The following is a 212349-nucleotide window of genomic DNA, read 5'->3' as shown; positions in this document are numbered from 1 at the left end:
GTAAACTTTTTATCAGATCTTGCCTTTTTGATATTTTTTTGTGATTTAATGTGTCTATCTATCTATCATATAAATTTGAAACATACAAGGTAAAACGGGGGGAAAAATGGTAAAAATCGTCATTAAAGGACAATAACTCCAATAAGGAGTCGTCGTACGATTTCCACCAAATCTTTACATGTAGATTTGATCTTGCTGATTATGTTTGCTTACCTAAGTTTCTATCTTACTATTATAGTTTTGGTGTATGTGACAATTGGTAGAGCTCACCATTTTGATCATTTTTGCTCCTTTCAGATTTTCTCTATCTATAAGAGTTTACAAAGTAATAGACAGACTTACATTTTTTCTCGGGGGGGCCACTTCAAACTTTTTTTGGTAGGGGTGAGCAGCTGAGACATCAAGTACCCCACCCTTTTCATATATTTTGTTAATCAAAAATATATACCTTGTCATATATTAATTAACAAAAAACAGACCTATAGATATATTTCAATATTTTCACCGCTTATCATTACGTTCTTGTTTAATAAGAAGCAAAATAGTCGCAATAAAATCACCTTCTTTTCCAATAAATTCGTCATATATCTTAAACACTTTTTTCGTATTGCCCATTTTACATCTTTCATTATACAATTCCAAAATACAATACATATAAAAGACGTTTGGTCAGATCATAGATGGTATTACATCTATGGTCAGATAAATGTAATATCACCCCAGAGCGTAACACCTTAACTGATTTTAACATGTTTAATTATTAATTAAAAACTGAGAAACAGTTTCATTGCCGTTCCCTCGTAAAGGACGCTGTCACAATGGAATTTCTTTAAATAATTGTTATCATGTTTTATGTATACAAACCCTTGAATGATAATTAGGTGCAAATGTCAAAATAGTTGGATTTATTGCATCTATCACTGGCATCAGTGGAAATACCACATCAGAATAAATAGAGTTTAATTGGTTTTACAAATAACTGATGGATTTACGACTGTGGTTTAACCGCATCAAGAATAAATGCGGACATCTGATTAGTTTCAGATACTTATGATATAATCAAGCAAGTGATAATATCCACCTATTTATATATTTCATCTGAATTTCTCACCCTTTTCATATATCATAGAGCATGTTATCTTCATTTTCTAGTACCTAGTCAATACTACTGCTAGTCCTAGAAGGTAGCATCAGCTCAGTAGCCAGTATTTAGGTACTAACATGATTAACTTCATATCTTTCTTAAATTCTCTGGTTGATGTTGAAATTATTAAGAAACCAAGATTCCAGCTCCATCAGGCAGAGTTGAATTTATATGGATTTAGGCATTTTCGTCTAGTATGTCTGTTTGTTTTGTCTACACATGTCATGTTTGTCTATAAAATGAAATTCTTTTTTGATGTCATAAAAGTGAGAGGTTAAGCTTGTTGTAAAACCAGGTTTAATCTACCGTTTCCAGGAAATGTCTGTACCAAAAATTATCAGTCAACTGGGCCATATTTCTGTATAGATCTATCCCTTATAAGTTGAAGACATTAAGCTTGAATAAAAATAATTGATTGTAATTGTGATTCAGGGGTACATCATGCAAGACAAACCATTTCACCTGAAACTACAGATTTCTTGTGTGAGATTATCTAATCAGCATACATCATTTTGATAACCTGGCTGAGCATTGTATACAAGCCTGCACTGTCAACGAATATTTGTTCCACCTAACAGAAATTCCAATGGAAACTTTGTTATAAACAATGTCATAATACCTGTTCATGTTGGAACAAATATTCTATACCATTTATTCTGTTAGGAACATTTACTGTAATATTTATTCCAGAATATTGTCTCCATTTGGAACTTATATTATGAAGGAACTTCTATTCTGTGACCTCCAATGGCAGAAATTAATAAAAATAGATGGACAGATGATTCCCCTGCTTGCATACAACATTATAAAGGGAGATGAACCAAGAACAGTGAAATTGACGCTGCCCAAATTTGTAATTGATCTGAGAATTGTGGTATTAAGTATTGTGTCAAGTAAGAGAACGGAAACAAATTTAGGGACGTACAATCTGTCTGACAAGGGTAAAACTTAATGCTCCCTCTGCCACTGCCAGGGCATAAAAATTAACACATGATCCAAAATGATACAAACACTTAAATAATTTGGTGCACCCAAAGCAAATTTTTGACATCTTCCTTCATCAGAAAAACTTTAACCCTAAAATTTGAAATCAAATTATGTATAAGAACTGGAACATTGACATGAACAAATAGGATACAAGAAGAATAGCCTAAATCCATATAAATTCAACTCTGCCTGATGGAGCTGGAATCTTAGTTTCTTAATAATTTCAACATCAACCAGAGAATTTAAGAAAGATATGAAGTTAATCATGTTAGTACCTAAATACTGGCTACTGAGCTGATGCTACCTTCTAGGACTAGCAGTAGTATAGACTAGGTACTAGAAAATGAAGATAACACTTTATGAATTTCCTGTTCCCAAAGTACTTTTCTAGCTTCTAAACATTTGAAAGCCAGGGGAAATAAATACATGAAAAAGTAAGAAGCTAAAGAACTAAAGAGATAAATGCATTTAAGGTGAACTTTGCTTGAGGAATTTGAAACAATAGTTTGTCTGTGATGAGTAGGATTAACCAATCTACTTCTACTGTTCCTTTTAAAAACTTCAGATAAACACCATTTTATGTGAATTTCTTCCATATGTAGAAAGAATTATAGATAAAACATGTCTTCATCTAATTTAGTAGTTCTTCTATAATGAAACAGTTTACATTTATTCAAGACTGTCTTGTTTCCAATCAGTTATTTCATATTATTACTGTTGATAATATAGTTTTGTTTAAGTTGTTTGTATACATTTTTAGTGACTTGTTTTTTTTTATTTGTCCAAGTGACTCATCCATGGCTGTCACTGTCTCGGTTTGTTCATGTTTTTTGCAATTATCAAACTTGATATTCATTCCACCCTCCCCACCCCCATTTTGCATTAAAAAAGAACAAGAAGAAAATCAAGTTTTTATGTGTTTTTATTCATTACAGTGGCATGTTCTTTTCATACATATAAACTGGTTTAATTAATGATTGAGACAAAAGACAAAGAGTGAAGTCAAGTATGAGCCTCAATCTCGTTGTGTGAGATCTCATGAGATATGGTGAGCTATGGTCTTACACACACTGGTATGTCTCAAAGTAAAATTGTAATTCTTCTATTTAACCTCAAGAAAATACATGTTATCTAATGACATCTAAATAGTTTAAACAATGCATGAAAATTATACACTGAACTTCAATGAAAATTGAATGCTATTGAACAATAGATCTAGATGTATATTAAAATCTATTCAAAAACTGACAAGATATTTATAACATATGGATTTCAAAAAACGTTGAACTGTTTCTCAATGCTCCAGTATCAAAAGGGAGATAACCACCGTAAATAACTGGAGCATAAATGATTCAATGCTCCAGTATTCAAAGGGAGATAATCACAAAAATACTGGAGCATGAATGATTCATCTGTAAATAAATATATACATTTACATAAAAATTCACATTTTAAGTAAAAAAACTTGGACCAGCCAAATTCTAATCACTGATAATGATATGGTTTAATTAAAGCAATTCAGCAAATCTGAAAGTAAAAATGGCGATCAAATTCATAGCTGTTAGGAAATTGACAAGTTTGACGTTGAATATGACAAAAATCAATGTGAAACTAATTTGCTGTGAACCAACTATGATTACAGTTGTCAACACAATAACATCCTAAACATTACTAAGAACTGTCACAAATTCAGATAATAAATAAAATTCTAACATTCTACAAACATAACATTTTCAATGTTGCCGGCTTACACAAAATATCTTGGAAATATCTATAAATTTTTATGTGAGATATTGTGTACTGGTTCATGAAACATATATCCTACGCACACTTCGAGAAAATCCAAAGCAAATGAGTACCGGTACATGCTGTACTATTATTGTTGTTCTTCATCTCAAAGTCACAGCATTGGGCAAAATCTCACAGAATATTTTCAAATTATCAATAATGCCATTTTTCAAGTATTAGGGAAGTACAAGTTATGGCAATACAAGAAAATATATTAAATATTGGACTTCACTATGATAATGTAATATATTGTCCGACACATATATTTATGTCTGACCCATATATTTATGTTTGACCCATATATTCATTGTCTGACCTATATATTTACAGTAATGGCTTTTCAAGAATCTACAACATTTCTCTTTGATATGCCATCAAAATTTAATGGGAACATCTGTGATGTCTAAAAATGGCTGACAAATGAAGATAATATTTAGTATAGACCATATCTGATAACCGGTATATACTTTTCATAAGTTAGCCAAGGAGATCATAAGTTAAATGAAGTCATGTGATAATTTTTGTATAAACATTAGATAAAAGTAAAGGTAATTCTCAAACTGTACTAATTGAGATATTCATTGATGTTCATTATTGAAATTGTTATGAGATGAGCCCACAATTCATACCATTTCAATTAAATATGTTTTGAAATGTGCCCTTTCATTCAAACTCCTTACCAAGAGACATACCTTCACTAAAAGAGATCAGTGAATTCTAAACAAAGTGAGATATGAAACAAACAGTTTCACACAATGAAACATCTGATCATCTGTTAAGAAATCTATATACTACTTTAAGGGGGTACACTTAGCACATAGTTTTGTTAAATTTATCAAATGTTTTTGAATTTATAAATACCAAAACTTCTTTTATATTACAAATTTTTATCAAAATGGAGCCACAACATTTCATCAAAATAATTCATAGCCAAACCATAAGATGAGATCTGCAATTGAAAATGTTAGTCTGTTAAAATGATCTTCACAATTCTTAAAAACGTTCTGTTGACTCTTCAAGAGTTATCTCCCTTATATGTAATGTACCCCCTTAAAAAAGATATTTTATCTCATTCAATATATAAGTACAACCACAGATTTCAACAACATAATTTCAGACATTATCTATTATGCTTTAATAGTACACAATATGATAAGTTAAAAAAATCTACACCATTGAAGAGTTATGTGTAAAAAAACATATACATGTACAGTTCATGTTATGCATTTTTTATGATTATACTCGAATGTGAAACAAGCATCGTTACCCTATAAATTAAATGAATGTAAAAAAAAGCATTAATAACTTAATAACATAAATACATCCGAAAAAAACCTCGTCAACATTCATCAGTTATTTTGAGTTCAATAATGTAACATTCAACAAAATGTGGGACGATTGCCAATATTATGACAGCACAATTTTCATGTTCACTTTTATAATACACTACAATGTGGCCAATCGTTATCATCATATAAGTTTATAAGCTGTAAATAACAGAATTTATAATTTCCATATATGAAGATTCATTGATATTGTTTTATGAAAATAAGATTCAGTAATTTGACTTTGACAAACTGAGCAGCATACATTTGAACAGATGGGAGTTATGAAAGCATGGTTTTTATCTGTGGTAACATTGTATCTCGAAAAATTGTAAGTAAAAGAGATCACTTTTAAACTAAGATTTTATCGATGTATTTCAACACTATGTTAATTTCGACAATGATTTCAATGTCTTTTGACAATATGATCCAATGCAAGATATTCTTTTAAAATTATGAGGCAAAAAAAAGACAAGTCATTCAAAAATATAAACAAAACATAAGATAGTCTTTTGAAAATATGAAGAAAATATCAGAGTCTTTTGACATAATGACCAAATGTAAGATAGTCTTTATTTTTAGACAGAAAACCCCAATACAAGATTTACAAATGTAAGATAGTTCTTTTGTCTTTTGACATTTTGAACCAGATTTTGAGATTGTCTTTTGACACTCAGACAGTATGATCTTTATTTAAAGAATATTTTTAAATGTATACCTTTTATAAGATTGTAAAGGTCAGAGAGGTTTATCACAATAAGATTGTCAAAAATGTACAGATACATATTTGTTTGCAGGGCTCTTACTAGGTCAATTTCAAACCTGGAAACAGAATTATATGTGAATACTTCGAGTCATCAAATATTGTTCTACTGCAAGTTTTGTAAAAAATAAATTCAAGAATAAATTTCAGAAAAAATGAAATTTTTGACTATAGAACAAAGATAAATTTTGTCATCTTCTTTTTTTTATTGGATCTTTATTTAAGAGTGTCAGAATGTATTAACTTTCTTTCCCAGATAAATCAATCCTAAGGTACCCTCTTTCTTATTTTCTGAGTTATGATTTGTGTGATATAAGATTGTCCTTATTGATTTAAAAGATGAAGATAAAAATACCTGAAAAATTTCATACTCATCCAAAGAAAGTATCTCCAATGAATGCTACAAACTGAGGTTAACCTGAGAGCATCTACATATTTTATAAAGCAGATTTCCTAAATGCACATCTTTAAAAACTTTGAACTAAAATCTATAAATAAAAGACAAATGTAAATGTAGTATTATAGCAGAAAAAATTTCAATCCATTACTAAGAACCTAGCTGATTACTGTTATAAATATTAACTACAAACTATGATTTTTTTTTTAATTGTTATCTCCCTTAATCAGCTCTTGATAGATGTGGATTCACACATAAATAGAAGAGCTAAGTTTAGTAATATGCATATATTTAGCACTAAATTCCTAAAGTATTTGGAATATAACTTAAAACAGAGCATTTTTCAAAACTATAAAAAGGTGGACCGTTTCTGTTTTTTTTAATCAAGGAACACAACTGTTACCTCATTAAATTTTCTAGTACTGTTTTTTTTCTCAAGAATTTTAACAAAGTTCATTATGATTGTACAGATGTTAATATTTTCGAAATACTTTGTGAAATTCTCATGAAAAATAAAATGAATAATAGCAACAGCGATATATTATGATCTTTCGTTAAACAAGCAAAGCAATGTCACAATTATATGAATATTTTAGAAAGTCATACAGATCTAGTATTAGTCAACAAAAAAAGAGATTTAAAAACACCATTGGGAAGTAATGTAAACAATTCTATCACAAAAAATCCTAGATTCACATTTCTACATAGTACTGTAAATTCAGAAATTATTGCGTGCATTTATTATTGCGATTTTCTCATTTTTGACTAAAATGCGATTTTAATTTTTACGATTTTGAGAAAAATCCTGTTTACTTCATATAAAATATTTCAAAATGCGAGTTAAAATTATTGCGTTTCCAACTCTGTCGCATTTTTCGCAATAATAAAAACCTCGCAATAATTTCTGAATTTACAGTAATTAAAATTTCATCTTGGGACTAGAGTATCACCCCTGCTTTTCATCATTATTTTATAAAAAAAAATCATTTTAGTAGATTCAAAAATTAATGGGAAGTTTGAATAATGTGAAAAATGTGACTAAGTTTAGATTGCCTCATTTCAAACTCAAATGTTTAAATTACACATATTTCAATATAAAGATTACTAGGTTTTACATTCATTAATTCCACACTTCTGTCAACTTATTAACCATACATATTGATAATTGCTACAATAAATTTAGAGTATCTATAATTTAAATCTATATTTAATATTAATAATGACAATACAAACTAAGCATTTTTCAAAGACTATGTCTTAATTTACTCTACATAATAATGATTAGATATCATCTAGATAATGTGAAGATGTGGTATGAGTGCCAATGAGACAACTCTCCATCCAAGTAACAAGTTATAAAAGTAAACTATCTGCACATATTTTAAGAGTGGGGAGACTAGATGAAAAGGTTGAGTGTTGAATTTTGAATGTTAACAAGATAAAATTATAGTTTAACCACAAAGATAAATTCTACATTGTTTTTGCACTGTTGTGAGTCAGAGCTATATTTAATTTTCACAGAACTTTGAACACTACATTATATAATCTATAGATGATATTTCGTACACATACATAGAACAGAGAGTTTTAGTGGACATATGGCCACAAACTAACTATAATCTAGCCAGCACAGAGAAGACATCATGCCACAAGCTAATATTAAGCACTATATAAGTGAGGTTGTTATTTATTGCACTTTGCCCATCATTATGCGACCATAATATTAGACGTTATGAAAATACTGAGCAATCAACTAGTATTCCCAAGATGATAAGTTTTATATATAATTTTCATTCATAATTGATCCTATTTTGTTTTTCAAGAGTGAGAAAAAAGCGAATATATGAAAAATTAGGAAATGACAATGGATTAATAATTTTTTCCAAATATTACTGAAATCTTACATTGTATCTGGAAACCCTTTCTTATTTTTTATTTCTGATACCCAATTGTTTTGTAAATGTCATTTCAAATGCCCTTGTGCAGAAAAATAAAATATTCTTCGGAGAAACCTTTAGACCGAAGGAGAATTTAATTTGAATTTTTTGAAAGTGAAAATCATGAAAAAGAGTCTTTTGACGATAAATATTCAACAAAAAGGTATAAAGAAATATCCATAATTTAAGCGAAATATTTTTTTCCCCTAATATTTAGATAGTTATCTTTATTATACCCCTCCCCACCCCTTAAAAAATAACCCAAAAATCCAAAAGTACAAATTTGCATAGAAAGAGATCTTAATAGACACTGAAGACTAATTTTAGGTCTAACAAACAAAAGCTTTACAAACTATTTGTGTTACAGGACTTCTCATGGTAGGTAGACCATTCTTATATAAATTAATTTTTAAATCTAACAGATTATGAATAATTTTCATCTATATATAATGCATATGACTAAATATATGATTTTTTTGTTCATATATAATACAATCTGTGCTCTATTTATCATTGGAATTTGTAAAAAGCTTAATAATCCTACACCCCTAAGATATAAACTTAAAAACAAATATCATTGATGTCTACCCTCTGAACAGAATGTTTGAAGGGCTTAAAAATCGAAAGGTCTAAGCTATCTTTATAATTTATGTCAGACAGTCATTATGAAGCACTATTACATGTAAATAAAAAAATTTATCTTTTCATTGAGATTCAAAATAGTAACAAAAAAAGATATTCATAAATTAATTGCAAAAAATGTTCACGTTTTTTGGTCAGTTTATGGTCATGTCTGTAATACAAAATATTGTGTTTTTTCTAAATAAAATAATTCTGTAATAAAAAACATGTCATAAAATCTGGTTGGTATCACATACAGAAAATTGAAAATATTATTATCATATTACCAAATTTTGCACATCAGGTAACAAGACTCAGGTCAAATATTTTCCCATCCTGAGATTTTTTTATCTTATATTATAGAAATAAATATATTTATTATATCAATTACTTTAGCATTAATATTCAATTAGCTCTGTTTGAACCCATTAGTATTACAATAGTTCAGTAACATCTGTTGGCCAATGCAATATATTTTCACAGGAGATTCCATTACGAAAACCACATTTATACAGAGAACTGTTGAAAAGGAATTTATGATGATGTAACAATGTAATAACTATAACGAGCACACTTTGTGTCGTCCCATATCATGTGATATATCATGTGATATACATCGAGGTAGCAAACACTTACAGCTATATGAAAAAAAAAAGTCAGCGGCTCTTGTCACATTAAGGTGGTAGACCTAGGTTAAGGGAAATAACTCTTAAAATCATCAGTACGTTTGTGTCAACCATTTTCAAAAACATATTCTAAGCTTCTAGGTTACATAGATTATTTTCAATCTGTTTCAGGTAAATGCTTAAAATACAATGGTTAACTTGACTTTTACAAACTCTTGACTGATTTAAAGAGTTATCTCCCTTAACCTAGGTCTACCTCCTTAATCTTACAAAAAAATGCTAGTAAGTCCTAACCATATCAGTTGAACTTACAATCAAATTTTAGTCGTAAATTTTTTACTTTGAAAAAGAGCTACGGTTATTTTGCTAATAGAAAACAAAACAAACAGATCACAGTCATAAACTAAAAATAAAATCCACCTGTTCGTATAAAATCTCTGACACGCTATCACTACAAATCCACATCCACATTGAGACAACAACTTTGGTGTATTACACACAACCTGTGGCGCCATTACTAAATCCACAGTTTGTAATCCATCTGGATCACTTCAATGCTTGCTCACAGGCTGTTTAATTAAAGGTTAAAATAAGAATCCTTGGCACCATGAGATCTACTTGAAGAAACATTACATGATAAATGGCGCTGTGTGTACGCCATGTCTCACGTAGTATTAAGTTGCATGTGAGATATGGAGAATGTTTCTAGAACTCGCTCAATGTAAACTCGTATCCAAATATTCTTTCTAGATAACACTACTAAAGAAAACAGTGGTCTAGCTTCCATTACTATTACGATGTTCCAAAGGAGGTTTAAAATTTTCGGTGCTTGGACTGTTTGTTAAAGCACCGTAAATCTTGAAACCTTTGCTGGTCATATTTGACATAATTTGTAGAGAAGTTTTATGTCCATTAATGATTTCATCCTTCCACTGAGTGATTAGCACCTTATCCTGTTAAAAGATAAATATGTTTGTGAAAATATACACAAGAAGATTCAGTTAACAATTTGACCATGAGAAACATTCAATAGGTATATGATAATAGATGTAGCCAGCAACCTGTCAAAGGTCAGTTGATTACTTTAATCTTAATCTTTGATCCATTTTATAGACAGCAATAAAATTGGTATGCACTTTTTTGTTTAAGGGCCAGCTGAAGCCCACCTCCCAGTGTGGGATTTTCATCTTGTGTTGAAGATCTATTGGTGGCCCAGGGTTTTTTTCTGCTCTTTAGTCGGGTTGTTGACACGTTCCCCATTTCCATTCTCAATTTTATTTGAACCCTATTTAGCAAACAAATTTTAGAAATAATATGCAAGAGGGATTCTTGACGTTGCAGGGTAGTGTGAACTCTTCAACTTATTGCTGATGACATTCAACACACTGTTGAGATGAAGATGGACAATAAAACTTCTTTCCTTTTATATTAATCGATTTTAAACCCATTGTTGTTTCATGTATAACCACCACATATGAAATTCAAAAGCTACAGTATATATTTTTGTCAGCAACTAGGCAATGAAGATCACATTTTGAAACCATGATCCCCTTGCTACTTACTAGAACCTTAGGGAGTTACTATATACTTACTGGTGATGTTATAATTAGTTTGGTGTCAGTTTACCATGACCCCCTGCTACTTACTAGAACCTTAGGGAGTTACTATTTATACTTACTGGTGATGTTATAATTAGTTTGGTGTCAGTTTACCATGACCCCCTGCTACTTACTAGAACCTTAGGGAGTTACTATTTATACTTACTGGTGATGTTATAATTAGTTTGGTGTCAGTTTACCATGACCCCCTGCTACTTACTAGAACCTTAGGGAGTTACTATATACTTACTGGTGATGTTATAATTAGTTTGGTGTCAGTTTACCATGACCCCCTGCTACTTACTAGAACCTTAGGGAGTTACTATTTATACTTACTGGTGATGTTATAATTAGTTTGGTGTCAGTTTACCATGACCCCCTGCTACTTACTAGAACCTTAGGGAGTTACTATATACTTACTGGTGATGTTATAATTAGTTTGGTGTCAGTTTACCATGACCCCCTGCTACTTACTAGAACCTTAGGGAGTTACTATATACTTACTGGTGATGTTATAATTAGTTTGGTGTCAGTTTACCATGACCCCCTGCTACTTACTAGAACCTTAGGGAGTTACTATATACTTACTGGTGATGTTATAATTAGTTTGGTGTCAGTTTACCATGACCCCCTGCTACTTACTAGAACCTTAGGGAGTTACTATTTATACTTACTGGTGATGTTATAATTAGTTTGGTGTCAGTTTACCATGACCCCCTGCTACTTACTAGAACCTTAGGGAGTTACTATTTATACTTACTGGTGATGTTATAATTAGTTTGGTGTCAGTTTACCATGACCCCCTGCTACTTACTAGAACCTTAGGGAGTTACTATATACTTACTGGTGATGTTATAATTAGTTTGGTGTCAGTTTACCATGACCCCCTGCTACTTACTAGAACCTTAGGGAGTTACTATATACTTACTGGTGATGTTATAATTAGTTTGGTGTCAGTTTACCATGACCCCCTGCTACTTACTAGAACCTTAGGGAGTTACTATATACTTACTGGTGATGTTATAATTAGTTTGGTGTCAGTTTACCATGACCCCCTGCTACTTACTAGAACCTTAGGGAGTTACTATATACTTACTGGTGATGTTATAATTAGTTTGGTGTCAGTTTACCATGACCCCCTGCTACTTACTAGAACCTTAGGGAGTTACTATTTATACTTACTGGTGATGTTATAATTAGTTTGGTGTCAGTTTACCATGACCCCCTGCTACTTACTAGAACCTTAGGGAGTTACTATATACTTACTGGTGATGTTATAATTAGTTTGGTGTCAGTTTACCATGACCCCCTGCTACTTACTAGAACCTTAGGGAGTTACTATATACTTACTGGTGATGTTATAATTAGTTTGGTGTCAGTTTAACATGACCCCCTGCTACTTACTAGAACCTTAGGGAGTTACTATATACTTACTGGTGATGTTATAATTAGTTTGGTGTCAGTTTACCATGACCCCCTGCTACTTACTAGAACCTTAGGGAGTTACTATATACTTACTGGTGATGTTATAATTAGTTTGGTGTCAGTTTACCATGCTCCCCCTGCTACTTACTAGAACCTTAGGGAGTTACTATATACTTACTGGTGATGTTATAATTAGTTTGGTGTCAGTTTACCATGACCCCCTGCTACTTACTAGAACCTTAGGGAGTTACTATATACTTACTGGTGATGTTATAATTAGTTTGGTGTCAGTTTTCAGGACTATCACAATACAATTTTCAGTCTTGTTAAACTTTTGGAAATCTTGATATATGTCTTTGATATCTAACATCGATACAAGCTGAAAATATATAAAATAGTATTTGGTTAAAAACTAACACACACCACATTGAAAAAATGGTGTCAAAGGTTACTACAAGAACACATTCCTATAAGTGTTTATTTCCTAAATATAGTAACATAGTTATATTTTGTATAATGTCAATTTCATCATGGAACACTTTCTCCACAATCAGAGGTCCATTAAGGGATGAAAATAAGTTTAACATTTGTGTTACGATTCAAAAAGCTATCATATTAATTTAAGTTGCAGTGTAAAAACAATATTAATTCAATGTTATAAAAATATAAACTTTTTTATAAACCCAGTTTCTCAGCCTCATACAAAAAAAAGTTTATATTTTTCCTGACATTGACCTAATATTGTATATTTATATGCATATCATCATCAGTGGTAGTCTTTAGTCATATTTTTTTGGGGTCCTTTTGGGAATGAAGTGTCTATGACTAATCTTTGATAGTCCTGGTTGAATCTATGTGTTTCAGGGCTTAATACAATGTATAGATACAAATTTCTTGTTCACCTGTAGATGTCTTTTATTATTGTTTTCCTTTTTCCTATCGTCGTGTCTCATTAGTGTATTTTAATTCATATATAAACTAGAAGTTATATGAACAAAGCTAACCTAATGAAGTCATTGCAAAATCCATGCTTTGGTTAGATAAACCCCAAACTTGCTTCTGATCAAAAATCAAAATAGGAGACACACAATAGCATTATATGATTGTGAGAACACTTCATTAATGGCAAAGTCCATGTTTTGGAAAGGGAAACCCCAAAAATATCTCCAGGAAGGAATGAAAGGTGCAATTATATATCATGGTTGTAAGATAATTAAAGATTTCACACGTGTGCAGTGATTCTGGAGCAGTTGCAGAGACAAAAGCTTGAAAGAAGGATTAAAGAACAGACAATTAATGGACTCCCCCATCACTATATACTCTCCCCCTTAAGAAAGTAAGGGGTGTAACAATCTAATATTATCATTACCTCTACACCTTTACCATAGACTATCTGTCCATCTCTATTTTTATGATAAAATTCTAAACGGTTTGGATATAGCTTTAAATGTTTCTTCTGCCAGGCTTGAAGAAATGGTCCACCTAATTTCAATACTTCACCTTCCACTATACAGTCTGTTGGTCCTGAAATATATAAAATATTATGTAATGTAACAATATCCTACATAAAATTCTTTATGCTTCATTAATTTTCAGATCTTTAAAAAATAAGGTTAATTTGATCAATTTCTAGTTAAGGTTATTTTCAAAAAGCATATATGTTCTCGTAATATATGGTTGCAGTCTTATTTTTTAAAATTCCTTTTTCGAATTGATTTTTTGTTGCTGTTACTTTTTAATTTCAAACATTTGATTTATGCATTACAGACAAGTGGTGAAATACTGATTAAAACAGATTTTTCCATTTTGTGATATCATGTGTTTTTTTTTGGCTTTTTTTTATGTTTGTGGTATATAAAGCACTGCCAAATATAGATGTCTAAGTAGTTTATATACAGTGGAAACTAGCCTATCAAATATAGCGTTTTTGAATTCCAACTCTGCTTGTGATGAGGTGTGTCCTACTCTTATCTTAATTGTATAGGGTTACCAGTTTTCCTACTGGAGTTAGTTGGTTCTGTCTAGGTACTTTGGTTGAAAATTACATTTAACACCAACAAATAAACAAGATCTAATGGATTACTAGGAAACTATCTTACCATCTTGCTGGTAGTAAGAAGAGTCTGACCCTGGTTTTTGTTTACGTTTTAATTCTAGTTTATCGGTATCAGCGTTAATTGCATCAAATACAGTCTCAGCTACTTCTTGTTGCCATCGTTCTGATACCAACAATGGAAAATTTCGGTACAAATCCTGATCTGCCTCAGTTAACTGGAAAATATAAATTATAACTAAATTGTTTACTGACAAAGAAGGGCTTCTCATAATCCTTACTACTTTCAAGGGATACATATTATATGTAAAATGATAGTTTAAGGTCCGGTATAAATGCATTATACAAACTTATTCAAAGAGTTGACTGCAGTTTGGATAATATTGAATTTGTGGTACTTGTGTGTATAAATACCAATTAATTTAGGATCTGAATTGGAAATTTTAATTTATGGCCCAATATATAAGACTTTGATACATTCTTAAAACCTACTTCTATTACATGACAAAAAATCATATCAATGAATGTAATTTAAATAGTTGAAAGATGTATTTCAAAAACCTGGGTACACTTTTTAATTGACAGCAACGTTAACTATAGATGGAATCAACCAACGTAGTTAAGAAAATTAGAATATGGGGTTTTAACATCATATCATTAATCACACATGTGTTTACCTTTATGCCCTTGGTATCTTCTTCGTCAAATGAACCAATATCAAAAGCATCGGCTGCATTAACTTCTCCCCTGGGAGGTATCAATGGGGGCTGATATTTTTGTAAATAAACCTGAGTCCAATCTATGCCACGGAAAAATGGATGTTCTTTAACTTCAATTGCTCTGAAAAATTGAGAGAAAAAATTCATGATAATTTTTTTTAGTATCTTAATGCATGCTGAATGATAAGTATACATGAGAAGTTTGCTTTTTGGTTTGTTTTTTTTTCTCTAAAAAATGAAAATTCATTGCAAAAAGCTTGTTCAAACTAATTATCACATTTGATAAGAGCCTGCATTTGGTCTCGTTTAGTTAAAGTTCTCAACATAATTTTTAAAGTCCATGTCTTCCAAAATAGTTTGTTGAGAAATGAAAATATTTGACATTTGTTGAATTTGGCATCAATTGTTACATCTACTAATTATGAGCCAATTTATCATTCAAAATTTGTAGTTTACAATAAAGTGTCTTTTGGAAAACTTTTTTTTTCTCTTATCTTCTAATCCCACAAATTTTCTGGTGAATGGTTAACATGAAAATACTTTTTTCTTAACCAATGTTGAGTGTGAAAGTTCAATTTTTTCAAACAATTTAACAGTAAAATTCAGTTGTTGAATTCCGACTTATTACTTCATCTGAAAAACTGTAATTCCTATAACTTTTTTCTAAAATGTAGCAAATCCCTTGCTTCTTCCTCTATAATTCATCAAAATTCTTCATATTGCTATACATACCCTCTGCCCATGCAGCCAACTCGATCTTCCACATTTCTACATAATAAAGCTTCTAATAATGTTTTCATTTCTGAAGACATGGAATCTGGTAACTCAACGTTCTGCAAATAATAGAAAATAAAATTCAGTTCAGTTCATAATATACAATATGCTGAACTTAAAACTTCAATTTATTGTAATGAAAGAAAACTATTTTGTTCCAGTTAAGGAAAAAAAAAATTTACCTACTCTCTGTAACAATTATTTTTATGAGAATAAAGTATGCATGCAATTTCTTTTTGCTGCCGTCTTTTTTTTTTCAATATTTTTGCTTTTGTTTTTTGTTGATGGATAGTTGTGCACAAATGTTAGTACCTACAAACAAAGGAGCAGCCCTTGCTATCTCATTCATTGTTTAAGATGAGAGGTACTATCCTGGTCATGTTTCTAACATGTATTACAAACTAATCTACAACTCATTTGCCCCTCTGAACATGGTAGTCAAAATGTCTACATGGCAAAAACTTCTCTGTCAGCGGTGCTCAACAAAATGACTCTTACAAAGTCTTTTCAAATTATTTTTGCGAAGAATTCCCCTCAAGCCAGTGCTAGTAGCCTTAAACTTGCAGTGAGGTGAGAGTTTTTTTCCTTTGAATTTAAGGCCTCATTGTGGTTTTGAGATGAAGAAAAGCACTAAAAGAACTGTTCCTTTGCTTTTGTCACAGTGACTTTGAGATGAAGATCAGCAATAAAAGCATTTTCCTTTGCATTTTGTGTGTTTTTTTTAAGTGCAAGTACTGATTTTGTGTCATGGATAGATACTCCATATCTTTTGTTTTTCTTTTATAAGTTAAGTATTAATAATCTTACCATTGTCATGGTCATTCTGTCTATTTCATGTTTGTCTTTGGTCCGATGTTGCCTAAATGGACTATGTCTATAAGAGAAAACACATGATGCTTAAAAGATATACATGGCTAAGTTTATACTTTTACAATGGTTTATAATTTCAAAGCAACATATGCAAACATCCAGAAACAACATAAGCCAAATAGGGCTCTTCACGGTTAGTTCGACCATATTGGATAGGGGGCAGATTTTCATAATGGAGGTAAAAATAGTGTGAAAATACAGGAAAACATCATTAAAACAGAGCAGTTGCTTGGAAACATGCATAGGATTTCCCATACTTTCATACTATTTCTACCTCTTTCTAAAAAATCTGCCCCCTATCCAATATGTGCGAACTAACCGTGAAGAGCCCTATTGCAATCTGAAAGTATTAGTAATAGAAGTCAAAGTTAGGTAGTAATTTTTCTATGACAGAGACAAAAAAAAAAAATGTTCCTCATATCTTTTTATATGTAATTATAAAAAATCATGAAAAGGATTCCTGAAAAGAAAGATCAAATATGATATTTGTGATGATTTTTGTCCATTTATATCAGTAATTTTTGTTAAACCTATTATTCTTTCATCATGTTTAAGTAAGTGTAAGTGTAGGTTAAGCATTGATAACTAGGTTTTTAATTAATATATGTATATGTTGGTATACTTGGAGTCTCTTTACATAAACTGTTTGTAAGAGTTATCTCCCATTTAAGAAGATATTCTTTGAAATGTTAAACATGAACAAGAGGCTCTCAAGAGCCTGAATTGCTCACCTGGTAAACAATGCCTTCGGCCATGTTTTTTGATGAAATAGAAAATAAAACACAAACTTTATTTTATACACCCTACTGATCATTCAAATGAAGTTTGGTTGAGTAGTTTTAGAGGAGAAGATTTTTTAAAGTTAGCAAATATGATGAACAAATTGTGAAAAATTGTCATTAAAGGACAATAACCCCTTAAGGTGTCAATTGACAATTTTGGTCATATTAACTTATTTGTAGATCTTACTTTGCTGATCATTTTTGCTGTTTACAGTTTATCTTTATCTATAATAATATTCAAGATAATAACCAAAACAGCAAAATTTCCTTAAAATTACCAATTCAGGGGAAGCAACCCAACAATAGGTTGTCCAATTCATCTGAAAATTTCAGGGCAGATAGATCTTGACCTGATAAACAATTTAACCCATGTCAGATTGCTCTAAATGCTTTGGTTTTTGAGTTATAAGCCAAAAACTGCATTTTACCCCTATGTTCTATTTTTAGCCATGGCGGTCATTTTGGTTGGTTGGCCAGGTCACCGGACACAATTTTTAAACTAGATACCCCAATGATGGTTGTGGCCAAGTTTAGTTCAATTTGGCCCAGTAGTTTCAGAGGAGAAGATTTTTGTAAAAGATAATTAAGTTTTATGAAAAATGGTTAAAAATTGACTATAAAGGGCAATAACTCCTAAAGGGGTCAACTGACCATTTCAGTCATGTTGACTTATTTTTAGGTCTTACTTTGCTGAACATTTTTGCTGTTTTCAGTTTATCTCTACCTATAATAATATTCATGATAATAACCAAAAACAGCAAAATTTCCTTAAAATTTCCAATTCAGGGGCAGCAACCCAACAACGGGTTGTCCAATTCATCTGAAAATTTCAGGGCAGATAGATCTTGACCTGATAAACAATTTAACCCATGTCAGATTGCTCTAAATGCTTTGGTTTTTGAGTTATAAGCCAAAAACTGCATTTTACCCCTATGTTCTATTTTTAGCCATGGCGGTCATTTTGGTTGGTTGGCCAGGTCACCGGACACAATTTTTAAACTAGATACCCCAATGATGGTTGTGGCCAAGTTTAGTTCAATTTGGCCCAGTAGTTTCAGAGGAGAAGATTTTTGTAAAAGATAATTAAGTTTTATGAAAAATGGTTAAAAATTGACTATAAAGGGCAATAACTCCTAAAGGGGTCAACTGACCATTTCAGTCATGTTGACTTATTTTTAGGTCTTACTTTGCTGAACATTTTTGCTGTTTTCAGTTTATCTCTACCTATAATAATATTCATGATAATAACCAAAAACAGCAAAATTTCCTTAAAATTTCCAATTCAGGGGCAGCAACCCAACAACGGGTTGTCCGATTCATCTGAAAATTTCAGGGCAGATAGATCTTGACGTGATAATCAATTTTACCCCATGTCAGATTGCTCTAAATGCTTCGGTTTTTGAGTTATAAGCCAAAAACTGCATTTGACCCCTATGTTCTATTTTTAGCAATGGCGACCATGTTTGTTGATAGATCAAAACTTCGGATACAATTTATTAACTAGATACCCTAAGGAACATTCAGTTAAAGTTTGGAAGTATTTGGCCTAGTAGTTTCAGAGGAGAAGATTCTTGAAATAGTTTACGACGATAGACGACGACAGACGACGGACGCCAAGTGATGGCATAAAGGAAAGTAGAGGTGTTAAAGGCCTTTTTGGTCGAAAATTATACCTGATTTCAAAATCATGTGTTTTGTGTTAAAATAAGTGACAGATAGATTAAATGCTAATCTTAAAGTCATAACCTAGTGTGGGTAGGAAACTTTACCCACATGTAAAATATAAGCTGTTCGTATGAAATTTCTGTTAATATCAAAATGTTTATACATGTCCTTTTTAAGAAACAACTTAAAGTGTCTTTCTATGATGTCATAACTATTATTTTTCGTGAAATCAAAATTCCTAATCTATTTGTTTTTTAGTTTTATATTACTTAAATTTTAAAGTAGACACAAACAAAAACCTTAATATCAAAAATATAAATCACATTGAAAGATTAGGATAAACAACCCACTCCTTTTTATTGTTAAAGAATCGACAAGCACTGTGATCCTTCAACAATATATATATAAACATAAAATTGGGAATGGAAATGGAAAATACCGGTATGTCAAAGAGACAACCCGACCAAAGCGCAGAAAACAGCCTAAGGCCACCAATGGGGTTCTGAATGCACCATGAGTTGGGCCTCTAAATAAAAATATATCCTAGTTCAGTGAAAATAAGTAAATCAGAGTATGCCAAACGAAACAAAATTCTTGACCACAATGAAAAATACCAACCATTTGTCATAGCAACTTAAAACCAGATGTAAGCACCCTAGCAAGATAACTTGTGATGTCTGTTTTGCATATTATTATCTAATTTTGAACAAAGTCTGCATTTCATTTTATATATAGCCGACTATTCAGTGTGGGCTTTGCTCAGTTTTGAAGGCTGTACAGTGACCTATAGTTGTTAATTTCTATGTTATTTGGTCTCTTGTAGAAGTTGTCTAATTGGCAATCATACCACAACTTCCTCTTTATATCTCACTTATAATTGATTGCTTAATGTCCAGTGGCAAATGTTTCATACATGTTTAGGACTACTAGCTTATAACATAAGAGTGTGGTTATGCTCTAGATATTCTCTTACTTTAATTTCAAATGTGGTAAAGGATGCTTTTGAAAAGAATGTAATGCACCAATAACCATAAGAAAATCCTCATAGATAACTGGAAAGAGACTTAAATTTTTTATAACAATTTGTATTGATTGCAAACTTGGAAACATAATCTAGAATGATAATATCAAAATCCTTCACAATTGATCAAATTAAGCTTACTAATGGTGTATAAAGTATTCTATTAAACTCATATTGCCAGAAAATCCAATTAAAATATCAAAAAGATAAAAACCCAATCAAAACAATGGTTCCAATACAATTGAATGCTTTTGTTACATAATTTTAAGCCGATTAATTCACCATCTCGGAAGTCAAGGTTTGGATGTCAAAAGAGAATCTAGCTATTAAATTTACAGAACATAATCTCAATATTGATGAAGTTCTATAAAATTCCAAATCTTTCCATAAATCATGGTTGTGTGTCAATGTTTTTACAACTGGGACTATTTATTTGTTAACTTCCTTATTTTGCAGTCAAGTCTGCAAATTTTCTAGAATTATGTAGAACATTTGAACTTTATGATTCCTAATACTGCTTTGATTCCATTACCCGAATTTCCTAAATATGCTTAATATAATATGCTTAATATAATAAACAAACCAGTAGTAAACAGAAGGCTATTAGGTAACCTAGATTATTAAGAGATAACTGTATTGTATTTGAAGCTTTGTGGACATCCATTGGTAGTTTTACTGTCGCAAATACACGTTTATCCGTCTCCACTACACGTCGCCAGGTAAACTAAATTTGCGACAGTAAAACTACCAATGGACGTCCACAAAGCTTCAAATACAATACATTTATCTCTATTCTAATGCAAAACAAGTTCATAATTAAATTTCAATCATTATTTCAGTGTAAAATCTTCATTAAAGAAAATTCGCGAAAAGATGTTATCTTCTTTGGTCCCTACACTAGGTGACGTCATAGTTATGCTTCCGGCGTCAATAATAAACACGGGGCGATTTCTTGTTTCTGTGCCACTTCAGAATGTAATAAAATTTGATAAAAAGAAGAATTTTAGGTGCAAGATGTGAGTGTTTTGGCTTATTATTGTAGAAATTACATGTCAATACATTCAGCAATTCAAAATGTCGGCTTCCTTAGTAACAGACAAGGAGATAGAGAATTTTACGCAAACTGTCATCAAATCACAACCATTGATACAAAATAAATGCATTAGAATTCCTTTTTGACACAGATATATGTTTTGTTGAGTGTTTTTTTCAACAGTGAACAGCGCACTTTAATCTTGTTTCCACAACAGGTTGCAGTCCAGGTATTAACCATACATCAATTTTTATTCTAATTTTAGGAAGCTTAAAAAAGTATAGTGTTGGTCAGAGTTGCCCATTTTTTGTATGAGACTGTAAAGAACCACTAAATGCAACTTGTACGTATGTTTTGAGTTTGTAAGTAATATTAGTATCAGAGAACTCTCTAATAAGCAGAGTAAAAAAATTATCTCAATATTTGCCTTCTCTTCAATTAAATTAAATAAAATGGAATAAATGTCCTCAAAGTAAAAAAAATGCTTTGAAATATCCCATTCTTGAAGAGGTATTGGACAAATAATCAATGACACAGGAGACCCTATGGCAGTTTAAGGATGTACACTTCTGAGGAGCCAAAAATTTCTAGAATTAAACTTTTTTTCTTAACCTGATTTTTGGGTTTATAAGACTGTAACAAAATAATTGGTGAAGAAAAAATCATATGGTGGTGCACTTCTTTTTTTGCTATGGCTCTTTGAAAATGCCCAATTTTGATGATTTTCCCATTTTTCATCGAATTTTACCTATTTTTGGGCTATTTTCATGAAAAAAATCACAGTTCCACAATTAAACTTTTTCTCATACTTTCTATAAAGATGAATTGGACCAATCTAAATAGATTTTACTTACAAAAACTATAGGTAGGTGTTAATATTAGAAAGTTTTATCATATTTTGACGCTTTTTTGTGTAAAATTTACCATGCTGTCAATTTTGTATTTTTGTGATTTTTCTCAGTTTTAAGAACAAAATGCATATTATTTCAACTTTTTTGTTATCAATGAATGAAAAAAGACATATCTAAGAAATTTGAAAAGACCAAAATGATATGGGATGTACATGATTCTTGTAAAATCATTTTTTGTATCCCTCACCCATTTGTTCAAAATTTTGGCTAAAAATACTGACTTGATTGGTCGTAAAATTTGAAAACTGGATTACGCAAAAACCATTCATTGTAAATACACAATTTTTTCACAGATTTATGTTTGCTTATAATATTTTTAAAATTCATTGATATTTTCCACTTCTATCACATGTTTTGGAAATAATTCAAGAACGAGATTTCAACGAGACTGAACGAGACTGAAAAGTCAGAAGAATACATCCTTAAGGACTTGTTGGTCTTTTTCAAAGAGATCCATAAATGACCACATGGCCCAAATGAAATGGATGATCTTCATATATAATAAATAACTTCAAAGTGTATTGTTAAGGGAGTATGGCAGTTGTTATCTACAGGCCATTTCTATGCATGTTGGCGTTTGTCTTTGTTACAGTACAGTGTTTCTGTTGTCCCATTGTTTTCCTTTTACAGTTGTGTTTCCTTGGTTTTAGTTTGTAAACTAGATTGTTTTTCGCTAAATGGATTTATGTCTTTTGATCAGAGGTATACTACTGTTGCCTTTATTAGCAGTGAATTTAAACATTAACAGTAAAAGAATTATTTTCAAATACTGTGAAATATTATGATTTTTAATAATTCTACTGAAACAAAATGTCAACACTTTGAAACATTGTCTATTATGACAGTGGCCAATCCAGAACTTTTTATAAGGGGCTCTGCTACAGTCATGCTTCAGTGATATAATCAACCAAATTTTTCCCACAAAAGGTATAAAACCACTAATTCAGGCCCGGTCGGAATGAACATACAAGAAAGTAGTACATATTTTAAACAAAATAGTTCCTACGCATAGCTGTATTTTTTGTCAATAGTGGGAATATTTTGGTAGTTTTTGTATCAATTGAAAGCTTGGGCACTTGGGATCACTGCAGAACCCTTGTTAAAAGTTTTACTTTAAGTTTTTGTACTATCAAACTTCGGGGAACCAGTATGTTCTAATATGCAATTAAAGGTATGCTGATTCTTTCAGCACAAGTCAGGATAAGGTACAGTTTTGACATGAAATAACTGCCACTTTATTTGAACTTCAGACAAAGTAGCCATAAATGCTTGAAATTGCAGAATTTAAAATAGAAAGCAATGGGGCTATGAATTAGTGGTTTTATACCAAAAGAGGGGCCTGGGTCATCCAGACATCCCCTGGATTTGCTATTTATAAGATTCACCTACCCTTTTAATAATTTATACAGCATACAGCCAAAGGAGAACCAATCAGCACTGGAATCGTATGGTGTACCTTTGGATAAAACTTCTGGAGCCATGTATCCATGTGTACCTCTGTAATGTAAACAAACATTATATTGGTTACTAAAGCTATTCATAGAAATAAACAGTAGAAACTTCTTATGTAATAAAACATTTCTCACACTTTAGCGATTTATTTACTTAGAAACAATACATTTTCTCTTACCTCTAAATACCCTTCATATTGAAAAAGCATAACATTCTGATTATAGTTTTTTGGTTTGTCTTGTGTGATTAACAATTTCATGAAATGCTGACGCTCAGTGACTGAACTAAAATATTGACAAGTATAATGCCTACCCATGTTAAAATAAGCATAAACGAGGTATGGGCTTTCCTAATTGTTGAAGGGCGTAGGGTGACCTATGATTGTTAATTTCTGTGTCATTTGGTCTCTTGTCGAGGGTTGTCTCATTGGCAATCATATCACATCTTCTTTTTTATATAAATCATGACATGAAGGAATTATTTCTTAATAAATATATATTTTTACTTGAACAAAATTGATGTTCAAAATAGCTCTAGACAAAAATTTTAACAGAACTGACAACTAGGAAGAAAATAAGTGGAAACGTGAATTATTAACACTGTAACGATATTTTATATAACCATCATACATAAATTAATAATGCTCACAGGTTTCTCAGCTAACATTAATATAACATGAATAGAAATAGGAATACTTTATTTTGTAAACAAACTAACGTCACAAATACTTAAATAGTCGTCACAAATATATTAATAGTCAATGTTGTTATATATATCAAATGTCATTCTCAAAAGTGTTAATTCTGAGCTAGACAAACTACGCATATTATCACAATACCACAACACATATTGTATACAAGGGATGAGTGTGATATCACGTCACATGGTTAAGCGTGTTTACATATTTCCAGAAACTTAATCGTAGTTCCATAAAAATGTGACAGATGAACATATGGCCAGATAGAGGTGAAAATGTATACCCCTCTCTCTTTTGAAGTTAGGAATATAATAAGCCACCAAATTTGGACAATAATGTGGCAGATTCTTTAAATAACAAGATGTGTCCAAAGTACACGGATGCCCCACTCGCACTATCCTTTTCCATGTTCCATGGACTGTGAGATTGGGTAATAATCTTATTTGGCATTAAAAGTAGAAAGATTATACTATAGGGAACATATGTACTAAGTTTCAAGTTGATTGGACTTCAATTTCATCAAAAACTACCTTCACGAACGAACGAACGGAGCCACATACCAGAAAACATAATGCCCCTCTACTATCGTAGGTGGGGCATAAAAATTGTATATTTATACTAAACCATCTACTTAAATGAGTAATAAAAGTACAAGTTACAACTTCATAGATGACTGACAGTGGAATAAACTTTACTTACACACTTGCATGAGGTTTTTTCTTGGAAAAATCACAAGCCAGACCTAAATCTGATATTCGTACATGACCATTTTCATCAAGTAATATATTAGCAGGCTGAAATATAAAGTATATTCTAATTAATCCACATTAAGGACAAATAATATAAAAATCATAAAATGAACTTGTTTTGATCATAAATCAGGACATTAGACTTTTTCAATAAATGTCCTGTTGAAGGCCAAACAGTGAGCTATAGTTGTAAACTTCCGTGTCATTTGTTCTCTTTTGGAGAGTTACAAATGTCTCATTGGTAATCATACCACATCTTTTTATTTTCATACTGGTCAAGAGGACATGTCATTCAATTCACGTTTTTATCTGGTATATTCCAAATGATTCACACGTTTGCAACAATGGCAAACTATTTCTACCAGTAATTTCTTAAACATATGTATTTGTAGCTTTTTAATTCTGTTGCCAGGAGAAAAGATTCAGATACTGCACTTCCAAATAGTATAGAAATATGCATATCTGATGTTCAATGGTTGTAGTCTGTTGATGTGGTTCATAAGTGTTTCTGGTTTCTCCATTTGAATAGTTTTACACTAGTAATTTTAGGGGCCCTTAATAGCCTGCTGTTTGTTGTGAGTCATGGCTTCGTGTTGAAGGTCGTACCTTGGATGGAGAGTTGTCTCATTGGCACTCATACCACATCTTCCTATATCTATATACACAATTGTTCCAGATGTTTTGGTCAAACATGCCTTTTGTAGGTGAATCTCTACTTTTTATCATGCCATTTTTGGAAAAAAGAGGCTACTTTTCTCTTTGATTCATTTATTTAATCAATTTTAATTACGTAGTACTAAAAATTCCCATGGTTGGAAAAAAGTCTACGTATAAAAATTCCAAGATAAACCTTTTTAGTAGTTTATAGTCCTAATTGGCTAGGAGAAAAAACAGACTTAGTTCAAGTGCTGAAGAGTTGATAGCCAGCTTACTTTGGAATCTTGGAAAAACTGTTTTTCACCTGGAAATGACCTTATCTATTTTACCTGTGTGGTAATTACATTTAATCCAAAGATTTATTCAAAGTAACAAGATATAATTGACTATAATCATGCAATTTTTATTTCTCTCAGAGATATAGCCACATGAAATAAAAGTATCAATCAACATGTTATTATAATTCCGTCATATCTAGTAGTAATGACTCATAATTCAATGTTAAATGAATGGAAGGTTTCAGTTTCCAAACTTAGGAATGACCCTAAGAAACGGGATATAGCAATGAATTTATTGATATGAAAGGATTGAGCTAAGCTTGAGTAATCACATACACAATGGTAAACTATTGGCTATCCAGGATATCTTAACACACATAAAATTGAGAATGGAAATGGGGAATGTATTGATCTAATATGACAAACTCTTCCATTGTTCTGTAAGGAATTTGCAGAAATTGACCACAGTTGGCTAAAATGAATAACAAAATTTCATTGATAATTGAATTTCCAATAAGTATTGAAATTATTTATCATGAAATGCCCAACTCACACTATCATTTTCTATCCCTAGGTGGGGCATAAAAAAATGAAAAAGGACAGTTAGTAATTAGATTGTCAAGAAAACAATTTCTCTGAATAGGTAAAAACACCCCTCTTTTAGTTGGTTTGGTTTTCATGTTAGGCTTTGTGTACTGATGTTTGTCTTTTGACGTTTTTCCTTTTTTGACATGGTAAGGTAAGTTTGTTTCAGACTTTGAGTTTGAGTAATACATGTATCCCTTTGGTATTTTTCACCTTTTATTGAATTGGGAAATAAACCAACCCATCAAAAGACCACATGATTGCCAATCAAAATAATGGAATCCTATGAAACATATTATTAACATAAGTATTGAAATTATTTATCATGAAATCCATAAAAACTGGTACTCAATACAGTAATTACATTTTATTGGAAATTCAATTATCAATGAAATTTTGTTATTCATTTTAGCCAACTGTGGTCAATTGCTGCAAATTCCTTACAGAACAATGCAATACCAAATTTTGTATGGACAATGTTAGGGACGACATCAAAAGATCGATGTAGGATAAAAAACTTAAATCAAATAGTTTGGCGGTGGGGGGGTTAAAATTCTGCAAGTTTTGTATATCTAAAATCGATTTTTACATATATCCCTATTGGTAAATCAATTTTTCCCAAATTAAGTTAAGAGGGGGGTGGGGGAGTCAGTGAAAAAACTATGTTAATTAAGTTTTTTATCCGACATTGAACTTTTGATGTCGTCCCTTACAGGGTGAGCCATCAAGATCTTATTAAAGCATGTGCTTTGGCACACTGTCATTTCTTTAAACAAACAAAAAAGTATGTTTTCTGTATCCCTTATTGGGAGATTTTAAGCACATGATAACTGAACATCTTTTAAGGGATATTCAGTTTATGTAGTATAGAAATTCATGAGTGGTATAACACCTCTCATTGGGAAAATCACCAGTAAATCAGCTGGATTGTTTCAAAATGACAAGATGTGCTGATTTTTAACTAAAATTAAATTTGGTTCACGATTCAAAATAACACGGTATATAAAAATCTTCCAGAAGTCAAACACTGTTTAGTGGTTTATTTTTGCATTGGTATATATTTTGCAACTTCAAATGCCAAACAGTTTCAAGATTTTCTTTTCTTCCCCTTAAAAATCAAGATTAAGCAACAGTAAATTTTTGCATTTTTACGCTACTTGCAAAATTGGTGAAAATATTGATTGATTTATTTGGTTTTTAGCGTGACACTATTGTACTGTACTTTTTCGTGGCAGTCAGGTTTTAATGGTGGAGGAAGCCTGAGTGCATGGAGAGAAACTGATATTCCAAGTCAATTAAGATTGTAGTCAAGTGTATACCTGCCTTGTGCAGGATTAAACTCACTCGTCCACTGACCCTAGTGAAAATAAACCCTTCATGATTTTTTTTCAGCTATAAATTACCTTTAAATCTCTATAGACAACATATCTATTATGCATGTGTTCTAATCCCAGAATAACTTCTGCTGCATAAAACCTGACTTCCCTCTCTGAGAACACTCCATGCTGAGACAGATGATAGTGTAGATCCCCTCCATTCATTAAGTCCAAGATGAAACATAATTTTTCTGGAGTTTGAAAAGCGTAAGTCATACACACAATGAATGGGCTGCCTTCTTGCTGAGAAATAGAAGAAAAAAAGAAAAAAAATCAATTAGTATAAGTACATAAAACATGTGAAATTTAACTTACAGTAAACAAATATTATTTATTATTAATTAAGTTATCAAACTTATTCATTAAGAGCTTCTTTCTTTCACAGAGAACAATCTCAATCATCAGGTCTTCTGATAGTTTGGGAAATAATTCAATATTTCCTACATTAATTTGTATTGATTCCTGTTTCGTAATTTTGTCATTTTAGCAGTATTTTTAACATTGACATATAAATGGGAGGTTTTGCTAGCCATAAAACTAGGTTCAACCCACAATTTTTCTTAAAATGTCCTGAACCAAGTCAGGAATATGGCAGAAGTTATCACATAGTCCATTTCTATGTATGTTGGCGTTCGTTTTTTTAGCAGTTCAGTGTTTTTAGTATAAATATATATATATATTGAAGTTTTTAATGACCTTGACTAGCTATACAGCCCTTGCACAATGGTGATGTTTCTGGTCTTCCATTCGGTTTCCTCTTATAGTTGATGTGTTTCCCTCAGTTTTTGATTGTTACCAAGATATTTTTCAGTTTAATTGTTATGACTATTGAACAGAGGTATACTACTATTGCTATTAACTACAGTTAGAGACCAGTTCAAACCAAAATATCAAATATCTTATAAAATGTATTTGTAAGTCATACCAGTAAATAAAAAGTGGGTTGAATTTTTTTTAATAGAAGATAAATCTTGTTCTCATTAATCCTTTCATTTCACTCAACTTCAGAATAAACAATGTGCATACAATCTGTATTTTGCATTTAAAATTTCTTTAATTATGTGTTTAAAACTTGTCAAGATGACATTGACATTGCCTCAGCAATTTTCTAGATAATTAGGACAATCTAATGAAATTTCCCATGATGTAACAATTTTAATTTATAAAATCCTAGAAATACCAAATAAGGTTATTTCACTTTTATTTTCATCCATTTTCAGGAACATGTCTACATTCTAATGCTTGACTAAAATGAATTTACAAGCTGCTTTCAGGGATAATTTTCAAACATCAAGTCTAATAAAAATGACAAAAAAACACAAAGTAAGTATTTCCTCAGGATATGATCTTGACAATAATTAGTTGCTATGGTAACACATGATAAGGCCACTATGTTCTAAAATCAGTCAATTACAGTATAAATAACAGCAGCTTTTTTTACTTAAAAGATGTTTTTGGATATTGTTGTCCAAGTATGCAAAGAAATCACATTCAACTTGATTTTTGACCCATGTCAATTCACTGTCCATTTTAACATACAGTCAAACCTGTATATAATGGTCACTTTCAGGACTACGGAAAAACTGATGATGCAAGAGATATGATCTTTAAATTAAGGTTCAGAGTTCATCAGTATTACTACAATAGAACAGAAATACATAAAATTGGGAATGTGTCAGAGACAACAAACCAACAAAAGATTAGAAAACAGCCCAAGGCCAACAATGGGTTATCAACACATTGAGAAAATTGTGCACCCTCTCATACAGTATTATGACTTTGGATTCACTTTTCAGGGGGTTCAAATACCATATGCCAGCAGGCTTCAGCTGGCCCTTAAACAAAAATTTGTAAAACTCCAAAAACATAACTAAACTTAAATTTAAAAATCCTACAAGACTCAAAAAGGCCAGAGGCTCCTCATTGGGGACAGCCGCAAAAATGTGGCAGGGTTAAACATGTTTAGTGAGATCTCAACCCTCCCTCTATACCTCTAGTCACTGTAGAATACAAAAGCACATAACCATATCCACAGTATAACTCAAATTTCAAAGAAATCTGAGTCCTATGTTAGATAAAGTAACAGAAATATTAATATTTCATTTTGGTTTTGTTTATTTTATTTGTTCATCATTTTTTTTTTAAATTTAAGAGTGATCATCCACAGTTAAAAAAATCATTGAAAAGACTGAATACAAACATTTCTTCTACATATATTTGTTCTTTTTTTTTCTAGGTGACTAGAGCACAGTTTAATCTGATCCTACCAACAAAGTCTAATTATAAGATGAGCAATATAAAAGGCAAGATTCTCTTTTAAAGGTCCTAGGGGATGTGCTTTTCTTTCTTGAAAGGTTTCCTCAATCTACTTTTTTTCTAAATTGCCAATATGGATACTATGCCAATTGAATGTTTTCCTCTGCGGCATGATAAAATCAATCATGGTTAAGATGGATTTTACTGGTGACAATACAATTCATCATTTCGTCAGATTTGCCAGTTACCAGATATTGTTCAAAGGTATACATATTAATAAAACTTTATTTCATAAAAAAAAAAAATGACTAAGCTGCTATTTATGGTAATAGAATCTAATTTGTTTAGAGATTAATTTCCTGAGAATGAAGGCCAAGCAAGCAATGGAAATGTTCAATGAACCAATTTTTTATGATTTTCTTGATTCAAGTGATCTCCAAAACTTTAGATTTTTCTGGTTTTATAAAATATTACACAACTAGAATGGCATATTTACCTTTGACTATTATGCTGTATTTTTGAAATTGTTGTGTGTCTTTAGTTTTAGCGGTAGACATTTTAAAACAAATTTAAGTGTAAGGTACATTCCACAGTTCATTTAAATGCATTGTAAAAGAATTAACTCCTTTTTAAAACATTCATTAGAACTGAGGGTAGAGGTCTTTTTAAGTTTTCATTCAATCATTCAATTATTATAAAGTGTAATACATTTTTTGATGCGTTCTGTTTCTATTCCTTGTCCCAAGAATTTGTTTATACATTGACAGTAAAGTATTATATTATAATCTTATAATTTCTTAATGAATTTCACCATGCCCAGCTGAGCCAATCAACAATTCCTTGGATAGGCATTGTGACACATCTTAGAATGTTAAATATATCACATGTAACTTCATATGAATTAAATGTAATGATGCATAAAGAAAGTAATTTCATATATGGACAACAGACAATCAGTTGATACAAAAGTTTTGTAGTCTAGAAATTTTATAGAGGCCATTAGATCTGCTATCAACACATAAGATGCCAGAGTTTACAAAAACAGCTAAATCTATAGTTCATTACTATGGAGGAAAAAGAAATATTAAGTGTGAAATAGCAAACATCTGAAGAAGAAAAAAAGATACAAAAGGGACATGTAAATGCATTCAAAAAACAACTGACAACAAAAATGGCAAAAAAACAAAAAGAAAAACATGGTCTGTTTCTTTTTAATCCAGTCTATACAAATGGTGTCATTGAAAGAAGCTGGAAAAAGAATCAGATATCCAGTTTACAACCCAATTTAAACTTAAGATGCATACAATTCAAACTTAAAAGTTGCATAAAACTCCAAAATAGTCGAACTAAATGATTCAATGAATATTGATAGGCTGTTACTTTACATAGCCAATATTGTCCACTAATTAGCTTCTGAACAACTGTTATATATCTTTATTGATCATAAGGTCAGAAAAGGTCCTTGAAAAAAATGACAATTATAACATTTTATATCTCAAACATGATATGTTAAGCTCAATTTAGGATTTATAATGCTGGTACATGTGTTACTTTGACGTCACACTACTAAATTTAGTCCAACTCTTTATCTCCATTGGGAAAATAGCTTCAGATTTAATTTATCTCTATTTATACTGAAAATCCTTACTCACCGGATTACATCCTGCTTTTTGTTTTGTTTACATTTGATTACTGCTGCATCAATTGTTTTAATCATTGCTTAGAACATTTTCATTTAATTCTCTTACGCTGAAGTGTTTAATTATTTAAAGCATAATGTTGACAAAAGTTTCAGTTTAGACTGGTTACAACAAAGATAGAAACAGTTGGTACCAGTACACAATAATATCAATTGCTGTGCCATAGATACATGTACTGATTGAAAATATTATGTCATGGGAATTTTCAAATAAGGTTAAAATGTGAAGTTATCTTTTTTTTTAAATCAAATTATTATTATGTTTCATTTTGCTGTAGCAAACTTTGCTTTTAATCATATTTATAAAGAGAGTTTTCCAGCATCAAGATTGCTTAGAAATTATCAGTTCCATTTGAAATCTAAAATTTTCCAGAGTGGAGGCTAATTTCAACATAACCTATGCAAAATTAGAAGTTAACAAAATACTGGTGTATATATATATAAAACTGAGAATTGAAAAGGGGAATATGTCAAAGAGACAACAAACCGACCAATTAAAGCAGAACTCAGATCAAATAAGTCATGATAAGATATATTTGGTCAGCATGTACAAATAATGCATTGTACATTCAATTGGCAATACAAATCGAATTAAGGGGAATTAAGTTTGTGATGTGTAAACAAGAAAAATTGATGAAATCGTAGAATACAAATACGACATGATTGTTTTTGTGGATCAATTATTTATACGTAATGATCTGTGAATCAATTACTAATGCGTATCAATCTAACATTTTCTATTTTGATAACCAACAACAAATTCTTGCATTACCTAGTTTATACAAATAAATAAACTTTTGCAATGTGTTTGAAATGCACAGTACTGCTATCATTTTATGAACCCAAAAAACAAAAACAAAAAACCTTACCAAATAAAACATCATTTGACAATTTAGAAACTTTCTTTTTCCAAATATACATTGTGTAGCAGAGGGCTACAATTGGTTGCAGACTGACAGTAAGCATAGCATAACATTTAACCTTAACCTCTGAATGGGCTCTGATCCATGAATAGAGTTCAAGATCTGGTACTAAATATATTTATCCTAACCAATAATAACTTAGAAATTAGTAAGACAAAAAAAACTAGTCCCATTGTTTAGCAGTTGTTCAACCATGAAAATAAGGGCATGGACAATAAACATATTATGAATGAAAGGAACTTAGTAACATGAGGCATCTGGACTTGTAAACTTCCAAAATAATGTTCAGACTAAACATGCCAGATTTACAAAACCATTTTGCTTTAAGTAAATTTAGATTTACTATAGGATCTTTGTCCTACCATTATCCATTTTCACTTCATTCCAATAAATGAATTCATGAAATGACTAAAGGAAGTAATCATATCTTAGAAATGCTGATTATATCTAAATGGGCAAATGTATAAGTTTTTCCTTTGTGTAAATAGAAATATTGATCTATATTTATCACACTAGAATAAATCTTTCCCTGATAGCCACCATAATAATTTTATAGAAAATAACCGATTATGATCAATTACCGGAATATTTCATTTACATCTACAGTCATAAAATCTACATCACCTAAGTGTTTTTGTAAATAAGACGATGAGAAAACAAACAAAAGCATTTTTTTGACATGAAATATTTGCAATATAACTGATACTAGTTTTACTAAATCAATTATTGCATGTCAGAGGAAACTCCAAATATCAACAAAGAAATATTTGATGTATTTCCCCATGCTTGCCAAAACTCCCATTTGTTCTGAAAAATGATATGATAGTCTCCATCATGAGTCAATACTATCAGACATTATCATTATAAATAATACTAATCCCAGAAACGCCATTTAAAAAAAAAAAAAATGTATATTGCGAAATTCTTGTAATCACCATTATCAGGAATTATACATATATAAATCTTTTTAATAAAAATAGAAATACATACTATAAATTCAACCTTTTTATGGCACTAAAGTCTAAAAGGTTTCCATAAATAACTATTTTAATGGAAAACTATTAACGGATGACGAAGCTTCAAGACAAAGGTCATTAAACTGATGGATTTATATATAATGCAACCAGGTGCTCCGCAGGGCGCAGCTTTATACGACCGCAGAGGGTGAACCCTGAACAGTTGGGGCAAGTATGGACAAAACATTCAAGCGTGATACAGCTCTGAATTTGGATTGTGATCAAATTTTTGACATTACATGGGGTTTTTTTTACACAAAACAAATGTCAAGATTTTACAAATCATTTAAAGATTTCTTCTTCAAACTTTTTAAATCTAAAATTAAATAGTTGACACAGCATAGGTTTCTGACACAGAATGAATGTGGTCTAATGAACTTAAAAGTTTTTTTTTTTTGCCTTTGAGCAATTCACTATGCTGTTGAATATTAATCCTCTCAAAAAAATGTTTGAAGAAATTTTCTTTTTATTTATGAAATCTGAAATGAGAAAAATTTAAACCCCCCCCCCCCCCCTTTTTTCACATCCCCGTTTCCCTTTTTCCAAAACTGATATCAATTCAAATTTCTAATGGAGTTTGCAACAATAACTACTCTTTTAAATACATCATAAAATATTAAAATGTAAAATAAAGTGCTTGTTATCACTGAATGGTAAAGATTGGTTGGTAGTAAAAGTGAATATACATTGTTTATTGTATAAAACAATAAAAAAAACTTCATCAGCAACATTTTATATTGGCAAATTTCCAATGAAGTTATTTACATAAAGTTATTGGCAAATAAAAATAGAAAATGACATCATAGTCATGTCTGGCAAATTTCCAACATATGTTATCAACTACTATTCTATACAAAGAAAGATAACTCCAATTGAAAATTAATTGCTATTGCACAATATGGTGCAATTAGATATTTCTTGCTATTGTGCAATACTGTGCAATTGAAAATTTCTTGCTATTGCACAATACTTGATATGGAATCCTGATTTGGACCAACTTGAAAACTGGGCCCATAATCAAAAATCAAAGTACATATTTAGATAACGCATATCAAATAAGCCCAAGAATTTATTTTTTGTTTAAAATCAAACGTAGTTTAATTTTGGACTCTTTGGACCTTAATGTAGACCAATTTGAAAACTGGACCAAAAATTAAGAATCTACATACACAGTTAGATTTGGCATATCAAAGAACCCATTTATTCAATTTTTGATGAAATCAAACAAAGTTTAATTTTGGACCCCCATTTTGACCAACTTGAAAACTAGGCCAATAATTAAAAATCTAAGTACATTTTTAAATTCAGCATATCAAAGAACCCCAAGGATTCAATTTTTGTTAAAATCAAACTAAGTTTAATTTTGGACCCTTTGGACCTTAATGTATACCAATTTGAAAACGGGACCAAAAATTAAGAATCTACATACATAGTTAGATTCGGCATATCAAAGAACCCCAATTATTCAATTTTTGATGAAATCACACAAAGTTCAATTTTGGACCCTTTTGGGCCCTTACTCCTAAACTGTTAGGACCAAAACTCCCAAAATCAAACCCAACCTTCCTTTTATGGTCATAAACCTTGTGTTTAAATTTCATAGATTTCTATTTACTTATACTAAAGTTATGGTGCAAAAACCAAAAATAATGCTTATTTGGGCCCCTTTTTGACCCCTAATTCATAAACTGTTGTGACCTCAACTCCAAAAATCAATCCCAACCTTCCTTTTGTGATCATAAACCAAGAATAATGCTTATTTGGGCCCTTTTTTGGCCCCAGGGTTCATACACCTTTTTAGTTCTATTTTTCCATGACTTTTCCATGACTTTTCAAGGATGTTTTATGAAATTTCCATACCCCAAAACTATAGACCAAAAAGGTCATCCCTAATGCTATAAACATGCTTTTGTGTCCTTTCCATGCAACTAAATAAACAATCTTTTTAACATCCAATAATGACACAATTGCACTGAAACACAATGAGAAATACCAACATATTTATGAATGACAATACTGAGTTAAGTTTGCTAACAATGATGTAGACCTACTTGTTATCAAAGATTCTATGAAAGAGTATGACCTACACACTCATTTGAATGTCCCCTTTGGTATATGTTCTGCCTCTTTTTACAGTATAAAATAATATATACAAATTTTGAAATATTTTTATAAACAAAGTATTAGAAAAGGTTACTTGGCATAATCCTCTTGACTGGTTGGACTTTCATCAAACAGATAATATATTGTAGACAAAAGCTATCACTTTCCTACTTAGAGGCATCATTGCCATTTCAGAAGTGACATTTGTCTACTATCCAGAAACATATTCTTAAATACCGAGACGATATCCTCACAACTTTTGTATGAAAAATTGCTCTTTACTATATGTAGGACTCTTATCATTTCAGCTCCTCTATCCATACATTATCATTAAAAGTGTTTTTCAACGGCTGTTTGGTAGCAATAACTTCGTTTTCGAATATTCCGATAGCTGGTTTCTTATTTCAATACTGTTAAAGCAAAATGCACTATGAAGGAAACCAGATGCGGTTGCATATTTTTATAAACAATTTTGAAGAAACGAATTTTAAATTCTCATTTTACACTTACCACAACTGGGGCCTTGTTTCTAGCATTCGAAAAAGAAACAGTTTCGACAAAAACTACGGGGATCATTTAATTTTAGATGTTTGAAGACATGCAATAAAGATTACAGTGCAAATAATCATTTTCCATGACTATTCAAGGACTTGTCACTAAAATATAGCTTTCCATGACTTTTAAAGGCCTTTCCCCCCTAAATAAAAATCCATGACTTTTCCAGGATTCCATGCCCCGTTCGAACCCTGTGGCCCTTAATTCCTAAACTGTTGGAACCAAAACTCCCAAAATCAATCCCAACCTTCCTTTTGTGGTCATAAACCTTGTGTCAAAATTTCATAGATTTCTATTCACTTAAACTAAAGTTATAGTGCGAAAACCAAGAAAATGCTTATTTGGGCCCTTTTTGGCCCCTAATTCCTAAAATGTTGGGACCAAAACTCCCAAAATCAATCCCAACCTTCCTTTTGTGGTCATAAACCTTGTGTTAAAATTTCATTGATTTCTATTCACTTTTACTAAAGTTAGAGTGCGAAAACTAAAAGTATTCGGACGACGATGACGACGACGCCAATGTGATAGCAATATACGACCAAAAAAATTAAAATTTTTGCGGTCGTAGAAAAACAATATAATGTTAACATTTTGCAATCGTTTACCACAGATTTTCATCAGATTTTGCCAGTGACAGCTAGAAATAAGGTGTACATAATATGGATAGTTCTCTTCCCTTTGTGGATCCAAACTATTAAAACTTTTCATCCTGTTCTATCATGTGTTCTTCTAAAGGTTCATAAAACAATACACATGCCTAGAGGGAGTATGCCAGTGTAGTTTAAATCAACACACAAATGATGGAGATTAAAATCAATGCAATCGTTTGTTGCAATAAATCATATTTGTTTTTCATTTACAGTTTTTTATATGAATCATTCCATTAGATTTCTCATTTAAATTGCTGTTGTCATTTCCAGGTCTTTTGAAGCTGACTATACTGCATGGGTTTTTCTCATCATTGAAGGATGTATGGTGTCCTGTAATTGCTCACATTGACTTCATCTGAACCCTGATGGAAGGTTTTCTCATTGGCAATTATACCACATATTGATTAATTTGCATATTTAGCAACAACTATTATATGACATTCAAAAGTGACCTTTTAAAGGCTACTCTTCTAACTACATCAGTAATATTCTCCTGCATCCCTCTCTGTTCATCAAATCTTTAGATCATCCTGAGAATGCATGAAATATCTGCCACTGAACGGTAAGCAACAAGTTAGCAATTTTATCAATTTTCAAAAGTAAATGACAAAAAGAATTATCGTTAATTTCCTTCTGACAGAAGCTTGAAACATTTCACCGCTGAGAAATCAACGAGGTCCCCATAGAGATTAGTTTTCTCAATTGATGAATGTTTTCAATTATTTCTCTTCTGAAATCACTGTAGAAAGATTCTGATAGTGTTGAAATGCTACACATTTAGATATAAATCAATGACTTTGTTAGTTTATCCTTATATAAAAACATGAAAAACATCAAGCTCAATTCAAGGACAGTTTCTAGGATAACTCAGATCTTTCTTTTTGTATTGATTACTTAATCATTTTTTATAAATTTCATTATATTAGGTACTTTTGGTGCATTTTCTATTTAGCTCAGCATTTAATATACTTTATTTAATCAGATGTAAGCTGTGATGAATGGAAAGCTAGGAACTAATAGAATGTCTAACTGAACAATCAATTCTAATTCTAAGACTTTCAAATCTTACAAAATAAAAATTCTTAAATTGGTTCTCACAAATATTTTAATGTATTATTCATATGATTGAAGTAAATATCCTTCCAGGCAGATTTCCACTTTGTCCGATTTGTCTCCCCATTAAACCTATTGATTTTTTCAACTGTATAAAGGGTAGCCTTAACACGGATGACACTCTGTCATTACAGCTCTTGAAAACTGATAAATTTATTCACTTGCTTTTTCTAAATAATAAGCAACATTTAATATACTATCATGCCTTCATACTAAATTATAGTCTTATTGGTTGTTGACAGGGCAATTTTTTTGTAAAGTTACACTAAAAACAAAGATGTTTCCCCAAGTACATAGATGTTCTACTCACACCATTATTTTCTATGCTCAGTGGACAGTGAAATAGGGGTCAAAAATCTAATATGGCATTTACATTATAAGGATAATATCATAAGGAACATGTGTACTAAGTTTCAAGTGGATTGGACCTCAACTTCATCAAAAACTACCTTGACCAAAAACTGTAATATAAGCAGGACAGACGGGCGAACAGACCCACAGACCAGAAAACATAATGTCCCTTTACTATCGTAGGTGGGGCATAAAAAATTTGTTAACATATTTTGTTGAAAGGGCAGATCATAAATAATTATACACTGAAGACTAATAGGGCCATAATAACTTTTTTCAAAGTTTCTATTTTCACAATCAAAAGTAAATCTGTGGTCAAGGGTTAACGGAAAAGTATTGTAGAGCTTTCTAGGAGTTACAGTTTTCTTTCAGTGATGAAGTTTTAAAACTTAAATAAATAAAATTGTAAATGGAAATTGGGAATGTGTCAAAGTGACAACAACCCAACCAAAAAGCAGAAAACAGACCAAGGCCACCAAATGGTTTCAAAACAGCAAGAAAAACCTTCAAAAACATATAAATGAAATAAAATAAAAAAAACCTACAAGACTAACAAAGGCTCCTGATTTGGGACAGGTGCGAAATGCTGCAAAAATATGGGTTATGTGATACTATGATTCTCTTTGATTAAAAGGAGAAGTGGGATATAAGATTATAAGACAGCTGCTAAATGAAACATACAAAAAAACAACAATACATAGTTGTCATGATGTAGTTTTTAACAACAGATATGTGTTATTGGAAAGGGTAAACACTAAATTGTCCAGTCTGTGTTGAAACTTTTCTTTTTTTAAAAACCATATGGTTATTCCAAAACACCTGTTCTGGTTTTATAGTGACGATGTATTGCTGTCCTTCAGTAATGTTCCCAACAGCTTCTTTATATAAATAAAAGGTCAACAAAAAAGCTGCCAACCTTGAAAGATCAAGGACATTAATAATAGAACACGGTATATTTATTTTCTACATTTCTATTCAGTTTTGTTTCAGTCATATGACAAATGATTAATCAAAACTACAGAAAGAATTTATTGTTACAAGAATAAGCCCAGACCAATTAGGGAGAACATTTTATAGGATAAACTACTGCACTAAGACACTCCAAGAAAATAGTCTTATTTGATTAGGCTATAAAACAGCCAATCAGATATGGGAATTTGATTTACTGCAAATAATCAATGACTAGTAAAAACTAACTGATCTTTAAGGACAAGGCATGTGGTAAATGTCTCCCTCATGACCAATTTGTGCTCCATTAAAAAAATGGCCAAAACATAGCTGTCCTGTCTTTTCAAACCATGGGAAATGTTTGTAGAGTAACATCAATTAGCTTAAAAAGATATCATTCTGCAATAAAACATGCTTCCACAAGGTCCAATGCAACAGTTATATTTATCATATTAATAATTATCATGCATTTTTTTCTACCTTAATTTATAAAAAGAGTGAGTAGTGTTCAAGCCTGGGGTGATCTTAGGTGTTCCATCAAAATATGAAAACTGAAAAACAGATTTCTGAATATAATTTTGTTAGTGTTTTTTAAAAGATTTATTAAACTTCTTTGTTTGAACTTTTTGTTTGTCTTTTGCATTTGTTTTTCCTTCAATGTGTGATTTTCATCTGCAAGGTCAAATAAAACTTTCTTATTTATAACTGGTCTTGTTATTTCATGTACCCAAAAAACAGCTAGTGTGATATCACTGGCTGGATCATTTTCCCTGCTTTATCAAGACTCTGGTTCCCCAAACTATCTTATCTTTATTCTCAGGAAAACATACTTCATGAATGGTTAAATCATGATCAATAATAATAATCTTCTTAAAAGAAAAACTGTAGTGATAATAGGATGACAGACTTATTATTTATCTGGTGTAAAAAAATAAACTGTTTCTGAGATAAAAGTAAAAGCATCAAAATTGAAAAAGCAAACTGACAACAGGTAAAATAAGCTGACATTTATAGGTCAAACAGGTATATAATAAGATGGGGGACAAGTAAACACAGCAATTAAAAGAAAAACAGAAAATATTTAAGACGTAAAGTAAAAACTTCAAAAAGAAACAGAATCCAGAAAAGTAACCCAGAAAAATAAAGAACAATCAAACCAAAAACGAAGGGTGGACTCAGGTGCTCTGCTGTCAAGTGGTTTGACTTGTTCGAGATTGTAGGACACAGTGATGCTTTTGTTAATTCTTTTCTTGAAGTTATTGTCTTACTATATCTTATATATGTGTAACATGGATAGCCAAATAGAAGGAACATCACAACTGCCAGGAAAATATCCTTTGTGATCAGAATACTAGCTTAAATTGGTCTGCCAAACAACAGGTAGATTGACTGTAATGAAACTGCATTGAAAACAGAACAAAAATGTTGAAATCCCAAATGAAATAAAAGACCTCAATCAAAAGAAAAGTACACATGCTGGTACTGAGCTCAAATGTCAAAGTTTAAAATAAACCTGTATAACCTGCCCACAATGATGCAGTGCATAAAAAAATGAAATTACTAAAAGCATTTATATTCATGCTGAAAGAAATTAAGTTAATTGGTCAGACGATGTGTTGAAATGTCTAAAGTTCAAAACTCCCTGGTACCAATATATCAAATATTTTGCTTTGCTACTGCATCAAAGTGTAGTTTGTTTTGATTTGATGAATAATATATAAGTATAATATCTACCCACGATATAAACACCACTTACATAGATTGAAAACTCATATTGATGTTGATATGATTGTGTATAATAGTTTTAGAACAAGTTTCCCAAGAGACTCAAATATCATGATAGACGGAGAATTCATTTCAATAGTTATACAGACAAACTTGTTTAATTGCAATGCATCAAAATGTCATTAATGTTCAAAAACATAATATTTCATAATAAAAGTACTTCACATATATAGCAACATTTCAAAGGAAATCATTTTTGTGTACTTATGAATGTCTGTATAAAGTCAGTTAGATGTAAAATCACCTTTTCAGTATTATGTAGGGCAAGAAGAACCAGATGCTCCGCAGGGCGTAGCTTTATACGACCGCAGAGGTTGAACCCTGAACGGTTGGGGCAAGTATGGACACAACATTCACGCTGGATTCAGCTCTAAATTTGGATTGTGATTAAATAGTTGACACAGCATAGGTTTCTGACACAGAATGAATGTGTTCTAATGAACTTAAAATTTTTGTTTTCTCTTAGAGCAATTCACTATGCTGTTGAATATTAATCCTCTCAAAAAAATGTTTGAAGAAATTTTCTTTTTTATTTATGAAATTTCAAATGAGAAAAATTGAACCCAATTTTTTTAATCACATCCCCCTTTCCCTTATTCCAAAACTAATCTCAATTAAAATTTCTAATGGAGTTTGCAACAATAACTACTCATTTAAATACATCATAAAATATTAAGATGTAAAAAAACTGCTTGTTATCACTGAATGGTAAAGATTATTTTAATTTATCAGTTGGTAGTAAAAAGTGAATATACATTGTATATTGTATATAACAAAGATTTAAGTTGATTCTGGACAAAGAAAGATAACTCCAATTAAAAAAAAATCTTGCTATTGCACAATATTTTGCAATTAGATATTTCTTGCTTACTATTCTGGACAAAGAAAGATAACTCTAATTAAAAAAAAATTTGCTATTTCACAATATTGTGCAATTAGATATTTCTTGCCATTGCGCAATACTGTGCAATTGAAAAGACTTGCTATTGCACAATACTTAATATAATAATTTTAGATCCTGATTTGGACCAACTTGAAAACTGAGCCCATAATAAAAAATCTAAGTACATTTTTGGATTCAGCATATCAAAGAACCCCAAGATTTCAATTTTTGTTAAAATCAGACTAAGTTTAATTTTGGACCCTTTGGACTTTAGTGTAGACCAATTTGAAAACAGGACCAAAAATGAAGAATCTACATACACAGTTAGATTTGGTATATCAAAGAACCCCATTTATTCAATTTTTAATGAAATCAAACAAAGTTTAATTTTGGACCCCGATTTGGACCAACTTGAAAACTGGGCCAATAATCAAGAATCTAAGTACATTTTTAGATTCAGCATATCAAAGAACCTAACTGATTCATTTTTTGTCAAAATCAAACTAAGTTTAATTTTGGACCCTTTGGACCTTAATGTAGACCAATTTGAAAACGGGACCAAAAGTTAAGAATCTACATACACAGTCATGACAGTTAGATTCGGCATATCAAAGAACCCCAATTATTCAATTTTGATGAAATCAAACAAAGTTTAATTTTGGACCCTTTGGGCCCCTTATTATGTTGGGACCAAAACTCCCAAAATCAATACCAACCTTCCTTTTATGGTCATAAACCTTGTGTTTAAATTTCATAGATTTCTATTTACTTATACTAACGTTATGGTGCGAAAACCAAAAAAAATGCTTATTTGGGTCCCTTTTTGGCCCCTAATTCCTAAACTGTTGGGACCTAAACTCCCAAAATCAATACCAACCTTCCTTTTGTAGTCATTAACATTGTGTTTAAATTTCATTGATTTCTATTTACTTAAACTAAAGTTATTGTGCGAAAACCAAGAATAATGCTTATTTGGGCCCTTTTTTGGCCCCTAATTCCTAAACTGTTGAAACCAAAACTCCCAAAATCAATCCCAACCGTTCTTTTGTGGTCATAAACCTTGTGTCAAAATTTCATAGATTTCTATTAACTTAAACTAAAGTTATAGTGCGAAAACCAAGAAAATGCTTATTTGGGCCCTTTTTGGCCCCTAATTCCTAAAATGTTGGGACCAAAACTCCCAAAATCAATACCAACCTTCCTTTTGTGGTCATAAACCTTGTGTTAAAATTTCATAGATTTCCATTCACTTTTACTAAAGTTAGAGTGTGAAAACTAAAAGTATTCGGACGACGACGACGACGATGACGACGACGACGACGCCAAAGTGATAGCAATATACGACGAAAAATTTTTCAAATTTTGCGGTCGTATAAAAACTAATAAATCAAGGATAGCTGTCTATACTATGACAATATGAATAGAACCAACATTTTTAGTTCATCTTTTACTTTAGATATTAGTTATAGTTCTAGAAGTATGATTTTTTTTGTGATAGATGTGCTGTATTCTTTAAACAAATATTTATTTCCAGAAAAAAATATTTACCACAACCCTGGATCAATACAAAATTTGGTTTCAAAAAGATGCAAATAGGTTAAGATATACCTGAGACAAAATCATTCTGACCATTGTCAGCAGAAAAAACTGCTGTAAGAAGGAGTATGAAAAGACCATGTTTTTTTGGACCCAGGAGTTAAACAAAATGTCTTTACAGAGTGACCTTTATATATACAGGTTTGTCTGTTTGTCACAAATCTTGATCTACTGAGAACACGTAGAAATCCACAAGTAAAACATGTTTATATCAAAAGAATTGCATTATCATCAAGGAATACAAATACTGCCTTTGAAGAGTTTCTACGGGTCAATCATATCATTTCATAATTCATCTTACTGCAATCAAAAATGGCACTTCAGTTGTTGGAGAATTCTATCGCAACTAACACTTGATAAACTAGAGGCTCTAAAGAGCCTGTGTCGCTCACCTTGGTCTATGTGAATATTAAACAAAGGAAGCAGATGGATTCATGACAAAATTGTGTTTTGGTGATGGTGATGTGTTTGTACATCTTACTTTACTAAACAGTCTTGCTGCTTACAATTATCTCTATCTATAATGAACTTGGCCCAGTAGTTTCAGTGGAAAATGTTAATAAAAATTTACAAATTTTATGAAAATTGTTAAAAATTGACTATAAAGGACAATAACTCCTTAAGGGGTCAATTGACCATTTCGGTCATTTTGACTTATTTGTAAATCTTACTTTGCTGAACATTATTGCTGTTTACAGTTTATCTCTATCTATAATAATATTCAAGATAATAACCAAAATAAGCAAAATTTCCTTAAAATTACTGATTCAGGGGCAGCAACCCAACAACAGGTTGTCTGATTCATCTGAAAATTTCAGGGCAGATAGATCTTGACCTGATAAACATTTTTACCCTCATGTCAGATTTGCTCTAAATGCTTTGGTTTTTGAGTTATAAGCCAAAAACTGCATTTTACCCTATGTTCTATTTTTAGCTGTGGCGGCCATCTTGATTTGATGCCCGGGTCACCGGACACATTTTTCAAACTAGATACCCCAAAGATGATTGTGGCCAAGTTTGGATTAATTTGGCCCAGTAGTTTCAGAGGAGAAGATTTTTGTAAATGATAACCAAGATTTACGAAAAATGGTTAAAAATTGACAATAAAGGGCAATAACTCCTAAAGGGGTCAACTGACCATTTCGGTCACTTGACTTATTTGTAAATCTTACTTTGCTGAACATTATTGCTGTTTACAGTTTATCTCTATCTATAATAACATTCAAGATAATAACCAAAAACAGTAAAATTTCCTTAAAATTACCAATTCAGGGGCAGCAACCCTACAACGGAATGTCTGATTCATCTGAAAATTCCAGGGCAGATAGATCTTGACCTGATAAACAGTTTTACCCCCTGTCAGATTTGCTCTAAATGCTTTGGTTTTTGAGTTATAAGCCAAAAACTGCATTTTACCCCTATGTTCTATTTTTAGCCATGGTGGCCATCTTGGTTGGTTGGCCGGGTCACCGGACATATTTTTTTAACAAGATACCCCAATGATGATTGTGGCCAAGTTTGGTTTAATTTGGCCCAGTAGTTTCAGAGAAGATTTTTGTAAAAGTTAACAACGACGACGGACGACGGACGACTGACGACGGACGCAAAGTGACGGGAAAAGCTTACTTGGCCCTTTGGGTCAGGTGAGCTAAAAAGGTTTCATAACAAGTGAGGTGGAATATCACTTGATAACAACTAGAGTTATAAGTAATAATAATAACACTTGCATTGTGTTTAATTAAAAATTCCACGAATCGTTGATCTAGTCTTTTGCACATTCCTGTTTGACTTCATGTCCTTTTTTTGGTGTCAAACTTTAACATCAGACATTTTAATAGTTTTTGTAATAAAATTTTACAAAAAGAAGATTATCAGGTGTAAAGTTTGAGTGTATATTATTGCAGTAATAACATATATGTCTGTTGCCATGGACGAAATGTACATCATCTTAACCATTGAAAGTCATCAATGACAAATAGCCAATGGAAATGCCGTAATATCTTCTTATTGTGCGTATTTGATACATACCCCTGTACTGACTAGAGATAACATTATTCTTTCATTTAATGCTAATGTTTCTCCTTGCTTCATTTTAATACGCTTCTTATCCAAGCATTTCATTGCATACCTATCAAAAGAAACCAAAATTACAATGAAAATGATTGTTCTCAATATGCATGCAATACAAGTGACTAGATTTCAAGCAAGGAACATTTAAATAATATATAATGATACGTTTACAGTTCTTTTAAGAAAATACAGTATAAACCAAATTCATTCTCTTTTTTCTTCAAAATATTTCAATATGATCAACAGCTATTGAGGAAAAAGCTTCGTTTTTTTTTGTTTGTTGTTGTTTACATTCCACACGACTATATATACGTTTTCTCACTTATCACTGTATCTGGTGTTTTTCTGGTATATCAAACATTGATGCATAGTTGCAGAGCCATCAAGTGATAACAGAGAGTCAGAGAAGTAGTGGTATTTTGCCCATGTTCAATTACATTTGTCCATGAACATGCATGAAACATTTGCCAAGGGCCTATAAAAATTGAACTTTTAAAAGAGAGGCAAAGAAGAACCTGTGTTGTATGGCCTACATGGCCTACATGTGGGTATTTCAGGCTGGGAAATAGGCTTCCCAGATATTTATAGATCATTAAAAGTATATTACGGTAATTAAATACATTACCCAGTATTGACTGGTTTTGTACTCACATTTTCCCTGTATCTGCTTTCCGACATCCATATACTTCGCCAAAACCTCCTCTTCCTATAATTCTATGTACACTAAAGTCGTTCATGGTTAACTGTAAAAGAAGAATTTGACTTGTTTTAAAAATATGATTCACAACTATTTACTGTACAAAACCAACTGTAATAAGACTAACATCTTTGTTTAGGGGTGTGGATAGCTGGCTTCTCTGTCCAACAATCCACTCAACATTTCTTGCTAAAATAAATGACACTAACACCATGCTCCCTACACCCCATCACCCTTTTAAGTGTTTATTATTTGCCCCGTACTCCCCATTCTAGCAGTAAAGATGACATATATTAACTGTAAAAGTTGTCAAAACATTAATAAATGTCCATTGGAATGCATTTCTTTTTTGTATTTAGCATTTTCTGAATTTCAGATTTTATTTCATGCACCATGTCAAATATATCTTGACAATACCCTGTTAAACAATCATAGATTTGGTACAGGGTAAATTCATAAGAAAAGTGCAGGTCTCAAAAAATACAGGACATATTTTAAGGTTTTAAACTGCTAAACGGAAATATGTTTTACCATGAAAACACCTAAATGAATGTAGGGCATGTGTTTTATCACTTATTCTAAATATTTCTTTAAATTGTAGTGTTAAACAAACTTAAGTGCATAACATCTTCAATTTTTCTATCTTTTTAACTTAATATTATCAGAGTAATGTCCCTTCAGAGTATTTATCACTACTAAAAATTGTACTATAAAAAAATTCCTGTAAAAGAAAAAGTTACGAAAAAAGATATAAATATAAAGGTGACAGAAAAACATCATGTCCTGTCATGATTTGGAAAACGTATGTCAAAGAAACTATTGGCAAAAAATGCAAATATTTTCTTTTACTTAATTAGCATAAATCCTATCAAAGAATTGTTATAAAACAAAACAGAAATTAATCGATATAAATTGACGATCCATAAAATATGCTTCTTTTTCCAAAGGTTCATGACATTTTACGATTATTGCTTAACTCTATATATGGCAGAAGCAACAGGATGTATTTCTAACATTTAAATTAGCCAGCCTTCAGGAACACACATTCTATTCTATACTAATGTAACTTTATTGATTTTACTGTATAATTATAAAATGAAAATTTTTCAGTTAAGAAAATCTAATTATGTCAGTAGGAACACACACACAATTAGTTTAACCAGCTCCTGGGTACCTGCATTAATTGGAAACCACTTGTGAAAATAAAAAAGTATAAATACTCATTCTCTATACAGCAAATTAAAGTTTTAATTAAACATGGTTTTATTTAGAAAATCTGCAAAATAACCATCTCAGGGTCTGAATAAAAATTATTATACTGCACTCATTCTATTTAAGCAGTCAAATTGCGTTGACCGTATATTTCTATGCCATATAGTCACTGACATGATATCACTTTTCCTCATGAATATTTAAATAGAAATTGCCGAGATTATAATTAATTATTCATACGACCTATTCAACCTGTTCTTGTTTTCAATGTATAAAACGACTCAAACTTATTTCTTTTGCAATTTTTATAAAAAAAAAAAAAACATATTTCACTTGTTAATATGTATGGTCTGCATACCATACATCATATATTTATGCTTATTGTTGATACTTTAGTTCATTCTTAAACAAATTCGTTCACCATCGATTGCGAATTTCAACAAGTAAATGTACATTTCATCGTGTTGTATATTTCTCCGCCTGCATGATATGAGGCCTTTTTATAACCAGGTGCTCCACAGGGCGCAGCTTTATACGACCGCAGAGGTTGAACCCTGAACAGTTGGGGCAAGTATGGACAAAACATTCAAGCGTGATACAGCTCTGAATTTGGATTGTGATCAAATTTTTGACATTACATGGTTTTTTTTTACACAAAACAAATGTCAAGATTTTACAAATCAATTAAAGATTTCTTCTTCAAACTTTTTAAATCTAAAATTAAATAGTTGACACAGCATAGGTTTCTGACACAGAATGAATGTGGTCTAATGAACTTAAAAGTTTTTTTTTGCCTTTGAGCAATTCACTATGCTGTTGAATATTAATCCTCTCAAAAAAATGTTTGAAGAAATTTTCTTTTTATTTATGAAATCTGAAACGAGAAAAATTTAAACCCCCCCCCCTTTTTTTCACATCCCCATTTCCCTTTTTCCAAAACTGATATCAATTCAAATTTCTAATGGAGTTTGCAACAATAACTACTCTTTTAAATACATCATAAAATATTAAAATGTAAAATAAAGTGCTTGTTATCACTGAATGGTAAAGATTGGTTGGTAGTAAAAGTGAATATACATTGTTTATTGTATAAAACAATAAAAAAAACTTCATCAGCAACATTTTATATTGGCAAATTTCCAATGAAGTTATTTACATAAAGTTATTGGCAAATAAAAATAGAAAATGACATCATAGTCATGTCTGGCAAATGTCCAACATACATTATCTAAAAACATTTTAGATAAGATAAGGAAAAAAAGCTTCATCAGCAACATTTTATATTGGCAAATTTCCAATGAAGTTATTTACATAAAGTTATTGGCAAATAAAAATAGAAAATGACATCATAGTCATGTCTGGCAAATTTCCAACATATATCATCAACTACTATTCTATACAAAGAAAGATAACTCCAATTGAAAATTAATTGCTATTGCACAATATTGTGCAATTAGATATTTCTTGCTATTGTGCAATACTGTGCAATTGAAAATTTCTTGCTATTGCACAATACTTGATATGGAATCCTGATTTGGACCAACTTGAAAACTGGGCCCATAATCAAAAATCAAAGTACATATTTAGATAAAGCATATCAAATAAGCCCAAGAATTTAATTTTTGTTAAAATCAAACTTAGTTTAATTTTGGACCCTTTGGACCTTAATGTAAACCAATTTGAAAACTGGACCAAAAATTAAGAATTTACATACACAGTTAGATTTGGCATATCAAAGAACCCATTTATTCAATTTTTGATGAAATCAAACAAAGTTTTATTTTGGACCCCCATTTGGACCAACTTGAAAACTAGGCCAATAATTAAAAATCTAAGTACATTTTTAAATTCAGCATATCAAAGAACCCCAAGGATTCAATTTTTGTTAAAATCAAACTAAGTTTAATTTTGGACCCTTTGGACCTTAATGTAGACCTATTTGAAAACGGGACCAAAAATTAAGAATCTACATACATAGTTAGATTCGGCATATCAAAGAACCCCAATTATTCAATTTTTGATGAAATCACACAAAGTTCAATTTTGGACCCTTTGGGCCCCTTATTCCTAAACTGTTAGGACCAAAACTCCCAAAATCAAACCCAACCTTCCTTTATGGTCATAAACCTTGTGTTTAAATTTCATAGATTTCTATTTACTTATACTAAAGTTATGGTGCAAAAACCAAAAATAATGCTTATTTGGACCCCTTTTTGGCCCCTAATTCATAAACTGTTGTGACCTCAACTCCAAAAATCAATCCCAACCTTCCTTTTGTGGTCATAAACCTTGTGTTAAAATTTCATTGATTTCTATTTACTTATACTAAAGTTATTGTGCGAAAACCAAGAATAATGCTTATTTGGGCCCCTTTTTGGCCCTTAATTCCTAAACTGTTGGAACCAAAACTCCCAAAATCAATCCCAACCTTCCTTTTGTGGTCATAAACCTTGTGTCAAAATTTCATAGATTTCTATTCGCTTAAACTAAAGTTATAGTGCGAAAACCAAGAAAATGCTTATTTGGGCCCTTTTTGGCCCCTAATTCCTAAAATGTTGGGACCAAAACTCCCAAAATCAATCCCAACCTTCCTTTTGTGGTCATAAACCTTGTGTTAAAATTTCATTGATTTCTATTCACTTTTACTAAAAGTATTCGGACGACGACGACGACGCAGACGACGACGCCAACGTGATAGCAATATACGACCAAAAAATTAAAATTTTTGCGGTCGTATAAAAAGAGGGAAGTTTCCCAATATTTAAATCAGTGATGACATTATTACATTAAACAACAATTGAAAATGTTTTTTTTAGATTGCAGTATAAAGACAATAATAGTGCATTAACTTGACATATCAACGATATAAGGATTCAGCCCGAAACGGGGAAATAGCTCGGCATAGCCTCGCATTTCCCCGTTTCTAAGCCTCATCCTTATATCGTTGATATGTCAAGTCAATGCACTATTATTGTCTATGTCTATAGAATGCTAAAGCACCAACAATCAATCATTCATTTGAATAGATATTCGTCTAAATGACCATCAGTTTCATCTCGCAGACATAACCTATTTGATGAAAGTAACTGATATGTTCAAAATAATTAAGTTGTCTCCCCTTACAAATTATTTTTTTTTGAAGAAAACTAATAGAGAAATTGAGGCTTCAGCCTAGATTGACTGAATGTCTGTGACAATTATCTACATGTCTTTGACATAGACAGATACAATGACCTAACAGTATTTAATTAATGAAGTCCCTGCAATAGTAGGGTTATAGAATGGAACATAAGAACACTGCCAGCTTTAACTATCTAAGCTTTTTGTATGAATATAACCATAGACAAGTCTTTCCTGCTTTTTAAAAGCTAAATTTAAAGTGCTGTGTTATATAATGTACTTGTTATGAAACTGATATGGGTGACTTCTGAGACTGCATATATACTAACTATCAGTGATCTATTTTTATTACTTGGTAATACACACTAAATCAGAAGATTAACAATGTGAACATTTCTAAGTTGTTAAAGCATGTCTAGTAGATATTTGCTTTATATACTACTTTAAACTAAAATATGAGGACTTATAGAAAAGAAAAGTATGCATATTATCAATAGTCTACCAGAAGTACTTTTCTAAATAAACAAACCAAATTTGGCAATGCAACATTTCAATCATTATTCGTTCAAGTTTGAAGTCAATTATGGTCTTCTACTTTTAATGGAAAACAATGGATGCTAAGGCAACAACAAACCTTATCATTATAGATCTAATCATAAACCCAACATTTTAAACATTTTAAAAAATCAAAATTCAATGAAATTTGACTCAGAGGAATACTTACTCATGATAGTTCTTTAAACTGACATGCATGATACATGAATCACCAATGCAACATAGCAAATATCAATTTGGTAACTTCAAATTGGAACTTAAATTAAGTGCTGTAGTACAGCTTGTTAAATTGAATGTTGCTGTTTGAAAGTGTGTCAGTATAGATATGACATACATGGATTAATGACGCATGGAGACAAGAGATCTCAGATTAGTATCATGGTTAATATTTGATGACCTAACAGTAATGGATACATTAATGTTCTATTTCTAATTTCAAAGAAATTATAACACATCAATCTAACCATTACATTCATTTAGACAATTTTTAGAACAAAAGAAGCTTTGTTCTTGCAATCTATGTTTGATTGAGTACTACATTGTACTATGTTTAAGGAAACAAACAAATACAGCTACAGTATTACAGTTAGGTCTTATTTACAATGAAAATCACATTGACTGCTAAAAATTATCAAAAAAAATCAGAAAGAGTTTTCAGTATTAACAAGTCTAAAAGCATCTAATTTGTGTTTCATTGCTTCAGAGAGTGCAGCCTATTACAAATTGCACAGACTGTTCAGTTCTGCTTTAAGAGAAAGCATCAGGAGAAAGCCTAAGTAAGAATATTAACTATTTATAACCAATACAAGATTTTAAAATATATACTTAAGGAAACATTTTTTATCTGTAGAAAATAACACTATTAGTATTTGTTGTGATAGCCTAGTGAATTGCTGATAATTATGTTGAAGACATCTTACTTAGTCCACAAATCTGAATCTCATGTCTATATGAATATTAACCAGTGCTTATATTATCTAGAAATAAAAATTAGCATTGGTGTAACTTCCTTTTTTGTGCCAGGTTTACTACTTCTCCTTCATTTGAACTCTGACAGAAATTAGTCTCACTGGCACTAATATCATTATGATATTCTTACTTTTATTTTAAATTTTTCTTTCTACAATAACTTGATGTCAAGTTGCCATGTTCCTTTTCAATGTAAGTAAATGCATAACCAACAAACTGGATTTTAATATATTTTCTGATGTCCTAAGGGGTTCTGTTACCTCTAATTATAAGGGAGACAACTTTGTCTCAATAGATGATGTGCACTAACAATGGTACAAGTAGTGAATCTTAATAATCTTCTATTCATTTCTACTATAATGTACAATTTTTGTGTAACTACCACAGAAAAAAATCACTTACATTAGAGAAATCCTGTTCATACCTCATCTGTTTAATAATTAATATAACTTTAGGATATTAAATATGCAGAAAATGTCAGTGCTTTAAACCAAACACCTCGCAACCAACCTGAATTATTTAAGCCTTACCTTATAAATATCATTGTCTTAACAAGAACGCTGCATGTTAATCACATAAAAGGAAGGTCATTATTACCATCACATACAGAGGTTTAAATTAGTGTGGGTCAGAAGTCTAGAACCTCTTTTATCTGGGAGTGGGATTTTTATTTTTAAATTCTAAAAGTCAAAGATCTCCCATTCTTTAAACTGATCGCAAAGCTTTATACATGACCTTTGATTCAGGAAAACTTTTCTCTTGGAAATACAAATGGTCCAGAACCATCATTATTTTAAGCAAATTTAAATCTCTGAGAATCTCAAGTTCATAAAAAAAGACAGCAGATATTGTATAAGAAATGAAGTGAAATGTATATTGTAAACCTGTCATAATATAAGTAACAAATTCCTTATTTAAGCAACTTATAAAAATATCAGGCGTCATTGCATTTCAATATATCTCATTGATGAATACACACATTTATTCTAAATATGCATGAAGTATTTGCCACTGAACATTCAATAAGTATCAATCAATCAATGTTGTATACACCACATGCATATGGGCACCACCTTGTTTTTACTCATATTCTGAAAATTGAGAATAGAAATGGTGAATGTGTTAAAGAGACAACAACCCAACCAAAGAACAGAAAACAGGCCAAAGCTACCAATGGGTCTTCAACACAGCAAGAAAAATCCAGCACCCTGAGGTCTTAAATGATTCAGGTTGGCTGCTGTCCACTGAAAATCAGCAAAGCATTTAGCAGAATTAAATGCAAAAATTTCCAAGAAAAAGTGGTAAATAGATATCTGTTCATGCTATATATTGCTACAGTTTGATTAAAGTATTTACAGACTTGTAAAATTCACAAGCTTATGATATAAGTTTCAACTATTGATTATATATGTAAATGCCAAAGACGGAAAAAAAGATTGCATTTCAATATATGGCAACAACAGATATTGCAAAAGGATTTATGTGTAGATTTTTCCCATGGATAAGATTATGCGTCTGATTGTAGTACGTATAAACTCATCCAGTGTAGTACTAATACTTACTTTTGGCTAAAATAATAAAATAAAAACATCAAACAAAAAAATAATAAATCAAAGTTCAAACTAATCACTTGCATGCAAACAAAAATTACGTAGTGATCCACTTAAATTTCTGTTGATTCATGACTTAAGACTTTTTTGTCTCTTAAGAATCCCTTTTTTATTGTTTATGTGAAAAAGAATTGGATTACACAAGACTAAGAATTGATCTTAAATCTTATACCATCCACGTGTTTGTCTTGACTCTACTTTAATTCAATATCTTGAGAAAAATCAATCTGCACTTCATAGCGGAGTCTGAAAGATTTTGCTGTTGTAGACACGACTTTCTGCCGATGTTAAGTATGACTGCATTGTCTATTAACTATTGTCTCAGTAAGTGTTAGTTTCCCACCTTTGTATACCAACAAATAAAATATTGATGTGAATGAGAAAGCTAAATCTTAATAAGAAATCTTGACGCAATCATTAGAACACTTCTTTTTTCACAGGAAACTAATATATTGTTTTTCATGAAGAAAGTGTTTATGCACTTATTAAAAGTTCTCTGATACTTTCCCTTAGGAAAATTAACAGTTTATTTTTTAATCCAAAGTATCCTATATAGGGGGTCTCATTGGGGGGTTCTGATCATGGATCCCGCTTACCGGTACTGTTTTGTCAGATTCCCGTATCCCGCTTACACTATGTACGTAAGCAATTCTCATTTTTTTTTGTCATTTCCCGTGTCCCACTAGACTCCATTTCCCGTTTTCACGGCACAATAATTTGACTTTCAGGTGTCACGCTTACAAAAATTCGTCAATCCCACTTCACGCTTAAACCCCAATGAGACCCACTATATAAATGCTGTTTAGGTCCTTTATATTTTTTGGAAGATTGATGTCTCTCAGTATTTTGATCGCCACATTGGTTGACAGAAATGCAAAATGTATCCACCATTAATTGAGAAAAAAATTTGTGATGTTCTATTTGAATTTAGTTATATTGCTTCAAACCATGAGTTACTCATTTTCGTAGATATACATTACATGTATCAATTTTCCTGGATTGGGGAAAAATAGGTATTGGAAGGATATATGATTTTGTGATTGTGACCAAATTTGCTTATAAGCTTATACATAAAAATCTGCATATAAACTTATATAAAATATTGAACTTCGTTGAGTATTTTAATTTGTGGATCAACTTTATCCCTGAAATCCACAATTATTGATATCCCAGAAATAATAATGAATCTACAGTTTGTGATCATCATGAGTCTTCCACCATACTAATAGAGGCAAATTGTGTATCTTTTAAATGTAGCCTATGCGTGTTGATTCAGCTTCTATCATGATTAAATTAAGAAAATCATAACATTTATTTTTAAACTCTTATAATTTGTACTACAATCAAAATTTCAACCATAAGCACACTAAAAGAGGATTAATTGAGGTAGATGCTTAAGTATTTATTAAATCCATTTGTATTGAAATTGCTACGTGACAGCCTGTTAGTCCAAAAATATGGTATCTTTATTTCATATATCATCAACCTTAATCTTGAGCAAAATCATGTAAATGCTAGTGAAAGCAGTCTTCGACATGTCATGTGACTTACTCAATTTCAAATTCTTGATAGTCCCGTCATTTGCAAAAACAATACTTCCACTGGACATAAAGCAATCAACATTCAATTTCAAGAAACTTATTAAAAAATTTAATCATCACCTTTTTTGTCAAAAATAATTGATATTCTAGACATGACATGCTGCCTTCCTCAGGGGTAAACTATGTATGGTTTCCCAACCTTTTTTCCAGTTATTTTCTATATTTGATTCATTAAAACCATTTAATGTCTGAGAAAAAAATATTCTTCAAAAATCGATGACAACAACTTTCAGATTTATTTCCTCTTCTTATGTTTACTGTAAGCTACTTACACGCTTTCTTTTTATATTAAAAAAACAAAATACCTATTTCTTACAAGATCATGTTCATGGTCATACGTGTTGGAATGCAAATAAAAATAACAATTAATCAAAAACACATTGAGCATAAAAAAGAATAAACAGAAAAAAGAAAAGAAAAAAAGCACTTAGAAAATAAATCATTAAACAAAAAAAAAGCAAAACTTATTTGACCTTAATATTTTGCAAGTTTTAGAATGTGCAAAAATTGTACAACAACAGATTGACATGGACAAACAAGACTGGTTTACCATACACCTCCTTCCTCAAAAGGAATGCTCCATACAGACAAACTTTGAATAGTGGCTGTAACAGGTTAACAATTTCTAAACTTTAAAAAAAAAATTCTTTAAATTTGACTGTACATACCTGAATGTTTAATTCTAAATTTTTCCATTGACAAAACCTTGTATATTTGTCACTGAAAGTAGAAAAAGAATAAATACAATACATAATGTGAAAATAAATGGGGATTTTGTCCATAGGATACAGATGCTGTCTCCGTAGAACATAACGGGGACATAACTCAAGAATGATAAAAGTGACACTACTAAAATTTCATAACATATCTTGAGGCAAACTTAAGTTAAAGAAAGAAAACGAAAAAATTCACCCAACAATTTTTTCATTTGTTAAAGGGCATAACTCTAGAATGATTATGATAAAAGGGAGGCTACCTAAATTGTAACTTGATCTGTGTTTTGTGGTAATAAGCAGTGTGTACAATTCATTAAATTTGTTTGACGCAAAGTTAGAGAACAGAAACCAATTTTGGGACGTACACAGACATGTGGACATTAAGGTAAAACCTAATGAATGAAAATGATTAATGAAGAGACTAGTTCTTTCAGATTGATCGTTTGATGACTGCTATGAAGATTACATTTAAATTTTATAATAGACTGAAACTCAACATTGATTTTTATCGACTACCTCACAAGGTAAAATAGTCTGCATAAAGATATGTCAATCAATTTGGACACTTCATGGTGCCTACCAATCTTGATTTTTTCCAAGAATACAATAAAAACAGTCTTTTAAATCATTAATTTTTGCCCTACACAGTCAGGAGTACTCAGGACATAAGTTCTAAAACACTTGAGTCAAATGAGACATATATGTATATCTTGTTGGAATCTGTACTTAATTTTGTTTTCATATAGTCTGTTGGGATTTTTGGTTTGTTCTTATCTATTTTTTGGTTTAAAATATATATACACAAGAGAAATATAATATGATTGCCAGAGACGATTATCTATCTATAATATCTATGTATAAATACATTATTTTGAATGTGAAGCCTTATAAATAGAATTTCTGTCTGTATCAAATAATGTTTTATGACATCTGATTTCTGTGTCTGTCATTTTCTTGTTTGCCATGGGGTTGTCAGTTTGTTTGGACTAATGTGTTTGAATGTCCCTTTGGTAATCGTTTGCCTCTCTTTTTTCCCCATTTAAGGAGGTACCTAACACTACAGGGAGATAACTCTGTAAAATCAGCTAAACGTTTTAATTACGTTGTGTTGTAAAAGAAATATTAAGCTTCTCAATGATCAAAATTGGTGGTTGTCAAATTGCTATATAACCAGTGTAATTTTTCTGACAAAACGGTTGGTTCAAAATTTTTATTTTTTTTTGTATTTTTGTAAAAGAGTCAAAGTAAATACTTTGACAAAATTTTATGAAAATTAAACGAGCCAAATTAATTTTAGTGAAAGTGTTGGGTACCACCTTAATACTGTTTCAAAGTTGACTATTGACTTGTGATGACCATCAAGGATGTCAAATAACTTTCCTTGGGATATACATTGTATAACTTTCACATTTACATTGTCAATGACCATGATGACAGCAGATGTTAATGTATACTGTTGGTGGAACAGAAATATTTCAAACTGATCTGTAAATCAATTTTATATCAATAAAATAATTGGAGTATACTTCAATGACAGAGAAAGCACACCAACAGCAAAAATAATGTTAATGTTATATACTAAAATATATGATCGAACTATTTACAATATATTTTTATTGCAGACCAAATTGAAACAGTGAAATATATCTATTCTAAACCCTGACTAAACTGGAAACCTGTTTAAACTTAAAACTTAAACCAAGTTTCAATGTACCGAAAATCCCTCTTGTTTGACACATATCATGTTTTCATACTGTATATTACTTGTAACATGATCTCTTGAAACAAAACAAAAGCCAATGAAATATAAAGTGTGGATCCCTCACATGAACAGTTCCCCTAATAATAATATCAGTAGACCCCTCAAATGTATAGTATATACCAAGTAGTAAATTGTATGTATAATACAATCAATGGGTAGCGTGCTGTATCAGCAATCTGTGATGATATCAATATATTAAGTCTCATTTTTGAATGCTTTATCAAATCCCTATTCAGTATGACGTCAAGTCATTGATATAAATCATGTTTAAATTTGAGGCTTCATCAAACTCCTGATCTGCATTATGGCATGTCTGGTCTCTTGAAAAAATCTACTTGAAGTTTTAAAATGGAGTTTAAATGATACAGATTTTTTTCAATATTACATGCCTGTATAACTCCTCAAACATAATAAAATCCCTCAAGCAGATCTCTTTGGAATAAAATGGTGTCTCCTTGAGTTGATGACGGTGTGATATGCAAAAAGAAATGATATTCTCTATGTATCACTTTAAGAGTTGAATTCAGGGGAATGTCTCATTGATTAAAGTAGTGAATATTAAATTCAAATTTTGTGATGTTTAATTTATGTTTATTTTATTTCCATTTCTCCATTGATTAAATTTAATATAACTTCTTGTTATCATCTCCAGCTGGTATTAAAATGAAAAGACGAATATCCTATCAAATTTAAATATCCATGTTTATTTACTGTCTTATCAATCAATTTAAATTATTGTGGTGTTTTTTTTTTTAAGTTCAAATGAAGCTTTATCTCAAAAACGCTGGCAAATTTCCCTGTTGAAATGTCAAAAATAAAAATATAGTCTATACATTAAGATTATTCGTGATTGTTACACTGTTATTTTAGAAAATCTTCCCAGACTATCATGTTTATCATTTAAAGTTTATTTTTATAAAATACTCATGTTTTTTCATCAGAAGGCTGGCTAAAAATAAACATTTCTGAAGTAGCAAAATCAAAATAGCCACAGGAATGAACTGACACTATATTATGTGGACACTTGAATTTCTAATTCCGTCTTTATTCAAGTTCACCAGTGTGAATGGTGTCAAAGAAATGGAAGCTGTTACAATAAATAATATCATTTAAATTAAATGAACAATAAAAGGAAAAAAATTGAAAGCAAAAGTGAAAGAGAAATTGAAAAGGAAATAAAGATAAACAAAAAACTTCAACTTCCTGTCTTTCTCTGACATGGATGTTTATATATATATATATATATACAAGTACTAACAAATGGAGGGAATGAATTAAAATTGTATTTCTGACAACATATTATTATTATAATGATTTTCTATTGCCATCTACAGTAGTGTAGTAGCACTTCATTTCTCTTTTTGTGGGACCATTTTGTGATAACATTGACATAAAGATGTCAAATCTTCATATCAATTTATAAAACTAAGAATTTTTATTGCATAATTAAGATATACAAGCAACCAAAACTCCTGAGCATAATTTTACTTATTCAGTTTTTCAATTTACTTTTTAATGGTGACCCTTTGAGCAGTTTCAGGCAAAACTCCCTAAACAATAATGTTTTAATGGGCATTTATTCAACCCTACACTACAGCATCTGCCCTTTTTCAAAGCAATAATCCACCATTTATTTAAGTTAGATTTCCCCATCCCCACTATGTAATCGTTTCAATCATTTTTTCCAAGAGAATGCACAAAGTTTCACGCAAGACAAAAATATAGCATATTATCACGGATGGAAATAAATTTGCAGAGTGTGATTCAAAAGTAGAATTTCCTGATAAGGTCATTATAGCTATACCTTAATCACGGCATTCCTTATACATCATCTTTATCGAATTCCATCCTTATATTAAATAGTCAACGCTTGGGTTGTTTTCTTGTTAACAAACTGACGACTACCTTATTGCAACTGTTATTTAAGCATTTTTTACTTAGACTTCAAACACATTTCTGTAAGTGAAGTAAATAATTTGTTAACTAGGTTTTCATGTCTGCATTGATTTAACCAGTTGTGATTGGTCTTGACATATTTTATGTATTTTCTGGGATCTTACTTTTATTGATCTCAGGACCAATAGCTTGACAAAGAATCAGAGTTACATACTTAGCTTTTAAAGCCATTTTTTTTTCATTTTTATAATTTTTTCAGTGGAGGGTTCATGCAACATTTGTATTGGCAAAATTAATTGAAGCATTCTGAAGTTCATGGTAAATTCTAAATTTAACTTCAAAGTTATCACAAGCAGCTTCAAGATCAATTACTTTGTAAAAATCAAATGGTATAGGTATCTTTTATTCAGAAAAAAATTTAAGTTTTCAAAATCACACTTTTCAAAATCTAAACTAGTGCTCTGGTATGTTGCATAAGAACCAAATAACTAATAAACAATTTCTGCTGTTGGGGCTATAGTCTACTACTACATGTACTCAATGTGTTGATCATCCATGATTTGTCGATTTCTGTCTTAATTTATCACTTGAGTAATCTTCAGTATTAACTCATATCCAGTACATAATAATTTTTCTCTCAAAACCATTATCATAATCCACAGAGTACTGAAATATCTATAGAGCCCATTAAAGATCAAAATTCATCACTTTTATCTCAGTGATTTTTAGTTTACATGATCATGTTTGTTCGTTCTGACCATAAACCACTTGGCTAATGGTATAACCACAGTCAGCTAACATCAAAGACAATATAAAATTTTATTTAGATAAAAGCATGGAAATATCCCATTATTCTGTGTCTTAACATGATCAAGGTGTTCATCTTATGGAAAATACAATTACTTAATCAGGGTCATGAATGAGTTTAAATCATTCATCATTAAGCAGCACTGCTCATGCATTAAGAAGAAGCAAGAAGGCTTGGTTCTTGTACTTACTGACACACTGATTAACTACCATGACAATTGAATATCAAATTTTGTTAAAAATAAGATCAATGCGTGACAATAACATTAATAAGTTATAATGCATTATTTTTCACATGATCAGAGGAAAAAAACAAGAAAGAAAAAGACCTGAATAAATTGCAACCAATCAGTCTCTTCAGTTTTAAAGAAATTGTGTCTTGATAGAAAAATTGACAGCTGTTTAAATTACAAATAACAGCTTATGGACAAATAACATATTTGTCTGGAAAAACATGTTTTATTCATTAGTTGAAATTGGGCTTTGAACTAGATTTTATTAGCTGCCAGGCATTTTAGATTGGTAATTTCTATTTGTGTCTTTGCCTTCTTTTATTTTACTTATTTGTGCTGAGTACTGAGTAATGAGTCAACACTTTATAAACTGAATTTTACAGTTTGTTCTGATGTTGCATTGTTACAAAACTGTCCTAGTTGACGGGAGGGTCAAATGCTGGCAACCCTTTGAAACCCTACCACATTCTTTAAGTGCTTGTTACAAGCCAGGAACATGTTATTCTGTGGTATATTGGTAAACTGTTTTCTTCCATATTTGTTTTCTGTTTATTGTTATAGGTTGCTCTCTGCCATATTTGTGTTTCAGTTCATTGTTGTATTATAACATGTCTTTACAGTTTTCATTTTTTTAATTAATTTACATTTTGTAATACTGGGGCTTTTTATAGCCTACTATATGGTTTTGGGTTTTCTCATAGTTGAAGGCCTGTTGTTGACCTGTAATTGTTTTCATCTTTATCCAATGGTCTATGGATAGTTAGCTCATTGGCAGTCATACCATATCTCTTAATATTCATATTTGATTTATAATTGTTCTCCTATACACTAGTACAAGCCCAAGGAACCAATTCTCAGATGAATTTTCAAACTACACGCCATAAAAATGATGACGGTTAGTCACGATTAAAACAAATCCATTACATAACCTTATGCATTAGTTCAGGTATTTACAAGGATGATAAATGAAAACATTATAAGCACCGGTTTCTTTGATGCTGAACTATGAACATTTTCATGCAACACGCTTGAAACATAAACATGTTCAGCAGAATAAAAGTTTACTACTTGGAAAACGGAGAAGATATTTCATTACAGAAGGCAGACACACAAAAAGTATTCAATACTGATAGTCTGTTCAAGTTGATTAATTTGATAAAACAATGTGAAAAATATAAATCACGTTAGAGAATCAATACTATAGATATATTCTGGGTTTTATCTGCTGTTTTCTCAACAAAACCAGTCAAACTAAAATCAATCATGGGGGAAAAAATGTGAAAACTATCTCATCAAATGAGTGATCAATATTTCCAATAAGCTAATTTGTAGGAAATCATATACTTTAATAGTGATATAAAATTACTTATTGCCAAGAAAAATTCGATAGAAAAATTAATGTCCAAACTGTTTTTAAATTCCTCATTTTTGTTTAATTGGTTTTTATGTTTGTTTTTTGTTTTTTTCAGGGGAGGGGGGTATCATGTAGAGGGAATTCACAGAGAAATTCAGCATGTGCTACTACAATTATTTTTTAATTGTACTTATTTAACCCTATAGTTCTTTTATCATACAGTACCTAGCACTCCGAGACTAAGTGTGTTCTACAGAACCAAGTGCATCTTAAGATATACTGCTTAAAATTATTCATACATAATTAACTTTCAAGATATAACCTGAGTCATTTAGACTAATAAAAGAAGAATGAGTCGGAGTACACAAAATCCTTGCTCAAGTTTTTCAATTTACCAAGTTGTAAAGAGTTATCACACTAAAATGATATGCAACTCACTGCCCAAATTCAAACTTTGTCTGTGTGTTATGGTACTGGCAAACTTAAGTTAGAGTGTGGAAACAATATGGGGATGAAAAGAAAGGCAAAAAGATGGAAAGATGAAGCATGGACAGTCAAGTGTAACACTCAATGCCCCTGTCACGTACGGCAGGGGAATACAAAGTTGGATCTATATCAACTAGAAGTGCATAATACAATATATGTTCTGCCAAAAAAAAGTGTCTTAACTCAACTAATTGAGATAAAAAAAGAAACTGTCTCAAACTTTCAAAATTCATCCCAAGGAATTCAACATTGAAAAATAATCCAAACTGGAGCTTTATACTGCTACTCAACAAGCACCATACAAAATAGTAAAAGAACTCAGAATACTGTGGATCAATTTTCGTAGATTGAGGAAAACTTGTGTTTTCATGGTTTTGTCTATCTCTGTATACAAAGCATATAGAAAATTTGTAATTCATTGAACATTTGAATTCGTAGTTCACCTGTACCCACCAAACCCACGAAAATTGGTATCCAACAAATAATAATAAATCCACAGCACATGACATTATAGAAGAAATACAAAAGCCATAAGAGACGTAACAAGAAGTCATTTATAAATAAGTATTTCAAAGTTGAAAGCACTCAATTGTATTTGAATTTAATTAACAAATCATGATCTCTGTCACATAATTAACTGACAGAAAAGTCTGACAAACCTTTTCAAGACAGCTGACCTTCTGTTTGATTGGAAAATAACTTTTTTCAAATTGTCATTTTTTCAAATGTATCTTCCTTGATTTTACATAAGATTCATGATTGCATAAAACTAATATGTCATAAATTTTCAGATGTATGTTACAGGGCCGTTTCATAGTAATGGATGTCAATAGTCCTATAACCGTCATTTTATGGAATATTTATGGAAGAATTAAATAGATATAGGAAAATGCGTTTATTATGAGGAGGCATTAAAATTGCTAAATTTTAAAATGAACCAGCAGTGAACAAAATCCGATCAATTTTTTCTTAAATATTTCTATCCTTTTTTTCATAAAGGAAATTACTTTCCAAGTTTTATTAAAACCTGTTGAAGAAAGTGAGTTTGATGTTACCTATTAATTGCATTTTTCTCAACAGATGTCCCATCTATCATAGACCATTGACAATTTCTTCAACATTCAATGAAACTTGATCCAGTGACAATATGTTACTTAACAAGGGATGATTGATTGTTCTTGTTCTAGTTTTTCTTTCTGATGAGGACATTTATCCAGAAATTGTGTCAACATATAATACATTATATAAATATTTCCATAAAGTAACTGCCATTTAACATTGATTCAAATAAGAGGTCCAACAATATTATATTGTCTTATGTATGGAATCAAACAATTGTTTTTGTCTGGCGGTCTTCAGATTTTTCATAGCTTGAGCAAACTTTCTCCTACAAGTGCTTATATAATATATTAGATTTTTTAAATGCATTAATTATAAAACAAATAAGTTAAAATTAATTAATTTTCTTTTTTCACCAAAAACATAATTTGAGTCAGAATTTCTCTAAAAATCTCTTATCATACCTCTCCTTTTTCATTGGATCATTCCTAATTCTGTTTGCTCAATTCACGTTTGCTTAATTGCAGTTGTAAATAGTTATTGTGTAAAATATGTATGGTTTGCAATTGTTTTGCTGTAGCTTCAGTTTTTGTGCATTGTTGTATGTTGTCTTTTCTGTATTTTTGTTTAAGCATGCATTGCATTGTTGATTTTTTTTTTCACTCATTGTTTTTTGCCTCTGTAGTCAACACAGAAAGCTGAATTTAATATTTTTCTACTAAGCTTATCTTAAGTAAGTTTTGCTCTCTTCTTTTGATCAACAATAAAAAGTTCACTCACAATACATGAAAGATGACCACAAGAGTTTAACAGTACAAGTGTAGCTTTACTATTTTCCTGCACACCAACTTGGTTCCTGCTTAGTTGAACTATGATAAAAAGGCGATGAAACTAAAACCAGCAAAAAATTTAACCGCCAAAAATGTCCTTTGGTGTATAAGGCAGTAAGCCAGGTCATGAACCTCAAGTCTTGGTTAGTCTGTGCTTTTAAAAATTTTGGTTCATTTGTATGTTTCAGGGTTTAGTGTGGCATCCATTTCGCAGAACTAGAATAGTTAAGGAGCAAGCTAAGACTGCCTTTGGATGAAGGATTATCTGGCTGAGTTGAACAGAAGACTAATTGGTGGCCTTGGACTTTTTTCTGCTTTTTGGTTAGGTTGTTGTCTCTTTGAAACATTCCCATTTTCCAATCTCTATTCTATCCCATAACCTTTAATAACTCATGACAGAAATATTTATAAGAACGACACTAAAGAATACTTTGAAAACATTGATTATGAGCAGAGAAAAGAGATTTTGTAGAGATTAGCTAAGATAATGCAGAAGTACCATGAATCAAATCTAAAAGTTCAAAATTAAATTCTGAAAGAGATCACCAAATTGCCTAGTGATAGTTTCTACACTTCCTTCATGCAAAATTACTGGTTTCAATTTCTACAAACAATAGTGAAAAGTGGAAAAAGCGTGGGACCAAAACAATCTTATATTTAAATTTCTGTTACAAAATCCATAAAATGATTCTGTTTACAAATCAAATTATAACTTTTAATATGATCCTGTTACGTAACGTCAACCATTGTCAAATCACATGACTCTAATTCACTTGAGAATCTCTGGTAGATGAATTAAATCGGAGAGCTGATCAATATTTAATTATTTTGAGTAGAAAAATTAACCATCTGGAATAATTTATATTTCTTATAAAGTCTTGTGATGCAGTTTACTTGTCTAGATACAGAGGAGTTGATGTTTTCTGAAAATGAAAACTGGAAAGAATATATAGTCATGGGGGACAATTTTATTCACATTTCAGCCTTTATAATATCAAATCAAATCTTGGAAGAAATCCACCATAAATCAGAAATGTTGGCAGGTCTAGACTGCTATACTATTTTCTTAAAAATTCACTGTCATGGACTTTTTTCTGGGAGAATATTATGTGCTTCTTGTTAATGACCATATGAAACCTTTTCTGTTATATATACAGTGTTTCTGCAAAATTAATAAGGTACTGAAGTAAACAAGGATCAAATTTTTTCCAGTTTGTGTCCAAAATTCACAATTTACATCTGCAAAACATATATCCTTTCGACATAGTTTTATTTGTAGTATAATGGAAAAAAAAATCTTTAATTTATTTATACTTGCTACAATTTAAAATCCTATTTATGAATATTTTGGTTTTTAAATTGACATCTCCATCTCCTTTATTTATTTGATATCACTTTTATTCATCAGATTTATTTGGCACGATAATATCATCACATTACTATGCCCCACTTTTTGATCAGTTTCTAAGCCTCCTACATTATTTAATATCTTTTATATTCGTAGACAACCTAGGTTTATTCTATATTGAGAAGGACAGGCACAATCTTACTGATAACAATTATTTAATATTTATTTCACATTGATATCGATCAAAATTTGACATACTGAAAAACAATTATTTGAGTAGTTTTCTGTAATTGTCTCACCATATCATAGTATTTCAGACTCTTGGGAAATAAGGTCATTAAATCGAGTTCAGTGATTGTTTATCTGTTTCTACGGAAATACATTTCAGGTATCTGTAGTTAGATATAAAATCTACTTCAGAGCTTTACTAAGCTGGGAAAATGAATCAACAAATGTGATTTAAAGTCTACAAGGCAGAAGCCTCACAAATTAATTTTATAAATACAAATGTGTAGAAATCTATGAATATTGGAATAATAGTATGTCTCCATTTAATAATCATCAACATCTCTTGTAAGTTAAGTATGAAGGTAAAATTGAGTCTACCAAGTGACTTTTTCAAGCTTTTCTTTTAAATTCATGTTACCAGGTTTACACAGGTTTCCCGTTTAGAAAAGGTTCAATGTAGACAGGTTTCCTTTAGAAAAGGGTCCATTTAGACAGGTTGCCTCTATATATATGGTTCCTTTTAGACAGGTTTACTTAGAAAAGGGTCTTTCTAGACAGGTTTACTTAGAAAAGGGTCTTTTTAGACAGGTTTCCTGTTTTAAAAAAAAATGGTTCTATTTAGACAGGTTTCCTTAGAAAAGCATCCATTTAGACGGGTTTTCTATTTAGGGAAGGTTCCATTCAGACAGGTCTCCAATTTAGAAAAGATTCCATTTAGACTGGTTTGGCTTTACACCATTAAATTTCTATTTACCTTCAATTAAACTTACCTTAATAGAAATTTATCAAATATATGGCCTCTCAATGAATTGCAAATTTCATCTATATATGGCTGAAAAGAAAAGAAGAAAACGTTAATTAAAAGAAGAATTGATAAAATTGAGAATGGAAATGGGGAATGTGTCAAAGAGACAACAACCCGACCAAATAAAAAACAACAGCAGAGGGTCACCAACAGGTCTTCAATGTAGCGAGAAATTCCCGCACCCGGAGGCGTCCTTCAGCTGGCCCCTAAACAAATATATACTAGTCCAGTGATAATGAACGCCATACTAATTTCCAAATTGTACACAAGAAACTAAAATGTATACTTAATGAGCACCAACCTGAAAAAACACCAGTGAAACCTTAAAAGGTCTTAAATACATTTACAAAGTGATAGGACACTTTTTCCAGCTTGAAAATATGGGAATAGGTTAGGAAAACTATCAGAAATATATGATAAAGTCGATAAAGTTCCAATTACTTGTATATGAAAAGCCCTGTTATTTTGTTACAGACCAAAGTCTCTCCGTAAGTTAACATTTATACACATAATTTTAAATATTCCACTTCTCCAACACACTCCACGAAACCCAACCAATATGAGAAAAGGTTATAATTCTACCTATGCAATATATGAAAAGGTATACATTTTTAAGATCTAAATTATATGAAAAGGGTAGGTAACAGAACCCCAGCGACAACACCTATCAGTTAAGTATTGAAGTGCCCCCCCTTGTCGAGATTATAAGCTTGACTGGAGTTTTGACTATCTCACGAGTCTTTTCATTTAACCTTGTATCATAAATGGAATACACAGACTAATATGAGACAAACAAATTTAAACACACACTACATAGTTGTATCTACATGTTGCTGAATACAGACATAACTTATATATATATCTGTATTTACATTAGTATGTCATCAAAGACTTATTATGTGTTATAAAAATAATCACCAATATCACAGCTTGTTTACAATTACATGAATGTCCTATATTTTACATATAGAACGTTTGTTACTTGCATTGTTTACTTCCTGCTTCCATCATTATTGTATTATTGTAATCATGCTTCTGTCATTATTTCTTCAACGTTATGTTGACGATTACTTAGGAATACATGGTTTTTCCTGTTTTGAAAAGGTACATTTTAGACAGCTTTAGCTGTTCATGTATATCTCTTCGAAAAAAAAAAATTAAAATACCAAGGTTTTCCATATTATCATATAGCACATTTTGTTAAATGATAAAAAAAATAACACCTTTTGTTGGACATCAAGTGTAAGGAACTTTTATAATAACAGGAAATCCACAAACTGTTTGAACAAGTGAAACTGGGAGCTACTGCTCAATGATGATACCCCCGTCGAAATATTTTGGTATACAGAAAATTGTTGAGTGGTGAATCTGAAAACGCATCACACGGTATAGCTGACTTATATAAACCCTGAAACCAAATTTCAGAAATCCATGTATTGTAATTATAAATTCATTAGAAAAATGTGACAAAATATTCTAGGACATATGGAAAGATGGACAGACAGAGGTAAAACCGTATACTCTCACTTTTTTAAAGAGGGGGGGGAGGGGGTATATTAAATCACAACTAGAATAACTTTGTGTCCCTTAAACTATACAACAATAGAGGAGTTTCAAAGCTTTATGCTGCATAAAAACATGAAAAAACATACAGTTCGGGGGATCCGCAACAAAATAAATATAAAACATAGGCACCATAGGTTATCAAGTCAAACTGGGAGCTTAATAGATTTGATGCAGAAGCAGGGGCAGATCCAGCCAATTTAAAAAGGGGGGTTCCAACTATATGTTCCCATTCAGATGCATTGATCCTCCAAAAAAAAAAAGAGGGGGTTCCAACACCAACCCCCCCCCCATCCCCACCTTAGTTGCTGACAAAAAGTTTAAGGCTAAAAAGATAGTTTGAAGAGGACATTTGACTTTGTATTCATAGACAATGTGACCTTGATCTTTGAACTATCTACCTGTAGTTATATAACTCTTTTCACAATAAAATAAAAAGAGACTAAAACTATAAAGTTCGTAATATATTTACTACTCTTATTATTTACTAAACGTTTTCTTATGATAAAAATACACAAAATATACAATAACAAGATCTCTTCTTCATAGAACACTACACTTTTTTAATAGCAACCACTCAGGTTATTAACTATAAGGAATAAGAAATCATTCATCATAAAAATTTGAGACAAATTTAAACTATCCGATTACAAGAAACGTAGTAATACATGTAATAAATCTTTCCGCAAGTGAGAACAAATCAAAATACCAATCATGAGAAAGAATATCTTCACAGAACAATGTATAGTACCCAAGAGATTCGTAACTTTTTCTCAATAGCTACCAGAACAGCTAATCTATTTTCTTCCTAGTTATAAATTTTCTTGTCTAGACATTGACCAAATTACCATTATATATTTAGCATTACTTGATATAGCTGTAAGGTAATTGTACATAAATGAAAAGGGTACTAGAACATTTAAATCTGTTATTAACTTTGAGCTTTACAGCTCATCCAGGTATTCAAATATATAAATAGAACACAAGGATTTATTTTTAAAAATTGAATTATTTTGTTTTAAGTACGGTCAAAATGATTACGTAGTTGAGTTACACTTTTACTGACATCTACCCAAAATGACCTTTCATTAATATTTAAAACTATATATTAGTAATGAATATTAAATGGATTGGATGGAGAGTTGCCTCATGGGAACTCATACAACATCTTCTCTTATATATATCTAATTAAAAGTGGGGGTGGATGGGCTGACCAATGGACAGAGGTTATGCATATCGTCAAAGAAGGGTGTAACACAATTCCGGAAGGGTATGGATGACAATCAATTTTTCTGTTCTATTTGACATCATCAATGACATAAACTCTTTACTAGAAATCAAGAAATTTTGTATGTGCAATTAAACATTGCATTGAGATTATTGGGGTTTTTGCAAAGGCTGTATTCAAAAAATGTTATCCAAGTATAGATGTAACTTTTTTTATTTCTATGAAACTTATCTGGTTGATCATTCCTTTCTTCTTGGATGAGGGAGTGGCTTGATGACCCTTTTCTTGGACGAGGAGTCACTTAATGACCCTTTAATTGGATGAGAGAGTCACATATTTAACCCTTTCTTGGATTATGGAGTTGCTTGATGACCTTTTCTCTTCAAAGAGTGTTGCTTGATGACCCTTTTCTTGGATGAATGAGTCACTGGATGACCCTTTTTCTTGGATGAGGGAGTTGCTTGATGATCCTTTTTTTTTAATAAGAGTCACTTGATGATCCATTTATTGGAAGCGAGAGTCACTTGATGATCCATTTATTGAAAGAGAGAGTCGCTTTGGTGATCCATTTATTGGAAGAGAGAGTCGCATGGTGATCCATTTATTGGAAGAGAGAGTCACTTGGTGATCCATTTATTGGAAGAGAGTCACTTGATGATCCATTTATTGGAAGAGAGAGTCTCTTGGTGACTCCTCTCTTGGAGGAAGAGTTGCTTCAGCTTGATGACCAATTTCATTGCTTAGGAAGCTAGTTGCTTGACAGCTCATTTCTGTGATGAGGGAGTAGCTTGATGACCCATTTGTGGATTAGAGAGTAGCTTGATGACCCAATTTGTGGATTAGGGAGTAGCTTGATGACCCATTTTGTGGATTAGGGAGTAGCTTGATGACCCATTTTGTGGATTAGGGAGTAGCTTGTTGACCTTTTCTTGGATATATATAGGCATTGCTTGATAACCTTTTTCTTGGATAAGGGAGTTGCTGGATGTCCCTTTTTTATTACGGAGTTAAGCTTGCTGACCCATTTCTTGGATGAAGGAGTTGCTTGAAGACCTTTTTCTTGGATGAGGGAGTAGCTTGAAGACCTTTTTCTTGGATGAGGGAGTTGCTTGATGTCCCCTTTTTCTTGGAATATAAAGTTGCTTAATGAGATTTTTCTTGGATGAGGGAGTTGCTTGATGAACTTTTACTTGGAAGTTATTATCAGCTTCATCAACATAGCGTGCACAAACTTAAATCACTCACTCTCTTACTTAAAACTGGAAAATTAGATTTTCAAACCGGTTGCATGACTTTGTTTGGTAATGAAATTTCGAAATCAATCATTTACATGCAAGATATAATTTGCTCAAGGACTAATGTTCTTTTGCAGCATTTTGGAAGCGAATATTGAAATAATCCTTCAGCTCATCATAATAATTCCACGCTGATGGCAGGCTGGTAACAAGTAATCAACTCTTAATTACCTGTTATATTGACAATTTAATTACCTGTAATTTCCACCAGTATGACAATACTTATATAACAGGATTCAACTGGATAATTCTAATCGATTATTCTCTAAATACTTAAACAAGGTGCTATATTCGCGCAGAATTAAATTCTAACAATGAACTAAAACTAATTATCATTCTTGCAACTTGGGAAATTATTGTATCACTCGTAATTGAACGGGCTGCAATGTTTTACTCATAATAAAAATCAATAAAAATATCATATTTTGTATGGAATTTCCATAGTGGTATCTTTACACAATGTTTAAAAGTAGTCTATATTACTAAGCGACCTGGAACTCTAACCTATTATTTATTGTCAAAAGTGAAATTCCTTCGCAGTGATAAAGACAAAGTGCCTTCAGTGCAAAAGCTATATAGCTAGTCACGATTGTTTAACACTCCCGCAGTAGTACAAAGTGACATGGTAAACCAGTGAGTTCTTGCCTGATCTGGTGATACTGAATATAAAGATTGGATGTAACCCATATATCAATTATTCCTGGGCCTAAAATAAAATATTGTTTGTTTCCCCAATCCCGACCGACCCTGCAAAAACAGTGCTACTCATAAAATTTTATTGTCAAATTTAAGTCAAATATTATTTTATTCATTTCCGATTATCAGGCTTGCAGGATCGTCCAATGTTGTTCAAGCTTTTTGGAAAAAATAAAATTATTTCCCTACCTTCCGACCCACACCTGGCTTGGCAGGGTCGGGATTGGGGAAACAAACAATATATTAATTTAGGCCCAGCATAGAATATATGTTGTGTATAGTAACCCAATTTATAGTCAAAGGCAAAATTGCAGCACAGCGATAAAGAAAAGGTGCCTTCTCTGCAAAAGCTTTACAGCCAGTCACGTTAAACCTCTCTTGTAGTAGTGCTACAGCTAGCGACATGGTAAACTATTGAGGTCTCACCTGGTCTGGTGATACTGAATTGGATGTGACCCATATCATTTATTCCTGCATAGAATATATGTTGTAGACAGTAACCCAATTTATTGTCAAAAGCAAAACTGCATCACAGCGATAAAGACAAAAAGCTGACCATTAGAGGGCTTTATAGCCAAACCTGGTTCTTAAACACAGCACAGTACAAAGAGTAAGTGACATGCTAAACTACAGCAAAGCTTTCAGTTGATCTGAATTAAATTAAATTCGGATACAAATATTGTTTTTTTTTTTTAAAGTTGTTATGTTGTGCTAGTGTATTTTCTTATAGTGACAGGAACAAATACTATTAAGAAACATATAGTAAATTTATACCCCAAGAAGTAAGGTCAAATACCAAACTGTGTGCTAGAAATTTGCATCATGTTGCAAAGACAATACCCAAAAAAATTTGAGGTTAAAGGGCACTAGCTGTCAAATTCATGGTCACTGATTTGACTCAAATTCTCATATTTTATTTATAACAATGTGAAACATTTATCCAAACTATCAAAAGTGTGAAATAAACAGTTTACAGAGCATAGGGTCAATAATATGTAGTTTCGTTTCGTGTGTATTTTAGTCTAGACTCCATCTAATTAAATATCGAGTTGACCTCAGATGACCATATAAGCGATGTAAACATAAATATACTAATGATTAGATATAAATAGATTAAGCCAACACGTGCTGTTGGATTTTTATAGGTCTGTTTAATTTCATATTATAGATTAAAAATATATGTTTCTCGTTGTTTTTACATGTAGAAGAAAGATTTTTTGGTGGATTGAATCAGTCATTAAATGATTTACCTTTGTTTCACTTTCAATGTTGACATTCCTTTCCTTTAAATAAACAGTACACGTACAAAGCATGCGTTGTCCATCTCTAGTTAAGGGGTTAAATTGAAATTCACATGAATACGGATTTAGTGAGGTCGACTTATTCACTTGCAAGTGAATGATTCATTATCAATATTATTTAGCTTAATTTGACAAAATTAAACCATTTTGGCTGCTAAAAGCGAATTATTATTTCACTATTTCACTTTTATTATTGATTGAACAAAAACAAATCATACTTTAGATTTTTATACATCTCTTAGCTAGTGCCCCTTTAAGTTTGAAAATAAAAATTAAACTGAAAAAAAATCTTTTTAAGTTATCTTTTTTAAACTTTTGGATGCTTACTTTAATTTTAATTTTTCAGATTTCAGGATTATGCATATGTTTATCAAAAGGAATGCTCACTTATGTGATGTTGCTAAAACTGAATTAAAATAATTCAATATATATAAGACCAATTAATATTACATCTAGTAATCTAGGTAAATTCTGATAAATTATCCAACTCTTTAACATAATCATTTCAATTTTAAATCGTGATCCATTTCTAAATGAAAACTTTATTTGGCAGCCTGCATGTCCCTAATTCATGTTGCAACACATCTTTTTCAAATTGACTGTACTCTGGAAACATCAAACACCTTGTATAAGATTATGACAAAAAAAATATCCAAGTACCTTTCATAAAATTCTAACTGATCATTAGCAATGTTATTCCATCTGTTTATTTCTGTTAGTCTTAGATGAGCTAGGACATCAAATGTCCTTTATAATATGTTTTATGGAAAAGAATTACTGGGTTATTTTTTTGTTTAAGCGAGGGAAATTGTCTTTACTTTGTTCTTTTCCATTAATATACATATACTGATACATGAATTGTATTGATGAATTCTGTGGCACTTGAAACTTAAAATTGTTATGCTGGCTCTAAGTATTTCAGGCAGGAGTGTTTTTAAGTACTGTACAAGTATTATTTTATGTCTACTGTAATTAATTTTGTCATATTAACGTTTTGATTATAAGAGATTAACATAGCATGTTCTCTAAGGTCACATAGTAAATACTTTTATATGATTTATATGTTTTATTTTTGTAAACAAAGAATTGGAGAATATTTGGAGATTATTTAGGTCAATTGGAGAGTATTTGGAGATTATTGAGGTCAGTTGGAGAATATTTGGAGATCATAGGTATATATAAGAGCCCTCTGTTTTAGTGTTTAAAAAGGATTGAAGGCAAGACATTTAAGAACAATACAATGTGAAAAGTTATTTAAAAAGGATTTTTTGTTATTCTGCCCCCACTATATTTTTAGATACATCTTAGCAGATTACTGATAGCTTTGGAATTATTATTTTTTCTTTATATGTTTATCCGCACAGTATTGGACGCTGTTGCGTGGTTCCTCTCAGTATTGGACACTGATGCGTGGTTTTGTCCGCACAGTATTGGACGCTGTTGCATGGTTCCGCTCAGTATTGGACACTGATGCGTGGTTTTGTCCGCACAGTATTGGACACTGTTTCGTGGTTTTGTCCGCATAGTATTAGACACTATGCGTGATTTTTGTGAGTGAACAGTATTGGACACTGTTGCCGAATTTATACAGATCGAGTGCCGTTTATGATACCGTGTGAAAGTAATGTGCTAATGAATATTTGAACTATACATTTTGTAAACTGTATATATAATGTAAATAGTGTCCTGGAATGGAATGTTAATAAATAGATTAGTGAATTTACTTGTATATTTCTTTGACAACAAGACTACAGATTATTGGATTATTTTGTTCTTGAATTTTCTGTGATTTCATAATACCCGGCCTGACCAGAAAGTTTGATGTAACTCGACCGCCATGGCAGTACAGTGGAGTCCCCAGTGTACTCACGGCCCGTGATACCACGCATTAGTTGATTTCATCACGTCAACAAAGTAAAACAAATGAAATCATTCTTGTTATTGTGCAAGCATTCCGAAGAGAATAAAAAGAATAAAATTGATAAGTTCAAGAGTTAAATAATAACTGCAATCCAGTGATTTACAATATTTGGCCAATTTCCATTAAAAAAAAATTACATCATCAGATACAATTTGTTTTATTTAAGTCAAATTTATATCATATTGAAATAATTTTTGCTCTTCATCCTTGGCAGTGTGCATGGTTCAAATTCAGCTATATTACGTAGCAGAAAATCTTTCCTTTATTCAAAATAAGCTATTTTTTTAGAAATCACAGGACATTGGAGGAATTCTCAGAACAGGGGGTTTCCCTAATTTTATAGCTGACTATGTAGTATGGGTTTTACTTATTGCTGACAGCCTTACAGTGACCTATAGTTGTTAATTTCTGTGTCATTTCATCTCTTGTTAAAGAGTTGTCTCATTGGCAATCATACCACATCTTCTTATTTTAATATTTAAGTAAATGTATATTAAATAATGTAATGAAATGTTTTACTACAGAGTTGACGAAAAAACCAATTAAAGCATCTTCTTGCTGTCGGCACATTCAAAGATTAAGAGATTTACATCATCACAAATGACATTTACACATTGTTTTACTACCGATCAATAATATAATCACATGATATACTTACTTCAAAAATGTGTGGATTTAGAGTTTTATTTCTTTGTGCTAATGTTAAGGCTTCTTTAACAGAATCTACAGCTTCTTTTGTATATGTCTGAAAATAGAGATTGAAGATTACATTTATCATGCAAAAAAAATATGGACCTTTATATGTAGCTAGAAACAAGTTGTAAATTTTTCCTTGTTTTATGCCCTTAACTTACAAATGACTTTAACATACGTGCGATTGATTTCTGGAATAACTTGTAAATTCTTAACATCAAATTCATTGCATTGAGAGAATACAATAAAATTCTGTTATTTATAATCTGTTCTATCAAACTGCATGATACTGTTAATTCAGAAATTATTGAGAGTTTTTTGCCTACCACAAATATGGCAGAATGTGTGACATAGGGATCATCACCCTGTGGTATTTCATGGATCATTGATCATGGTTTTCTTTGCATGGTCAGTTCTATATCTCAGATACATAAGGTAAACTCAATTTGGTGTATGGAATGATTGAAAGGTGTACATGTCCGACTGGCAGGTTTCTTCTGACCTTGCCCTTATTTTAATGGTTTATGGTTCAATTCTAAGATTTTATGAGGGTTTGGATGGGGTTAAATGATTAAAGAATAATGCCCTTAAAAAATGAAGATTAGAGAATAATGAGCCAAAAAATAGAAGATTAGAGAATAAAAGGGTTAATTTTTGGAAGATTAGAGAAAAAAGGGGTTAATTTTTTAAAGATTAGAGAAAAATGGGGTGAAAATTAAATGTTTACAGAATAACAGACCCCCCCATCCATACCCTCTTTTATGGTTTAATCTGTTTCTCAGTTACAATTTAAATGACAAGACCACTATAGTTGATATGGAATAATTATAAGGTCTACACGTCTGTCTGACATAGTTCATCTAACCATTACCTCATTTTCATAGAAAACTGATGTGATATTTGTACCTTCATATTAAAGACTTTCTACAAAATTACAATGATAAGTAAACAGGTGAGACATTTCTATATGTGCATTTTGAATTTTAATGTGAATAATGTGACTGAGTGAGTATTACAAATTAATAAGAACTTGCATTCTGAGATCTGATATATATACGCCACGGGACATATAACAGCCATCCATATATCCATCCCAAAATATACAGAAATATATTATCAAATCTAGCAACTGGGAAAATATGATGCTTGCTACTGACATGACTGATACTTGTACAATAGTGTCCATTGATTTATTTATGTTTGACCTTTTTCTCCTTTTGTCTTTCAAATTTGCTTTTTCAACATTAGGTGTTTTATTTATGCAACAAATTTCCTTTCAGCACTTACTAATGGATGTATGTTGCACAACTTTGTCTGCATAATTGACTGAGAACCCAAAATAAAGCAATAAACATAAAGTAAAAATTCCAACCTCCAGGGGGATTATCATGTTACATAAATGTCTAAATCTTGTAACAGAAGTATGCAGGGATCTTAAAGGTCTAGCTCATCAGGAGTATAGAATTACAACAATTGATAGCACTGTTTTCACCAAATATTTTACATAGCTCTAAGCTTTTATGATGATGCACAACATTTTTGCATTTTTTCTTTCAATGTTGTCTGAGGTATTTTCTTGACCTGGACTTAGTGATTATTTTTTAAGACACATATATATAGTACGTTTATTGAAAACATTTATTTCAAAATAAAGAAGTCTATGCAGAAGTCTATGCATTCTAAGGACAAATTTTGTTGTGATAATGTATTACTTCTCAGTTTGTTATTTTTTACCTGGCCTGATTTGGTGGTGTAACATTTTACAAAGTCTATCTGCATTCTTTTAGCAAAGAATTCCAATCAAGCAGGTGGTAGGGGAGGTCTTAAACTTGTACTGTGGTAAGAGTTTTCATTGCTCAGTGTTGGAAACCTCACAGTGACTTTGAGATGAAGAACAGCAATAAAAGCATTGTTTCATTACCTATATGTGTTTGTGCTACATGTACTGATTTTGTATCATTTGTTCTTCTATTCCATATTAACAGTTATAATCTTTTTATTTTTTTCCTGCAATTTCAGACTTTATTTGTTGGATTTTTTAAAAAAATTAATGATAACAACCCAAATGATCAACATCTAGCAATGAATTCTCCTAATTGCTCGAAATTCAGTGCTAAGGGTTGTGAACTTGCAGTGAAGTGAAATTTGAAGGTCTAACTATAACTTTTAAGATGAAGCACAGCACTTTTCCAAATGCATCAGTGAAACACGATCCACATTCTTTAGGAATAAAATCAAATAATATGAAAAGTGCCAGTGGAAAGTACAAACAAAGGTGCAATGATTACTCAAACAGATATTTTTCCTTAGCAGTACATGTATTAACAACAAATCTTAATTGTTTGAGGTACATGTACACCATTTTATATCCCATGAGGGGTTGGGCAGGTGTGACAATTCCAACTTGCCTTCACTTTTCCACAAAGACTCATCTGGCCAAAAAAATGTACTATTATTTTAACTTTAGTTTCTTGTGTACAATTTGGAGTTTAGTATGGGGTTCATTATCACTGAACCAGTATATATTTGTTTAGGGGCCAGCTAAAGGACGCCTCTGGGTGCAAGAATTTCTCGTTGCATTGAAGACCTGTTGGTGACCTTCTGCTGTTGTCTGCTCTATGGTCGGGTTGTTGTCTCTTTGGCACATTCCCCATTTCCATTCTCAATTTTAGTCTTCATGAGAACCTTGAATGCACTGCTGACAACAGTACCATAGGCTAAAGAAAATGTTTGATAACTGTGGATTCAAATATTATTCATGGGATACCAATTTTGATGGATTTCATGGGTATACTTTAAATACAAATTCAAAGAGTCAATGAAGTACACATTTTATCAAGGTTTGTATAACATACAGACTTTGGCAAATCCATGACATCAAATATCCACGAAAAAAATTTACGTTATTCTCATCCAAGAAAATAAATGAATCCCCAGTGTTGGTGTGCATTGTTGTCATAACAGTGATATATTGAATACTTGCATGTGATTGTGATAAAAGTTCTTTCATTATAAATTGGTCGTAAATTTCTTTTCCTAATTTTATTCTTTCTTCATCTGTCTCTAGTTTTTCAAATTTTCTAATCTGGAAAAAAAAGACAAGGTAGAATTATATAAACTCTGATTATACTTACTCTTTCACTAAAATCTACATGTACGTATATACATGAAATATTACAATTAATTTTTTCAGGTAATCAGCCTTTACATAATTACCAGTTGTGGGAAATTTCGAAAGAATTTGAAGAATAAAACAAGACCTTATTACCTCTGAAGAAAATGAAGCAAAGTCAAGTCAATTGTGTTTTGAGAAATGGCTCTGAAATGCAGCTGTTCATTATATTATATTTTCTCATCAATTGTCTTTAAATTTAAATAACTTAAGGAGTTTTTTCTAAGTAAAATTGCAAAACAATCACCTGCTTGGATTTGCTAATGGCAATTAATTCCATGTATTCTAGCACAAAACATCAATTTACTATTAATATGCATAGCATCAAGCTAATTTGTGGGACAGATGTATAAAAACACTAATATATTCCAATTCCTACATGCCGTCTGCTAAATCAGGAACATTTATTACCAAAGTAATCATGATGATACTTTTACTCTTATTTTTATTTTTGCCTTAGCAGATGCTGCAGCAGTTAAATACAAATTCTGCTTTTAACCTATGATGCAATGTGTCAAGTGGCCTCATAACAATACATCATGATTTCCTAAATAATTCAGAAACTAATACATTAATCAGTAATAACAATTAATTATTGTAATAGGTCTGATTATGTGCTAAAAATGAAAAACATGTTACATTGTTTATTTGCACTATAATAGCAAATAAAAAGCAATACAGGTAATCTTGTTTATTTACGTCATGTTATAGCAACAGGAAATTAAGGTTTTGTGGTTTGTAATGTAACTTGTTTATATGTATAGTCTGGTCAGTCAACTGTCTGGCAATGACTATTGACTATGCACATTAAAGAAACCTTGAGATGGTCAATCATAAGGAAGTCTGATGCAAAAGACTGAAGTTTCTATCACTATTCTCTCTTTCTCTAGAGGAAGTCCAAAATATGCTGCACTCAATCCAAGAGTCAATCCAAATTGTAGTACAATTAAGAGATAACTGTATTGTATTTGAAGCTTTAAGGACGTCCATCGATAGTTTTACTGTCGCAAATTTAGTTTACCTGGCGACGCGGAGCGGAGACAAGTAAACGGGTATTTGCGACAGTAAACTTACCGATGGACGTCTGCAAAGCTTCAAATACAATACACTGCATCATAATAATCTCTATTCTAATGCAAAACAAGTTTATAATTAAATTTCAATCATTATTTCGGTGTAAAATGTTCATTAAAGAAAATTCCGCGAAAAGATGTTATGTTCTTTGGTCCCTACACTAGGTGACGTCATAGGTATGCTTCCGGCGTCAAACATAAACACTGGGCGTTTTCTGGCTTCTGTGCCGCTTCAGAATGTAATAAAATTTGATAAAAAGAAGATTTTTAGGCGCAACAAGTGAGTTTTTTGTTTATTATTGTAGAAATAACATGTCAATACATTCCAAAATTCAAAATGTCGGCTTCCTTAGTTACAGACAAGGAGATAGAGAATTTTACGCTTGCTGTTATCCAATCAGAACAATTGTTGCAAAATAATTGCATTAGAATGTACTGATCTTTTGATTTATTGTTTTATTTGTGTTTCTCTTGAAAACATTGATGAAATAAAATTGAGAATGAAAAACTGTCAAAAAATATGATATGCAAGTTCTGCCCTAGTGGAATGGTGCACCTGCAGACTAAAATTCTATGCAGACTACAATGGAGTAAGTATTTGCAAAACTATGTTTAGACACATTAGAAAATGTTGCAATATTGGTTTTTGGACTAATAGTTGAAAACAAAGTTTGTTTTTTAATTACACAATAATATCATACATTTTATTAACTTTAATTTAAGGAGATATTTGTATTCACTTTTATACCAGAAACATTAAGACAATTATAGCATGAGTTAATCCCCCCATAAGTATTGTAATCAAGTTTTCAACAGTTATACTTCTTATGATGTGCCATATCATTATGGTCTGACATAACATATTATGGTTTGACAAAAACATATAATTCCAAGTACATATGTACTCCAATTTGACTCAAAAGTTATGACAAATACATCACGATTTCCTTAACAGTTCAACATTAATCCTAGACCAATCAAGCAAAGTTGCGCTTCTCTTTCTACATATTTACACTAGTATTGGCATTTAAAATGCCATAACATTCCAGTAGATAGTAATCTGTCTGAATAACATAACAATATTGAACATGACTTCTCATCCTAAGTGAACTGATCAATAGAAAACCTTTAAGTTAGGTATATACTGCAGAACTTTTGGATAACCTCTTATTTTTTCAGTTACAAATGTTTGCATGTTTAGTCTGAAAATGAGGCAGCTTCATGAATAATTGTTTCACTTACAAGTCTGAAAATCAGTCTTTCATAAAATGATGTCTCTTTTCAATCAATTTTATTGGCCCACCAACATTCTTATTAACCTGGACAATAGGGCTGGAGGTTATTTGTCAGGACTGTTGATTTTCTTATGACTCTTGTGATCCTTTGTTTATCCTTTGTTCATCCCTTCTTGCCTCATGGTTCCTTTGCATATCCCTTCTGACCTCATGACTCTTGTGATCTTTTGTTTAGCCTTTCTTATTCCATAGCTCTTCATATCCTTAGTTTATATTCAAGAGATAACTAAAAGTTGCCCCAACTTTTTAACTCTTAACGCAAGAGATAAACTGATATGGCTTATGAACACAGAAGATAAGTCTATTCTCACTGCTGCATGTAAATTTATTTCGAAAAATTGTTAATTATGTGGCTTTCTTGTCTGCTTCAGACACGAGGAGGACTGTGTAAATACCACAGCTCCTTGAGTACCGCCCCTTGGTGTCTGTTGCAGTAGGGAAACCTACACTATTCTCAATACCTGTTTACTGCAGTATATGTTATTTGCTGTGAATATACATAAACTTTTTTCATTTGTGTTGGTTCTTCTGCAACAGATACGAGGAGGATTGTTAGAGCTTTTAAGATCACAATCCTAGAGCATCGTCCCTTGGTGTCTGTTGCAGCTAAACAATCATTTATTTTCTATTTTATATTTATACATTTTCAGCAAAATATTATAAAATCAAGTGAGAAAAAAACTAGAGGGTCCAAGGACCCTGTGTCGCTCACCTGATATTTTTATTTACAATTGATGCATGATAAATGCAACTGTTGTACTGTCGTTTAGTTTCAGAGATATAATACTAAAAAGTGCATTTGAAACCTATGTTTTATTTCAGCCATGTGGGCAGGCAGGGTCATCATACACAGTGGTCCCTGGATATCCTAGTGGTGATTTAAACCAAGTTTGTTTAAATTTGACAGTTGTTTCAGGGGAGAATTTTGTAAAATTTATCTAACGAGAAATGCAAAGTAATGAGAAAATTGTGAAGTTGTTTTGTTGTTGCGCACCCCCCCCCCCCGCTCCCTCTTTGCCAAAAAAAACAAAAAGGTAATAAAAAATTATCATATAAGGGCAATCTATCCTAGTAATGATTTCTGCAAAATTCAGTTGATTGTTGCAAGGGTTGAATAGCCAGCTGAAGTCTTAAAAACTCTCTTTTGTTGTTGCAGATAGATCTTGACCTGATAAACAATTTTACCACATGTCAGATTTGCTCTAAATGCTTTGGTTTTTGAGTGATAAGCCAAAAACTGCATTTTACCCCTTTGTTCTATTTTTAGCCATGGCGGCCATCTTGGTTGGTTGGCCAGGTCACCAGACACAATTTTTAAACTAGATACCCGAATGATGATTGTGGCCAAGTTTGGTTTAATTTGGCCTATTAGTTTCAGAGGAGAAGATTTTTGTAAAAGATAACTAAGATTTACGAAAAATGGTTAAAAATTGACTATAAAGGGCAATAACTCCTAAAGGGGTCAACAGACCATTTTGGTCATGTTGACTTATTTGTAGATCTTACTTTGCTGAACATTTTTGCTGTTTACAGTTTATCTCTATCTATAATAATATTCAAGATAATAACCAAAAACAGCAAAATTTCCTTAAAATTACCAATTCAGGGGCAGCAACCTATCAACGGGTTGTCCGATTCATCTCAAAATTTCAGGGCAGATAGATCTTGACCTGATAAACAATTTTACCACATGTCAGATTTGCTCTTAATGCTTTGGTTTTTGAGTTATAAGCCAAAAACTGCATTTTAACCCTATGTTCTATTTTTAGCCATGGCGGCCATCTTGGTTGGTTGGCCAGGTCACCAGACACAATTTTTAAACAAGATACCTGAATGAAGATTGTGGCCAAGTTTGGTTTAATTTGGCCTATTAGTTTCAGAGGAGAAGATTTTTGTAAAAGATAACTAAGATTTACGAAAAATGGTTAAAAATTGACTATAAAGGGCAATAACTCCTAAAGGGATCAACAGACCATTTTGGTCATGTTGACTTATTTGTAGATCTTACTTTGCTGAACATTTTTGCTGTTTACAGTTTATCTCTATCTATAATAATATTCAAGATAATAACCAAAAACAGCAATATTTCTGTAAAATTACCAATTCAGGGGCAGCAACCTATCAACGGGTTGTCCGATTCATCTCAAAATTTCAGGGCAGATAGATCTTCACCTGATAAACAATTTTACCACATGTCAGATTTGCTCTAAATGCTTTGGTTTTTGAGTTATAAGCCAAAAACTGCATTTTACCCCTATGTTCTATTTTTAGCCATGGTGGCCATCTTGGTTGGTTGGGCGGGTCACCGGACACAATTTTTAAACTAGATACCCTAATAATGATTTTGGCCATGTTTGGTTAAATTTGGCCCAGCAGTTTCAGAGGAGAAGATTTTTGTAAAAGTTAACGACGACGGACGCAGGACGACGGACGACGCCGGACGCCAAGTGATGAGAAAAGCTCACTTGGCCCTTCGGGCCAGGTGAGCTAAAAAAGTATATAAATAAATGGGGTTTGCCACATCTCTGGAGTAGCAACTCTCAAATACTTTTTTATTTAACAAATAATACCTGTATGACTATTTCAATAGTTTATTTTACAATGTTATGTAAAATACTGTTATTTTACAATGTTATGTAAAATACTGTATGTTGTATCAATTATATATGTTATGTGTATATGCCCCCCTGGGGACCTAATTTGGAAAATAAATTTATCTTATCTTATATTATCCCTTGTTATCCCATAGTTCTTGTTATCGTTTGTGTATCCTTTCTAATCCCTAGTTAATCCCTTGTTATTTCATAGTTCTTGTAATCCCTTCTTATCTATAGTTCTTGTAATTCTTTGTTTATCCCATCTTTTCTCATTATTCTTGCATCCCTCTACTTATTTCCCCCTCCCAATGTCTATACTCAAGGTTTCATAATACCTTCTGTACACAATACAGGGGCAGATCCAGCCATTTTAAAAAGGGGGGTTCCCAACCCAGGACAAAGGGGGTTCTAACAACATGTCCCCATTCAAATGCATTGATCGGCCCAAAAAAGGGGGGTTCCAACCCCAGGACAGCCCCCTCTGGATCCGCCACTGCAATATCTGACGCATTATATTTTTGCAAATAGTGCACATAGTTTAAAAGGGATTAGGCTAAGTAAACTATTTAAACTGAAGCAATTTCCTGGTTTACAACTAAGAAAATATAAACAGCGTTGATAACCATTACAATTAACGACATAAACTGTCATCATCCATTATATAATGTTTACGTAACACCACACAAATAGTTTTCTCAGTAAGGCCTACAGACAATGGATATACACTTACAAGTAAGAAAAACCCTTTCAGTTCTTTCAATGTTTATAAACACGACATTGATAACATTCTGGCTTTAAATGAAAGCAATGGAACTTTTGAATGTTTGTTTAATCTCATAGCACTACATAATAGACAACCAGTTTGCTGTATGTAAAAGGGCCGTCAATTATGAATATCAATTCATGTGTTTTTTGTAGCTATTCTAGCAGGAATTGAACTTGAAAGGACAATTGTTACCCATCTATTCAAATGCCTAGGTCTCAATGAACAAGCTGATGGATTACTTTTAGGGATAGGATGACAGACACCAGGATAATTGTTGCAATTCTGTCTAAAAGTCTGGTTTTATTTTTTTTATTGCTTTTATACATTAAAAACATATTGACTGGAATGACTTTGAAGTCTGAATATGTAATGTATAAAGGCACAGTCCTATAGTATGCATTTAAATCTTTTATACTTGTTATAAGCATAGGAAGAAATTTACTCAAATAACAAGTTTTTTTCAAATTAACGGTGGTTGGGCCAAGCAGACACTCTATATAAAAGCTGGATTATTAGAAAGAAATTTTGAGCTCAGAAGGGTGATGAGTTTACTGCTACTGCTGCAGAAAAATAGAAACTCAGAAATGAAAGTGTTTTCAAAGATAAAATCCCAAATGCATCCTTCTGCAGCTTAAAAGGAAGTAAGTAAAGATGACTGGTGCCACCTAGATTTTACATCCAAGATAATAAGTAGAAGTAAATTTATTTTCTGCTGCCCTGGTAATTAGAAATACAAATTGAAATAGTGCGAAATGGGTATTGGCCATTGGTGTAGAAATAGCGAGAAATTTAGAGAAAACTCTCTGTGACAAGCAACATTTTCTGTGCCAAATTAAGCAAGGGGTGTTCTTCATTCATACTATTTCGAAAATTCCGGAATCGTTGAGTACCCTTAAAAAATGCCATTTTTCTATCAAAAAAGCTGCGGCACGATATGTGTTTGACCATTACAATTACACCCAAAGGTGTTGATAATTCAGAATTCGAATATTTTTTCAATGGATCTTTGATAGTGAAAACGCAGGACCAAAAAAGGCTACCGTTGTCGCCTATGTAAATAATTACTTCCTTGTAACCTGCAAAAGTAGGTTGATATCTTCAAAGGAGTTAAAACAGGAGACTATATGCAAGAAATACATAGCAATGGCAGCCTCATTATCAAATGATGATGAGTTGTTTATCTGTACTGTCAGATAAATATGGTTGGAGAAACAAACAAGAAAAGAAAGAATGTGAATTTTAGTATAATTGCTTGACACAATTTTCATAAGAAAAATAATCAAGTTCTTTACCATTGATCATAAAGAATTACAACTGCACTGTATGTTATAATTTAAAGAAAAGGAAGTAGTACAATAGAAAATGGAATCTAGGAATGTGTCCAAGAGGTAACAACCTGTTCATTTGTATTGAATATATCCTAAGGGTGTTAGCCTCAGATGTGATATCTATTATTTTCCCTTGTATTATTGATATAATGACATCAATCAGGAAGGAACTAGAAAAATTCGTCTTCAGCATAAATTTGTTAATTATTTACTATTTCATAATCTAATTCATTCTAGAATACTTTTCAAAAGTGTAAATCAGCCCAATGCCACTGGATGGCAATATCTATTTCTTCATTTTTATGGCTTCTAAAATTCAGGTAAAAGAATCAGCCAAAAAAACTACACCAGAACATTTATTATTACCATATGTTCAACAATTCAAAAGAAATAAAAAGTAAACAAATATATAACTGTTTATTTTCATGCCCTCACTATTTTAACTCTTAGCTTTGACCTTGAACACAAAGTATATATTTATTATATATATATATATAGATCAAATAGAAAGCAAACAAAAATCGGTTTTATTATACAGACTTTAATTTACTCTTGCAAATATGGCTAAGCATATACTCAGTAGAAAGGTTGCATGTAATCTAACAATTGTTGATAGTCATATTCCATAAATCTCATTCTTACATGTAACTTCAGTAAAATATAAAGTAAGAAGATGTGGTATGAATGCCAATGAAACAACTATACAAAAGAGACATTGGTGGATCCAGGGGGGGGTTCCGGGGGTTGGAACCCCCCCTTTTTTTGGCCGATCAATGCATTTGAATGGGAACATATAGTTGGAACCCCCCTTTGTCCTGGGTTAGAAACCCTCCTTTGTCCTGGGTTGGAAACCCCCCCCCCCCTTTTTTTAAATAGCTGGATCCGCCACTGAGAGACAAAATGAAATAGGCCATCTACACTGAATGCTGAAATGATACTTAACCTCCAACTTGCTGTCCAAAATCACCTTGAATTAACAAAATTTATAAATGAATGCATGTGTTACTGTTAACATTTTATTTCTTTAAAATTCAGATGGTATTTTTTTCAATTAATGGGTTTTGATTGGAATATAGTTACAGAGGTAAAGTAAGAGACAGAAACAATTCAAACAAAACTTTTGCACCCAATCATGAAGGTCACGTCTAGTTGTGAATTCTAGCAGACTTTTGACCTCTATATGTCTTTTAGTTTATATGTATTGGTTTGCTCAGAATCAATGACTGCATTACACCCAAAGAATTTATTATTTTCATTCAATCCAATGCTATGTATGTTGTCAATTGTGGTTGCTCTGTTATTCCCCCAACATCTCCTTTCATTCATTTGTTGTAGTACATGTCAACAACCTAATTAAGCCATTGTTCAAGTAACTGAAAAGAACAGTACAAATGCACTCATAGCATTGGTAACAACAGCTTTCACACATTTATCCAAGTATAATATTACATAATAGTGTAACCTGTGTTATCCGAAACGTTTGATTTTGGAACCATGAATATGTGTTGGTTAAAGCAGTATGATGAAATACTCAGATGACAGATAAGCCAGGTTAAACTGCATATCGGTATAAGAAATTGTCAACAAACACATGCTTTTCAGTTTTGTTACATAGAAAGCCTTCTCTAAAAACAATTTAAATGCTCTATGATGCTTGAGTAGAAGGAATTCCTTCTCCAAGAGCTATTATGTTTAAGAGGTCTTATAAACACCTCTAAAAGACAATGCTGTATAAATCAGAAAATTGTCTTTTTAACTTCCCAAAGACTGGGCACTTGTCCATTGTTGGAAGAGGTTGTGGTAACTTCTAAGTGTGAACTTGCATTGTTGAGTTTCTGTCTCGTTGACATTTGCACCACAACTGCTGTTTTTTCTATCAATCTTCTGACAAACCGTATTACTTTTGAAACATTTCCCTTAATGCACTAATTGAATACACTGCACTTCCCTTTGAACTATTTATTTTCACCTACTTTAAACAATTAAGGAGTAGAAAAGTATGAAATTAATTAGAATATATACTAGAGGTCAGTAAAAAAGCAACACAACTAAATTTGGCCTTCAGAATTTTTTTTGCTATGTGACATTAAACATTTATTGTTGTTTAATGATTTGTTAAACATTATTTGACATTTACTGATTTCCATTAGAGCTGTTTTACTGCTTCTGGGAAAAAGTCAACTAAAAAATGCATACAAATGGGTTCTGACCAAACAATTTTATACAAAAAATGTAAATTAATGTCTTTTGGATAAGTTGTATACTTATTAATTTCAATTACACCTTTTTATGTTATTAAATAGGAAATCTTGATTTCTCCATTTTGCAATTTGTAATAAGAATTTTATATAAGGCTGATAATGTTTGACCTACCTGATTAAATTTGACACACCTATATATATATATCTAAGCTTGCATTTAAGTTAGATATTAATTACCGGTAATGCTGTAACAAACAATCCAGAAAGTGTTATCAATAGAATTGTTACTTAACAATATCACAATAACTATAATTGTTGCATTTCTTTTGATACTCAGTGTATCTTTACAAGGCTGTACTTTAAGAAAATTTTTATGAAATCCATGCCAATTTCTATGATAGGTTATATAACACTCAGAATCATCTATAACTGATTCTTAAGACTATATTAATATTCATGATCATAAACCACTGCTTTAATGCTATTTGAATCAATTTACATTAATTCCCAGTATGATATACATGGGTAACATGGGAAGGTAACCAGTGTGATGATTCTATCACTATTTACTGGTACCTATTAAATTATACCTCTATCATAAGCCAGGTCATTATGACATTAATTCCCAGTATGAATGGTTCTATCCTTACTTACTGGTACATATACATATTACATTCTACCTCTGACATGACAAAATGTGAAAATTCAAATGAAAAAGAAAAAAATCATGGTTCATGACAAAACAATAAACAAACATGACAGCAACTAACCACATCCACTGAAATACTGAGTATGTAACTCCAAACTTAAACATGTGCACACAGAATGTGGCAACATAGCTTCAACCTATCCAAAACCTTCAACCTACAAACTCCTTTTATTTCTCTAAATAACCACAACAAGACCAAAAAGCCTTTTTACAGTAGCAGCCACTCAGCTGAACAGATCTGCACAGGTCAATGTTAAACAACAACACCAACTTTACTTTTGTTATTTCTTGACTTTGTACTCTTATAGTACAAATTTGCACTGGTTTAATAGGCATCAGTCTTTCAGATGTTTAAACCAGAGGTCAAGACCAATCTAGATTGTTTAGAGGATATTGCACTAATATTTCTAATATATATAAGTTGTTTGTACTTTAAAAGTTATGACAGTCAATAAACTAAAGCCTGCATTTTTGGTCTCCAGATAGTTGAAATTGCAAGATGTTTTATATGAATAAAGAGATCTAAGCATAATATCTAGATCCCTTTTGACCAATATCTCATCCTATTGGTTCATAAATATGAGATAAATAATTTTAATGACAATATAATGTTCTGTAACAAATCAAAGAATTACATGATTATCAGGTGCCCTGGTTAGGGGACTCCTTAATCAGCACCCTGCTCCAATAACTTGACATAGATGATAATATTTACATATCAATCCAGTCTAAGTCAGCAGAGTTTGCCCACTTCAGTTGTAAACTGAAGTGACAAGATCGATGCATGATATGAAATATTAATGCTAAGACTGTTCGTAATAGTTTTTAATAGTCAATCGCTTTCTGATGACAATTGTGCACAAAAGCTTCTCGTCAGTATGTCAACACAATAATCAATAGCAATAATCCGAGGGTTTAACTCTCGGACATTGTCAGGAATGGGAAGTCAATGAGATGGCATCTAACAAACGCTATTCCTCAGGGCGCCGTTTCCTAGTGATACATCATAAAATACTAATGTTGACAAGTACGGAGACAATATCAATTGCTGACAACCACTTATACAGTAAAATCCTTATTACTTTCGCAACGATTTGTAACAAGTACAATTAAATGAGGTAAAAATGTAAAATAAATGAGGTCTTTCCAATTTATTTTAGTGGCATTGATTAAATTCAAAGGTAAATATTGCCAGGTTACAAAACAGATTTTGTAATTTTATACTGCTAACTAGTTTATCTTTTGCCAACAGCTTATTTTAGTCTGCCTGTAAAAGTTTAAGATATATTTTTTCATTCATAATGTATGGAACAATTTTTCTCTTATGCCAGTGGTAGTCTAAATTACCCTGAATGCTCGCTTAAAACCAACAATTCCCTTAGCCTTCACCAAAATTAGAGCTAGAATAAATTTCAGCTAGCTTCAGAAATGTACCTATTAATCATATGTTCAATATTAAGATTATATATAGTATTATGATCGAGTATACTAAAACATTGGAACTGATAAAACTTTAAAGACTGCAGTTAAATGTGTAACCTTATCTTTTTAATTCTTCATTTAAAACTGGAGCATGGCTCTTTTTCATCATTATTAGAAATAAAAGACCTAAAAGAAGCTATTAAATAAACCTAAAGATAAGAAATAGTATAACTTATTTAATTCAAAAGATTGTGAATTTAATACACATATTGATATAACCTAGTCTCCATGACAGTCAATGGCATAACCCTTCATGCTCTAACCTTTATGGAATACTGTGTTATGTATCAATTATTAATTTATAGATAGTTATGCAAACTTAAAAGTACATATAATTCTCATACTCTTAGAATCAAGGATTTATACCTGAATAACCAACCAACGAGACACAAACAATCTTTAAATCAATTGCATTTGAAAGGAAGAAACACATTTTACAGTGAAAAAATTCAATAATTAATCTTCCTGGATATAATAGTGCATTAAACATGTCATATATGACATATTAAGGAAGATATACCATACTAAACCATGACTTTATACAACAACCTGTAATGTTAAAGTATGGTCATGTTTCAACTTCCCCACATTTTATTTTTAAAATTACTTTTTTTTTAACTACCTGCATTATGCAATGATATATGTCTTTTTTTTCACCATTTAAACAACAGATTGCAGGAAATTGCAACAGTTTGCATGTTTAAATCATATTTATTTACAGTGATATTCTTCAGTGTAATTTGAAGAATAGATTCATTTATTGTATGCAGTGATACACACAATCTTGCTTCACTCAGTTCAATTTACTATTTCCAAATTGTGAAAATGAAAAGACATGTGGGGTTTACATAGACCAAACAGCAACACACAAATGGGAGCAACATTCTGACTTTAACAGTGCTTAATGAAAAATGAAAATAAAATCTTTAGGGTAGGCTATTTTTAAGCCGAAAAAGTAAGGACGGTAGGGTTACTGGAACCACACATATATTTTTATTTGGCCTTAAGTGACCTCTAAATCTTAAATAATTCTTATGGTCATCTGTCAATGATGTCAAACCCAAAAGCCAGGTTTGCAAACACAATAAAGCTACACAGGTCAACACTCAGTCTTCAACAACAGAATCTCCATAACCTCAAATGAAAATTACCACTTGTTTTCAAATATACAGCTTTGATTGGTCTGGATGAGGCAAATTCAGAAAAGCACTGTGGATGCATGATGTTTAATTTTTTTTTGCAATAAAATGTTATCCCATCTAATGGTCTGAATTGAAAAACTATAAATCCATTTAAGGAATGACTGTAATATTTTTTCTGTCTATGAAGCAATAACATAAAAAATGTGGTGCATACTGAATAACGCGCGTAGCGGGTTATTTAATAGTGTGTACCACATTTTTTATGTTATTTCGAATAGACAGAAAAAATATTACAGTCATTTCTTATAATTTAATTCTAAATTCCATTTTAAACCGTAGAAAACCATGAAAAAACGTTGATGACGTCACGGTCACATGACTAAATTATGTCTATGGGGTTATAACAAAATAACGTCAGCCAATCAGAAGGCGCGTTACATCCAAAATTAAATTATTTTAATTTGGACACTCAAATACAGAATAGATATATATGTGGAGAGGGATTCTCGAAAGGCAGGCTACTGTCCGTAATAAAGCACCAAATATTGTAGCCATTAAGCAAAGCTTACTTATCAACCAAAAGAAGCTTTCTTAATTGACATTGTAGTGTTTTCCTAACCGTATTACTTTGGCGGAAAATATAATGGTAGTCTGGTACTTAAAGTCGGAAACTATTGAAATGACATTTTACCAAATTTCAAAGTAACAACTTCCTCTGTTCTACTAGAACTAAAAATTTTCCAATTTTTCAAGCGGAAAGCAAGTTCTATCTTGAACACTGCCTTAAGATATACTTCCTTCTATTGATTATACTTCCATTAGCCAAAAACAGATTAAAAGCAATTTGTCCATTTCCTCATCAATATCAATACAATAACAATATTACCTGTATGTGTATAAAATAATGACAGAACTATAATTCATGTCTTTCACTTTGAGTACCTACGGTTATACTATAGATCTCAAATACAAGCAAATTTATAAAAGTATAGTTGTCTAAGATAAATTTCAAAGTCCTCGTCTTGACGTTAGTCATGATCAGTAACGTACAAATTTTCAAGCGCTTTTAAGCTACCAAGGTATTTGCAATTCTCTGAGTTAAACATAGTTGTAAATAAAAATTTCACCAAACGTGGAAGCTTTATTGTTCATCATTGCAATGGTATTGGCTTTATATAACTGCATGACATTAAATAAGATATATGCCAGTTCTACTATTCATTTTTAAGTAGGGATGATTACAGTTTACCACTGTTTTCCTTTTTAAACATCTAAATCCACAAATTCAAATCTCTATCATGAACAAACAATTTTTCCATAAACGACATTCACTAACCTTGTTCAATTCAAGTAATTGAAAAAAAAACTTCTTTAGCAATTAAACTTTCCACAAGTTAAAATTAAAGTACATTAGAACAAAAATCCTTTCCTGTTTTATATAAACAAACTAAATTTAATTTAATATCCTCGACATACTTACTTGTGCGACATACATACTTGTGCGACATACTTACTAATGCGACACTAGAAATGACCCTAGAAATGAAACGTAGCCAAAATATTACTACCACAGACCTCTAAAGATTATACTTATTCACTTGAATTTTGAAGTACAACAAATTACATGTAGCCATATGAACAAACTCTTCACACATTAAGGAAACAATTTTGACATTAAAAAAAAATCTTAACAAAAGTCTGATTGGAAATTTCATGTACATGTAAGCTATACACCTTGTCTTGTGAAGCTTATATCATGTTTGTAACAGACAGTCCTTCCTTAACATGTTTTAATATATACTAAATATAGTGGTTTTTTTCAAAAGCCCTTCTATTATAATAAAACCAGATGCTCCGCAGGGCGCAGCTTTATACGACCGCAGAGGTTAAACCCTGAACGGTTGGGGCAAGTATGGACACAACTTTCAAGCTGGATTCAGCTCTAAATTTGGACTGTGATTAAATAGTTGACACAGCATAGGTTTCTGACACAGAATGAATGTGGTCTAATGAACTTAAAATGTTTGTTTTGCCTTTGAGCAATTCACTATGCTGTTGAATATTAATCCTCTCAAAAAAATTGAAGAAATAGCAATAACTACTCATTTAAATACATCATAAAATATTAAAATGTAAAAAAAGTGCTTGTTATCACTGAATGGTAAAGATTGTTTTAATTTATCAGTTGGTAGTAAAAGTAAAAATATACATTGTATATTGTATAAAACAATGATTTAAGTTGATTCAACTACTATTCTGGACAAAGAAAGATAACTCCAATCAATTGAAAATTTCTTGCTATTGCACAATATTGTGCAATTAGATATTTCTTGCTATTGTACAATACTGTGCAATTGAAAATATTTGCTATTGCACAATACTGTACAATTGAAGATTTCTTGCTATTGCTCAATACTGTGTAATTGAAAATTTCTTGCTATTGCACAATACTGTGCAATTGAAGATTTCTTGCTATTGCTGAATACTCTGCAATTGAAAATTTCTTGCTATTGCACAATACTTAATATAATAATTTTGGATCCTGATTTGGACCAACTTGAAAACTGGGCCCATAATCAAAAATCTAAGTACATGTTTAGATTCAGCATATCAAAGAAGCCCAAGAATTCAATTTTTGTTAAAATCAAGCTAAGTTTAATTTTGGACCCTTTGGACCTTTATGTTGACCAATTTGAAAACGAGACCAAAATTTAAGAATCTACATACACAGTTAGAATCGGCATATCAAAGAAACCCAATTATTCAATTTTTGATGAAATCAAACAAAGTTTAATTTTGGACCCCGATTTGGACCAACTTGAAAACTGGGCCCATAATCAAAAATCTAAGTACATTTTTAGATTCAGCATATCAAAGAACCCCAAGGATTCAATTTTTGTCAAAATCAAACAAAGTTTAATTTTGGACCCTTTGGACCTTAATGTAGACCAATTTGTAAACGGGACCAAAAATTAAGAATCTACATACACAGTTAGATTCGGCATATCAAAGAACCCCAATTATTCAATTTTTGATGAAATCAAACAAAGTTTAATTTTGGACCCTTCGGGCCCCTTATTCCTAAACTGTTGGGATCAAAACTCCCAAAATCAATCCAAACCTTCCTTTTATGGTCATAAACCTTTTGTTTAAATTTCATAGATTTCTATTTACTAATACTAAAGTTATGGTGCAAAAACCAAAAAAAAGGCTTATTTGGGCCCCTTTTTGGCCCCTAATTCCTAAACTGTTCGGACCTCAACTCCCAAAATCAATCCCAACCTTCCTTTTGTGGTCATAAACCTTGTGTTTAAATTTCATTGATTTCTATTTACTAATACTAAAGTTATTGTGCGAAAACCAAGAATAATGCTTATTTGGGCCCTTTTTTTGCCCCTAATTCCTAAACTGTTGGACCCAAAAACTCCCAAAATCAATCCCAACCTTCCTTTTGTGGTCATAAACCTTGTGTCAAAATTTCATAAATTTCCATTTACTTAAACTAAAGTTATAGTGCGAAAACCAAGAAAATGCTTATTTGGGCCCTTTTTGGCCCCTAATTCCTAAAATGTTGGGATCAAAACTCCCAAAACCAATCCCAACCTTCCTTTTGTGGTCATAAACCTTGTGTTAAAATTTCATAGATTTCTATTCACTTTTACTAAAGTTAGAGTGCGAAAACTGAAAGTATTCGGACGACGACGACGCAGGACGACGACGACGACGCCAACGTGATAGCAATATACGACGAAAAATTAAAATTTTTGTTTTAAAATTTGCGGTCGTATAAAAATGAATATAACTTGTTTTGATCACCCGTCCTACATAGTAGAAAAACAATATAAGAAAACCCAGCCGACTCTAGCAGATAGTCCAGTAGTTTTCACCAATCACTCAAGGAAAGACACACTTATATGGAGCAGCATGATATTGACCTACATATGAAACAGGGGCATGCCTTACATATCTATTGATAACTGAGATTATTTAGTTAACACAGTCATGATGTCAGTTCAATATCCATATTGATATATTGTGTCACATCTGTCAACCATTGACTCCTTCCTTTCAGATACAAACTGTACTCACAACCCCTTAACAATCATTCTATTCTATAACATAATCATTTCAACTATAGTAAGACAGGAAAATTGATCAACAAAATCATTTTATTCTATAACACAATCATTTGAACTAAGTTAACATACCATACTTAGACAGGAAAATTTTCAAATAGCTGGATGTAACTTAAATTGGACTATTTGATATTTGTATAACAGTAACAATTTGTAAAGTTTTTACATTTTTCAACATCAAAATTCAGGACTTGCTTGATAACTGTAATTGGGAAGATCTTTTACAGGGCAGCTGCAGGTCCTTTAGTAACCACCAGCAGGGGCATAAAAAAAAACATTACATGACAGACGAATGCTTTAAAAAATGCAATTGTTTTATTTCCCATAAATTTTCAAAAACATTGATTTTAACAAATCTTTGAAACAATAAGGAGCATTTAAATTACTGAGAGTAAAATTTTAAGACACAATTTTAGCAGAAATTGTCCTGGGACATGAAAACTGTATCATTTCAAGTCAAATCAATTATACAATTTGTATATCACATTGTTGAAAATTGCATAATGAATATGTCGATTTCAAATTAATTGTAAGTCGTTAAATATTCATCAAACGATAATTACTATACATGTAAATCATTGGATAATAATTAACTGTAACATATTTCTGTCAATTATTCATATTTACAATGTATGTAATAGCTAATTCATTTTTCAAATAAATAAAATTTGCAATTTTTTTTAAAACATATAACCTTTTGCATGAAGTACACATGTCAAAATAGTGTTACAATTGTTTTTAAACCGTTAATTTGTATGTAGTATTCTGCATTAAAAATCATAACAGTTAGAATGAAAGAAAAATTTAAACTTGTAAAAGAGTTGAAATTCTTATCCTGGAAAAAACAAAAACCAATAGACGAACACTGCAATGTTTTAGTGAGAGTTTTTTCATACTTCAAAAAAATCATTGTAATTTTCTGCTTTTTTACAATTGTGGAAATCTATAAATTTTTTTCTTTTTTGTTTATTTAAAGTTATATTTCATTCATTCATACAATTCACGATTCAATTGATGAATGAAAACTGTGAGCATTATACTGTAGTCATGACATGGTTTTGCATCTTGGGTAAATCAGGACCTTCATAGAGTTTTCCACTAGTTCTTTCATGTTCCAAGTACAGGCCTCAAACCTGTACTTTAAAAATATAAGATGTGATATGATTGCCGATGATACAACAGCCCACCAGAGACCAAATGACGTGACTAAAAGTCATTTAATCTTATATAGATTCTATCTTTGCATGGACTGTAAAATAATAGTTAAAATTTTTATTTTCATAATGCAACACTTGCTAAATATTTTAAATATTTAAAATTTAACAATCAACAGAGCAGAGATATATATCCCAAGAGATTCACAAATGGAATATGATTTTCAAATAATTTCAAATAATGACGAACATTCTCCATTATATATAAGTTTTTCTGTGAGATGTTATTATGCAGACATGTTATCTTTCAATCCTATATGTCAAAATGGCAAAATCAAGAGAAAAAAAAATTGACAACTGCAATTTGTTTCGTTTTGTAAATACCTATTTTCATGGATTGTGAATAAAGTGTGTTTTCATAGAAAAATTATTGTTGTTCTACTTAGGGAGCTACCATTTGATTTTTATGGGGGGTGCTAGGATGAAAAATTTTGTCCTGCATTTTTTTTTAGTTGTAATCTCTGTCCTGCCTTTTTATTTTTCACTCTATTCGGTCCTGCCTTTTTTTTTTATTAGTTTATCCTGACTTTTTTTACCTAAATTGTCATCCTGCCTTTTTTTTTGGCAAAGTGTCTCATCCTGCCTTTTTTTTTTACTCAAAACTCCTGTCCTGCCTATTTTTTTCAAATTTCATCCTAGCCCCCCCATAAAAATCAAATGGTAGCTCCCTTAATTAAAGGAAGTGTTGGCATATCTAAATGTGAAGCAACCCAACAACACAAAACTCCAAGAGACATCTCAAGGTCAAAATATAATAAAAAATTGCAACTAAGAAAGGTGTTTAAACAATATGAACATAAATGTCGCAGGTGGTACCTTGACCTATAATGGTTTACTTTTATAAAATGTTACTTGGATGGAGAGTTGTCTCATTGGCACTCTTTAATACCACATCTTCATATATCTATGTTAAAATCCCATGTCTAAAAGCCTTGTGTGTCAATTAAACAGACCATCAAAGATCTTTCATAAACACAAAAATCTCAAAGAAAAAGATAAGTTGGAGGTTTTCACATTTCCTATGTTCAATCACCCATTCATGAAATCAATTCTGTCAAAGGCTGCCTGTCTTTTCTTATCAACTGACTTCAATAAAACTATATACTTATTTACTCTGTTTGAATCTAACAACACAAATCTGTCTTAAAGCATCAAACTATAACACTGTTTCTACAGCTGCCCAAATCATCCAAAGATCAATTTATCTGTCTATCAAATTTCTATTTCTTTCAAGTATCAACTGGTTCAATCATCTTACAGGATGAAATGAGAAAACTCAGTTTTATGCACTTTACAAATTAAATAATATCAGGGGTTAACATTTTTTTTCAAGGTTAAAATCTACATGAAACCTTTCACATTTTCTTTCATGAAATAAAGTAGATAGTTTGAATAATGGTTATAGTTTTTTATGTACAGCAAATAATGTTGTTCATTGAATCTTGCCCTATTAACTCATTTTCACTTTTTAAAAGTAAATCAGGTAAGTCTTCAAGTATGGAACTCTGTCAATAACCAGAGGGTTGTAAAGTAATCATAGGCGGATCCAGGGAGGAGGGGGGAGGGGGGGGGGGAACCCCTGCTTTTTAAAATTGGCTGAATCCGCCCCTGAATCTTTATACTTATCAATTTGCTACACTTCTTAGTTCTAGCTTATTGTCCTATGCCTTGATATGACTAGCAAAAAATACAAGTACCTTCACATTAAGGTAGAGATGAAACAAGTGCCTGTGGCAAAAACACAGAAAAAGAACATCAACCTCAGGTTCCTATATCAAGCTTGATAAAATGTCAAGACTAATTTATAAGTAAAAGCAAAAATTAGACACTGATTTATTTTCTCTGAATGACTTTAAAAAACTTAAAGTAATAAGTCAGCAGATAATTTCTTGTCTTATCATCATTATTTTTTTGTTCCTCAATCAGTTTAACAGGTTTTTAAGTAGGAAATTCTTTCAAACTAATTCACAATTCACCTCTAACTCCCATAAAAATATCAAAACGTTTTTTTCCCCTTTTACCTTCCAGCAAAGTATATTTAAATATCAATATATTCCATTACCATTCAGGTGTTAGTACTTGGTTGTTTATAAATGTCAAGCAATGAGAAGTTATATATTGTATATGATTATTAAAGCTGATATATATTTCAACATTAAGTAATCTGGACATATTAACAATCTATTAGGGTAAATTGGAATGTGATTACTATACCATTTGATTCTCTTACGTATAGGTGCCATCACTACATAATACTGAAGGTTTCACACAGGGGCTTGTAGTAACAGAATGCAATGTTTAATGTCAATAACAAATAAAGAAAAGGAATTGTTTCAGGCTTTGGCTTTCATTATATATGTTCCAGATTATTTTAGACCTCATAATATGGGCCCTAAATTTCTGGGAGAGCTTTGCTTCACCAGGTTTGGACAGATTAGTAATCATTGATTGAAAAATGTTATTTTTGGTCAACAGCATTCTTTTTTCTAGACGATAAAATTTTCACGAACTGTTTTAAAGTATTTGGGGTGATTCCTCAAGTATTAGGGACTTAAAAGAATATTTATTTCAAGTTAGAGAAATTAATGGAACCCATAAAAGGGGAATTAAAGTCAAAGGGAGAAAATTAAAGGTCTCTTTTTTCCTATTCCTTTGAATTCATTACAATTACTCTTAAAAGAAAATCAGTGGCTGTATTAAAAAAAAAATCTGCTCCTTTTGAGAGCCTCACTAAATGTAAGATGAAGCAGAATGGTGTTTAATGTAATCAATAAGAGAGATGAAGATGTTTATGTTGACTACTTGAGAAACCATTGACCCCCTTCCTACATTCTTACGCCATGTGAAAGTATACCACTGTGCTTGTATGTTCTATTTCTGACAAGCACTAAATATACCTTCAAGTAGATATAGACATGCATCTAATAAGTACTGTCAGATCCCATTAAGACATCATGCTTTTAAAAGTTTTCTCACTGGATAATTTTATCAAATATTTTAATCGATCCTTATATTATGAATGAGTAGATATTGGTGTTGACCCTATCATATTAACAATACTGATGGGTGCATCTTCAGATTCCCTGGAGCGCTCATGATCATCTTGCAATCACGAAAAACAATATTTACCTTAATTTATAAAGGGTGTTATTCAGGTTAAATTTAGCTTGAACTCTACACACTTTGAAACATCATCATATACAAATCCTTGAAAACAAATAAAGAGGCTATTATTTGCTATATCATTGTTATCATTAAGTCTGAACTTTGTTTTCATTGGTTTCAGAGAAGGTCATCACACATCATCGCATGTAGTCAAAACAACACAAGAAAGATGCCTATACAATATTTTACATAAAAACAAAGATGAGGTATGATTGCCAATGACACAACTCTCCACAAGAGACACAGAAATGAACAGCTATATGTCACAGTATGGCCTTCAACAATGAGCATATAGGTATAAGAAGATGTCATATGGATGCCAATGAGACAACTCTCAACAAAAGACCAAATAACACAGAAATTAACAGCTGTAGGTCAAAGTATGGCCTTCAACAATGAGCAAAGCTCATTTATAGTACAGTGATCACTACCTGGTAGACTCTGAGGTTGTGAGGGCACAAAGTACTACAAACCTCCCTTACTATAACTGTTATAGTAGTTTCAGTTGTGGCAGATGACTAGTATTGCCAGTTTTCTGCCAAAGGTCAATCAATCTATACAAAATGTCAAACTCTTAACTTTATAATAAAAGGGTAAACAATTGATGACAAAAATATAAGCTCAACAAAACATAACTAAACAATACTTTATCAAAGAACTCTCAGTTACTGAAACAATTAAGCTCAAAGCACTTAAAGAAGTTTGCTTGTGATGTTTTGGGATTTTTGTCAGATTTTTCAGAATCCTCTGACTTTATCAATTTGATTTGCCCATTGACCCCCATTTTTCTTTTTATAAATCTTTCACATATATAATGATAAGCCATCTGTAAAAGTCTTATAAAATTTTAATTATTTTTGAATAGTTTTTGAGAACTTAAACTTGTTAAAGATAAAGCTATGAAAAGTCAAGTGAGAATATTTTCCCGCCAAAATTTCAATGGCTAATATCTTGAAAACAAGCGCATTGACCTATATATTTGTTTTGCTCTTTAATCCCCTATCGATATAAACTAGTCTTTTGAAAAGTTAATTATTTTGAAACTAAGCAGCAAACTCCCTTAACCTGCTGATATGAAGTTGTGCCTTAATTCTTAAAGAATTTTCATCACTTTTACTGATCAAGATTTTTAAGAGATTTTGACACAATTAACGCTTATTCAGATGCACATAACCAAGCAAGCAAGCCAGTTTATCTTATTAGATTTATACATTTATTAAAAAGATACAATTTGTTTGATATTTTATACACTAACAAATGTAATTGAGAAAATTTGTGAGCATATCATATTCAATATTAATTTTGGAGTGTTTGGGTTTGAAATTGTATACTTTATCTTCAGTAAAAGGACCATAGAGAACATCAAATAACCTTATCTATCAAAGTCAAGAGAGAAACAATTTAGTGTCTATATATAAATTAAGGAGATGTTATAAGGAAGCTAAACAAAACACCACCATAGACCAAAAGAGGAGGATGTAAGAAGCTACATAACATATTCTTCAATTTTCATTAAAAACTTTACTTGAAAATTGTAGAAAATAAATCAAGTTTCATCACAGTTAAAAATTGTTTATGGAAAAATAATAAATTAAGATTTAAATTATCTATATGTATGAGTTCGGCACCTTTGATCCTTTCAAAACAAAAACAGGTGGAGTAATTATTTGTTCATTATAACACTTGTAAAACTGTATACAAGTTCTCCACAGCAATCAACTCAATAACTTATGTCTTAGAAAATCATCTGTACAAGCCTATAAGCATATTTATGGAACAGAAGTGACTATAAATCTTAACCTAAAGCAGCTGATTGTTCTCAACTCAAAATTTAATAAATCCGTGTGTTGTGGCACGTACTCCTCTTAAAATTTACTCTGCTTATAAGAATTAACAATCTGTAGTTTAATTTGGGTTTAAGTGAGTTTTTGAAACGTGAGATATTGAAATGTGAGTTATTGAAAAATAAGTTATTAAAATGTAAGTTATTGAGTAGTGAGTTATTAAAATGAGAGTTATTAAAATGTGGAGTTATTGAAATGCGAGTTATTAAAATGTGAGTAATTGAAATGTGAGTTTTTGAAATGTCCCATACTGAAAGAATATCACATTCGTGATGAAAGTCCAGAGCAACAAATTACAAGCTCAAGTTGTTTGAGTAGTCAGCAGAAGTGCATTACTACAGGACTAAATATTTTTCCTGAAGTAGTCCAATTATTTCAATTTACTTGCTCCCTTTTACTGGTCCATCTGCCTTTCTGAGTCTAATTTCAATTGCTACACAATAACCACAACTTGTAGTCAGAGGGCAGAAAATATTTTCTGTTGAAAGTACACAGCCAACAATAATTGACTATATCTCAAAAGTAGAGATAATAATGTATCATGTTAAATGCAGTGATGGAATCTATAGCTATAAAAATGATGGTGTTAATGTCCCTATAATATCCTATAAAGGTTTTTCAAATCTCCTGCCCCTTAATCTGCTTTATAGTCTGGAACACCAAAAAATTGAATTTATTGATAATTTGCTCTCATCTCATCTTCGCTAGCCAAGGGTAATGATCCACTCCCGTTCTCTTCACCCTTGGCAGATTGAGATAAAATTTCTGAGACACAAGGTAAGGATTTTTATTGGTGGCAGTAGAAACTCGCTGCATCCAATCAAAAAGCGCCTTTAACATGATCACGTGTAGATGTAGAAAGTGTTCTTAAACAATTACCATGTGTTTATTGTGCAACAAGTCTTTATATCACTAAACATACAACTATATTTAGTGACAACTTGATTTAATCAACTAATAGAAGTTCCTGTGTATGTTTCACGCACAAATGCATGAATGTTGACGTATATTTTCGTTGCCAGCTTGACGAAGTGTGTAGAATCTAGACGCTACCTTGTTTTTACCTCCAAATTGAAGAGTTCAAGTGCTACCATTGGTCAAGAATAATGTATTTGGAATGGGCGTTACTTTAATCTTCCGATAGATGGCGCAACATTGATATCGCAAATGTTAGCTCAATCTGCCAAGGGTGAAGAGAACTTGAGTGGATCGTAACCCTTGGCTATGCTCTCATCTAAACTAACAAGCTTTTTAAGGTGGATTATAACTACCTGCATTATTTTTTTTGCATTTAGTCCTTTTTTTTCTAACATCGTTGACCATTTCCATCACAAGGGACTAAATTGCATCGCTAATATGGGTACTCACAGAAATTTTCGTATACATGTACAATGTATAAATATTCAAATTGAATCCCTTTTTCCACCTTTTAGCACCAAATTTATAAGTTTAGACACACTAAAAACTCTCATTTGAAATTTCTTCCATAAGTTGATGTCAGACTCAAAAAGTGATAGTTGCACGACACCAGAAGCTTGGAGAAAGATATTAAGTCATTCCTAGCAAATTCAGCTTAAAACCCAAGGGGCCAAGGGGTAAATACTTCTATTGAATCCCCTTTTTTTACCTTTAAGCACCAAATCTTTAGTTCAAACACACTAAAAAATCTCTTTTGAAATGAATTTTCCAATTGAAATCATACAAGAATTAACCAATTTCCTTACTGGAATTAACCAATTTCCTTACTGGCTTATCAAACAGACTTTGATGTCATGAATAACTGATTTAAAACATAAAAGTGTTGAAGCCAATATTGCCCAGGTGGAACTAAGAAAAGTCATTGTTTCATTCAAAGAATTATTGATTTCAACTCAATTGTACTTTACAAAAACTTTCAGTAATTTTCAATTTAAACAGACCAGTGAATTTTAGGTCTTTGTTTGCCATGAAGTTCTTCAACTGTTTCAGTTCTTATACATCCTTGGCTCTCAAATATTATTCAGCTTAGAGAGTTCCTAATGAAGGTTATAATCTAGAACAGTGCTTGAACAGTAGCATGAAATTTATTAAGTGTTGTTTTTCAATGTTTACAAAAAATAGTGAACACTGGTATGAGTTTGAGTAAGAAAAATGAGTATCAGAGGCGGATTTAGGGGGGGGGGGGGCCAGGGGGCCCGGCCCCCCCCCTTTTTGGGAAAAAATTTGGTTGCTTATATAGGGAATCACTGAAGCGTGACTGGAGCGGGCCCCCTCTTAGGTCAGTCAGTGGGCCCCCACTTATGAAAATTTCTGGATCCGCCACTGAGTATTTAAAGTAATTATCATCTTTAATAATAGATGCATACTGCTATTTCATCATACATTAAATTAACATCTTACAGAATGGTAAGTTATTCTCTAAACATATACATTGTACAATAAAGCCATTAGTTCACCCACATTTTAAACTTAGAACTTCAATGCTATCAGAAAGCCAACTACATTTTCATCATTTTTTTTTTATCAATATTACTGGTGCTCTTGGGGAAATATAATGTCCAAATAGCCCTAGATTATCAACTTGACAGAATTCATTTTGTTTTACCAATAACTGGTGCTCTTGGGGAAATATAATGTCCAAATAGCTCTAGATTATCAACTTGACAGAATTCATTTTGTTTTACCAATAACTGGTGCTCTTGGGGAAATATAATGTCCAAATAGCCCTAGATTATCAACTTGACAGAATTCATTTTGTTTTACCAATAACTGGTGCTCTTGGGGAAATATAATGTCCAAATAGCCCCAGATTATCAACTTGACAGAATTCGTCAACTTTGACATTTACTCACTAGTAACGACAACAGTCTAACATAAGACTACGATCCATAATGGATTTTTTTCCTATGCTTTTGTAATATTTCTCCAGTCTTCCCACCACTTGATGTATATAAGAAGATCGATTAGCTATCACTTACAAAGATCTCAACATCTAGAAACTGTATCTATCCAAGGTTTTATCGGAGTTGGAAGGTCAAATAAAAGACTGATCTTATTGGATTCTGATTACAAAATGATTTTCTTTAATGATTATCCTCTCATTATATCTATACATGTAGGAACATGATAAGATATAATTATTGTCATGACAGACAAAAACAAATCTGAAATGATGATGAAGACTGGAAAAATTGAAACATCAGCAAAATTGAGATATAAGGTTATAGACACAATGCCTGCAATATTCCTAAAGGACATGCTGAATAAGACAATTTCATCTAATGGAAACGTTTGAGGCTGAAATCTTACAAATGTTTGGTCATGTTTGAGTGTCAGAATCCTTGAAAGCAGCAATTTTTTTGGAACTAAATTTTCCATCTTTTAACCATGTATAAAAAAAACATAACAAACAGGTGGACTATACAAACGTTTGGTCATGTTTTAGTGTCAGAATCCTTAAGAGCTGCAATTTTTTTCGAACTAAATTTACTAACTTTTAACCATGTATAAAAAAAACCATAACAAACAGGTCACTTAAGGACTGTACACATGGTACAGTTTTGAACAATTTGTCATAATGTTTCAAATATATATAACATTAAAGGTACCATTTTACTGCACCAGAAGCATAATAATTTCCATAATTACCATCTTCTCAGTGAAGCTCAAAAATATTTGAAAACGAGACCTTATACAATTTTGAAGAGCAGACAAACCAAAAAAGACCTAAAGTATACCAAATGTAGACAACAAACTGGAACCAGTTTTGCCATTAACAATTATTTACTATTTCCTTACGTAAATAACATTAAATAAATAAAAGTACATTTAACCATGTGCACAATTCTTTTAACTTAAAACAAATGCAGACTAAATCAATAATCGGAAGATAACAAAATATACAACAATGGCAGTGTCTTCGTTAACGTAATTTAACCCAAGTCCAGACAAATAAGAGTAATTACAGACTAGCTGTCCAAGAAGTGGAAGTGTTACAGTATTATGTAAGCTCTTAAATAAACAATGAATAGGGGGGGGGGGGGGGAAACACATAAAATACTGTATTTCCCCAGATTTTTTATTTAGCGTTTATCCCCTTCTAACGAACTCGGCGGCTTTTATGTTCCCTGAATTTCTTATTTCATAATTATATACAAACATATATTACAAATCTACTCGCGAAAGTCATGAATATTTGTTGGCTAACAGTAAAAGGTATATTAGGTTGCCCCCAGAAGCCAAAGTTCCGAAAGCAAATAACGTTAACTGCATATTCTTTAACAATGAGAGTAAACACATATATTCACCATGCTTAAGATTAAATACTGACATGAAAGACGAAAACACATCAATCTAGGGAAAAACATTCATTTTTGAATTGGTCCAGTAAAACCTGATAAAAAATATTTCAATTATAAACTTTGATAGGCAAACCATAATTCAGATCAAAGGAGGGAGAATATCACTCATGAACACCAAAAAGACAGATTTTGAACTTGTTAAATACTCAAGTTTATTACAGTGACTTGACTGATAGTGTTGCTATCCAACAATTGCAATTCATTCAAAATTTTGACCAAATTGCAATTTGTTTTATTAAACCAAATTGTTCAACTGGTCAGAAATTTGAACAAATTGTTCAGTCAAAATGTGAAAGTGCAAGGTGATAAAATAAATCATACTTACAATCCTATAAGACTTTAACTCCACTGTGTTGATGTTATTTTTAAATTAGTTTATCAATCTGTATAGTTATATATAGCTATTACCATACTAAAGGTGAACTGTTTTATTTGTAATTGCTATAAAAATGTCCAAACTACGCTTTTATATAGTTTTTCTTTCAAAATGTATTCTATATTCATAAGAATCACACAGTATATGAATAAAAACATCATATTCAGTAAAATAATTTGTAAAATTGCAATATATTTGTAGGAAGGGGAGATAATCTGTTTTGGTTTCAAAAAGTCTTTATTCAAAAGAATAGTATTTTAGGTTATTTCCCAAAGGAAACTTATCAATAGCATATTGTTATTTCACATATAGTTTACTGAATATATGATGTATTATTTTAAATGATATATGATTCTTATAAATATAAAATCCTTTTCGAAAGAAAAACTATATAAAAGCTTAGTTTGGACATTTTTATAGCAATTCAAAATAAAATAGTTGACCTTTAGTATGGTAATGGCTATAATATAACATATATGATATAATATAATTATACCAATTGCAACTCATTCAAAATTTTGACCAAATTGCAATTTGTTTTATTAATCCAAATTGTTCAGCTGGTCAAAAATTTGAACAAATTGTTCAGTCAAAATGTGAAAGTGCAAGGTGATAAAATAAAATATACTTACAATCCTATAAGCCTTTAACTCCACTGTATTGATATATTATATCATATATGTTATATTATAGCCATTACCATACTAAAGGTCAACTATTTTATTTTGAATTGCTATAAAAATGTCCAAACTAAGCTTTTATATAGTTTTTCTTTCGAAAAGGATTTTATATTTATAAGAATCATATATCATTTAAAATAATACATCATATATTCAGTAAACTATATGTGAAATAACAATATGCTATTGATAAGTTTCCTTGGGAAAATAACCTAAAATACTATTCTTTTGAATAAAGACTTTTTGAAACCAAAAAAGATTATCTCCCCTTCCTACAAATATATTGCAATTTTACAAATTATTTTACTGAATATGATGTTTTTATTCATATACTGTGTGATTCTTATGAATATAGAATACATTTTGAAAGAAAAACTATATAAAAGCTTAGTTTGGACATTTTTATAGCAATTACAAATAAAACAGTTCACCTTTAGTATGGTAATAGCTATATATACCTATACAGATTGATAAACTAATTTAAAAATAACATCAACACAGTGGAGTTAAAGTCTTATAGGATTGTAAGTATGATTTATTTTATCACCTTGCACTTTCACATTTTGACTGAACAATTTGTTCAAATTTCTGACCAGTTGAACAATTTGGTTTAATAAAACAAATTGCAATTTGGTCAAAATTTTGAATGAATTGCAATTGTTGGATAGCAACACTATCAGTCAAGTCACTGTAAAACAAGACCAAGAATCTATTTAAGTAGCATATAATACTAAAATATGTGCATTTAGATACTGCGGGTAATACACTGCACTTAAAGTTAATCTCAAGTTTAGGAAAATTTGTTTTTTTTATATAAGTAGTAGTCTGATCAAAGGTTGACTGATGAGTTTCACAAAATTGCTATATAATCCAGTCATACATCAATGAGCCTTTAGAAAAGTACAATTTATGCACTTCATCAGTGGTTGTTTACAGCACCATTTTTGTCAATTAATCTAGCATATATATGATGTCAAATCTTGGAAATCTCAACTCAAAATGTTCTTTAACTTGCTTATCTTTGTCAGACCACATGAGAACTGCCGGAATCAGTCTATATTTTAGACCACATGAGAACTGCTGGAATCAGTCTATATCTTAGACCACATGAGAACTGCCGGAATCAGTCTATATTTTAGACCACATGAGAACTGCCGGAATCAGTCTATATTTTTCTTAATTCTATTGTTTTAATGAAAAGGTCTTTTATTTTTTGTCATGGTATTGTCAGTTTTATATCTTTTTTATATTTAAGGTGGGTTTTTTTAATATTTCGTGTTGTTGGAATGCTGTCCCCCAAATCCTCTTTTACTCATTAACAAAGGCAAATCCTATCTTGTACATGTACTGTACATATTAGATTTAACTCCAGTGCTCAATTTAAAATGTTCTCTTTCAGGACTTTAAAAGTCAAGAGATGTGGTATGAAGCTAATGAGATAGAGGATCAATCAAATACTAAAGGACAAGATGTAAACAACTACAGGTAACAAACCATGTGGCCTTCAAGAGTCTACATGCTACATACAAACAGTCAAGCACTTTTTCTTGGAGTTTTGCCTAAATATTTGTAAACATGAATATTATTTATTTTTGATAATTTCAATTAACACATTTACAACTTTGTATAAATATTTTCATCAACCTAGTCAATAAATGGGATTTTTGCTGTCAAGAATGTGTACAACAATATCAACATGGGGCCATTAGCACACAAAAAAAACTTAAATAATACAATACACACAAAGCACCAATTTAAAGGGAGAAGTTTAAAGCAAATCAAAACTTATACTAATTTAGTAATCAAATAAATCATATTCTCCCCACAAAAGACCTCATAAGCAGTCTGAAAAACTCATGGCCATGTGCCTTTTTTTTTTAAGTACATAGATTTGTAAGATACCAAAGAAAATTTAGCAACAATCTTATAAAGAAAATAGCATTATTTGAGCTCCCAGAAAAACATCTAACATATGATCTTCAATAGAAGCTGAGTATCTATTCAGAAGGCAAGCTCTAAATAGCCCAGTCTTAGTTTTAAAGTAGTAAATATTTTTTTAACAGACTGCACAAGGCTTAGTTATGAAAGATATGTACATTGTACAAGTAGAAAATACTGCTAATACATGTATCCAGATTTTAACACATGCCTCTATTCAAATTACTATTGAACAAACATTTTAAACTAGCAGATACAACTAATTGTGTTTGATTGATATTAATTGTTGATTCTTTCTGTAACAAATATTTCAAATATGTGAAAAATAACACTGCATTAAACTGCAACATTACAGGTGTGAGTGAGGTTTTGGCAAGAAATGGATGTTTGAAGAACACAAAATAGTCATAAAAGTCAAATCCTCTAACTTAAAATAAGACAAAAAAACTCTAGTGTTTTATTACAGTAATAAGATACATATTGAATCGATTATTAAGATAGCAATCACTAGCATTGTTTGTAAAATCCATTTTCTTCACTGTCTGTACAAATTTGGATAAAAACAGAATTATTCACTGACAATTTTATGCATCGGGAATTGATTTTTCCGTTGCAGCAGAGTGCAGTGATTCAGAGAGGCTGCCCTTGATTGCGTTAGTGCCATATCTTTTATGTAAATATGGATCTTCTATGGGGAAAAGAAAAGCAAGTGCTTGCCTATAGAATGTCTATTTAATCACCAAATACAATATAGTTTTGAGATTAGTTTCTATTTGCATAAAAAGAGAGCTTTAGTTTGTACTCCTGTGTCAATTATACAGCCATTTCCTTATCGGACTTGGCTATGAATAAATATTTATCTTGGTAAAAGTTCAGAGGTGTCCATAGTGATGTGAAATAGATGGGCATCTAAGTATGGGTGGAATTGTATGGCTAGGTCTCTGATTTGTGTTGCTTAGAAACCTAAATGTAGCTGATGTATGAAGATACAGTTGCTTTTCAAAATTGTAAATAATAGCTGCAATGATTTACTCTGTCCTGAAGTAGAACCTTCTTTTAAAAGCATGGCTAGAAGCTTTTATCTTAAATTATCTGATCAGACAATCAGCAACCTACTCATTAGAGATCGTTGATAGATACTGCTGGATCTATTTTTCAACTTTTAGAGCACAGGACTATCCTGAGATATGCATATTACATGTAGAATCATGGGCAGTTTTCTACTATTGAAGACTGTTTGTTTCCATCTAGATTCTAGATGTCTTTTTCCCATGGGGGTGCTGTTTTATTGACTAATACCCATTAATATCTCATCAGATACAGATTCAAAGGTTCTCTACTACATGTATTGGTGTTTGGTGTTTGGTGTTTAACGCCATTATCAGCTCTTTTAACACCTGGCATGTGCAGAAATCATAACGTTCAACTCGTCCAACAAGGTCCCATATTAAGTAAACATATCTATCCATTTAGTAGAGCTACATGTAGGAAAAAAAGCCACAGAAAAAAAGTCATGCTAGTATCTTCAACATTATCAATCCCACATAAAATCTACCATTAATGAATAGAACTCAATATTGATCAAGGATATATATAAATATAAGAAAATCTGAATACTGAATCAGAATATTTTCTAAATAGGTTACCACTCTGACAATATGCAAATGCATGTATACAGAAACTAAATGAGAAGACAATATAACGCCTACAACAGCTATTAGTATCTAGGAGGATGGTAATTGGTCTTTATTATTTTACCAAGATCTCGTCATGAACTTGGTCTTAGGTTACATTTGTCCTTGAATGAACATGAAAGATATTTACCAACTCACATTACATTTTTTTTTAAAAGCTGCTTGACATGCAAACAAGATGAATGAATGCCAGGGATATCTAAATACATAAAACTGTATGAGATATATATGCTTAAAATGGACCTAAAACATGTCCATTCCAATTTTAGTCAACCTATGAATTTATTTTTAGATACAGTAATATTGGCCATTTCCATAAAAAAAAATCTCAAACTTCAAGACTGAATGACTACAGGCAATGACTAACCAGTAAATTCATACACGTGGTGAAAAGCAGGTACAAACATAAAAAAAAAAAACACTTTTCAATTAAATTAAAAACTTTTCTTTTTTAAGCATTAAACATTCCCAAAAAAACAACCTTTAAAATGAGGTCAGATTTCTTGCAAGGTGGTGGTCAGAAGGTTTTGACTACCCAAATTATAAAGGACTGAGGACCATCAAATTTTTTTCCAAGACAACCAGGGGAAAAAAAGATTCGAGAACTCTGAGGCATTAACATAAGAGAGGTAGTTGCTCAGCCTCACTAAATTATTTTTTTTTTACCTTAATGTATTATAATCATAACGCACATTTTAAAATCGAAAAACAAATACAATGTACGTGTATGCATACTTATGTACAAGTAACATTTCGAGGTAAAAAAACATCATAAAAACAAAAACAGGAAATGTACAAAAACGTATTTGTTATGATTCGCAAAAAAATCTTGTAAATATAAAATAATATCAAACACAATGTAAAAATAAATCATTAAGTAGCTCACAATGTAAATTCCTTTAAATGAAACTTAATAAAATTGTATAGACTTTGTGATTTATCATATATCAACAAGGGTTACAATGTAATATGTATAATACACCATCTGTTGAAACCTATTATCAATTTGACATTTAAAAATGTGATAATGTATTATTAGTATTCCTCCTACACATAATTCTGAGGTAGAGCTCTGAGGCCTCAGTAAAGGATTTAAATATATATATATATATAATTATGTACCTTATTGTAATCTTTAACCTAGAAAATCAAAGGCTGATTATATTGTTCTTAAGCTCAATCATATGTTAATTATTTCAGTTTCAAAGGGAAGTTGATTCAAGAAAAGTTAATAGTACCTAAAAAGTCCTAAAATAGTGAATATATGATTATTGAACAGCATTCATGTAAATCCCTCCAAAAAATACTTGAGAACGGGGGTTTGGATGATCAGTTTGCAGCACAAATTGAGAGTCTAGTAAATAATGAAATTTTAATCCCTTTAAATTGATGACCAAAGGGAAACGAAGTAATTAAAACAGCCCTGAGACCCACTGAAACTTTAAAATACAAGGAATACATAAACAAGACAGAACATATAGGCCTATGTTTGTTTTTGTTTTTCTCTAACAGTGGACAAACAGAATTAATAATACTCAATCACAAATTTCTGCCGCAAAACCTCCATGTAGCTTTTACAATTTTTTCCTGTTTTCCACTTCAACATGCTTAATCATGTTAATTTGCTCTACTAACAATATAAAATTCAATACTCCTACAAAACAACACATAAGAATGTAACAGAATTCCAGTGATTAGAGGGATTATCAAGATGAAAGTGAAATTATTTTCACCTGCCCAACATCACAATAAGTAGAGATTGTTCAGGTTGAGTGGTATCAAACCTACTATTTCATGAGCCATTTGATGATTAATAAGTTGCAGGCTCCTGGGTCATTAAAACAAAGTTCCATTATTGCTGTAGTTTCAAACATGTTCAAAATCATATGCCACTTTAATACTATTTTTATCCAGACAAAAGATGTCGGGATATATTTTTCAAAAGCAGGAGACAAATAGAACCTTACTTCATATACATATACATGTATGAACCCTGAAGTTACAAACTGTGAGCCATTGCCAAGCCTTTACAAGCTTTAAACATTGATATACTAAAGCTTGCAATATAAAACTTTTATTACAAGCGCCTTTAATATGTTCTAAAAGTGACCAGTAGAAGAAAGACTACATCCTGTCCTCAGTCCTGTCAACTTCGGATTTGCATGCCAATAAATTAGAATCAACATCTTAGAAAAAGTAGAATATTTTAGAACAAAAAATTATTTTCTAGCTACATGTACTTTCTTGTACGTGTTTATTACACTAGACATTTTTCACAAAAATGAAAAATAACAAAATCAGCCCCTATCCCCTTATTCTTCCCAATTGTTAAGCAAATAGCTCGATAACAACCTAATAATGGCCTCAGATAGTGGCCTTAATACAATATAGGTTTTTGTACTCTTAGCAGTCCTTTATCAAATGTTTTGTTTGTGGTTATTTAGAAAAAGAAGATTCTCAAATTGCCCCAAAATGTGTTTTTGTATTGTGTCCTTCTTTTAGATTTAATTTTGACCAAAGAATGCAGTTATATGTACAACTTCAGTCAGATGTATTTAATTAAACAGCTATTTTTCCCTTTAAAATACATGTATCTGATTAAAATATCATCATGAAAATGAAGAAAAAAAACCATTATGACTAAAATGAACAAATGATTGGAATGCTTAGATTTACTAAAGAAAATTTCAAGTTTTAAAGGCATTTTAAAAGAAATCTTCAGCATATTTTAATGTATATCAAATGAGATGGTGGGTTAAAAGCAGAAAACAACCAAAAAAACATAGCTTCTACCAGATAAATAAAAGACCTTCCAAGGTTAATGTCCTTTAATCATATAATTTGACTCAAAAAATACCTAAATTTTATTAAGACCCATCAAATTTACATGAAGAAGAATATTAGGATAACAAAGGTACCAACACTCTTTTGCACCATAAGAATTATACATGAACATCAACATCTATAACTTTCTAGTTTCTAGTCCTATAAATTATGTAATCGTGCTGGACTCCCTTAGGCAAAGTTGTACATGTACTTCAATGTTTTGACTGTTCAGTTTTAGTCATTTCACTATTGAGTTTTCTAATATTTACTACATTCATTATTTTTACATAAATAAGGCCGTTAGTTTTCTCGTTTGAATTGTTTTACATTGTTTTACATTGTCTTATCAGGGCCTTTTATAGCTGACTAGTATGCGGTATGGGCTTTGCTCATTGTTGAAGCCTGTACGGTGACCTATAGTTGTTAATGTCTGTGTCATTTTGGTCTTTTGTGGATAGTTGTCTCATTGGCAATCATACCACATCTTCTTTTTTATATAGCATGTTTAACACCCTAGACTACCCATGAGTGCTGATGATAAAACAGATTTAGGTTTTTAAACATCACTCCATCCCCTCTTATATTATTACCTTTCCAAACATTCTGTCTCAAGTGTATTACAGAGACATTTATAGAGCAAATGGACTCTATTATGTCATATTCTGGGTTAAAAAAGTATGAAAACCATTTCTACCTGTCCCCCAGAGTTATATGACATTTACATGGTATTTAAAATGGTTGTGGGTGTACTATCTAACCATCTCTATCATCCTATCTCTCTTCCATCTGAGTGGGACTTCAGCACAAAGTGATGCTTAACTGGATTACAGGTCTGATTTTAATAGTTAATGTACAATTTAAAACAGAAACAGATCACAAAAGTCAAAATAAAATACAAGCAGGTACCTTATATAAAGAAACAAGTTCTTTCGATGACATTTACTGATAGGATAAGAACTCAAGGAGATGGAAATAAATTTGGATTTACTGTTTGTCCTAAATTCTTTATTTAACCAACATTACAAATGTTTATTTCTTCAACTGCCTAGATTAGAGACTATTTCTTCAACAGCATAGATTAGAGACTATTTTTTTCAACAGCACATGTTTAAAGACTGTCTTCAAGACCAATAACCATGTTTCCAGTTAGTTTGAAACAAAACTCTGGATTTTCAAAACTGGTGCAAGCAAATTCTCATAGACACACAGCATTAGAGACTTCATAAAAAATTGCCCATACATTTAGTTATGTATAAGGATTTCAACCTGGATGATATATAGACATATGTTTTAGTGTAGCGTCTTCCATCATGTACTTACCTCTTCATAAAACTTTAACTGAGGGACAGATTCATCACAGATTTGTTCACAATATTCCTTAAATAATAAAAATCCTGAAAAAGATACAGATTAATAACTTAGAGATTGTTTTGTTTATTACAGATCCAATGCTAGGTGTCATTACAGTATAAATTTGTGAATGGAAATGGAGAATGTGTCAAAGAGACAACAACCCTGGTTACCCAACCGAAGAGCTGAAAACAGCCTGAGCCCACCAATGGGTCTTCAATACAGTGAGAAAATCCCACACCCAGAGGCGTGCTTCAGCTGGCCCCTATGTATATAAAAAGATTAAAATATTATGTTCAGGCCATCAATCTGAACTTTGTTTATGATCAGCATGTTTAAATGCATCATTTGAGTTTAAAACAAACTCAGAATTATATGATATAATATAATGACTTTAACAAATATTCTGTGAAATTTCTTCATGTTATGGATTGAGCATGTTACTTTGTCTGTTCTGTGCATTGAGCATATAACTGTGTGTATGCTTTATTGTGCAGTGCACATGTTTGTTTGTCTTGAATGTGTATTGTACATGTTACTTTGTATGTGGTGTATATTGCATATATATATATATGTTAGTCTGGCTGTGTTATGTACGGATCAAGTTATTTTGAGTTGTATTGTGCATTGCACATGTTACTTTCTCTTGTGTGTTTTGAGCATATTACTTTGTGTATGTTACTGTGTATGCAGTGTAGTCTGGTGTGCATTGAGCATTGTATTGTGTTTGTGTTATGATGTGCATTTAGCATTGTAGTGTGTTTGTGTTATGATGTGCATTGAGCATTGTAGTGTGTTTGTGTTATGCTCTGTATTGATCATTGTAGTGTGTTTGTGTTATGCTGTGCATTTAGCATTGTAGTGTGTTTGTGTTATGCTCTGCATTGATCATTGTAGTGTGTTTGTGTTATGCTATGCATTTAGCATTGTAGTGTGTTTGTGTTATGCTGTGCATTGAGCATTGTAGTGTGTTTGTGTTATGCTGTGCATTGATCATTGTAGTGTGTTTGTGTTATGCTGTGCATTGATCATTGTAGTGTGTTTGTGTTATGCTGTGCATTGAGCATTGTATTGTGTTTGTGTTATGCTGTGCATTGAGCATTGTATTGTGTTTGTGTTATGCTGTGCATTGATCATTGTAGTGTGTTTGTAATATGCTGTGCATTGAGCATTGTAGTGTGTTTGTGTTATGCTCTGCATTGATCATTGTAGTGTGTTTGTGTTATGCTGTGCATTTAGCATTGTAGTGTGTTTGTGTTATGCTGTGCATTGAGCATTGTAGTGTGTTTGTGTTATGCTGTGCATTGAGCATTGTATTGTGTTTGTGTTATGCTGTGCATTGAGCATTGTAGTGTGTTTGTGTTATGCTGTGCATTAAGCATTGTATTGTGTTTGTGTTATGCTGTGCATTGATCATTGTAGTGTGTTTGTGTTATGCTGTGCATTGAGCATTGTAGTGTGTTTGTGTTATGCTGTGCATTAAGCATTGTAGTGTGTTTGTGTTATGCTGTGCATTGATCATTGTAGTGTGTTTGTGTTATGCTGTGCATTGAGCATTGTAGTGTGTTTGTGTTATGCTGTGCATTGATCATTGTAGTGTGTTTGTGTTATGCTGTGCATTGAGCATTGTATTGTGTTTGTGTTATGATGTGCATTAAGCATTGTATTGTGTTTGTGTTATGCTGTGCATTGATCATTGTAGTGTGTTTGTGTTATGATGTGCATTAAACATTGTATTGTGTTTGTGTTATGATGTGCATTGAGCATTGTGTGTTTGTGTTATGATGTGCATTGATCATTGTAGTGTGTTTGTGTTATGCTGTGCATTGATCATTGTATTGTGTTTGTGTTATGATGTGCATTGAGCATTGTAGTGTGTTTGTGTTATGCTGTGCATTGAGCATTGTGTGTTTGTGTTATGATGTGCATTGAGCATTGTAGTGTGTTTGTGTTATGATGTGCATTGAGCATGTTACCTTGTCCTTGGTGTGCATTGAGTTTTTTACTTTGCTTGACTTGTGCAATGAGTATGTGACTTTGTTTGATGTGTGCATTTAGCATGTTGATTGTGTTATGTTGTGTATTAAGCATTTTATTCTGTATGTGTACTGTTTCACATTGAGCATGTTTCTTTAATTGTGTTGTGTTGTGTATTGAGCATTTTATTCTGTATGTGTTATGTTTCGCACTGAGCATTGTATTTTGTTTGTGTTGTGTTGTGCATAAAGCATGTTATTCTGTAGGTGTTATGTTGTGCTTTGAATATGTTTTTTTGTTTGTGTTATGTTGTGCATTAAACACATTACTTAATTTTTGTTATGTTGTGCATTGAACACTTTTCTTTGACTGTGTAATGTTTTGCTTTGAGCATTTCTTCTGTATGTAAGACGTTGTTGTTACGTTGTGCATTGAACACGTTACTATGATAGTGTTATGTTGTGCTTTGGGCATGTTCTTCTGTATGTGTTATGTTGTGCATTGAACACTTTTCTTTGACTGTGTTTTGTTTTGCTTTGAGCATATCTTCTGTATGTAAGACGTTGTTGTTACGTTGTGCATTGAACACGTTACTTTGATAGTGTTATGTTGTGCTTTGGGCATGTTCTTCTGTATGTGTTATGTTGTGCATTGAACACTTTTCTTTGACTGTGTTATGTTTTGCTTTGAGCATTTCTTCTGTATGTAAGACGTTGTTGTTACGTTGTGTATTGAACATGTTACTATGATAGTGTTATGTTTTGCTTTGGGCATGTTCTTCTGTATGTGTTATATTGTGTATTGAACATGTTACTTTGATAGTGTTATGTTGTGCTTTGGGCATGTTCTTCTGTGTGTGTTATGTTGCGTATTGAACATGTTACTATGATAGTGTTTATTGTGCATTTAGCATTTTTTTTTTTTCTATATGTGTTATGTTTTGCATTGAAGATGTTTCTTTGTTTCTGCTATGTTGCCATTGAGCATGTTATTCTGTATGTGTTATGTTGTACATTTGGGCATGTTATTTTGTTAGACTGATGTGCATTGAGCATGATACTTTGTATGTGTTATGTTATGCATTGAACATGTTACTTAGTGCTATGTTTATCACTGAGCATGCTTGTCTGAGCTGGGTTTGTCAATTAATGTGCACTAAGCGTGCTAGTTAGTCTGATGATGTGCACTTGGCAAAACATGTTGTGCATTGAGCATGTTACTTAATCACCAGAGTGCATTTGTGGTGTGCATACAGTTTTCCTTGTTATGTAAATTTATAAAAAACAACACAATTACAAATTACATCTTAAGCACTGGAATTTCTACAAAACAGCAAAATAATCTTAATTAATAAATACTAATTACTTTTGCACATTCTATTTGAAACTTAAGCAGTTTACAGATTGTTTGGTAATGTAATGTAGTTTCAAATATAGACATGTTTCTTGGGTCAGGTTGTTGTCTCTTTGAAACATTCCCCATTTCGATTCTCTAGTCTTCCAAATACTGTGTGCATGCATAGATTCCTGGTAGTCAGATATTAACTTACATTGTAAATACAGCCAGACATTATTTTAGTTAGCTAATGGCAATGGTCACGTTTACTCAATTTTAGTACTATTTTACTATGTATACAATGTATGAGGAAACTAACTATACATAAAAGTTCCATAAAGTTCTGAAAATATTTCCAATAAATCTTTGACATAACTATCTCCATGACAACTAACAATAAAATTCTGTGAGCAGCTTTTAATATTGTCCATAAATAGTTTTCTTAAGTCATATATATAGAAATCATTGGATAATTAAATTCCATCATGCATCAATTTTACTTTGGAGTTTTAAATGCCAAATAGTTAACTAGAGTGAAGCACATATATACAAAATGTATAAGAATAAACAAGTTCTGTTGGTTGGGTTGTTGTCTCTTTGACATATATTACCTATTTCCATTCTCAATTCTATATGATATACATGAAGGGAATATGTACACCATTTATCATTTATCTTAATTTATCTTAAACATGTAAAAAAAAATATATAAACTACATAAAGAATACAATACAACTGTAGAGAATACTACTTGAATTTCATCATGTTAATATAAAGGCAAATATATAATACATGTACATGTAGATTAAATTATTTTAATTATTTAGAAAATTTAATGTAACTTTTTATATACATTATAAAGATACCAAAAGGAATATTTTAACACATAATTAATTGAAACCAAACTGACAGTGGCTTGGCAAAAAAAAAAAGAAAACAAACAATGTAAGCCTACTTTTGACATTTATTTAGGAATTATTGAACTAGTTTGTAAAGAATGATTAGAAATTCACTTTATCAGTATTTTCAATTTTTTTTAACGCCCTTAAATGTACAAGGTATGTCTAATGTGATAAAAGACCAAGTACATTTGTACATGTCCTGTACCTACATGACCTAGTGGCTAGAGTTTTAATTTAAATGAAAGTTGCTATGTACAAATTAAAGCTGTCCTATATAGAGGGAGGGCAGGACCTATTTCGGGACGTCAGGATCAGGTGTTTATAAGCTGGGGATCGTCCCTATCGGGATCCAGGATTTCTTTTTTCGAATTTCGGGATGTCAGTATTTAATTTTTTTTAATTTGGGACCTCAGGATTTCATGATGTTAAGCCCAGGATTTCGGTATCAGGACCCCTCTGAACCCCCCTCTATATACTCTCACATTTATTGGGTGACCTAATTAAACCTCAATTTATTTCTTTTTGTTTATTTTTTAGAAGTTAGAATAACCAAAATAAATAATCAATAAGGCAAATCAAAATAATTGCATTTAGAATTTTTTACAATGTCATGTATGTACGTAGCTATAGGTCATAGGGTAAAAAAATGTGTCGCCAACCAGAATATATTGATTTCAATACTTTTGGTCATTCTATATGTTGAAGAAAAATGCTATGGTCAAAACTTAAGATTAGCAATTGTGGTTTAATCATATGAAGCCATGGACATAAAGACTATATCATGACTATTTTTTTTACATGTATGCGACCTAAAAAAAGATACAATGTATGTGTAAAGCGAAGACTTATAGATATCTGCAAGTTTATCAAATTCCTAATTAAGCAAAATATTGAGATAAAAGCATTTGTGACGAGGAAACTGACTATGATTGCTCATAAAAATATGCTTAATTGTTCATGACTTACGATCAATCTTAGTTGTAAGTTTTTTTTGTGAAACCGACTACTGATGTGCAATTCTAAATGTACATTTTTAATAAAAAAAGAGATGAAAGAATCAATATGTATATGTACTATAAGCCTTTCATGTAGTTATTGTACATTTAAGGAATGACTGTAATATTTTTTCTGTCTATGAAGAAATAACATAAACAAGAGGCTCTCAAGAGCCTAAATCGCTCACCTTAATTCTTTTGGTTAAATCTCTCATCAATGATTATTTTGGCTTTTCAATTTATTTAAATGTTTTTGGATCGTCCTTTTTTCTTCAAAAGCCAAAAAAAATAATCATTTTCTCCTATGTTCTATTTTAGCCATAGGAGCTATGTTTCTTGACATACAAGGAAATAAAATATAAAATTTATACTAGATACTCTGAAACTCATTTAGCCTAAGTTTGGCTGAAATTGATACAGCAGTTTCAAAGGAGAAGATTTTTTAAAGTAAGTCAACATGATGAACAAATTGTGAAAAAAAGTCTTTAAAGGGCAATAACTCCTTAAGGGGTCAATTGACAATTTTGGTCAAATTGACTTAATTGAAGATCTTACTTTGCTGAACATTATTGCTGTTTACAGTTTATTTCTATCTATAATTATATTCAAGATAATAAACAAAAACAGCAAAATTTCCTTAAAATTATCAATTCAGGGGCAGCAACCCAACAACAGATTGTCTGATTCATCTGAAAATTTCAGGGCAGATAGATCTTGACCTGATAAACAATTTTACCCAACGTCAGATTTGCTCTAAATGCTTTGGTTTTTGAGTTATAAGCCAAAAACTGCATTTGACCCCTATGTTCTATTTTTAGCAATGGCGACCATGTTTGTAGATAGATCATAACTTCGGATACAATTTACAAACTAGATACCCTAAGGAACATTCAGTTAAAGTATGGAAGTATTTGGCCCAGTAGTTTCAGAGGAGAAGATTTTTGTAAAAGATTACTAAGATTTACGAAAAATGGTTAAAAATTGACTATAAAGGGCAATAACTCCTAAAGGGGTCAACTGACCATTTCCGTCATGTTGACTTATTTGTAAATCTTACTTTGCTGAACATTATTGTTGTTTACAGTTTATCTCTATCTATAATAATATTCAAGATAATAACCAAAAACAGCAAAATTTCTTTAAAATTACCAATTCAGGGGCAGTAACCCAACAACAGGTTGTCTGATTCATCTGAAAATTTCAGGGCAGATAGATCTTGACCTGATAAACAATTTTACCCAACGTCAGATTTGCTCTAAATGCTTTGGTTTTTGAGTTATAAGCCAAAAACTGCATTTGACCCCTATGTTCTATTTTTAGCAATGGCGACCATGTTTGTAGATAGATCATAACTTCGGATACAATTTACAAACTAGATACCCTAAGGAACATTCAGTTAAAGTATGGAAGTATTTGGCCCAGTAGTTTCAGAGGAGAAGATTTTTGTAAAAGATTACTAAGATTTACGAAAAATGGTTAAAAATTGACTATAAAGGGCAATAACTCCTAAAGGGGTCAACTGACCATTTCCGTCATGTTGACTTATTTGTAAATCTTACTTTGCTGAACATTATTCCTGTTTACAGTTTATCTCTATCTATAATAATATTCAAGATAATAACCAAAAACAGCAAAATTTCCTTAAAATTACCAATTCAGGGGCAGCAACCCAACAACGGGTTGTCTGATTCATCTGAAAATTTCAGGGCAGATAGATCTTGACCTGATAAACAATATTACCCCCCAGTCAGATTTGATCTAAATGCTTTGGTTTTTGAGTTATAAGCCAAAAACTGCATTTGACCCCTATGTTCTATTTTTAGCAATGGCGACCATGTTTGTTGATAGATCATAACTTCGGATACAATTTACAAACTAGATACCCTAAGGAACATTCAATTAAAGTTTGGAAGTATTTGGCCCAGTAGTTTCAGAGGAGAAGATTTTTGTAAAAGAATACTAAGATTTACGAAAAATGGTTAAAAATTGACTATAAAGGGCAATAACTCCTAAAGGGGTCAACTGACCATTTCCGTCATGTTGACTTATTTGTAAATCTTACTTTCCTGAACATTATTGCTGTTTACAGTTTATCTCTATCTATAATAATATTCAAGATAATAACCAAAAACAGCAAAATTTCCTTAAAATTACCAATTCAGGGGCAGCAACCCAACAACGGGTTGTCTGATTCATCTGAAAATTTCAGGGCAGATAGATCTTGACCTGATAAACAATATTACCCCAGTCAGATTTGCTCTAAATGCTTTGGTTTTTGAGTTATAAGCCAAAAACTGCATTTGACCCCTATGTTCTATTTTTAGCAATGGCGACCATGTTTGTTGATACATCAAAACTTCGGATACAATTTATAAATTAGATACCCTAAGGAACATTCAGTTAAAGTTTGAAAGTATTTGGCCCAGTAGTTTCAGAGGAGAAGATTCTTGAAATAGTTTACGACGACAGACGACAGACGACGGACGACAGACGACGGACGACGACGGACGCCAAGTGATGGCATAAGCTCACTTGTCCCTTCGGGACAGGTGAGCTAAAAATGTGGTGCACATTGAATAACACGCGTTGCGGGTTATTTAACAGTGTGCACCACATTTTTTATGTTATTTCGAATAGACAGGAAAAATATTGAAGTCATTTCTTATAATTTAATTCTTAATTCCATTTTAAACCGTAGAAAACCATGAAAAAACGTTGATGACGTCACGGTCACATGACTAAATTATGTCTATGGGCTGAAAACAAAATAACGTCAGCCAATCAGAAGACATGTTTAATCCAAAATTAAATTATATATGTACTAAGAACTTGTATTAGCCACTCTTCCATATTGATTACATAAAGTAATTTCACAGAAAATATTCATAAAATGTGTATGGTAAGAGAGGGGCATGGGGTCAGAGGTGTATCATCCCCTATTTCCAGAAAAATTAACGCTGATGCTTGTAAACCGAATTCCCATAAAAATCAAGGAAAATTTAGGTAAAAATTCCCCAAGTCCTGATACATTGTAAGTGTAAATCCTGAACTCAAGCATATAAAAGGACAAGTCCTGACATCCTGTAAAAGCTTTTTACGCCTGCCTTGGAAAGTATAAATGTTCCTCACAGAAATAAAAATCAACAGTCCCATATACATGTACATGTATATTAACGAGATAGATTAGACAAGCTTTAAGAATTATTTAGATTGAATTTGATTTAACAACAAAATTTTGTAAGGATTATAAAATCAAATTGAACAGTGTATTGTAATTTTCAATTTTATTCTGAATTCATAACAAAGCTTCTAAATAAAATTTAAAAAAAAACAAGAACTAGCGAGTTCTAGCCATGATAACCAATTCATATTTTATTATTAAATTACCTGTAAAATTAATTACTTAATGTGATTTCATAATAGCGAGATTGTTTACATTTGCACATGTACATTATAACAAGAAATTGTATGTTTCTTGATCATAAATACATGTATAGGCCTAAATATTATGAGATTATAAAAAAGTTATTAGAATACAATGTATGTTATAATTTAATAAATATCTTGTGATTATATCTGTTAATTGCATCAAACATCCATTGTTTCAGAGTAAATATATTACTTTCATTTTGTATTTTTACAGGTGTTTACTCTCAGATGGAAATATTTTAAACAGATCAACATGGAAACCTCTTAATTTCCAAATTAAAATTAAGTATATAAATATTTGTTGAAACAATTTATATCATAATATTGTTTATTGCACTCTTGTTAATTCATAATTGATTGTTAATTACTGAAGCATTCAGTTATAATCCTATTACACTGAATTTACAATTATCTGGACTTGTGTACACATTATCAGTGTATTGATGAATAATCAGGAGAAAGATTATGTTATGTAGATGTATCTGATGTTGCGCGCAGCCGCCGCATCACTTCCGCAAACACACTTGTAACTCACCTAATTTTTGTCCAAATATTTTGTCAAACTTTATTTCACCCATTTTCGTCAAATGTTTATTCATAACACTCTTCACACTGAAAAATATTAAGACAATAAATATTATCATATCATTTATCATCAATAAAGCAGACGATAAATTACATGGTGTCAAACTGGGTTTTAACAGAACCCGAGCAGGTGCCCGTTTGCTCCGCTACGTACCTTGGATCAGGAAGGATGATTTTCTTGCTTGCTCTGGCGGCTGGAGTTGATTTAGACTTCTCCATCGCCATGAGATAGCTGACATCAGCCAACACAGCCTCCAAGTCGGCCATTTTTACAAAAATATAGATCACAAAACTGTGCGATCTATCCCGAAGATCGATTTTACACCAAGTGTGTAATGAATTTTTATCCTTCCTTACTGGTACTCCATTCTTTTTGGCCTACATTTTATTAACACATATATTCCCTCGAATATTAAATAATATTTTAACCATATAATCCTTCATCTATATTGCTTTGCTTAAGATAATTCAAATATGTACATATGTAAATGTATTAATCAGTAAATGAGGAGCTTGCAAAGGCGACTGGGAAAAGAGGTCGGGGCGTGCTATTGGCCAGATGCGGAACCGACCTTTGTTGATCGATTATTAAAAACTTTAGAAAATCTAAACAAATACACTTTCGTTAAAGATTAAATCTTCAGATTTACGTCAATAATAACGATTTGTCAATAAAAACTACAATATGATGAGAGAATAATTTTCTAGAACTGGTTCAAGTAGCCTTTGTGATCCGAGTGTGAAAATTTTGTTATACTTTGATATACTACGTAATTTCTGCACATTTGGGAGTTAAATTTTCACTTTAGAATTATTCAATATTTCAGTATATAATTTTTAAATATCAGGAAATAATTTACCAAACGCATGCAATCTCAGTTTATTTCGAAAGACACATTATAAAGAAATTTAAGTACTAGTTTATTGTGGCTTTGCCGAAAATTAAAACTACATGTGTATATTAATATTTTCCGAAATTCACATCTTTGAAATACGACGAAATTTCTGTACCAGTTGTAGTTCGTTGGGCTGTTTTTTTGGGTTTTTTTTTTTTTTTTTGTATTCAGTATTATTACACGTTTCTATAAATCGATCAACTATGGCTGAGACGATCATGAACTTTTTTAAATACATCAATTGGCTAGAGGTATAGAGGTTCCCCTGGCCTTTGTTAATCTTGTATTCTTTTTAATTTTAGTTTCTTGTGTATAATTTGGAGCCGAGTATGACGTTCATTATCACTTAACTAGTATACATATTTGTTAAGGGGCCAGTTGAAGGACTCCTCCAGGTGCGGGAGTTTCTAGCTGCATTGAAGACCCATTGGTGGTATTCGGCTGTTGTCTGCTCTATATGATCGGGCTGTTGTCTCTTTGACACATTCCACATTTCCATTCGCAATCATATTCTAAACGAAGATTTTTATACAATTTTTAGGTTCGTATTCATTTTTGTTTTCCATCAAAACCAGACTTTGTTTTGTCTTAGGAATCGATACAGTAACAAGTTCCAAAAGAGTGAAGTTTTTTAAATCATGTTTCAGGATTATTTTTTTCATTATCATTTATTTTTATCAGTATGATAAGAGAGGCTGTTTAATTTATTCATAGTTTTGATAGGACATATACTTATTTAGTAGATATTTCATATAGGACAGAAACTTTTTTTGGTACATTCAGAGGTTAGGACATAGATTTTTTTAAAGGGAGAAATATGAATTGCACCGGTCCCAACCTCCAATAAATAGTGACCGGTCCCCGACATGCTTCAGTGATTTCCTACATAATCAACCAAATTTTTCAAACAAAAAGAGGGCGGCCCCTGCCCCAGGCTAAATCCGCCACTGTATACCGTGGTTGTTTCAGTGATTTTGTAAATGACAAGATATGGACTTGTGTAATTGACTCCATAAACAGATTGCGCTCTTCGAAATTATTTATATTCAAGATATAAATAATAAAATTAGCGGTACCATTTTTTTTTTTTTTTTTTTGCACCAGATGCACATTTTGACGATAAATGTCTCTTAATTTCGTGATTCTCGAGGCCGACATATTTACGTAGCTTTACTAAAAATATCAAATAAACTTATCATGTTCCAAAAAATGAGGTGAAGACTAGATAAACTAAGCAGGAAATACAGGTACACCTCAAAATCATCCAATACAGTTGACATATTGCTTATCAAAAACCGTAACAAAAAAAACTTAACATTGACGAATGAACCATGAAAATGATGTCAAGGTCAGATGATACAAGCCAGACAGAAATATACCTTAGTTACAATCCTTCCATACAACAAATGTGGTTAACCTATTGCTAATAAAGGGAAAATAAAAAGACCAAATACACAAAAACTTACCTTTAGACTACTTAACCACGAAAATGAGGTCACGGTCACATGATACCTGCCAGTTGGACATGTACACATAACAATCACGGAATGCCATACGCAAATATGATAGACCTATTACTTATAGTATTTGATATATGGACTTGACCACAAAAACTTGTATAATGGTTCATGAATTGAGATCAAGGTCAGATGCAAACTGTTTGGTGGGCATGAGTACATTGCAAGGGTTTGCACATTCTAAATATAATTATCCTATTACTGGTACTCATAATATGAAAGAAATAAACTTAATAACAAGAGTCGTATTTTCATCCCAATACCGAAGTACTGCATCGTTCTTTCATTGAGTCAAAAATTGAGTTATAATTATCGGCTCGTTCCATCGAGCCCTTTCTAGTAAAAAAGACATAGGCAATCAAGGAGGATTTGGTGAATGATTATACTAGTATATAGGGAATCACTGAAGCATGACTGGAGCGGGGGCCCTAAGTTTAGTCTTACCCTTCCGGAGCACCTGAGTACCCCTAGTTTTTGGTGGGGTTCGTGTTATTTATTCTTTAGTTTTCTATGTTGTGTCATGTGTACTATTGTTTGTCTGTTTGTCTTTTTCATTTTTAGCCATGGCGTTGTCAGTTTATTTTCGATTTATGAGTTTGACTGTCCTTTTGGTATCCGTTTCGTCCCTTTTTTAGTCAATGCCCCCCCCCCCCCTTTTTGAAAAGTTCTGGATACGCCACTGTTAGATAAATTTGAAATGCCCACTATGTTTATGTATTAGTGTCTGAAATCAGAATTACTCACTGCACCACTTAAAATGAGAACAATTGCATGAAAAAAAAGAGGGAAAACTACATATTAGAGGTAAAGTTGCAGGGGCGGATCCAGCCATTTTAAAAAGGGGAGGTTCTCAACCCAGATAAAAGGGGGGTTTCAAGCTATATGGCCCCATTCAAACGCATTGATCGGCCATAAAAAGGGGGTTCAACCCCCGGAAAACCCACTCCCCTTGATCCGACAATGCGTTGTGTTGGAAATCATTGGAAAATGTTTAGAATGTTTACGGAGGAACAGAATCATTAGTTGTCGTTTGTTGATGTGGTTCATAGGAGTTTCTCGTTTCTCGTTTTTTATATAGATTAAACCGTTGGTTTTCCCATTTGAACGGTTTTACACAAGTCTTTTTTGATGCCCTTTATAGCTTGCTGTTCGGTATGAGCCAATGCTCCGTGTTGAAGACCTTAGTTTTACATATAATGGATTACTTTTACAAATTGTGACTCGAGTGAGAGTGTTGTCTCATTGCCGGCACTCATACCACATTCTCTTATATCTATTCAACTGAGATGATTTAAATTTGCTTCTATGCTCGACCTCTTAACTGTGCATTTATCCTTTGTGAATGTGGGATGCAATGCGGGACCTTATCAAATTACTAGATGTCCCAACTGCATTAGTTAAACAAGTTACTGTATCTAAGACTTTTTTTTTCTTTCTAAAGCAGCCATTGACGTTGAAAAGCACACAAAATTATAGATACCGCTATTTTTCTCTGAGCTTTGACGAAAATATGAACTTTTATGTTATGTTATGTGAGAAAATTCGCATGAGAATATTATCATGCAAAATTTTGAGGCAAACAGTGCGCTTCATTCAGAATTTCTACATTGTTACATGCTACTTGTCCTCTTCCAACTTGCGCGAATTATTGATGTCAAATAAGCAGTCTGTTCATCAACATTTTAGCCTCGTCAAACATGATTTATAGTTTATATTGGCAGGGGTTCTGAAAAAGGAAATCACCAATTCACCAACATTCCAACTGACTCCATTTTCAGAAAACGAATCTGTAACAAACATAAACTTTTAGCCACCGCTTTACAAGCAGAGCCAAATACAATGAAAGTCCCAACTATGTATTGGCTTCCGAAGCTACACAAAACCCCTTACAAATATAGATTTATTTCGTCTTCACGCCATTGTTCAACTACTAAATTGTCTATTCTTCTTACCAGCACACTTGGTACAATTAAAAACCTGATAATAAATTGTTCAAATAAGGCCTTCGAAAATAGTGGAATAAATTACTTTTGGAGTGTCAAGAACTCGTTGGAAGTACTTGATAAATTGCATGCTTATATTGGTGATTTTGAATCTGTTCAAAGTTTTGATTTTTCTACCCTGTATACCACATTGCCTCACATTCTCATTAAGAAAAAATTCACACACCTAATTAAATGGGCATTCAAAAAATCAGAATATGAATATATATGTTCAAACTCTTTTAGGTCATTTTTTAGTAGCAATAAACAAAAAAAACTATGTTAATTGGACATGCTTTGATACTATATATGCCCTTGAATTTTTACTAGATAACATTTTGTTCGCTTTGAGGATTCCGTATATCGTCAGATTATCGGAATTCCAATGGGGACTAACTGTGCACCACTTATTGCGGACCTGTTTTTGTATTGTTATGAGTTACAATTTATGACAAAAATAAGCAAAGACCCATCGAAACAACATCTGATAAACAAATTTAATAATACTTTTAGATATTTGGATGATATTTTGGCTCTCAATAATGACGACTTCAGTATGTATATTAATGAAATTTATCCTGTTGAACTTACTTTAAATAAAGCTAATACTAACAATGACCACTGCCCTTTTCTCGATCTTGATATTTATATCACTAATGGAAAGCTGAATACTAAAATTTATGATAAAAGGGATGATTTTTCATTTCCTATCGTTAATTATCCGTTTTTAGATGGTGACGTTCCCTTGTCACCATCTTACGGTGTTTATATATCTCAACTTGTACGATTCGCTCGTGTATGTAACAATGTTTTAGATTTTAACGAGAGAAATTTATGTATTACTGAAAAATTATTACACCAGGGTTTTCGATATCACAAACTAGTCAAAACATTTACTAAATTTAATCATCGGTATAAAGGCATCATTCGTAAATATAGCTCAACATGCAGACTTCTAATACGTTCAGGTATTTCACATCCAATTTTTCATGGAAATATTCTTTATAAAGCACAAAGGTGTCAGTATTCATCTCAGAAACTTACAAAACCTTTGAATAGACTTATTAAGAAGGGATATAAGTACGATACTGTTGTCAAGTCATTAAAGATTGCATATTTTGGCGTTAATATTGAGTCCCTGATAAGGTCTTTGCATCGGAACTAAACACATTTATTCTAAAAACCGTTGTTGGCATGACACGGGTTATGTTCTTCTCATATATGTTATGATGGTATGATACTAAACCCCTAACGGGAAGGATTATGCCTGATGTTCATATGATGAAATCATAATCTTTCAGTCAGTTTAATTGAAGTCTGGAGCTGGCATGTCAGTTAACTGCTAGTAGTCTGTTGTTATTTATGTATTATTGTCATTTTGTTTATTTTCTTTGGTTACATCTTCTGACATCAGACTCGGACTTCTCTTGAACTGAATTTTAATGTGCGTATTGTTATGCGTTTACTTTTCTACATTGGTTAGAGGTATAGGGGGAGGGTTGAGATCTCACAAACATGTTTAACCCCGCCGCATTTTTGCGCCTGTCCCAAGTCAGGAGCCTCTGGCCTTTGTTAGTCTTGTATTATTTTATTTTAGTTTCTTGTGTACAATTTGGAAATTAGTATGGCTTTCATTATCACTGGACTAGTATATATTTGTTTAGGGGCCAGCTGAAGGACGCCTCCGGGTGCGGGAATTTCTCGCTACATTGAAGACCTGTTGGTGACCCTCTACTGTTGTTTTTTATTTGGTCGGGTTGTTGTCTCTTTGACACATTCCCCATTTCCATTCTCAATTTTATTTTCAACTAACTTTCAATTACTAGCGTACTCTAAGATCGGAACTATGTGTCTTTTGTCACTTTGTTTGTTATTATTTTGTGATTTATGTCGATCTGATGAGTTTGGCTCTTTCCAGCTGATTTTTACAGTTAATATATATATGTTGTACAGTTACACCACGCCCAAGGTTTTAGGTGGTCTGCAAACAAGTTTAACACCGCCGTTTACAATGTGACCCTGCAAGGAGTCTGTTATTTGGGGGTTGTCGTTGGTTGCAGTCTGATATACTAGTATTTGTTTTTCATGTATTTTTTTTATCGTAAGTCAGAAAGTTGCTTTTCTTGATAGGATTAAGTTGTAAAATCGGGTCATTTTATAGCTGAACAGACTATTCACAAATTGATTACATCCACGTGTGTGTGTCTCTGTGGAACAATTGTCGTCTTGTTATCATTGGCCCACGTCTTCTTGTTTTCATATTCTTGAAACTTACACCATAAAAGATAGATTTACCAAGCAGTCGATAAAGACTGAGTCTGTTACTATGTTCATGCATCTATCAACATGCGATACCAGTATACGTTAAAAAAAATTCGTATCACTACCACAGATCAATATACTTACTGGAAGTGTGACTAGATTATCAAATCTCAAATTTAGCTATGCACAACGGCCTTGTATAAATGCCATGCTAGCCTGTAATGGGTCAGTTTTTCTTTTATTAATATAGGGACAGATTCATACATAATGCACTTACCTGGTAAATAAACATTATATACAAATGCAATAAGTCTTATTAATACATAGGGGACAAATAGAATTTAGAATGAAAATGGGGAATGTGTCAAAGAGAAAACAACCCGACCAAAGAGCAGACAACAGCCGAAGGCCACCAATGGGTCTTCAATGCAGCGAGAAACTGCCGAACCCGGAACGTGCTTCATCTGGCCCCTACACAAAAATTACTAGAGTAGTTCAGTTAAAATTGACGTCATACAAAACTCCGAAATAACTGACACACTAGAAACTTAAATTAAAAATCATACAAGACTAACAAAGGCTCCTGACTTGGAACAGGCGCAAAAACAGCTGCGGGTTAGTCACAGGCACTTGTCTCAGAAAAAAATTCCTAAATACTTTAATATTAAAGATGTTATATTAACATGCAAAAAAATCTGAGACAAGTGCCTGTGAGGTTAGTCTATTTTCCTCAAGCTGTTTCGGTATGATTTGGAACACGCTAAATGTCCAGACCGATAAGTAAGTAAATGAGTTCAACATTATTTTGATTCTTGATATTGAAATACCATTGAAGCATAAGCTCTCGTTAGCTTTTCATCGAGTATAAAAACTTGTACAATATCTAATAAAACAAAGCATAAGAGAATGTACCATGTAAATAAAAAGTGATAAAACACCACCTCAATAACTGTTGACTGTATCTGTAATATAAATTATGCCAATGAAGGCACACCTCTGCTGAGTAGTTTGGTACGAAAACGAATAAAATGTTTCTTCCAATACCACAGTGCAATATTTGCATCATATAAGTGTCGATAAAATCAGGTTTAATGTCAGTTTAAGCAGTACCAAAACTTTTACTATAATTACTATAAAAACGTATAAGAAGCACTAAGACATGTCACACTAATGGTAAAGTTTTTTTCCGAGTGAACCAACAGCCCAGTAGTCAATACGTTTGTGACAAAACGGGTTTGCTATGTCATTGAATTTTTAGCCTGCAATACTCTTCAACCTCGTACGTTATTGTACTTTTTTTCAATTGTGACTTATAATTTAAGTGTACACGTGTCTAGCGTTTACAATTTTAAGTCATCAGGTTATCTTTGATGAGTTTATTATAGGAACAGTATATCTATGTTAATATATATCAGCTCCTGGTTTATCCAAAAACAATACATACAAGACTAGACAAGACAATTCAACAATCAACAATCTAAGTCTTTCTGGCAGATGTTTTCAAAAGCGAACACAAATATGTTGTGATTGGTTATAAAAGTCCAAAGCAATGAACATTAGACCAATAACGCCAGTGACGTTGTTTTCAAGTTGGGGTACGAACAATAAAATTATCCATAGACATTAAGATTCTGAAACGGAGAATTGGCTGTATGCTTTAAATCTGCTTACTTTGTTTTTTTTTGTACTTTGAATTTACATGTGTTTAGAAGAACTTGATTGATAGATAGATAGTAATTTTATTAACTAATCATGGTGCCCAAAATTTGAGCTATACAATCAAATGAATTACAAAATAAAGCACAGAAAATGATTAGAATGATTAAAGTACATTTATTCAAAAAACACATGAATACACATTTACACTAATTAACCTGATATAAACCAAGTTATTGACAAAACATAGTTGTTATGGGTGCCACTGTGACCTGGAGAAATTACATAATTCTTTATAGTTCTAGGTCTATGGGAGACAACTCCTGATCAATTTTATTTCATATATATATATATATATATATATATATATATATATATATATATATATATATATATATATTAAGATTTACCAAACTTGGAAGCTTCTTTCAATCAAAAGACAGTACCGAGAGGGAAACATTATAAAAATTTTATATTTTATATATTATATATATATATATATATATATTTTTCTTCTATTTTTTTTTTTTCAAACAACAATATTTTCTATAATTTTCTTTCGTTCTTCAAAAAGGGAGTGCAATAAATTAGATAAGTTTGAAGTAACAAACAAATCTTCAGATGAAAGAATCCAAACAAATTTCATTTCATCAGATAATCTTGAAAAATTTTTGAATTTAGAATTTAAATTAGATAGATGTTGAGATCGAGTATCTTTTAGAACAGGACATTTTAAAAGAAAATGTAGTTCGTCTTCAACTGCGTTCTTACATAGCTTACACTTTCTGTCTTCAGCTTTAATTCCAATATACCTCCCTCTTTCGATTTCAAGATCATGACAGCTAGTTCTAAATCTTGTGATTATTTGCCTGTCTTTTTTTGAATTCATTTTTAAATATGGTTCAAACATAAAAATATTTTTTCTTAATTTATTGCTAGATTGTAAATTAGTACACTTCGAAAAGTTCCCAGAATTGCTTTCTAAACTAGCTAACCAGCTTTCTTTAAATTTAAAAGTTAAAGATGTTTTTACTTTTTTTTAGAATATGGTTTTGTTTAAAGTTTGACTGGTTAACAAATAGATATTCTAAGTCTAGAAATTTAAATATATGTTTAATGCTTCCTATCCAAGATTCCTGGTTATGTTTGTCCATAGAATGAGATAGATTTATGGCTTCCCTTAGAATAATATTTGAAGGTTCAATATCTTTCATAAGATGGATCCAATATTTTACCATATTCATTATTACATAATACAGTGTAGGGAGTGAACCTAGTTCTCCTCTACATGCCATATTTGATGTTTTTATATTAACTCCAGTGAAAATTTACAAAGCTTAGTATGAATTTTCTCTAGTACAAAATAATCAGTTTCTTTTGATATAAAGTTATCCAAATGTATTTGTTTCTTAGCTTATATGTTTTTTTTCATGAATTTAAAAAAATGTTCTTGTCTATCTTTTTCTGGTTTATTTTTCGGTTTTTGGACAGTGCGGCAAATTGTATAATAACCGGAACCGGAATTGGTTATCAGCTGATGAAATGTCTACATGGTTTCAGTTTATCTGTACAAAAATTAGAACAAAGATTTAGAAGATACGGTGAAATGGTACATTTACCTGCAAACATATTTATTTTGTTTTTCTGACTTTTTAGCAGACTATTACTGTACAGTTTAGTTTTTATGATATCTGTTGTCAGGTGTCCTTTTTCAGTATATTTGTTTAATATTTAAAAAAAAAGGTTAATAATTATGACCAGTATCTGTATGGTACTGGAATTGAAGTCAATATTTATCGCAACTTTTGTAGGTAATGTGTATGTGCAACTGTCACAGCCGTTTGTACAAGATAACCAATCAAAACCTTTCCATTGACATTGACTTGTTTGACATTCAAATTACCTTATAGTCATTTCAAAATACCATATAGCAGTGCTGTTAAGTCTCATGCAAGATTGTTTGGTGGCATTTTCCTTTGATATATTTTGTTTTCTCATAGATCTTTACAATTAATGTCAAATCTGGCACACAGAAAGCAATTTTTTTCAGGGAATTGTATCTTGCACACAGACAATCAGAAATATATGCATGCGTTTACAAATTTCTACATTTATTTGGCTTTTGCAATTAGTAACAACATTTTTCCAAAAATATGCAAAAGTAATGAAGATGGCCTAATTTTTAAAAATTATTTTCAAAGATTGGGGAGTATAAAATTAATCTTCAACCCAAACGCCATACAATTTAACTTAAGAGTCTATAATTAGCAGATTATATAAATCCAATGTTGTGGAAATCAGGTCTTTCAAATTGTATGGTGAATCGCTGGATTGTAGATTTACTCTAATTACTTTCTCTAAACTCTTCTATTGCCTTTTATTACAATTAATTTTGGTCCTTTTATAGTTTGCAGAACATGTACATGATGTACTGCATTAACAAAAAAATGCAAGATTAATTAAAAAAGTGGGGGGTCCATATAAATTGACAAAATCAAACTCTTCCTCTTGACTATATCAACCAACTGAGCAATGAAAAGCTACAGTCATATTCCTAATTTGGTACATGTGCAAAATGTAGATATGGGTCTGATTCTACTCAGGGATAATTCAATACTGAACAGACAAGAGAGATGTAATGTAAACATGGGTTCAAGTTGGTCCAAATTTGGGTTTGATTTCAACAAAAATTGAATATATGGAGTTCTTTGATAATGCTTAATCTAACCATGCATTTAGTTTTTTGATTTTTTGGCCCTGTTATCAAATTGGTCCACATTGAGGCCAAAAGGGTACAAAATTAAACTTTTTTGATTTCATCAAACATTGAATTATTGGGATTCTTTGATATGCTGAATCAATCCATGGCCATGTAATTATATAAATTTTGGATATTGGACTATAATAGGTAAATTTATTTTTCATTCATTCTGTGTCAGAAACCTATGTTGTGTCAACTATTTAATCACAATTCAAAATCAGAGCTGTATCAAGCTTGCCCCAACTGTTCAGGGTTCAACCTCTGTGGTGGTATAAAGCTGCGCCCTGCGGAGCATCTGGTTTCCATTTAATTTAATCACAACTTTTAGACAGTAAAGATTTATAATTTGACATTTATTGTTTGGCATTTTGTCTTTTGGTTATGTTTGGCATATACATTTGTACTCCACATCCCCTTCAGACCTTGTATTGCCTCACTTGCAAAGAAGGTCACAAAATGCGAGACATTGGGATAACTATTTGCCTTGTATGCAGATGCCATATGTTTAGTAATGCAGTTTCTGTCTGTCATATGTCCATTGTCCTTTAATTCATTTTTGTGGTTCAGCAACTAATTGAAAACAAAATTATGAGTGTTTAACTGTTTTTTTTGTAATGTGAATATTTCACTTTCTATGAGTGGCAACACTCCTTTTGCGCCAATTGCTGTTTTTCAGGGGTATCATTTGCGCCAAATTTTGTTTTCCAAATGTATCAATTGCGCCAATATTCGGAACTCATTTGTGCCAATTTACCTGTTCACATGTATATCATAAATATTAATGATTAATATTTATTCTTATGTTTGGATTAAAAAGTATCATATGTTCAGAAATATATTTCACCATGAAGATGAGCATCTGGAGAGAAATGACTTGAAGTGCATTAGACAGTCAATGTACAGAGAGAGAAGAAACATTATTGCTTTGCTGAATATTTTATAAAGATATGCCAAAAAGAGAAGAAAATATAAGCATTTGCTGATTAATTTTTTAGCCACATATGTTGATGACACAGTGCTGAGTTCCCACCATCCGTTTGGACTGAAACTCTATCCATCAGTAATGGAACAGAAGTATTCCACAGGAATTATTATGAACTGTTTTATGCATTTCATCTTTAAATGTTGTCTTTTTTGGACAATAAAGTGAAGTTACAAGCTACAACATACATTAAATTGGGAAATAGTAAGTATGTTTCAGAAAAGGAAACACTTGCCGTGTAAACTGCCGGTTCCAAGTCCGAATAAAGGAGGAGGGAAGTGATTTGTCTTCTAATTGGCGCAATCATATGTTTTATTTTTGGCGCAAATGATACCATGTTATTTTAAAACAGGTGGCGCAAACGTAGCATTGGACAAAAAAAGTTGTGGCCAGAGATGCAACTAATCGTCGGACCCGTCGGACCTAAGGGGCAGAATTTATGCAGGTCCGGCAAAACTCGTAGCTGTGCAGGACCTGATGGCCGGCAATATTTAAGTCCGCTTGGGTCCGCCAAAACTGAAATCCCCGTCGGCCCCGGCAGAGTATTTTGTTTATAAAATTGCGATCATCTTTAATAAAAGTAAATGTCCTGTTCCCCCGCATTTTCTAACTCCGGGAACCAGTATTTCCGCCCAGTAATAGTCTTTCGTACCTTGTCCATCTCGCCCCGAACAATTATCCGTATTTCCGTCATGTTTTTATGCCCCACCTACGATAGTAGAGGGGCATTATGTTTTCTGGTCTGTGCGTCCGTTCGTCCGTTCGTTCGTCCGTTCGTTCGTCCGTTCGTTCGTCCGTTCGTCCGTCTGTCCCGCTTCAGGTTAAAGTTTTTGGTCGAGGTAGTTTTTGATGAAGTTGAAGTTCAATCGACTTCAAACTTGGTACACATGTTCCCTATGATATGATCTTTCTAATTTTAATGCCAAATTAGAGATTTCACCCCAATTTCACGGTCCACTGAACATAGAAAATGAAAGTGCATGTTTCAGGTTAAAGTTTTTCAGGTTAAAGTTTTTGGTCAAGGTAGTTTTTGATGAAGTTGAAGTCCAATCAACTTGAAACTTAGTACACATGTTCCTTATGATATGATCTTTCTAATTTTAAAGCCAAATTAAACTTTTGACCCCAATTTCACGGTCCACTGAACATAGAAAATGAAAGTGCATGTTTCAGGTTAAAGTTTTTCAGGTTAAAGTTTTTGGTCAAGGTAGTTTTTGATGAAGTTGAAGTCCAATCAACTTGAAACTTAGTACACATGTTCCTTATGATATGATCTTTCTAATTTTAAAGCCAAATTAAACTTTTGACCCCAATTTCACGGTCCACTGAACATAGAAAATGAAAGTGCATGTTTCAGGTTAAAGTTTTTCAGGTTAAAGTTTTTGGTCAAGGTAGTTTTTGATGAAGTTGAAGTCCAATCAACTTGAAACTTAGTACACATGTTCCTTATGATATGATCTTTCTAATTTTAAAGCCAAATTAAACTTTTGACCCCAATTTCAGGGTCCACTGAACATAGAAAATGAAAGTGCATGTTTCAGGTTAAAGTTTTTGGTCAAGGTAGTTTTTGATGAAGTTGAAGTCCAATCAACTTGATACTTAGTACACATGTTCCCTATGATATTATCTTTCTAATTTTAATGCCTAATTATATTTTTTATCCAATTTCATGGTCCATTGAACATGGAAAATGATAGTGTGAGTGGGGCATCCGTGTACTTTGGACACATTCTTGTTTGTTTTAGAAATTCGCTCTCTAGGAAGGAGGTCTATTAAGCATAGTTGATAAGTTCAGGAAATATGTCATGGCCGATAAAATTTGTAAGTGGGTCGAAACCCGGTAAAAGACCAAACCAGTCACCTATTCAAGTTGATAAAGCTGTAAAGCGGTCTTTGTACGACTATGAGTCAGATTTTGAATTTGAACAGAATGAAACTACCAATGACTATCTTGTTTCCAAGTACTCTTGTGAAGAATAACTTTTAATCAGATCAATATTATGTAATGTATTATTCAATAAACTACAATTGTTATGAATCACAGGTTATTTTAAAATAATAATAATATCAACAAAATCAAAATTAACGTTTGTTCAATAGCATAATTTCATTTGATTTTTGAGTGAAAATATGGGTCTGGCAGAAATTTGATGGGTCTGGCAAAACTTGGTACCCTGTAGGCCCCATTGTCTGACAGGAAAAAAAAACTGTTTGCATCTCTGGTGGCGCAAAAGGACGCATTTTTGGCGCAAACGGATCTCTCCCCTATGAGTAAAGTGCTTCAAAGTATTCAATAGTTAATTAAAAAAAAATGAGAGAAGTTTTATCTGCCTACATCTTTGTCTGTGTGAGATTTAATACATATGTACATAAACAGTGGTATTAAATGAAAAAAAAGATCGTAAAATTTAATTATTTTCAAGAAAGTAAAAAGGTACATGATGTGCTAATCATGACTTGAGATAGCAATATGCCTCTAATCTAGATTAACATTTAAGCAATCCTTTGCATTAGTTAATCTAAAGTACCTGAATTCTAAAATAAACAGTAAAAAAAAAGAGGAGAAAAAAACTTGTCTGATCATTTTAAGATGAGCAAAGATTTCAAATGATTGTAAAATTTATATTTTTTAGATATGGAGATAAGTATTTGATTGTTAAAGTCTGTCCATATATTTTGATAAAAAGAGTGAATTATCAGCAAGCAAAAAACAAAGATTAGTAGATATGTCATATTAACATTAAACATATGAATGTTTCCATTAGTTTATTTTGAATTTAAATTTCAATTCTTTCAATAATAGATCTAATCATATCTACATTATTAAAATTTATGATATAGTTTAGAAACTTTAATAATCAGAGCTAAAATCACCAGTATCAAAGAAGTTTTTATCTTTTGTGTGCCTGTTGGGGTTGGAAGGGGGTAGAGTAGGCATGATAATGTGTGTGTGTGTGTGAGTATGTTTTTTACTTTAACAACAATATGTAGAGTCAACTAAATTGTTTGCACATATGACAAGTTGTTGAACTTTGTCAATTAAAAAAAAGTTGATTGTTCCAAAAAAAAAACCATGCCCTTCCAGATAAGTTGAATGGTTTGTGCCTAAATAGTACATTTTTTTTTATTAAGTTATACATGTACATGTATGTCAATATGTACAATGTTTTGGGCTCATCAGTTTTTCTTTGTTTTTTTATTCTAATTAAATGATAGTTGATTTATACTACAATGAAAATATTTAAACTATTTTGTTTATACATGTATTTGTCATTTGTCAAGTAGACTGATGCATGTTAATAACATACATGTAGAACATCATATGAATTCAACCGATTTATTTGTTTTGCAGGTTCACTTTTAAATGTGCTTCAAATAAAACTTAAACATGAATAAGACTCAAGAAACAGAAGATTTCGATTGTGACCTTGATAAGAACACAGAGGTCATAACAGCAACCAGTAACCATGACAACTCCTCTGAGGTGAAACTTCCAAGAAGAAAGTCATCAGTATGGGTTCTAGTGAAGAAAAAGATGAGTGTGACAGAGAAAGGGGCAACGCCCATTCAGTGGAAAATGGTCATTTTAGTATTTATTTCACTGGTAAGTAAATGTGAATTGATTCTTTTTATGCCCCACCTACGATAGTAGAGGGGCATTATGTTTTCTGGTCTGTGCGTCCGTTCGTCCGTTCGTCCGTTCGTTCGTCCGTTCGTTCGTCCGTTCGTCCGTCTGTCCCGCTTCAGGTTAAAGTTTTTGGTCGAGGTAGTTTTTGATGAAGTTGAAGTCCAATCGACTTCAAACTTGGTACACATGTTCCCTATGATATGATCTTTCTAATTTTAATGCCAAATTAGAGATTTTACCCCAATTTTACGGTTCACTGATAGAAAATGATAGTGCAAATTTCAGGTTAAAGTTTTTGGCTTCAGGTTAAAGTTTTTGGTCAAGGTAGTTTTTGATGAAGTTGAAGTCCAATCAACTTGAAACTTAGTATACATGTGCCCTATGATATGATCTTTCTAATTTAAATGCCAAATTAGAGTTTTGACCCCAATTTTACGGTTCACTGAACATAGAAAATGATAGTGCAAATTTCAGGTTAAAGTTTTTGGCTTCAGGTTAAAGTTTTTGGTCAAGGTAGTTTTTGATGAAGTTGAAGTCCAATCAACTTGAAACTTAGTATACATGTGCCCTATGATATGATCTTTCTAATTTAAATGCCAAATTAGAGTTTTGACCCCAATTTTACGGTTCACTGAACATAGAAAATGATAGTGCAAATTTCAGGTTAAAGTTTTTGGCTTCAGGTTAAAGTTTTTGGTCAAGGTAGTTTTTGATGAAGTTTAAGTCCAATCAACTTGAAACTTAGTATACATGTGCCCTATGATATGATCTTTCTAATTTAAATGCCAAATTAGAGTTTTGACCCCAATTTTACGGTTCACTGAACATAGAAAATGATAGTGCAAATTTCAGGTTAAAGTTTTTGGTCAAGGTAGTTTTTGATAAAGTAGAAGTCCAATCAACTTGAAACTTAGTATACATGTTCCCTTTGATAAGATCATTCTAATTTTAATGCCAAATTAGAGAATTTATTCCAATTTCACAGTCCTTTAAACATAGAAAATGATAGTGTGAGTGGGGCATCCGTGTACTGTGGACACATTCTTGTTAATTAAAAAAAATAAGTGACATTAGTTGGAAATAATTATTCTTCATACATGTAGCTGGGTCTCATTGGGGTCTAAGCGTGACAATTCTTTGTAAGCGTGACATGTGAAAGTCAAATTATTGTGCCCTGAAAACAGGAAATGAAGTCTAGCGGGACAGGAGAAATTACAAAGAAAATGAGAATTGCTTAGGTACATAGTGTAAGCATGATACGGGAATCTGACAAAACAGTAACCGGGATCGGAACCCCCCAATGAGACCCCCATGTATATCCCTTACGCTATTACCCATGCTTATAAAAAAAATAAGATTATGGAATGGTGGTTTCAAAAGTTGACATGTTATCAAAATGAATTTAATGTGTGTGTAAAATGGCCATACAATATTGTTATCTTATTGACACATTCCCCAAATCTTATTTTATTCAATTTGAAGTGTAATTACAGATATTGACATGTCTGACATTAAGCCAAATAAAACTATATGTGCGGTTCCAGTTACCTGACTGACCCTAGTTTAAACCCCGGACCCTAGAACTTTTTTTCATTTCCGAAAAATTAATTTTTAAACAATCAAATTTTGAGGGATGTGAATTAAATTCACAGACTTCTGTAATAATTTTCATCAGAAGTATTCACTATGCATGGCCATGCTATGGATGAAATGCAACAAATTCTTAACAGAATTCAACAAAATTAACTAAAAATATAACATGTCTGTTTACTTTTAAACTAAACACGGAAAATGGCAAACACATTCCCCACCCCCCCCCCCCCCCCCCCCCCCCCATTTTTCCCATCCAAAAAAAAAATTGAAAAAAAATAAATGAAATTTCTGACCTACGAACCGCATTTTATTTAAGGATGGAACCACACTTATTTTTCTTTGGCCTTATGAGGAGACAGGACATATTACAGCTGACTTTGTAACATTACAATGTCCTGCAGATGTTAAAATGCTTCGAATTCTTTTTGCAATTACATTATTTTATTTAAAAGAATTTAAGAAATTTTTGCTTTTTGCATAAGAGATAAATAAATCTAAGATAAGATTTTATTTTATTTTAGTTTGGCAGTGCATTCAGTCTGACATTCCTGTTCCCATTTTTACCTGAAATGGTTTTGGTAAGATATATACTTTTTACAGGTAATCATATAAAAAGTCATATCTAAAAGTACAATTTGAATTTGAACATTTTATACTTTTCAAGAAAGTGAAGTTTTCTCTGAACGAAGATATCAAGGGGAGATAATTTAAACAGTTGGATTACTTTATTAACATTCATTGATCTAGAACTTTCAATTAGCAAATTATTAAAGAAATTTGTTTGTTTTGTTAACTCTATGAAAGAATACTAGAATCAGTTAAAATTTTATTGAATCTTTCATTTACAGAAGTTTCACATTAGAAATGAGTTTATTTTTTGTAGTGGTTTGGTTATGAAGAAGAAGAGAAGGGGTACTATGCTGGATTGATAGCCTCAGCTGTGTTTTTTGGAAGGGCAGTAGGAAGGTAAAACTAATTTAATCTTTTACAAGGAAATATTGTTTTAAGGAAATATGACCATATTCCACGCTCATCTCCAGAATCATTAATTTTACTGTAAAATTATAATCAAAAGATAAAATTCCTTATTGTTACAGTAAACGTTGTCATGTTAAAAATTTAAATTAAGATTCTGGCTTTAAAATTTGACATTGTATGACTATGACTGCTCATGATACACCATGTTTAATTCCTGATTATGGAATTTCAGTTCTACCAATGAAACAGATATCCATCAAAGTTCAAATGAAGTGGATGTAAAAAGTTAAATCATAAAAATACTGAACTCAGAGGAAAATCAAATTGGAAAGTCCTTAATCACATGGCAAAATCAAATGACAAAACACATCAAAAACGAATGGACAAGAACTGTCATATTCCTGACTTGGTACAGGCATTTTCAAATGCAGAAAATGGTGGATTAAACCTGGTTTTATAGCGCTAAACCTCTCCCTTTGTTGACAGTGAGCAATTATAGCAATAAATGGCAACCATACAGCCATCAACAATCAGAAAAATACATACCATCTTCAAATGGCCCCCAACATGTAAGATAAATGTAAATAGATATTTCTTGAAAACTAAAAATTGAACTAACAGAAAATTTTGTTTCAGCTATTTTTGGGGATGGCTGTCAGACAAGTTTGGAAGAAGACCAATAATTCTGATTACAGTTTTTCTGAATGGATTCTTTTCGTTAGCGTTTGGATTTACATTTAACTTCCCTATGGCGATGATTACCAGATTTCTCACAGGATTAGCTAATGGTAAGAAAGTATTGCAATTGCCTCCTTTACTCTCTGAGGTGTATCTTGATATAAGAATATGTGGTATGAGTACCAGTGAGATAACTCTCCATCCAAGTCACAATTTATGAAAGTAAACCATTATAGGTCAATGTATGGCCTTCAGGACGGAGCCTTGACTCTCACAGAACAGCAAGCAATAAAGGGCCCCAAAGTGTCTAGTGTAAAACCATTCAAACAGGAAAACCAACAGTCTAATCTATATAAAAACAAAAAATGAGAAACATGTATGAACCACATCAACAATCTACAACTACTGAACATCAGGTTCCTGACTAAGGACTAATCTCCCAGTAGTCAGAACCTCTGTGTTGACATGCGTTATCTTTTATATGGTCATATCTTTAAATAAACTGTTTATAAAACTTTGGATTTTTTTTGTAATACATATACTATGGATTTTCTACTCCAGGAATAGATTACCTGAGCTTTATTTGGCAAAACCTTTCTTTGAGGGGTCCCCTATGCTTTTTAATTTCATATATTTTTAGCCTTATATTGTTTTTAATTCTAGCATCACTGGTGTTTCTTTTGTAGAAGAAACTTTCTTCTGTTGTACAAATGTTAAAAAAATATTATGGTATCTGTTATTTCATCAGTATAAAATTTTTGTGCTGAAGTGTCATAGATCAAACATCAATCAACCATTACTGAGGGAGGGTAGGAGGGGTCCTGATCCCGAAATCCTGGGCTTAAAAACAAGAAATCCTGAGGTCCCGAATTTAAATAAATTTAAATCCAGACATTCTGAAATTGGAAAAAAGAATTCCCAAATCGCGAAAGAGTCAATCCCGAAATCCCGAGCTTAAAAACACCCGGTCCTGGAGTCCCGATAAAAGTTCTATCCCCCCTCATTACTGCAGTAAATATCTAGAAAAATTAAGAAATCAATTCTTCATCTAATCACCATATTTTTTGTTCAGGAACTGTGGGTACAGCTAAAACAGTGATATATGAGATTTCTGACAACACTAACCAAGCTGTTGGCATGTCAATATTATCCATGGCATGGGGAGCAGGGCTTATTTTAGGTCCAACTTTTGGAGGTTAGTACAGTATATAAGATATTTGAGTCTTATAAACAGCAGCCATCAAAACATGATTTTAAAGTTATTATGTCTAATAATTAGAGGTTTTTACTAAAATCTATTCACATGTTTGAATAATTTTATTGTAAGTATGCTTAGTATGAAAATGCGAATGTCAAATTACAGAACACTATGATTGTATTGCATAAAGAAATGTTCTTTTGCAATAATATGTGATTCAGCTACATCATTCATTTCTAATTTATAGCATTTTCTCTAAAACAATTTGCACAAACTGTTGAAGTATTTACTCCAAAATGCACAATGAAAGCCTACTGGGGTAAAATATATTTAAAGAATAGAAGATATCCAAAATATCGCAATAATTTCTAAATTTATAGTACTATGAGTAATATTTCAACAATCATTTGGTGTATGGAATATTTCTGTACATAAACTACAAATAAATAAGAAGATACGGTATGAGTGATAATGAGACAACTCTCTATCCAAGTCATAATGTATTTATAGTAAATTATTGGTCAAAGTACTGCCTTCAACACAGGGCCTTGGCTCACACCTGATGGTCTGGCAGGTATTATCTGACCATGACCTCATTGTCATGGATCTTTAAAAATGTTTAAAAGGTTGATGTGATACTTGTAGTATCATCCTTTATCTTTAATACCTTCCATTTAGATTCAATCATGGTCAGTTTAGAGAGACCATGGTCACTGTAATGCCTTCAACAATAAGCAAATCCTATGGCTATAAAGCTGATTATGAAGTCTTTAGTATGTGATTGAATTAAGCACTTGATTTGTTTTCAGGTTTACTGGCAGATCCTGTTAAAAGTTATCCATCAGTGTTTGGAGGATCAGAGTTCCTGGAAGAATTTCCATACCTATTGCCAGGGTTACTTGTATTTATAGTATGCACACTAGTGACTATTGTGGAATTCTTTTTATTGGAAGAAACTTTACATAGCAAGTATGTATACTGTATATAACATCAAACTTTTAGTGCACTTCCTATGTAAAGCTTGGATTGAAAACTTTCAGAGACTGCTCTCAAATAAAATTTCAGAGAAATAGCAGAGGGGGATAGTCAAGGATTGTTGGTAATTATAATTCAAAAGAAAATCTTCTTAGAAGAAAGGTTTGTTGTTAAGAAAAAATTAAGAATGGAAATGGGGAATTTGTCAAAGACAACCCGACCAAATATCAGTATACTTTTGAGCCTTCAATCCTCAACTGATTTAAACCCTATGAAAGGTGTACCAGATGGGTAAATAGTTCTGAGATATTATGAAGGGCCTGATGGGGGGGAGGGTCTCATCATGATTCAAGAGTTGATTTTTTTTGTCAATCACGATTCACAGAAAATAAATTTTCATGATCACAGATCACGAAGATATAAAAAAAATATCTGTAGAAAATTGGATCACGATAGCGAAAAATGTGTCGATCACGAAGAACGAAAATAACCCATCAGGCCCCTCTATTATTAGCTCACTTTTCCCATGTGGATCAAGTGAACTTTAAATGTCATTTTGCTTCTGCTGTTATTGTTAAATTTTGAGAAAAATGTTCTCTTTGCTAGCTTGGCTTGAATTTACACCAAACTTGATCACAAGTATTCTTGGGTTGTCATATTGTAAATCCTACCAACAAGTTCAGTTGATTTCACTACAAATATAAAATTGGGATGAAATGCATTCAATTGTCAACTATTCTGAACTTATTTATATTTGTCGGAAATATTAGCATATATGGTATAGAATTATTTTACCAAGAAAAGGGCTGATTATACATGCATATATGCCAATGGAATATAACATTACCTTTTTCGATAATAATATTTTGTAAACATTGTTTGAATTGCATATACTTTCAGAAGAGGAGAGATAGAACTCACTATAGAAGAAAGAAAGTTAAATAGTATTGATATTGATCCAGATGAAGATATTACAATCTTAGTTGATGATGAGGAGGATAAAAAATCAATACAAAGTTTTTCTAGTCAGAAAATTCCCAAAATATCTATGTCCGTTGAAAATCTTCATTTAGAGAATGAAGCTGCTTATTTTCATGCTCAGTATAGTGCTCTTTCCAATGAGTCTCTCAACAGAGACAAAAAACATTTAAATGAAACAGATTCACTTACTGAAGACCAAGAACAAAGCACACTGCTACAAGACAGTGGTCTTAAAAGTAGGATAACCAATGGGCATTCAGGTTCTTCTTTTGTGAAGCGGACTAATTCTTTGAATGGTTCATGCCATTCTGATCCCACTCGATCTTTAAATGGTTCTGCCCATTTTAGTTCTAAAAACAGCATCCAATCATCTCCAAAGAACTGTTGTAATGGACATGAAATAGTTGAATGTTCAGTGAAAGAAATTACAGATAAAAAGACAAGAAATATTTTTGTTAGATGTTGTAAAGTGATTGGAGAAATGTCTTTATTTAGACTTTTAAGGTAAGTACAGAGAGATTAGGAGACAGATTAATTGGTTTTAAGGGCATACAATACAGTTACAGGGGAGGTAATGACGTTGCTAACGTAAAATGTTATTTTCGCGACGTCAAACTGTGACATATCGGGAAAAGATGCATTTTCCGACTGATTTTTAGCATTCAAACTGATTTAATTTGAAAACGAGTGCATGGACCCCCCTTTTTTTTAAACCGACATTTTGTTTCATTTTGCAGGGAGATTTTATAAAACTAAATTTTGCAATTTTTTTAATTTTGATAAATATTCAGCAAAAATTACTGTTTTTTTCTCAATTCATGACCATTGATAAATATGAGTTATTTCTGAACAAAAAATGCATAAATTTTTAAAATACTTATAAAATACAGAAATTACAAATTATTTAACAAAAAACAATTTGTGTTTATCTTTTTAAACAAAAAAGTTATGTCTTTCTTTCTAAAAGAAAAATACGGCCACAAATCCGAATTTTGAGCAAATATACAAAATTTCGACCTCATTTAACTCAAAAAGTAGCACATGAAGGTATATTTTTTATTACATATTTGATTTAATCAGGTAAAAAATAGCCATGCAAATTTTCATCAACTTGTAATACAGAATCAAAACTGTATCGTATGCCCTTAACACATTCTCGGTTCAAAGATCAAACTGTCTCCCATGAACATGAAATAATATTTGTAAATTAGAGCATAGGTAAAAACATCTTCAAATTATCTCCATCTGATTGGATAATTAGCTACAGAACATCCAATCGCAAATTGTTCATGCATGTTCAGAAAGTAATAGATATATTAGACATTCTTTATTTATGTTATATATTAAATGTTGTCTTCATGTTTTAATTTGTACAGATTTTTAGGCCCCATTTATGGACATTATGTTTTCTGGTCTGTGTGTCAGTCTGTTTGTTTGTCAACTTCAAGTGAAAGTTTTGGTCGAGGAAGTTTTTGATGAAGTTGAAGTCCAATCAACTTGAAACTTAGTACACATGTTCCCTATAACATGATCTTTCTAATTTTAATGCCAAATTAAAGGTTTTACCCCATTTTCACGGTCCACTGAATATAGAAAATGATAGTGCGGATGGGGCATCCGTGTACTGGGGACACATTCCTGTTTAGTTATAAGATATTATTAATTTGCAAACATCTTGTGCTAAAGTTGTACCTCTGGCTTTAAAAAAGTTTCATCATTCTTGTAAATCCGTTTTGATTAGTTTAAAAATTTTGTACAAATGTTGTTTTTTTTCAATTGGACTAGCACACTGTCTTTATTTTATATTATAATGTTTTATGCAATCAAAGTTAATTATTTTTATATTTCAGCCAATCAGATATCAGACATCCAGTACTTTTGTATACAATATTTTCCTTTGCTGTGATTGGTTATGAAGAAATTTTTACAGTTTGGTGCTCAACAGATCCTATGTTAGGTATGTTACCCCTGTATAACCTTGTTAATTGATATGATAAAATGATATATTTTTTTTAGACTAGTTACTCTGTTCAAAATCCATTCTGGAGAAAAAATACATCAACAAAGTTGTTGTTCTCATTATGAATAAATATAAAAATGACTTTCTTGATACCCAGTGTTATGGCAAGATTTGATTGTTGCATTGATCATTTACGAGTTTTAAGTTTTGACATACAATTTTGATATTTTAGATGGTTTGGGATTTAACCCAGGAGAAATAGGAACTGTACTTGGTTTGTCAGCAGTCCCACTTCTGTTACTTAATGCATATGTTTTTCCATGGTGTGCTCGAAAGTTTGGAATTAAAAAGGTATGTATTAAATCAAATAAAGGTTAGATTGTCAAGGGGCCTCAGTGACAATGTTGTTGGTTTCTAGTCTGTCAGCACTGAGGTTGTAATAAAATTAACGGTACCAATTTTCTTGCACCAGATGCCAGTTTCGACAATACATGTCTCTTCAGTGATGCTCGTGGCCAAACTATTTGAAATCCAAAGCTTATATAAAAGATGAAGAGCTATAATCCAAAAGATCCAAAAAGTATAGTTAAATCCGTGAAAGGAATCAGAGCTTTGCATGAGGGAAAGTTGTAAGTTGAAACCCTGTTTGTGGTGGGATGTGTCCAATTCAATTCTGAATTGTCTTGGATTGCCTGTTTATAGACAGAATGTTAGTGTTTCTCCTCATGTATTCCTGCTTTCTCAACTGATAAACACTGACAGCCATGCTATTGCAAAGATCACTGAAATTTGGATGAAACACAAGCAAACTAAAAAAAACCTACATTTCTGTAGTTTACTCTTTTTTATTACTTATCAATTTTTATGCCCCACCTACGATAGTAGAGGGGCATTATGTTTTCTGGTCTGTGGGTCCGTTCGTTCGTTCGTCTGGCCATCCATTCGTTCGTTCTTTCGTTCGTTTGTTCGTCCCGTTTCAGGTTAAAATTTTTGGTGAAGGTAGTTTTTGATCAAGCTGAAGTCCAATCAACTTGAAACTAAGTACACTTGTTGCTTATGATTTGATCTTTCTAATTTTAATGCCAAATTAAACTTTTGACCCCAATTTCACGGTCCACTGAACATAGAAAATGAAAGTGGGAGTTTCAGGTTAAAGTTTTTGGTCAAGGTAGTTTTTGATGAAGCTGAAGTCCAATCAACTTGAAACTTATTACACTTGTTGCTTATTATATGATCTTTCTAATTTCAATGCCAAATTAGATTTTTGATCCCAATTTCATGGTCCACTGAACATAGAAAATGAAAGTGGGAGTTTCAGGTTAAAGTTTTTGGTGAAGGTAGTTTTTGATCAAGGTGAAGTCCAATCAACTTGAAACTGAGTACACTTGTTGCTTATGAATTATGATCTTTTTAATTTTAATGCCAAATTAGACTTTTGACCCCAATTTCATGGTCCACTGAACACAGAAAATGAAAGTGGGAGTTTCAGGTTAAAGTTTTTGGTCAAGGTAGTTTTTGATGAAATTGAAGTCCAATCAACTTGAAACTTAGTACACATGTTCCCTATAGTATAATCTTTTTTAAAATTAATGCCAAATTAGATTTTTACCCAATTTCACGGTCCATGGAACATGGAAAATGATAGTGTAGGTGGGGCATCCGTGTACTTTGGACTTATTTTTGTTTTTTAAAAAATTTGAAACCAAAATTTTTGAAATTCTTTTGAACTAATAAAGTTAGTCCAGGACATCAAAGATAAACATGGAATATTGCAATGTTTGATATCAGTGTTTGCTGAAACCATGCCTATCTTTGTATAAAAAGCACTATAGTTTACTGAAAAATTGAAAACTCGAGCATTTTCCTAATTTGCACATTCAAAAAATGTGTGTATGAATACAAAGAAGATATGCTTCATTTAGACAGCAGCCCAATAACAAAAAAAAGTCACCTAAGTAAACATATAATCATATAATCATCAACAATAAACTGTTGCTTATAACAACCGCTAAATCATCTTGAGTTTGGAGTTGTAAATGTTTAAGACATGTAATGAACTACCAAAGATCTACCATAAAAACCAAATTCATCATTGTTTAAACCATTGAAGAGGCAAGCCTCAATCATATTCTATTTTTTATATAAAATGTGGTATGAATGCCAATGAGACAACTCTCCATCCAAGATACAATGTATAAAAAGTAAACAATTACAGGTCAAAGTATGGTCTTTAACACAGAGCCTTGGCTCACACCACACAGCAAGCTATAAAGGGCCTCCAAAATGACTAGTGCAAAACATGCTTGTATTAAAAGACTATAATGACAATTTGTTAATGGATTACACTCTCAAGGACATGTACCTCATATGTTCTTTTTCTGCTATGTGAATTGTAGAAATTTGCTGTTTAAATGTACAATAATTGTTATTCATGGTTCTGTTTTATTATAGACTTTCCTTGGAGGCTCCATGATAATGATGGTTCTCACAGCAATACAACCAGTAGCACATTTATTACATGACAGGTAATTGTCCAGCTCTTCAATATATTCTACAATTATATGTTCAGATAGGCTATTTTTATAACCCATTTATGGGCATTATGTTTTTCAATCTGTGTGTCTGTCCGTCCGTTTGTTCGTCTGTAAGCCAATCAAGCTTCAGGTTGAAGTTTTTAGTCAAGGTAGTTTTTGTTGAAGTCCAATCAATTTGAAACTTAGTACACATGTTCACTATGGTATGATCTTTTTAATTTAAAAGCCAAATTAGATTATTACCCTAATTTCACAGTCCACTGAACATAGAAGATGATAGTGTGAGCAGGGCATCTGTGTTCTTGTTTCTGTATTGGCCAAGCACTGATCCAACGAATGCAGGATCATGTATATATTGATACAAATTACATTTAAATTTTTCTAAAAATGACAAGCCTTCAGATATCTGATTATCAACAACTCTTTCCAACTTTTGCACAAACCATATATAATTAAAATCATACCTGTTTAGTATGTCTATGCAAGATTCTTATTATGATACTGTAAATTTATTAAATTATTGCAATGTTTTTATTATTGCGAAAAATGTGACACAGTTATAATCGCAATAATTTAAACTTGCATTTTGATTTTTTTATATGAATATAACAGGATTTTTATCATTATCGCAAAAATTAAAATCGCATTTTAGACTAAAGTGACAAAATGCAAGCAATAATTTCTGAATTTACAGTTTTCTTTATATTATATTTTTACTTTATTAGATTATATTGCATTAATTTCTGCCTGTACAGTGCTTAGGTTAGCTTATTGTTTTTGTAATTTTCATGGGTTCAGGCCTATAGTTGAATCATGTTTAAAGTACAATTTTTCAGTAGGTTTGCACACAGAATATGTGTCAAAAACAGTTAAATTGAAATATCCATGAAAAACAAAAATCCTCAATATTTGAAAATTGCTACTAAAGAATGAAAGAATCAAAAGTAAATATATATTTATATTTTGCAGACCTTCAGCATTATGGGGCACTTTGTTAGTTATCATCCTGCCATTAAAGGTAGCTGTAAGTTGTTGTTTCACTGCTACAGCTATATTTATAAACAATTCTGTAGAGCCTAGTGAGGCAGGAGCAGTCAATGGTATCGCCATGACAGCCACAGCTATAGGAAGGTATGTTTAGTGTCTGTTAGCATTTGTTTAACTGGTTCAACATGGAAAATGGAAAAAATATAGAGTCTATTTAAAAGGCATAAGATAGAACATTAGTTTTTTAGTAGAAAAAAAGTATTTAGCACATTGGAAGATACAAATGGCAATACCATATTATAGCCAAAAGAGAGGTAAATGATTACAAAGGACATTCAGACTCAATAGTTGAAAAAAAACTGACAATGCCATAGCAAAAAACTGACAATGCCATAGCAAAAAACTCATCAAAGGTCAAACAACTGTATACAAAACACAACATAGAACATGTAGAGAAGTGCTGCCTGCATACAATCAACAACTTCTTATTTAATTCTCACCTCTTCTCCCAGCTATCTAGTTCAAAAAGAGAAATTACTTCTTTCTGTGATTGTAAAGTAGAGTGAGTCCTGTATGTTGCAATTTACTGAGCTAAAAATGTAAATAGATTAAACAGAAACTAACAAAGATCTGCCATTAGCTCAAAATTCTCCAAAGAACTGAAAAAAAATCATAAATGCCATAAAACAACCACTGAAAGATTCAGACATGGCTGATAAACAGGCTCATAAACATGTGGAGGGTTTAAGCTAATTTTAAAGATGGACAATTTGCTTTTGTTTTAGTTCCATACTAATACTAATATCCATACTATGATTGACCAGAGCTGAAATGATGCACTATTTATGAAGACCTATCTTTAATCACAGTCAATACCTGAATTAAGTACATATTAGGTTTATCTTTTCTTGTAGGACTTTGGCTCCAACAGTAGGAGGAAGTGTATTTGCCTGGTCCATCAGCTATGGTGCCAAACATCTTGGTCCACCATTTGATGTCAGTCTTTCCTTCTTTTTTATGTCACTGTGTTGTTTTATTACTATAGTCAGTGCTGTTACCTTACCAGAAAGACTGACAAGACAAAAGAAATGAGAAGATGAACAAAAACTGTATATAAATATTGGTGTACTGAAGAAAAGAGGAAGATTTGTAGTAAAATAGGGGAAGAATATTCTAACATGAGAGGGTTTTTTAAAGATTTTGTACCATTAAAACAAAAAGATCATTAAAAAAGACAACAATACAAAAATTATGATAACAGGAATTCCCAAAATATATTTGAAAATCAAGCAATATTGTTCACATTAATTTTTTTGTTGGCAATAGATGTATTTTTGCTTTTGTGTGTATAGTTGAATTGTCTGTTACATGTGTTAATGACCACACGATCTGTCTCTGAATAACCTTCTGCCATCATGCAACAATGACTTTTAAATTATGATGCCAATTGTTTTTATTTTTTATTCAACATTTTACAGGAATATGTATGACCTTCAGTAATGGCCTACAAACTTGCATATATAAGTATGAATAGGTCTTATTGATTTCAATGAAAATATGTACCCACCAAAATAAAATGAATGTTAACTTTGAAAATAAGCATAACTAAATAAATGATGATAAGGATGTTTTGTCAAGTGATTGAATATTTTATTAACCATGACATGTGTCTCAAGAGGTAGACATAACGATTTATTAGAAAACATTACTTAGGACCACCGTCAAACAGAGTTATTATATATTATATACTTTGAAATTGTGAATTCAATTATTTTTCGTGGTAAACAATATTTCGAGGATTGAAAAAAAAATGTATTTTCATGATATTTGGTTTTGTGGTTTTGCCAAAGTCTGCATGCATGATTATTTAAAAACAAAAACATATTTTTGATGAACATTTAAATTGAAGGGTCAACCTTGCCGATAAAATCCACGAAAATTAATATCCAAGGAAAAATGATGAATCCACAGTACACAATATTTTATAGTGCAATAACATTCAAGCATTATTTAGCAGTTTACTTTTTGATGATACTGTGTTCAATGTGAAAACATGTTGTAATTATATCATTGCAAATGTATATAAATGTGTTAATATATCATTTATAATTATATGATATTATTATATATATATATATATTAAATGTATGGGATATAATCTTATTGTTATTGTTGCATTGTTAATGTTTATCTGGATTCTTAAATAACTTGATGAAGCAATTTTTTTATTATGGTTTTTAATGAATGATGTATTTTAGTACAAAAATGAAGGTTTTATTATAGTTATATATACATGTACACAATGATTTTTGTGCATTGTTTAATACAATACATATTTATTCATATAACTGATTTTGTTGGTTTGGATTCTGTCACGTGACTTTCAGTAAAGTCCAATTATTCGATTGATCCTTAGGATTGACCTCTTTGTAACTAACAGTAAAAGTCTTTTGAATAGGTCAATATAATCATAAAAAAAAAACCATTATAACATTTGATAATAATTAAAACCACTGAATAAAATATCTCAACTAGTCATGCATGTCTGCTCATGAACATGGGAAATAATAACTTAAACTAATATGGACTAAAAACCTCTGATGAACCTTTTGTGCATTCAGGTGAAAGAAAGATAAATGTAAAGCAATCATAGCGGACTTTTATACATCTGTTATATCTGATACATCTTCCAAACAACAGATTTGATTTGAATTAAACTTTAAAATAATCATCAGCACCTTATAACATTGGGCAAGTCCTACTTCATATATTTTTTTTAATTAAATGATTTTGTAGAGTTTCCAATATACATGTATGTATTGTGACTTTAATTTTCATCCCTTTAATCAAAACATGTATGATAATGGGTGACATTTTATATATCATCTTATATCATGACCATTTGATGACAAAGTCTGTTCCTGGGTCAAATATAATATTGAAACCTCATAATACATGTATATGATTACAGACATGTGTGTCTATATATAGTCCTCAATATTTCTTTACTTGTAGAAAATTTTGTATTGTAAATGAACCTGTAAAAACCAAATTCTAATTTTATTTAAAATGTGATCAAAATATGTCAATATTTTATACATGTTTTCAGTGTTGATCAGTTTTTATCTACTGTGGATTCATTATTTTTTGTTAGATACCAATTTTCGTGGATTTCGTGGGTACAGAAGAACCACGAATTTAGTTGTTCAACGAATTACAAATTTTCCATAGGCTTTTTTGCAGACTTTTGCAGAACCACGAAATTAAATGTCCACGAATGTGTAAGTTTTGTTCAATCCACGAAAATTGATACCCACGAAAATAAATGAATCCACAGTATTTAAATCTTGTAACAGAAAGGTTTCACTTAGTTCAGTGCTTGTTATTTTTGGGATCTCTTATCACATGTCTCAAAGACTTGTTGCTGTTTGATTGTTATAGTTGTTTTTTTTTATATTTTTATTATGGTATGTTGCTGCATATTATTTTGTAAGAAATTAGTAGTATTGCATGACACTAATGAACTAGAAATTTGTTAATTACCGTATTATAACTAAAGTTATTGGGGTGATTTTTACCAGTCAGCCATGTCAACATTTTGAGGAAAACTTTATTGTGTTGCGCCATTCTTCAGTATTCTCTTTTAATTTTACTTTTAATTTTACTTTAATTTTGCTTTTCTATATATTGTGACAATTTTACTGATATTTAATGTATTTTATTAGTTTATATGTACAAGGGTAGTTGTTTTGAATTTTAATTGATTGTGGGAATACAGTGTATTTATGAACTTGAACTAGATCATTTATTGTATTGCAAGTGATGAAACTTTTGCAGCAGTATGGAAGAAATAGGGATGTCAATTAGACGGCAGCAGTTGTGTAAACTATTTGTATAAAGCCATTATTTGTAATATAGTACTGTAAATTCAGAAATTATTGTGTGCATTTATTATTGCCATTTTGTCATTTTAGACTAAAATGCGATGTTAATTTTTGCAATGCTGAGAAAAATCCTGTTTAGTTCAAATAAAATATTTCAAAATGTGAGTTCAAATGGCGATTATAACTCTGTCGTAATTTTTGCAATAATGTAAACATCCCAATAATTTCTAAATTTACAGTATAAGAACTGGATGCTTCATACCCTATATATAGATACTTTTATGTTATCAAGTTTCCTTCTGTCATAATTTTGCTGTTCTCATTTTCATGACTAAGCAACTGCTTAAGAAACTGGTTTGTTTTGCCATGTAAATTTCCTGCTTATTATGCATAATAGGTTAATAAAATCTGTTATATAGAATCCTTGCTAGGCAGGGTTGGCAAAGTATTACCCGCCCGGGTTTTACTGGGCGGGAAAACACAGGTTTTCCCGGGCTGGGCAATACTCCCAGAAACGGGCAATACTGGGCAATATCAATTTTAAAGCTTATTTCAACACAAAATAGTAAAGACTTGTTGTAGTTTCATAGTATTATAGCTAAATATATACATTTTATACAGATAACCATTGAGAGTCATTTCTAGCAGATTAAAAATTCAAGTTCATTCTCTTCTACACTTAAATTCTATGTAGGTAAAATGCAAGATTTTCCCAATTCCTTGTTATTTTTGAAGCTTTGTTTCAATAATCTAAACATTTTATTGCAGTTTTTATGAGGATTGTAAATTAAATTGCTACATATGCAATTATGATTGCTAAACAAACACCCTAGAGGGTCTTGTCATAAACTCTTATAGAAATGAAAAGGCTAATTATTGTTATATAAACATATCTGTGTTCTAATCTGAATAATTACTTATTAATGAGTTTTGTACATATAAATTATTTCAAAATAATTTTTCTTACATGTAATTGTTAAATACTTTATACTTGCTATATTTAGTTGAAAAAAAAATCTCAGAGTTGTTAGAATAATTCTTTCTCAAATGTATACATTTGTACATGCATTATAAGACCCAAACAAGTAAACTTATTTATAATTAGAAATAGGTTTATATATATTTTAAATGTATTGTATTTGTGTTTGATTTATACTGAATCCTCTTTAAAATTCAGTCCAGTATCTTATATTACCCAGTATTGCCCAGTATTACCCAGTAAAACCCAGTAAAACCCGGGTTTTCCCAGTATTTCCCACTGGGCTGGGCAATACTCATAAAACCCGGGTTTTTGCCAACCCTGTTGCTAGGTCTACATATCTGCCAGACAGTGATCACCTGACCTTTTCCTCATTTCATCGATCAGGTTTCATCTGACCTTGATCTAATTTTCATGGTTAATTGGTCAATGTTCAGTTTTTATTGTTCGGGTATCATTTTTTAGATACAAAGAATATGTCAAATATATTTGGTTTATGAAATGATTGAATCATGTTTATATCTATCTTCTAAGTATCATCTGACCTTGGCCTCATTTTCATGGTTTATTGTTCAATGTTAAGTTGCCATAGTTGTTCCTTGTTTCAAATACTAAAATCAATTCTGAATAGGCCAACTACATTTGTGTGTGAAAAGTTGAACAAGGTTGGTCTGACCTTGACCTCATTTAAATTGATCACTTATAAAGTTAAGTTTATGTGATTTTTGTATATTCAAGTCCATCAGGATAAAATCAACCAGGTCCAGCAGACAAGACATTTCTGTGTGTCCACTCTAGTTTTGAATCTGATTTAGCAAAATTTGATTATAACATGAAATATTCTTTCAAATATTGACAACAAACTACATAAGGATGACAGGTTGCCGTCCAATATATTATGCCAAATATATAAATTTCTTTTTACATTAGATAAAGAAAAATGAAAAGCTTTATTTTAATCCTTTAGAAGAATTCCATCCATAAAAATATATCAAAATATTGTTTTGTGTGAGAGAGAATGATATTGTTTTATTTTCATGTTTATTTCCTTTGTATACCAAATAATCTTGAAATATACCAGGTAAACTTAAACCTGATGCACAAAACATTAGCTTGCAGTCTTCTAAAATTAAAACAATTCTGGGCTGGTTTTCTGAGACTTAATTTTTTTACCTTCCATTTTTACCAAGTTTTTGTTCTAGTTGTTTTTTGTTGTATCTGATATGTTATTATTGTATGGATGAAATGTTTCTTATGACATTATGTATTTTTTATGGTTATATATGCCAAAACCTTTAGCTTTTGAATCTTTTATGTAATCTATATCGTACGATTATTTATTTTGTTAAATAAGTATCTTTATGAAAATTAAGTATGTGTTCATTGTTAAGTTTCTCAGTGATATTTCAGTTTAATATAAACATAGTATGTTGTATTTCCCTTGTCATGAATTGTCTCAACAATAACAATATAAACAAAATGTTGTAGAATAAATGTAGTTCTGTTGTCATGATTGAGAAAAACAAAACCAACAAAAATGTTGCATTTCTTTTGTCATGAATTTAAAAAAAAACAAAAAAGATGTGGCAGTTCTGTTGTCATGAGTTGTAAACAACAACAAAAACAACAATACTTACCCTTTAGAAATAAAGTATTGTTGTTGTTATGTTGTCCATCTTTTTTGAAATTCAATCAATGGTATTTAGACTTTCCTTTTTAGTCAGATTCATGATTTTCACTTTTGCCATATGATTTAAACCCATTGGTGCTTTATGAACTGCCATAATTATAAAGAAAAGAAGCAAACATATATTTTTATAAATAATAAATACCTCTCTATTTATCCAAAAAAAAGTTGAGAGATTTTTATTTTCAATATTTATTATTTTGATTTAATCCCTGATCATTCAGAAGCATTAATATATCAAAGGTCAGTGATAACATATTTTACATGACAGAGTTGTTATTATATATTTAAGTTAATGTAATGTTTAAGCATTGTTGTATTGATATATTTTATTTTGCAAAATGTATTGAGGATTTTTAAAGAAAATTACTGATTAAAATTTGTAAGCTTGCTGTGTATGACTTTATTTTAAAATCAGAAATTTAGAAATGAATCAACACAGAATAAAACAAACAAAACTCTCATCAAATATTTACATACCTAAAATAGTAAAAAAGCTGCAGTTTTTGAGAAGTAAAATGCCATCTTGCATATCATAGGAATAAAGGGACTATAGTGGTTGGTATGCATCAATGTGACAGCATCCCAACTACACAATATAACACTAAAAAAATTAAATAGGTGAACTTAGTCTTGTAAAGATAAGTGTCCATACCATTCCGTTCTGCAACTTCAGTTTGCCTCAACCAAATGTTATGAATCTTATACAGAATGCTTATAAACACAACATACAGATCAAATTTGAATATTGGTAGTCTCACTATAAATGTTCTAGAGCTATGCCCCTTTACAAATGTTCTCTAACTAAAGTGAGCCTCTACCAAATGATACGAGACTTACCACAAAACTCAGAAACAGTACAAATTTGGGTAATATCACTTTTACCATTCTTCAGTTATGTCTCAACAATTAACAAACCCACATGGTCAAGTCAGCTATGTCACATATAAAGGTGCATGATACTAATGAACAAGTCTACATGTATTCACAGAATGATGAATTTGATACAAACCACATCATGTTTAGAGAACAACAATGAATGATAATTTTAACTCCTGACTAAAATTTTTCAACCTCTTGATCTGAGTTTCAGGTTCTATCAGATGTATGTTAAAGGGGATGGTATTTGAAGAGAACTTATTTCAAACACAAGTTTTTTATCAACATTTTATCAGTTGTTTTTGCAACCATCTGATGTAATCAAAGTGCTGAGTAGCACCTGTGGAAAGTTTGCAACTGCAACTGCGTATTATTCCAAAAAGGTAATAGACGTGTATTATTTCAAAAATGTATTTCATCACAGCTTGGATGTTTTAAACTTAACCATTGTCTCGTCAGTAATTATCAAAAATAACTTTTTTCATGTTTGTCATAAAAAGTTTTGATATTTTCTATTGCAACCTTAAACTGTAGATCTAAAATATTGAAATATACAGAAAGCTCTGTTAATTTCTTTTTAAGTACCCATGCCATGTCAACACCAAGGGCCTGTGAAGTAGTATTTTTCTATTTGTTTAGATCCTTCATATTTGTTTTTAGTAAATTAACACTTAAGTTTTTTTGTTTGAATTGCTCCACATATTTCCTATTGGGGCCTTTTATAGCTTTCTACATGTATATGGTACAAATATTTCTCATTATTGACGACCATATGGTGGCCTATAGTTATTAATACATTTTCCTCCTTTGAACTCTTTTGGATAGCATTGGTTCTTTGCAAAAAATACCCTATCCTTTTTTATAAATAAGACAGTAACAGTAACTTAAATCAATACAACTGTAATGAAAGTGAATTTATATTAAAGGCTTTTATCAAAAATAGGAAACGTGTCCATGGGACACAAATGATGCCCCCGCTAGCATTAATGTTATAAAGGGTCACAACTCAAGAACTGTAAATGTGACGCTACCAAAATGTGTACTTGATCTGAGTTATGGGGTAATAAGCATTGTGTATACATTCTAATTACACAGTATTGCGCAATAGATTTGTAAGATCTTGACATTTGTTTTGTGTCAGAAACCTATATATTAAGTCAACAATTTGATTGCAATCCAAAAAAAAGTCCATACTTGACCCAACTGTTCAGGGTCTCGACCTCTGCGGTCGTATAAAGATGTGCAAAGCGGAGCATCTGGGTCCATTTGTAACAAGGCACAACCCTAGAGCAGTTAAAATTACTCCACCAAAATTCAAACTTGATCTTTGTTTTATTGTTAAAAGTATTACAATGTATAAGTTTCATAACATTTGGTTGAGCGAACTAAAGTTAGAAAACTGAAACGAAAATATTCAGCAATTTTTTACATATGTAAAGGGGCATAACTCTAAATTGGTATAACTATCGCCACCAAAATTCAAACTTGATCAGTGTTTGTGGTAATGAGCATTGTGTATAAGATTCATAGCGTTTGGTTAAGACAAACTAAAGTTAGAGAACAGAAACTAAAATTTCCAGCATCTTTTCTATTTGTAAAGTACATGTAGCATAAAACGCTAGAAATGTAAAAGTGACCCAACTAAAATTCAAACTTGACTTGTGAATTGTGTTTATAATCATTGCGTATAAGTCCATACAATTTGGTTCAGGCAAACTAAAGTACGAGAACAGAAACGAATTTTGGGATGTGCGGAGGTACTTGTACATGCAAGTAAGGGAAGGAGGTACATACTTACAGCAGAACAAGGATAAAACTCAATACGATGGGAGCATAACAACAGCAGTATGACCACAGGAATAAAAAGTTTATAATCACTAGATTCATAGAGGTGCTTATAACCTGTAACACATTTTAATTGCTGTTGTGAAATTGTCTTATGAGTAAATAACATTTGAGAATTTTTGTTTTAAGCCATTCATTTGATATATTACAGTAATCATTGCCTCTGTGTTTGGATGACAAAGCAATTGAAATCTATTTATATAGGGTATGGTATGCCTTAAAACTTTTCCAGATGCACAGGTTTGTCTGTCATCTATCTAAATTTTGAGGTGAAATTGATGCAGCCATTTTAGCCAAAGGGTACACATCATGAACCTTATTCATTTCTACAGAACTTTTCTTGATACCCTGAGCTATAATATTCGAAGAAGTAGATGCTGACTCGGTTGCTTTTAATACAGATGCTATATGATACAAATTTACAATAATACATGTTGGGTCAAAGTTTTTCTGCTGTAAGTTTGATCCACTTGAGCATGCTGAACGAGTAAAGTTCCTTATATCCACATTGGAATGTGAAACAATTAGTAATCAAATAACGGAGTTAAGTTTTCAAATGATTTTTGGCATCAAAATTTTCCGATCGATGTTTAGACAAAAGCAATGCATTTTTTTAATTTTTTTTAATCAAAGCAAGTATTTACCTTTACTCGTCCTTGGCGTGAGACGTTAGACATATAATATAATTATTGAGTATTTTATATTCTTTCACCTGTGTTTTGTTTAAACAAACCGTTATCACTTTTCAATTATCCGACGGCTTGGTCAAAATGCCAACTTGTTCTCGCATTTTAATCAGTCATTCCAGATTCCTTCGATACACTCGGGATTTTACCACGTTTACGTACGTACATATAGTAAACAGGTAAAAGTAGAGCAGGAAAATGTTCATTCATGAAATATTCATGAATGAATGAAAACGTAATCTCGCGTAGATTTCTTGTGATTTTCTCTTCAGCGCATGGCAGATCCGCGAAGAAGTGTTTGTGATACTCATTTTTAAAAATGAAGTTAAATTCATCTGAATCGTCGGTGAACATTCATTTCTTTTTTATGCAAGCTGTAATCTTTTCATTCAAAACAGTAGTTACTCAAAATTTTAAAAGAATGTTCCAAGAATCAGAACTCAAACACTAGTACTACACCATCTCGGAGCAGAATATATTGCGATAATCTGTCAACCGGAAGTTTGAGGCCGACGCCTAAGGAAAGTAGCAATAGCAAGCTATAGCAAACTTTCCAAAAATCATCTTTTTGTGTGTGAATTTTCTTAAATTTTCCATCTGAATGACACATTAATGTATGTATAATTCGGAGTTTAGTGTGACGTCTATTATCACTGAACTAGTATACATATTTGTTTAGAGGCCAGCTGAAGGACTCCTCGTGTGCGGGAGTTTCTCGCTGCATTGAAGACCCATTGGTGGCCTTCGACTGTTGTCTTCTCTATGGTCGGGTTGTTGTCTCTTTGACACATTCCCCATTTCCATTCTCAATTTTATGTTGATCCATCTAATCTTAACTTAGCTAGTGACACTATACTTCTACACTTAATAAAACAATGCACATTTTATTTTTCAAATATTTTATTATATCCCAAATCAACAAAACAATTTATAAACAAAGATCAACTAAGCCAAGTAAAACAAATATTTCAAATTCCATTAAATACATAGTAAAATCGATCTCAACATTATTCTTTTAATGGAACGTGAATATTGCATATTTTTTATTCCCAATTCTTGTCTTTACATAATGAGGTATTCATGTTCCATTAAATGGTTAAAAAATCAATTATTTGATTACTAAATTTTCTACTGAAATAAATATATTATTGATTGATAGTTGACTGCTTAATGTTGTGTCAGTATTAAAATCTATAGTAAGAAAAGAAACTAAATTTAAAGATACATGGAAATTTATTAAGTACTAATATTTCAAAGCTTTAAAGTAAAAACAGCATTATATTTATTTTACTTGGCCAGGAACATGAACCCACAGTAACAAAAACATGTAAAAAGTGATATGAAAAAAATAGTTTTCAGTTAGTCAATGAAGTGACAATGCAGAAAAAGTAGAATTAAGATATGTATTCTAAGTGAGGACAAATTTATAAATTGGAACTTAAATAGAGGGTATTGTGAGGTCAATACAATGAGATAGCAACATTACAAGTTAACTAATCTTGCTAATATAGACATCAGCATACAATCTTCAAATATGAACAAGTGTCCTCGTTTCGTGGCAACTTCTTAATCTCTTGGTTTGTTTAGCATAAATAACTACATTGTACTTGTAAAATTTCAGCTTGAAAAATCTATGATGCATTGCAACTAAATTATCTAAATTCCAAATTATTTTTATGCTTATCAATTTTTTTTTTAACAAAGATGATTCAGGTATTGATTTTAAAGTTCTTAAAATATATCTGAAATTTAAAATGTATAGAAAAACACCATTTTTAGAAAAACTAATCAAACAACTTATATTTAGACATTTTTTTGCAATTCAAAAATTACTACCTTTAACCTTTTGAATGACAATTACAATACAAGAATGTTTAGAAATTGCTATCATCAGTTTCAAAATATCAATGAAGTGGAAATAAATTCGTATATGATGTATGCTTTATTTGATTACCTTGCACATTCCTGACTGAACTGCAGTTTTCTACACCTGTTTGTTTTAATTTTTGATCAGTTGGAACAGTTTGGTTTGATAAAACAAATTGCAATTTGGTCAACATTTTTAATAAACTGCAAAATAAATGAATAGCAAGAACAACAGTCAAGTCAGTGTAAGATTCAAAACTTTTTTGTAGATTGCCTCAAAAACAAGCTGGATTTCAATAGCAAAGATATGTAAAACAATTTTGATTCCATTAAATTCCGTAGAAAAACATTACTAACATCTTTAACATAAAATTAAAGTAAAGAGACAAAAAAATACAGTTTGATTTGTAGATTTTGACCATTCAAGAAAAAAACATAACAATGAAAAATTATAAAAACAGTATTGATTAAAAAACACAAAAAAACATTTTTTTAATATTGGTAAATTTCCATTGACATTTTGGAAATATTTTAAACATTACACATAAGTTCTGAATATAGAGTACAGGAGAAAAACAGTATCGTATGTATCACTGTAAAACCTTATGTATCCTAAGATTAGCCCTCTGCACTATTAAAGACTCCTCTCAACGTTGTTGTAGATATGATTAAACTGTAAATTTTAATTCTGCATGAAACCAACTATATATATATATATATATATATTATACTTGTTTTCATTAACTTTTCTTTCATTTTTGGTATAATCCATGAAACAGACTATTTTTTTCCAAAAGTTCAAGTGCACCCTCAGAAAATGTGATACAGATGTAATCTATAAATCTGAATAATTGCTTACTGTAAAATCAAAGTTCGGAATAAATGCTGAACTCATTAAACATCATAATGCAGCAACCAAATCAAATAAATAAATCTCCCAGATTCTCGCATAGTTTTAAAAATATCTTAGTCAATGAATTATTCTTAAATCTAAATGCCATATAATATATACATCTTTGATATAAATTTGCAAATGAAATATTTTCAACATTTTCAATACCGGTACCTATATTGGGTGGGTTTTATGAAGTATTTCTAAACTTTGTGACACTGTCATACTTTCATCTTTACTACCAATTACAAGATAAAAATAAAATGGAGTTGGTTTTATACATGATTTTCATCTACTTGAAAGCATATAATTACATTACAACATTTGATAAATGTTTACAAAAATACAGTGTAAAAAGAGATAGGTATGCATAGAATTTAATAAGACATTAATACAAATAAAACAAACAAAAATATCCACTCAAGTTCATAACATTTAAATGTGGCACATATTAAAAAGACATCCTTTAATCACTTATATTGCTATCCATCTTTAAAATGTAGATTTATGGCAGAAGTTTTCTGAATTCAACTGATTCTATTTTAATTTCAACAAGTGTTACCTGATAAATATTGATTCCAACACAAAACTAATGTTTGACATCTCTTGTTAAAAATTTGAAAATTTGAAATATCTAACCAGAAGTCACAAGTTGTAAGATAAAGGTGAACACATGAATGACTTCTGCTGTAAATAAAAAGATTAACTAAAACAAAGACAATCGTTTTCAATGCTCTGTACATACAAGTTCTAATTATACATTTATTGCTTAAATTGCACTTTGTGGGTATACATAAATATACAACAGGATGGTAAACAACTAAATAATACAGTTCTACTATGTAATACACATCAAGGCTATGATAAAATGCAAACAGAAACAGCAGTATGAGATTTGATGCATTTAAAAATGTAAGGATTTCAAAATAAAATAACTATCATTTTCAGCACTAATTCTAATAAAAATTATCAGCAAAATTGAACACATTGCGCTACAAAAAATTGTATATGTAAACTAATTTGCAGTTTCAGAATCTAATGCATTCTGGGTGATAGGTGTGTTATGACTTACAACATTTTAACCAATGGAAATTCAACCAATGGCTTCATCTTATTTTAATTTTAAGGTACATGTACACACAATAAATTACCCATACTCCCTTAATTAAATCGTGGAACAGCAGACTACAATCACAAAACACTTTCCTCCATACAGATTATAAACACTGCAGATCTCAGTATTAATTATTCAAGTTCAGTCTTAATAAATATGTTTGAATAAAACAAGATGTAGGTAACATATCAATGAGACAGCAATTCAACAACACAATAAAAACAGAAAATTCTTTTACGTGTAAATGTCAAAATATTATATGGCTTTCAGCAATAGACAAGTGACTTCAAAAATCTCTAATTTGCTAAAATTATGTGTTTTTAAAATGAGAAAAACTGCATGAACACAATTTAAAAAAATAATAATATAAATAATAGTACTGCTTGAGAAAAGAATAATATCATAGTTTTAAAAAATTATTTTGTTTTTAAATCTGACTGGAAACAATAAATATTAAAATTTAACATACAAACAAAGTCTTAATATGTTACAGAATGAACAATATTGTTGAAACATTTCTGTTTTTAATCAGCTTATGTTATATGGTTGAAACTTATTATAAACTACAGCATCAAACACATAATAATAATGGCAAACTGGTTTAGTTTGGCACAAAACAATTTTTTTCTTACATCTAATCACAAAAAAACTCATAACACAATTGCATTTATTTATAATGCAACACATAATTAATAAATAAATAATAATTTGGCAATCGTAAAAAAAAAACCCAACAAAATGTAACCATAAAAATTCATGTAATTGGTGGTGTATTAGATTTTTGACAACAAATATTAAATGAATTTATGACAAATTAATTTTTGTATGGTAAAATTTTAAAATCCAGACTTTCATAAACATGGTTTTATGAAAAACGACCTGGAAAAGTTTCTTAAAAACAATATGCCTCTCAACTAACATTTATGATTTGTTTCATATATTCTGATAAATATAAAATCCCACATATAAAAGTCCACTTTAAATTGATCCCACATTTTCAGTGCAGCAGACAGTTTCTATAGCAACCTATGTCAAGGTCACTTAATTAGGAAGCACCACATTTATATATTGAACACACCATTGGTCATGTGATCAGGATCCACAGCAGCAGCAGATATAGAGGTCGTTGTCATGGTATTGTTGGCTGTTTCAGTTATTGTTTTGACAACTTTCCTCAATTCTTGCACTTGGTTTTCAACAACACTGAAATAAATATACTTTCTAAAAAAATATTTCTTAGTATACATGTAAATAGTTTCACTAATTTGAAGACTTATGTTTCTTTGTTTAAACCATATTTCAATGAATGTTTCCCCAAATAAATTAAGACTTGTAATGAAACCTTGTTATCTGAAATACTGAATGAGAGAGATCAACAAATATAAGTGGTTTATCAAAATGGCAAAAGTAACTTGAAAGAACAAAAGTTGAGCAAATAGAAAAACGGGTATGATTGAACCATAAGTTTCAGAAAGGATTTAAACAATTTGCTCAGATTTTAACTAGTCTAAAGACTATTTAATATTCATAAAATGTAAATTTCAATCCAGATTTCTTCAATAAATGGTCTGTATGTTTTCAGCATATGCTCATCTAAGTAATCAACTTAATGAGAGAATGGCTAAAATAACATACCTCCATGAATCTGTAGAAGTTTCTATAGACAGAGTATGGACATCCATCTGTTTCTGTAAACCTGATATCTGTGATCTCAAGGAACTTAAACAGGTCTGTAAGTTATCTAATGGTCTGAAAAACACAAAATCAGTATATGTTTAAACAATTCAATCTGATATCTGTGATCTGAGGGAACTTAAACAGGTCTGTAGATTATCTAATGGTCTGAAAAACAATATCAATACATGTTTAAATAATTCAACCTGACATCTGTGATCTGAGGCAACTTAAACAGGTCTGTAAGTTATCTAATGGTCTGAAAAACAATATCAATACATGTTTAAACAATTCAGCCTGATATCTGAGATCTCAAGGAACTTAAATAGGTCTGTAAGTTATCTAATGGTCTGAAAAACAATATCAATATTTTTCAATTATAACTATAGAATACATATTCATAGATACAATTATTTTAATGTTTACTAGATTTTTATTTCAAATTCAGTCAAGTACTGAAGTAGACTCACTTCTTTGAGTATTTTAGGTTGCTCTCAAATCTGTTTCAGAAATTCATCAACCCTCAGATTTTGGAATTAACTGCATGTCAGTTTTTTTTTATTTTCGATTGCTTACAATGGAAGGTTGCTTTTAAAAATACAAAACTATGAAAGGTATAATCAGAATTTCACTTTCTTCTATATTGAGATTAAATGATCATTGTCCATACAACCAAATATATACTTACTTGCTTTCAAGGGCTTTTACCCCTGTATCCTGAATGAGTTTCTCCACCGTGTCCAGATCAAAAGGTAACGGTGGTATCAGTACATCATGGTCCACCACCTGTGTTCCTACATCCTTTGTATCCTCAGAATTATTTCTACTTCCACCAGAATTCATCCTCTTTGTTAGCTAAAAATAAATAAAAAAGAATAAATGATGTGAGATATTTTAAAATATGAAGTCTGTTTCTTTAATTTGATGTTTCAGAATCAAGTAGTTTCACTGTTCATATTTTTACTTTAAAATATTCATATGATCATATTTTTTGCATGCATCTCTTTTCAAGATTTGTAAAATCTGGCATGAAAATAAATGACATCAAATTTTTTACAAAAAGAATGCAATCTATTCTATTGTTATTTTGACCTCAAGAAAATTGAACCTTATACTTTATATTAGGTATATCTCTTCTGTTTGTCATTTTTCCAACAAGCCATAACATCTGGGTGTGTTGCTGTTAACAACACTCATGTAATTAAGTATTTATACACACAAATTATAATAAAAACAAAATAAACCAAGTAAGGTTGACTGTTGTTTGACAGTTTATACATACCTTATGATGTTTTATTAAATGATATGAGCAAATAAGCCCTAATACGGATAAATCAGCATGTGCAATACTAAAAACGTTCCACTGTCGATATAAATCAAGATTTAATATTGCTCTTCGAACAGGGCCAATACGGAAAAAAACAGGGCCAATACAGAAAAAAGCGGGAAAAAAGTCGTATTAGCCCTAGGGCTAATACAGGACGTTCACTTCCGGTTTTCAATTTTCTTACGCCATTACTTAACTCTGGAAGTATCGTTATGCATAAAAACATTGGTATAATATTTTTTAAATCAAAGTCATAAAATAAACAGGTTAAATGATGTGCAATGTTTTGTAATGTCTTAAAGTTTTGAAACGGAAAAAACAGGGCCAATACAGAAAAAAGCGGGAAAAAGCTGTATTGGCCCATGGGCTAATACGGTACGTTCACTTCCGGTTTTTAATTCTCTTATAATCATTTAATAAAAGTGTTATGAACTGGCTGTTTCTGTATTGGCACTGGTATAGATTCTCGGTCAGCTGTATTGGCCCTCGACCCTACGGGTCTCGAGGCCAATACAGCAAACCTTGAATCTATACCAGTGCCAATACAGAAACAGCCAGTTAATAACACTATAGTACTGAGGCCTTCAGTGTGGTGACTGTTGCTTGACAGTTTATACATACCTTATGATGTTGTACTGAGGCCTTCAGTGTGGTTCTTAGTTCTGTAACCTGTGCATGGTAGTTAGCTTTTTCCTGTTTAGCTGTAGCCAACTCTGCTCTCATTGCCTCTGTTTCAGACTGACTTTCCTTTAATTACAAATCGTATATATTTTAATTCATCATTTGTAGGCACTTTTCAGATTATAGTTTCTATAAAACATTTGTATATCTTTGATATCTTGATTTGATAAGGACCCTTCCATCTCTGATGCAATTTTTTATTTTTCATTTGCTAGTTTACTTAACTCTGTTCTTCTAAACAATAACTTGTTAAAATGTGATTGTAAAAAAAACAAAAGTTTAAAAAGTTTCTTATTTTTTCCGCATTTGTAGCACCTGCTTACGGTGTATACATCTCCCATAATTGATACGATATTCCTGTGCTTGCATTTCCTATCATGATTTTCTTGATAGAGGGTTGTTGCTCACAAGGAAGCTATTAAATCAAGAGTTCCAAATGGTGAAGTTGAAATCATCTCTTTGTAAATTTTACGGACGCCATCACGAGTTGGTTGGCCGTTATGGAATAACCGTTTCACAAATGATATCGGATATGTTCCTTACGTCGTAACTACAATCCCCTTCTCTTTCATGAATGTGACCTACCGAATTAGACTATTTACAGGATTTTTTATAACATAAGCAACACGACAGGTGCCACATGTGGAGCAGGATCTGCTTACCCTTCCGGAGCACCTGAGATCACCCCTAGTTTTTGGTGGGGTTCGTGTTGTATATTCTTTAGTTTTCTATGTTGTGTCATGTGTACTATTGTTTGTCTGTTTGTCCTCTTCATTTTAAGCCATGGCGTTGTCAGTTTGTTTTCGATTTATGAGTTTGACTGTCCCTCTGGTATGTTTCGTCCCTTCTTTTTTAAAGTAAATACTGTATTATATGTTGCTTATTTCTTTTTTTGTTGGACATCACAATTATAACACATTGAAATATTTTTCCAGGATCATCAACCTGGTATTCTAAAGAAACTGATTGCTCTTTTCAAAACTTCTCTTAATGATAATTGAAGGCTTGATATGTGTCTACTTTATATGCCAGTAAGATCAGAACTTGAAGTCTTAAAAAATAAATAAAAACTGTGTTCCTTTGTTTTGTTTTGAGTTTCTGCCTCATTTAAATTTAATCCACATCTTTACAATCTTACTACATTCAGTACTTACCTGTAAACTTTTCTTGAGATCATCAATTTCTACATTTTGTCTCTGTTCAGCCAATGAGATGTGTTCCTGTATAGCGTCTATTTCTTTACATTTCTGTGATAGCTGCCACTGTAAACTCTGAAAGAGAGACAAAAAATTAAATCAGTTCTTTTATGTCATAATAAGAATAAAGAAACTGTTTGCTCTTTGTAAAAAGTCTTGTGTGTGAATATACAATGTGCATATTTTTAATTTTGAAACATTCACGGTTTGTTGATTTATTTATTAATAAAGGCCTCAAAAGTAGGTATAGATTATCGGGTTTTCTACACAATGATATCGTAAAATATCAGCTGCGAGCCACAATGTGAACCTGTTTGGCGAGTGAGCGTAGCGAACGAGCTAAAAAGTTTCACATTGTGTCGAGCGGATGATATTTTACGATATCTATACGTAGAAAACCCGATTATCTGTTTATCGTTCTATTAATGGTATTTTTTCCTCTCCCTAAGACAGTTTTACGCTTGACGAAAGCAAGCTTGATAACGTCTCCTCTCGCATTGTGACGTTGCTGATAACTTCTCCTCTCACATTGTGACGTCGCTGATAATGCCTGGTCTCGTTTTAAGTCTTGATACGAGAATTACTGAGCGACAGAGCAGGGTGATATAGGCGTAGGGAAGGACGATAAACAGGTTTATCAGATGATTTAGATTTTTCACTAAATTTTTTGAGTTTCTAAAAATAGTTACAAATTTCATATCTAAGTGGTTTTGTGAAAAAATTACACACATTTTTGCTGTCCATCAAAAATGTTTATTGCATGTATCTTGTGAGTACTAGAGTATTGCTCAGTAAATCCAACCAGTACTCAATTACTAAATCTTCACCCAGTTGTTCACTCATTTTGTAAGGCAAATTAAGACAAACCTCCTTAGGAAAACCATGCCATTAAAATGTTATCATTGAATCTGCTAAATACCACCAATGAGAACAAATGTAACAAAGGCATACCTGAATCTGTTCTTGAAGAACTGGTTCCCTGGCTAAATTATCAGTCAGTTCTCTTTTAACCCTCTCCAACTCTCTGGTCAGTACTTTGTTTTCACTGTCTAAATCAGTCAACCGTGACTGTTCACTTATGTGTGACTGTTTCCACTGGTCTAGTACTGTCTGTAGTTGACCTTTCTCCTGTGTAGCCACATCAAGATCATGTTGTAAAGTTTCCTTTTCAACTTTTGATGTGTCATGTCTTCGTTTTAACTTTTTGTTTTCTGTTATCTTTAATCCAATCTAAAATGAAAAGAAGAGGATTATGTTGATTAATCGAGTAAAAAGTGATCCGAAAAGCTGTTTTGACATTGCATGGTTAACTGACTGACAAAAAACTATCACTGTGTTGAATACCCATTGGTGAGCTTGAGCTGTTTTCAGCTCTCTAGATGGGATGTTGTCTCTTTGGCACATTCAAGTTTGCATTCTTAGTTTGATTCCCTTTTAAGTAAAACAAGAATGCAGGAGTTGTTGTGTTAAGAATACCCCTATTAATAATTCTAATTATCAGAAAACAAGGAAACAGAAATCTGACAGATGCGAAAAATGCTTATAACATTGCAAATCATCACTGTCAACCTGATGACCTAATATTAAGTCTTTCTGTTCCACTGACCTGGCCTTGCGGTCATAAAACTTTTGAGCACGATTTTTGAACTCAGACTCAAGAATCAACCAATCAAAATGCTGGATTTCATGTTTCCAGCATGATTTTTGTGCTCCGAGCACTGAGCAAAGTTTTATGACTTCAACCCCTGGAGAAATATTTGACCAAATTTTTTAAACTTCAACATTCTTTTCAATAGTATTTTAGATAAGTGCAACAAAATATATTTTTGGACAATTGGACATACAAGGTGAATTCAATGAAGTCCTCATTTCTAAAGTAGGTATATTAAATAGTAAATACTAAATCAACATTAACATTAACAACAATACAGGAGTACCCACCTGTTTTCTAAGATCTCTCTGTCCATCTTTCTCCTGTTGAAGAACTCCTTCTAAACTCTGAATCCTTTTATTATAATCTTCTTCTCCGTCTTGCCATTGTCTGACCAAGCCTTCCATGTGTGTTTGAACATCTACCAGGGATGACTCTCTTCTAGCTAAGGCCTCCTCTAGCTGAGAAACATGTTGTTTTAAAGAGCTGTTAGTCTGCATTAAACCTATAAAAAGATAAATTTATAATATGTTAATAAAATAACAACAAGAATGTGTCCATAGTACACGGATGCCCCACTCGCATAATCATTTTTCTATGTTCAGTGGACCGTGAAATTGGGGTAAAAGTCTAATTTGGCAATTAAATTAGAAAGATCATATCGTAGGGAACATGTGTACTAAGTTTGAAGTTGATTGGACTTCAACTTCATCAAAAACTACCTTAACCAAAAACTTTAACCTGAAACTTGCACTATCCTTTTCTATGTTCAGTGGACCGTGAAATTGGGGTCAAAAGTCTAATTTGGCAATTTAATTAGAAAGATCATATCATAGGGAACATGTGTACTAAGTTTGAAGTTGATTGGACTTCAACTTCATCAAAAACTACCTTGACCAAAAACTTTAACCTGAAACTTGCACTATCCTTTTCTATGTTCAGTGGACCGTGAAATTGGGGTCAAAAGTCTAATTTGGCAATTTAATTAGAAAGATCATATCATAGGGAACATGTGTACTAAGTTTGAAGTTGATTGGACTTCAACTTCATCAAAAACTACCTTGACCAAAAACTTTAACCTGAAACTTGCACTATCCTTTTCTATGTTCAGTGGACCGTGAAATTGGGGTCAAAAGTCTAATTTGGCAATTTAATTAGAAAGATCATATCATAGGGAACATGTGTACTAAGTTTGAAGTTGATTGGACTTCAACTTCATCAAAAACTACCTTGACCAAAAACTTTAACCAGAAACTTGCACTATCATTTTCTATGTTCAGTGGACCGTGAAATTGGGGTCAAAAGTCTAATTTGGCAATTTAATTAGAAAGATCATATCATAGGGAACATGTGTACTAAGTTTGAAGTTGATTGGACTTCAACTTCATCAAAAACTACCTTGACCAAAAACTTTAACCTGAAACTTGCACTATCATTTTCTATGTTCAGTGGACTGTGAAATTGGGGTCAAAAGTCTAATTTGGCAATTAAATTAGAAAGATCATATCATAGGGAACATGTTTACTAAGTTTGAAGTTGATTGGACTTCAACTTAATCAAAAACTACCTTGACCAAAAACTTTAACCTGAACGAACGAACGAACGAATGGACGGACGGACGGACGCACAGACCAGAAAACATAATGCCCCCCTACTATCGTAGGTGGGGCATAAAAAGTCAGAATTCATGAAAATATCCTAACATCATTCATGTCATTAAAGAAGTTTCATGTATTTGACCTCTTCCTCTGCCCAAAATACAAACAAATATATCTGTAAAGTAACATTTTACTTATTTTTCATACATTTTAGTGTCCCTGACTTATTGAATATATATATTTTTAACTCAGGAATATTTGACATACTGTGGATTCATTTATTTTCGTGGATATTAATTTTTGTGGATTCAGGAAATCTGGTACTTCCATGGATATTTAATTTTGAGGATTTCAAACCATGAAAATTGGTAACCAACTAATAATAATGAATCTACAGTAGTGAATAAAACATTTAATTTCATCAACTGCAAAGACAACAAACATATATGATATGTACCTGCTACTCTGCCTTTTTCTTTTTCCAATTCTAGTTCTAGTTTCTGATTGGTCTCTTGTGAAGCCATAGCCTCTAAATGTTCCTGTCTTTCTAGTTGTAACTGGTCTTCAAGGGCTGTTAGGTGTAGCTGAAACTCTTCTATTTCTTTTGCCTTGATTCTTTGTATCTCAAACAATTGGTTTTCTAATTTTTGTTTCTCTAACTTTGCTGTTTCAAGTTCTCTGGCAAGTTTCTAAAATGCAACATAGGAATCAAGTTTAAAATATTATCATGATTATTTAAATACATATTTATAAAACAACTAGTATTACTGTGAAATATGGAAGACACAACTCTTTTAGAATAAAAAATGCTGATGTTTAAAATTTCAACTCAGTATGGAAATTTGCATTTCAAAAGGCACAATGTTTGTTTGCGCACAGAAAAACTGGTCTAATCACATAATATTAAGTACCAAGTAATGTTAACAGGACCATGTTGTTTGTTGTTGTTTATACTTTTTTTTAGGAGTCATGTGTCAATGATTAGTACGTTGTATTTTTTTATTTTTGGTAATTCCTGTCATGCTGTTTCTGTATTCTTTTAATAGTTTAACTGCATTCAAATTTGTTTGGCATTTAACATTCTCTCTGCATCCTGCATCTTGTTTTCTTTTAAATTTGTTCTGTTTCTCAGATTTAAAAAAAATAGATATGAATTAAGTTGAAATTAATAAAACTGATTGCACATTTTTTATAACAACTACCACAGCTGAAAAGCTTTCTATTTAAAAATAGGATATTGACAACTGTTGAATAAATAGAATTATTACCTGTAATTCTGAAGTAACTTGGTCTTGTTGTTCTAACATACTAATATCATACTTTTTCTTAGCCATATCTAACTCCGTTTCCAGTTTATCTTTCTCTTGAGTTACTTCCCTTAGTTTTGAACTCAGCAGCTCCATATTAGTATCAAACACAGCCTGTCTATCTGTCAGTTCTGTCTGCAATGATTTCAGATCAGTTTCTAATTGTTCACTTTTCTGTTTTTGATGATTTGTCTCTTTTTTATGTTGTTTTTCCAAATTTTCAAAAGAATTTTTCAGCTGTTCATTTTCATTCACGATCTCTTCATTATAGATCTTATCTCCTGAACTTTTTAACTCATCAATTTCTTGTTTCAATGAAGTCAATTCTGTTTCAGTTTGTGTTAAATTCTCCCGAGTTTCTGATAGTTCTTTTTTCAAATTTTCTTTTTCTTTAATGTTTTCTTCTTTCACATTTTGAAGATTTGAAATACTATTCTCTAATTCACCAATTCTTTCTACAAATTGAGATTTCTGATTTTGCAATTCATCGAACATATGAGACTTATTTTCTGTCATACAAACTTCAGCTTTTTGTTTCTCAACCTGAACACATTTTGATGATTCTTCAACCTGTACCAATAAAGCATTCTTCTCAGAATGAACCTGATTAAGCTCAGAAGTTTTATTAGTTAAATCCTGTTTCATCGATCTAAAACTTTTCTCAACTTTACCCATATCACTTCTTAAATTTTCTAAAGCCTTGTCCACAGAAGATTTTTCTTCAAGTGCAGCTTTCAGGGCTATCTCAGTTGCTGCTTTCTCCTCTTTCAACTGTAAAATTTCAGAATCTTTCAAACTTAAACTTTTTTGAAATGATGACAACTGTGCCTCAACTTCAATTAGTTTTTGTTTAGATTCCTCAACAATAGTATCCCTTTCAATCAAACTTTCTTGAGACAAAGTCAGTTTTTTCATCATTTCAATCTGTTCATTTTCGAGATTAAATATCTGGTTTTGTTTCTTCTTCAAGTCTGCTTGTGCCTTTTCAAGTCTTGAGTCAAGATCATTATTTGATGAAATGAGATTTTGAATTCGAGATTTTTCATCATCAACCGACTGCAATTTTGCATCAAATGTATTTTCAATCATAGTTCTCTCCCTTTGAATGTCTTGAAATGCAGCCTCACGTTCCATCATATCAGATTCAATAGCCTCTAGATGCTTAGCTAACGTTTCCTTGTCTTTCAAAGCTTTCTGCTGACTTTCTTTCATTTGGTGTCTTAGCTTTGCATTTTCAGTTTTCAACCTCTCAATAATACTTCCTTGTGAGGCTGCTTGACCTTGAAGCATTGTTAATTCATGTTGTAGTTTTGACCTTGCTTCATGTGCAGCCTGAAGCTGTTGCTGATACCAAACTTTTGTATTGAGTAAAGAGTTCAGATCACTTCTTGCAGATCTCATTTCAGATTCTGTCTCCATTTTAGTCTGTAAAACACTTTGAACTTCTACATAAAGTTCTGCTATTTTATTTTTCAAAGCCTGAATAGTTACTTCTTTGGCTCTTATGTCGTCTCGAATCTCCCTAACTTTACTCTGCATTTTATCATTTGACTCTTGAGAAAGATGTAATTCTTCTTGTAGTCCTTTTGATTCCATAACTTTTTCATCTAGAAATTTTTGTGCAGAAGCTAAAGATTGTTCCAGAATAGACCTACTGGACTTAAATTTATCTAATTCTAACTTCAATGTATCCACTTCCCCTTTTTTACTATTTTCATCCACAGATTTCAATTTAATTTTCAATGACGACACCTGTGCTTGCAACTCTGCCCTCTCTTGAAGAGTTGTCTGTGCCTCCTCTGTTAACATCTCTAGCTGTCCTTCAAGCTTAGCCTTTTCCCTCAAAATGGCCTCCAGTTCTTCTGATCGTACAGTCTTGTCTGGGGACTGATGTGCATTTTTGGTGACTACATGCTCTCTTAAATTTTTGTTAAACAATGGTCCAACCTGAGGTACATGAATGTTTGAAAATCTTTTTGGAGTACTTGTTACCATGGTAACAGAGTTATTATCTTGCACAACCTCTGAACCAATACCTGAATCTGTCAGTTGATTAGAATACAAGTCGTCAGAAGTATCATGAAAAGAGGTTTTCAAATCTTGAGAAATTTGTTTGACAGGTCTAAAAGAAGTCTCCTTAACTGGAGGAGAATAAGTTCTTTGCACATGCTCTTTAGGCACAATGTCGTTAATATTAATCATTTTATATGGTGGCAGAGATTTCAGAAATCTGTCAGTTTCAGACTGATTTATAGCTTCTAATTCACTAGCAGCACTTGACACACTTTGTGTATCTTCAGATGCAGAACCTTGATCACTTAATGGATCAATGTCTAATTTGTTTTTGTCCTTTTTGTCCTCTTTAGTAATGGCTGAACCTCTCCAGGATGTTTTTTCTGTTGTCATAGTGATGCTTTGTGTTGGTACACGGATCAGTTCATTTGTAGCTGTGAAGTCTGAGGAGGCAGATGCATTGTCATTGGTGTTGACAGCAATCTGAACATCATCAACACCCAAGCCAGAAGTTGGAGTAAGAGACTACAATTGAAAATTATGAGAAAACTGTTATTATTCAAATTACAAAAAAAAAACACCCAGAAAACATAATTATGAAAGCAAACTAAGATTTACAAATGGGGTACTTAAATTATACATTCTTCATGTCAAGGCCTTTCATAGCTGACTATATGGTATGTTTTTTTGTCATTACTGAAGACCATACAGTGATCTATAATTGCTTATATCCACTTCCTTTGAGCTCAGGTGAATAGTTGTCTTGTTGACAATCATATTGGATTTTACTTATTTTATTATTTATGTGGAAATTTTACATTCACATTCAAAACATAACATGTTAATATGAATTGATTTATCATATGAGATTTCAATTTTCTCTAAATGGCCTTATTGCACTATGTATGGAACCATGATGCTATCTGAACATCTTCTAAAATAGAATGTATTATAAGTTATGGGAAACAGTGCTATCTCATGGTGTCATTTGCAAATGTTTAGGTGAACCGAGAACCATCCCTTAAATGTCAACAAATGTTACACCAACCATTTTTAACCATCCTACCTGTTCTGTGCCTTGTGTTGGTGTTACAGATGGGCTTAGACCTTTCAACCTTCTCTCTGTTTCTGCTATAATCTGAGCTACAACCTCTGGTGGGGCTGGTGCTATTTTCCTGTCACCTATAAATTATAATAATGATTTTTGGAAAAATGTAACACTTTCTTGACCTGATGACCAGAATACAAGTTTAAAATTTTCTAGTTACAGGGCACAAGATGGATGCAGATGATAAAAAACCCTATGACATACTATGAAAAAACAGATTTATGATGGAACCCTAGTTGTTGAAGGGTGTAAGGTGACCTGTAATTGTTAACTTCTATGTCATTTGGTCTCTTGTGAAGTGTTGTTGCATATGCTATCATACCACTTTTTATTTATGTATTTAAGTTAGGTTTCTCAACAAAAGACTTAAGTGAATATCCCATTGCAAAAACTCTTTATACAGGAAAGCATCTGATTGTAATGAATTTTATTTCTTTAAATGATTGAGATCCAAATACATTTGTTTGAACAAAATCAGATGTATTAAATTAAGAATGGATATGAGGAATGCGTCAAAGAGACAACAACAGAATCAAAGGGCAGAAAACAGTTGAGGCCAACAATCGGTCCTCAGCATATCTTTATCACACACCTATAACTGAATTCTGTAGATGTAAAGCATCAGCTACTGTTTCAAATGCTCCATCGGTAACATCACCTGGACCTGGACTCTGGTGAGAGTTCGACATTCTTAATTTCTGGAATGTCCTGGCTTTGTTTAAAGCTGCAGTATTGGCAGAAACCTGAAAAAAATATTGATTATTATCATCGTCTGGTATAATTAAGTTTTTTGAAGACATAACATATTATATTATTGAGAAAAGAATCTAGCAAAGTGAATATCCCATTGCAAACACATGACCTTGGACTTCCTGTATATTGCAAGTCTTTGGCTATGTTTGACTGCAAGATGCAAGACTAAAGATTGTTGTTTTCTTTAAGTTTCTTCTCAAATATTTTGTGATCTTGACCTTTCATTCAAAAATTAATTATCTCAGACTCTTGGCAAAGAAGTAAACTGTTAGAAGGATATGGTACCGAGAGAGGAATACTGTATGTTGATATCATATATATGTTTGATCATTCTCAATGACCAAGCAGGGAGGAAAGTTTAAATATAATTTGAAGCAAGTTAGTCCTGTATATATGTAGACAAATTGTAGTACATGTATTATAACACCCCATTTTATATGCATTGTTACTGGAATGTTTCTTCTCATTTCTTAAAATGATTATCAGAAGAATATAAAAAATTACCAATTTTATGTGTGCATAATTTGTTTGGCTACCATTGGTACTAATATGTCAATAATTTAATGGGCCAATTGTGAAACAGTGTTGTATGTAGGACATTTTAAATTTTTCACTCAATACAGCAGAGTACTGTAAATTCAGAAATTATTGCATGCATGTATTATTGCAAATTTGTCATTTTAGACTAAAATGCGATTTTAATTTTTGCAATATTGAGAAAAATCCTGTATATCCATACAAAAATTTCAAAATGGGAGTTTGAATTATTGCGATTATAGCCCTGTCTCATTTTTTGCAATATTAAAAACATTGTGATAATTTCTGAATTTACAGTGTTTTATCAAAAGTAATTTTTCTCCAGACTTTCTTCATTACCATCAATTAACATTATACAAATCTCACAAAACTGCAAAAAATGTACACATTGCATTATCAAATTGTCCTTGTTTTTATAAAGTTATCTATAAACAAACCTTGAAAAGAGTTCTAATGTCAGTTTCAGAGATCTTTTCTTTCCTTGATATATATGAAGTGTCTATATCTCTCAGAGAGTAGTCAGGATGTATAATGTTGTGTTGGTGTAACAGTCCTGCAGACACACCATCAGAACACACTAATTTGGTGTGTATTTGTGTTGTCTTCACACAACTTGGCTGGGCTCTAATTGATGGTCTACTGGTTTGTTGACTTACTGAAAAGAAATGTGTTTTATGAAACTTTTTTAAAATCTAATGCTTTCTAATTTTTTTTACTAGGAGTAACATAATGAGTCTTAATAGTGGAGTAGGATCTGCTGACCTTCAATAAACCTGAGTTAACCTCCAATTTTGTTTGGGTTTGTATTTCTCCATCTTTTATGTTCGGTGTTATATTTCATTGTATTTTGTGACTGTTATTTTTTTCATCTTTTTTTCTCTCCAGGCTCCAGCCATGATATTGTCAATCATTCTTGACTGGGGTTCTTTTATTTTTCATAATAATTTTTGGCTAACCAAATGATACTTTTCCACAGAGTCATATCATCTAGATCAAGTTATTTAAACTTTTGTTATTTCACTTGTCCCATTGAAAACATACAATAGGTATTTAAAATAAATTCTATCTAGTTTTTAAAAAAAAAATTCTAAGAGAAATCCATTAATTGTTAATTTACCTGTCGAAAAAATGTATATTCTAAATAGATGAAAATACATGTATCAACTCACAAAACTGCATGCGCTGTTTTATTGATTAAATATCAATACTATATTTTCAATCTGTTCTGTTAATTAATAAAGTCTAGTTTGATTTTGTCAGTTTTATGGCCTACTGAATCAGTTATCACTGGGTTTGTACTTACATAAGCAACATGTCTAAATGTTTGATTGTCAGTTTTTTGGCCTATAGAATAAGAGTTATCACCAGATTTGTACTTCCATGGGCAACACAGGTGCCACATAGGGAGCAGGATCTGCTTACCCTTCCTGAACACATTTGTTTTGTTGGGGTTCATGCTGATCAGTAATTAGTTTTCTATGTTGTGATTTGTGTACTGTGGCTTGTTTTTTGTTTTTTTTTGTTTTTTGCCATGGCATTGTTAGTTTATTTTTTGAATCACAAGTTTAAATTTATCTTTGGTATCTTTTGTCTCTCTTTTAAGGAATGCTCTGTTTCAATTAACCTTAGAATCAGGTGTTTTTGCTATAGTTTTTAAAAGTTATGATAAAAGAATGCTCTGGTTGAAATTAGTAGTTCACTGTGTAAAAGATACTTAATTTAATTTAGAAATTTAAATAGTTAAAAGTCTAGCAAATACAACACTGAAATTTTAACAGTAGAAAATACAAAATTAGGAAATATTAATATAAATAGCAAAAAAAAAAGCATATGCATAAACATAAGCATAAATAAATGAGTAAAAACCGCAGAATAAAACATCAAACACTTAATTACCTATATTGCAGATTGTATATATATATTATAAAAAAAAATTTTTGTACAAGAATCTTTGTCATGCTAGTATGTTTCTTAATTTCTAAATTATTAATCTAATTTTATAAAGAAAAATTGTGCAGGAATGTAAACAAGATTATAAGCTAAAACTAGTCCTTATTCATGTATTTCATATTTGTTTCTCATAAATTAGGCCATTGGTTTTACGTTAAAATCATTTCAACTCTTTCATGTTCAGTGACCTAAAATATCTTTGCTTTAAGTTTAATTATTGCTACTTGTGTATATTATTTAGTATCACTCTAATGCTACTTTATGCATATTATTAAATTTTACTCTATTGCTACTTATGCATATTATTCAAGGCAAAAAAATCATATAAATATAACTTTTACAGTTACTTTGATTACAGTAGAAACTTTCATCAATTGACAATTTTTTTCGAACAAATTAATGCTATTCTGTTCATAAAAGATTCAAATCTAAAAAAATGAATTGTAGAAATAGAATTTTTAAACAACTGTTGATAACCATGTCACCTAAAAAGGTACATCTAAGTCTTGCAAAACAATGTTTGCATAGTTTTTGAAATTCTGAATTCTAACACTAAACTCACTTAATTTAACATAAAGTTACCATAATTATTTTATTTCACAAAAGACATTTTATTTTTTTAGAAAACTAACACTTTTTAGGAAGATTCTATGACAATGTACCAGTAATTAGTCAAAAATTGGTTAATTGAATGTTTTTATGTGCACAAATCTGATCATAGATGCTATTGTAAAATGTATAAACTAAAAACATAATATACCATTAGTAGAAAGCCATGTAGTTTTGTTAGTTCTGTTTCTGCTTTCAGTGTAAACATGTGAGCTGTTACTATGGTTACATGATGGTATGTCAACTAACTGTTCTCTATATATCTGGTCACGTTTTATCAAGCAGGGTTTACTTACAAAGGAACTTAAAGGGACAAAACTCTTTTGAAGGGTTTCATAAGCTGCATGCGATCCAAGCCCTTTGGTTTCCCCTAAATTTAAAAATGTACATCTTCATGCAAATAATCTATATATATTATCTAGTTGCTAATAAAATTAAGCATGCTAAGAAATTTAAGATTCAGTTATTTTGTTCAACAAAGCAGCAGATTTGACCAACAACCTTTTATATTTATTTTCAAATCCTTTGAAGTTTCTGCTTAACAAGACATATAAACATGATAATTGTAAATAAAAATAAATATAAGCAAAAATAAAGAACATCTAGTTGAATACAACTTCAAGCAAAATAATCTTTCCTACATGAATTGATGTCAGCTATTACACATGTTTAATTTCATTATATAATACATTTTATTAATTTTTTGTGTCTTTTTTATCTGTAAATTTCCCGCACCATATGTTAATAAACTGGAATTAAATTTTAATTCTGATACAAATATGTATAAAATAGGCAATAAAACTCACTTTTATTTATTTGTTTATGCCTTAGTGCATACAACACAATGAATAACTGATCATATTGTTTAATAAATGTATATATAATTTACTGTACAAATGCTAAGCATCAATCCTTTATCTGTAGTGCAGAGTTGTATACAAACAAGGTTATCAAAAAGTTATCATCATCAAACTACAGATTATCTCCCCTTTAAGTTTAATTATCATTGATTTTGAAAGAAGATAAACAACTCTGCCTTTCCTATTTAAATATAAAGCAAAACCACTTGTTTGGATCCAGGAATTATAAATATATGAGTGTGTGTTAAATTTGCCTTTTCAGAATCTAAAAAATTCTGGGTAATATATAGTGTTTGAATCTGTTCATTGATTTAGAAACAGGGAATCAAATAAATTAATTCGTTCACACACTTTCTTACAGATAAACAAAAACAAATATGTTTGCTTATTTTGATAAATATTTTGTTTGATTCATGGATCCATGCCAGTTATGTTAAAATACTCTATATGAATGTCACACCTCTACATTTATTAGCCTCAGAATAAGTATAGGTCAATGCACTGCTACCCTGTAATGTTGTTCCTCTTCTAGGTGGCTCAAACTGAGTATCGTAATTAACAACAGTGTCAAATGAATCTAGATCTGACTGAGGTGAAAAATCCCCCTCTTCAAAGGTGACCTGTTGAAGAGTCAGCTCAAATGGCTCCATAGAAACAGCAACAGTCCTTCATTACCAGGAACTGCTACCTACAATGAGAAAAAGAAGTTATGATTAATTATGCTGTAAATACAAAACTATGTCGACACAATTCTAGACATGAATGTATGATACAGTTTGTATTGATCACACTTATGGAGTTGATACCATAAATACACACAGAAAACAATCTTCTAATAGATCTATATTTTAAAGCATGATGTCTACAGAAGACCTTGTGTTTTTCTGTGGCTTCTGATCTTATTATTGAGATATGTTCACCCAGAGTCAGTAAAGAACTGAGTCCCACTAACCATGCTAACAGACCTAGCAGTATTCTGAGCTAAGTCTAAGAGTTATTTTCTGTGGTATCTGAATCTAATCAAAGAGTGTTTTGGACTGTTTTCATCTCATCTTCTAACCGAGGTTGGCAAAAAAGAGGTCAATACTAGTATTGACCATGCCAGTGGTAAATACCGGTAATTACCGGGAAATACCGACAAATACTGGTCGATGTGGTAATGAGTGGTCATTACTATAAAAACCACTCTTTACCTGGTCAATTATAATTACTATTAAATATAGAAAGAGTTCAAATCATTTTTAAGGCTTTCAGTTCTATTTCTATTGTAAATTCAAACAGGGATCTATATTGATTAATGTGTACATGTACATTATATCATAATAAAAGATAAAAACTTTTTGTGCTTTCCAGCATGAAGAAGGTTTTGTCACACAGTTAAATAGGCAGGACATAATTTATTGTTTAAGGGAGTCTTCATATATCACTTTTATTATTTTCAACCCATGTACTGTCAACTTTTATTGGGGGCTGTTGTACATAATTTATTGTTTAAGGGAGTCTTCATATATCATTTTTATTACTTTCAACCCATGTACTGTCAACTTTTATTGGGGGCTGTTGTTAAATTTTCACACCTAGCAATGCCAGGTGATAGGTAAAAAGACACATGTAACTTCATTTACCTGTAGTTTTATTTACCTTAAATTTTAAATACCTGTAAAATCCTACATTTTGAATAAAAAGTATATTGATTTATAAATGTTGAAATAATATGTAATTTTTTTATATATATCTTTAGTATACAATATTATAATTCATAATAACTAAATTTTAAATCAGTAGGAATAAGTGTTATAAATGAATAAAACATATCAAATACATTAATTTTATAAGCTGACACATGCATAAAGATTAAAGTTTAAGTATATTTGACTTTTTATCATGTTTTTACTTCAATTAATAGTAAAAACAACCATGAAAATTTCAATCGACCAGTATTTGCCAGTATTGACCACTTGGGGAGTATTGTCCGGGGCGTTAAATACCACTGGTAAATACTGGGGTGGTATTTACTGCCCAACCTTGCTTCTAACTAAGTTTTCATTAATTAACAGAAGTTCATTAATTAGCACAATAGTGTTAAAAGTGGCGTTGAACATCAATCATACTATTACACGATCTTCAAAGAATTGAAGAATGAAAAATGGTTGCACACTAGTATTTTACATTTCAAAAAGATGACATTAAATTAAAGTTCAAGTAAATTGTTTACCAGAGTGAAAATTTTACATGCAAGACTTTAATATTTACAAGGAAGACAATCCAGTGTCAACAGCAACACCTACAGAATAAATTAATAAACAGGGACTAAACTTAACTGTTTTTGTCTAGGGGCCAGCTGGGCCCCTAAGATATTTTTTCAGGGGCCCAGTTGAAATTTTAGGAGCCCAACCAATCTTTATACAAAAAGACTAAATGAAAATAAAACTGAAAATAACTTTTTATATACTTACTAACAGTGTTCCAGCTTGAATCTCAGGGCAGAAGGGTGCTAGTGCTCCTAAGTAAGGAGTTTTATAAATAAAACAGGTGATATGGGAGAGGATTATATTATTTTGATGCAACAATACATTGCATATATTGCAGAAGCTTAGAACTGTTACTTTTTTTCTCCATAATTGTTAAAATTAAAAGCATTTTATAAGTGCCCCCATGTAAGGAGGATCATAAATACAAGAAGTAAAACAGGAAGTACAGTCTTGTTTATGTTCAAATACAAATTTCTCTGATTCTTCTTTAAATGTATGTTCATGGTATGAAACAAAACAGTTTTTTTTAATAAAACTTATAATATTTAAATTATTGTCACCAGAAATGTATTATAAGATTTGACAATATTTGTTTTACATGTAGGTTATTTCCTGCCAAAATTGTCTCCCTTCAATTTTTTTCAACTTCCTGTTGACGTGACAATATGGCTGTTATTTTTTAATAAATACTATCTCAATCCAAGCAATATATTTTGCAATAAGTTTAAATTGAAGATTGGATATCAAACTTAATATTGGGATATTTATTTACGAGACTTTGCGTTTCGTTTTTACATTAAGTATTTTTTGTAAATAGCGATTCAGGGACAAAGTTACCGTCTAACACAGGCTTGTAATGACTCCGAGGATGCTTATTGAACAGTTTAGAAGAAAACACTATTCAATAATGAAATAATCATAGAAAATTTAGCAGAGTTAAGAAAACATGCTGATTGAAGGAGGTATATGACATATCGTCACTTCGGATTGAAAACATAGCTGTTCGACTGGGTTTAGGATATTAGAAAGAACCTACTGGTTTTCGGATATATTCTATATTACTATATCGCTTTGAAAAGACAAAACAGGTTTCCTTTTGGGAACAGTCTTTGTTAATATCACGGGGGAAAGGGTACAAATGGGATTTACTTCAAATTTTTTACAGTCGCCAGCTGCGTGATCAGGATGACTAAATATATTCGCCCAGCCGAAAATCTGGTCGCCTTGGGTGACTGGGCGAGCGTTAAGTTTAGTCCCTGATAAAAAAAAAAAATCAAAAATGAGAAGGGTGGTAATCATATGGACTAAAAAAGGTGCATTTTCTTCAGAACCCTATCAGTCCACAACAAAATGTGCACTATGGTCGAAATATTTCTTCGGATCTCCTAGAAGGGGTAAATTTTAAGAATGACTTGCTTTCAAGCATACTAGAACACACCCGCGAAATCGCGGGCATATATACAGCTTGTGAACTGTTTGTAAAAGATATTATGTATGGAGAATTTCATAAAAGGTATCAAAGATCCCTTTTTCCAAAGTCCGATATTTGTTTCCTTTCTGTTAAATTCAATTATTTTCGTGTTTCTGGCCTCATACCACAATCATTCTTCTCCTTTGCTACAATGCATATTTTGGTAAAGTCAAATTAAATTAAAAATTTGCACCGCTTCAAACATGAAATAAATGTAACTGCTTATATATAGACCATTATTAGTCTAATAAAATATGCTTCTAGGACAATCCATCAGTGCTTTTTCTTTTGAGAGCCTTATTAACATGGCAATGGTAGGATATGAATCTTGTATAAATGACTTAGACAGACTAAGGTTAATTTGAGGGTGGTCGGAGGGGTCCTGGTCCCGAAATCCCGGGCGTAAAAATATGAAATCCCGAGATGCAGAATTTAAAGAAATTTATTTCCCGAAATACCGAAATCGAAAAATATATTACCGGATCCCGTAAGGATCTATCCCCAAATCCCGAGCTTAAAAACACCTGATCCCGACGTCCCGAAAAAGGTCCTGCCTCCCTCTTATCTCCACCCTACTATCACTTTTGCCAAATCACTACTTTCACTTTTAACAATAAATGTTTATGCCCCATTTATTAGCATTATGTTTTCTAGTCTGTGCATCCATGCGTTCGTTCGTTCGTCCGTCCGTCTGTCTGTCCCACTTCAGGTTAAATTTTTGGTCGAGGTTGTTTTTGATGAAGTTGAAGTCCAATCAACTCGAAACTTAGTAAATATAGTGCCGATGTGACATCCGTTTTCTATGGACACATTCTTGTTTTACATGTTTTACTTATTTTAATATATATGCAACTGGTTTGACCCCTTAAATAGTAAACATTTCAAAGAAAATAGTCGACAGAATACAGAGATGATCTATATATTAAGTAGTATAATCGTAGATTACATGTAGATAAACGCATAAAATAATTGTCCTTTCTAAGGAGGTATAGTTGTGGTTCTTGCGATCTAAACACCATGATATTGAGAACGCGCTGATTGGCTTATTTATTTTTCATTTTTGTTATCTATCATACGATTGGTTGTACTTCAAACCGGAAGTTTTATCTATGACTAAAAGTCAGTCTGATGACGGAATCAATATCCGGACTCCCTTTTTGTCGTTTTTCTCCAAAAATAACTCAATCTGAATAATCATAAGAATGGATGACAAATGCGACTATGCATGTTACCTATAGAACACAGAGGCATGATGATTAATTTATCGTGGAAGGAAGAGAAGCGACACACAAAATGAGGTCTTCTCGTTTAAAAATATAGATTCTCCACAATAAATAATCTCGTCGTTTTTATAATATGTTGTCTAGATTCATATGGCCTGTAGCACAAATTATTAGTGGACTGATTGTGATTTTACAAATGTGGTGTGACAGGACTGTGGCGAAATTCGCAAAGACTGAACCGGATTATCTGATACATGTATCTCAAGTTCCACTGTCCAGTTCCCTTACTCACTGTTACTGGCCATAGCTTTAACAGTTGCCTTAGTAAGAATAACAAAGTTTGTAAACATGAAGCCACAAAGTTTCTGTTTTCAGCTTAAAAACACGATTATAGGGAAATACTAAGTACCATTATCTAGTCATCTGTTACTTGTCGGCAAAAGTGTCAAATTTTTGTTTGGTGTCACTTCCTGCCATGTTGTTATTTTTGTTGGGACAAAGTATGTCATATGGTCCCGTACTCACTCCACTAATATCGTTTTTTTGTCAAAAAATTTCTATCATAAAGTTCTAATAATTGTACCTATTTAATAATAATATCATGATGAATATAAATATACATTAAACTAATGTACACTAAACATTTAAATAAGAGCTAATAAAAGTGTTTTCTTTTCTGTTCGGAAGGCCTTTTGACTCATCCTGCTTTTTCAAAGAAGTGTGACTTAATTTTTCGCGGGAGTTTTTAGTTGAACAATATTTAGAAAAGTTAGACAACAAAGTTCAAAGCAGTCACATCCAATGACGACATTACTACAATCATTCAATTATGTTTTTATTTTTCTTTATTTTTTCTATATACCAAGTGTTCAGGTAAACAACCTCATCTACCAAACAAAAATCCATTATTGTTATTTATTTATTTACAGAGCAGAAACAAACAAACGAATAAGCATGATAAGAGGGTCTTTCTTACTGATGGTACATTTTTTTGACAAATGATATTATAAATTTTCCTGCGAAATTACATTAAAGGCAATTTTTGGTGCACACTTTTTTAAGACGATAAAAAAAAATGATATTGATGAATCACAGTAATTTTTTTTTAACTAATCTGACACTAACATTACTAAAGGCAATTGACCGTTTGACACTTGGCAGTAAAGGGCATTCATTAAAAATAAAAAAAAAAAAAATAGTAAAGGGTTGTATTGTCAAGGATACCTTCATGACAAAGAACGATAAAAATATTGTCAGATGACATTAACAGTAATTTTTGGTGAAAGACAACAAAACAGATAAAATATTGACTTTTTGACCATAAAAAATCAGATTTTATATGAGACATCTAATGACAAATCACAATTTTGACGAAAAACAGTAAAAATTTATGCCATTAAACAGCTAAAAATGACTGTTTGAAGCCTCACAGTTCAGGGATAATTCCTACACAGGGACCACTTGTGTAATCAGTATGTTTTACAAATTTATTTTAACCAAATTATAGCATTGATACATTTGTTTCCATGTTTACTTACCTATGAACATGTTCTCCTGTTTCTGTATGCCTAGGGTGCTTTCATCCTTATCCATGCAGGACTTTAAAACTAGCCACATTGCTTAGGCAGCAACCATTTGATTTTCTGGGGGGGGCTATGGTTTTTTTTTCTGGACAATTTTTTTTTTTCGCCTGCGGCGAAAAACAATCTATTTTTTTCGCGACAAGTCGAAAACAATTTTTTTCTTTCAATTTTAGCATTACATATAGTGGCAGCTGAGGGTGAAACAAACAATTTTTTTTTCTCAGAATCAAAAACAAATTATTTTTTTCTCCAAAAACTGGAAACAAACTTTTTTTTCCAAAAAAAACCATAGCCCCCCCCAGAAAATCAAATGGTTGCTGCCTTAGTTTGGCCATACTTTATATAGCCTGTCAGTTATGTTTAATTTTTTTGTTTGCTATTAAGGGTCAGGTTTCTATGAACATGATGAACAGACGAAGAAATAAATTGAATTACTTTTATTGGATATATTAAGGCCAAATAAAATAGTATGCATGGTTCCTGTTACATCTTCAAAAAAAATTAGGGTAGGTAGGTAGGGATTTTTTTTTATTTTATGTTTTATTTTTACATTGACTATATGGGAGCAACATTTTGACTTAAACAGTGCTTAATGCTAAATGGCAAAAAAAACTTTAGGGTAGGCTTTTTTAGAAACTAAAAAGGTAGGGTAGGTAGGGTAACTGGAACCACACATATATTTTTATTTGGCCTAATATTTATGATATATACAATTTTGTATCATTTTATTTATGTAAACTTTAGATGAATGCTAGTAAAATTGTGATTAATTAATATAATTAATAGAAAAAAACTGAATAGACAAGACATGATAGTGTGGCTTTGTTATTATTTGTTGGATACCAATGTTCATAGATGTTGGTACAGGGGAACTACAAATTTAAATGTTCAACAAATTACAAACTTCCTATTAAAGAAATAATTATGATTTATATACAGACTTTGCCAAAACCACAAAATTAAATGTCCATGAAAATGCAAGTTTTCCTTTATCAACGAAAATTGTTACCCAAGAAAATTAATGAATCCATGGTGTAGTAATTATCTTAGTTGAAAAGAAAATTTAAAAAAACGGATTTACTGTCAAGAATAAAATTCTTGTTCACAGATTCTCATATTTGATTTATGATATACTACAGATACAAAACATGCTAAAACATATCCAAATTAAAAGAAGTACAGAAGATACAATTAAGAATGAACAGTTGTCATAGGTCACCTATGAGTATGATATAGGTGGTGCACTTTGGCCAGCAAATACAATTAAGTCTTTTCATAAACATAAATAGACTTAAACTCTGTCATTTTCTGACTTAAATAAGTCTGAAAATGAAAACACATTTTTATGATAATGCATTTTTTACTTCTGTAATTCGAAAACAAAACCAGATGCTCCGCAGGACACAGCTTCATACGACTGCAGAGGTCGAACCCTGAACAGTTGGGCAAGTATGGACACAACCAGGGTTTCCGCTGGCGGTCGCCATTTTCGCAATTTGCGAAAAAATAATAATTGTGGCGATAAAAATTCGTCATTTGCAAAAGAATTTGGCGAAAGAAATATATAGAACCATTTATTTTCCTCCATCTTGTCTATTTACTTTTTTCGAGTTTCTCGGATCAGACAATACTCGGAATTCACCTTGACCTCATTAAGATTTGGACAGAAAATCAATAATCAGCTGATTACATTTTATAGCTATCGACAACAAAGGACTAATTAATAAAGGTGTTGATTGAATTGTTTGACAAAATGATATGGTTAAATGGCTTCCGCTAAATGTCACATACAGAATTTATTTACGACTTTGAGACGAACGTGTTTGAAGCAAACTTTTGAAGTGTCCTCTCCTTTTAAAGATAGTTTAGAAAAGAAAGCTGTTGTTGTGACGAAAAATTATCAAAAGCAAGAAAAATCTCCGATTCAAAACTTTAATTATCCTTTGACTTTAATATAGGTAATTGATTAGGGAGACTACTTTAAAGTCGTTTGAGTGACACGTGTGTTTCAAGCATAGTTTTAGTCACAACTTTTTCATTTATGATGGTCAAGAAAAGAAAACTGTTTTTATGAAGAAATATATCCAAAAGGTTGGGAATAACCCTTCAAATGAGAGTAGCCCTTCAATGTTATGACTACACATGAAATGAGGGATCAAAATATCATGTGATAAAAGCTTTTGTTTTGTTGTAAAAACCACTTCTTAGTACAAAAGGGCACATCAATATTTTTCTTTTAAAGAAACTTTCCCTACGAACTATACTGGTATTATATAATCAAAACATGTCCATTAATTTTGTTGTATTCCAGGACTTATATCGTCTTTATTATTAAAAGTATAGTGGCCCCTCGTTTAGAAAAGTTGTTTAAAATTAATACAATGAATATTTTCCCCTTTTATGTTAAAAACAAAATCTGTTGTTTTAAAGTAAATGTTTAGTGTTTATTCATTAAATGTAGACTCTAAAATAAGTTTGACAGAATCATCATAGACACAATGGGGCAAAATCACCTTATTTAAGGGAAAAAGTGGGGGGGGGGGTTAAGAAAAAAAGGTAAATTTTAAACGAAAAATATAGTTATGTTACTTGGCGAAAAAAATAATAAAGTGGCTAAAAATATATTGTTTTGGCGAAAGAGGTGGCGAAAAAAATAATTGACCCAGGGGAAACCCTGGACACAACATTCAAGCTGGATACAGCTCTGAATTTGGATTGTGATTAAATAGTTGACACAGCATAGGTTTCTGACACAGAATGAATGTGGCCTAATGAACTCAAAAATTTGTTTTTTCTTTTGAGCAATTCACTATGCTGTTGAATATTAATCCCCTAAAAAAAAAAAATTTGAAGAAATTTTCTTTTAAATTTCTGAAATCTGAAATAAGAAGAAATTGTATTATACTTAATTTTAAAGCAGTGTAAGGGAGGTAATCAAACATATATAAAACAGTATTATTTAAATGGAATTGGATTACCTCCCTAACACTGCTTTTAAATTATCTAAATTGTCCTTAAACCAGGAAAACCCTTGTTTCCCCCTTTTTTCCTCTTTCTACTAAATGATTTGAGCCATAAACCCCTATTACCATCCCTTTGTAGTATGGAAACTTGTTGTATAACTTCAGAGAGATTTATACACTTAAACACAAGTTATTGACCGGAAACTACAAAAATGCTTTTTGGGCCCCTTTTTTGGCCCCCGACTTATTGAAACCCCCCTTGGAGCAAGAACCCCTTAACTCAATTACAGCCTTTCATTTGAAGTAAGAAACCTCTTAGTATAATTTTAGAACGATCCATACACTTATACACAAGTTATTGTCTGTAAACTAGTAAAATGCTTCTTTTTGGCTCTTTTTTGGCCCCTTATTCCTACATGTTCGGGGAAATTAACCCAAACTCAATCCCAGCCTTCCCTTTATTATATGAAACCTTGTGGTGCAATCTCGGAGAGATCCATACAGTTACACTCAACAGGCCATTCATTAGGAGGTGGTATCCGGTACTTTTACCCTCCTATGCTATTGACAAGTACCGCCTAAATGTAGGAATTTTTATATAAGATATTCATGGAAAAAATTGAAAAGTACCACCTAGAAACGTGGAAAGTACCAGTCAACATGAAAGATTGGAGGGACTGGGAAAATTTCTTAAAAATTATTAAAAAAAAAACATTTATCTTTTGTTTTTTATTTCATTGTACACATAGTGTACTAAATCACATACATGTATTTCTTACATTTTGTCTTAAGAGTATTCTATTTTCAGACAAAGCAACTGCTAGAAAGCACTGAAAATTCAACAAATTCAGCTTTGTATGAAAATGACAACAGAAACATTCCATACTTAAAAACTGCTTCAGAAACATCAAATTTTAGTACAGATATCAATGAGAGGTTTTCTGATCAAACAATTCAAAAATTTACTCCACAACCAACTACCAGCTTGACAACAGTGAAATACAATGTACAGTCAACGTCAAAGCCAAAAATTGCTACAACGACTTCTTTGGCTGATGATGGGGCAAAAGGTAACTAATGGAAGACTGATGAGTACTTTTATTGTTCATAACCATGATGACTTATGTATCTTCTTTACCTACCCTTCATAATATTAAGTGAGACTTACATTGTTGTAGCACCATTGTCGTTATGTTAAGCACCATGATGTTTATAAGTTTAACCTAAAATAATTACATGTATTTCAATCTTTGAGAAAATTAACACAAATACAACCCAAATATTAAAGTTGATTATCTTTTACTAGATATTTACAGATTATCTATGGTTTTGAAAATGAGAGATTTTTTCCAGCTTGAATTTCCTTGTGTCAATAAAGTTAGTTTATCACATCATCATGTTCTCATATTTGGCACTGGTCCCACAGCCATAGTCTATTGACTTTAAAATTATTGCAACGTTGTCATGTTAAAGTTTATGATTTTGTTATGTCAGGTCAAGGGGCATCAATTATAAGAAGTCAATGATATTTGGTATGCAGTTGTATTAACAGTGGTGCATTTAAATGCTCTAAATGTAACAAGAAATAATATCACCAGGCAGTCAACACTCAGGTTGTGACTTCAAACCCTGCAGATGTCAGATGCCTTTGGTTCCAATTTAAATTAAACCTCATTGCCAGTTTTCTTGATGATGGTCAAATGTTCTCTCAGGGCACTACAGCTTCCTCCACAATACATTTAATTGCCACAATATAGTCAATAGTGCTGAAAGTAAGGTTTTTAGACCAACTATCAACCAAAAGCCATATTTACTATTGTTAGTGTTAGTTGAAATAAAATATACATGATATATGCATTTCATAGATGACCATGCGGCATGAGCTTTGCTTATTGTTGAAGGCCTTACAGTGACCTGTAATTGTTAATTTCTGTATCATTTGGTGTCTTGTTGAGAGTTGTCTTATTGGCATTCACATCACATCTTCTTACTTTTATGCATACATTTTGAAAGATTGTTTATTTTTTTAGTAGATGACTGTTATACTACAATAGAAGCTACATCTGGCCACATTTTCTCTCCAGCATATGATGAGAAGAAGAAAATACTGCAGTGCGATTGGATGATTATTGTTCCAGACGATTATGTCACTAGGTTAAAGTTCTTGACATTTGACCTTCCTTTGATGTCAAATGATAGGTGCTTAGATGGATTTATTCTTTATGGTTCCTATGACAGCAAGAATCGTAGGGTGAATGGTCATGATATGTGTGGCAATGAAATTCCTGAAGTGTATGTTTCCATTAGCAACAGGATTTGGATATACTTCCAGATTATAAATCATGCAAAATCTAAATTTGAGCTCATCTTTGATGCCGTTCCAGTTGAAAAACATGGTGAGAGAACTATAAAAGTACATGTGAACCTAATATTACAAAGAACGTACTCTAAAAACTTGAATATAAAAAAAGTTCTTTCAAATTGTAGAAATGTCAAATTCTTTGAAAAAAAACCATGAACACAGCATCTTTTATAAGGGGGAAAAGGGGGGAGGGTATAGTTTAAGATTTTAAAAGTATAAATTAAGGAGGTAGACCTAGGTTAAGGGAAATAACTCTTAAAATCATCAGTACGTTTGTGTCAACCATTTTCATAAATATATTCTAAGCTTCTAGGTTACATAGATTATTTCCAATCTGTTTCAGGTAAATGCTTAAAAAACATTGATGAAACTTGACTTTAACAAACACATAACTGATTTAAAGAGTTATCTCCCTGAACCAAGGTCTACCACCTTAAGATGTATCAAATTTATTATTAGTTTTATTGATAAGATTCTCCAGGAACTGAAAATTGATAGATGTAAGTTTAAAATTGAGAACAGAAATGGTGAAAATGTCAGAGACAACAACCCTACCAAATATCAGAAAACAGCTGAAGACCACTGATGGGTCTTCAATACAAACAAATATAAATCACTTATTGTTCTACTACAGAAAGAAATAAAACTAAACAAAAATTAAAATTTATTTTATAAACCTATAATTAAATTATATTACTTGTAAAATATTTTTGACCTGTGAAATAGAGAATTTTTTACACACATCATGCGCACATATTAAACTTGTAAAGTCCTATTGAGTACATGTATTTAAGTTTTGATTTTAGAGAAAAGAGTTGACCAGAACTTTTTCTCCTACATGTCTGTTTTGTCACCTTAAATTCCCCCAAAACTAAAAACTTAATTGTAGCTTTAACAAACATACCGTAACAATGAATGCATTTCAATTTACTGTATATTTCAGAAGGATCTAATTTATCACTGTTGGCGTTGCTAGTAATTGTTATACCACTGATTGCAGCTGTTTCTTTCTGCTATGTTAAGTAAGTGAATAATAAAGATTAAGATATATTTCATTTTATTGTGAGATGCTCATTTTGTTGAGAACCATTGGAGCAAAAAATTCTGGTAAGGACCCTTATATGATAGATCCTGTACTGTAAGGGTTAAATGACAAGATCTGTTTTCAACTGGGCGTAAAGCAAAAATCAAGTTTCTTGATGCAAATAAATTACCCCTTCAAAATCAACTGTTATATGACTTTTTAGTTAATTATAAAATTGATGCATGATGCTTATTACTGTAATATCATGATTTATTTGAGAGTTGACAACATTCATTATTTATCTAAGAAAAAGAACACATAGCCATGATAGCTGTTATAAAGCTTGAACATGTTCATAAATGCCATTTTGGTCAATTTACCTTTTGAAATTCTGAGTAGAGACTTTTATACCTTTTGTTTAATTTCAGGTGTACTTTTTCTATTCTTATATTTTAGGAAACAAAGACGAGAAAAACAAAAGAGAGTTGAAGTTCGAGTTTATGACAGATTTAGACAGAAACATCAAAGAAATAAAACACTGCTAATGACAAAAAAAGTAAATAATGGAGAGAAAAACAACCAGAACAATCAGAACAGTGTTAAAATCAGGGTATTACTTTCTTCTTCATATTGTTCATTAAAAAGAGTTGATTAATATGATTTATTGGAAAGACCTTTTTGTACAAAATATCAGAATTTTATGATCAACCATTGATTTAACATGTATCATTGATCTTAGTCATCTTACAGTGTTTAAATGTCTTACCTTTCTTCAAGAGGGATGTATATAGTGATACTATAGTTGATCCTTTCCTCTGTCCATCTATCATACTGTTTGTCAGAAGATAATTCAAGTATAGCTTAACAAAATCTTAATTTATTTTTTATAGTTTTATAGTTTTGACATCAGATGTTCAAGAGTTATGTCCCTTACTGATTTTTTATGCCCCACCTACGATAGTAGAGGGGCTTTATGTTTTCTGGTCTGTGCGTCCGTTTGTCCGTTCGTTTGTCCGTCTGTCCCGCTTCAGGTTAAAGTTTTTGGTCAAGGTAGTTTTTGATGAAGTTAAAGTCCAATCAACTTGAAACTTGGTACACATGTTCCTTATGATATGATCTTTCTAATTTTCAACCCAAATTAAACTTTTGACCCCAATTTCACGGTCTACTGAACATAGAAAATGAAAGTGCGAGTTTCAGGTTAAAGTTTTTGGTCAAGGTAGTTTTTGATGAAGTTGAAGTCCAATCAACTTGAAACTTAGTACACATGTTCCCTATGATATTATCTTTCTAATTTTAATGACTAATTATATTTTTATGCCCCGTCTACGATAGTAGTAGGGGCATTATGTTTTCTGGTCTGTGCGTCCGTTCGTCCGTCTGTTCGTTCGTCCGTTCGTCCGTCTGTCCCATGTCAGGTTAAAGTTTTTGGTCGAGGTAGTTTATGATGAAGTTGAAGTCCAATCAACTTGAAACTTAGTACACATGTTCCTTATGATATGATCTTTCTAATTTAAATGCCAAATTAGAGTTTTGACCCCAATTTTACGGTTCACTGATAGAAAATGATAGTGGAAATTTCAGGTTAAAGTTTTTGGCTTCAGGTTAAAGTTTTTGGTCAAGGTAGTTTTTGATGAAGTTGAAGTCCAATCAACTTGAAACTTAGTATACATGTGCCCTATGATATGATCTTTCTAATTTAAATGCCAAATTAGAGTTTTGACCCCAATTTTACGGTTCACTGAACATAGAAAATGATAGTGCAAATTTCAGGTTAAAGTTTTTGGCTTCAGGTTAAAGTTTTTGGTCAAGGTAGTTTTTGATGAAGTTGAAGTCCAATCAACTTGAAACTTAGTATACATGTGCCCTATGATATGATCTTTCTAATTTAAATGCCAAATTAGAGTTTTGACCCCAATTTTACGGTTCACTGAACATAGAAAATGATAGTGCAAATTTCAGGTTAAAGTTTTTGGTCAAGGTAGTTTTTGATGAAGTTGAAGTCCAATCAACTTGAAACTTAGTATACATGTGCCCTATGATATGATCTTTCTAATTTAAATGCCAAATTAGAGTTTTGACCCCAATTTTACGGTTCACTGAACATAGAAAATGATAGTGCAAATTTCAGGTTAAAGTTTTTGGTCAAGGTAGTTTTTGATGAAGTTGAAGTCCAATCAACTTGAAACTTAGTATACATGTGCCCTATGATATGATCTTTCTAATTTGAATGCCAAATTAGAGTTTTGACCCCAATTTTACGGTTCACTGAACATAGAAAATGATAGTGCAAATTTCAGGTTAAAGTTTTTGGTCAAGGTAGTTTTTGATAAAGTAGAAGTCCAATCAACTTGAAACTTAGTATACATGTTCCCTTTGATAAGATCATTCTAATTTTAATGCCAAATTAGAGAATTTATTCCAATTTCACAGTCCTTTAAACATAGAAAATGATAGTGCGAGTGGGGCATCCGTGTACTGTGGACACATTCTTGTTTTACCAATTTCACGGTCCATTGAACATGGAAAATGATAGTGCGAGTGGGGCATCCGTGTACTTTGGACACTTTCTTGTTAACTGATGATATATATCCCTTCCTGGAGGAGGAAAGTATATAAAAAATGCACATATCTGTCTGTCTGTCAATCACTTAATTGGTTTGTAGATGATAACTTAAGTACAAGAAGACCTAGAACTAAATCTTCTGAAAGGAGGAGGTTTAACATATAAGAGACTCCTGAAATAGCATAAATAGATAAATTTGTTCAAGCCATTCAAAATTATGTTAATTTAATTGATAAATGGACCAGATGCTCTCATCTGAAAACTTGAGTCTAAAATGGTCGGTTATAGATTATGATGTTATAAATATATCAAAATTTGCATATTTAACTTTAAATTGTCATTTTATGTATAGGTTTTGGTCAAAATATATATGAGCAAGAGCCAAACCCCAAAACATAATTTACACTCATAAAAAAACCATTTTGTATAACATATCGACTTTGGTAAAGTTCTTGCTAATATTTAATTGAAGGTTTCTAGACCCTCTGATGACTTTGAGGATTCCCACAGGAGGTTCTTTGATCCTGAAATGTCCTCCATTAGAGGATCAGGAGATTATGCAATGACTCCAGGACAATTCTGTGTACATAGAGGTAGGTAAACAATGTACACTCGGTATTGAAATATTTTTTAGAAGAAATAAGAAGGATAAGCAGGTGCTTAGTTTTAATGATAGTATTAAAGGTAAAAAAAGAAAATGTGGTATGATTGCCAATGAGACAACTGTCCACAAGAGACCAAAATGACACAGAAATTAACAACTATAGGTCACTATACGGCCTTCAACAATGAGCAAAGCCCAAACTGCGTAGTAAGCCATAAAAGGCCCCAAAATGACAATGTAAAACAATTCAAACAAGAAAGCTAACAGCCTGATTTATTTACAAAATAATGAACGAAAAACAAATATGATATACAGCAACCAACAACAACCACTGAATTACATGGAATTAAATAGATATAAGAAGATGTACGTGGTATATATGAGTGCCAATGAGACAACTCTCCATCCAAGTCACAATTTATAAAAGTAAACCATTATAGGTCAAAATATGGTCTTCAACACAGAGCCTTGGCTCACACCAAACAGCAAGCTTTAAAGGGCACCAAAAATTAATTGTGTAAAACCATTCAAACGGGAAAACCAAGGGTCTTATCTATATAGATATTAGAGAAATGTGAAACACTTATGAACCACAATATCTATTTTCAGTGATTATGCCGTCTGCAGCTAGCAGTACTGATGGATCTGTTTTCCTAAAGGTAATCTTCATCATGTGATTTTTGCTTTGATTGCATAATGAATGCGGGCAGGAAAAAGTGGGCAATTATGTTCAGTAATCAACTAAACCTAAAGTTAATAGTCCATTTCCTTGAAACTGAAGAAGACTAGAAAGAAACTTAAAATTGTCCATACACTGCTTTTGGCAACAGGAATTCAGGAAACGCCTCTTAATCACTTTTTCAAAATATCTAGTCAGGCTTACATATGTAGGTGATTTCAAGTTGTAAGTTTTGATGGAAAAACCTCCATTACATCATCAAGTAGAAGAGAAAAATATGTGTAAATGATTCTTGAACGCTTTAGGAGTGTTAGAATAAGCTAAAATTACAAAAAAGAAAGAAAAAAACAATTGGAAAATTTGTTTTTGTCATTTACCAGACAATCCATGACCCATTTTAGTAATGTTGAACTAGTTTTGGCCCAAAAAAATAAAATATTTGATAACCATTTCAAATTGGCACATAATGTTTAGAAATGCATAGGGTCAAGAAATATAAATGAAAAACTTAAAGATTTTTATCTGATGACTCGCAATTACGTCATAATATGTACTGTTTTCACAAAAACGATGAAAAATACAGAATTAATGCAGTTTTCTGTCTATATTTCCGTTGTGGAAACCTCCTGCACAGCCGAGAAACAACAAAATAACTTAACAGAAGCTTTATTATAACTAGTGGCATAAACTCACCAAATATAAAGTTGTTTCTTGGGTGCGCACATACTTTTTCAATCTAAAATATACTTAAAATTTGATGGAAAAACAAGGAAAATCACAAAATTTAATAAAATATGCAAATTAGATCATAATTTGTTGCCATGGTAACTTGTTTGATAAATTTGTTTTAAATTTTTTAGTACCTTATACCTTAGTCAAGTTTTCTGTAATTTAAGAATATGTATGATAACTTTTAAATTTGCAGTAATTTTTGGGCCAAATAAGGGCCTTATTGTCCCTACTCCTTTTGCAAACCCATCATGAGTATGTTTGTCTTAAACAACACATAAAATCTTGATGTCAAGTTATCTTCCCTTGCCTCTTGTTGTATCCTACGCCCTTGTACAAACAATAAACTGTATAGCCAAGTACATTAAATATTGAAAACATATAACCAAAGAGCGGTCTTGATTTATGCATAATAATCAAAATCTTTCAAGTTCTCTGGAAGTGAAACAGCTGCTGCTCCACTAGTTACTGAAAATTGAGAAATTATGTGCATTTAATATTGTGATTTTGTCATTTTAGACCAAAACTTTATTACATGCCTTATTTTTGTGATAGTAAGAAAATATCTGCTTCATTCATATAAAAAAAAAAATCCAAAGTGAGAGTTTAAATTATCGCTATTTTGTGCATTTTTCCTTTGATCTTTTATTGTGATAATTTTCATATCATGCTACTCGCTTGAGATGGAAAATAATCGCTAGAAACTAAGCATCCATGTGGCGTTGCTTACGAAATTGACAACGTCGTCATAGGTAAAATAGCGATAAAAAGATTATCATTGTTCATCTCAACTCGATTGTCTTTCTCGCTTTCACCGTCCCGGCTCAAGCGAGAAAATCAATCTTGTAGAGATGATCACCGATAATCTATGATTATTGCAATTACATCCCGATTCTGTGTCTCATTTTTTTCGTAATATCAAAAACATTACAATAATTTCTGATTTTAACAGTACTGGGGTATTTCAAAAAAGTAAAAAAATAAAATATCAACTTTGATGTGGACTGAAGTTTATATTATTTCAGGATACACCAGAAGCACAGATGATCTCAAACTGTGGGTCAAGTTTGAGTTATAACAGTAACTTCCTGTCCATTCCATCTAAATTTGGCCATAGGACTCCCCTTCCCTCTTATCTGAGTCTGAGACAACCAGCATCTGATAGTAGTACAGAGGGCAGTTTAAAGTCAATTACCAAGAGGAAAATGAAAGAGCAGACGAAGAAAGCCATGTTTCCAAACAACAAGACAATAGGAAGTTTAGAGAGTATAGCTGAACTTCCACCTTATAAAGATCCACCTCCGTACTTTCGAGACAAAGATGGTAGTTGTTACAACGGTAATAAGCAATTACCAGTTATGGTATCTGATACATCAGTATTTTCAAATGAACATCCCAAGAAACTTGATAAGAGGCAGAAAAGAAGAAAAACCGATAACAAGTCTGCATCCTTCATTGCATCAAATAGTAGTAGAAAAAGATCAAAGGGATCTATGACATGTAATGATGGTAGAAATGGTTATCGTACTGCACTTTTCAGTAGATGTGCAGAGGCACCAGTAGATTCGTATCGTCCTGGTACAGGACATCCAACATTTTTGTCAACGTCAAACTTTCATAATATGAATAATTTTGTTTCATCAACTAATTTACAAAGGGGAAAATGGGAAGATATTCATTGCTTGAATGATAGCGGATACAAATTCTCTCAAAACAGCTGCTGTTCATTACAAAACTTAACTGAGATGAAGGAAATGTGTAAAACTATGCCCATCATTCATGTTTCATCTTTTTCATCAATCATCCAGGAGCATAATACCTTATCATACTCCGCCCATGCTCTGAACCATGCGACAACTGAAATAGGAAGCAACTCAACCTCAAACAATGAAAACATGTCGTTGATTAACGAAGAAGGAGATGTATCCGTAAACAAAGAGTTTGACAATCCTGCTTTTGTGCTGGATGAGTCCCCTCTAAATCAAAACAAACAAATGCAGTTTCACCGAACATGTTCTTTGGATGAAAATAGATCTTTCGTTGATTTGAATAATAACACACAATTCAATGATACTATGGGAGAAAATAAATCCTTCATTGTCAATGATTTTTATCCGGGAGAAAATCATTTTATTGTGCTGGACAGAGGAGAAACTATTGTTTGAAATGTCAAAAAAATTCAAGCTTGTCTATTATAGTGCTTTGGTTTTTTTAAGGAATACAAGAATTTAAATGAATTTCACCTTAAATCCTCTTGGAGCCAATTTCATATATTCTCATGCCTAGCCAACTATTGTACGGCACATAATGTTTTCTGTATGTTCATCTTTCTCCTATGAGGTTGAAGTTGAGGTAGATTGCCATGTGTTTTGGTTTATGGTAGTTTAATCATGAAATTATTATCATATCCACTTGACATTTAGTACATGTGATTATGTTGTTATTTTTTAAAGATGTTTACAAAAAAAATAGGGTTTTCGTTATGCATGCAATAAAAATGACATCAAACAAATTAAAAAAAAAAATACATGAAAAATATTTTTTTAAACATTGTGGCCCATTTCCAAAAGTATGAATTTGACTCTAAAATTATTATAGTAGGTCAATTTGTACCACCTTTTTTGGGAAAAAAACGTAAAATTATAATATTTTACTTAATTAACACTATGGTCAGTGTAAATTTCAATATATTTTGAGGTCAGTATAACAATAGAATTCATTTATTATAAGACAAAGATAAACATATTTTTTTCCCTGTTTGTTGCAGGAAATGATAACAAACATTGCTAATAAAAGGAAATAACTAATTGTAATTTCTAGGTCAAGTTTCAAATTTTGAGCAAGGGCAATAGAAATTTTCCTAGGAGATATATATCTTGTAAGAATTTCTTAAAATAGCTTGGTGAAATACGATACAGTGAATATTGAAGTATGATATATTTCACGACTGTAATATGATACAACACACTTTTTCTCTTGTAATATGGTACAATGTATTATTAAAGAACAATTGCTAGTCATTATATTGTAAAAGTGAAAAGGGCTGTTAACAATAAAAGTTTATTTAACCCTTTCCTCCATAATGACGCCTGTGTAGTACCTCAGTTGAAACGCTTTGACTCCAAAATGTCTGCATTAGACTTAAAAAATTGTATGCAATATAAAAAGGAGATTCATGAGAATATCTGACTTCAATTTCATTGATGAAATATTCGTTTTCACAATGCATTAACACTTTAAACCTTATGATTTTTTTTTAATGAAAAAAAACCTATGCAAATCAAGTATGCTAAAAAAAAATCCATGGAGGAAAGGGTTAAGACAATCATCTTTCAGACAAAATGCATCAATTATCTTTATAGTTTATTCTGTAACATTGTCATTTTTTCTAGTATATTTTTACTTAACAATTACTTAAAATGTTTAGCAATTTATACATTATGTTTGCCTCTGTGAAAAGTTTATCTTTACAATACAGTTACATATGTATTCCATATATATTATATACCTATCTATTTATACATAAATTTTTTACACTTATTCCATAGATATATTTATACATTTCTTTGTTACTGTGATCTCATTTTCTGATTTTTTTTTCATGTGAGAAATAAAAATTAAAACATTGATACATCTTCAATGAGTATTTTTTTATATAAATAATAGGTGATGCGGGGTAAAAATGTATATCAGGAGCCTGTTGTTCATTGGTTATGGTTGTGTTTTTGTGGTCACATAGTGGTGTGGTTTAAATGTTTCTCATTTCTCGTTTTTATAAATATTAGATTAGACCTTTGGTTTTACTGTTTGAATTGTTTTACACTAGTCATTTTGGGGCCCTTTGGTGTGAGCCTAGGCCGTACCTTGACCTATAATTGTTAACTTTTTATACATCGTGACTTGGATGGAGAGTTGTTTCATTGGCGCTCGCACCATATCTTCTTATTTATGTATGTTAGTAGGAGCACCCAAATGACAAAAAAAAAAAAGAGATCATACATTCTTAATAATAGACTGATGTCTATAAAATATGTCAAACTCCAAAAGTGTATTCAAGTTGTGAAAAATTATAAGACACCCTAATATGTTACAGACTTACTAGTTCTTCAAGATCCCAACCCTCCCCCTTTTTGAATTTTGATCACTGGACTTAAAATACATTAAAGATCATTAAAATAATGGTATGATAAATAAAATAAAACCAATTTAATGATAATTTATTCTATACAAACAAAAGCTTGCTGTTTCTGAAAGCAAGCTCATAGTTCTTTACATGATGATGATGAATATTGCTATTCTGCTCTCTAATATCTGTTGCTGTACTTCACAGAAAATTTCATACAGCAACATTAGAAACAAAGAAAATATTGCCCCCCTGCTCTGTAATATCTGTTGCTGCACTTCACAGAAAAATTACACACAGCAACATAAGACACTACATAAAAGTCTACTCCCTTATTATTGCTGCTGTACTTCATAGAAAATTTCATAAATCAACATAAGAAACGATACATAAAATCTTACCATCTTGGACCCTAATATGAGTTCCTGTACTTCACAAAAAATTTCATACAGCAACATTAGAAACAATATTGAAAATCTTACCACCCTGCACTCTAGCATCTGTTGTTGTACGTTACAGAAAATTACATACAGCAACATTGAAACAAATAAAGAAAACTTTCCACCATGCTCTCTAATATCTGTTGCTGTATGTTACAGAAAATTTCATACAACAACATTAGAAATAATATAGAAAATCTCCCCCCCCCCTTTTTTTTGCACTCTAATATCTGTTGCTGTACTTCTCAGAAAATTTCATACAGCAACATTGAAATACTATAGAAATCTTATCATCCTGCTCTCTCGTATTTGTTGCTGTAATTAACAGAAAATTACAACCAGCAACTTAAAAAACAATACAGAAAATATTGCCCCCTGCTCTCTAATATCTGTTGCTGTATTTCACAGAAAATTTCATTCAGCAACATTAGAAGTAATATAGAAAATTTTGCCATCCTGCTCTCTCTTATTTGTTGGTGTACTTCACAGAAATTTTCATTCAGCAACTAAATAAACAAAACAAAAAAAATTGCTGACCTGCTCTCTAATATCTGTTGCTGTACTTCACAGAAAATTTTGAAACAATTTAGAAAATCTTACCATCCTGCTCCCTATTTTTTTCTGCTGTACTTCTTAGAAAATTTCATAAATCAACATAAGAAACGATACTTAAAATCTTACCATCCTGTTCTCTAATATATGTTGCTGTACTTCACAGAAATTTCCATTTAGCAACTTAAGAAACTAAACAGAAAATATTGCCCCCTGCTCTCTATTGTCTGTTGCTGTACTTCACAGAAAATTACATACAGCAACACACAATATACAACACAAAATATTGCTATCCTGCTTTTGCTTTCAAATATCTTTTGCTGTACTTCACAGAAAATTGCATTCAGCAACGTAAGAAACTACACAGAAATATTTGCTCTCTAATATAAAACTGTTCTTTACAGATAATATTATAGAGCAACAAAAACAGAATTAGACCAATTTGGTTTAATTAAAATCATCCGAAACTGATACCATCAAAAAACTTTTTTTTATTGACAACACATTGGCATCCCTTTAGAAATTAACTTCTACTGTTTTTATTGGCTTAATTCTTTACCTATTTGAGACTGACTTCATGCATGGGGCATTTCAAGAAAAAGGATAAAAAGCTTACACTATCATTTAAATCATGTTTGTTATCTCAGTATATATTTCAAAGTGTGATCACTTGATTGCTTATACCAAATAAGACTGGGTCCTCGGTGGCTGAGAGGTTTAGTACTAGTAGTATATCACTAGTCTGTCAACAACGAGGTTGTGAGTTCGAACAACTCACGTGGCAGATGCGCTGGACTCCAATCTTGATTGGCTAGGATTGTCAGTTTTCCTGCCGTAAGATGGTGGTCCTCACTGGATACTATTATGTAGAGGGAACATTTTTATAGCTGACTATGCGGTATGGCCTGCGCTTTACTCATCGTTGAAGGCCGTGCGGTGACATATAGTTGTTAATTTCTGTGTCATTTGGTCTCGTGTCAAGAGTTGTTTCATTGGCAAACACATCACTCTTTTTTTTATATGTAGGGCCTTCATCAGCTTGACAAGATTTTAAGGAAATTATTTATAAAACTATTTAGGAAGTTGGTTAAATAAATGAAGGACATATGTCGATATGTGGAGCTGGATCTGCATACCCTTCCGGAGCAATTAATATAACCCCTGAATTTTGACTGGGTTCGTGTGGCATGGTCGTTAGCTAGTTTTCTATGCTGTGTTTTGTGTACGGTTTGTCTTTTTCGTCGTTTTTTCGTTTGTTTTTTTGTCATGACATTGTCACTTTGTTTTTGCCTTATGAGTTTAAATATCTTTTTAATATCTTTCGCCTCCAATTTTATTCAGTCCTTGTAATACACTCTTTCATGATTACTTTCATAATTCCATATCATTACTAAATTAGGTCAACACGGTCAATGTATTGACATTATAATAGCGCATGGGTTTGCATCACATTTCATACGAGGCAAGGTCAACACGGATCAAGCCATTAATTTACCTTCATACACAATCTACTTGTATGAATAAATACGATCTTTTCAATTGTTGTGGATTTATAGTACAAATTCTTGTTATATTTATTAAAACTCGTGTCCTATTAATTAGTGTGATATTGTGAATTGTAACATATGGTACAAAATGGATTGTTGTTCATCAAATACTTATCTTGTTTATGGACTGATAGCTATACTAAGCTACATTATATATAATTACATTAAAGGATGGCAGACACCGTCAAAATTGCCACCCGGGCCACCACCGTGTCCTATTTTTGGAAACAAAATACTGTTCAAAAAGGATCCGTTGGGATATAAACGGTTGACCGAGTTATCTAAACAGTATGGAAGTGTTTATCGTTTATACTGCGGTTCGACTATAATTGTGTTTCTAAACGGATATGATGCGATACATGAAGCTTTTGTTAAACAGGCAGCTGTATTTACAGACCGACCTCAACTGTTTGCTCCACTCATTGGTGTGTCTAAAGGAACAGGTATGTAAAAAGGAGGGTATTTTATTGCCATCATTTTGGCTTGTTTTTTTTTATCTTTTAAAATGCGAACAGAATATATACGGTTGTACGGAGCGTATTAGCGCCACACATTTTTTTTTTTTATTTTTCTTCCTATGTTTGCGTTATAACGCAAACCTTTGCGTCATAACGCAAACCTTTGCGATATAACGCAAACCTTTGCGTTAAGGTAACACGATACCGAATGGCATATCTCCCGATTTCCAAAATTTTTGGCATACGTGTACTTTGAATCGTGTTACATCGGAATATGTAATAAAAAATGGAAGTCACCATTTTTGTTTTTTTGTAATTTTCATAGGAAAACGTCAATTTTGGCGACAATTTTACTTAGGTATATAGGGGAAATGCCTTTTTATCGGCTTACCTTTTTAGATTTTTGAGTTGATGGCTATTTTCTTATATACGGAGAAAAACAAAAAACTAACATAATATCCAGGATTGCATAGTGAATCCATACACGTATAGAAACTCATATGTCACCATCCTTGTTTTTGAAATAAATGGCTTCAAAGTTGATCGATAGGCCTTGAATTTGACAAAAACGTGTGACGTTATGATGTACAGAATATAACGTTATTCCTTCTCAGAGAAATGGAGAAAAAAATATGTGTCGGGATCTGAATGAGTATATTTTATTTTCATATCCCCTGTCGACTGCCGTAAAGTTCCTAGTAATGCAATATAAAATTCTACTGAATCAAATATAATTTTATTTCGTCCTGCACATGGAATTTCACTCATATGAATTAATATTAATATCGTCTGACTTTCACATCAAATGAGCATATACTTGAAACTTACGTGAACAGGTTCCATGTGAATCTTATGATAATAGTTCATGCATAAATCACCGGAATTTTGTACACGCTAAATTCACGTAAAAATTTGAAATAAAATTATTTAAATAATATCAAAGTTCTAAAATTTGATTAAAACCATAAAAAATACCTTCAGATTTTTGTTAAGTTTACGTAAATATCTTGATTTCAATTATTCATTAAGTTTTGTATATATGTCCGTCTGTCATTCATATCGGATGTGATTTACTAGTAGATAAAAAAAGAAACATACATACAAGGCCAAATCATTATAATAAATATGCATAGGGATAATGGAATAATTGAAGTGCAATTATACATAAATTAAGACTGATTTGTGCATCAGAAAAGTATATAATTTAACAAGAAAATAGATATAGTTTAGTATATAGTCATATTAAAATTGAAAGATCAAAAATAATGTCATACAATTGTGAAACCTCCAAGTCAAATAGACAAAATGATCTTTCTGCTTTAAAATGAATTATTAATAAGGAAACATTTTTTTTAAATCTCAGAATATGATCAAGATTCTTTGATAGAAAGTCATTGAATTTTCATTTCAATATAATGAAGTATTTTTAAGATGCTTGGGTAGCAATTTGAATAGAGAGAACATAATTTTATTAATAAAACATCTTCATTCTATACATTTATTGCCAAAGGGTAGCTTGTTTGAATCTAACCTACTTTACACAGTTCTCAAACGAGAGCTTACTTTGGAAGTATATTTATATTCGGTTATACCTATATTAGCAGGGTTGATTTTTTTTCTTAGGTATAACCTCAATTTACTCAATTTTCTTTGTAATATATATACTAGTAGTAACTTGGATATCGTTTTTGGGGACCTTTATAGTTTGTTGTTCAGTGTGAGCCAATGCTCCGTGTTGGAGACCGTAATTCGGCCTATGATGGTTTACTTTTACGAATAGTGACTTAGATGGAGAGTTTTCTTATTGGCACTCATACCACATCTTTTTATATTATTCTGCTCATTATTAGTCATTGATATGATCTAATTATTCAAGCAGTTTACTTTGCAATTACTACAAAGGTGATAAATTTTATTATATACAGCCTCCTCCATTAATAACTACTATTTCCTTTGAATCTTAAATAAGAAATAAGATAAAACAAATGTTTGCGTTATAACGCAAAGGTATATTGCAAAGGTTTGCGTTATAACGCAAACATAGGAAGAAAAATAAAAAAAAAATGTGTGGCGCTAATACGCTTCCGTACGGTTGCCTGGTCAAGAATATATTTGAATGAGAAACATGAATAATACACGCATGTCAAAATGTATGTCACATGCTGTATCAGCTTGAGACATATAAATAAACTTAATAAATTTAAGGTCAACTTTGCCAGCGGGATTTGAAACCTTAGACTCTTAAAAAATTCTAAATCTATAAATAGACGCTCTAAGAAGGGTTGTTATAAATCATGTCAGTACCAAAGTATTGACTACTGAGCTTATTATATCCGCGTATTAATAGAGATATCGACCCATGCAGTGTTGTACAAAATAAATACATCACTACACGATTAACTATATATGCGATACAGGTTACTGGTATGCATCGTATGTTGGAAAGCAAATAAAGAAGGTTTTCCCGTTTGAATGATATTACACTAGTAATTTTTGGGGCCCTTTATAGCTTGCTGTTCGGTGTGAGCCTAGGCTACGTGTTGAAGACCGTACCCTGACCTTTTATGGTTTACTTTTATAAATTGTGACTTGGATGGAGAGTTGTCTCATTGGCACTCATACCACATCTCCCTTTATCTATCTATATTAAACAGCAGTATCAACAGATACATATATCACAAATAAATAATAATTGATATGAAACATCAAATAAACTTTATCTTATAAACAAAATTCTATATGTTTTTGTTTTTGATTTTTGCTATATGTTTTTTTTTTATATTCTTGTCTTTCATTTTTGTTTATGTGCTTTGTCTATATGTCTTTTCGTGTTTGTTTGTTGACCTATTTGTTTGTTTTTATAGTGATTAAGATTATAACACAATGTTGACTGCTGCACTCCTATTTTTGACATTGCATCCTACTATGTCTGATTGTTTTGTTCACACATCGTTGTCAATATAATGAATTTTTTTGCAACTGTCATACAGTGAGAGGTTTAGCAAGCTATAAAACTAGGGTTAATCCACAATTTTCTACATAAGAAAATGCTGTACAAAGTCAGGAATATGACAGTTATTATCCATTCGTTTAATGTGTTTGAGCTTTTGATATTGCCTTTGATTGGGTACATTCCGTTTTGAATTTTCCTCGGAATTCGGTAATTTTGTTATTTTACTTTTTACTACACATTTATATTATTATTATGTCAGATGGAAATTAAAACAAATTCATGCATGAAAAATGCCTACAATGACTTTGTCCTATCAATGTTCTTTTGTATTATATAGGCATAACATACAACAGTGACCACAACTGGAAAACTCTGCGACGTTTTACTCTTCAGGCATTGAGGGATTTTGGAGTGGGAAAGAAATCTTTGGAGGAACAAATTGTTGAAGAGATTGATGTAGTCGCCGACACATTAAAGACCAGCAATGGGGAACCAATTCGAGTCAAACCTCTCCTCTTGTCAGCTGCCACCAATATTATTTGCAGTGTCATGTTTGGAGAAAGGTAAACATTTAAAACTGTTATATGTAAATAGTTATTATATTTTTTTCAATATCACCACTCAATTATAAGCAACAGTTATTTTAGGTTACAGTGTTTTTAAAATTTGTTTGTTTACATCTTCCTGAGTACATTCGTTGAGACCGTTACAGTAACGGAAGCTTTCTTGTGTTCGGTTATAAATCGTAAATACGTGTTTTAATTGGTCTATACATACTGTTTGCTTTTGATTGGTTTTATTAGTATATTACGTATGCTATTCGGTATCTTCAACCTATTATATACATATATTTAAACTGTTTTTACGTTACATCAGCTAGTTTGGAGAGGAACAGACCATATTTATCTAAGTTGTTCACATGAATACCTTCAGCTCATCGCTGTAATATGATTGAATTTTGGTACTGTATATATTCTGTTCATTTATTGTGTATATGATACATTTTTGATGTGTAATTAAATAAAAACATAGAAAACTTAATAAAACCATTAGCTGCTTTTGTTGTTGTTTCAGATTCAGTTATGAGAATTCCCGGTTCACGGAACTAACAGGCGTTCTAGAAGAAATATTTCGTTTAAACGCTCCATTTGCAAAGGAAAATTTCTTTCCAATTACGAGACTCTTTCCCTCAGGTAGAGAGGTTAGTATCCGTTATTTTTCTAAGAATGTTCAATGGGTTAATGACACTGCTGTGTTTAATGATGGCAAAAAGTAGAATAGAAAAATTACTGAACTCCAAGGAAAATTCTAAAGTTTAACATACATTTCCTTTATCAAATGGCAAAATCAAAAGCTCAAACTCATCAAACGAATAGAAAAAAATGTCATATTCCTGACTTGAACAGACATTTCCATACGTAAAAATGGAAGATTAAACC

The 212349-nt window shown here is 31.6% G+C and overlaps 5 protein-coding genes across 5 annotated transcripts in view; 3 read left to right on the top strand and 2 right to left on the bottom strand.

The window, feature by feature from the left end:
- Nucleotides 1-7324: 7324 nt before the first annotated feature.
- LOC143076104 (G protein-coupled receptor kinase 3-like) lies at nucleotides 7325-125266 on the bottom strand. The gene is made up of 19 exons (XM_076251743.1): nucleotides 124872-125266; nucleotides 124668-124744; nucleotides 115465-115538; nucleotides 79150-79251; nucleotides 76132-76218; nucleotides 67435-67496; nucleotides 56614-56665; nucleotides 46833-46924; nucleotides 46140-46239; nucleotides 28261-28476; nucleotides 25288-25382; nucleotides 23829-23936; nucleotides 16965-17031; nucleotides 16116-16216; nucleotides 15342-15504; nucleotides 14711-14882; nucleotides 13981-14135; nucleotides 12874-12990; nucleotides 7325-10541 (listed from the first exon to the last, which is right to left on the bottom strand). Exons 1-19 carry the CDS (start codon nucleotides 124982-124984, stop codon nucleotides 10365-10367), a joined length of 2130 nt encoding a protein of 709 aa, XP_076107858.1. The 5' UTR covers nucleotides 124985-125266; the 3' UTR covers nucleotides 7325-10364.
- Nucleotides 125267-134539: 9273 nt separating this feature from the next.
- On the top strand, nucleotides 134540-159221 carry LOC143076103 (uncharacterized). The gene is made up of 14 exons (XM_076251742.1): nucleotides 134540-134639; nucleotides 140126-140377; nucleotides 142516-142572; nucleotides 142878-142960; nucleotides 143609-143760; nucleotides 144723-144845; nucleotides 145658-145817; nucleotides 146724-147308; nucleotides 148655-148761; nucleotides 148997-149115; nucleotides 151216-151289; nucleotides 152268-152429; nucleotides 153200-156600; nucleotides 157480-159221. Exons 2-13 carry the CDS (start codon nucleotides 140162-140164, stop codon nucleotides 153375-153377), a joined length of 2016 nt encoding a protein of 671 aa, XP_076107857.1. The 5' UTR covers nucleotides 134540-134639; nucleotides 140126-140161; the 3' UTR covers nucleotides 153378-156600; nucleotides 157480-159221.
- A 3906-nt stretch (nucleotides 159222-163127) lies between these two features.
- LOC143076102 (uncharacterized) lies at nucleotides 163128-188817 on the bottom strand. The gene is made up of 14 exons (XM_076251740.1): nucleotides 188737-188817; nucleotides 183842-184069; nucleotides 180400-180617; nucleotides 179265-179415; nucleotides 178631-178746; nucleotides 175513-178089; nucleotides 174702-174933; nucleotides 172937-173151; nucleotides 171947-172225; nucleotides 170954-171070; nucleotides 169740-169865; nucleotides 168480-168646; nucleotides 167753-167866; nucleotides 163128-167320 (listed from the first exon to the last, which is right to left on the bottom strand). The coding sequence occupies exons 2-14, from the start codon at nucleotides 184029-184031 to the stop codon at nucleotides 167179-167181; spliced, it is 4644 nt and encodes a 1547-aa protein (XP_076107855.1). The 5' UTR covers nucleotides 184032-184069; nucleotides 188737-188817; the 3' UTR covers nucleotides 163128-167178.
- A 236-nt stretch (nucleotides 188818-189053) lies between these two features.
- On the top strand, nucleotides 189054-204466 carry LOC143076101 (uncharacterized). The gene is made up of 8 exons (XM_076251739.1): nucleotides 189054-189200; nucleotides 193682-193943; nucleotides 194904-195269; nucleotides 196179-196257; nucleotides 196716-196869; nucleotides 199298-199418; nucleotides 200039-200088; nucleotides 201863-204466. The coding sequence occupies exons 1-8, from the start codon at nucleotides 189129-189131 to the stop codon at nucleotides 203000-203002; spliced, it is 2244 nt and encodes a 747-aa protein (XP_076107854.1). The 5' UTR covers nucleotides 189054-189128; the 3' UTR covers nucleotides 203003-204466.
- A 2985-nt stretch (nucleotides 204467-207451) lies between these two features.
- Nucleotides 207452-212349, top strand: part of LOC143076100 (cytochrome P450 2B5-like) — an 8227-nt gene continuing 3329 nt past the window's right edge. The window contains exons 1-3 of the mRNA XM_076251738.1: nucleotides 207452-207942; nucleotides 211248-211473; nucleotides 211985-212111. Of these exons, the coding sequence (XP_076107853.1) occupies nucleotides 207588-207942; nucleotides 211248-211473; nucleotides 211985-212111 (708 nt within the window). The 5' untranslated portion in view covers nucleotides 207452-207587. The remainder of the gene's footprint in view (nucleotides 207943-211247; nucleotides 211474-211984; nucleotides 212112-212349) is intronic.

Source organism: Mytilus galloprovincialis, chromosome 5, assembly GCF_965363235.1.
Source record: "Mytilus galloprovincialis chromosome 5, xbMytGall1.hap1.1, whole genome shotgun sequence".
Lineage (NCBI taxonomy): Eukaryota > Metazoa > Mollusca > Bivalvia > Mytilida > Mytilidae > Mytilus > Mytilus galloprovincialis.
Note: the sequence above shows the minus strand (reverse complement) of the source record. Positions and strands in the feature narration are given on the sequence as shown.

Excerpts from the sequence above, each read along its gene's own strand:
- LOC143076104 (XM_076251743.1), bottom strand. The coding sequence starts at position 124,984 with ATGGCCGACTTGGAGGCTGTGTTGGCTGATGTCAGCTATCTCATGGCG. Across the intron at positions 67,497-76,131 it reads TAAATCCACACATTTTTGAA|CCATATATAGATGAAATTTG; the intron begins GTAAGTATATCA and ends TTTTCTTTTCAG. Across the intron at positions 15,505-16,115 it reads GTTGGCTGCATGGGCAGAGG|AGCAATTGAAGTTAAAGAAC; the intron begins GTATGTATAGCA and ends TCAATTTTTCAG.
- LOC143076103 (XM_076251742.1), top strand. The coding sequence starts at position 140,162 with ATGAATAAGACTCAAGAAACAGAAGATTTCGATTGTGACCTTGATAAG. Across the intron at positions 142,961-143,608 it reads TTTGGAAGGGCAGTAGGAAG|CTATTTTTGGGGATGGCTGT; the intron begins GTAAAACTAATT and ends ATTTTGTTTCAG. Across the intron at positions 149,116-151,215 it reads GAAAGTTTGGAATTAAAAAG|ACTTTCCTTGGAGGCTCCAT; the intron begins GTATGTATTAAA and ends GTTTTATTATAG.
- LOC143076102 (XM_076251740.1), bottom strand. The coding sequence starts at position 184,031 with ATGGAGCCATTTGAGCTGACTCTTCAACAGGTCACCTTTGAAGAGGGG. Across the intron at positions 174,934-175,512 it reads AAGTTACTTCAGAATTACAG|AAACTTGCCAGAGAACTTGA; the intron begins GTAATAATTCTA and ends GTTGCATTTTAG. Across the intron at positions 168,647-169,739 it reads CCTCAGTACAACATCATAAG|CTAACAAAGAGGATGAATTC; the intron begins GTATGTATAAAC and ends ATTTATTTTTAG.
- LOC143076101 (XM_076251739.1), top strand. The coding sequence starts at position 189,129 with ATGACGACATTACTACAATCATTCAATTATGTTTTTATTTTTCTTTAT. Across the intron at positions 199,419-200,038 it reads ACAATTCTGTGTACATAGAG|TGATTATGCCGTCTGCAGCT; the intron begins GTAGGTAAACAA and ends ATCTATTTTCAG. Across the intron at positions 200,089-201,862 it reads ATGGATCTGTTTTCCTAAAG|GATACACCAGAAGCACAGAT; the intron begins GTAATCTTCATC and ends ATATTATTTCAG.